The sequence below is a fragment of the Aristolochia californica genome, unplaced genomic scaffold (assembly GCF_029961685.1).
Source record: "Aristolochia californica isolate CCGP_79_NKW_82.1479 unplaced genomic scaffold, dmAriCali1.0.hap1 SCAF_16, whole genome shotgun sequence".
Classification (NCBI taxonomy): Eukaryota; Viridiplantae; Streptophyta; class Magnoliopsida; order Piperales; family Aristolochiaceae; genus Aristolochia; species Aristolochia californica.
Window position 1 is genome coordinate 20,353,912 of NW_027181837.1, and position 278,885 is coordinate 20,632,796.

The 278,885-nt window shown below is 37.9% G+C and overlaps 27 protein-coding genes, 2 long non-coding RNA genes, 3 other non-coding genes and 4 pseudogenes across 56 annotated transcripts; 21 read left to right on the forward strand and 15 right to left on the reverse strand.

The window, feature by feature from the left end:
* The first annotated feature begins 1,259 nt into the window (after nt 1–1,259).
* LOC137953585 (DNA repair protein recA homolog 1, chloroplastic-like) lies at nt 1,260–9,125 on the forward strand. 4 transcript variants are annotated; one of them, XM_068801024.1, is made up of 13 exons: nt 1,260–1,687; nt 1,860–1,951; nt 2,060–2,135; nt 5,131–5,193; nt 5,273–5,405; nt 6,527–6,612; nt 6,780–6,905; nt 6,988–7,092; nt 7,199–7,255; nt 7,735–7,797; nt 7,899–7,975; nt 8,675–8,747; nt 8,864–9,125. In XM_068801024.1, exons 1-13 carry the CDS (start codon nt 1,487–1,489, stop codon nt 8,966–8,968), a joined length of 1,257 nt encoding a protein of 418 aa, XP_068657125.1. In that variant the 5' UTR covers nt 1,260–1,486; the 3' UTR covers nt 8,969–9,125. The 4 variants fall into 4 exon arrangements, with proteins under 4 accessions (XP_068657125.1, XP_068657123.1, XP_068657126.1 ...); XM_068801022.1 differs by having other exon boundaries at nt 7,199–7,250; nt 7,718–7,797; XM_068801025.1 differs by having other exon boundaries at nt 5,273–5,402.
* A 6,784-nt stretch (nt 9,126–15,909) lies between these two features.
* Nucleotides 15,910–18,394, reverse strand: LOC137953965 (NAC domain-containing protein 21/22-like). Its single transcript, XM_068801542.1, has 3 exons — nt 18,211–18,394; nt 16,782–17,059; nt 15,910–16,488 (listed from the first exon to the last, which is right to left on the reverse strand). Exons 1-3 carry the CDS (start codon nt 18,392–18,394, stop codon nt 16,012–16,014), a joined length of 939 nt encoding a protein of 312 aa, XP_068657643.1. The 3' UTR covers nt 15,910–16,011.
* Nucleotides 18,395–22,949: 4,555 nt separating this feature from the next.
* LOC137953302 (uncharacterized) lies at nt 22,950–27,114 on the reverse strand. 4 transcript variants are annotated; one of them, XR_011112365.1, is made up of 5 exons: nt 26,898–27,114; nt 24,700–26,591; nt 23,701–23,887; nt 23,504–23,606; nt 22,950–23,337 (listed from the first exon to the last, which is right to left on the reverse strand). It is a non-coding gene; the product is annotated as an uncharacterized lncRNA (long non-coding RNA). The 4 variants fall into 4 exon arrangements; XR_011112363.1 differs by having other exon boundaries at nt 24,700–25,267; nt 25,349–27,114; XR_011112364.1 differs by having other exon boundaries at nt 24,700–24,853; nt 25,141–27,114.
* Nucleotides 27,115–27,193: 79 nt separating this feature from the next.
* On the forward strand, nt 27,194–27,391 carry LOC137954045 (U2 spliceosomal RNA). Its single transcript, XR_011112478.1, has one exon. It is a non-coding gene; the product is annotated as a U2 spliceosomal RNA (small nuclear RNA).
* Nucleotides 27,392–27,834: 443 nt separating this feature from the next.
* On the reverse strand, nt 27,835–35,015 carry LOC137953195 (lysine-specific demethylase JMJ18-like). Of its 5 annotated transcripts, none has more exons than XM_068800467.1 (12): nt 34,962–35,015; nt 33,584–33,894; nt 33,466–33,498; nt 33,299–33,376; nt 31,782–32,306; nt 31,476–31,697; nt 31,172–31,333; nt 30,611–30,979; nt 29,326–30,526; nt 29,043–29,146; nt 28,770–28,967; nt 27,835–28,524 (listed from the first exon to the last, which is right to left on the reverse strand). In XM_068800467.1, exons 2-12 carry the CDS (start codon nt 33,881–33,883, stop codon nt 28,096–28,098), a joined length of 3,621 nt encoding a protein of 1,206 aa, XP_068656568.1. In that variant the 5' UTR covers nt 33,884–33,894; nt 34,962–35,015; the 3' UTR covers nt 27,835–28,095. The 5 variants fall into 5 exon arrangements, with proteins under 5 accessions (XP_068656568.1, XP_068656564.1, XP_068656565.1 ...); XM_068800463.1 differs by lacking the exon at nt 34,962–35,015 and adding an exon at nt 34,879–34,957; XM_068800464.1 differs by lacking the exon at nt 34,962–35,015 and adding an exon at nt 34,601–34,858.
* A 9,477-nt stretch (nt 35,016–44,492) lies between these two features.
* LOC137953788 (uncharacterized) lies at nt 44,493–46,206 on the forward strand. Its single transcript, XM_068801296.1, has one exon. The coding sequence runs from the start codon at nt 44,722–44,724 to the stop codon at nt 45,910–45,912; it is 1,191 nt and encodes a 396-aa protein (XP_068657397.1). The 5' UTR covers nt 44,493–44,721; the 3' UTR covers nt 45,913–46,206.
* A 286-nt stretch (nt 46,207–46,492) lies between these two features.
* LOC137954062 (small nucleolar RNA Z122) lies at nt 46,493–46,586 on the forward strand. Its single transcript, XR_011112494.1, has one exon. It is a non-coding gene; the product is annotated as a small nucleolar RNA Z122 (small nucleolar RNA).
* A 2,219-nt stretch (nt 46,587–48,805) lies between these two features.
* On the reverse strand, nt 48,806–49,003 carry LOC137954046 (U2 spliceosomal RNA). The gene has a single exon (XR_011112479.1). It is a non-coding gene; the product is annotated as a U2 spliceosomal RNA (small nuclear RNA).
* Nucleotides 49,004–54,338: 5,335 nt separating this feature from the next.
* Nucleotides 54,339–58,206, reverse strand: LOC137953298 (transcription factor PIF5-like). 3 transcript variants are annotated; one of them, XM_068800625.1, is made up of 10 exons: nt 58,037–58,206; nt 57,137–57,269; nt 56,522–57,021; nt 56,232–56,437; nt 56,023–56,121; nt 55,885–55,950; nt 55,686–55,751; nt 55,286–55,582; nt 54,982–55,171; nt 54,339–54,798 (listed from the first exon to the last, which is right to left on the reverse strand). In XM_068800625.1, exons 2-9 carry the CDS (start codon nt 57,226–57,228, stop codon nt 55,040–55,042), a joined length of 1,458 nt encoding a protein of 485 aa, XP_068656726.1. In that variant the 5' UTR covers nt 57,229–57,269; nt 58,037–58,206; the 3' UTR covers nt 54,339–54,798; nt 54,982–55,039. The 3 variants fall into 3 exon arrangements, with proteins under 3 accessions (XP_068656726.1, XP_068656729.1, XP_068656727.1); XM_068800628.1 differs by lacking the exon at nt 58,037–58,206 and having other exon boundaries at nt 54,982–55,138; nt 57,137–57,385; XM_068800626.1 differs by lacking the exon at nt 58,037–58,206 and having other exon boundaries at nt 54,339–55,171; nt 57,137–57,385.
* Nucleotides 58,207–67,931: 9,725 nt separating this feature from the next.
* Nucleotides 67,932–71,841, forward strand: LOC137953301 (gamma-soluble NSF attachment protein-like). Its single transcript, XM_068800635.1, has 9 exons — nt 67,932–68,095; nt 68,906–68,973; nt 69,086–69,170; nt 69,574–69,732; nt 69,849–69,986; nt 70,269–70,347; nt 70,986–71,065; nt 71,177–71,306; nt 71,422–71,841. Exons 1-9 carry the CDS (start codon nt 68,049–68,051, stop codon nt 71,527–71,529), a joined length of 894 nt encoding a protein of 297 aa, XP_068656736.1. The 5' UTR covers nt 67,932–68,048; the 3' UTR covers nt 71,530–71,841.
* Nucleotides 71,842–72,558: 717 nt separating this feature from the next.
* Nucleotides 72,559–76,272, reverse strand: LOC137953395 (uncharacterized oxidoreductase At1g06690, chloroplastic-like). The gene is made up of 10 exons (XM_068800779.1): nt 75,456–76,272; nt 74,881–74,975; nt 74,742–74,782; nt 74,496–74,657; nt 74,390–74,412; nt 74,207–74,278; nt 73,932–74,099; nt 73,682–73,764; nt 73,537–73,599; nt 72,559–73,304 (listed from the first exon to the last, which is right to left on the reverse strand). The coding sequence occupies exons 1-10, from the start codon at nt 75,661–75,663 to the stop codon at nt 73,122–73,124; spliced, it is 1,098 nt and encodes a 365-aa protein (XP_068656880.1). The 5' UTR covers nt 75,664–76,272; the 3' UTR covers nt 72,559–73,121.
* A 2,033-nt stretch (nt 76,273–78,305) lies between these two features.
* LOC137952706 (glutathione S-transferase F11-like) lies at nt 78,306–79,592 on the reverse strand (annotated as a pseudogene).
* Nucleotides 79,593–81,694: 2,102 nt separating this feature from the next.
* LOC137953741 (reticulon-like protein B8) lies at nt 81,695–85,453 on the reverse strand. Its single transcript, XM_068801235.1, has 6 exons — nt 85,292–85,453; nt 83,616–83,803; nt 83,347–83,527; nt 83,133–83,274; nt 82,771–82,840; nt 81,695–82,001 (listed from the first exon to the last, which is right to left on the reverse strand). Exons 2-6 carry the CDS (start codon nt 83,791–83,793, stop codon nt 81,832–81,834), a joined length of 741 nt encoding a protein of 246 aa, XP_068657336.1. The 5' UTR covers nt 83,794–83,803; nt 85,292–85,453; the 3' UTR covers nt 81,695–81,831.
* Nucleotides 85,454–85,894: 441 nt separating this feature from the next.
* LOC137953848 (uncharacterized) lies at nt 85,895–87,097 on the forward strand. The gene has a single exon (XM_068801370.1). It carries the CDS (start codon nt 85,914–85,916, stop codon nt 86,943–86,945), a length of 1,032 nt encoding a protein of 343 aa, XP_068657471.1. The 5' UTR covers nt 85,895–85,913; the 3' UTR covers nt 86,946–87,097.
* Nucleotides 87,098–87,654: 557 nt separating this feature from the next.
* Nucleotides 87,655–92,876, reverse strand: LOC137953626 (uncharacterized). Its single transcript, XM_068801071.1, has 5 exons — nt 92,786–92,876; nt 91,859–91,918; nt 90,658–90,714; nt 88,529–88,632; nt 87,655–88,387 (listed from the first exon to the last, which is right to left on the reverse strand). Exons 3-5 carry the CDS (start codon nt 90,689–90,691, stop codon nt 87,980–87,982), a joined length of 546 nt encoding a protein of 181 aa, XP_068657172.1. The 5' UTR covers nt 90,692–90,714; nt 91,859–91,918; nt 92,786–92,876; the 3' UTR covers nt 87,655–87,979.
* A 6,116-nt stretch (nt 92,877–98,992) lies between these two features.
* LOC137953843 (oxygen-evolving enhancer protein 2, chloroplastic-like) lies at nt 98,993–100,669 on the reverse strand. The gene is made up of 4 exons (XM_068801363.1): nt 100,292–100,669; nt 99,777–100,009; nt 99,533–99,583; nt 98,993–99,452 (listed from the first exon to the last, which is right to left on the reverse strand). The coding sequence occupies exons 1-4, from the start codon at nt 100,530–100,532 to the stop codon at nt 99,192–99,194; spliced, it is 786 nt and encodes a 261-aa protein (XP_068657464.1). The 5' UTR covers nt 100,533–100,669; the 3' UTR covers nt 98,993–99,191.
* A 692-nt stretch (nt 100,670–101,361) lies between these two features.
* LOC137953551 (uncharacterized) lies at nt 101,362–110,108 on the reverse strand. The gene is made up of 19 exons (XM_068800981.1): nt 110,102–110,108; nt 109,963–110,006; nt 109,137–109,283; nt 108,746–108,799; nt 108,539–108,640; nt 108,003–108,114; nt 107,739–107,784; nt 107,104–107,175; nt 106,829–106,891; nt 106,593–106,747; nt 106,436–106,500; nt 106,120–106,270; nt 103,704–103,809; nt 103,411–103,546; nt 102,780–102,844; nt 102,507–102,671; nt 102,203–102,275; nt 102,018–102,095; nt 101,362–101,804 (listed from the first exon to the last, which is right to left on the reverse strand). Exons 2-18 carry the CDS (start codon nt 109,994–109,996, stop codon nt 102,022–102,024), a joined length of 1,620 nt encoding a protein of 539 aa, XP_068657082.1. The 5' UTR covers nt 109,997–110,006; nt 110,102–110,108; the 3' UTR covers nt 101,362–101,804; nt 102,018–102,021.
* Nucleotides 110,109–121,079: 10,971 nt separating this feature from the next.
* LOC137953955 (F-box/LRR-repeat protein At3g48880-like) lies at nt 121,080–127,815 on the forward strand. 5 transcript variants are annotated; one of them, XR_011112454.1, is made up of 4 exons: nt 121,080–121,293; nt 124,224–124,658; nt 124,748–126,353; nt 126,574–127,815. XR_011112454.1 is itself a non-coding variant. In XM_068801525.1 (4 exons), the coding sequence occupies exons 1-3, from the start codon at nt 121,271–121,273 to the stop codon at nt 125,178–125,180; spliced, it is 891 nt and encodes a 296-aa protein (XP_068657626.1). In that variant the 5' UTR covers nt 121,080–121,270; the 3' UTR covers nt 125,181–125,204; nt 126,574–127,815. The 5 variants fall into 5 exon arrangements, 4 of the variants coding, with proteins under 4 accessions (XP_068657626.1, XP_068657627.1, XP_068657628.1 ...); XM_068801525.1 differs by having other exon boundaries at nt 124,748–125,204; XM_068801526.1 differs by lacking the exon at nt 126,574–127,815 and having other exon boundaries at nt 124,748–125,204; nt 126,184–126,564.
* Nucleotides 127,816–128,091: 276 nt separating this feature from the next.
* LOC137953920 (uncharacterized) lies at nt 128,092–133,812 on the reverse strand. 6 transcript variants are annotated; one of them, XM_068801477.1, is made up of 5 exons: nt 133,462–133,812; nt 131,650–131,814; nt 129,992–130,036; nt 129,718–129,880; nt 128,092–128,436 (listed from the first exon to the last, which is right to left on the reverse strand). In XM_068801477.1, the coding sequence occupies exons 1-4, from the start codon at nt 133,736–133,738 to the stop codon at nt 129,861–129,863; spliced, it is 507 nt and encodes a 168-aa protein (XP_068657578.1). In that variant the 5' UTR covers nt 133,739–133,812; the 3' UTR covers nt 128,092–128,436; nt 129,718–129,860. The 6 variants fall into 6 exon arrangements, with proteins under 6 accessions (XP_068657578.1, XP_068657576.1, XP_068657577.1 ...); XM_068801475.1 differs by having other exon boundaries at nt 128,092–128,444; XM_068801476.1 differs by having other exon boundaries at nt 128,092–128,774.
* A 573-nt stretch (nt 133,813–134,385) lies between these two features.
* On the forward strand, nt 134,386–143,433 carry LOC137952901 (protein FAR1-RELATED SEQUENCE 5-like). 3 transcript variants are annotated; one of them, XM_068800006.1, is made up of 11 exons: nt 134,386–134,505; nt 135,374–135,428; nt 135,544–138,428; nt 138,514–138,548; nt 138,627–138,699; nt 138,777–138,855; nt 138,949–138,990; nt 139,081–139,647; nt 139,772–140,154; nt 140,481–140,531; nt 143,221–143,433. In XM_068800006.1, the coding sequence occupies exons 3-8, from the start codon at nt 135,580–135,582 to the stop codon at nt 139,120–139,122; spliced, it is 3,120 nt and encodes a 1,039-aa protein (XP_068656107.1). In that variant the 5' UTR covers nt 134,386–134,505; nt 135,374–135,428; nt 135,544–135,579; the 3' UTR covers nt 139,123–139,647; nt 139,772–140,154; nt 140,481–140,531; nt 143,221–143,433. The 3 variants fall into 3 exon arrangements, with proteins under 3 accessions (XP_068656107.1, XP_068656106.1, XP_068656108.1); XM_068800005.1 differs by lacking the exons at nt 140,481–140,531; nt 143,221–143,433 and having other exon boundaries at nt 139,772–140,328; XM_068800007.1 differs by lacking the exons at nt 134,386–134,505; nt 135,374–135,428; nt 140,481–140,531; nt 143,221–143,433 and having other exon boundaries at nt 135,471–138,428; nt 139,772–140,328.
* LOC137952902 (subtilisin-like protease SBT2.3) lies at nt 140,761–148,103 on the reverse strand. Its single transcript, XM_068800008.1, has 10 exons — nt 147,478–148,103; nt 146,233–146,386; nt 145,661–146,058; nt 145,229–145,324; nt 145,059–145,131; nt 144,449–144,731; nt 143,204–143,535; nt 142,216–142,486; nt 141,825–142,106; nt 140,761–141,327 (listed from the first exon to the last, which is right to left on the reverse strand). The coding sequence occupies exons 1-10, from the start codon at nt 147,678–147,680 to the stop codon at nt 140,906–140,908; spliced, it is 2,514 nt and encodes an 837-aa protein (XP_068656109.1). The 5' UTR covers nt 147,681–148,103; the 3' UTR covers nt 140,761–140,905.
* Nucleotides 148,104–150,613: 2,510 nt separating this feature from the next.
* On the reverse strand, nt 150,614–158,210 carry LOC137952707 (UDP-glucuronate 4-epimerase 3-like; annotated as a pseudogene).
* LOC137953926 (uncharacterized) lies at nt 154,022–158,046 on the forward strand. Its single transcript, XM_068801486.1, has 2 exons — nt 154,022–154,089; nt 157,467–158,046. The coding sequence occupies exon 2, from the start codon at nt 157,582–157,584 to the stop codon at nt 157,936–157,938; it is 357 nt and encodes a 118-aa protein (XP_068657587.1). The 5' UTR covers nt 154,022–154,089; nt 157,467–157,581; the 3' UTR covers nt 157,939–158,046.
* Nucleotides 158,211–158,340: 130 nt separating the features above from the next.
* On the forward strand, nt 158,341–160,507 carry LOC137953824 (uncharacterized). The gene is made up of 2 exons (XR_011112434.1): nt 158,341–158,486; nt 160,216–160,507. It is a non-coding gene; the product is annotated as an uncharacterized lncRNA (long non-coding RNA).
* Nucleotides 160,508–161,549: 1,042 nt separating this feature from the next.
* LOC137953676 (probable lipid-A-disaccharide synthase, mitochondrial) lies at nt 161,550–166,321 on the reverse strand. Its single transcript, XM_068801139.1, has 8 exons — nt 166,057–166,321; nt 164,896–164,995; nt 164,702–164,807; nt 164,336–164,559; nt 163,894–163,972; nt 162,744–162,982; nt 162,080–162,306; nt 161,550–161,918 (listed from the first exon to the last, which is right to left on the reverse strand). Exons 1-8 carry the CDS (start codon nt 166,278–166,280, stop codon nt 161,735–161,737), a joined length of 1,383 nt encoding a protein of 460 aa, XP_068657240.1. The 5' UTR covers nt 166,281–166,321; the 3' UTR covers nt 161,550–161,734.
* An 869-nt stretch (nt 166,322–167,190) lies between these two features.
* On the forward strand, nt 167,191–171,165 carry LOC137953814 (probable ribose-5-phosphate isomerase 4, chloroplastic). The gene is made up of 9 exons (XM_068801329.1): nt 167,191–167,357; nt 168,297–168,424; nt 168,544–168,613; nt 168,862–168,966; nt 169,159–169,254; nt 169,342–169,398; nt 169,904–170,021; nt 170,305–170,371; nt 170,554–171,165. Exons 1-9 carry the CDS (start codon nt 167,196–167,198, stop codon nt 170,615–170,617), a joined length of 867 nt encoding a protein of 288 aa, XP_068657430.1. The 5' UTR covers nt 167,191–167,195; the 3' UTR covers nt 170,618–171,165.
* A 2,495-nt stretch (nt 171,166–173,660) lies between these two features.
* Nucleotides 173,661–177,685, forward strand: LOC137953438 (lipoyl synthase, chloroplastic-like). The gene is made up of 7 exons (XM_068800857.1): nt 173,661–174,165; nt 174,614–174,780; nt 175,964–176,054; nt 176,156–176,313; nt 176,772–176,943; nt 177,041–177,151; nt 177,274–177,685. Exons 1-7 carry the CDS (start codon nt 173,803–173,805, stop codon nt 177,385–177,387), a joined length of 1,176 nt encoding a protein of 391 aa, XP_068656958.1. The 5' UTR covers nt 173,661–173,802; the 3' UTR covers nt 177,388–177,685.
* Nucleotides 177,686–178,941: 1,256 nt separating this feature from the next.
* Nucleotides 178,942–190,559, forward strand: LOC137953427 (WD repeat-containing protein 26 homolog). The gene is made up of 5 exons (XM_068800837.1): nt 178,942–179,322; nt 180,387–181,296; nt 182,030–182,131; nt 187,574–188,203; nt 190,095–190,559. The coding sequence occupies exons 2-5, from the start codon at nt 180,502–180,504 to the stop codon at nt 190,314–190,316; spliced, it is 1,749 nt and encodes a 582-aa protein (XP_068656938.1). The 5' UTR covers nt 178,942–179,322; nt 180,387–180,501; the 3' UTR covers nt 190,317–190,559.
* Nucleotides 190,560–191,424: 865 nt separating this feature from the next.
* On the forward strand, nt 191,425–196,682 carry LOC137953164 (bystin). Its single transcript, XM_068800419.1, has 12 exons — nt 191,425–191,816; nt 192,121–192,327; nt 192,421–192,547; nt 193,473–193,524; nt 193,647–193,974; nt 194,130–194,209; nt 194,349–194,396; nt 194,488–194,634; nt 195,108–195,180; nt 195,283–195,355; nt 195,568–195,655; nt 196,442–196,682. Exons 1-11 carry the CDS (start codon nt 191,697–191,699, stop codon nt 195,645–195,647), a joined length of 1,335 nt encoding a protein of 444 aa, XP_068656520.1. The 5' UTR covers nt 191,425–191,696; the 3' UTR covers nt 195,648–195,655; nt 196,442–196,682.
* Nucleotides 196,683–198,043: 1,361 nt separating this feature from the next.
* On the forward strand, nt 198,044–211,196 carry LOC137953530 (twinkle homolog protein, chloroplastic/mitochondrial-like). 2 transcript variants are annotated; one of them, XM_068800957.1, is made up of 21 exons: nt 198,044–198,519; nt 199,106–199,239; nt 199,577–199,632; nt 199,720–199,777; nt 199,883–199,993; nt 200,096–200,179; nt 200,261–200,341; nt 200,528–200,593; nt 200,815–200,928; nt 202,537–202,584; nt 202,660–202,745; nt 202,972–203,032; nt 208,007–208,189; nt 208,314–208,445; nt 208,524–208,585; nt 209,181–209,264; nt 209,586–209,717; nt 209,923–210,019; nt 210,094–210,228; nt 210,313–210,380; nt 210,869–211,196. In XM_068800957.1, exons 1-21 carry the CDS (start codon nt 198,273–198,275, stop codon nt 210,930–210,932), a joined length of 2,103 nt encoding a protein of 700 aa, XP_068657058.1. In that variant the 5' UTR covers nt 198,044–198,272; the 3' UTR covers nt 210,933–211,196. The 2 variants fall into 2 exon arrangements, with proteins under 2 accessions (XP_068657058.1, XP_068657059.1); XM_068800958.1 differs by having other exon boundaries at nt 210,094–210,222.
* A 538-nt stretch (nt 211,197–211,734) lies between these two features.
* LOC137953012 (patellin-4-like) lies at nt 211,735–214,720 on the forward strand. Its single transcript, XM_068800188.1, has 4 exons — nt 211,735–213,368; nt 213,472–213,596; nt 213,685–213,829; nt 214,065–214,720. The coding sequence occupies exons 1-4, from the start codon at nt 211,914–211,916 to the stop codon at nt 214,314–214,316; spliced, it is 1,977 nt and encodes a 658-aa protein (XP_068656289.1). The 5' UTR covers nt 211,735–211,913; the 3' UTR covers nt 214,317–214,720.
* Nucleotides 214,721–225,261: 10,541 nt separating this feature from the next.
* LOC137952958 (protein P21-like) lies at nt 225,262–226,183 on the forward strand. Its single transcript, XM_068800098.1, has one exon. The coding sequence runs from the start codon at nt 225,282–225,284 to the stop codon at nt 225,975–225,977; it is 696 nt and encodes a 231-aa protein (XP_068656199.1). The 5' UTR covers nt 225,262–225,281; the 3' UTR covers nt 225,978–226,183.
* Nucleotides 226,184–227,019: 836 nt separating this feature from the next.
* Nucleotides 227,020–227,700, forward strand: LOC137952708 (pathogenesis-related protein R major form-like; annotated as a pseudogene).
* A 12,307-nt stretch (nt 227,701–240,007) lies between these two features.
* Nucleotides 240,008–241,008, forward strand: LOC137953108 (protein P21-like). The gene has a single exon (XM_068800333.1). It carries the CDS (start codon nt 240,024–240,026, stop codon nt 240,717–240,719), a length of 696 nt encoding a protein of 231 aa, XP_068656434.1. The 5' UTR covers nt 240,008–240,023; the 3' UTR covers nt 240,720–241,008.
* A 733-nt stretch (nt 241,009–241,741) lies between these two features.
* LOC137952709 (pathogenesis-related protein R major form-like) lies at nt 241,742–242,422 on the forward strand (annotated as a pseudogene).
* Nucleotides 242,423–254,716: 12,294 nt separating this feature from the next.
* Nucleotides 254,717–255,636, forward strand: LOC137953060 (protein P21-like). Its single transcript, XM_068800256.1, has one exon. It carries the CDS (start codon nt 254,733–254,735, stop codon nt 255,426–255,428), a length of 696 nt encoding a protein of 231 aa, XP_068656357.1. The 5' UTR covers nt 254,717–254,732; the 3' UTR covers nt 255,429–255,636.
* Nucleotides 255,637–278,885: the final 23,249 nt, after the last annotated feature.

Below are 278,885 nucleotides of genomic sequence, written 5' to 3' on the forward strand. Positions count from 1 at the left end.
GGGGAGATTATTTCTCCCCTGGTTCTGGTTTTTCGTCGAGAGGAGGAGGGAAGGGGGTTATGGTGTCGGGGAGGACCTATCGTCGGGGATGACGGCTGCGACGGAAATAGAGGTGACGGCAAGGAGAGGAAGAAATCGAACGGACAGCCACAGAGGCGGCCGACGAATAACTGTCGACGGCGGTAGAGGCGGTGACAACAGCCGACGGTAGGGGCTTGGCAGTGACGAGGGGAGGAAAATCCTCCCCCCCCCCCACTCCTGCTCCCGACCTGATACTGATCCCAACTTACCTCGAGCTGCCTCACGAGCTGATGAATCGAACCTAGCTTCGGTCGAGCTCGACTCGTTAAGGTAAACAAGCCGATTTCAGAGCTCGAGCTCGATAGATAACGAATCGAACCGAACCGAGCCGCTCGCAAGCTAGCTCGGTTCGAAGCTACCCCTAGTGTGCATTATGTAAAGTGCAGTGTAAAGTACTTGTTTGTATTAGTGTGCACTATGTAAAATACAGTGTAAAATACTTGTTTATGTTAGTGTGCACTATTTAAAGTACAGTGTAAAATACTTGTATTTGTTAACGTGCACAATGGAAGTGTGGTGTAAAGTACAAAGAGATTATTTATTAATAAAATATTTTGATATATTTGACTTTTAGAAAATTAAATTAATATTACTTAGTTAATTAAATATATTAAATATAATAATTAAACAAATGCTTACTTTTATATTATTAAAATTGTGATCAAATTGTAATTTTGTAATATCTAAATATGAAATAGTTATATAAAAAGAATATTATAAAATATTTTTTAACTTAATATCTATTAGTAATATCAAAATAATATTAATTTATTAACTTTATTTATAAAAAAAATATTTACACAAATACTTACTTTTATAATATCCAAAAACTTAATACAATTATTACATTAAAAGTGTTTAAATTCTCACTCTTAAACTACGCAATTATATTTGTTTAAATTCATAACCCAATCGTACTACACAAATATCGTAATAATACAAATATAACTCAATAACTTATTTAATATAAAAAACTTACAACAGTACATATAAAATACAACCAAAAAAATACTTAATGCCGTTAAAACATAGTCAATAATTTTATTACGTCTGAATTGTTAATATATCACGAAAATACGATTCACTGCGAGGTCTGGTGGCTGCGTCGACGACTCAAGGTTTCAAAAGTCTCGAGTTCATCCTTTCCCCTCCATTCTACCTGCCTTCGGCGCCTCAACTCTGCACTCTGCCCCAGTTTTCCAGAAAATATCTCCCCTACTCTGCGAAATCCTTACTTATCTGTATGGGAATACTGAGATGACTCCTACAGTGCAGTATTGAAGTGTTGTAGTCCTCTTCTTCCTTTCATTTATTGCCATCATTTTCTTGCTGCCAGTAGTCTTTTGTCTATCTTTGCATCTCTTGCTCGGGTCCTCCTTCCCGTTGTCGCTCTACTGATCGGGAAATGGATTCTGTATGTTCTCTGAAAACCTATCAATTTCCTCCGAGAATTTCTCATTTCCTCCTTCCTCCGCGCGAATTTCCCGCTTCTTTCCTTCGTTTCCGGCCTAAATGTGCCACGAAATTAAACAAGGTTCGATGCGAATTCGAAACGAAGAACAACGGGTCTCTTCAAAGCGACAGAGACACCCATTATCTCGACCGAGTGAGTTTTTCATTATTCCCGCCTCCTGTTTCGCAATATTGGTTTTACTCAAAACTTCACTGATTTGTCGTAGTAACGGATATCTTGTTTAACTTTAAAAAACCATGCTAATTTATCTTATTAAGCATGACTAGTTTTCCAAGTGAAGCTCATGTTTCATTTCTTCCTCCAGCAAAAAGCGTTGGAAGCAGCAATGAATGACATAAATAACTCTTTTGGGAAAGGTAGCGTTACAAGGCTTGGCAGTGCTGGTGGAGCTCTAGTGTATGCTTTTCTTCTTTTTGGCTTTTTATAGTTTTCAACCCAGCATAAATGTCGTCAGTCTTTTTCTTGCGTTTTGCTCTCTTTAATCAAATATGGTTTATGCTGCAGAGAAACGTTTCCAAGTGGGTGTTTAACGTTAGACTTGGCTTTGGGTGGTGGTCTTCCCAAAGGGAGAATTGTGGAGGTAATTGTGAAACACCAAAACTTTTGTATATCGATCAGTTTTGTTGCTCATACCAACCTGCTGAACAGGTTTCTAGATGTTTTACCAGGGGATGTAACAATTCTTTTGCTAACTGATTTATTGCTTGAGAGTTAGTTTCCCTTTTTGTTTTTGCACAAAGGATTTTGGGAGAGGAAGCAAATTCTATAGATAATGTGTCTAAGATGTTGGGAGAGGAAGTGATGTTATTGTCAAAAATTTAGAGACCTCCTTGCTCATGACCTCCACCAATCATCTGCATGGTCTATAGGTCTTGAAAGACAGAACGAGAAGAAAAAAAAAGTTAGACAACAACCTAGTGTTTTTAGTTAATTGACTGATAGACATAAGTCTTAAAGGAATTGGAATACAAATAAAACATTTGAGAGTGGCAAAGGTGGTGAAGGATGTGAGGATCCAATGCCTTTTACTGGGGTTTGAGAGCCATCAACAATTGAAACAACTAGGTTTGTAGAGGGTGATAAAGAAGATAAGTGACCAATTTTCCTAGTCAAGTGTTTAAAGCCAATTGAATCAATAATCCAAGGAGAAGGACTAGAACATAGTACGTACCGCTTGTAGCAATTGTAGAAGTAGTAGAAGAGTTCAACATATTTTTGATTTTTTTAATGACCTCATTGTCCTCGTCTGTGAGAACTTTCTTACCTCTGAAGGGTTCAAAGATACCCTCTTCCCTAGTCACTTGTGGCTGCAACTTGATTTGCAGTAGCCCACTCTGACTCTCCATGAAGTTTCCAACATGTCTTTTCTATATGATTATTTCTACTACAATGGGTATAATTATCTCTGCTGTGAGTCTGACTTGGAAGGAGTACTACCAACATTCCTACCTCTAACTTTGCCTTGGCTTCCTTTGCCTCTGCCTCAGGCACCACTACCATTTTCTCTTCCTTGAGAATACATGGTAAGTCTGTGTGTATGACTGGGGGTTTTGAAGTTTTTACCGGAATATGAAGCATTGTTGCAAAATATCATTAAATGAGGGCTTGGTTATTGAGCTAATCTATGACTTAGCAATTTCAAGATTATGACTTTAACTTTTCAAGGCAAATTGTAACAACTAAGGCTTCTCTTTGCTGCTCTTGAACAAAAATATTTGTTGAGTGGATGGGCAAGCTTCCACTCTTGTATCAACCCTCTTAATTGTGGGAAATATTCTTGTAGATTGTCCCGTTGCTTTGTGTAAACCATTGTCTAAAACACATCATAAAGCTTTTGCAGGCTGATAGAACTGGAGTATAGGTTAGCACATATATCCCAAATAATCTTTGCAGTTTCTAAGTGAAAAATTATTAGCAACATGTTTCTCCATGTCCTTAACCAACTAATTGATGACAAAAGTATTTTCTTTGAGCCATTTTTTGTAAGTTGTGTCTTGTTTATCCCCAGTGGGTGATAGTTTTTTTAAGTGCTCAACAAGATCCCTAGTGATAAAAAACCTTTTAACATATTGGGACTAACTCAAATAGTTTGATAGGCCTTTGACTGTGACAGTAATAATTTTCAAAAAGCATTTTTTCCAAATACATTAGCCTTAATTTCTTTTGCCATGACTCAAATCAAACAACTGTAAACTAACAGAGAATGAATGTAGGTGTGCTTCTGGAAAAACTTAAATAAAAACACCGCATAGAAGGTCTAAAATGTATGGTCGATTAGTGCTTATAAATGATGATAGGACCCTAACTGATCGATCATACATAGAATTGTGGCAAAAACGAAACTTCTGATTTTCGAATTCCAGGGACAAAGATAATTATGGATGGGCTAAAGGAGGTTCTGAAGATCATAAAGGAGTAGAAGAAACATGTTTTTGCATGAATAAGCAATGACAAAAAGCAAAATAGTAGTAACCTTGAGAACAGCAATGAAATGAACTTAATGAACTTTTCGATTCAGAGATAGAACGGGAGTTCAGAAACAAGACATGGACTAAGCTAAAGTTCAAAATTTTAGCTTTAAATCAAGGGAAGAAAAAACACAAAAGAAACTTAGAAACTTATCTGGGCTCATGCAGTAGAGAAAAGGAACCAATTTGACAGCAGCTTCAACAGCAGGTTACAGCATCGAGTAGTAACTAGAAGACCCTAAAATCCCTGCTCTAATACCATGTTAAACTCTAGTTTTGATGACAGTAGTACTCTTTGAGTGCTTCTTCTTGTGTGTGAATAGGGAGAAGGGATGAAAGAGAGAAAGGAAAAGAGAAGAGAAGGGAAGAGAAGAGAAGAGAAGAAGAATGTAAGAGGGAGAGAGAAGTAGAATGAGAGAAGATGAGGAGGTTACAGCATCAGATTGGACGCCCCTCCTCTCAACCTTATATTTATGATAGAATTCTCAAAGTAAAGGTGACAATAATGCCCCTAAAATGGGCTGAAAGAAAAACCAAGGAAATAAAGAAAATTACATTGAAATACCCTCAGAATTGGGTCTTTAACACTGTTGTGTTCACCATCCTGTTGGATTAGTTCTTCTTTCTTATGCTGGTCCACTAGGTTTTGATGATTCCACCAGTGTTGAGATGGCCTCCTACTTGGGCTGAGGCACTATGCAAGAGTCCTTATTAGTGGGGGCTGGTGTTCTAAGCCGGGTTTTTACTGTTGCTCAGACAATGCTGATCCTCCTTGGGAGAGCTTGGCATGTTTTTCAAGATATCAAAAAATTGTTGTGTAATGTTGTAATTAGTTGGAATTATGTAAAGCCTTCTGCAGCTTATGCTATGGATATAACTGATTTTCTGGCTAAGGAGAGAGCTAGACGTCAATCTCTAATTGTCACCCCCTTAACAGCTAACTTTTTGTCCTCAGGCTCAATATAATTCATCGTTAAAAAAAAAACTCAACATCAGTCAGCCAAATGAAGTTGGGGGACCTATTAATGTTGAAATATGTAGATTTATGGCAAGAACTTGTTAGAAAATAGTGATGAGATTAATCGTGGTTAACCTTTGGCTTGTCAGATATTTGGTCCAGAAAGTAGTGGGAAGACGACCTTAGCACTGCATGCAATCGCAGAAGTTCAGGTGCTGTATTCATATTATTTTGTTTCTCTCTCAATATCTAAGGAATCTTAACATGGAAGCTATTATGGTGGCTCTGCAGAAATTAGGTGGAAATGCCATGCTTGTAGATGCAGAGCATGCTTTTGATCCAGCTTATTCAAGGGCACTGGGGGTGGATGTGGAAAACCTCATTGTATGCCAACCTGATAATGGCGAGATGGCTTTGGAAAGTAGTAGCCTCATTCTCATTTAAAGATATTTAAAATAGGCCCATTATTTATTCTAAAAAAAATAGTCTCATTATTTTTCATTGTTCAGTTGTAGACCTTGTTCATTTAACTTCTGTTAACATTTTAATCTTGTTGTCCCCCATCTAAGCAATTATGGTGGCTCATCATCATTATTTTTAGCAAGTTCAGACTTTCATATTCAGATCCCTAGTCATGGTCTGTTGAGACTAGTTGCTGAACTTCACCTTCTTAAAATTTGGAGTAGGAACTTGGCCTTGTGAGCGGAGAAGCATTTGTGATAACTAACCTATAATATTGATTGAAATAATAGGGTTTGCTGTTTTATATGGCCCAAAACGCTAAAGTTAATGTAAATGAGTTTCCTTGCTGCATTATGGAATTCAAAGGTTAAAGCCACCATTATGAAGATAAGCTTGTGTTGTTTAAATATGTGTGATGAAGTTGTTGTAGTGACATATTTACAAAGTTATAACCCGAGCAGCACCTTCTTGTCCCAAAATAAATACCTTCCATGTCAGTCGAAATGACTTTTTTTTGGCTCAAAATCTTAGTGGTTTCTTTTTGTAATATCTAATCGTAGATCTGATATTTTTAGTTCTTATGATGTATATATTATTCACTCGACCATTTTATCCCCATAGAAATCCTACCTGTTATCATGAGTGTGCTTGTTCGTTACTAATGCAAGTCTCAAATAGGAGAGCTCCTTGTACTATCTAGGTTTGACAGGTCTTTTTTTCATTCCTGTTTTTCAGATACATGGTCAGGTATCACTCTCATCATAGATTCATGGAGATGCTCTGTGGCTTTATTTTTGTGTGATAAAAAGCAGATGCCTCCTAGTTGTTGTTGTTCCAATTTCAGCACTGAGTCAGTGAATGGTTATTTTCTTCATTGATAATAGCAACGTTTGGGGTGTTTACAATTCTCTTTTTTAATCTGGGAGTAATAATTCTGTCTTGGCAAAACACCTTCACTTTCCTTCCCTAAATGACACCTCAAATTTAATTGTTAGTTTAGCTTTTCTTGTTTATAAGGAATTAAAAGAACTTAATATAAATTTTCATGTGGAAAGTGTATAAACTAACATACTCCTTTCTCAGCTGCTGACCGAATGTGCAGATCTGGAGCAGTAGATCTCATCTGTGTTGATTCTGTCTCAGCTCTCACTCCTCGGGCTGAAATAGAAGTAAGCTTTATGGGAAGAATTTGACTCTATGATAATTTAAAACTTTTCAGTTTTAATGATTCACTATCAAGCTAGGATAACTTTGTCATGGACTGGTTCCTTAACAGTCAGTGGATAGACAGTTGGTCAATCAAACATCGTTTGATTAGTACTGAATTCTTTTATAGGGTGAGATTGGAATGCAACAAATGGGTCTGCAAGCTCGTCTAATGAGTCAGGCATTGCGGAAGATGTCAGGAAATGCTTCTAAAGCTGGTTGCACTCTCATTTTCTTGAACCAAATTAGATACAAGGTACTTTCTTTTCCCTTTGCTTTCCCTTGTATATTTTCTCACAATCAAGGAAGTAACTGTTTCTTATATTCAATATTACTAGATTGGTGTATTTTACGGGAACCCTGAAGTTACCAGTGGAGGTATTGCTCTGAAATTCTTTGCGTCACTTCGGCTGGAGATACGTTCAATTGGGAAGATAAAATCTGTAAGGCTAACTTATTCTTTTGCTTGCAAGCACGGTTCTTTAATATTATCTTGGACTCTGAAAATTTCTTAGTGGAGATTATGAGTTGATTTTTTTACTTTTATAGGTTAAAGGAGATGAAGATATTGGGCTCAAGGTTCGTGTGCGAGTGCAGAAAAGTAAGGTATATTGGCTTCTTTTTTTTTTTCATCATAAAACCTGTTGGAGCCTAATTTTATATGACCTACCTTTTTGTACTCACATTAGTTTCTGGCCTCATTTTCATTACACTTTCTTGTCCTCAAGTGGGATAAATTACTTTGCACCAGTACTTGTTATGAGGTTTCAGAGGTCAAAGAGTCTGGCTCTCAACCATTATCACAGTAATTTGAGTGAAACGAATGTGTCATAAAATTATTTGGATTTCATCATGTGTTCTAGAAAATCCTCTGGATTACTTTGAAATGTGCTGTGCAATAGCAGTTTCCATGGATATGTAAACAATCAAATTGAATAGATTATGGTGTAATTTGTGATTTTAGGCTAGGTTTTGGAACTGGGCCCATACTCATTATTTTATGCCGAAGCTAGTGAACTCCATGGTTTAGCCACAACTTTTTTGTTTTGCTCAAGTTTCTACTGTTAGATATTTTTCTACTGCAGGTATCAAGGCCTTACAAACAAGCTGAGATGGAGATTATATTTGGGGAAGGAGTTAGTAAACTTGTAAGTGCAGTATATAATTATTCTCTCTTTTGTAAAACTACACATACGTTATTATCGTAGTTTTTTCAGAAAGCTTGAATATCACATTATTTGCTTTGCAGGGCTGCGTCTTGGACTGTGCTGAATTAATGGACGTTGTAGCAAAGAAGGGTTCGTGGTATAGCTATGGAGATCATAGGTTTGTCCCTTAACATTTCACTTTATACTTTTCCATCATTTTTAAGTAGTGGTATGACATCCAACAATTCACTTATCGATTTGTAAATTGTCGGCGAATTTTTAGCCTTGTGAACCTCTGAGGCAGCCTGGGTAAAATTTATAGTTTATAGATCAGGTTGCTTTGGTGGATTCTTCTGATACAAATCTTATGGAAGCTACACTTTGCTTTCTACCAGTAAAAGAAAAAAAAAGGTATTATAGAATCAAAATGTAATGTACTTGACACATAAGGTTCACAGAAGATATTCCCGTGTACTTGCAATTGTCCTGTGTCAATGTTTCATAGTCATCTATCATCTTGAGATGATGCCATCTAAAACCTCAAAATTATTATGAGAGGTTTTTTAGTAGTTATTTGAAGGTATTCAGTGCTTCAAACATTGAAAACCAAGAATGTTATACTGGAGATCAAGTTTTTGACCGATAATGGAGCACTGGCTGGTTCTTGATGTTCATTTTTTTTCTTCATTTCTTCATTCTGTACTTTTTCATTTGAGCTATATATGCTCTGTAACCAATCCCATGTTGAGGAAACACTGGATGCTTTATGACTAGAGCTCATGTAGTAGCAGGATTACCTTATTTTCTTTGTTTCCGATTTTATTTAATTCTTTTACCATACCCTTCAGTCTTCTGTTTTTCTGGGTTCTGGTTATAGGTTGGGACAAGGCAGAGATAAAGCATTACAGTGTTTGAGAGAAAATCCTCCCCTTTGCAGTGAAATAGAGAAGGTAAATCATTTCTGCTCGTGAATATAAACAATGGACCAATGAAGCTCTTTTGCTGATCTAAACTGTTATTAGGATTGATACGAGGAAGGTGGGTCTAAGAGAATGTTGTTTTACAGGTGGTCCGATCTGTTATGACAGGGGACGCAGGCCAAGCAAACCCAGTAGCTGCTCTTGGGCAATGGTCGGCCCTTCCGGTTGAGCAGGTCTACGAGGAAACATGATAGTAATAAAAACATGGGCAGGTCTTCCACCCGTAAGATTTGGGAGAATTGGTTGGGTTGAGTGAGATTATACATGTAGATACAGCAACCATGAATGATCTTGATTGCTGCTGTTGTAGTTTATTATTTATATCAAGTTCTTCATAGAATTTTTATTCGAATCTCTCGGTCTTACCAGTTTACTGGTTTGAGTATTGTGCATACAAAATAACAAGTCAAATTTCAATTTACGCAATTTTGCATACAAAAACACCTGGGCTAGTCTGCTCAAGTATAGGATTGACCAGATTTAGGTCAAGGCAAGTAAAAGTCCTCTAGGGGCACAACCAAGCATAGAAACTGCTCAAATGATAACACAGGCCATCAACCAAGTGGCTATGATAAAAAATTGAAAACCTTTACTTAGATGTGAAAAATTTGTGAAATCCCTGAAGTAGAGGCCGCAGGTCTGTAAAGAGCAAGAAGAAGGCTGAATAGGGCTCCCAGGTCTCGCATTTCATTGTTTTGATACTATGAAAAGTTGCAAGAATAGAAGAGATAGAAGGAGAAAAGAAGGAGAAACAAGAGGGAGAAGAAGTGTGTGTCAAATAGGCACACATTAGGGCCGAAAACTCGAACCCTTTCCTTTAAATAGATCACTTAAGTGAAAATTGAGATAGGCTTTATGGCTCGGTTGTATAGATAAGAGTGAGAAGGAAGCATTGGTTGACTAATAGGGATCATTTGGGCTAGGTTAAGGAACAACTGCTCGGACTAACATAGAAGAGTTTTACTTCAATTGGCATTACAGATGATATCACCAAAGTTTTGGAATCGTCGAGTGCCTAAGATTGCTTGATGGCTCAAGTGAGGCATCAAGTATAGAGTGTCTTTGAAGGTGTGACCTTGTATATGCCATGGCATGTCTAGTAGAACAAGGGTGAACATACTCTTCATGTTGAAACTAGAAACCATGCCAGTTCCATTGCCTATTCAGATTTCTAACTCAGGTGCAGTCTATAGTAGACAATCAAGGCATTTTCAAGCTCTCTCATGCATCAAAATCAGTCTGAGATTTGTGAATTTAAGAGAAATGGCCAACCGAGTGATTTTCGAAAAATCTAAGTACATTTGTTTTCTTACTTATAAATTTATTGATTGGGCCTAGAATGTTTTTAGTTTTGAACTTCCTCTTTATATGTTGAAATCAATTGATTGAGTTGAGTTTACAGTTTTAGATAAGAATTCATATTAGACTCGACTCTGATTATTGAGTTTTCATCTCTTGTTCACATATAACTTATTTGAGATTTAATTTTAGTTGACATTACTAAGATTAGAATCACCTAGGACTGGCGGTATTCATTTTGTGCTTTAATTATTGTAACATTTGCCTAGTTATAGGGCTTTTTTTACTACAATTATAAAGCAATCAATCCTTTTATTTATATCAAATAAGTTTGGATAAATTGATTGGTAGTTGAAAATCCCTGTGTGGGTTTAGGCATGTGTGCCTTGTTGTTGTTGAACATAAATCCCAAGTGTAAATGGGTGCTTTAATTAGATTTGTTATAGATTTCATTTGATTGCGAAACTTAGTGAATTAACTTTGAGGTATAAACACCTTGTAAGTGGATTAGTAATCCATAGAGTGGGTTATGGACCACTGGAAATCACCTTGTCATTGTGATTGATTTAATTATTTTAGTACTTGTGTGATTGGATTACATTTACTTGAAGTATAATGTAAAATTAGCTATAGAATTTGATAAATCTATTCACCCCCTATAGGTTTATCCTTGTAAGACCTAAAAGTATAGATTTACATGGGTTTGCCACTTCTTTAGGCCTTTTTCAATTGCTCTTCTCACATTATTACAAAACCAATTGCCTAGAAAAGCGCTCGAGGTGCAAATATCTGCATCTCAGATGCTATCTCATCCTTGAAGCTGCTCATGAAGCTTCCTACTAATGAATTCTTGGCCATAAATTTATTTTGGTAGCCAACTTCTTGAATTCTTCCTAGTAGTATGTTAATATATTAGTCTGCTTTAAAATGATGATTGTCATATTTATTCAATTGGATTAAAGCGAGCATGAAGTGCCTTCTTAGTTCTTGCCACACAAGTCTGTACAACGAGCCTTCCCAATATTTAAACCAATGTCTTGCATCTCTGTTAAAGTGAAAGAAAGCAAGGATTACCTTGTGAGGTCGATCTATGTTTAGATACTAGAATAACTTCTCTTCACAATAAATTCAATTGTTTAGATCTTCTCCCATAGCTCCATTGAACTTCGAGAAATCTACCCTTATTGGGCTCTTGGAATGTTGCCTTGACTAGCTTTGAGTTGTTAGGTAATCGAGGTGCCTCTAGTTCAATGGAGGTTGGTGGCGAGAAATCTCTTATACTTGAGAGGAACTTCCTTTAGTATCAGTTGGAGCTTTACCCTTCTCAAGAAACCTTACGAGCTTTTGCATCATGTCTACCAAAAGGGGGTTATTTTGATAGGATTTCTCTTGCATCTTACTTATGGTACAAAACTGGCCATTAAAGTGTGGCATGGCTCATCCATACATTGAGTGATGCTCACTATTTCACCCTCAATTTGGTTTTAGGTGACCTCAATAAGGGCCCAAAGCTCCTCTAATGCAATCACTTTGATAGCCATCTTATCTAAGTATAAATAAGGTAACCAAAAAAGTTGGGGCATTTTTAGGGTTGGAAGACTATGATGTGTCTACTCAATTTTGGATGCTTGGTTATAATCAAGGCTCTGGGGGAACACCTACTCCTTGGCATGTGTGGGAATGTGGAAGGAGCAAGGTGATGATTGTTGAATTTATGGAAAAGTGAAATACTTCATTGACATCAATAACTTGCTATAATCAGAGTACATGAACCTCTATTTATAATAGAGGAAGGTAGTAAAGTCCAATTACAATAAATCTACCCTTGTCCCAATTACACCAAAACTCTAACACTTAAGGTAAGTCCCAACATAATGAGGTAACTCAATATTGATAAAAGACAAATATAACTCAAACTAAAACTCTTCTTGGTCGTGACCCTAAGATAAAGATACTTTTATGAGTCCTTTTTGATCTTCCTACTGATGTGATAAGGATGCCAGCTCTTGGTAATCATTGTGGGTCCTACTTTTTATGGGCTTGGACCCATCTTATGGGCCTTCCTTGGTCATGTGGCCCATCTTATAATAATCTTACATATGTAGGCATTCCTTGGTCATTTGGGCTTGATCTTATCTTCCAATAATGATAAAGAAGAGAAAGTGGCTCTTGGAAGAAAGTACTTTGCATATCAGTTGAATAAGAATTTTAGTCGCTTACATCTCCACTGATTGTTATAATTCTTCTTCTCATGCAATGGTTCAATGGCCTTAGTTAGATAGATGAGGATCTTTAGGACGTGTTGCATGTGATAGAGGGGATAATTTTGATGTGAATTGGGGGCTAGGAAGATAAGTTGATTTGATAATTAGGTTGTTTGACTCAGTTGAGTAGAGGGGAGTCAGAGGGATGAATTGGTTGGCTAATAAGACCCAACTGGGCTAGGTTAAGGGTTGTGTTTACTAGTGGAGAGCTCTATTAGGGTTGGGTATAAGATAGGAGAGTCTTGACTAGGGTTAGCTAGGCTCCAAAGAGATTAATAAAGAAACGTATGTGAAGATGCGAAATTATAGGAGCTTAAATAGATTTATATAGGCATTGGAGGTCTTATAGGCGAAGGGGACTATGTTAGGGAAGTAGAGTTGGTTTAGGATTGATAGAATTGAAGAGAGAGACTTGTAATGAATTAGGGAAGTACAGATAATTGCTTTGGCATAGGGATATGGGCAAAATAGGTTTATATGTGTTGGCATGACAATGGAGAAGGAGGAAGGAAGGTGGAAACTTAAGAGACTCTAGAAGGAGTTGTCCCACATGAGAGTTATTTGGTTGGGTTGTGACTCTAGTGAATGGAAGAGAAGGACTTCTAATGGGATTAGAGACATGAGAAAGGTAATCCTAGCTAGACTAGGACTTGAATGGGCTAGATAATGGAGAAGACTTGTGAATTGAGATAAAGTCGGACTAAAGGGGTAGGCTAGGGTTGGATTGGGACTTGAGAGATTGGCTAGTTCTAGTGCTAGAAGGAAGGTGGAAACTTGCTATTTTTAGCAAGTAGGAGCCAATGGGACTCTAAAGAGAGTGTTGGCACACATGAGGGTTATTTGGTTGGGTTGGGACTCTAGTCAATGGAAGAGAGGGACTTCTAGTAGGACTAGGGACATGAGAAAAGAAATCCTAGCAAGACTATATGGAGAAAACTTGTGAACTGAGATATAGTTTGAACTAGAACTTGAGAGGTTGGCTAGTTCTAGTGTGTTAGTAGGACTTGAGTTAAGGTGGAATACCTTGCCTAGTGGATAAGGGACCAAAAGGGAAGTAGTGCCAAAAGAGAATACTTGGTCAAGAGAGATTTCACTTTGGATAGGTGAACTGGTGGACTGGCATAGAAACTAGTTAGGCTCAAGTGCCTTGGTAAATCATCGGGGCAATGGTGGAAGATAAGGAAGTCATCTGGTGGTGCTTGAGACTAATGATGGATAGAAACCTTTGACTAAAGATAACTTTCAATTTGTAAAGGTTGGAACAAACTCAAGACAATTAGCTAAAGGGAATTTATTTTTCAATTGAAGTTTTTTAATGAGAAAATTGTCAAAGAAAAAATGATTTTTTCATCATTTTATTTTTTATGATCACAGAGACGACAATTATATGGTATTCTACATATTGTAGATAGTGTTTTTTTTTTTTTTTTTTTTTTTTTTTTTGCATTAGTATAAATATATAGAAACTACAACAAAAAGTGAATGCATGAACAATTATAACCTTTCTTTTATGATTTATTTACTTTCTTTCATTTATGCTCAAAATAAAGAACTCAAATTCTCTAGGTTATGTGACACCTTCTCCTATCTATCTTTTGAACCATTCGTTTTAGTCCAAATTTTCTAAATATGTATTTCTCAAGCATTAATAGGCCCTTAAACTATTTCTCCGCGAATCAATCCTTGTTCACTTTCTCTCACTTATAATCAAAAGCTAGAATATAAATTCTCCAAGTGAAATGGACTGATTTATAACATTTTACCAACTCATTTTGGTCTAACTCTCTAGAGGAAGTATATTCTTCAACGACTTTTCTTGTTTACAAATCCTAAAAAAGGTCAATAATGAAACTCATACTTTGGCTTGGAAGTGGATTTAACGTGGGAGATTTTGTTGTTATTGGTTTGGCTGTTACCAATTATCATTTCAATCTGGACCCTCTTCAAAAAGAATATTGATCTCTACAATTAATTTACCGGGATTCTCCCCCATGCTTAACACTTAAAAAGCAATAAACCAGATCTGAACAATGTTGACATGGAGAGAGAAGAAACATTTCCTTAGGCTGAGTGACCCACCAGACCAACAACCAGAATCATTAAGCAGCAGAAGATGAGCAACTCAAGAGGTCATATGCTTTAGAAACTCCATTTTCTAAGTATTCTAAAAGCTGGGTCTATTTCAAAGTCAGCACTGGATTAAGAAAACCCTTTTTTAACTAAACACCTGCATCATGCATTGCCTCAGTCCCCAGTGTTGTATGCACAGAGACAAGAGCAAAACTCCCTCTTCATTGAAAATAAGTCTCCTCAACAGAAGCTACCATTCCATTTTTATCGATAAACTACTCAGAGATGCAATCTGCTTTCTGCATGTTTGCACCCAGAAATCCATTTTTCTGAAGAGAAAAAGGAATAGGTTTGGATATGTGTTTTATGAAGTTTGGCAGACTGTTACTTTCAAGAATCCCACTCACTCAATTTAAAAGAAAAATGAGATTCTAAAACCTTTTCTGGTTCAACCCTTGAAACCTAACTATTATATCTATCTATATGAATGAAGATTTAATATTTGTGAGGATGTTACTTCCCCTAACTAATGGCTTCAATTTTCTCCTACAGTTGCTTTCATGTGAGCATATTCAAGGGGGGAGGTTTATAGATAAAGGAGTTGAATAATCAAGAAAAAAGGGAGTGGAGGGTTCCACCGATGATGAGCCCAAATCTACCGTATCAAAGTTGTTAAGTTCTTTGGGACCCCTCGATCAATTGCCACCTTTTTACTTCTATTTTTATGTGGTGGTTAAGACCAATAATACATAAGAAGACATCTAGAAGAAGACAATTGTGTCAACATTAAGGGGGACTTAAGATTAGAGAATTGTAATAAAATTTTCGATTAAGTGTTAGAATGAACAAAAATATGGGTCTGGTCTATGATCTTATGATTTATAATCCACCAAAAAAATATAAATAAAACAGCTAAACAAACAAAGTTAGATGCAGGGTCTAGTCTTGCAACCTGACCCAAATTTATGTGAAAAATCCATGTTTCATGGCAAGTAGCATTAGACAAGCTTGACCATATCTCTACTATTATGTATCGAATTGTAGAAAGGCTAACTAGGTGTGTATCAGCTTATATATATATATTCTAGTAACCGATACAGCTGTGTCCTGACTTTGGCTAATCACAGAAATAGATAAACTCTATTGTCTTCTTTTGGACCGGTGAGAATCTTTTGGCTGGTTGACCAATCTTCTTGTTTAGTAATTTATTTCTGTTTAATTCGAGAGAGAGAGAGAGAGAGAGAGGGCTTCACTCACAGGCACAGAAAATCAAAGAAAATATCAGCCAGTATAAATATTTCCCTAGGTATATAAATCATGGTAGGTGAAAGCCTGGATTAGAGTATTTGGATATGTTTTTTTGTCAACATCAGAAAACAGATGAACAGAAATTATCATCAAATTATTGAGAGAATTATGACTTGTTTTAAAATTGATTTCACACATGACACAGTTCTTCTACATGTCAAAAACACATCTTTTTATGCAACTTGGGTAGGTTGGTAGGAAGAAAAACTAAATATATTCATAAATATGTACATAAAAACACCTCTAGAAAGTGGAAACTCCCTACTGATTTTGATATCTTCCTCCATTGTATCTCAGTACTGATTCCACATAGATGGTAATCCAAACCCCACTCCCACTCCCATGTCAGGCAAATAGTTATCTAGGTTTACTCCATCAGCTAAGCCTGTGGGCAGCTCTATCATCTTTTGGCCGCTTTCCATCTTGCTCAAGTGGTCCAGAACGGCTTTGATGACCTTTTTATCGCAAGAGAGTGGGTTGTAATAGGTGTCAAAGTCAGGTATGGATCCCAAATGAGGAAAGCCCTTTGAGGGTTCCAGATGAGGGAGTTGTGGGAGGCTTGGGGCTGAGTTGTTCTGGGTAATATTGGAGAAGCAGGGCACTTGCTCAAACCCCTCTAGATTTAGAGGAGTTTGGTCAAATGTGAGGAAGGCATCTGATAAAGGTGGGAGAGAGGAGGAAGAGCCTGTGTCATCGTAAGAGTTCTCTTGGCTTGGTTTGGTAGAAATTCCTCTGTTCTTGTAGAAGACTCTACACAGTGCCCAGTCATCCTGCTCACCACAAAAGAAAACAAAAATGAGCTTCTCTTTTTTGAAGAAGAATATTTTGAAAGGAACTCTCTTTACTCTTGTATCTTGTTACTTTTCGTCAGTACTCAAGGGCTACCTAGCCATTCATAAAAAAAATTAATTAACATTAGACATGATTTTCGTAAAGAGTATTAGTAGTTTTTATAGACATGCATGCGTCTCGTTTGTAACAACTTCAGTTCATTTAACTTGAAAAGATTCACGTAAGACAAATTACAAAATTTCTGTTAAAAAGAACAACCGGTTCTTCTCACCTTGAAGGTGACCGTGGGAGGATCATTGGGACCCTCAAGCCGAAACTCATGCATGACCCAATCGGTTTTCCTCCCCTTGGGAGCCCTCCCTTGGTAGAAAACCAGCGTCTTCCTCATCCCCACTAGTGTCCCTTTCCGGACGTCGATCACCTGCCGGTCTTTCCCAGTGGCCTTCCAGTACCCCGAAACCGTCGCCCGGTTGGTCCGCAACCCGGTGGCATACTTCCGATCACGTAAGCTGAAGAAGTACCACTCCTTTCCTCCCACCTTCGCCATTTCTGACCAACAAAAGCTTAAGATTATTAATCACTAAAAACAAAGAATCGATTACCCAGAGCTGAAAATTCCCGATAAGGTGAAAACGGAAACTCCATCATGAAAATACGACTAGTAACCATCAAACAATAGTGGAATGCCGCACAAGAGTCGGGCACCATCCACGGTGAATGTTGTTAATTAAGGTAAAGAATAATATGAGAGATGTCGAAAGGAGACCCACCCACGAAGGAAAGCATACACCTGAGGCTGTCCATGTCGAAGGCGATCGTCTCCAACTGTATTCGCGTCAGTATGATTGCTATACGATTTCATAGTTATTCTCTCTTTTTTGTTCTTTTCCTCTCTCTACGTGGCTTCAGTCTGTATGAGACAAACCCTAAAGAGAACTCCATTAGTTGGATTACCTATTACGTATTCGGTATCTGGAGGAGATGCACCGACGTGGAAATTTCTTACCCACGAGTGGTTTTAGCAAACAAAAATGTCATCTCTAAATTATTTATCAGTATAAACTTGTTCTCTAGTTCAAAGTTTACTAGGTTTGGTAAGGTATGCCAGGAGCCGAAACAACCAATGGTGTCCTGGTGTAGTTGGTTATGACGTTAGTAGAACACACTGAAGGTCTCCGTGTTTCGAGTTGCCCCCATCATGTTTTCTGTATCTTCTAAAGTTTTTCTTTCCATCTTCTCCATTACTTTCGAATTTGTCTAGAAAAGGTTAAATAGATCTAGAAAATTTCAGAAAAAAAAAAATCTGAAGAAGGTGAGATTTTTTATTTGCTTAATTCCTTTAGGATCTTTCCTTAGTTTTTTAATTACTTAATAAAAATCAAAAGAAGATACGTATTGAGATTATAGGTCTGATAGAGCTGAAAGCCTGAGACTCAAAGATGTACGCCGTTCATGAAAGAAAGGTACATTTTGTCGACTCAAACCTATCATCCTCCTAGCATCTGATATCATATTTGAATATCTCCGAAACGATTCACGGTTCCTTTGTTAATTAACTCTTCACCTTCCAAAGACTAAACGCATTGGATTCGCACTCATCTTCGCCACTAACGATTTATCATCGGTAAGCAAATAATAAAAGAAACATAAACAGAGAAAGAGAGTCAGATGTAGGATCTGTGCTAATCATAACTTCTTACCTGGTAGGTCCCAAGGCTCAATCTTGTTCAAATCCACTTCAATCATCATCGGAGAATTGTACGAACTCCAGCCGCCATTTCCCGCCACTTTCTTTGCCAAGTAATCGCACACGAGTTCTTCGTCTCTCGGATGAAACCTGAATCCCGGCGGAAGCCTAGCCTCCATCGAGCTCAAGAAGCTCATCTTCCCGGACATGCCAACGAAACCAGTAAATACAAACGACCTCGAGAAAAAGAAATAAGAAATCGAGACCTGAGAAGTGAGAATCGATCGGCAGGTAGTGGTAGATGCACCAAAACTAACAGAAATATATACGCTCTATTAATCTACTTCACATCCCCAAATATGATAAGAAAAAACGGATCAGCTCCCCAGGAAACAGAGCCAGAACCAGGTAACATCCAGCTCCGCAACAGGGGAGTAACTGAAGGACAAAAGCAAACAAAGACGAAGACGAAAGCGAGAAAGAAGAGATAGAGATTGAGATTTTTGGGCGACAGGCCGAGAAGAGGTATTTATAAAGAAAACAGTGGCGAGGAAGTCAACTGAAGTCCGGCAACAAATGGGAGGAAGGAAGAGAGAAGCGAGAATTCACGCCTTCTCCCTCCTCTCGCACTACATACGTGGCACTATCTGATGGGGCACACTTTTCCGCTGACGTGGAACCTCCTCTGCGCGTTCTTTCAGTTTTTACGCAGAGTTGGCACCGCCGGCGGGGAAAAGGTCTACAGTGGGCCCACATGGGTCTACGTCGTTCCGCACGGTTATTTTTTTGGCTGACGTGGACGAGCCATCCACACGAAAAACGTACATGCGCGAGCCAAACTGATCGGCGTGCCACGGTGGCGCCGTGACAACTGACCCTCTTCCATCGCCAAGCGCCCGTGCAAGATCAGTCAAAGTCAAGCTCTACTGGGCCTCCGTTCATCACCACCCTCGATAGCTGAAGCAACGTGTCAATTTGCCGTATCGCACAGGACTACACGAGCCCGTGGACTGGCACGATGATGGCGACTCGTCGGATTTCCGGAGAAGGGGACCCCGGTTCTGGAACGGGTAGCTCGACGGAGAAGGATTTTCAGATTTGAGAGGAGCCTTGTTTGGGGAGGGTAGGGTTAATCATAGCAGAAGAGGACAAAAAGTGGTAAAAGAGAGGTTTCATTTTCTTTGACCAAGGGCCATGAACACAAGGCGGATGTTTCCGGATCGGTGAAAGTAAGATCAACGGGGAAACCTCTGCTTGTATTTTGTAATCCACATTGCTCCAGTCATGTAAGAATTTTCAATCCGAATGCTTATCAGTTTTCCTTTATGAGCATTGTTTCTCATCTTTCAACTCGTCATAATTTCGCCTTTCTTGCTTATCAGTTTTCCTTTATGAGCATTGTTTCTCATCTTTCAACTCGTCATAATTTCGCCTTTCTTTTAGATATTTTCCATTCCCAATTTGGTCTCTATCGGTTCCTTTATCTGATAGGTGGGTTTTGTCACATTGCTCGGGGTTTGTGGGAAATCTCTGGCTTATGGCACCGGAGGAAGACAGGTGTCGACCACTGTGGCGTAACGGGGTCCCCGGTTGAGGACGACATCGTAGAACTTGGCTTACCTGTGCCCATGAAGTTAGGCCATGACATAAGATTAGGACCAGTTTGGTGTGTGTCCGTTTTGTATTGGTGGATGATCTGATCTGCCTCTTGTCACCTTCACTAATGTCATCTTCTTCACTTGAGAGACGCGGACAAGTTTTCAATTCAATCCTCACCAATCATCCCCATTATGAAACCCTAAAAGATTATTCTTTTATTCAAAGCTCTGGAACACAATATTCTCTCACATTATTCCACAAATATGTAGAAATACTCTTGGATAAACTTAGGTGTACCTAGAGTCATAAACTACCTAACCTTGCCTAAGAATCTTCAATACTTCAACTAGTCTGCAGTAAGTTTCACTATGTAGTATCACAGCTAATTATGGTCTAGGGTCATCAAGCTGGGTTTGTTTTATCACTTAAAAATCCTAGTTGAGCATAGATTTTGGTATCAATTTTTTTTTTTTTTTTCTGATTTGTTAATTTTGAATTTAAGGTGAAAGATAGCTGTTCTCCTGTTAAGATATTTTGAGATTCTGGTGCTCACAAAATGGGATTGGCTTCTTTGTCATCATCTTTTCTTCTTGGATTGACACCAGTAATGGGTTTGGGGAGGAGCCAGGAAAAAGGCCGAGTCAACCTTTCAACTTCAGTCCCATCCAGTCCTTGCTTAAATATACACAAGGTGGTGCACGTTTGATTTTTTTGTTTTTTTTTTTCTGGGTTTGATATGTGCTCTCTATAGGAACAAGGTCAAAGTAGTTAGGTAACCACATGAATCTAAAGTTATAAACAGGACTGTCATTCTCATTCCATCCTAATAAACAAAGACTTACTGTACTTTATTTGGTAGACTACAGTTAGGACCTTTGGCTATCCTCTTGAATATGGAGAAAGCCCAAATTATGAACTAGTGTTTGGTCATTTGATATTAAAGTTCACCAATAAATACTGTGTTTTTCCAAGACAAGACAGATGTTATCTGTGATCATGGAAACTATCAATCTCCTCCTTACAGGGTTTAATGGATTTTAGGTGAAGGAATAAACACAATTAACTTGAGTTTAGAATCAGAATTATCAAATTTTGGATACCTTCATTAATATTTCATGCTAGGGGGTGATCGACTTCGGTTAAAACCAAAAAACATCAAAGGACAACAGTTGAACTGAGGAGATCCCATTTGACTGGACTGGTTTCTCCATTGAAGAAGGCATTATTTTATCACAGTTTCTTTCTCCATTGGTAAGGCTTGGGAGAGGCTTTTTTAGTTATTTTCCTCTGTGGTGTTTAACGAATTCCTAGTTTATGGGACTGAATTGATTTAATAGCTGCATTTTGGTGTGTCCATAGGCAATCAAGCAGATGCTTAAATTATGTTTTAGTAGGAAGTCGTTTCTGTGCAAATTTAAATAGTACCTAATCTCCCCTGTTTGTCAAACTGCTGCTGCCAGTTACAGACAATTTAAAATTTACTATGACATATCAACTACTAGTGAAATGTCCCATTTCAGCTGGCAGTGCAATTATTTCATCTTTGAAATGATTTTTAGGTCTTTTCAGAATTATTTGACAACTGGATCTTCTCTGTGTTTGAAAGATAAGCATGTTTTGTGGTCAGAGGGAAGTCTAATACAATTGGATCTACGGCGACATCAATCGATGACAAGAACACAAATTACAGTCATTTTCCATTCCAAAGCTTGTTATTTTGCGTGGTCAATCATTGAACATCTACACTTGTTTTACATTTCTGCATAACATATTCTGTTTTAGCACCTTTCTACCCATATTGGATGAGAGCTATTATCTATGACTGTTGTACAACAACATTGTTTGGTCTTTCTTCATCCTAACCTCTCCTATTACTCAAATACTTAAAAAATAAACAGAAGATCAGCTAGCAGAAGAGGAGACGGAGAAAGACCAATCCTTCCTTCCTTAGATGGAAATTTATGTAAACTGCACACAAGCTCTAAGAAACTGCTATGCATAAGAATATGAAACATTAAAAACAGGGCAAAGTCAACCCAGTTTTTTTGCAACTTGCTTTCATTTTTAAGTACAACAGGTTTAGCTTCTTCCTTAATAAATTTAGATTGGAAGGAATCAATTCATGTTTTATTCGAATCCCCCTAAAGGCGGCTTTACTCAAATGGGTTCTTATTGTAGATTACAGTGTTATTTTATTATATGGTTCAAGGAATTCAAAAGACACTTTTAAACTGTGAGCCATTGATAGGTAGATCAAAGCCAATTTGTGTTATGTGAAGAACACTCACTAACAATCAGAGCTCCGAACACGCAACTCCTGGGCATTGATGCTGATCAAGATATCATCAGCTTTCCCTGGTTGAATGCCCTCGATGCCACCTGTGAAATGAGAGAGGGTTCATGTTCCTGCTTGTTTCTTTCAGACAGATTGAGGAGATCTTCTTTTACTGGGTTTATCCCTTTTGCTCAATTGAAAGACCCAAAGTGGGTTGGAATACATTGACTGAGACAGGATTGTTGAGTAGCGAAGGTCAATTATGTCGGTTGTCTATTTAGGAGCTACTTTCTGGTATGTATACCAAAACTGATAACAATGGAGGGCCTGGAGGCCACAGGTGGCACTGTAGGGAGCATAATCGTGTTAAAAAGGGTTGTTGAAACGGTGATAGCAGGCGGAGGTGGCGGAAAACAGACGAACCCAGTTTACACTCATTCAGTTTCGACCTAAGTAAAAACAACTCAAGCTGGATTTTTCTACTGGAGTCAAGATTGTCTGATCACGAAATCCTTAAAATTTGAGATATCCCAACCCAAACTCAAACTAACTGCCCGGATACATAACAACTCAGGTTAGAAATTTAATTTCCCTGACTATTGGAGGCCCTAGCCAATTCACATCTCCTGCCCCTTCAGTTTCTGCCCAGAATGAAATTTCAAATTTAACACTTCAACTTCGGGTAATTTATCATTAATCATCCAGATTCATTAACAGCCTACGCAAATGTTAAATTTCCCTTAAACCTCAGAATTTCATTCTGAGTTTGATGCAGAAACTTTTAGAATCAGTTCTAACTTGAGCAACCTCTGCTTGAGTTCCATCGAATGGTTGAGCATAAAAAATATAACTATCAGCAAAAAACTAGGTTTCACGGCCCTTTTTATCCTGATAAAGATTACAATTGGTATTCTAGGATACAACGTTTAATAACTGGAAGGATTAGTACAACTAAAACAAAATTATTTTCACTCCACTGTGTAAGGATTTAACAAGAATAAATGGTTCAAACAACTGACGATTTGGGACAGTTCTAGTTGTGGGTCTGCTCGAAATCAAGAGATAGGATTACATCTCTCTAACCGAGCTTTTATGAGTGATGATGGCCACATTTCAAGGGGATAATTTTGGATCAAATAGGGGTATCATTGCTGCTCCTAATGAGGTTCCTTGTTCCTGAAGGAAGAATAATTTATCAAGAAAAATTAGGGTTTCAAGAACAGGTCCCATAGCAGCTCTTAGTGACCAGTAAGGCTCCACAAGCTCCTGCAAGGATCCACTTTTAAGAGTCAGCCACTCAAAAACTTGGAAGACATGCTTCCTTCGGATAACCAGAAGCCTTCAACTTAAATGGATCTAGCAGTGTCAAACTAAAATCTCATGAAAGCACCACACCAATATTTAAAAAATGGAATTAGAGTCGGGTACATACAGAAAAAGGTTGAGCTTCCTTCCATATTGTAAGAATATGCTCTGGAGGTTCGAGGCCAAGGCAAAATTGCTCAAAAGCACTACAGTTGGATTCTCATCTCTAGCTGCAGAATAGTTTTCACGTTTTCATAAAGCAGTCTTACAGGTGTGGTCAAACTAAACACATGACTGTTCAATTAATGATAGTAGCATAGGAACCTGTTCTGAGCATATAGCTGTCCTCTTACTGGACAAATCCAATTCTCTCAGATTTCACAGAGGAACAGAAGATGAAGAAACTTGTCAAGAAAAACACAGATACCATCGGAAAAGCAGCATGGAAAGCATGTACTTTAAAGTTCTGCTGAGCTGCATCTTTTCTGAAGCTTCACCATCTCTCAGCACTCTGGTAAAGTTACACAATATCAAGTTGAGAATTGATATCACTATCTTTTTTTTTTTTCTATTTCTGAAATGGTCATTACCTTTTCATCTATGGCAAACCAGATTTGAGAAAGAGGGTCTTCTGTCTTTAATATTCAATATCATATCTTACTTTCTATTGGCCCTTCCACTCAACAAAATTTAACATGGTTGAGGAAAAACCTGTGTTTTTCAATTTCTTTGCTGATAAAATAGACAGTTTAACAATGGGGAAACCATAGCACCTAAAAAATTCTGCAAGAACCTAAATCCTTCAACAAGTTTAGCATGAGATATATTAGGGCATATTAGGTGTTTAAAGGGCTAGAACGATAATTCAAGTGCATCTTTTCAGATATTAAATGATGAAGCATCAGATATATTAGGGCCTATAAGGTGTTTCAAGGGCTAGAATGATAATTCAAGTTCTTTTCTGATATTAAATGATGAAGCATGAGATATATTAGGGCCTATTAGGTGTTTTAAGGGCTAGAACGATAATTCAAGTTCTTTTCTGATATTAAATGATGAAGCATGAGATATATTAGGGCCTATTAGGTGTTTTAAGGGCTAGAACGATAATTCAAGTGTATCATTTCAGATATTAAATGATGACACGAGTCACTAATGTCCAGATCCAAGTTAATAAAACCATTGATAACTTAAAAACATTATCTACAGCTATCAGGAGTTAGCTATATGGACTTTTAGGTTACATTTCTTCAAATCTTTCCTCACTAATTCCATCTACATGTTGGTGATAACAATGATAAAAACAAGGAAAGAAGATTTCACCTGACAAGCAAGATCACATGCATTTTTTCCAATTGACATGTCAGATGATTTAGCACCATTAGTCAGGAGGAAGCCACGTTCGTGTTCTCTATTTTCAGAGCACTCTTATGACAACAAGTTTTACAGCAGCCAAGGCTAATCAGTGATTTAGCTCCTTTGCAATCCAAAAATGTCAGATATGTGAGATATTAGGATGAAAAAATGGATAATAAAAAATCTCATCACATAAAAACAAAAAAAGACTTGTGATTGATCATAGCCCTATTCTACTCAGCAGGCATCACAATAAAGCCCTGAAAACATAAATCTTTAATTTTAGCATTAACCTAATCATGGTCACAGAAAGATCTCCACAAGCATGAAGCCAAGCAAGAACCACTGAAGATACAGAGCTGCTCCTATTGTACAAATTTGAACCATCAGAAAAAAGTGTTTCCACACCTTTCTTGTCAACCTCCCTTAATGGTTCAGCTCTCTTCAGACAACAAGATGCCAGTCAGGGCTTTCAGAGTATCACTTGAAAGAACACGGCAGGTTACTGTTTGAGGCACATGCAAATGTTTGCTTCCTGTTACAGTATATGCTGTTGAACTTATTGAAGAAAGATGACCAAAATATAAGAGAAAAAGTAAGAGAATTATGAGCTTGCCATTTTGAGATTTACACATGTTATCTGCATAATGCTTTTGATTCTCTCAGCATGTGCAGTTATGACACTTCCATGGTGAGACGATGCATCTATAGCAATTACTGGGAGCTGGTACTCGAAGTATAGTACTTGAGCAAGATAACCCTAATTTAGTTACGTGGGAGGATATTGGTAAAAGCTTTGACAGTTAGCTACTAAAAGTGGATGCTCAAATATTACCAGCAGAGGAGAGGAAAAAATAAAACCATTGAAGCATAAAACTATCTGGAAAAAAAGAAAGACACACCTGACCAGCACCAACATCAATTATTGACTGAGCACCAACAACTTTTGCAAAAGCACTAACAACTGCAGCCAGAATGTTGGCTGTTTCCAGAAAAAAATGCAAGCACAATTGCTTTTGTTCTGTTGAAACTCTCTATCTATCTAATTTCTGAAGCGAAATAAAAGTTTCAGCATATGATAGATCAAAAACCTACTTCTTGTTGCCTCTTCGAATTCATCCTTGAGTGATAACAGTAACAAGTGATGCCACTTGCAGATCAGGGAACATCTGCTAGAGATACGGTTTCAAAAGGCTGCATGTATTCCTTCCTCTATTTATTACAAATAAAGCAGCTTGTAGGACAGCAAATAAAAGCATGAAAAGCATAGAGAGATAAGGTCTACTGCATACATTGATAGAGGATCAGTACACACCTATTGAAATGAGCTGATCCTGAAGAATCTTAAAACTTCTATTGCTGTTAATGTGACAGATGGAAAGTGTACACGGAAATGTATCCAAACTGTCAATTTGAAAGGCATTGGCAAGATGGTTTAGGACACAGCTGCAATATTCTTTTTAGTGCAAGGTCACCATGGCCATCATGGTCCTCGAACTGCAGCATGAAGAAAATCTGCATATAATGGGACCTGTCCCGGTACCCATTGAGGCCATATGCTTAAAAACAAAAACATAATTAGCACAAGAATGCTGCATGTAAAGCTTTTCCTTTTATCTTCTTTGCATTAGACCCGAGTTACAACGCACAAACACATACTGTACTCAGTTGAAATACTATAGATACTCATATTTTGACAAGATGAATGAAGCCATTTCACATTCTGACACAATTAAAACACAGAAACATGAAGAAAGCAACAATATTCGGATTTCAATATGTTACCCACCGGTTTGTACCATCTGCAACTGCTCTGGTTCTCAAGGAAGAACAAGAGATTTTATTGTCCGGACAAATTCCTGAAGCGAAGCAGGCCAATAATGCTAACATGAAAATTAATCAAATATAAATACTATAGTGGGCAGATACTCTCAAATGAAAACAACATTCATTGCATTAACTCTATGAAAAATCCATTTTAGTCCTTCAACGCGATGATTGAAATGTCTCTAGTCGTAAATTGGTAATGCCTTAAACTGCAAAAGAAAACTAAAACTAGACGGCAGAGTACCGTTAAAATGAATAAATGCAAGAATTAACAATTCAGGCAGAATAAATTGCCATATGCTGGGTATGCTGATCATCAGAGGAAGAGTGATTCCTACCTGAACAAATCCACAAGGAATTTTGAGGAGATATTCGACAGGCACCTGCCCGCCAACAATCTATCCATTCCTTCCAATGGATTCCCACAACCTATCCTGCACAGGCGGCCAAGAGAGAACTTTTTCAGAAATGTCTGGAAGTGAAGTTCTTCTTCAGGGAGATGGGGGAGAGTAGCTAAGCCGTGACTGCGAGACCAGAGGATTGATCAATCCTGTATAGTCCCACATGGAGAGAAAACGAGGACATCTCATGAGGTAGGTTGTTATATAAAGAAATCTCATGTGTAGTTTAAAGCATACCTTTCTCGGCCTTTTGGCTAAGATCAAGTGTAGTATCTGTTCTTATCAGTTTAATATCTGATACGTGGTCCATCGGATCACATGATATTAAATTAATTTCTTGTGGGGGAGGTCCCACTACCGTTAGCTTGCTATCGGGGGTCCTCGAGCGTTGCCCTTGCGTTGCACTACTGCTCGGGCCTGGCGCACCCTAACCAAACCAAATGAAACGTTTTTAGTGTTCAAGACTCTACTGTGTGAATAGGGCTGGATGAAACCAGGTCGTGTGATAAAAACTCCTAATCAAGTCGATTTGCATGAGATATCGGATACAAGATAAACTACGAATTTTGACCCTCTAATTTTCAAGGTCTCAGGACACAAGTCTGAGCTATAAAATATTAATAAAAATAATTATCAGGAATTCACGCTAAATCTCCCATGGCTTTGCCGGGCAGGTGGGTTGGGGTTGGGAGAAGGAGAAGGGAGTAGGGATAAGGGGAGGAAGCACAACCTCTCCTGATGATGATGGATGGGAATGAGACTCAACAGTCACTTGGATTCAAGAAAGAGGAAAACGGGAGAATGGTTTTGAGTACATAACCAAAATGTAAAGAAAAAGTAAAACTTTGATCTTTAGATTCAAATAATGTGAAAATTTATATATAAAAGTTCTATAATACAAAATATCTGGAATGTTGATCTCATTCACAAGAGATGAACAAATGACCTGGACAATGGCACTCTTCAATAAAGGAACTCCTTATAAGAAATCATGGGTTGGTCGTGGAAAATGAAGTGGTAGAACACATGTTCTTCTAGGGAGTTTAGAAAGAATGGACTCATCACAGAACCAAAAATGGGATATTTGTTACCTATGAATGAAAGAATGTTTAACGCTGATTTAGTTCTGAATGCCCTATTCTCCTCCTTTCTTGTATACATTTTTGTTAATCTCTTCCAGCAAGACAGAAAATGCCAGTCTCCAATTAGTACTCCACGACCCACTACAGAGCACTCGATGCATCATGGTTAATTCATCAGCGCTTGCCTTCTTGAATAGTCTCCCTAATACGGACTGCACCTCCTCCACTGACACTGCAAGCTCTACATTTGAGTCACCGGGCTCTTCCTTCAACAAATCAACACCAAAAACCTTCTGGATTCCCCTAGAAGAGCTACTAGGTGGGAAAAGGCATTGCTTGGTTGCACTTCTAGAACCAATGGATAAAGTATCCAACACCTGATCAGTGTTCAATCCCCTCCCTTCTTCAAATCCCCACTGCTGATTTGACTTACAAACCCAATACTCTGTACACTTGTGATCAGGGTCAAGTGCTTCAATTGCCTGTTCTCATAAGAAGAATACTGTAAGGATGCAAATGCAGCAGCACTAACAAAGAAAAAAGTAAACACCCATTTACAAAGTTAACTTCAAGCAAGAGACTTCGGACCTACCATGTGTTCATGTCCATAGAAAGCCCCTATATCTAGTGAAGTAGATTAAAGTTTCACATTTTATGTAGGGGTTCTCACCCTTTATTTGAACCTAGAACAGACTTAAATTGTACCATTATAGTTCACTGCGTTTACCTGAACGATTGACGGAGAGAAGAAGCCAAACATTTCAAGACCATCAAGGCTTAGTGGAGGCTGCAATAGGGGCAGCCTTTGCTTCCCTAAGCCATCTTGCCTGGTAAGCTCCTGGTTGAGTCTCTCTAGCACCATCTCCCAGCATCTGGTGGCAGAATCATTGACAAAAACCTCACTTGGGTTCTCCTCCATGCTTACCTGAAATTGATGTCTCGTGACTTAATATCAGACAAAAAAATATCTTTCAAGTAATATGAGTTGAGGAAATAATACCTTAAATAGGGGTCCAAGGAGTCCAGCATCAAGGACTTCTGAAATGTAGCTGCAGAGTTGAGTCGGGTCAAGCACACTAATAAATCTGACACGACTGCGGTATCCTGCAAAATTGAAATAATTATTGATAAAGCATGTCCCTGAAGAAGGCTTACAAAACTTTCAGTAATCCATCATTTTTAATGACCAAATAAAGTCCACCATGGCCTAGAGTGAACAAGACATTTTTTTCTTTTTGAAATAGAGTGAACAAGACATTGCAACTTCAATTTGATCAATATACCTTTTGGAAATATGGCTTTGCTGGTGCACCATTTTCTTCCTGGCATAACAGTTCCTGGGTTCAGAAACTGAACACTGAAACTACAGATAGACTTGTCCATTTTGGGACAACTATTACCAGGTAGAAAACTATCAATCTCAACACCGAAAAGCTTTCTACTACTAGAAGTAGAAGGAAGTCCAGAATCTGTTGAGCATGATGCTCCACCTGAATCTCTAATATTTGGAGACATAAACTCTGAGCAACGATAATGAGGAGCTGATGGGTCAAAATCAGAGTTTGATGTAGTAAGAAAATCACATCTTGTAGAAGGCTTGTACTCCGTTTCTGTTTTGGTCAACTGTGAGCAAATTGCTCCCCTTGAGACAGTTGAAATCTGAACCAGCTCTTGTTTAGCTGATTGATTAGATTGACATCTTTGTTCAGTTGAGACCTTTTGCATATTCAGATCCAGATTTAAATCAAGACAGTCATGTTTTTCTACTAAAAGAGAACCACTGGTCGCTGATGACATGTCCTTACAACTCATTTCTGTCTTTACAGTTGCATGTCCTACCTCAGAGGATGTGTCACAGTCCTTTTCTTTTCTCAGTTGATGTACTAATGGGCTAAAGGATTGTTTTGACTTTGATATTATAACTTCGGTAACAACTTGATGCTCAGATTTGGTTGGTTCACTGATGTGGGGAATATCTTCCATCATTCCTCTAAAGTCACTCTGACTACCAGTTTCCACAGTATGTTCATCTTCATATTTCTCACTTTTCAGATTTAGTCCAGTGTTTATATCAATCAGTGGTCTTGATGATGTCAAGCAACAATTAGACTCTGCCTTTGATGTATCTAGAACATCAGATTTTGCCATCTCAGAATCTATTACAAATCCAAGCCTACCAGAAGCCCACTTTTGAACTGTACTTAATTCACATTCTAGAGCTCTCAGAAGGTTGTTCAACTCTTCCATTTCATATCGAAAAATGAAAAACCTACGATGTGGTTCACACGAACAGAGCAAGTTTGAGTGCTTTAAACATGCAAAGCGGTCTGGGGAGCATTCACAGCCTGCAGCAGATAAGTGCAAATCATAGGAGCATATAAAACATTCTCTCTCACAAGTTGAATCAAAACTTGCATCCATATTTCTCATCTGTGAAGAAGCAGGAATAGACTTTCTTCTGTCTTCCTCCATTCCAACTCGTGTCTACAGAATCAAATGAAAATCAACCAAAGATCACAAAAAAAAAATTAATTTGAGAGAGAGAGAGAGAGAGAGAGAGAGAGAGACCTTAATTGCTTCAGTGAGTAGCCCATTCTTCCCAGAAACATTCTTCCATCTCAAATTGTCAGAATTGTTTTTCCCAAGTATCAGATGATCTGAAAGAGCACGGACAGCTTCTTGCGCTGCACCCAGGAGCAACTTGTCGTGGGAAATTGAAGTCTTACGACACTGTTCACTATAAAGCTCAACAGCACACTGTCCATGCGGCAGCCAGTCAACAGGGGCCACATTCACCGCCTCTGCGCAATTGAAGCCACAGTTGAAACCTGAGTGGTAGGCCCTTGGGAAAGTGAGAACAAACTCCCCAGATTGCTGGACAGCACGATAAACTGGGACCCCTTCAGATTTTAAAACCGAAGGAGACAGCTGAGTTACCTGAGTTGGTTTTGACATTAGAATTCTTTCATCAACACCACTAAAACAAGGTGACTAATAAAGCAAATAAAGAATAATATGAAAATACAGTGAAATTTAAAATAAACTAACAAAATAAATTTAAAGAGAAGACAGAAAAAAATGAAGAAAAATATTGGTTGATCAAATGGAGATGAGCCGTATGGTCTTTACCAATTCATGTAGTAAATCGGGTTGTTCTTCAAACAAGTGGGGTAGATGCTTTCTCATCGCTTTCTCCAACATTGAAGCACCATATCCAGGGACTCCATACCACAATTTTGGCTCACCAAAGTGATGATAGTTAAGTGAGTACAGATGGTGATCCTCAACATGCTGTGGTCATTCCAAAGAAATGTCAGATAAAAAATAGATAAAATGGTCAGCAATCAATTCTAATTGCCACATATTAGGCAAGTACAAATGAGGTGACAAGAGTATTGCTTTTGCTAAGATTATCAGACTTTTGGTGACTTACCCAACAAAATGATGAAAAGCACATCCCTATATAAAGCCATGGCACCAAAACCCCTGAGATATCTTCTCTTTCAAAACAAAGGACAGAACCTGGAAGGCGCGGGAAATTGTTCAAGTTCCAACCTGATCTGACATATTGGTCTGCATCATTGTCAGTTAACTGGGTGGATTTTGGAAATCCACTCCCAAAAATTCCTGTTTCCAAATCAGCACCATATAGTACCTGCATATTTGGGAACCTCAATTGAGTAACATGCTCTGGAATTACAACATTAAAAAGCACACACTTGCATACTCATGGGTGTACCTCAATCTCTTTAACTGTTTTCTCAACAATCCTCCAATATTCACCCTCAATCTCCTCCACAGAGGGCCTCCAGCTCATATTGCGTTGCCCATCACTTAATCTTTCATTAGCCTCTTTAATTCCGAAGTATTGCTCTTTGAAATCATCCGCATATTTTTTAAAAACTTCCAGTGTGAAGTCTGAACCAGAATGAAACCCAAATTTTTCATCAGTATCAGAGGTGACACTTTCACTGGCTTCAGAAATATTGGAAGAACTACGCCTCTGAACCATTCCCATACGGGTCCACCTTCGCCTTTTCCTTTTCCTCTGGTGCCGACTCCTTGATTTTTTCCTCATTGGCTGTCTATTTTGGAGCAGACCAACTTGTTGAACCCGAGTACCAAATTTGGCATGTTCCCATATTTTCCTCTCTTTTAGAAGGCATGGTGGCTTCCATGAAGGAGGTGGCACAATTCGGCATATACCATATTGTTCAGCTTTCAGACGAATGCTTTGAATGTAAGAAAGAGTATCTTTGAACTCCTGTTGAGATGGTGGTAAAAAATTATATTAATAAAAAATCAGCTATCTGTCCTTGCAATTTTCCAAGTGTCAATTTCATAAAATACTATAGCCTTAACATTGTTCTCTAAATATGATATTAAGACTTTAGTATTTTATACTAAGACTGAATGATATTGTACCATTTCCTAGTTCTTACTGGTAAACTACCATAGAACACCAAAGAAAGAACAATATTTTTCTACAACTGTTGTAAACTACAATGTGGAAGGGATTTATAGGTAGGAGGTCATAAGTTTATTGAAGTGGTAGAACAAGAAAATAGATCAAGGGAGTCAATTTTATCCGATTACCCGATTTTTCATCTGCCATTTATTAAACAAAACAGATATGGAAAAAAAAATCTTAGCAATATATGTAGTTGGCTGATTTTACCGTTTATCATTTATTTAATGGAACAAAATCAGGTAATACCTATGGTACACCTGATTACCGGATCATAGAATTTTCTTACATACCTATGTAGGGATGACCTTGTTATGTATGCAGTTATATGACTTTTTACTGTTATCAGATGTTATAAACATGTTGTTCGATATATTTTTTAATTTAATTTTTTTTTATATTTTTATCCTTTTTTACAATTTTCCATTTATTTACCAGTTTACAGGGTTGGTAACCAGGTAAATAAATGGAACCGGAATACCTTCAACAAATAATCAGAAGGAACGGATACAGAATGGCAAAATGGTAATCAGAGCAGTATGTGGAATATCCTATTCCATTTCGTATAGATATACCGTTTGCACCGCTAAAATTGATGGTGCACATGGTTATATTATTTATGTCAGGCAGCATAGAACAAAAACTGGAATCTTAAAACTAAAACTTCTCCACACACATCTCTAGTACCTTACATAGATTTTTTGAAAACCTCATAAAACCTGAAATATCAACTCCACATGATGCCCTTAGTCTTGTCTAGAAAAAAGTAAAAACAGACTTTATCTTACCTCCTCATTTGGATAAAATACAGGAGCTTCATCAATTATAGGCCTACAAGCCTCCTCAGGACTCCATCTAGTTGATACCTGTTTCAAGAACAATTCAGTATGAAGAAGCCTTGTTGATAGATATGCTTAATCTAGAGACATTTCATTTAAAAAATGAAAACACTTGCCTTCGGACATTGCCTTTGTTTAAATGAGTGGTCCTACAAAAAGCAAGTATTAGTATATAATGCAGCGAGAAATAAAATACTACAGAGCATGCTTAGATATTTATAAAATATTATTTACCTTACTGAACTGTTCATGTTCTGATTCGCCATCAGAGTCGATGTCAAACAAACCATAATTGATATAATTCCTGCGTTGGAGACACCTTTTAAGCTTCCGTTCTTGATTACCACTAGAGCTAGTGTTCACTGGAGATTGGTGTTCGCCTGAAGCTTCTTCCATGGCATTTCCAGGAACTACTTCCATGTTATCAAAAGGCTTCTCTAGTTTTGCAGTTGAATCTAGGAGTACACTATCACTACAACTGGCAGATCCCGAAATTTCTTTTTTGATGGCATTTGTATTGAATTCAGTTTCCATTAAAAAGCCTCCTGCATAAAACATGTCACACTTTTGTGCTTAATCATAAATACATCATAATGCAGAAGATAGAAAAGATTAGTCCGAAAGCATGGACTTTTCTAGCTGATAAATGTCTATAATCATTCCGTTGGGGATATTTATTCTTTTCATTATCCCACTGAGATAGAACAAAACTAAGACAATCAACTGTGGTCTTGGGTAGTAGAAAGTCAAGAAATTGTTTTTTTCTAGACAATTTCTTATTACAGACTAAGGCAAAATACTAGCAGCTATTCCAATCAATAGCGGCTAGCCATGCAGATCACCAATATTTACTGAAAACACGTTGCATCACTAAAATCCATGACAGCAACGCAAAGCAACCAACATTCGCCATGGATCTGAAGTACCAAACTACATCTCACTGCAAATGCCTACTTGATCGATTCCCATCTCTAGCAACGCTATTAGAGAAATCAACCAGCTATAAACCCTCAAAATTCTAACCCACATATAAGAAATAAGCCCCAAAGATGTAATTTTATCAAGCCAATCCAGATTTACCTCTCCAAAGATGTAATTTTAGAACAAATCACCAGAAAGACACAGAAGCCCTAATTATCCCCAAAAAGAGGGGAATACAGAATTCAAACAAACCCTCGTGTTTCGTAGATTTACTACAAGTTATTAGACGCAAAGAACACCAATTCACCAAGCAATCCAAAATCAATAAACCTGTGAAGAAAGGTCTCACGGGAAAGAAACAGATAACGAGTTGAATGTATAAAACAGAAAATGCCGAGAGATGCTCAAGCGATCCAGACTTTATTTCGAAAGCACAATTCACGCAAACCAGAGTGAAACCGTGAAGGACCCCCCATCAACAGACGAACACAAAAAACTGAAAGGGAACTTTCAATTCACGCGGAAAGAAACATCAAACCACCCAATTCCTACTTCGCACATAACAAAAACAAAGATTAATAAATAAATAAAAACAAAATATAACGTACAAGAGATGAAAATTAAAAGCAACTCTTTCTAGGTTTGAGTACCGTTGGCGATGAAATTACAAAACAACCATGTAAAAAGATACCTTAATAACAGCAAAACAGCAGAACTGCCCGAATCCTATACATAGATTTCCTGCAGTACTTTTTTGTCCTGCAGTGTATATATATACATACGTGGTAAATCCACGCCCTAGGTTCTCATATCACGAATAAGATTTCTTTTTTTCTAATTTTCTTTGTATTTTAAAAGGTCAACCCAACAATGCTCGCACGCGACGTTTAACTGAAATCAGTGAGGGGAAGAGCAGCGGACTTGTTTTTCCGTGTAACGCACTGCGCCTTCGTATGCCTCTCTTTTAGAAGGATACTCGCGGGCGTCTGAAACACATGAGGGTCCGTCACTTTGAAGCGATAGAGTTGATACGCGTCGAGCCTGAAGTCCATTCGTCTGGCGATCGGAGGTTTCCTCGGTCTCATCGACGGTGTAAATCCAAACAATTGGGCCCACACATGAATTTGGTAGAAGTTTAAAATCTTTAAGAGCTTTGACTTACCCCAGATGGCTCAGATTTGTCCGAATTATTGATCTTTGGGACGGCGTGTCATATGTGAAGTCCCGATCCAATACGAAAGCAATATCGACCGCTGGATTAGTACAAAGGCTCCCTTACCTCCCGGTTGCCGCCCGAAGAAGAGGCTGTGGCCATCTCCTCCACCTCTCGGTCGACGTGTCTCTGTCGTCAACTTCTCCTCCCCCTTCTCTTTGTCAATGATCTTTTCTCTCACCCGTGTTGCCCCCTCCCTCTTCCTTCCGCCCAATCGACGACTTATCACTAGAAACCGCCGCTACCTGGGCTAACTGAACACGCACTCTACAGTTTTAGGTCAGTGTCTCGATAACACTTTTTTCATCCTTTTCTTTTCGTTCATTTTATTCGCTATATCCAATCTCTCAATTATGTTTGACTGTTTCATTGAATCTTAAAAATTCTTTTAATGCTCGTTAGACTTGCTCTATCGTGTTTATGTATGAGGGGTGGTGGTGCTGTATTCATGGACAATCTTCAAAGGTTATTTAAGAAACTTATATCCTACTCTTCATGGGTCTATCTAGCTTATATATCCTCATCTCATAACAATTTTCATAGCTCCATCTGGAATCTCTCTCTCTCTCCCTTCTTCTTTGAATCCCTATTTTTTTAAAGAAAATGGCTCTCATTGCCTTTCTCTTGCTTGCTTTTCAACTTCAGAACTTTGTTTGGTTCTATTTTTTTTCTTATTGATGGAAAAGTTATTAGATTTTATTGTAACTCTTTGTTGCTTTTTCTAATTTGGAGCATATAAAGCTATCTCCTTCCGGGCATTTTGAAGACCATCTTTCATTATTCCGGTCATTTTGATCCTCAAATATGCTTGTTTAATTTGTAAAGACTTTTATCTCTGTTTTTACTCAATCAATCTGATGAGTGTTAGTCATGATCCATAGTTCCTTAGCAGATTTTCCTTTCACATTATGCTTGTATTCGATGACCTGGGTTTCTTTAGTACGTTGGTTTTCTTTGAAACATTTCCTTTATAATAGCCAATCTAAGTGACATTTAAGTTTGAGGGCTACCAAGTGAAAAACTCCTGCAGCATAGCACCTCCTTTATCAGATAGTAAGTTACTTAGACTACAGAGTGCAAAATACTTGTCTTCTATTCCAATTTCACTCATAAAACATTAGACTATTTTGCCAATTTTTGCCAATTTCACGTTGTTTGTTGTCGGTACTCCAGTGGATTTCTCCCTCCTAATCAGAATAACTATGTTTTCGAACTCTTTCTTTATGGTTAAATCTGTGTAGACCTATATTTTAGTATGATTTGGCACATATTAATAACCATTCCAAGAGTCGATCATACCAAGTTTGCTAAATAATCTGCAACAAGTTCCTTTTTTATAGTGTGATTTTTGCCCTGCATGGGTTTCTTGGAGTCTTAGGAGGGACATATTGAATGACAACAAGATGAAGGACCTGTAACATATCTGAATATACAGTTATCTATGTGTTAAGAATTGTGGCTGATGTAAAATGGAACTAAACTATTGATCCTCTATGGCATTTTTCATCCATTCATTTGTGTTTTCTTGGTTTGAAATCATTTCCATTCAATTTCTTTTTTGCCTCCTTTTTACTGTTTATTGGTTTGTTATGTGTGGCTCTCTTATAACTGGCACTTGTTTAAGAAATATGATTTATAGAGTATTTTTTAGAATTGTTTGTTGATACAAACCAAGACTTCGTGGTCTAATGGTTAAGGCACCAAATTAATTGGAGATTCTGGGTTCAATTCGCAGCATAGTTGCTTCAAGAGATTTCTTTCTTTCAAATACTATTTAAGAAAAAGAAAAAAAAGTCATTTTTCTCATCTTTGTTCTTACAAGTTTTAGAAAAAAATTTATGGTATTTTTGTTTTCCCGCTCCTTTTGTTGATTTTCAGGATTCCATTGATGATAACTTTAGGAAAAAGAGAGAAGGAAGAAGAAAAAGAGAGAATAGGAAATTAGGGTCTTGGATTTATCCAAACCCTCCCCAATAATATATATTTATAGGTATCAAAACTACAAATATTGTATACCCTTCACCCTAATAAGAGTGAAGAGACAAAAAATTAAAACTAATTACATTAGTGTCATCCTAATTACATCATATATTCCAACACTCTCCCTCAAGCTGGGAAGTAATGTTAGTGATCCCAGCTTGAACCAAATAATGTTGATGTAGTAATAAGCTCATCTATCATGGTATCCCAAGGATAAGTACGACACCAGGTACAAACTCTCAAATGGTAGAAATGGGTAATAAAACATAAGTCGAAACCAAACTCAAAGGATTTCAAACAAATATAGTGATAATAATCACTAAAGTTAGCAAACAATAAACCCAAGGCAAGCAACCGAGTTCTTATTCAGAAATAATGTCTCAATCAAAGAGACACAATAGCATTAGCGGAAATGGGCTAATGCCCAAATAACATGCACCACATGTGCAGTTGTATAGTAGCGGATAACCGATAAATAATAGAAGTTCTTAAGAGTAATAAGACCACATGAAATAATTCGCAACGAGTCCATCAGTAAATAAGGAAGTTGCACCAAATAGTATGTTGGAACCGAGTAATAATCCAAGTTAATAATCCAATCGGAGATAGAGAACCGAGTAGAACCGAGTATGATATCAGACCAATATAGTCGAGTTGTAGGAGAATAGGTATAAACCTTGTGACCTAGACCCGTATAACCAAGGCAAAAATATGTGGTCCGAGTTGGTTCAAGTTAACTTGGCATGACTGGTGCGGCTCGGTAGACCTGTGCTGCTCGACAGTAGCTAGACAGGCTGCCCGGTTCGCTAGGTTGACTCAACAAGATCTGGTCCGGGTTGGGTTAGCGCTCAATTAAAACCAATTACCTAATTTAGGAAACATTTAATTTTGCTACAATGTTCTTCTTCCCCTCAACGCCAAACAGAGCTCGAGACAACAACGACATCCAGAAACGGCACAAGATGGCGGAGAGACTGAAAAATCAATCTGAGGAGCCAAAATATTTCTGAAGATAGCCAGTAGCGGCAAAGCGGGAACAAGAATAGCAAAAAACCCAGCAACGATGCGTCTTCTTCGCCGCGGAGCTCTGGCTTTTTAACAACGTGGCGACGAACCAGCAAGATCAAACTCCTACTGTCGACGCCTAGGAAGAGATTCAAAACACTGGAACAATGCCATCTTCTCTGACAATGACAACGATAATCAATCAGCAAACAAAGAGGATTGCCGGCGATGAACCAGTGTTGCTTTAATTTTTCCTAACTTAGGAAAAATTAAATCGGCAATCGTCTTCTTCCCTGATGCCGAACAGAGCGGGAGAGCAGCTTCCAGAAACGGCAACCACGACAGAGACAACTTAGTGACTTCCCAAAATAAAGCAGCAACAATGTTCGAGCAGAGCGAAGAACCAGCTTAGTTTGTGATCTTCACCAACTCATAATGGATATAGCTACACAACAGCAATGAATGGCGCTGAGATTGAGTCCGAGTAACAGCAAAATTCGGGAAGTTGCCAGTAGCCAAATAACAACGAATAAACCAGTAGAACCAGAGAGCGACTTTGGAAGATGTCGACAGTTGGTAAGAGTAAATAACTCGGCAAAAACACAGTTCTCGACGGAGGAAATAATCTAGCGAGCCGAAATAGAAAACGGACTCAGTAGAGTTGTCTTCTTCGGCAGATTAAATTCAAGATCGACAGTTGTTTTTTAAGTAGAAAATCTTCCAACCAGTAATGGTTATATGACTCTGATTAATAGGATAGTCTATTCTGGAATTTAACTGCAGTAAATCCGAGTTTAATACTTTGAGTTAGGCTTGCTCAACAACTTTTGGGAATAGAAGATCCTCCAGATTAACTCGGTAGAAACAGTAGAGTTGTCGTCCTCCAGCAGCCCAAAAATACGCGTATCGATTCTGTTTATAGAATGATATACCAGATGCAGAGTAATGCTCGGGACATAGTTGTGGAATAATAAGATGCCAAACCAGACGAAGATGTCTGGCAAATCAACTCAGAATAGAAATATTGATAGCAGTAACTTCGGTATGTAATGGAAAAGCCAGCGAAGAACCATCTCAGTATGCGATCTAGAAATAAATCAACAACTGAGAGATTATGATCAGCAACGAGCGATCGATGGTAGGTTAAATTCAAGATACTAATAAGTTTCCAGAAATCAATAAGTTGCTATACGCCAGAAGCAAAAATCACCGAGCAGCAGTAAACAAAAATTATTTGAATCCTGAAAATCAAAGCTCTAATACCATGGTGATTTTCAGGATTCCATAAATGATAACTTTAGAGAGAGAAAAAAAAAAGGAAAAAGAAGAAGAGAGAAAAGAAAGAGGATAAAAATATGGTACTCATCCAAAGAGAGGATAGGAAATTAGGGTCTTGAATTTATCCAAACCCTCTCCCATAAAACATTTTTCACCTAGTGTTTGTGGCTCATCGTATAAGTGTTTTTCTTTCCACCCCAGCCCTCACTGTTTCTCAAAAAGCAAGAAGCATTGCAATTGGAGAGAATATTATCTTCTTTCTTTGACTCCTCAAAAGGAAAATCTTGGGAAATTGTTTAAAACAGATGTTGGTCTGCTCTGAACAGTATTATTCACTAACTGCCATCCACTTGCTAAATGTTCCTAGCAGCATATGCTCAGTGGAACTGGTGCGACACAGTCATCAACACTTTTTTTGGCCAATTGAAGATAGTAAAATACTGGTCAAGCATATGCATTGTACGCTAGTAATCATAGATAAGAAGCTGTTGCGGGACGAACATGAGGGAGATCGAGAAAATAAAAAGAGAAAAGAAGAAGGGAGGAAGAGCAGAGGAAGAAGAAGAAGAAGAAGAGGGGAGATAATGAAAAGATTTGGGTGAATCTCAAAGAATTTATATTTAAATCTAAAAAGTAGTTTAAAGACTCGGAGCTCTTTTCTTGATTTCAGGTAAAGGAACCAACCCCTCTTTCGAACCGACTTGACCTAATCATGTCCTACCTAAAGTAACCAAAAAAGCCATGTTTGCCACGACCATGACAAATCCAATACAACAAAAAGTGTCTCCAGTCTTCGATTGGTTTATCAATGTAATAACTCTTAATCTTCTTTAATTTAATCCGGTCCATTGCTAAGTACAATAAATTTAATCCAATCAATTTGATATTTGATTTGGGTCAAGGGAACAAAAAGAGAAACCTATGACCTTTGTGACAGGGCCATGAGTTCAAACTCTCGGGTACGTACTGAACCGCCAACCGCATCAGGTTATTTCTCATCGGCTTTGAACCCGAGGGCAAACTCATTCGACCGGTATACTGTGTAAGCTGTAACGAATTTGGTCGGCACGCAGACACTGTTTTTGCCCTAGACCTCATCCAACGGATTCAGCCGCCTCGAGGGTAGCAAATAGGATCCACAGTTACGTTGCGGACACGTTTCTGAGTATAACTCGTCTGGTCCCTACATCTCAGTAACATCTGGAAACATCTTGTCAAGCCATGTCGGCCGGTCAAAGTCACATCGTACGGCTAGCAGTTTACCCGCTTAGATCCTCCTCTCTTTCCTTCGCCTCAATGATTTTCCCCTACGCTCTACACGCCGTTATAGATCAAAAGGATAATTTCGTCAATTCCATCAAAAGAAAATTTCCATAATTGGACGCTGAGTCGATCAAATCAAACTTTCGGTACCTTTATGTCCCGATCTTCATTACTTTGTAATGGCGCTTCTCCAAACCCGTCTTTCAGCTTTTCACCATCTTCCCCAAAACGACCTCCTCCGCAGTGGCCCCTTTCGTCCACAGGGCACAATCCCTACGAAAGGAACGTGAAATTTTAAGATTAAAAAAAAAACGTGGTCCCACTTGGGAAGTTTTCGCGACCGTAGATCATGTGAGGCGCGCGGCCTGAAACTGATAAGGTGTAATTAAACACGTTTTTTTACCCATCTTCCCCAAAATGGATCAAAAGAGAAACCTAATTCCATCATTTCATATAAATGGTGAAATTTAAGTGGCCCCACTCGAGAGGCGTTGGGACCGTCAATCATGCTCGATGCGTACAAAAACGGATGAAACTTGTAATCAACACGGTTTTTACTAGTTTAAGTAAACTTTTAAGAGGTGTGTTTTCACGCAACCTCCCACCTGGCTCGTACTGTCAAACGTGGGCCGCCCTAAGGCCGGCGGCTTGACTGCTACGTGGACTTTTTCTGGTTGAGAGTGAAGCGATATGCTCGACAGCTGGCAGTCATGTGAACTAGGAGGTGGTATCGGGATCAGGTTCCAGATGTGAAAGGAGAGCGGGGAGTTGGAGTGTTTTGGCCGTCGGATCGAGGAGATATCTCCTGATCGAACGAAGAATAATGGGAGAGGCGACATAAGAGAGGAGAGAAGGGAGGGGTGGGGAGGAGAGCGTTTAAAGTCACGTGGGAGAGGCGAGAGTATCGAGGACTCGTCAACGTCAGCGCTGTCAAATCCCAGGGCGAATGCGTCAAATTATCTGCTCTGCTACAAAAAGTGACAAGAATGAAGTGCGAGTAATTGAAACGATAACCGTTCCCGCCGAAAGTTGAATTTCTGGTGGCTCGGGCCGGGAAGGGCTAAAGGGACACCATGGTCCAAGACAAAGGGCATCAGATAAACGAGATCCGTTTGAGAGGGCCCGAATCGTCCAGATCGAATTCAAAATTCTCAACGTAAAGTTAATAATATTATTATTTTTAAATAGATTTAAATTAGAGAAGAAAATCGTCCAACATAATTTATATTTGTATTTTTAATCATCTAATAATAGAGATTAATGCGTAAATAAATATTTTATAATTAGTTTAAATAGAAGAGGACGGGAGAAGGGACTGTGGTGTCATTTATTTGACGGGTAACGGCATAACGTCCTTTTCGGGAACGTTAAACGTGTGAGAAGTGATGGCGACCAGTGATACGGTGGGATACGGTACAGGGATACAATTGTGTGCATGGACCACTTTCTAACGCAGTCCTTTGTTGATTTTTTATTTAGATTTTTTTAAATAAATATTTAATAATTAATATGGTAATATTTTTAACACGAGGTAATTTTTTATGGTAAATGCATTTGATATTTTATTTTATTAAAAAAAATTAGGATAAATATAATAATATATGGGTTTAATTATTAAATTTTATTTATTTCCACGCAAAAGTCAATAATAGGTCCATTTAATTTTTCTTTAAATTTTTTAATATTTTTAGGATAATTTTGTATCGATTGTAACAACTTCTATTTGTCAGATTTTTAGTTATCCACATTCATTTGCCTTTTGAGGTTGTAGAGTCCATCAAGTAGATGAAATATTTCCTTCTTTTTTTGACATTTTTTAACCCAATCCTTCTTGGTTTGATTCAATTTCTAGATGACTGAGCTTCTTTCCCAGTTCATATAAGAAAACTTGTGGTTCATACCACAATCAACATAATTTTTTACCCAATCTTTAACTCGTTTTTTTTTTGCTTAATTAGGCTAAAATTTTCCCCTCACCTCAAATCTACATAATCATCATAAAAACCCTTTAAATCCATCATAAAATTCCACATGTATTAGGATGTAATGATTAAGCTGTGGAGCCCAATTAACACCTTACGTCTTACGTTCGATAGTTTAGGATTTCACACTTGTAATTTAGTTGCCCTAATTTTTTCTTTATATTTGAAAACGTCATTATTAGGGTTTTAATCATCAAGGAGAATCATCAGTTGCAGTTCAGAGAGGTTAGAGAAAGACACGTGTGTGTGTGTGTTTTATCTTGTAAACTATTTCATATTTATATTAAATTACTGCAATAATGGGAAACAGGACATAGTCTCATCTTGTGTTCTTCATATTTGCGTTTTCTTCTTCTGCTATTATTATTGTTCTTCTTAGTTTTGAATGAGGACATCTAATTAAGCTGAAATATGTGAGGCTTAGTCTACTATTAGATAACCAATGGACAGATTAATAATCTGTGCTTATTATGAACATAAGAAAAGCAACAAAAAATCAAAGCATTGATGTTAAAAACTCTAGATGACAGAGGGAGTTAATGACATGCTGCCCCATTGAAGTCACTAAATGTGGTCAAACTGCCCTTTGTTTTGTCCTCTTCGTCATTACTTCTAACCATGACCACTTCTAAGTCACATTAATAAAGGGAATACCATATCAAACAATCTAACCCACCGAATTGAATTTTTGGATAGTGTTGTAGTGGGTGGATTGGTGGGTTCCTCTTGAAGAGCAGAAATCTATGCCTTTTTTCCACTTATTCAACAAGAGTATCGATTTTGGGGGTTGGCATGATGGAAGTGGAGCAATGTTGGTGTAACTTTGAAGTAAAATGAGAGCTAGGCACTGATTTTGGTGTGACCTGAAAGAAAACATACAAGCTAATGATAAAAGATCATGGTTGGTTGGTAAATAGCATGGCATCATGCACAAGGGTCGCTAACAAGTAGATTGGACCATTGGGGCTCAGTTGGGATTCACCATTCTAAGGTGGGTTATTGGGAATTTCTGATTTATAGGCCTAGAATGTTAGATTAATTAAAAATTAAATAATATATATGTAAGGAAGCAATTTATGGGAACATGACATGAGGCACTTCATTGTATCTGTAATTCAATCATGAAGCGCATATATCATGTCACCTCATGCAGGCCCACCTAGGAATTATCGTGGTACAATGTACATGCAGAAACATCTCCTAAGCTTGTAATGCTTGTCTCTATTATTACGTGACCCTTTGTCCTAAATTCCTAATCTGGCCTGCTCTGCCCGGCCCCACTGTAGCGACCGAAAGCCTGGACCGGGCCCGACCACGTCGGGGTTCGGCCAATTTTCATTTCGATCAAAAAGGAGCCCGAAATGGTAATTCTACAGAAAGAAAAGAAAAAAAACTACGTGGCGCGTACGTCCAAGCGGACGTCCTCTCATCTATGTACAACTGTACAAGCAGTATAAGTTTCAAAACCCGGTTCCGTCTCTGGAAGCGCTTAAATATCGAGCGGCGTACCGAGCTCCCCAGACTCCGCTTCCTTCTCCAGAAAACCCTAACTCAGTCGTCGTAGTATTTCTACGACGCCCTTCCTTCCTTCTCTCTGCTGGAGATCGGTAACGTGCATTCATTTTTCGGCTTTGACAGTCTTTTTCCCTTGACGTTGAGTATCGGCGACAGCCGGGTTGGGGAACTGGTACCGGTTTTATATTCGGAGTGTTGTCTGTCAATGATCGCTGATGGCGTCGGCGTGCGTGAACAACATCGGAATGGCAACGGAGAGTTTTCTCGACTGTCCAGCCTTTCCTTCATACGGCTGGCTGAGTCCTAGGATCTCTTTTAGCCGGGATTTCGTAGATGATGGCGGGAAAATCAGTACCGGAGAGAAAGCTCCGTTGCCTGCGGAGAAGACGCAGAAGCCTATTGTGAAGGCAGATCCGGAGCCGTCTGGCAAGGATTTGGTCGACTTCGAGTTTCGGCTCGACGATTCGGTCACTATGCTTCCGGCAGACGAGCTCTTTTCGGACGGTATGCTGGTGCCTTTGCAGCTTGCTGCCGTACGTCCGACCGCTGATTTGACGACCTCGTCGAGCGTGGTTCAATCGCCTGAGGCGGTTAAGTCGCGCAGGAGACTCGATGTTACCGGTTCTGACCCCTACCTGTTTTCTCCCAAGGCGCCGAGATGTTCGAGCAGGTGGAGAGAACTTTTGGGGCTGAAGAAGACGCAGAATCCGAAGCCTGAGCTTCAGAAAGCAGCTTCTGTGCCTTCCAAGAATACGAACCCGAAATCACTGAAGCATTTTCTCCACCGGAGCAATAAATCATCTTCTTCGGTGGATTCGTCTCTGACTCTTCCCCTACTCCGAGATTCGGATTGCGAGTCGGTGTCTATCTCTTCGCGTCTGTCTTTATCTTCTTCGTCGTCCTCGGGTCCCGACCACGAAGATCTCCCCAGGCTGTCGCTCGATTCCGACAAACCGAATCCCCATCCGATTTCGCTCAATCGTAATCCCCCCCGCCTTAGAGTTTCTAAACCCCGGAACTCCAGGCCGTTGGATCATCCGTCCGGCAGGATTGGGCGCAGCCCAATGCGCAGAGCACCGGACTCTACTACCGTTCCCGTGCGTGGTGTGTCAGTAGACAGTCCACGTATGAATTCTTCGGGGAAAATAGTATTCCAGAGCTTGGAACGAAGCTCCAGCAGTCCGAGCAGCTTCAATGGTGGATCGAGGAATATAAGGCATCGAGGTATGGAGAGATCTTATTCTGCAAACGTCAGGATCACTCCGGTACTCAACGTTCCAATGTGCTCGCTGCGGGGATCTTCGAAGAGCGGTTCCGTTTTCGGGTTCGGTCAGCTGTTCTCGCCGCAAAAGAAGGACGCCGTCGCCGTGAGAGCACAATCACGTAGTCGAGGTGATCGGACTTGACTCCGTAGTTGGTAATAATCCCATTGACTATTTTCTTTTTCTTTTTACGTTGCGGGGTTGATCAATCTTACATCTGTAGATGTACATACACGGCCTTTCTTTTTTGTTTTGCTTTTGTTTTGTTTTGTTTTGTTTTTGGGCTGATGTAGACCTCCTACTCCTTTGTTCTTCTACCTGCAAATTAGAGGTTCGATTTGTATGATTTCCTTTTTTATTTTAGTTTTTGCTGGTGTCCGTTTCTTTGGATCAAATTCCTGAAATGAATGATGATAGAAATGGGCCAGTTGTTTTTTTTTTTATGTTTTTTTTGGCTCTGTTCGTTATTGTTCTTTCTCTTCGAACGATTCATTTGATTTATCGACGCCTCCTGGTTTAAAAACTTCAAATCTGTTGGATGCAAAATGCATGGAAGTCTGAATTAGAGCCAGATGCCCTTTTTTCTCTCTTAAGCTAGAAAGTAGGAGAGTGAGGTTGAAAGGGTGCACTCTGTGTGTGTTAGTCTGCGCATCTTAATCTACGAAAGTGGATCGATGCTAAAATATGCTTAAAATATGCCGAATATTTTCAGAGTCCCTTCGGATTTGGGAAGTGATGAGAGACTTGAACTCTATCTCAGAGGCACATGTTTACTGTGCGGTGCTGAATAGTTTTTTGCACGTCAGTCTGATCCCAGAAACTTTTGTTGTTATCCTTCTGTTGTCTTGTCCCCGGGCGCACGTTAGGGCATATCGATGCGTTCAGTGCTAAAAGGCGCGGGAATGCGGTGCCTGTGCGATTCCAAAGACAAGTCTGTGGCTTGGCAGACGATGTTCACGGATCATCGGCGCAAGTTAGATTCTAGTCCTTTCTTTTGTTGTTTTCTGTTGCAATGGTTGCTTTTCAGGTGGCAGGATTCTTACTGCGCGAATATTTTATTGGTCAAATGGAGATACGTAAATACATACAAAAATTGGGATTTTTTTATAGCGTAAAGAAAAACTTTTTTTTGTGCCGGTGGCATCTTTTGCGTCGGAACATGCTTATTGACGGTCGAGGTCTGACGGGAATCCCCCCTCTTCAGCCCTCCACGTTATTCGCTGTCTTATCCGATGGGCCACATCCTTCATTGGATGAGCTCGGCCATTGGATTTTGCAAGCTAGGATCGAAATCAACCTCATATCCAAAATACACATCTACTGTAGGTGATTGGACATTTTTGCAGACCCCCTTTCATCCGTCTTATCACGCTATCCACTCCATAATGATTTCATCGAAGAGGACCCTCCTCGGAATCCACCTCCATTTCCGTTCCGAATTTCTTTCAAACTGAGGGGGAATTGGGTTATTCACATGAACTTTTCATTTTTGCTTTAGTGGAATCTGTTACGAGAAACCCAACACTTTTGGGTTAAAGTAACGTCTCCAGCTATTCGGATAGACAGCGCTTTTTTTTCAGGTCGGAAGGTCAGGTCCTCTTTTTAGGTGGGAGCAAAATTGCAGTGGGTAGGTGGGGTTAGAGGCATGGGAATTGTGTCCTCTCTGCTAAAAGAAGGGAATCAACAAAGGTCTTTTGGCGTTGCCGCTATGGCGAATGATACCTGGCTATACTAGTTTGAGGCCTGCACCTGCACCAATCTAACGGCTTTCCAGTGTTAAATTATGTGACGAAGCCGACACCAATCTTTTCGAGTTCAAAAGGAGGACAGTAGATTAGGCTGCAGAGTGACAAGGTGGCATTTTGTTGCAACGCAAGCCTTTTTTCAGCTTAAAAGCTTTAGTTTTATTCGCTATTTAAAAATTTTAAAGATAAGGTCGGGGATTGGGTGTGTTGTCATGGGGGATGGGTGAGGATGAGGATGTGTTTGGTAGTAGTGGATGTGGAGGGGGTTGGAGTTCCAAGCCATGGGTTTGTCTATGAATGGGATGAGGGGTCCAAAATCTGACCACGACCCGTTAACCATCGTTAATGGCTTCCCATGGTTGCCTGCCTTGGTCACATCACAGAAGCGTTCGGAAAGACGAATAATTGTCTTAGCAAGTTCACCGAGGGTAGTGCAAACAATTGATATTATCTGGTGATTTAATAATCTGATATAAGATAACATTCATATTACGTTTTATACCATTAGTTATTATCTGGATCCATGTTTTTTAGTAGTCATCTTGAATTGGCAAATAAAAATCCCTATTTTAAGACATCACGCCCTTACCCTTCGGTTGCTCTGCATCCTTTTTATGTCTAAAGATGGAGAGTGGCCCTTCCGTTTCTAAAAGAAAGTCAAAAGCCCAAGAAGCCCATCTTGCTTCCACGCTCATCTACACGTCAAAGAACAGTAAATAATTCTGGGGAAGACAGCACGCAGCTTAAACTCCTCCCGCTGCATTAACTTCGATTTTATTGATTTGGGTCTGTTAGTGCAAGGTACCCTTGGGTCAAATATGTAACACTCTCAGAAACGTCATTTCGAAGAAATTTCACTCCATGAAAGTGTACGAGTCAATGCACTTGAATGTCAAATTGTCCTCTTGGTTTTTAACATTTAATATCGAGTTCGATTTCGCAGATCAAATTCTGGCTTTCTTTTACACTCTACAATGTCGCATTTCAGTTTTCGACGTCCGTAGTTGAGATCTGTGAAAATGATAACTAGATGAAGAATTCTTACTGCTGTTAGAGTATTATTGCCTTCCTTCCTGTCTCTTTTGAATCTGCGGAGGTCAGAGCTCCAGCCCTGAAAGTTCAACCGATGACTCGTTCGGTGTTTGGTCTTGATTAGGTTGACAGCACCCATCACTGTCTGGGTGGTAATGTTATTTCCATCTCTCTGAGAAGCAACTTCGATGATGTTCTCACTACTCGTGGGTCCATACCCTGGGCTGAACTAATTATATTAAACGTTTGATTTGATTTGGTAGGGGTGCGCCAGGCCCGAGCAATAGTGCTACGCAAGGGCGACGCTCGAGGACACTCGATAGCAAGCTAACGGTAGTGGGCCCTCCCCCACAAGAAATTAATTTAATATCGTGTGATCCGATGGACCACGTATCAGATATTAAACTGATAAGAACAGATACTACACTTGATCTTAGCCAAAAGGCCGAGAAAGGTATGCTTTATACAGTATAGGAGTGCTCATTATATAATAAAGATTTTCCTATGTTTTTCTTCTCTCCTCACCATGTGGGATTACTCGACAGAGGAGAACCCAATCCGGACCCGCTTTATTATTTCGGTTTGGTTTGGGTCAAGACAAGAAAATAAATGGAATTAAGAACAAATAAAATAAAAGGATCCAAAAGAGTAATTTATTTTAAAGTTATCCAAAATCTCAAATCCAGTGAAAATTTGAAGGTTGAATAGCTCAAAAAAAGAGCCCGAGTCTAATGGGTCTCGACTGTTAATTGAGGAAGAATGAGAGGCCGTAAATGAAATCTCAGTTGGATTGCTCCTCTATTCTTCGCACTGTTTCTACCGCTCTGCCTTTTATCTTCTACACTGCACTACTACTTCTTCTTCTTCTTCTTTTTTTCTCTCTGTTCCAGCAGAAACATAAGTAGAAATGACGGATCAACAGCAAGCGCAGAAGCCTCGTCAGCCACAAGAGAAATCTCGCAATTCCGCACCGGATCCCTCCAAGGTATTCAAAAACCATTTTCGCTTTCTTTTGTTGTTGTTCTCAAGAGATTTATTAGAACTACAGTAGATCAATGGCTGTTTCATTTGCATTTTCGTTCAAATTCATTTGGTTTGATCCATCTGAATACAAAACTATTGTCTCTTAGATCGGACTTAAAAAGACATCTGAAGCCATAATTGGAAACAAGAACTATCCAATCCTTCGTATAAAGGAACCCTAGAGCCACAATTTTATTCAATTATCTGTTTGAGGATTGCACATATGTAGCCTTTTGTTAATCAGATCATTTTACCATCTATCTATTTGTTAATTATTCTTGAAATAGATCTGGGTAAAAAGTATTTCAAATTAAGAGTTTTTACCATCTCAAAGTAACATTTATAACGTTTTAACATATTCGAACTCATGGTGATCGTTCACATAAGTGTAGTGAAGACCAACTTATCCTAATTAATATGATCTAATTTTTCCTCATTAATCTACTAGTGTGAAAGGTGAAGAATGCCTTGTTGGGTTCCCTTAACTATTAGAGATGTGTCCTCCGCCTTCTTTGTTCATGTGCTAGTTATAATGAAGGTGTCAGGGTTTGGACTCGCCCCTTTTTTATTTTGGGCAAGTCCTTCATACGTTAGAATTATTAAATGAAAAGAATTTAAGTAGATCACAGAAAATAATGAAATACTAGTTAATAATATTAGAATTATTTTATGTTATCGTGAAGGAACGACAATTATTTGTGTCGTGGATTGATCTTTAGTGTTCCTAGTAACAATTTATATGACATATAATCTGATTCTAAAACTGTGAGAGGATTATTGAAAAATTTTGAGGCAAATTATAGGCAAAAAAGAATGAAAGTTTTTCATAAGAGAGTGTTTCTCTTAATGGTAAATGGATAATTGGTGATCAATCAAGCACATGAGATTCAGAATATTATTGTTAAGATCATCGCTAAGAGTATTTTATGATATAATTCAAGCATTTGCTCTCTTAGAAAAAAATTCACTATCATGATTAGACTTTAAACTTCAAATGAAGCATAAAAGAGAACTTTTCTCATTAGATAAAGTGTTGGTTTCAATCTAGATTGAAGAAAAACACAGAAATAACACACATAAAAACTTGGATGATGACCCTAAAGTATGTAAAAAGACAATTTTGATAGAATCCAAGAAGACTAATTTTACAAAGAAGAGGCCCGGGAAATACCTTTGTAAACATAAACAAAAGATTCAGAATGAACAAAACAAAAAGGTTTATTATGACTATGAAAATTTGGTTTAGTTTGCTAAAACTGGTAGACATAAAAAAGAAAAAGAAAAAGGGTAAGGTGATAATACGAGTTCTCAAATAAACATAATAATCGAGACATAGTTCAATTGGAACTCATGACATGTGAATTATAACTAACTTAAATTTGACATTTAGTCCAATCGATTGGCAGATTGACACAAGAGTAATTGTCTATATTTGTTATGATATTTTCTCTTTTTCTTTCTACTAAGAGCAAATAGAGAACAATGATAATGGAGTGTTGCTCAAGTAATCGATAAAGAAGAAATAGAGTTGAACTTTATATCTGGAAACATTCTCACTCTCTATAATATGCAGCAGATATACAAAAAAATTGTTAGTAGTTTCTTTATGAGTCAACTAGGCTATAAATTAATGTTTGAGTCAAATACATTTTTAATTATCAAGGGGGTCTTTGTTAGAGAAGGGATATATTTCTAATGGATTATTTAAGTTAAATATAATTTTTGTGAGGAATATTAATGTGATAAATTTTCATCTTATTCCATGTTAGTTGATTCTTTTGACTCGTGACACAGTAGAACTAAACACGTAAATATGAATACCCTGAAAAGAATGTTGAATTTAATATAAAACCCAAAAATATAAGATTTAAAAATAAATATGAGATAAGTTTCCAATCAAAACAACCTAGAAGTCATTCAAGTCGATGAGTAGAATATTTGACCTCTAGACCTTATATATAGTGACTACTGTGAGTAAATAGTATTTTAACTAGAGGAAGAAAAAATATTTTATTACTTTTATAGACAATATATCAAAATATTGTTATATGTGTTTGATCAAAACTAAAGATGATGCATATTAGAAAATTTTAAATTTTATAAATCAGAAGTAGAAATCTAAATTCAAAAAATAATAAGAAATTTAGGCTAGACAGAAGAGGAGAATATAGTTCTATAGAATTTAGAAAATTATATGTGGAGCATGGTATCTTACATGAGACTACAACTCCTTATGCTCCTCACTCCAATGGAGTTATTGAAAAGAAAATAAAACATTTTTAATCATGATTAACATTTAGTTGTTTAGTATTCTCAAAGTCTTTACATAAAGTCTAAGTTCAAAATTCTATCACTTTGGATCGGTGTGGACGGCAAAATACCAACTAGATAAAGATTCAAATCCGAAAAACACATCATCAAAAGTTATTGTGTATAGATTATTTATCTTTTCAAATTTTTTAAACGGTTAGATCAAGGAGGAATTTTTATAAAATATGTTGGAGAGCCTTACAAATAGAGCTACGGAATGAGAAACAGAATAGATAAAAATATTATTATGCTAAAAAATAAAGAAAAAAAGTGATCTTGTGTGTTTTTTAGTGTTCTTGAAGGTTCCTGATAGAAAAAAAGGTTAAAAAGATGCCATTTGATCCTGTTCGAGCAATCAGAAAGTAGTGTTGAGTTTGTGAGTTCATCTTAGTACTATGACAAAGAGATCACCAATATCTAGTGCATTATAGATACACGTCTCTTAGATGAATCTCTTTCGAAAATAGTATTATTCTAAGTTTAGAGAGTTAAATTTTCCAATGGGAAACGCCATTCCTGTCATTTAAGTGATGCAATGTTTTGGCACTTCACCGACGAAGGAATCCCATTTAATGCACGCCCCTGCCCAAATTCAAACGATGTTCCAGCGCTATTAATGTTGCTTCTTTCTTTTTCCAGCTGTTTGGGGTGGTCAGTCACGACGAGCTCTGTAACACCATAAACGAGCAGATTCATTTGATCGACGAGGATGAGCTCTTCTCCATTTCTGGAACCGGGTATGAAACCCCAAAGCCGACGCCAAAGTGACGTCTGTCCTCCTGATTAACGGCCTCATTTTTAAGCGTCATCAAGTTTTCAACCCCTCCTATCCATGTAAAAACATAAAAAAAAAAAGAATACATTCAGTGTTCTTCCTTGTAAGCCCAGTTTCTTAAATTATTGCTTCAGTTTCTTTTTGCTTGTAGAACTGATGGTGATTGGTGACTAATTAATGAAAGCATTCCCATTTCTTTCAGGCTCATGCCAGTTTCAAACTTTTTAAAGGCTTTGTCTAAGGCGGAAGCGACAGGTGTTCTCATCAAAGCTTCTATACTTTTAGCGACTGCTTGTTTATTAGAATCTAGGCTTTTACAAATCTCGGTACCTCGTCTTCTAATCCTTCTTTATTTACAGACCCATATAGGAATACAATATTCAAATCAGTTGCATGGTTTAGGAAGCCAATAGACACTAGATTGGTCCCTTAAAATGGCGACTCGCCGCAGCTGAGTGATTGCTTATGATTAATTTGTGGAAATTAGGGAAAGGAAGACCACTCATCGGGACCCATTTGTTTATTTCCAGCTTGGGATGGAAATTCAGTAAAGAAGATGAGAGAAATCGATCCATGGGGATATTTGACCAGTAAAGCTGATACTGGATATGAAAGGAACAGGGTAACGATGATCAAAATCCCAATATAGAATTCAAGATGTGGACAGAGAAAAGCTTAGAAAAATATAACAGTGAACAGCATGTCAGCAGCCATGTTGAAAGGGGCCCTCCTCTGACATAACACGCTTCTACCTTCCAACACACAAAAGAAATGGAGGGAGAGAAGAGCTGTCTACAACAAGAAGCATGAATGGTTTCTTCCATTAACAATGTTATCTTCTGCTCTACTAAATTTCCAAGTGGAGCAAACAGATATTCTCATTCACACCCTCTTCTGCCCAACACCCGTCTTTTCATTCTGTCACAGTTGCCCGCGGAGCATCCTCACCTGCCCAGAACAAATAATTTGGAATCATAAGAAAATCTGTCTAGGAATCTTGGGTAGAGAGATGACAAGTCTATTCTTGAATTTTTGCCAAAAATGGTTAAATATTATTCCTTCGAAGGCTTCCAATTTGCACAACTAGAAATGGGTATTGCTTTTTTTCTCCTGCTTTCTGACCAGATACCAAACCAGCACCAGACACTACAACCACTTGGAAAGTATTCGACGTCAGGTAACTAATATTCAAGATCTTGGTGCTTCTGAAGAAAATTCAAATAGATCAAAAGTTTTGCCAATTTAAAACAATTCAAATTCTGTTAACTTGATTTACTTTCCTTGTCGGTTCATGAACAAATCTCACACATTCTTGTGGTGGATATGGAGAGGGTTTTCAGCGGATCTGTTGTTTATGACCCTTACATAAGCCTTTTAAAAAAAGCAAGATGCCTACGATCATGATCTGAGGGATATGGGCAAAGGTAGGTGCAATCTAGTAGAAAATCAGAAGATTAATGTCTACCATGAGCCATGTCTCTGCTCAGGGTCCCACAGTGCAGGTTGAGAACTTTATTAGGTTGGATCTCCAAAGCTTTTATAGTGATGGCAGAAAACTGGAGTCTGAAACATTGAAGCAAATGTACAATTTTGAAGTAATAGACAACATTAAAAAAACCATTTTCTTTGCTGCAAGCCTCAGCACGACTAGTAGTCATAAACTGATTAATTATTCCTTTTCTAAATCTGTTTCTGCTTTGTTTCCATCCTTCTCATCTTTGCCAAACACTGAAACTACCACTCATCAGCAAAACAAATATCGAATCCCAGAAGATTTGTTTGTGGACAAAGAGGAGAGTGCTCAAATCTTTGTGGGGGCACAAAATATTTTACATTTGGACTCAACTCAAGAGGAACCCCAGAGTCAAAACAGGCTCAAATGTGATACCTGATCTTGATAGAAAATACAAGATTTACAATTACAGCTCAATTAGAATCCAAAATGAATCAGGGTCTTGCATTTTCCTGATATATACATCTCTGTCTGGTCTTTGGGGGGCGTCGGTGGGGTAGCAAGCGATCTGTTTCATAAATCTAGTAGGCATGGAAGTGGACTCGTTCTGTAGGCATTATTTCCAGTGGGATCACTTGATAAGGCATAACAAGTAACAACCTTACAAGCTTTATAGCTGTAATGGAGCTAACCTGTAAACATCAACAAAGGAGGTGACAGATATAGTTGATATTAAAGCTTCAGTTAGATAGCCTGAAAGAAATCCGTGAATGTTTTATCTTTGAGAATTTGGATTATTACGCTGCTAGAAAGCAGAGTAAACTGTAGTCATAGCAGAAAAACAGATGCATGAATTTAGACTTTGAAGTACTTACCGAAGGTGACGGAGAAAAGCAGATAAGCTTTTGATTGTTGTTTTTGAAATGAACCATTTCAACTTGTTCTCAAACTGCCATTTTGTACACTTTCTAATGGAACATCCCCACTGAACGGCCCACTACTGCTCGCTGGCAGTGCAATCCTCTGATTAGGCTGCAATATGCCATAAGGAAATAAATTCATTGGCTGCAAAACAGAGGAAAGTATCAGGAAGCATTTTTTTAGGAGAGACAACGACAAGAAGAAACAGGTGTTTTGCAGAACTGGAGAACTTTAGAAGCAAGATATGAAAGCTCAGACCTGACCCATTTGCACGGGATGGAAGCGAAGATACGGAGAAAAGGATTCTGGTAAATTGGGATTTCGGATCTGATTTTGAAAATTAATCGAATTCAATACAGGGGATGGACATTGAGTTGGTTGGGGGGTGGTAGGCGCTGAAGCAATGGATTGATCGAAAATTGGAACTCTTGGTAATTGCACATGACCATGGACTGAGGGCACAGGAGTGGAACCCATGGCCATTCCCATCTGTGATATGTAATGTTGGAGACCTGGATACATCATGGGCGCCATGCCACTACTCATACACATTATCTGTAACCAGTTATACAAATATGTGAAAGTTAGCCTAGCATGTTGTGAGTAGAAAGTGACAAGCAAATACAATTTGGTTTAAAGAGTACCATCTCATTTATACCTGGACTTGTAATTGAAGTGATTTCAAGTACTCAATTGCCTCATCTAGCATTGATGCTTTGTCTGACTGCACAAATTTGAACTCAATCAGTACTTGCAAATGGCATGTATCTTTATCTCCACAATAAGCTAAACTTTTAAGACTATTAGTCAGTGTGAGTAAAGAGCAAAAAAAAAAAAAAAAAAACAAAAAAATACACCTTGTTACAATGAGGTATAAGTTCTTGTAGTGCCCTCATCTTTTCATTGATTCGGTCTCTACGTCTCTGCAGCAGCAGAAGCCAATTGTTAGAAGAAGGTGAACAGTTCATTAGGAGAATCCTTGTAAGCTGGCTTACCCTCTCAGAGAGATTGTGAACTTCAGCAGCACGGCTTCTTCTTGCAGTTGCAGATCTTGAAGGTGGTTTGCTTGCAGCCACTGACTCATATCCTGCGTCCTGAAATTTTTTACAAAATTTACAGTTAATTGAGAAAGAAGTTAACCATTCTTCCAGCTTTCCTGAATTGTTTCTAAGAGAACTAGTTTTGGAAAGACAGATAAGCTAACCTCACTTTGGCATTCTGATTCATCAGCATCTCTACCCTTCCGTTTGCGACTTTGATTATGGTCAGTCAATTTGCTTGTTCTTGTCAAGCTACCCCCAGACTCACCTGAAGACGAAGAAACCGTAGGCTCCACAACATCAGCCTCCCCTCTCTCACTCTGAGAAGCCATTTTCTGCACACCAGCCTCGAGTGATCCTGGAAATTTATCTGAAACACGACTTAAATCAGCCTCATTTTGGAGTTGGTTGCTCCCACAGTACCACAAGTCTACTGTCATTGTTGATGTCTCACCCTTCTCTCCTGGAATCACGTTTGCTTTTTCTTCACCATCATTCTTGTACAGTCTAGAAAAGTGTGAGAAGTTTACAGTTCTGCTACTGCCAATATTAGGACCTTGGGCCAACGGATCAGTAACCTGTGATTTAGGTGGCAGCATCGCGATTTCTGCCATGGATTGATTCTCATACTGCTTAAACAGACTTTGTGATCTGGTTCTATTTTCTTGGTTGGGGTGATCTCTGGTCGAATCAACGTTTGGGAAGTCATGGAAAAAATTGGAACAGAATTCTTTCTCGAATGAGTCTTCCACTGGATAATGCAGCCAAGACGCAGTTTCATCCTCATGAGTAAAACTGCTCGTATTCCCTTCGGACACGCCAAATTTTGACGGCTGTTCAAGTTTGTGAACTGGTTTTGTTTCGGTACTGGAGGGTGCAGATCTTCGATGTATTTGGCTGTTCATAACCACCTGACCGTTTTGCCATAAGAGCTCCATGAGCTCTGGGTCTGGCCTGTAAGAACGAAATTGAAATTTTAGTTGAACTCAGGTCTAATGACTTCAATAATAGATGCAACAATTAAAAGACTTTTTTACATGAACAGCAAGTGCAAGTCTGGAACACATACCCCGGGGATTTCTTTGGATTTGGGACTGGAAAGAAATCAGGAAATGGTCTAGATTTGTCCGCCATGTTCCAGTCAGGAACGAGGTGATTCATCTTTCAGTGAACCAAAAACTTTCAGCTTGCAGAGAAGAAGGCTTCAGAATTTAAACCAATTGGTCAGCTTCAGAACTGTTTTCCAAGATCAGAAACCGGAAGCCGCGAGTAAAATTTTTTTTTTTAAAAAAAAAAAAAAAACTCAGAACAAACAAGATTCCATCATCGAAGCCCAAAGGGTCCGGTAAGCAGAAGAGTTAAATTAGAGAGAAAAAAAAAAGGCAGAGAATCTCAGAATTTCAGAGAACGTTCAGAAAAAAAGTAACCAGAGATTAATCGAAAAAAAATTCTTACACTCACTCCAGAAATTTGAATTTGAAATCAGAATAATAAAACTGAGGAAGAGAAGATCAAGCAGAAAAATTTGTAGGTAAACTTATACTTTCCAAATTATTCAGAAAACCAGAACCCGAAGAGAAAATCTGCATGGCATGAGTATGAAGCAATGCAGAAAGCTTGTGGCAAATAGAAAAAGAGAAGACAAAAATTTATTAATAGGAGGAACAGAAACCTCCATCGAAAAGAAACTGCAAATAAATCACAGATTTCTAACGAAGCAACTGTAATTCAATGGTCAAATCCTGTACAATGACAAGAACGAAACCCACCTCCAGAAAACGCAAACATAGCAGAAAAAGGAATTTCAACTTCCAAGCAGTTCACCTTTTACAGAAAGAAGAAGATGGTCTTTACATGCATAGAAGAAAAGACCCATAACAAGACCACTATCGGAAACCAAGAACTGCTCGCCATGAAAACGTTGAACCTGAGAGAAACCCAAAACCCAGAAGATGAAAAAAAAAACCACCTGATCCTGAAAATCTGTTCAGCAAGAAGAAACCAGGTTAAGCTTCGTGAAAGTATTTTCTGTTTGCAGAAGCCGTCCGCTCTCTACCTCTTTCTCTAGAGATGCAGTCCTGTAATCGTCTCTCAAAAATTATGAAGGTCGTGTGAGGTTTGAGCTTCTGACTCGCAAAAATCTAGCCATCAAAGACGATACATATGATATCATCGTCTATCATTGCATTATATAAGCAACACCACCAAAGTCTCTCCTCTGTCTCTGACTCCGTAAGGGTGATAATATAAATATTGTAAACATAAAGAAGAGAGACTGCCGAGCTCTCTCTCTCTCTCTCTCTCTTTTCACCCTCCTTGTCTCTCCCTCCCCTCTTTCTCTCTCGTCGTGTGGTGGGTTCAGCATTGAATTTCCATGAGCGGTACAGATACAGAGTATCCAAATTCTACTTTCTTCTACCTCTTATCATATCTCAGTAATCTGTATCTCTTTTTGTCTGTAAATTGTAAATTTCGCCACTGGCTCCCACCCTGCAAGGTGGTCCATCCGGTCACGCACGTTTCCTGTATATCAACAGTGAAGTTTGCTTGGAGAGCTTCAATTGAATTCAAAATAGACTGGTGTACTGAATAAATGCTGCTGGCGGTTCTCTGGTTATGGGTTTTGCATTATGATCAAATACAAACTAAAATACACCAAAACTCAGTGAATATGGCTCTCTTATTGTTGATAATTGAGTTATAAATTTGAAAATCGATTGTGATAACTGAAACCCAAATTTTGATCTCCATAGTTAACTGGTTCATTAAGATTGGGTGAAGTGAATAATCTACTCCACTGAATTCAGACAAAAAGAATATACACCGAAACTGTGTATACCAAGCTTGCTCGAATCTAAAAACAATGTGAATAATTACGTGTGTGCATGTCCCTATCAGTTGGATAGGTACGAGTTGAGGTGATAACGATTTTTTGTGCCCTCTAGTCTCTATTGGATTTGAGGACCCACGACTCATTTTTTTAATAATTATTTTCTCTAAACTCTAATTTTTAGATTTTGTCTGTCTAAATCTAAATCGTTTGATCATGATCAACGATTATCTCAGCAGCCGTTGTATTTCAGATATGATAATCGTTTCCCATGTTTCGCTTCATATAACCGTTTTGTTTATTGTCTATCTAAATCATTTGATCATGATCAACTACTATCTCAGCCGTCGTATCTGAGATATGATAATCGTTTCCCATGTTTTGCTTCATATAGCCTGAGATATGATATTCGTTTCCCATGTTTCGCTTCATATAGCCTTTGGTATTGGATCAACCGTGTTTTCGATAGATAAAACATATGCATTGGCTGATGCATTATGTTGGCATAAATAAGATTAAGATCCCTGGTATTATTGGTGGTGTTTTAAGAAATAAAATTCTATGTCAAACTCTCATTCTCCTTCAAAAGCTATGGAGTTTGACATTTAAGAAAAGGTTACATCTATTGTGCAAAGAGGACAATGGAACATGGCTGTGTATGAGGAGTTTGAATGTGAGAAGAAAGATGTCTTGGATGGAGCTGGCTGAGTGGGAACATGAGGCCCAGGGAGAAAGAAACTAGGAAGCCAATTTTCAATGGTTTTTTTAGGGTTTCCTTGTTGGGTATCTCCATGAAAGGTGATGTTGAAGTTTCTTAGAGGTGGCTCCTCCAATCTCTTAATCTTAATTGATTTTGTTTTGTATTTTTTTTTTTTATGAAATTTGAGTGGTGGTGGTGAATATCCCTCCGAACTCCCATCTATTGATTCTTCAAGTAGTGTTAAACCCTAGAGAGAAAAATACATAAAATTACCTGAATCTTTGATCAATTGAAGAAAAAAACTAGGTTTAATTGGTAAAAAAAGCATCGATTCAACTTTAAAAGGCAGCCAATTTGAGAAATGAAGGAAGATTTTTCCCGAAAAATTCAGAAGAAAACACTATATATTTGATTTTGGGCAGCCTAAGCATGATTGCAATGGGCATGTTTGATCATGAGGAGTGATCAAAGACAAACTCTGACGAAGGTCGAGGGAGTACCAACATTTCCATGGCTATGGTCGTTTCAGGCGATGGCTCCTTTATAGCACTTGTCCTCGTGTCTTCACTCCTTTACACAAGAAAACGACTCGAAAGCTCCAGCAGAGGGGACCAAGTCTCAAGGTAAAAATGGATTCTCTCATTGCTTTCTTCAATTTCCAGAGTTTCATCATTCAAATTCTACAAGGCCACTTTCCGATCAAGATGGAACTTACTTGAGAAGCAGCGATAGGATCAGAATGTGAGACGGACGCAGACGATACAACCTAAAATTTACCGATTCAGATTATCGTCTTTTCTGCTTCGGAGGTGCTTTGATTGGGATCTGCTAGGTGTTTGATTGATTATCCCCGACTCTCTGTCTTGGCTTGCGTTTGCAATTTTGGAGGCTTTCTCTGCAAACTAAAAATGATTTCAAAACAACGTAAATTCGTAGCTACATTCCATGCTTGATCGCTTTGTTCTTTGTTCATCTTCAAGATAATGTGATAATCTTGTCTGGATATCAAATGGCTTAATCAAATTTTTAATTCAAAAGATGAGATTTTTTCGATATTTTATATTTTAAGCTTTTATATATGTCTCCTCTTTATTGCCCTAAAGCTTGCATAAGATGCCTAGGCTTGTTTGTTCTTCTTCTTTACTCATGTAAACTTACCCATTTTTCGTATATTAAAATAGAATAAAAAAATGGGTAAATATTGTACGATTAATTAAACTAGAATACACCAGATGTTGGAATTATGGTTTCAAATATATCATTTATAAAATAAAATTACCATGGTATTAGAAGCATGGGGCCTACTTCTAGATGTTTTGTTATTGAATGTTCAGTACAGGGAATAATGGCCAGCACATCCCCCTATAGAGGTAGATTCATTGGGTGCATTGACTGGATACATCCCTTCGGCATAAGGAGATGTATCTCTCTTGAGGAGATGACCCTTTGGAAATCTATAAATTCTTTCATGGTCTTACAAGTGAGGCTAAGGCTATTTTCACACCCAGTCTGGCTGAACGGGAGTAAGTTTATCACTTGTAAACAAATTATAAAAGGTTATTTTGTGCACTTCAAGTTTTATTTATATTCTTCAAGATGAAAGGTACGCTCTCTTTATTCTTCTTATTTTAATTCTATGATATATGTATGGCTTTCATGATAATGGAATTATAGATGATTTAATATCTATTTCTATGATATTTATTTTATTATTATTAGACATTATGTCTAAAAAATACAAATGAATAATGTCTCTGCTGGTATCATAGAGATAGATTCTATTTTTTTCATATTTGTTTTGGATTTTTTGGATATTTATTTGTGAATAGAAATAAGCCTAGTTTAGGCTTATTAGGTTCTGGCGCAGGTGTACTGGTGCGGGCCTGCCAATGTGCAGGCCTGTTGGTGCGGGTTGTTGTGGGCGGGCCTGCTGGTGCGGGCTGCTATACGCGGGCCTACTGGTGCAGGCTTGCCAATGTGTAGACTTGTGTGGTCTGGGTCGGTATTGACCCAGAACCATGAACCAAACCGGATTTTGCTAATATAATGAGCCAGAATGTGTTTCAAGAGTAGTTTTGACCCAAAAAAATTTTTAATGGAATTTTCATATTATTTAGAATTTATTTGGCTATTTGAGATCCAAGACTATAGGTATGAAGATTTATATGGTGATTTTTTATCAATAGTTCATATCTAATTGGTTTAGTTTGTTGTTTGTTATTAATTATTTCTTTGCTATAATTTCTTGAAGTATTTATAATTTGTGTTATTGCATGCCTTGTTATATATTTATGTATTTGTATGTGAAAATTAATTTAATTATATAATTTGCAAAATCCCCAAAGGATAATGCATTTTGTATAGATTAAATTAATTTGATGTGTGTTTATTTTGAGTATAATTTGTTTTATGTGTTATACTAATTTTATTATACGATTAGCAAATCCCCCAAAGGGTAATGCGAGTTGTATAATTAGATTAGTATATTATAAATTAATTCATATGAATCCCCAAAGGGTAAGTATGAATTAATTTTGTTTGTTTGTGATATTGTTGTGTTATTTATTATGTGAGGATTAATTTGCCTAGTAACTCCCATGAATCCCCAAAGGGTAAGTGTGAGTACTAGATGGCTGAGATGATTGTATAATTACGAATGTTCTCCCAAATATTAAAATATTTTCTCGATGACAGGAACATCCAGTAGTGGACATAATTTTGCTGAGTCCCTAAAGAAAAATGTACTTGCTGGGACTAATTATGTGAACCGGTCACAACGGGTTGACTGAATGCTACGAGACAATAGGTTTGATAAGATTATCAAAGTGGATACTCCTCCTCAAAGACCTTCCCGATTAAACTACCCCGATAATCTGAAACAGTATAAGAAGGACCTTAAAAAATTCAAGGAATGGGATAATGTTAATGAAATTTCTAGGTCACATATTCTTGGGGCTCTAAGTGAAACTCTCTTGATGACTTATTTTCATGTCCCCACTACAAAAGAGATTCTCGATCAGATTGAGGCTAAATATGGTAAAAAGTCGTCTACTCACATCAATAACTTATGGCAAAAGTTCACTCGTGCCAAATGTGTAGAAAATGCTGATATGAGAAAACATGTAAATGACATGTTTGCCATGGCAGATGAGTCACAATATCATGGTAGACCAATGGATAAAGAACCAAAGTGGTCACCATTATCAACTCTTTACCCAAATCTTTCAAATATATTCATGATTTTTATTCTTTGTCCAAGACAAAGTGGACTATATTTGATTTGGTTAATATGATCGACCACCAGTCCGATAGACTCAATTCGAGTATTGAGTTAGATAAACCTTCACCTAGCGCTAACGTAGTTTTGAAGCCGAAGAAGAAGAATTTTAAGAAGAAGGGAAATAACTTTTGATTTCAAAACTTCAAGGACAAAAAAGTCCATCAACAAAGGGTTGAAGTACATGCAAATCAAGTATTTGCTTCTTCTGTAATAAGCCAGGACATATAAAGAAGTATTGTAAGGCTTTGAAAACCATGTAAGAAGGGCAACAGGAGAACACTAGTGAGTCCTTATCTCTTGAAACATGTACTATTTATATCAAGCCTTTTAGTTGGTGGGCTGATTCTAGTGCAACTGTTCATGTATCGAATGAGTTGCAGGGCTTCAAGGAGTTAAGAAAGGTTGAAGACAAAACAAGATTTATTTATATGGGAAATGATGAAAAGGCCATTGTGGAAAGCGTGGGAACATACCGGCTAAAACTTGTTGATAATAAGTATTTTGATTTAGAAGATTATCTTTATGCTCCTTTTATGAGAAGAAGTCTATTATATGTATCTTGTCTTGAGAAACTTGGATTTACATTTTACTTTGAAAGTGGAAAGTTTCTTATGTTACAAGATGATAAAGTTATTTTGAGAGGTTTTCAAAATTCTGGTCTATATCAATTGCAACTTAGTGGAAATATGGTATTCAATGTTTCTACTTCTTCGGATATTAAATAAAATGAATTGTATTTGTGGCATTTACGATTAGGACATATAAACAAAGATAGAATTACAAGACTTGTGACACAAGGATTATTGAAAAATCTTTCACATAATGATTTTCCTATTTGTGAGTGTTGTATATATGGGAAAATGACAAAGATACCCTTTCCATCCAAATGTTCAAGAAGTTCTCATGTTTTGGATACTATTCATTCTGATATATGTAGACTTATGAATGTGAATACTAGTAATGGTCATTCGTATTTTATCACATTTATAGATGATTTCTCAAGATATGGAAGAGTATATTTACTGCATAGAAAAAATGAGGCCTTAGATTATTTCAAAACCTTCAAATTGGAGGTAGAAAATGCCACAGGAAGGAAGATCAAAACATTGCACACCGATAGAGGTGGAGAGTATTGTTCGGAATTATTCTCTGAATTTTGCAAGTCAAATTGGATTATCCATATGTTTAACATGCCTTATACACCTGAACAGAACAGTATTGCTGAAAGGAGAAATCGAACCTTACTAGAGATGGTAAGATCTATGATGGCACTTGCAAATTTGCCAATATCCTTTTGGGGTGAAACACTATTGACAACTACCTATATCTCAAATAGAGTGGCTTCAAAGTCAGTTGAAAAAACACCTTATAAGGTATGGTCAGGCAAAACTCCTAGTCTTAACCATTTTAAAGTATGGGGATGTGTTGCTCATGTTTTAAAACTTGGTCCTAAGGACAAATTGAAGGCTAAGACTCGAAGATGTTTATTCGTTGGGTACTCTGAACATTCGAAAGGATATAGGTTATATGATCCCAAGGAGAAGGTGATTATTGAAAGTAGACATGTAAAATTCATTGAGGATAGATTTGATTGTGATGAAGATTTAGGTACGAAGTCTCACTTGGAAGAATATGTTGAAATATCTTCTTCTAAATCTCCTTCTAATATAGAGAATTCCACCCAAACGGATATTCGAAGAGGGACTAGAGAAAGAAAACCTAGTCAACTCCTATCATCTTCAAATTTTTATACCTATGCTGGAAAAACTTATGAAAGAACAAAGCTGAATGAAGATGTTACTGATCCTGACACTTACGAGGAAGCACTCCTTGATGTGGATTCCAATAAGTGGAAGTCGGCAATGGAAGAAGAGATGAACTCTATGTATAAAAATGAAGTTTGGAAACTTGTTGATCATCCTACATCGGTTAAGCCCATTAAGTGCAAGTGGATTTTTACAAGGAAGAGAAATGTTTAAGGTAAAGTTGAAGGATTCAAAGTTCATCTTGTTGCCAAGGGTTTTACTCAACAATACGAGATTGATTATGATGAAACATTCTCTCCTGTTGCAAGAATACAGTCTATTTGAGTTCTCCTGGCATTGGTTGCATATTATGACTATGAGTTGTTCCAATGGATGTTAAAATCGTTTTTCTAAATGGAAATTTGGACGAGAAGATTTATATGGAACAACCACGTGGATTTGTTAGACCTGGAACTGAAGCAAAGGTGTGTAAGTTGGACAAGTCTATTTACGGTTTGAAACAAGCCTCAAGATTATGGAATATCAAGTTCAATAAAGCAATTACAGTATATGGTTTTACTCAGAATCCAGAAGATCACTGTGTATATATAAAAACAGTGGGAGATCGCATTGTTTTTCTTACTTTATACGTAGATGATATTTTATTAGCCGAGAATGATATTCAATTACTCCAAGGTATAAAGACATGGTTGTTTCAGACATTTGATATGAAAGACCTTGGGGAAGTTTCTTATATTCTTGGCATTAAAATTCTACAGGATAGATCTTTGCGAAAATTGAGTTTGTCTCAAGAGAAGTATATCGACACTCTTCTGGATCGGTTTCACATGTCTAACTGTATACAAGGTAAAGTACCTTATGATAGCACTAAAAAGATGAGCCAGGTAGATTGTCCTTCTCGCCTCAAAGATAAGTTGGACGAGTCTAAGTATCCATACGCTTCTGCTGTGGGGAGTTTTATGTATGCTCTTATATGTACAAGACCTGATCTTGCTTATGTTGTTGGGATTCTTAACCGGTTTCAGGCTAATCCAGGTTTCACTCACTGGGACGGGGTAAAATGGGTAATGCACTATCTAAAATGAACAAAGTCATATGCTTTGACTTATCAAGCAATCAAGTTGGAATTGGTTGGTTATTCCGACTCAGATTATCAAGGATGTATTGATACCCGAAAGTCTACTTCTGGTTTTATCTTTATGTTTGGTGGAGGTATCATTTCTTAGAAAAGCAAGAAGCAAGACTGTGTCGCGCAATCAACCATGGAGGCAGAATATGTGGCTATGAACTTAGCTACAAGGGAAGTTGTCCATCTTCACAAATTCTTGCGAAGTCTTCTAGTGGTAGACTGTATGGAGCGACCTATTCCTCTCTTTTGTGATAATGCATCTGCTATTGCTATCACGAAAGATCTGAAGTGTCACTCCAAGGCTAAACATATCGAAGGAAAATACCTACATACGAGACATGCTGAGGAAGGAGGAAGTTGTTATTTATGAGATATTTTCTCTAGATAACTTAGCTGATCCACTAACCAAGTGTCTTCCCATGACCAGTTTCACTTTCCATGTGGGGAACATAGGTTTGATTTGTTTATAATTGATGAGACCAAGTGGGAGAACATTGTTTTTTATGCATTGTGGTCTCAATGATTAGTAATACTATGTATGTCATAACATTGTAATTTATATTCCATGGAATGATTTTGAAAGAATGCATATGCTTTTGTGTGATAATATGAGTACTCAGTATATGCCTTGAGATTCAGCTTCCCTATTAGGTATGCACTTGTACGTGTATATGTAAGGGTCTCAATAGGGAATGACGGTTGAGTCTCTAAACTATCCAGGCCAATGGGATTGTATAGACACAGTTTCCTTTACGGTTAATACTCATGCTAGTTTAGAGCTTTACCCTGAGCTCCTCAAGTACTGAGTATGCTATGGACGGTGAGATGCCTTGATGTCTACCTTTTCTATTAGGTATATACTTGTATGTATATACAGAAGGGTCTCAATAGGAAGGTAGGGTTGGATGTCTAAATTATTCAGGCCTATGGTACTGATTAGGCACAGTTACCTTAGTGGCTAATACTCGAACTGGTACAGAGCTTTACCCTGAGTTCAGGTCCGAGTATGCTATGAATGGAGACCGCTGAACTAGCAAATTTGACAAGTATGGATTTGGTTTATTCCCTAGCCTTGGATATCTAAGATATATATTGTGTAGGCTCGGGTTAACTACACATGTATATTAAAGTGTTTAAGGTAATGCCTATGATCATGGTATGGTTTTATGTGTCAAGATTGATTTTTCATGTTTTTTCGAAAATCAGAATTTGAAATGGATTTGAAACCAAGTGGGAGTTTGTTGGAATTATGGTTTCAAATATATTATTTATAAAATAAAATTACCATGATATTAGAGGTGTGAGGCCCACTTCTAGATGTTTTGTCATTGAATGTTCAGTACAGGGAATAATGGCCAGCACTTCCCCCTGTAGAGGTAGATTCATTGGGTGCATTGACTGGACATATCCCTTGGGCATAAGGAGATGTATCTCTCTTGAGGGGATGTATCTCTCCTTAGGGGATGTATCTCTCCTTAGAGGATGTATTTCTCCTAAGGGGATGTATCCTTATGAATAGTCATTAGTGCCACACCCTTTGAAAATCTATAAATTCCTTCATAGTCATACAAGTGAGGTTAAAGCTATTCGCACACCCAGTTTGGTTGAGCAGGAGCAAGCTTATCACTTGTAAACAAATTATAAAAAGTTATTTTGTGCACTTCAAGTTCTATTTATATTCTTCAAGATGAAAGGTAAGCTCTCTTTATTCTTCTTATTTCAATTCTATGATATATGTATGACTTTCATGATAATGGAATTATGGAGGATTTAATATCTATTTCTATGATATTTATTTTTTTATTATTAGACATTATGTCTAACACTAGAAACTAAACTAAGAAACATTAAAATGATATTTGACCACCCACTATTTACCATTTTAAGTTTCCTTGTATTTTCATTTTGTTTATAGTCTAAATACAAATATTATAATCACAATTTTAATTGTTTCCTATGGTGATAATTAATAGAGATGCAAAGATATATTGATGCGAATTGCCTTCTTTTTAATAATTATTTCTCATAATAAATAAAAAACAAGTCTAATCTTTATTTTTTATGAGATTATTTGATTTCTTACTAGTTCCTTTATGGGTAAATGTAAGAGGTTTGGATAAACTTCGTAGGCTCCGATTGTTAAAGCCACTCTCCGGAGGTCCGATGAAATGCAACCACTTTCTGGTGCGCTCGATCAAGACTATTGACTAACGCACCCGACCTGCGGTTTCTCAAAAGCAGAGCGTCTGTTCGAGAAGAGAGTTTGACAACGGAGAATGGCGACGTCTGATCCAGAAAAATTAATGAGCAAGGCTGATAAACTGTAAGAATCTCTTTCCCTGCATTTTGTGATTTAACGATTCTGACTTAGATCGTCCGATCAGATTTTTTTCGATTTATGTCAAGTTTAGAAATTTTGCAAATTATTTTTTATGGATTACATAATTTGCACTAATGGGTTACTAGAATTAATTTGATGGATTTCTTTAAATTTCTAGTTGTTTCTAAGGAAGAACTTAAACCCTAAATTAAACCTAAGGAGCTTTAATGTGAGTTCACAGTCAGGTTTGAGCGGAAGAGGGTCATTCTGCTGTTAAACGTAAAAATGAACTACTTTTTTGCATTCGACTGGAAAATTCTAGATCGTAAGTTGTTTTAATATTTAATTCCAAATTATTTGTTTGTTGTAGTTGTAGTTTTTCTCATTTCCGGGCTACAAGTCTACCCGACTATTGAATTTGACGGGTTTTTTTTTTTTTTTTTGCGTGAACTGACCTATTCAATTTGAGGTTGGCCGAGACACTATGATGGGTGAAGTGACAATTCAACTACACTGATTGAGGCAAATTTAGTCCTACTCTTAGTTCATGGATATAATTTATAGGGAGTTGTTCTAGATATACAATATGCTCTTCATGTTTTCTTAAATCTAAGAGCCTGTAGTTGTTTCTAGATTAGGAATATTGAAGAAAAGACAAGAACTTAAGCACGATTGCTTGAACTCTTTCATCTTGACCAGAAAAAAAGTGTTTTCTTCTTTTTAAGACAGAATAAAACCTTCTTTTTGTTTTATTGTTTACATTTTATTGAAGGCTGTTATGAAGTTAACCTTTTCCTTCTTTCTTTTCAACAGAACAAAACTCAGTTTTACTAGGTGGAGTGCCGATTGGAGGAATGCCACTGTCCTGTACGAGCAAGCTGGTTGGTAGCTTTGTGTATTTAGTACATAAACGGTGCAGCCTAAGTTTTTCATGTATTTCCTGCTTGTTTAAGTTTTTTATGCCTTTAATTTTTCATTTTTCTTTGGATCTAGCTGTTGCATTTAGACTTGCTAAAGACTATGAGAAAGCAAAAATAGCATTTGAGAAGGCTTCCCAAGGGCAAGAAATGCAATCATCGTATCCTCTGCTCCTTCTCATTATGTGTTTCTTATTAATTATCTTTCTTTTGTCTATACCAACAATGTTTACTTTATTAAGCTAGTCATGTGGTCATTAGTGTGGTCTCCAGTGCATGTTTAATGGGTGCATGTTACTAGTACATGCCATATGGAAGAATGAGAACTGCTCTGAGATTTGATCCATTTGATGAGCTCCAGCATTCGTATTGTGTTAGCGGATAGATTCGAAGTTTCCTTCCTTTGAGATATATGGGTTGTCCTATATATGGCTAGTCCTTGAAATGTTAAATATGTTGGATCAATACATCCGTCTGCAATGTGCATGCTTGTTGGTGAAAATAAACTTAGGCAGTACTATTTCACAATCCATTTAGTTGTAAGGTCCTTTACTAGCTTGGTAGACCTTGGGATGCTGCTAAGCATATGGAGTCTGCGGCAGCACTTGCAAAGGAACTCAGACAATGGAAAGAAGTTTCTGATCTTTACAGAAAATCATCAGAATTGTATTTAGAGTGTGGAAGGTCACAGCCTGCATCTGATGCTCTTGCAAAGGCTGCACTGTATGTGGATTTGTTTTGATTATATGTTGTATTTAATAGTTGAAGGATGTATGCGGAAAAAAATGGTTCTTTTACTATTTTATGACCTTGTTTTAGCAAACTTTTACTATTTTTAGTGCCCTAGAAGATGCCTCCTCTGATGATGCTGTCAAGCTTTATGCTGATGCTTGTGTGATTCTGGAGGAAGATGGGAAGGATCAAATGGCATTTGACTTGTATCGAGCTGCAACCAGCGTTTATGTTAAACTTGAGAGGTTATTGTGTTATCTTTTCATTTATTTCACCTCGCCAGTCACTCTTGATAACTTTCTTTGGCCTTTGGATTTTTGACTTGTTGTTGCATTATCTTTGGATCCTTCAAGTTAATCCACCCTGGAGTGGAGAATCTGCAACCCAATGCACTGTGATAGTCACCTTTTTTTGTAAAACATGTATCTAAAATTGCATTTTATGACTGGCTGTTTAGACTAGCTTATGTCTATGGATCTAAGTGAAAGTTTTTTATGGTTTCGTTTTCTTTCTGTTTTTCCTTCCAGATACAATGATGCTGCAACTTTTCTATTGAGATGGGGTTTAGCTGCTGATCACTGTAATGCTGTCCACAGTCAGTGCAAGGTGTGTTACCCATATTTTCTTGTTCTCCTCTTGTGTGAATTTGGTATTCCAATCGGAGAGTCAGATTTAAGGGCCTTGCAGAACTTTAATGAGCCCATTTCACTCTTTGGTGACTCTATGAAGTTATTGGTTGTTATGCTACCAAGTGCCAGCAACAGATTCATGTGTGTGAAAGCTCATAAGTTTCTTTCCTTTGGTTTTCTTTTTGAAGAATATAATACATTCAAATTAAAGAGAGAAGTAACTGGGCCCCAAGGGGAGTACAGACAGAAAACTGAAAAAGAAACATGAAAAAACAGCAGACATGGTCTTTAGATTTGTCTGCATGAAGAGAATGGGGAATAGAAACTTGTCAGCTGAGAGGCACTCTTTTCATCTTGAACTACTATAGTTCTGCTGGTGTTGTTCCTGGGTTGTCTTAAGCTAAATCACGTAAAATACAACTAGTTAAATTCTTATGCAAATTCAAAAGGAGTTTGTGGTTCCATGATAGATTTTTTTTCTTCAGTTTATTTTGTTTGTTGAAGACTGTGTCTCTCAGTTGAGGTCTATGACTCGTTCTGGGGTACAAAAATATTTGGAGAAACAAATTTCTTGATTGGGTGTATTTTTTTCTCACTACTTTCAATTGGGTGCAGGCATATCTAAGTGCAATTATAGTTTACCTCTATGCACATGATTTCAATCAAGCCCAGAAGTGTTACAACGATTGCTCTCAGTAAGTATTACCTGTAAATAGTTCTCAGAAATGATTTTCATTTCTTTATTGAAGTCTGGTACTTAAGTGACTAGTGTTAATGAAACCAACATTAGCAAACCTTTTTGTTAGGATTGGGGTATTTCTAAATAGTGACCAAGAACGAAGCGCTAGCAAACTGCTTTCAGCTTATTCAGAAGGGGACATTGAAGAAATCAAGCGGGTTGCAAACTCAAGCACAATTTCAAATCTTGATCATGTGGTAAGTTTTAACTTTTACCATTGTTTCATTAGTACAGATTCTGGAAATTTTTCTCCGTCAAAAGTACAAGATTTTTGGATTGTTTGCTGTTTACTCAACTAAAGATTGGATACAGATAATTAGGCTTGCAAGGAAACTGCCTACTGGTGATTTGAGTTCTATCAAGATAGAAAGGAGCAAAGATGAAGATGAAGAGTCTCTAGATGAAAATGATCTCACCTAATATCTCCTCGCATAGACCTCCACATTCAAACTGAACTACGAAGTTCTATGAGAGAACTATCCACCCCCAAATGATTCCTTTGTATTTGTGCTTACTTATGCTTTTGGTGTATGAAGTGCATAAAATATTCCTCCATAGAAGCATGATGGCGTATTGTAGGATGGAACTGAAGGCTAGTGAGTTTGTAAATGATACACACTATTATAATGGTTATGAAAGATAATGTGTTGTTTGCTTTAAAAAAATTTGAAGGACAATGTGATTGCTGGTTTTGTATGAGGCGGAAGTGAATATAACTTGGGTAGTTCACCAGCGAACTTTTGTTGAGATTGTGTACCCACAGCAAATATAGGTACTCGGTGAGACTTGCCATGACTGCATTTTCAACTCAGCTGCCATATGGCCTGCCAGAACGGCCACAAGGCAAAAAGCTTCAGTACCTTGATTTTCTGGTTGATTCGGATTTGGAAGAGGATGGGTCGAGCTTGGGGTTTGATTCCCCTAATCTATTTTTGGGATTAAGAAAAATATACTCATTCAGGCAATTTGATTCAGATTCTATTGTGGCTAGGTTAGAAACCAAGTCTGAGTCACAATTTCATGATATCTATGTATCAGATGGAGTTGAAAAAAAGAATTTGTGTGTTTGTGAATTTTGAAGCAGACTAACTAAATGAATTTGTGAATTGTGAAGCAGAGACTAATGAAAGAATTTTAGGGAGAACTGCTTCTCCAATCGAGAGAGCAATGGCTCCAGAAATAATTTGTATATGTGAGGAGCTTTTCAAAGTCCTCTGAATTGAAGGCACTCACTTGAGTTTTGGCTGCTAAGAATTGCAGCTTGAACAATTATTGGTTGTGGATTGACCACAATTATCTATTTATATTATTTTTGGCAACAGGAAAGAAACACAGAGAGGAGAGTCTAAACCTGTGTGGGAGTTATTCCCATTATTTTGACCAACTTCTTTAACTCTGCTCCGTCGAAATTAACAGTAAAATGGATTCTCAGAAACACTCGAATGATAAATGGCTCCAGCAGAGTTGAAGAGACGACTTGAAGCGTCCTCCATTAATCACTTCAAGAACCCAGACACAGAAAACTGGGTCCTTAAAAAGTAAGAAAGAGTCAGACAATTTTGATTTCTTGAAACAGCAGAAAGGAATATGCACATTCTATCGTGGATATACCAAACAAGCTTCTGATTTACCCATGCTTTAGTGCCATATTACTCTGCTAGCATGACAGGTAAATTTTAGCTGGTGATGCTCACCAGGCACCCCACTGGTAAGCCCTGAATTAGAAAATACCTGTTTGGGAAATCTATTCAAACAATTGCAGTCAACTGGAGAGAACTGGTACAGGAAAACTCATTATCTTCCTTTATATACTGGTTCATGTTACTGTCAACTGGGACAGGAAAACTCATTATCTTCCTTTATATACTGGTTCTTGTTACTATCATTTGCGGGCAGAGCAGATATGAGAAGTGTCTTCTTGCTGAAAAAACACCAATATGTTCTCGGAACAGTTTCATCTCTATCCCCATTGGTTCTGGTATCAGATCTGTCTAAGCTCTAGTATCCACTGTTTACTTCTCTTCAATGACCAAACCTTCAACTTTTGCTCTGGCTGCCAATGACCTGAGCTCGGCAATCTCATCGTTTGTTAATCTCCACCCAAGAGCGCCACCAAACTCTGTGGCCTGTTCTGCAGTTTTTGCACCTGGGATTGGAAGCACATTATCTTGGCAAACTAACCAGTTGAGTACCACCTGTGAGAAGGACCTTGTCTATTAGAACATGTTTTCTTGCCAGATGAAGAAAAAATCTATTCAAATTGCACCAAAACTCTGAATTTAGGCATGCAAAATTCAAATTTCACATCTAGAAGTGTTTTAGTTTTCTCTGTCTTCTATCCTGAGAAGATTTGTGAATCTGTTATCTTTAATCCTTAATAAACTTTGGTTGGTAACGTAGCCCCAAATCAGTGAATCTGATGTGAACCTGTGTGGATGTTTTGCCATACTTCTGCGCAATTTCTTTGATTCTGCTGAACATTGGCTCTAGCTGTAATAAATATATGGTCAGTGAAGACTCTGTAGATGAAGAAGAACAATAGGCTTGAATGTTAAAATGTTAAATGATGTACCTGTGTAAGGACCTCAGGAGTGTAAATTTTTCCACGCGGTCCACTGGGTGGATTTTTTGCTGTATATTTTCCAGTGAGAACACCTGAAGATGACCCAGAAAGAGATACATAATGAGAACTAAAATTCTGCAATGGAAGTTGTAGAGGCAACTGATTTGCTTCACAAATACCAAACAATTTAGCAACACTCATAAAGGGCAACATAAGATTGAAATCACAGTCGAATAAGAGGCACTTGTTGCAGTCTTGCCTTGAGCCATTGGTGAATAAGCAATCAAGGTGACACCTAGCTCATCACAAGTTGCCTTCACTCCATTCTCCTCAGGAGCCCGGTATATAAGGCTGTAATTCACTTGATTTGAAGCCAGTGGAATGCCTCTCTTCTTAAGCTGGTTATATGCCTTTCTCAGACTTTGTTCTGGAACACAAAATAAATCTGGGTAATCAAACTACTCATTCATCAAACAGTGCCTTAGTTTGAGAATTAATGTGAATAAGAATTTCTAAAGCAGAAGTGATTTGTACCATTGTAGTTTGAGACTCCCACAGCCTTTACGAGACCCTTTTCAACAGCATCACCAAGACCATCAATATACCCTGAAATCGAAACAAGTATGACCAATGATTATCAAGACTGACCATCAGTTTTTCCCACAAGGAGATGATAAACTTTGCAACTCAAACTCAAAGGTTAGAAGGGGTGCCAACCATCATTTCCCCAAATTCCTGGCCTGAAAATTATTCAAACCATCTTATTAGTCTCTAAAAACTCTCACTTCAGTCTTAACAGAATGCATGGGCTTGTTTGGTTTACCAGTGAAGCTGATAAAGTTCAACAGAAGAAAGCCCCAGACGTGACAGTGAATTTTGGAGAGCAGGAAGGACACTCCGCCTCCCTAGCCTCCATGGCAGAGGAGCAAATTTTGTTGCAATTGCTACTTCAGTTGGACCCTTTTCTTTTCTATCTGCTATAAATCTGTCAAAAACATAGTAACATAAGACAATGACTAGAAATCACCCTCATGAGATGGAAAGTCTTGGATGGACATAAGAACAGTACCTTCCAATCAGAGTTTCAGAATTCACTGCACCTGAATTTAACTGCATTTGAGAGAGTATTAAGAGTCCAAATTCATGACCTTAGTTCTGATAACCGATCTTAAGATGGGAAGAGAAATTAAGGGAAAAAAACTGTTTACCCATTTTTCACCATAGACCTCAGCAGTGTCTACTAAGGTTATGCCACTATCTAAGCTGGCATTGAAGGCAGCCTTTGCAGCATTTAGTTTATTATCTGGCATCACAGACCCAATAAACTTAAAAAAGAAAAGAGTTCACTTAGTATTCATTTGTTTTCTTAACAATCGAAAAAGTTGAAAAGATAAAATAAGTTCTTTTCATCTTCACCTTCCCCTTTTCAGTATGTTTTCAGCTTATGTTTCAATAAGTATCCTAATAAACCAATAAAAAAGCCAGTAAGCCAAAACCAATATAGGAACAGAAGAAAAAGCAGAGTTGGTCTGGTGCGAAACTTGAAAATCTACAAACTTCCTGGTCTCCTAAGCTTCTAATTTCACAAAAGAAGAAGTTTCGTCTTTCTTATTGCAAAGAAGGAAATATTAAAATCAGAAACCAGAAGCAGGAACTATATATTATCATTACTGGTATACAGGGATAGGGTCATACAATCTTTACTCAAAACACTCTCTTAGCCCCTGCAAAATATGAACAATGAAGGCTCTTAATATATTTGGGACTGAAATCATTTACATACCATCCCATTGAGAGTCGTTCCAGTAGCCAGTGTCTCCCCAAGCCCAAGCGCCAATTCCGAGCTTACTGACCTTCAAATCAGATCCTCCCAACTTGATTTTATCTTCGTCAATTTTCAGACTGGTTACCTCCTCAGAGGTAATAGCTCTTACTGCGGTCCTTCTGTGACGGAAAAGAGAGAAACTTGCAGTGCCGACTATCAAAGCCATCTGGGATATTGTTCTGAAGCCTTTTCGAGCTCACTCAAAATCAGAGTTTTGAAGAAAAACAAAGAGAGGAAGAAAATACACTCCGGTGCTTGTAAACGCGGTCTGTAAGTATTTTTTGTGAAGAGATGAGGAACGAGAAGGACGAAAATAACTTCGTACAAAGGTCATCTTTCTGAAGAGTGTACAGCAACCACTGAAATTCATGGAAACGGCAAGAGCCCCACTAGATTGTCTGATTCCAACTCAGGCTGCCAATCGCACGACGATTTTCACATGGAGGATTCGAGACAGACAAGACGAAATTCCTTTTAGCCACACGAGAAAAACGCATGGTTCCTGAGATATTTCTGGGTCGATTTACAAAGCACAATAATTTCGCGTATTCGTAGTTTTCTTTTGGAATTCTGCAACCCATTTCCTGGTCTGGAGGAAATCCTTTTGCATGTCTGGCTTCATCTCTTGTTTTCCTCTGCCTTGGTTCCGATTGGCAAAAACTACACGGGAAGTCACATCTCTCTCTTTGATTCGTAGAAGAGATTGAGAGAAGATAATTCAACCTTGAGCAGTTAAACTGTTAAACGGATCGAGTGGAAGAGACGAAGTAGTAGATCTCACGTTCTGGGTACGCTGTTACAGCGACAAACAGTGGTATCTTTGGACTCCACTTGCTATGTTGTTTTTCTGGTTGAGCTTGACTGACAAGTGAAATATGTTAAACAAGATCTTGTTTTCTTTCTCTTATATTTGTTGAAGTATCTTTAGGGAGTTAATAATTTCTCTTTTCCACGGGCGACAGTGAAAGAACCCCAGATGTTTTATGGCACGGGGGACTCCTGTTCTTGCAGTTTCAGAGAGTTCTTCGAGACAATACTGGTAGATTAGTTAGCTCTACAACTTGAGATCCAAGACCATACACAGATAACACAAATTTCTCTATACCTTCTCCCATGAAATGAACAAAAACACAAATTTGAAGATGCCCACAAGCCATATAACCAACACACGACAGATATATCACTCTCGAATACACAACTAATTAAACTCTCACAACATAACACACAAGTGCGGAAGTAATCCCATTACAAGCTCTTACTGGATAATTTTCCCACTAACTTATTACGCATAACCTGCGGAAGTGTAGACCGAAATCAAGGGATCTTCGGGATAGTGGGAATAGTTGGGATCGTGGGAAAGGAGGGGATGGTGGGAATTTTAGGTATGGAGGGGATGGTAGGAATGGAAGGAATGGAAGGGATGGTGGGGATGGAAGGCAATGGCGGCAGTGCAACCTTTGGCAAGCTTGGGATTACTGGAACTGTTGGCAACGCCATAGCAGGCACTGGCGGCAATGTAGGCTTTGGAAGCGCTGGGATGCCCAGAACTGGTGGTGGAGCTGCCTGCTTTGAGATATCTACGAGATGGCGGCCTGCTTGGCACACGTCAGGGTACACTGAGAAGAGTAAAATGAGCAATGGGAAGAGAGTAAAAGCTTTGCATTCCATGGTTGGGAAGATTTCTGCAGGCTGAGGAAGGAGAAGTGTGTATGTATGTTTCTGACAATCACGAAGGACATCAATGGCTTATATAGTGGCCTTAATCGTCGATTACAGAAATTAAAAAACTTGGGTTGGTGTTTTCCTTCCATACGTGGATGAAGAGAGGTGGAGTAGATTGTTCTGAGGTACTCGTTAGTTTAGATTCTCACCAGTCTCTGTGTACAAATGTCTGAAGGAAAATATATCAGAAAAAAACAATTTAGACTGCAAAATAAAATAAGGAGGGACAGAGGGATACATGGAAGTCTATGATATGTGGTTTTGGCTAAGCCAGTTTGGATTGGTTCAATTCTATCTTTCCTTTATTTCTCTCTCTCCTTCTATGCCCAAGAGAGAAGAGGGGTGGGCTGAGACTGGTTTTTGAAAACCTGAGCCAGACCACCAAACCCAACCTTGAAACCCTACTCTGAAAAGAATCAAAGGTGGTTGGAAAAGTAACTCCAGCCCTACCCCATCTTCATTTCCCTCAACACCTCCCTTGCCCCATTTTCCCATATTTCCCACCCAGGCCTGCCTCATCCCCACATCTAGGGTAGGGTATGTGAAATCCATCCCCGACCCAAAACCTAGTGGGTTATCTTCCCCATCCCATCCCCAACCTCTATGTAGGGTGAAATAGGTACTTAGGTTCAGGTTGGATTCTCATCAAACCCAAACCAATGCCCACCCTATAAGAGAAGGATGTAAATAATGTTATCTAACCTGACCAGTCAAGAGGAGGAAATGGTGCTAATACTTTAATGTTAATGGTGTCAGCCATGACACATTCCCATGCACCATTGGCTCAGCTATACAAACCATATTTAACTCACCTATTTGAAATAAGCATGATGGAGTAATTAAAACATTTCTGCTTGAGTTTACAAATAAAACATGTAAATGAAGGAATATTATATTTCCTAAACCAAGTAAAATAGGAAAATTTTGAAGAAATACGACATAGATGACGAGAGAATCAAAGATGGCTGCTGAGGAAAGGGGAAAGCTAAAAGAGAGAGAGAGAGAGAGAGAGAAGAAAGACTTCGATCTGATAGGCTTTTGAATATCACATTTTATGATAGTGGACTTGGTTAGCTTCAAATTTGATCACGATATGAAACTTCCAATAGAGTTTCTTCCGATTAATACTTCAATGGGAGCCACCTTCCCTTTATTCAGAAGCCAGTAAATAATGGCTTCGTTCAAGACTTTCTTCCAAGCTGGCCGGCCTGTGATCTCTTCCCACCACCTGTTCACATTCTTCCGCTCTCTTACCAGGTATCCCCTCCTAACTTCAGTGATCAAGAAGTTGGTGCCGGGGAGATGGCTGAGGTCTGGATGGTGAACGACTCTCCCGCCAGGTACTTGCTTGCACCTAAACGTTCCTCGTAAATGTCCGGCGCTCCGGCCAGTTTCTTCTCTCATTGTTTGGCGAATTCCTGATCCCCCGGTTTTTCTTCGGGAGGATGTAGAGGTTGAAGATGATGTTGAAGACAAGATCGTTGAAATTGTTGGCTTCTACTTCCAGCCACTGTTCAGCCAGTGCTCGCTCTTCTGGGTGCTGCCGAGATGATCAGGACCTCTGTTGGCGTACTTGGTTGCGATGTATCTCGCGATTGCTCTTGATTCGGAGTGAACCAAGTCAAATAAAAAACAGAATTTTTTTCGAAATGGAATTGAAGCAACGGAGAGAGATATACCTAACAGCTTCAAGTCTCCATCTTCGATGGCCGTAACCTGTCCAAACGGTTGCGGATCCATGAAAGAATAGCCGAAACTTTGGCTTCTTTATTTAAGCCAAAAAAGGGAAGAATAACAATCCATTACCAGAAATTTGAGCTTCAGATTGAATGGATCTTATGACGCAGCGATCGAAGTTCACCTGTCTAGCGAGAAACTCTAGCTTTTTTGTGAAGCAAGATATCGCTCTCAGAGAGCAGGCGGACTCGTATGAATCATAGACTTTCACTGCAATATTTCTTCGTTCCAGGAATACTATGCTTGACAAAGAGAAGTTACTAGGAATCACTAGAACACTTGCAAACAGCCCGTGTAATCAGACCAAAATGAGCTCCCTCTTATAGTAAATTATCGGAGCCATTACAGAAATGACAAAGGCTGGAGCTTACCGCTTCCAACTGTAATCAACTTCATCTACCCAGTAGCAGCACGATAAGGTTTTATTTCAGAATGAATGCAAACAGTGGAGAAGTATTTGCAGTAATGGGTCCGAACTGGTGGTTAACACGCCTTCTTACCCATCAAACCCTCTGGGAATACTTTTGACCAGAAAAAAAATGGCAGGGGGGGGACAGAAACAGCGCAGAATAAGAGAATCAGAGAACAGTAACCCATCTGCTTTTACCCTTTACCCAACCTCTCCTCAGTATCCATGTGTCTGAAAGACTATATTTACAGTCATTACACAGCATTTGGTGCTAACAAGTTGTGCCACAAAATTCTCAACATTGAAAAAGAAGCTAGGTTGCTTCAGTTCATGATAAAATTATTCTACTTCAGCAACACTGAGAGCAGCAGATTATTTCTACACTGCGCTTCATCTTCATCATATACTATAAGTGAATATTGATTTCCACTACACAAAACAGTTGGAAGAGAGAGAAACCAGAGAAGAGACTCAACAATTTAAAAGTACATGTTAGGATAGAATATTTTAAGATAGATGAAGACAATTGCCATAACACATGAACACTGTCATTCTTCCTCATGGGAAGAATATCTTAGTGAACCCTAGTACTCTTTCACGTCTATATAAAGACACTATAATGTCTTTACTTTTTTACTGGACACCATTGAGTCCTCAAATCTCGACGTCAGGCAGCCGGCGCAACGTCAATCCGGTCATCATCGTCGTCGTCATCACCGTCGCTCTCCTTCTTGAAATGTATTGCACAAGCAAAACCATTCTGGTTCTCGGCTTCATAATCTTTGCAGAACAGCACCACTTCCTCACGAATGACAACCACCATTGTAGCAGAAGTTGAAACTTGAAAGGGAAAAAGAGGTGACTGCTAGAGGGGTTTGAAGCTACTCTGATACATGGAACTCAGGCCTCAGCATGTATTTATAATCATCAGAGAAAGTGACTGAAACAAGAAACATTCCTTGAAAATTGCAGAGGAATGGCCACAATGACTTGTGGAGCTTTTTTCAAGTGAAGACCGAAAGAGAGGATAGATGTGGGAGAATGGTCTTGTTGGAGGAGTCACCTCCACAAGCTGCGTACAGGTGGCCTGTGGGGCCCGGCAAAGGTGAGGGCTTATGGAATCTGCTCGGTGGACACAGCCTGCATGTGGAGGCAGTAAACCATGCACACTTCCGGCCTCCTCTGGCTCGTGCATGAGTCCATGTAGGATGGTGGAGAGTACTCTCACGTAGAGTTCAGAGGATTTTTTTTTTTTTTTTTTTGAGAGAGAGATCTAAGTTGAGGTAGAAAGGAGTGAGAAGCCTGAAATTGAAAAAGAGAGATCTGATGGAACCCACCTATCCCACATGAATCAAACTTGTTTCTGTTAACAAATTAGGAAGGTAGGTCTCATGCTCTCCTTGGTGATTGAATTTGTGAAACTAGCCCAATGTTGTTCCAATAGGCCATAGATCTCTCTCTCAAGGTATGTTTGGAACCCTAACGAAAATAAAATAAAATAAAAATTTGACCGTTATTATTCCCAAAAATAGTTAATGAAAAGGAAAATTTAATCATTATTTTATTTTTACTAATTATTTTTTGAAATAATAATGATCAAATTTTCATTTTTCTAGGGGTTCCAAGCAAACCCTAAAGGTTTTAGACTTTTTGTGGTGTGCCCAATCACCAAATGACACATTATGTCATGTATCTCTTGTAGTGGTATACCTTTCCTTATTATGTCATATATTAAGAGGCAGAGAGAGTCACTGATGCAAAAACTAAGACAAAACAGGTAGCAGAGTCTTTGACCCCAACCAAACTCTAAATTCCAGAGGTCTGATGGTAGAACTTGAGAGAGAAAATAACAGATATACAAAATACCTTCCAAACCAGCCTACAAAAGGTAAATTGCAAGAGTAGTTATCATGTGATGTATGTCAAAGGAATGAATTTGCAGTTATAAGATAAACCCCTTTCTAGCATTGTAAGAATATGAGTTTGTCTTGACATGCATGCATTTGTTATAAACCAAGTGTTTCTGGTTTCCTTTTTGAAATAATGGTCCACGTCTTCTTTCTTTCATCAACAGCCACCAGCTTCGGCCTGCTCAGGTAAACCAGAGGGGGATCACCGCTTTCTTCTTTCGTCTCTCACTAACATCAGCTTACAGCCATACCAGCAGCTGGACTTGCCAGCCACAGACTTCATCTCTCATCTCTGCCTTTCCCCTTTTTCTCTTTCCAAACAACTCCAGATAGTACACTCCACAATTCTATCTGCTAAAAAAATGCGCTAGGAATAGAATCTCCAGCAATACAATTCTAGACTAAAGGCAATCGATCTTAGAAATTGTCAAGTGAATAACAATTTGAGAGAATCAATATACAAAAATTTCTTTAGTACTCTGAATATCAAGGTACAAAATGTTCTGTTCCCCATATCCAGATATGATTACAACAAGTGCACAAAGAATGGCCAAATTCAATTGGATTTCTTTGACTTGATATTACCCTTGGGAATTCTGCGGAGAACGCCGGAGTCTAGCTTTCGGTATTGATTCTGAAGTTGCCCAAGTAGGTTGTATATGAAGTTGTCAACTTGGTCATCATACTTCTCATAGAAGACCGGTAGAGTATGGGCAGCAACAAAACCTAACCAACCAACCAAAATCCAAGTATAAAGCAGCCAGCCATTAGTGAGTGAGACTTTGATGAATGGATTTTAGGAATACAAACACAAATATTATGGGGTACAGTGCAGGATCCATGTACGCAAACACTTGAATCAAACAATTTATTATCTGTTCAAAAAAATGTTTTTGCCAAAAAGGAAAGAATCAAGAGCCATATGGGATAGGGGATCTTTGGTGCAATGGCGACTATGGGGAGTTAATTACTGTGAGGTTTTGGGATGAAGCCTCACAAGGGCCTGAGCTTTTTTTGCATCTGTGGGTAGAAGGAAAGATGAGAAAGACATAAAAATAACAACAACAGACCCAGATGACAGAATATCTTGGTTACTCAATGATAGAATAGATTCAGAAATTTAGCTTGAACAATTATTCCCTGATTTGCAATTCAGTATTCCTCGGGTAACATTTAAAAATGACAAATTTAATAATTTACTTTTAGGAATGGCAACTCAACGGTGAAATTACTAACTATTAAATGTATTGAATACTTTCAAAGGAAACAAGAAGAAATACCTTCGTCTACAAAAGTGAAGAAAAGTGTCCATGGGAAATATTTAAGTTGCCAGAGGCTTTTCCAAAATTAACCATAAAGGACAAGTAATTGAATGAAGTTAATTAATGCACTTGTATGCACTGCCATATCCACATACATTTTGCACACACAAAATTAAACAATCTAAGTTAACTACTTAAACAAATACTTGGGATCAATGAAGTTAGATACTCACCAATGTATGCAACAGTAAGAAAATTACACCAGGTCCCAATAATGGCAGCTGCCCACAAGCTTGCAATGATCTAAACAGAACTACTGAACTTAGTAATTCAACCTTCAAAAAGATGCAACTAAGAGACATTTTTCAGAAAGAATTTCTTGCAGGAAAATGCCACACAACACAAGCATCAGAGCAGAGAGATGATAATATCACCTTGGCAATATAATCTCTCAAAAGCATCTCAGACTGAAAGTAGTAGTAAGAGCTTTCTATTTTACTTCATACATTTGCCCAATCTTGTTACTTTATCCTATAATAGTAGAAAGAGAGCAGGCTATCGCATGCATCGAGTAAAAAAGCATGTTAGGACCAACCATAAGAAACAGCTTCACATTTCGCCCAGTTGAAACATCTTGAAGATAACTTAAGAATCGATTGACTTCTGCGCCAACAGTTACAGCTACATTGACAAATAGCTCATCAGGTATCAGCAGGCGAGGTACCTTAGATTGAGACCTGTTGGAGAAGACCAGTAATATCATTCAGATCCCACTATTGGTTGAAAATATGACCAACAGTTTCACTAACCGGTTTACTAAGCCAGAAGCATTGGCCCAAACAAACTGAATCAGCATTCCAACAGACAGCACCAAAAATCCAAGAGTCAAGAAATTATAGTTAAGCCATTCAAATAGCACCCAGATGGCTGTTGCTCCCACCAGCATACCAGATGAGATCTTCTTATTCCTCCACAGTAATACATCAGCAGCTACACACATATATCACAAATGAGCATGAAAAATAGTAACAAAAGAAATGAAGTACTACAAACACAACAACTACGACAGTAAACTTACATTTTCCACCACCCAAAACTTTATGAATACTCTTTTGGCGTCCAAAGAGTCTATTCATTTGTGCTGAAACAGAAGTCTCCACCTCAAAAAATGTAGCTGACTTCTGCCTTGGAACACTATCAGCAAATGTTTCCATGATGCTGTTTAAAATATTCTCAGGTGTTGTATTCTCAGGCATTTTCTGCTATCTTCAACATGACCGTGAAAGGCCAGCATCAGATAAATGAATATTAGGTTCAGATACTTATGCTTCTTAACAGGCTTCAGGTGTGTTAAAAGTATAAAGAACTTCTGAGAAAATTTCTACCACAAAATACTTGGAAAGAAGAGAAGCAACCAAAAACAAAGGTGGGCAAAGATAAACAAGCAAAACCAAAAGTTCAGCTCTCATGACAAGAGTCAAGTCATTCAACTAAATTTTTTACGTTTCAGATTCATCAGGATAAGCTCGATAGATGCAGTAACATGCCCTGAAACTGGAAATAAAATAATCAAAGAAACGAAAAAGCATGATTAGCAGTGAGTGAGATCACAACAAAAACAGGGAAACGCAAGTTGTAGCAGGCACAAAATATCATCTGCAAATACAAGTTCCTCTGGCAAACTGTTCAAATCAGAGATTCAGGATCTAATTACAAAGAGAGAAAAGAAGCAGCTGCGCAAAATGGATACGATCTTCTAAAAAGTATTAAAGAACAAGCTGCCCACGGGCAGACGGGGGAAATGAAAAGAAAAGCATGGTAGATAAACAGACGAATGCTGTGTTTTACAAAATATAGCTTTCATTCATCAAGGAGCTAATAATAATTTATACTAGCTACAGTAAAAGTAGAAAGATCTAAACAACTTTCGAGATTTTGCCGATTCTGGCAAGGTCTTTTAGATGATTTAGCTCTTCCATATTCTTTTAGGAGAAATTTTAGAACCAAAAGAAATAGAAACGAGAAAACGATTCTGAAAAATCACCAAGACTTCGCATCATTCTGAAATTTTAATCAGCTGGGAAGTATGAAATATTCATTTCTTCTTGAAATAACGACCAGTAGATTTCAAATAACTCAGCCGAGCTAAGCTCTGAAAATCGAGTAGAAACGAACCAGGAAAGAAAGAAAAAAAGGACCCATCGCTGAATTAATGTAAAGAACCAACAAAAATAAAAATAAAACAAAGCAAGGAGGTCGAAGCTCTGATCAATCACAAGTCACTACAAAAACGCGAGCACTGCAACTAGAGCATGGAGATTACTGAAGCCCCAAATTTTCATAGGAACTAACATCACTTCCTACTGGCCTTCAACAAACAAACTACAAAATATACAAAATGCAAAAAAAACTGCATTCACTGACGAGATTAAACAAAATGTTAGCAGGCAAAGCAAAATTAACCTATAACCCGCTCAAGAAAAATAGACGACTAATCTCCTTTTCTCTAACACAACTTCCAAAATCACTCCAAATAAAAAATTAAAAATATTAGAAGAGATATCCAGCAGAAATAACTCCAGACGACCACAAAAATCAACAACAACAGCCAAAACGCAAATTCCTCGTAACTCGAAAGCTTCCTTCCCCTGAATCTTTCCTCCCCAAACAAGATCATTTCATATTAACCACAAAAAAAATCACAAACATCGAACCCAAAAAAAAAAAAAAAAAAACTGGGGAACCTAGACTAACCAGTTCTTCGAAGTTCCAATCAAGAAAGAATCACAGCTGCTAGTTACGAGAAAGCAAGAGACTTTTTTTCCTTTTCATTCAACTTTCAACCGCCAATCAAAGGCTGCTCTCTGCAGGATAAAAAACCCGCAGACATCGGGGCGAGCGACGGCATTTACTTTCAACTTTGGTTAATCACACTGTTTAATCTCAGTTTAATTTAATGGAAAATGGCAGGCGACGTGACAAAATCCCAGTGATTCTTTGGATTGGAATCATCCAACAAACACCCGAATCGTTCACGTGTGAGGATAGAAAATTAGAGAGATTGCTTTCACGAAATCCCCTCAAGATTTTGGGTTTCTTTGAAGTTTGAAGTATAAAAATGAAGCTCAATTTCTTACGATTCAATCAAACATGTCATCAGCTTAATAGCTATTATCGAAAGTGGAAAATTTTGGGTTTTGCTTTTGCTATTAGGAGATTTCATAATTCAATATCCATGATGTTATTATGCCACTATGCCTTTATTGCCAGATATAGGGGTCTCATTTTCAGCGAAGGGGAGGGGGGCCCTCTATAGAGAAACCTTGTTCATATATTTAATCCCATTTCAGCGCCTTTTTCTGCTTCCCTCTTCGCCATGAGTCTGGTTCTGCTCCCATGTTTCTCTTCCTCTCGATTTCTCTCTCTCTCTTCTTCTCCAGCTGTTTCCCCTTCTTTCAGACTGTTGCGCTCGACCTATCCTAACAGAAGCATCTACGCAGAACTCCCTGCGAGAGACAGAGTCATTGATTTTGGCAAATATAAAGGCCGAATGCTCGGTACCCTCCCTTCCACATACCTCAAATGGGTCACAAAAAATCTGAGAGCACGGGACTACGAGGAGTGGGCAAAGCTCGCGGACGAAGTGCTGCATGACCCATATTACAAAGATAGGTTGGAGTGGGAGCACGCTGAGAGCATACTACAAGGCAACGATTCGAGGCGTTCGACTTCTGCAAAGCCCGTCGCCGATCTGCTTGAAATCAGCGAGAGGTTTGGGTGGGATAACGATGACAAGATTGGGTGGAAAGGAGTTGATTTTGCTTTACTTGGGACGTCCAAAGGGGGTCGGATTCCGAGAATTATGACTTCAGAGGGGGAGTTGCGGGCTGCAGACAAGGGGTTGGGATTGAGGGAGAAATACGGTAAGGGCATCCAAGAAATGAGTTCAGGAGACGAAGATATTGATTATAGAAGAAACACGCAGATGGGTAGTGTAAGCAGAGGAGTTGGGATTTCCAACATAGACATGAATATGGGAAGAAACAGACTGAGCAGACTGGATTTCTATGGTAGAAATTCTGCTTTTCGGAAAACTGAAGAAAACAACAGAGTGACCACGGAACCTGGGAGTCTTGAGAAGAAAAAGGTTGGATATTTGAAGGATGGCTTCAGGTATTATGATGCAGACGAGGCGGCTTTAGAAGTGGAAAATGTCAAAGCCAAGAGAGAGGAAAGAAGGGAAAGACAGCGGCTTCAAAGGGAACTGCAAATGAAGAAAGTGAAGAAAGAAATCGGAGTGAAGGAAGACGAAGAATATAAAGGAATACAAGGGCGGGCTCTTCCAGGAAGATTGAATCCGTTTCCTGGACGTGAATCCCTTCTGAGAAAGATCCGTAGACCAGATTGATCAAAAGTTGGATTTAAAAATTAATTCATTCAAATATCTGTCGAACCATACAAATGAAATCAAAAGTAGAATGTTTTGCTAAAGTTGTCTCCTTCTCTTTCTCATTTTCTGAACTTGAAAAGATTATAGCAGCCATGGCTGGGGGTTGAAGAAAGCGTCTTGGAATAGTTACAGGCGACGACGTTACTGAAGCTTTTTCCTGTTTTCTATTTTTCTTGCCTTTTGTATTTGGCTGCATACGGTGAACACGAAACTGAACCGAACGAAAAGAGAAAATCTAAATTGGAATCTATGGTTTGAAGTACTATAACAAAATATTGTGAAAATTAACCCGGATAGGTGAACAAATTTGATTTGAAGTTAGGTTATTTGAATTTGACGGCAGGTTGATCTGGATGATCTTATCTTCCCTGCTGCTGCATGGTTTAAGAGTGCTTTTTGTGTCGTCTTGATTGAAGACCCAAACCAACCCATTAAAACCAAACTAGGTTTTTTCCCTAATTTTAGTATTTTTTTTACTAGGTCCTCTTCTCTTTCTGGCTTTCCTCCTTATCTTCACTATTTTTAAAATCTTAACCAGTTCACTCTTCCCTCCATAATCAGATACTCTCTCTCTTGCACAGTTTTCTTTACTTATACTTTCCGAAGCCATAAGATGCCAATTACCATAATAGAACATTTGGTCACAATTCTTAATAACAAGTTTGGATCCAGGTCGATTAGGTTAGCAATAATATGTCAATGGAAAAGAACAATTCTTTAGGTTTACTAATAGCTAGCATACAGTGGATTAGAGCCACCATTGCACCATCCCAGAGGGTTGGTGTGTAGACTGAAGTTTTGGTAATCATAAGCAATTCAATAATTCCTCTTAAATCTGAATATTTAACAAAACTACTACAGAACTACTTCATGCATGGGGTAATATCTTTTGATTGAAGCATCCACCTAGGAGATCTCAACGGCTAAGTTCAGGACAAAGTAGTTGACAGTCTATTGAAAAGAGCCTTATGTTCCTGCCAGAAGAAAAAAACCTATACTATATGCTCTGCCAAAGACAAAATTTTACCATGCTTCTTCATCCTTAGCTCATGAGGCACAGGGCCAAAAATGCGAGATCCAATTGGCTCTCCTTGCTTGTTGACAAGGACTGCAGCATTGTCATCAAACTTGATTTCACTACCATCGCAACGCCCTCGCTGCATGGCAGCACGCACAACCACTGCATAGACCACATCTCCTTTCTTAACTTTCTCCTTGGCAGATTGATTTTTACCTCCTTTCACCACCCTAAGGGGCTGAACTTCCTTCACAGATGCGATAATGGTGTCCCCAAGTCTTGCACCCTTCTTTCCCTTGAGAGCTTGTATGCACATTATCCGCTTGGCACCTGAATTATCGACCACTTTGAGTTTCGTCCTCATTTGTATGAAGCTCCTATACTGTTGGTAATGCAACAAAGCAACAAAAAAGATGCTTTAGATGGAGCTCCTCAGAGGAAAGGAAATGGGGTCCAGCGACAAGTTTAACACACATAGGATGAATAAAATTGTGAAGAACTACAAAAAGGAAAACTAGGAAACCTGGGATAAGAAATTGCCACATCCTGTCCCTCCCACCAAATCCCGCGGTGTTCTCAGCAAGCCTGGGGAGTTGTTGCCAAGGGATTCCAATAGCAAATTACCTACTGCAGATAACCAAAAAAGATGCACAATGTCAAAATTTTCCCACAACTATAGATAATTACAGAGTTTATAAAATAGATACAAAGCACATAATTTAGAAAAACAGAAAAGGCAAACATTGTCGTGAAATTTAAAAAACCTTATTGAATAACATGTTCTAATTGTTGCAAAATTCTAATTGATTTAAACACTGAAAAGGAGCATAATTCCCTGAAGGTTTAAAGAGGCAGCAATCATTAAAATTGAATGCATCTGTTGACCACCCCCTTCAATTATTCAAGATTTCCTCAGCAGGAATAAAGAAAATGGTAAACGATATCCCATACATGGCTCCCACTGCACGCAATAAATGAAGACCTGACACTAAAACTAAATCCAATCAAGCCCCTCATTCATCATACTTTCAGCATAAGGGTACAATTAGCACTTGAATATTTTTATAAATTTTTTAGTAGATGCAGATATGTTTGAGTTACATACTGTATTGGTAGCCACATAAAAGGTGATCACATTCAAAACACTGAGCTTCTAATTACATGGCCGCCTAGGTGAAATTTCTTCATAAGCATTCATAACCCATGTCATAATTAAGCTTAAATAGATCCCCTCAACCTTTTAGAATAAAATTGATCTGTTAACAAACAATTATGCTAATGCAACCATTCCAACAAGTTCAAGTAGCATGGTGAATTCTTGTTGCAGTGGAAGATTCAATGAGCCCATTCACCATCATTTATTGCATTGTGAATACTCAAGGAGAATATGGTTGGCATTTTTGCCCAAGTTGCGCTTACAGCTCTGCTTTCCAGATACCTTAAAGGACTTCAATGACCAAGAATTCTTACCTTGCCAATGTTTATTGGAAATTCTGGCTCAAGAGAAACCATAAACATTTCAGACAGAAATGCTGATCAAGCTATTGAAAGTATCATTAACCATGTGATCAGCTGGGCTTGCTCTCCTCAGTTCAGTGAATTCAGAGGGGGTCAAATTCGAAGTACTTGGAGATTGACTGCATACCTCTCGGTGTTAAAACAGTTGCCTGTTGGTGCATGCAACAAGTTAAACTTTTATTGGGGTTTATTTGGGGATCCAGGTCTTGCTGGTTTTGGAGGGGGTTTTCACCAATAAAATGAAGCTGTCAAGCTATCCTATGCTGGGCCCTTAGGTGTCTCTGATTCACAAATCCAGAACTCCAAGCACTACTTACCGGCCTAAGAATCTAAGGAGCCAGATTTCAGGACCATCTTCATTTTGAGGGACACTGCTGTACTTTGATGAGACTAAAGACCTCACAATGTTGCAATTAATTGGTCCCATGTAAGTCGGTCACCAAATCATGTAGTAGGCTCATTAGCTAAAGGAGCAAGGCTCCACTCTTTCATTGTTAGGACCCCTCCTTCCTAAGTGTATTTCTTGGCCTTTTGGCCTTTTAATACCATCACCATTTCAAAACATTTTAAAAAAATTATAGCTCTCCTATCAACACATGTCAACAGCAATCAAAATTGATAAGATATTGTCTACACAGTTAGGAGCCATAGGACTGCCATTTGGATGTTTTCACATCTTCGGAGCATGGTGCATTACCCATGAACAAGTCATCAGTTATTCCATGTTTCAGATATATTTGTTTATATGTTTAGGGATAGCATTGTCCTACAATTGAATAAAACAACTTAACATCTTACATGACTAAGAACTCTATGAATTGGTAGAAAGACTTGTGATTAATAGAGCCACACTTTTATCTGGCTTTGATAGTAGTTCAAACAGTTTAAAACTGCATTAGTTCAGCACAAGTCTGATTGTGCTTTGTTTTTCTACTGAAATTCACAAAATTTATTATGTAATTATCCTAGATTGCCTTCATCACTATCATTACAATGATCGATAACATTTCTCATGCTCTGTCAAAGCATTTTCCTCTTCCAATTGAGGTTTAAAGAAATTGATGTAACAGGATAGTAGCATCCTTAAAAAAGTAAAGATAACGGAGTATGAGTAACTATCTTGATAACAGATACCAGTTCGCCAAGCAGAAGTTACACGAGTAACCATATCTGCTGCTTCCAGAGTCAATCCTACAAGGAGGAACAACAAATGAAGGTCAAACCCTTATCCCTAGAACTCAAGATGGAAATACATAATACAATGTACTATACCCCATGGTGCAAGCAAAGCTACACTATGACCATGCTTCTGAGTGCAAATAATTCATCTCAATTATGTCATCCTATCGAACAACCATGGACTAAGTATTTGATTCAACAATTACTTGGATATTTGTCAATGTGAGAAAATGGATTCCACTCTCACACGTGTCTGCAGAATCTACTGTATCTACTGTAATCAATGTTCATCAGTGTGACATAAAAGACCAGCCAGTAAGAACGCTAATGACTCAATGTGGGAAGTAAGCTCTTTCTCCTCCATTGACAGATTAGAGTATATTTCCATGAATATCTTGAAGCCTCAAACTCATTTGGGCATTGTTTGCTCCTCTTCTTACTATAAAGTTTACCATGTCCAATTCATGTTTTCTATTTCTTTGCAAAGGTTATTGGGTTTAACAATATGAATCGTGAGCCAATGATGTTTGAAATATGCTGATTGATTTTAAACTATTTTTTAAGTCACTTATGTTTTTGTTTTTCCCTTCTGTGCACAATGTCCTCCGAAACCGATGTCTAGAAGGTGCTCTTCTCCTACATTGCTTGACTGAGTTAATTTTATAGCTCACCCTCTCCATATATTCTTAGAATATCATAAAAAAAAAAAATCAAAAGACCCATAATTAAATAAAATATATTATATGGTTCTACTTTAAAAGCATACTATAAACTACATTTACTTACAGACCAAGCTCTAAAAGTTTAAAGCAAACCAATGCAGAAAAAGGAACTGTAACATGAAATCAGCAGGCAAGCAACAGGCCAAAGAAATATCTAACCACGTCCCACAAGAAACCAACGCAGAAACAAAAATGTCCTAATCGCCAACTTATGCAATTTTTATGCAAAAAAGCCTCAGCAATTTTATGCAATGAGTATTTATTTAAGCAATTTGACAAACAATTTTGTGGAATAGTTGCAGTTTTGAATAAATATCTATCACCAATTTTTAAATATAAAAAATCTAAGCAAAAAAATTCTAAATAACAATCTAAGCAAGTGAGAACATTAGAAAACAAGGTTAAAGGAGAGTACAGAGACATGAGAGACAAACCTGGAACCAAGAGAGCAAGGTGTGAATGGCAATGATAGGCCTATCGTATCTCTTGGTAACCTACGCTCAAACCCAATAAGACCAAATCAGCAAATCGGAAAATCTCTAAGCGAAAGAAGAACTGAAAGTAAAAGAAGCAATAGAGTTCTTCAGTCTAATTCTTTAACTCATTCCTCCTTCATAAAAACAAATTGAGTGATTAGTAATTTGTGCTAAAACTTGTTCAAGAACATAAATTTTTCATTGATTGCTTAGCGAAAAGGATTGAAGCAGGTTACTAAATTTTTCATTAGGACTCCACTGGATTCACTTTATCTCTACTGAGAGACAAATGATTGGACAGAATAAACAGAAAAATTTGGACAATTGTCCTCAAAGATAGAAACTGAGGTAAAAAGGATTGAACCAGATTACTAAATTCTTCATTAGGACTCCACTGGATTCACTTTATCTCTACTGAAGGCCAAATGACTGGATATAATAAACAGAAAAATTTGGACAACTGTCCTTAAAGATAGAAACCGAGGAAAAAAGAAATCATTCTATAAGTTTTGATTATACAGGTACTATTTTCATCTCTATGTTTCTAGGAGAAGAGAAAAACAGAAAAGGGAAACCCGGTTCTGTTGCATTTCACTTAAAAAAAGGAGGGAATAAAAGAAAATACCGGACACACCAAATTGGACACAAACCAAAAGTAAGAATCCTATACCTCAAGTTCTCCCTTAAAGCAGACAAGAGATATCTCAATTAGAAAAGCAATGAAAGAATATTAGAAATTTAAAATTAAGAATGCGAAGAGGCACTTAGTTACGGGTCGATCTTTGGTATCAACCACCTGAAGACAGACGAATATGGCAGAGCTTCTACTGAAGAGCAAAGAGAACCCTCAAATCCGAGTGGAGAGAGAGGGAGAGAAAGAGTTACCTCAAAGTGCTTAATACGAAGGCGACGGTGAGACTGGCAGCCGCAGTGAGGAGCAAGGAGGAGCTAGGAACTAGGAAGTGGACCTTTAAGACGAAGACCAAAGAAGGAAAAAGGCTTTTTTTAGTAGATGGAAATGTTATGCCCGATAAATTGCCCTAAAAGAAAATAAGTTATTTTATATATTATTTATTTACATATTTAATGAATGAATAAGAAAGAATAATAAAAATAATTATAAAATTATAAAATCCCAAATTTTAAAAAATACATAATCATATACATTAAATTTTAAAAATAATTTTATAATAATATATAGTAAAATTATTTTAAAAAATATTATAAATTCCTTAAAACACATAAGCATGTTTTATCTCAAATATACAGTAACTCAAATAAAAATTTATTGAATTAATTTTAAATATAATCAGGTCATCATTAAGTAAATCTTCCAGATTCCATTTAATAAATTATAAATGGATAATTAAATAAAATTACCTAAATACTTAATCGAGTAAGTTCTTTATTCTATTTTAATTTAATAAATGATAAACAAAAATAGGGGTAAAAAAATAAAATGACACCACTAGACTTTCTCCACTATAAATTTTTCAAGTACATATATTAGTAAATGATTAAAAATAGGGTTTTCTCAATTAAAAACTAAAATAATATTTATTTAAATATAAAAATATGCATAACTTTTTTTTTATCAAAATGGCATATTCACCATCAACTAGACAAGTCAATGTGACATGCAAACATTTTTTTCCCATGAAAAAAAATAAAAATGTTAGCTTTGAAAGCATCATGTTCTTATTTTGTCATAATTCTAAATATGATGGTGTGGATATAGTTTTCTTAATATATCATATTTGAACTAACAAAAAATTTCTTTAAATTCAATATTTTTAAAATAATTTAAGTAAATTGTTATTGAATTTGAAAAAAGTCAACCTTAACTGCATAATTATGTAAAAAGTATTATTAAAACATTAGAAAATATGGGTGACCCTTTTTCTCTAACCAATACAAGGAAGACGAAGAAGGACATTCTCATTTTCATCACAAATGAGAAAGGGTTAATCAACAAATGGGACTTCAGCATCATCATCAAGTCATTGTATGTGGGTTAATCAACAAATGGGATTTCAACAGGCATGACGAATTGATCGTCTGAGCGTTGATGATCAGTAAGTGGTATTGTTGTGGGCATCATCATCAAGTAATCATATGTAGGTTGATCAGCAAATGGGACTATTGCAGGCATGATAAATTGATCATCGAATGGCTGATGATTAGTAAGTGGTAATGTTGTGGGCATCATTGTCTAAGGGCTAATCAACAAGTGGTAATGTTGCTAGCATCATCATCAAGTTATTATATGAGGAGCAGTCAGTAAGAGGAATTGATGCGGGCATCAACAATAAGTGATCATATGAGGGGAGCTAATCAAACTTTGTAACAACAGAAGCAACAAATGGTTCAACCTGCAAGCAGTATGAGATCGCCGCAAACCCTGTCAACCAATCAACAAAGAAGTCTATCGTGGAAGTCTTAGTCAACAGCGAAGAACTCATCAGATGATTTGCATCAATAGAAGAAAAAGCATCATCTTGAGATGGTCTCATGTCAAGTACTCTAATGCCTAAATCATATGAGGGGGGCTAATCAAACTTTGTAACAACATAAGCAACAAATGGTTCAACCTGCAAGCAGTATGAGATCGCCACAAACCCTGTCAACCAATCAACAAAGAAGTTTATCGTGGAAGTCTTGGTCAACAGCGAAGAACTCATCAGAGGATTTGCATCAATAGAAGAAAAAACATCATCTTGAGATGGTCTCATGTCGAGTACTCTAATGCCCAAATCACTTGTACTGGTATATTTTTTTTTTCCATGGCAATGGATTCTATGAAATACGTAAAAATTAAATTGTGCCCACTACCAGTTACAAGAAGATGATCAGTACATACGTATGTCATATATACGTACAAGCTCCAAGAATTAAAGAGAATTAAAGTTAGGGAGAGATATAAACTAGAAGTGAACAAGAAACAAACATGAATTAATGCATGATCTAACTAAGCCTACTTCGCTAAGCCCGTAGTCATGCATGATCCAGTTCATTTTGGTGGCACAACGGTAGTCAGAGTTTGCTTGTAGCAGGTGGAAGACGAGTGATCTCTTGTGGCTCACCAATTGACCCTAGGACATAATATTTTGGAAGCCATCGGTGACCTTCCAGAAACAATTTGCTGCCCTTCGATTTGGTCAGCTTCCTTTGGAATATTTGTTCTCCCTTGGAGTGAAGAAGTACCACTCCTCAATCGTCATCGTGTAAGTTTCTATCAAATATAAGAAAGAAATAAGGTCAAAAAGGAAAGAGAGACATTCAACGATGAACAAGAAATGAATGGGTAGCAGTCTGGTGAAGACAAAATTAAGTCAAGTTAGAAAGATATGATGAAGATGAAAGTCAATTGAGACGACAAAAAATGAATGTCTTTGTAAAAGAAAAATAAAAAAGTTTCATCAATATGTGGTATTATTGGGGGCATCATCATCAAGATATCTTATGCGGGTTGATCAGCAAATGTGACTACTGCATGCATGACGAATTGATTGTCTGAGCACTGATGATCAATAAGTGGTATTGTTGTGGGCATCATCATCAGGTCATCATATGTGGGTTGATAAGCAAATGGGACTGTTGTAGGCATGATAAACTGATCATTGAAGGGTTGATGATTAGTAAGTGGTAATGTTGTCGACATCATCATCAAGTCATTATGAGGACTGACCAGCAAGCAAAACCGTTGTGGGCATCATCATCAAGTGATCAAATAAGGGGGGTTGGTCAAACTCTGTAACAACAAAAGCAACAGATGGTCCAACTTGCAAACCGTATGAAGTCTCTGCAAGCTCTGACGACTAATAAAAAAAGAAGTCTATTGTGGAAGTCTCAATCGACAATGAAGAACTCATCAAAGGATTTGCATCCAAAGAAGAAACAACCTCATCTTGAAATTGTCTCGTGGAGTTTACTCCAACACCCATATCACTTGTATTGATCTTTTTTTTCTTCATGGTAGTGGATTCTATATCATACACAGGAATCCAGTTGTACCATTATCAATTACAAGAAGATTATCAACACATACATACGTCAAATATATGTACAAACCCTAAGAATTAAAGGGGAATTAAAGGAGAGATGTAAACCAAAACTAAACAAGAAACAGACACAATTTGATGCATGACCTAAGTAAGCCTACCTTGCTAAGCCCTTAGTCATACATGAGCCAGTTCATTTTGGTGGCACAAAGGTAGTTAGAGTCTACCTATAGTAGGTGGAAGATGAGTTATCTCTTGTGGTCGACCAACTAACCCTGGGACATGATGTTTTGGAAGCTGCCAGTGGCCTTTCAGAAACCATTGGCTGCTCTTCAATTTGGTCGGTTTCCTTTGGGATATTTGGGTGTCCTCGGAGTGAAGAAGTATCACTCCTCAGTCACCGTTGCGTAAGTTTCTATCAAATATAAGAAAGAAATATGGTCAAGACGAAAAGAGAAACATTCAACGATGAGCAAGAAATGAATGATAGCAGTCTAGTGAAGACAAGATTGAGTCAAGTTAAAAAGACCTGATGAGGACAAAAGCTAATCGAAACGACAAAAAATGAATGTCTTTGTAAAAGGAAAAGGAAAGAATGAAAATGTTTCATATCAGTGAGTTCATGGGGATGGAAGTCATAAACGTTAACTCGATGGATGAAACTAGGAGGGATATCCTCTAATCCAAACATCCTTCTCATATAGTATGTCACCAGCTCAACGTCAGTAGGGTTGTATCTAAATCCTACTGGCACTGATACAGACATTGGCGGCACAACAAAACTGGATTCTCCAAAAAAAATTTGTCCCTCTCTCCATCTTCGATCACTCGAATGAGTAAGGCTACACTACCTGCTCCATATACAATAGTTCTATTTGACGGTGCTCTTAAAAATCCACACGTCACATGCTCTTAAAATCTTTAAGATTTGTTCAACAAGGTGTTGTGGGGTAGCAGCCAGTAATTTGGGCCATTTCTAGTCCCCATGGTAGTGGGTCCCCTTTGTGATACGATTAACGAATTACTTGAATAAATTAATAGTACTAATAGCTTTTCCTGTTGATTTAATTACTGTTTTAGGTTTAGAATATTTTTATTTCAACCTCCCAATTGATTTAAAATCTTATAGCTTTAGTAATTGAACCTGTTTTTATATTTTTTATAGTAGCCAAAATAACTATAGAAAATGTTGCACAATTCTTTGTTCACAATTCACAAATTGTCACCAATTTAATCGTCGGAGCACAATTCACAATATTGTCACAAGATTGTCACATATTATTTATGCAAAGTAATCAAATGGATTGCAATGAATGGGGTATGGCTTGTGAGATGTGCAACACATTGCAACACCAAACAGAGAAGGGCATTCTCATCATCCCCTTCTTTCTGGAAAAAAAGTCACCAATATATCAGACTATGTTTTGAGTTAAAGGCATTGCCTCACATTTTGATCTTACGCTTTTATATCCTAAATCTTGATCACTAGACAACACAACTTTATTACCCATTCAAGCAAGAAACTCTGATATTATACATAATTATTTTTTTATAAATTGTAACATATCTTATCCCCTTGAAACTGTCACTTTTGTTTTAGCTTATTTTTATATTTAAAAATATATTTCAAAGATATTATATTTACGATTCGTATTATTTGGGACAAAAATACCCTTGTTTCCAACCACAACCATGTCATAACATAAGATTATCATAGTGCATGACACAGTATTTCACTATAGAGTAACATAGTTATTATTTATTGTTTAACATAATACATAATATGATATTTTATTCCAAAATAGCATAATTGTTTCCTAGATAAAGATGTCTTAGTTTGGGTAAGAAACAAGGACATTTTTCGGTAGTAGAATGCTATGTTATGTAGTGTCATAATTATATGTTATGGAATAGTTTTAGGTTGGAAATTGGAGCATTTTTATTATTGTAAAGAATATGAATCCTAAATATAACATCTTTGATATGCTAATTGTGGACTTAGTATCATTGGATATAAAATCTATAAATTTTCCTTTTAACTTTCGATCATGTTGACTTTGGAATTTGTACTGAAAATATTCAGAGTTGGAAGTTACATTCCTTGTTCATTAGATCCTACATTGGTCCTGGCTATTCTCTGAGACATGCTGCATGTCCTTCACACTGCTCAATCTTCCACAATCAGTTTCGAAGCTTCTCACAATCCAGTGGGATCAATGATGGGTCAAACATCACCAATTATTTTCAGATTTTCAACATTGAACTCTTTCTTGGAGAGAAAATGGAGAGGGTTATTGTGGCACCCGTTTCTAGTCTTCAAATTTCTCAATTCCTCCTCGTTTGGTGATCTTTCTTACAATTCAGCCTTTTTTCTGTCACAAAGTAGCTCAGAAAGCCGAATCTTTAACCATTAAGTTGGCTCGAGGTTGAAGATTTAGAGCTCTAGATATTTGCATATTGATTGCTCTCCTAGTTCTAGAATGCATGACAGCTCTATATAAACCTTCTTCAACTCTTCTGTTTGCAGAGTTAGTAGTACTCTAGTCATGGTTTTTCAGTTCTTGAGTAAGAAACTCTCTGTGTTGCTTTTCTGTTGATCTTACTCCTGTTCTGCGACTCCTTCGTCCCCTTGGTGACTGTGGCAAAGTGGCAGCCCGGGAGGGGACCGTGAAGGGAGAAGAAAATGGGAGAAATGTAGACAAATTCAGTGAAACGAGGATGAAACTGGAAGAGATGAGCTTGCCACCACTGCCTCAATTTCCATTTCCACCAGCCTTCGTGATTCCACAACTACCTCCTCTCCCCAAGCTGCCTTCCATCCCAGCTATCCCAACGTTTTCTCCTTTCCATCCAATCAGTTTCCCTCCTTTTCCTTTCTTCTCGCCACCTCCACTGTGAGCTCAGCCATTCGTCTGGACTTGGGTTTTCAAGCGTTACTCTTCCGGTAATGGCTTTCGTGCTGTTTTAAAGTTCTTTAAGTTGATCAACTGTACTGATGTTCGGTTAATTATAATGCACCATCTACATCTATGTCTACATGAATGTAGAGAGAGAGGGAGAGAGAGAGCTATCTGGTAAGAAACACAAAAAAAAAAAAAAAGAGAATCTCCAACTTGCATCCAGCTCATAATCAAAAGGGTCTTCATGGTCGTCTTAGAGAGAACCTCAAACAAATACTCCTCTCTAACTCGTTTCTCTCATATTAATACATTTATCAAACTGAGAATTACAAATCTAAATACCAGAACACCATTTACAACAAGAGAAGCAATACCCACATCATCTTCAATTCAAGCAACGCTGAAGGAAGTTGCAGCGCCTTCTACAAACTTCCTCGCTCCCTTGAACCATCTCTTGTCTCCAGCCTGGGCCTTGCAGATGTAGAGTTTACCGTCATTGACGGTGGCCACGATCAATTGGTGCTTGCCACCTTCATCTCCATCAGCTGTTCTGGTAAGTACTGTGACGTAGTAGTACTCTTTGCCATTGATTACCGGTGTTGCGGTCTCCAGAATGTTTGCAGTTGCCACAGCATCAGTATCAAAACCACCCTGTTAGGATTTCCACCAAAAATTGTTAGCCCAAGCAAACGATGTCTTCTTGACTGTCAATTCTGTGATTCATAACATACCTCTGAGGCAGTTTTCCCAGAGTAGGCTTGCTTCCCAAGCAGAAAGTTCACCTGCAGATTACCACAACAAAAATTATTTGTCCTCTGTTTCAAGTTTTGGGTGCGATGCTTCAATGGGTTCTTGTTTCTATTCCAGTCGCTTGAATTTGGGGTTCTCTCATTATTTGGATATTGCATTGTGGTGAAAGTTCCAACTATTGTTCTGCAATTCATAATAATAGACCAATCAAGAAATTGAGATCACCTCATTGAGGAACTCCTCGGGGGCTCCATACTCCTTGATTGATTTCTTGTTTGTGGGCGTAATTATAACACTGACATTGCTGTTTGAGTCGAAGTTGTCTTCATATCTCAACACCTGACCAGGGAACTCCCTTTCTTTGCTGGGATTCCATTTGGATGGAACCGACAGCTTGAATCCCTCACCAGAGATAGGTAGGTAGTCGGTGTTGGTCTTTGGCTTCCCGAAAACGTTAGCTGCAGAAAATTTATCGATGAATGGTGGAAATATTCACAGGTTTTCTGTTCTTGAAGTAATAACAACAACAATTGTGAATAATCAATTACTGCAACGGCCATCAATTAGTACAGCCACAAGCACGAGATCCTCCAAAAAGGGGAAGACCCATCATTTCCCTGGTTCCAAATTTTAACGACACCGAAAGCTTTGTATGTTAAGATTTATCTGTTGCGGATAGAATTCCTGTGTCTAAATCCAGTAAGAGAGCAACAAGGGTAGGCGGAAGTCGTAAGATTTACCAGCCTGGCCGTAGGCGGCGTCCGCGGGGGAGACCTTGGTACCGACGGCGGCAGCTCCAACGAGGATGGTGAGAGCGAAACGACGAGAGACGGCAACGTGGTCGTCATTGTCGCTGGTTTCCTGCTTTTGTGCTCTAACCACAAGCTGGGAAGGCTTGGCTGGAAAGTATCGCTGAGAGAGGGTCCTGGAGGAGGCGGTGGAGGGTGCATGGTGGTGAAGGAAGCAAGCAGTCGAAGCCATCTATGACACTGTTTGTCTCTCTCTCTGTCTCTCTCTCTCTCTCTCTTTCTCTCACTCACTACTGCAAGAAGGAGGAAAACAACTCTGTAAATGGGACAGAGGAGAGAGATGGATAAGTGTGGGGGACGAGTGAAGGAAAATGGCCGGTTTTGGATTTTTGGATGTGGGAAGAGATGGCGAGAAGATGAGATTTTTTTTATTGGATAACGTTTAGGTCGCTGTGATTGGTGCCACGTCTCTTCACATCTTTCATTCTCAGCCTTTCTTCGCCACTAATTTTGATTACTCTCCCTCTCAGTGCTTCTCTATCCTCTCTATCTCCACATCTCCCCCATTTCTCCTCTCTTGATTCACATGAAAAGTATCATAATATCCTTCATATATAAACAGATAATTAATCCTTAATTTGTTTAAAATGTTACTTTTGAGGTATCTCAGCTCAATTTTCTTATAATGGGTATGTTAAAGCATGTTAAAAGGATTATCCATCATCACTAATTTTATCTTTCTAGCTCTTCATCTCTTCTCTCCACACACGGCCTAGCTCTGCAACCGGGATTCTGAACCAAAACCATCGTTCACCATCCTGGCCATGATAACCACAGGCTCTATTGTAACCCATAATGGAAGAATCTGTGGCTTCTTTCAGATGAATGGCACAAACACACCATGGAAGCCCAGATTATTCATTCAAAAAATTAAACAGGATCACTTGCGCTCAATGACACTGGGCAGAGGTTCCAGAGAAACCTTTCCTAGACTTCCTTCAGCAACCAAAAGAATGGAACCGCGGGAAGGACAGGACCAGAATACCTGGTGCAAATTAAGATGAGCAACCACAAGACAAACTCTGTCTAGATTTAATTTAAGTATACAACAGTAATCTCACAAGAATTCGTCTCAAAACCCATTTCAATGCCGCCAGCTCTAAATCAAGCCACTGGTTTGTAGGATCCCATCCTCAGAACTCATCTCAGCCACTGCACCTTTTTGTTATGATAATGTAAGCAAGGAATGGAGTTAAATAGGACATTACATAGGGGACATCAGAAGCTCCCTTTGATATATCATTTCAACCAGTCCTAAAAACACCCAAATAGCCTCAAATAAAAAATGACATATGAGGGACGTCTTGATAAAACCCTGATCCTTTAACACAGCAGAAACGAGTATGTGATATGAAAGCAGACGGGAATTTTGCCTGCTGCTCGGCTCAAGGTAATATCTAGAGATGCCCTCATTCCGCCAAAAACAATCTATAATTGGTCCTTCCTGCATAATCTCAAACGGTAAACAGTCGGTTTCTTGAAAGAAGATTTCATTAGAAGCAAGATCTCCATGTGTAGAACAAGATTTGGTCAGATAGAAAAAACTAATATGTTGTCACCAAGATGTTAAGTTTTTTTTTGTTTTGTTTTTTTTTTTTTTGACAAGCCAAATAAATTGCTGGTTCTATCCAAAGCTTATAGAGATGGAATATTTTACCTTCTTAAGCAGCTCCAGATAAGGTGGTTCTTCCCGCGGGAGGGAGTCTAGTAACTTTTCCCACTGCAATTGTTTTTCCTATAATAGCATGACAACTTTCTTTTAGTGACCTGAAGTCATATAGACAACCATCTAGCACTTCATATACTTTTAAACACAGATTAGCACTTCTACTTCTTGCTTACCTTCAGACCTAAGGGTAAACCTTCCAAGCTGTTGGAAATCAGAGAAATTCTCTATACATATTAAGTTATTCACCTGTCAAGTACAAAAGAATAAGAATCAGGCACCCATAATCTAACAAAAATGTTGGACAGTAATGAGTTTCATATTCACAATATGACATGTCAATATCCTGCCCATCACAATAAACAGATTTTGGGTAATAAATAGACCTCCGATATTACTTTTTTTAGCCACAACACTTCCAAAATTATGCAATAATGACATAATTGAAAATTTTATTACAACTGAATCACAGTAAGTTACCTGAATACGACATACTATAACAGCACCATTCTTCACAAAAAGAGCTTTCTTCTTAAGTACTTTCCTGGTCTTAGGGTCCATCTGCTCAAACAGCTCCACAATCTCACACTCTTCAACGACTGAATGTATATGCAGCACTGCCTTGTAGCCAGCAGTAAAAATGGCCTGTTGCATATACATTTTGATAGATGTCCTTAGATAAGATACATCTGCCAGAAGCAGAAAAAAAATAAAGCACAAGTAAAGTTGCAAACACAACACTCCAAGTCATACATTATCAAGCAACTCAAGGATCTGCAATTGTGCATCAAATTCAAAATTTGCACTTATAGGTCTATCTGCAAAATGGAGAAAAAAATGTTATTAATATTAGAGATATTCCAGCTACATTGAAGCTAAGAAGTTATCTTTCCTCAACAACTATAAGTCAGATTCTTTTTTTGGCCTCATCTCAAATTCCCTGGTGAATCAAACTTCACTACTCTTACCATTTATTCTTTCTATATGTACATGGCAGGTTCTTATGTTTCCCTCTAAATCCTGAAGCCTGTAGTCTGTTTTTAACAAAAAAAATTTAAAACATTTCTCTTCTCTATGTTTCATCCAAAAGTAGTTTCTTTTCACAGTAGCATAAGATGAGGAACGGTAAACTACAGCACCTGATACAGTATGAAGTTCCACAGTACCAAAGATAATGAACACGTAGTTTATTATTTCAGTCAAAAGCCAATAACAAGAAAACAGAGGCAAATACCCCTTTTCAAGAAGAGATGAAGGGCAGGGGAGGGGAGGGAAATTTTCTTAACTCTTTCCTTTCAAAAGAAAAAATTAACATTCTCAATCCTATTTGATTGAATGAAATAGATAGTCCAATATTAAGCAGAAGCTTACAACAATCACATACCAGCACTGCATAACACAAAACCACTGAGTATGTCCTCGTCTTCAATCCCTGATAGTTTCACCCTGACATTTTCACCTGGAGCTGCATGTTTTACTTTGTTTTCATCGCAATGTAGGCCAATAACTTTCACATGAGCCTGTAACGGAGAATATAGAAATAAAGTTGAGATCCATTCAAAAGATTAAAGAAAAAAAACATATACGATATCGTAACAATTATGATAAGGTTGAACATGAGAAGCCTCTCTATACAGCAAGCTCCACTACTAGGCAGGGACAAGGAAACTAACAAACCTTATTGGGCATGATCAATAAGTTGTCACCCTCCCTGACAGTACCAGACTCTATTTTTCCCATCACAACTGTTCCCATATCTTTAAACTTGTCGATTATTGGCATCCTACAAATGAAAAACCATACAAATAAAAGCATATGTAATCTCAGACGTGGAGGAATTGAAAATAGAAAATCAACATAAATGCATTAAACACATCATGAAAATCAAATGCTTTGGACATAATGTCCAAAATTTCCAATTTTCAACTACATGATAACATTGTGTTAATGCCCTTCCTACTCAAGGGTGGATGTTGCCCCTTCCTACTCAGGGACTACACCCAAGACATCTTGGCTTTAACAGGGGTAAGGCATCTTGGTCCTGTTCCTACTTCAATGATGTTTCACCTGCAGGACTAAACTTTACCGGTTAATTTGTCACCTGCTGTGGCGGTGAAAGGGACAAATTCAGTAGCAACAGGATTCACTTGAAACAAGAAAACCATGGTGAACAACTTGTATGTAAGAAGAATAGTCTTGATACATCATGACAGTCAAGGGCTTTTAGAAAATAAAATTAAAAAACTACCTGAAATTTTTTTATTCAAGAAATGTAGTAAAGGCTGACAATATTGCCCGATTACCCGATCAACCATTTTACCCATTTGACTATAAATGAAAAGAAAGGAAAAATTGTACCCATTTAAGAATTCGGGTAAGATTACCCCATTACCCGTCTTCCAATTTTTAAATGAAAAAGAAATGGGTAATGAGTATTTCATATCCATTTACCTGAACCTCATTTAAAAAACATGGTAAAGTTTAACAATGTTTTGCTCCTTTGTCTCTACCCTTACAGAAAAACATTAATAGAGAATATAGGTCATTAATTTTCTGACAGCAATCAATGCAACCATCTGTCTACCCTTTTCTCTCTCCATCCATTATCTCTGTTCACTTTGTCATATTCTATTAATTAATCAACTTCCTCTGTCATAAAAATCAAGATAAGCGAAGATGTTTCACTTTGTCTGAAAAAATTTCCAACCATTTGACTGAACAGCAGTGTCACTGGAGAATCAAGAGTCGAGGGGCATATTGCAGTCTCACGTCCTAAAAACCCTAACAGCCAATCACGCAAAGCAAAGAATTCCAACTCTCTAAACTCCATTTTCTTCTTTCTCAGTTTTATGATCACCCTTCCCCCTATTTTTTTCATCCTTTTTCCTCACTAATCTCTCAGTTTCTTTCTTTCTTGCATGATTACACTTCCGTTTCTACTTTCTCAGTTTGTTCTATCTTTTGCAGGATTTTCTCTCAAAGAGAACTCTAGCCTCCTCTCCAATCCATTCTCCTTCTAGCAGACTCATTTTCTCTTTTCCTCAAATTCCATGATCTTAGTGGGTCAAGACTTTTGAAGTCCGAAGACAAGATTGAGCAAAAGTTTTTGTCTACAAGTACTAAAGATAGAAAGAACCATGAACGTTTTTGTATAGTGATGATTTTGTGATTTTATTCTATTTCATGGACGCATTGTCTAAATAAGAATTTTTATTTAACATATAAAACTTACCCGTTTGCTTACCAGTTTACCGTTGGTAAATGGAGGGGAAATCCGAAAACGGAATGGCCCTTTGTCAATTAAATGAAACAGGTAACAGTACAAGTGATAGCAAAATGGAACAGGTCATTCCTGCTGCTACCAGCTCACAGCCCTAAATGCAACATCCATGAGAAGTTCCTTCTCTGAATAATATCTCATGAATGCAAACTATAATCTTTGTCTGTATGTAGAGAGGCCAAGTATAACTAGAAAAGACTTTTTGCCTGACAGCAATTTCCAACAAAGACTCTAAAATTGTTTTATATGCATAATTCATCAAGCAAGAAAAGAAATTTTGAAAGTAAAAATAACATTGTTTTCATCAAATGTTGTAGATCCTGACAGATATGAGCTGCAAGTAGATTAATAGTCATCCTAGCAGTCCCCAGAATAAAAAAATATCAAATATAAGCAACAACAAGGTAGTCACAACCAGGTAATAATCTGTATTTATAGTAAAGATAGAGATGACATCCACGCCTAGCATAATAATTAAAAAAAACAAACTATAGTTCTCAGCCCAACCGAAACTAGATTAATATTCAAGAGAACCTGCATAGCATTCCATCATCATAAACAATATTTAGATGTATAAATCTATTAAAACATCCAAGAACTGTAAATACATAATTTCCATTGAGTTGAAGAATTAAACCAGAAGCAAGGATATGTACTTCACAAGTAATAAAACTAACTCATAAATAGACTACAACATCTTAGAAGACTTTTTGGGAAGAAGAAAACATTAACTAATCAATTTAATAGAAGAATACACTCAATTTAACACAGAAAAGGAAAAAAGACAAAAAAAAAGAAAATCTTGGAATCTACCTTAATGGACCTTTAGGATCCCTTGAAGGAACTTCAAGAGCATCCAGGGCTTCAAAAAGACATTGACCATTCCACCATGGGCAAACACTTTTATCCACTCTTTCATTCATGTTTGAACCCAGCAATCCAGATATTGGAAGGAAAATAACATCTGAAAGAGATCCAAAAAAAAAAATGTCATACTTGCAACTAAAACTGCATAAAGAATTATGGTACCCCTAATTTCTTTGTTTGCTTCACACCTTTTCTTTTAAGGAGCATTTGATAGATGATCAAATTTTTAAAAAAGAAAGAAACAAAAAGAGACCAACACAACCTTTTTTCACATTGTAACCAGAACTTTTGAGGAAAGGCACCATCTTTGATTCTATCTCATCATACCTGGTAACAAGCGATTGATAAAGCAAAATGTTCATCTTTCAGGAAAAAAAAAAAAAAAAAGAGAAAGCAATATGACAACTGAGAAAGCTCACCTTCCTTTAGACCAATTAACAGTAGGATCATCCATTTTGTTTACAACCACAAGCAGCTTAGAAACACCTAATGTTTTTGCAAGCTGGACATGTTCACGGGTCTGACCACCTCTCTCATATCCAGTTTCAAACTCACCCTTTCGAGCTGATATTACCTGATAGACAACAATTGACATAAAATAAGTACATAAACATATTAGACGCACTTAAATCACAATTTGCAAAACCAAGGTTACCAGAACTCCAACATCTGCCTGGGAAGCACCACTAATCATGTTTGGAACATAACTCTTGTGACCCTGAAAATTTAACAAAGCAAAATGAAGAAGATAACTGAGCAACAGAAACACCAACGGATCTTGACAAGCAATATTAGCTTCATGAAATGATAAAACTGGATCTTCACAAGCACTAGTAAGCACCACAAGGACACTTCCATAGTTTGTGCAGGCAATCTCTTGCAAAGCACAAATGCATAAAGTAAAACAGATTAAAATGAACAAAGACTTACAGGAGCGTCTAAGATGGTGAACCTTGTTGTCTCTGTCTCAAAATGAGCTCGACCAACTTCAACTGTGATACCCTACAATCAAGTATCAGATAAAATACATAAACATTATAAACTATAAGGAACAGAAATAAAATGTTACAGTTAGCTACACATGGAAATAGCACAATTGAAACGCAAAATGGGTAATGACTTAAGACAGTGTGATGCAAAATTCCTGGGTCTAGATAAATGTGGAATCAGTACAAATGGCAGCAGTAAAAACTGTATTTACTTTGTGGTTTCACCAACCACAGGAAAAATCAAATGGAAACCAAGAATAATTATAGTTATCTTCAGATAACTCGTTTCCAGAAAACCAAAAAACAAAAGAAAAAAGGAAAAGACAAATAGCTGAGACAATTGAAAGTAACCATATTTTTTTAAATTTGTCTTCAGTTTCAGAGACTAAACCATCCCTAGAAATTATCTATATAGAATCAGGTAAGTGAATCACTGTTAGTATAAATTAAACGATCAGGTCAATAATTAGAAAATCAAAAGGCTATAAAATTATATAACCTAAGCCCAAAAAAAAAAAAAAAAAAAGGATGATTGAAGAGGAGAGGGGGGAGGGGGGGCGGGGTTAAGAAATGTGCCTTGACTCGCTCCTCCTCATTTGTGTCCATAATATATGCCATGTACCTATCACAAACATTAAAATATATATTCAGATAAAGGGCTACCAGCAAAGGAGAAAATGATGTAAGAGAAGTCAACTGATAAAATATGCAATCAAACACTACTTGGTTGCATGAATACGGTATAAACACAACGTGTCATTCAAGACATAGAATTAACAAATTAAGAAGAAAAAGTAAATAAAGTAAACTGGAAACATGAATTTCAAAAAAAGAACTAACCAACTTTCTCTACTCTTATCTTTGGCTTCCTTCTCATATTTCTGAATTGTTCTATCATCAACCTGACCACTCATGAAAAGTATCTGCCCCCCGATTGTAGATTTGCCAGCATCTGCCACCCACCATATAAATAAAGTCAACCATAATCCATGCAGCAGCTTGAGGGAAAACAATTTGTGAATCAATATAGTGTATAACATAGAAAATCCACCATATATTAAACTCATTTAACAGAAAAAATATGTACTAGTCAACTCAGTAAATAAAACTTCTATATGGACAACCAGAAACTTAATTGTGGTAAACAGAGAAGACAGTTGGCATGCCAAAGATTGCCTTCTGGTAGACTCGTATGTTGAGTTGAAAAATGTCAACTTTATTCATACTAAAATAAAGTATAAAGAAAATCAACATAACAGAACCAAAAATCCTTGGAAACATAAGGATCTAAACATCATCTCCACACAGGTAACATAATCTAAATTGCATCATGAAGATTAAACAAAAAAATACTCTACTGAACAGACCCTACTCACCAACATGACCAATAAAAACAACATTCAAGTGTCGTTTCTTTTTCGTGTCATCTTCCTCTTCTTCTTCAACCTGCTTTGCATTAGTGATATCTTTATCTTTCCCTGTATGTCAGCCAAGCCAGTCACAAACAGTATAAGTCAAAGGATGCACACTTTATCCAATTCTAACCCAATCATATGTACGCTAAAATGTACGATAACTGGGACCTTTTTGCTCCAGTTGCAGTGACTGGAGGGACGACTGTATCTCTTCCTTGGCAACTGAATGAAACAAGACTCAAAATTATTACCAGAAAATTTTCAATTAATGCATTCTAGCACTACAAAGCTTCAACATGTTGTTGTACTGATTGGTTAAAAAAAAAACATCACTAGAGCCAAGAACACTAGAGTCAAGGCTTGATAGATATACATGCATATCTCATGTGATCATATCTTTAATAATGATCATCCATGTCATGCAAAAATGTGCATAAAATACCCATGGACATGTAACTAGAATTATGAAATATGATTCCAAGCTTATACAAGTACAATTACACAGAAAGATACTTGAGTGAAGGCCAGCATACACAAGTCATAATTGATGCGAACCTACCCTCTTGATCGACCGCAGCATCATTCAATACAGGTTCCTCCCCTTCTTCTTTCTTAGGAGCTTCAGCATCCCAGTCAGATTTGTGATCCTCTTCCTTTTGATGCAATTCAACATCTTCTGAGAAACTCATATCTTCGTCACGTTTCCCTGGAATGCAATCAAGCACCAAAATTTCTCAAAATCATTTCCTATTTAGTAGAACACGTGAAAAAAATTCTTTCAATTGTAAACCAAATCAACCTCATGTCATGAAATGATATCCTTCCTTCTTTTTTTTCTCGATTAAGAAAACAAGGAAGTCGAAGCGGATAACACCAACATGTATAAAGGTTATGAATGAAGAGTTTAACTGTCTTTCCACACTCCGGAAGCCACATCTCACTAAATATAAAAGAGTCAAAATTATTTAACCAACTGCCAGAAGACAATTTCCATCAGCGACATAAAAACAACGGACAAAACTCTCAGTTGTCACGGCTTTCTTCCTTATGAAAACTTCTATCAACGGTCTGTCACGACATAGTCGATTCATACTTCCCGAAAAACGCACAGGGCATAACCGAATGCTACCCTAAATTGTCTTTTTACACCAATACTTCCTTTCATCAATTTCTATATACTCCCAATCGAAATTTCAGAAACTTTTGGTCGGGGGAGTTGCAGATAAGGTTTCGAGCATTCACAATTCATTATAACTGAGAAAACCCCACAAGTAGCCATCCTCAGATGATGGAGATATGCGCAGCTTAACCCATGATTACTCACAAACATCCAAAAAAAAAAAAAAAAAGGAGAACTGAGGAAAGGGGAGAAATTTTCTCCTTACCGTCAACGACCGGCCGATCGATATCCATATCCATGAACGAAATCCTAAAAGTGCAGCAGCCAGGGAAGGTAATAGCAGCAGTGTCAAACCCCAGAAACGACGGAAGTGAAAAATATAACCGAGTTAAGCTAACACCTACGTGAACGCCTACCGACGTGTTTCCGCCGTTCCACGGGCGCCGGCGCGTATACGGTACCGTAGCTCGCTCAAGCCATGACCTACACATTCACTTTGCCATCTCGACCCTACAGCTGGCAAACGAGCCTATGGATTAATCAGATTAGGGGTAGTAACTATGAATCTAGGAATTCTGAAGTATTTTTCCTAAATTTATTTTTTTATTTTAAAATTTTTTTACTTAAAACACAACTTTCAAATATGTTCTTATTCGATGTAATATATCCAATTATAATCATTCTAAGTATATTATAGAATTACAAAACATGCCATTGTGATATTATTCATAAAAATCATGTACCGAACTAAAATGTCATGAAAATAAAAGACAACTCTTACAATATGATTAATTAGTAATAAACCAAAGTAATAAGGATTATAAGTGACATGAAAAGATACAATATGGACAACTTACAACCAATTTTTTAATATTTTACTTTAAGGTGTTCTAAAAAGATACGATAAGTGACACAACCTAATCTTGTTTAACTTAATTTGAATCAAGGCACGTTAGGAAGGGATGATTCAAGAGGTGGTAGACGTCTTACAACATAGCCATGATGCGATTCAAGGCTAGAGGAGGATGTCCAAAGTAGCATTATAGTGCTACAAGCGGACAAATGCAACAACCCAAATGAGATACGATTGGAGCTAGAAGATATACGAACGAGAATGACCATTGTGGAACTAGCCGTTCTAAATGGGGAAGGTGCTCTTTCGCCTATGAAGATCAAAGTGCCTGAATGAAAACTATACAATGGCGAACGCAACCCAAAAGTGATAAAAAAACTTCTTGTAGCAAATAAAATAGTATTTTAAAGCTTCTAAAGTCTCAAACAAAGAAGTAAAAGTTAGAATTGCTTCTATGTTCCTTGTTGATGGTGGAGAAAGAGAATGAGTGATGTCAAAGATGGAGAGAACAACGGCAAAAGTGTGCAGTTCGGGCGACATGACCGCCTTTGCAACGAAGGCTAGGGGATTTTTTTTTATTGTTGTCGGCGAGACGGAACGTGGTGATGGCACCAACGAGACGAAACAACGGACAAGAGGCTAACAACGACATCAACAATGATGGTGGTGGAAGGCAGCAGCTAGGTGGAGGGATTTATGTGATTAGAATCGACAAGCCTTGACAAAAGATTGATCAGACCAGAGATGAGGGTGGGATACAAGATGCAACAACGACGATGGGCAGCTGATCGAAAACTCTTATACAATATAGGAATATAGAATAATATTATCGTGATTATTATTGATCAGGTGTACAATATTTATAGAATTACAACAAAGATAATAACTGATTACAACTCTTCATTCTGATTACTTTGTGAGTAAGGTTGGATCTTCTCTTTAAGAGGGAGGGTATTCATCAAATTTTTTATGAAAGTGTGAGATGAATTGTTGGTACGATTTTCAACATCGTGGACTTGGCGGAAGAGTTGGGAGTTTGTTCATGGGAGCAGAATGAGGAGAGCGAAGAGTGGGCGGAGGGCGGAGGGCGGAGGGCGATGAGAGCGACCACGGAAGGTATTCCAGCAACGCGGTGGCAGTCTCAATCGCATCGCCAGGTAACAGTGGCAATACGGTGGGATTCTCAGTTGCACTGTTGGGATACATTGGCAATGCGACGGAGTTCGTTCTCGCCAAGCACTCTCAGAGAGGAAAATCCACAGGGCTCGATGCAGATGAGCAATGGGAACATATTCAGAAGAAACAGAAGTAGTGTCAAGTATTCGGCATCTTGCTTCTGTCGTGACAATCCAGGAGTTCATGGAAATTCAGGGATTTCCAAAATGGAAGGCTACGAGACGCTTCGTACCAGGACTTGCAGACAAAGGGAACGGCTATAATCCTCTTTTCCAGACCAACCCTCTCAAATATTTTCTCCAGAAGCGGCTGAGGCAAATCTCGCCGCCTGTTCTCTTCAATACTCAAAAGATTCCCTTGTATAAATGCCATCTTGGATCTTCCTCAACTCCAAAAGGCATCTTCCTCGATGCCGTTTCTCCTTTATCCCAGCGTCCTCTCCATGGCATCTCAGTTCTCTGGCTTCGACTACTTCAATGGTTAAATAGGGGAAGATCGAGGGGAGGCCTATCCGACGCTACAACTAGTCAGCTTCGTTCTCATTAACGCTTTATTTATAGTTTGCCTAAGCTTTATGTCGATTGAGCAATCTAAGCAGCTGTTGGGACATGAAATCTGACGATTCACATTGTTTTCCTTCACTGTTGACTCACTAATTCTATTTCTTTGTCGTTGGACTTGCCTTGGATCCCTAGCATCAGAATCCCAATAGGGATTCGTTGCCACAACAAATTCTGCTGATCTAATTTAGAAGAAAGCCATATTCAGAAATCGCTCACTGAGTTGGCCATCTAAGAATGCGGTTACTTCGTGGAGATCAAGAAAAACTGGCTGCTGAAGAATTTCCCATCCGAGCGACTGCAAGAAACGTGTCTGGGTATTGATTTTTCCTCGATGTAATCGAGCACTTGAATTTAAGAAAAAAGAAAAACAACAAGGGAAAGAAAGAAATAATAAAGGAAGCTGAAAACGATGATCTCCCTTGGACTTCCTTCACTGCTGCACAAGCTAATCAAGCGTCAACAATAAGACCATCTGGGACGATCTTCTTAAAAACTTCTTTCACAGATTCATTGTCATCGGGAGGAGCTCCATTCTACTTTTTAGTCCTGAGAATTGATTCAGGCAGGCACTGCACAATCGCGCACAAAACGACTCCACACCATTAGTGGATCCTCCGAGCGGCGCAGCAGCTTCTGAATTTAGTGGCCTTGAATTCATATTTGATACCCACTAACTGGGCATCGGCTTCCTTACGAGCCTTCTCAATCTGGGCAACCAGCTCGCTGATACGATCATCCCGCCGCTTGATGATCTCGCAGATCTTATTATTCAGATTCACATGATCCCGGTTGCAGAAGCACCGGTTCGATGCCATCTCACGGGAGGTCAGCACGTTACCGCCCAGCATGGCGAGTTTAGCTTGTAGCCTAACTGCCCGGACCGCGTTCATGCCGTCGGCCGTCTCCAGCCATTTACAAAACTCTGTAATGTCGATTACTGTGGGCTCGAAGACGTCGCTGACGACTTTCTCGGCCAAAGCATACGTCAGGAGGTTTCGGAGAACTCCCTGCTCCGCATACACGGCAACCACCCGAAGGAGTCGCACGAACTTATTAACTGTAGAGCCAATACTGTAAAGCTGCTGTAGAGATATTTGATCAAGTCGGCATCCAGCGTCACGAAATGGCTCCAAAGCCTCCACCATACGTTGCATGATTTCCAGCCGAATTAATTCAGGGAACTTGAAAAATTTTCTGGGTCTCTACCAGCTGCTTGTGTAATGGTGTTGGCTTCGACCTCACGGACCTCTTTGCACACCCATCGCCTAATTATCACTTTTCCGCGGCTTCAGTTCATGATAATTTCTTCTTTATAGACATGATCTATCAACTATGGCCTCTGGAAAGCCCATTCGGCGGGTGCAGTTCTTGTGTTTCACTCTCATCAACACTATATTAGACATGAATTCAAGGAGAAAATGTCGCGCTCCTGAGTCTTTTCCCTCTGCTCCAGTCGTAGCTGCTTCGACTCCTCAAATACCTTCAGAAAGAGAAGACGGAAAGCCGATGCGACGCCTGCAATTCCTCTGCACCTTCGACGCTTTACTCATAATTCGATGAGCTTCGAGGCGAGCAAAATAAATATGCAGCGAAAGTTTTACTTGAAAACTGGAGACTGCTCCGGTTCTTCCCACACTCTGTTACTCTTTTGACGGCTCGCGGGGCTCTTTTTGAAACCAGCGTTTTGTTACAAGAATTTTAGGATATTATCCCATTTTTTTAACATAATAAAATAAATAACTAACTTTTTAATTTATATGAACAAATATTCAATTTTGACCTGTCAAGAGTGAAACGTAAGATTTGATCGATTACTTGGTGCCACATCAGGACTCGAGACTCTTATGCCACATCAAACGACATGTCATCGGCAAGCCACATCACACTGTAAGAAGCCACGTCATCTAATAAATATTTTTAAAAATACTTTATTTTTTTAATTTTATTTAAATTATTTTTATAAAAATTTTAAATACTTTTTAGTTAAGAAAATAAATTAAAATATAAATTTGATTTTCTAAAAAATTAAATATTTTTGAAAAAAATTATAATTTAAATAAAAAGTTTATTTCAAAATATTATTATATATAAGGTAATTAAATGTGTACCGATAAATTAGATTTGTAAACTCTAAAATAATTTTTTCAATTAAATTTTTTTTATATTGATAATAAAAGGTGTTAACTAAGTAAGAATAAATTATTTTAATTAATTATTACGAAAATTATGTTTTGTTTTTATAAAAAAAGGTAGAATATTTGTACCGATAAATAAGAATTTTAAAACTAAATTATTTTTACTAAATATTGTATTAAATTAAATAATATCATAAAAGTAAAATAATTACATGAAGGTATTAAGTAAAATAAAGTATTAATTATATTAAAATTTAATTTTAAATAATTAATAATCAAAAATTATATATTTTATTAAAAAATGTAATGAAATGAAATGTGTAAGAATTTTTAAAACCTGAAATTAATATTTTAAACACAAATTAATTACAAAATAACCTAAATCAATCATGTAAAGAGAATGGGAGAAAAAAAAGGTAAACTAAAGTAGAGGGGCTTATGTGGCATTTAATGAGTGGCGCATGATGCGTCATCCTACGCGGAAGATGATGTGTAGGTTGATATGGCATATGACTCCTCATGTGGTGACATGACACCACGTAACCGGTCAAAGTTTACTATCACATTTGATTGTACACATGAGTATTTGACCTGTCAAAGTTAACTTATTTGTGCAAATATGTTAAAAGTTTGTTATTTGTGTTATTATGTTAAAAAAATTAGGTAAAATCCTAAAATTCCCTTGTTACATAAGCCATTTTCTTCGAAATGCAGTTTCAACAAAATGTTATATCCATGGAATGATAGAAAGTAATTTATAGTATAAATATATTTTCAGGGACCATTAGTGCTTCATGTTTATTGGAAACACTTTTCTAGCTGAAAATTTTTACCAAGGAAATCATATAATTTTCCAAGTAAGATTATTCAGCCAAAATATGATAAAAACCATATGAAATTTATTTGAATAAGTATTTTCCAAATGATGTTGTAATACTTTTCTCACAAGGTAATTTTTCATGATAATTTTGTATTTGACAATATATTTTACTTAAACTTGAACAAATAAATATGATAATGTATGAGATCGACTATTAATTTTTATTTATTTTCCTAAAAAATACACTAATAATCCATTTATTTTTTTTGGGAAATTTCTTATTCTTTTTCATATAATTTCATAGTAAGGTACTAATATGATTTTATCTAAAGGTTTTTTGAATATGTATATCCTAGGAAAAACATTTAATAGTGACTTTTCCAATGATATAAATTTCTAATTGGGGCACTAAAAGGGGCCAAGAGTTTATACTTTATATAGTGAAAAGGTATACCTTGTTAGAGTGGTTCCCTCCACTCCTGTTAGGGCCTTGCATTCTGCACTTACCAGAACGATCTGTTAAGTTGTATTGGCTAGGCATTTGACATGGTATCGGAGCTGGGCAACACGTTTTGCGTTCGAATCCCAGAGTGCAGCGGTCTTGAACCCGGGAACGTTGGGTGTCAAAGTGGTTACGTCCATCTCTGGTTAAGTGTTGTGTTTTCCGCATCTAACAGATCGGTCTGTTGGGTTGCATTGGCTACGCGTTTGACATGGTATCATAGCTGGGCACAACGTTCTGCGTTCGAATCTAGACGGAAGCGGTATGGAACGGGAACGGTGGGTGTCAAAACTAGGTGGTTCCGGTCTACCTGGGTTAAGTTCGGTCTCTCCAGTTAGGGCCCTGCTTTCCACACTTACTAGACCGGTATGTTGGATATTATTGCCTAGGCACTTGACATCTTCTGAGAGTTGGGCACCACGTTCCCAGTTCAAATCCCGAAGAGAGCGGTAGGGAATGAGAACGGTGGGTGTCAGAGGGGTTCCGTGCACTTTTGTTAGGGCCCTACTATCCGCACTTACCAGATCGGTCTGTTAAGTTGTATTGGCTAAGCGTTTGACATACCTAAGTTACTCAATAAATAACCCCAAAAAAAATATAACTTCGCTCTCTAGGAGTCACTAGTTTCCTTTGCTAAAGATTTTTTGATTCATTTTTAATTATTCTAATGTGTGTTATACTTTTTTATGATTAACATATAAAACTGATATCATAATAAGGTTTAGGCACAACTAATAATTTAAGTAACAAAGACACAAGAAACATGCAACGACTTATGGTAGTTTACAATTCTCTCCTGATCTTACTACCTTAGAATTCTAGCAAGCAACTCCTATAGATTCACAAAGGGATTTGTTGGTAGTTCGGTGAAGAACAAACCTAGAGATGGGGGAGATTTGATGATTATTTATGGGTAATTTTTTAATATCTGACTTGGATTTCATGAAGTTTGGGGGCAAATTTGTTATGAAAATTTTTAAAACTAATATTAAAAACCAGTAATCCGTTTTTTTTTTTTTTAAACTTTTCGCGGGAGAAGCCAAAAAAACCCGGTAAAGTTAATACTTCCAACCGAAGGATGTCCACTTTCGGTATCATATTCGCGGGAGGTCTCGCTACTCCTCCCTGCCGCTGCCATTGTCACCGTCGCGTTCGCGTCACGCGGTCAGAGGTAACGCTCTCTCCACCTATTTGCTCTTTCAGTAGAAGCTCAGCCATACTCTTCCCTTTCGCACTGTACCCTCAACTTGTTATCACATCCGAGAGTACGGAAGATCACCTAATCACGATCCCAGGGAATTAGTTCCGAAACGTGGGATATACGAGATTATGGCGATGGCCCATTTGTCTTATATGATATGATTACAACTTATGCAAAAAAACAGTATCGAGGTTTTTCTTTAAAATGAACGGATAGTTAAACCCCTGGGAGTTTGGTTTTCTTTATGATTGAAGTCAAGCTAGTAGCTTGCGTTTTACATAAATCAACAAATTGTTGTCGGCATGTGTCCACATGTGGGTTGTGTCATCTTGTAGCATGATATTCCTAGTGCAGTGGTCAGTGAGCGATGAAAGAGTTTATAGTGTGTTTTATTTAGTGAATTGGGTCACCATAGGAATGGCCGTACAGGTCTGGTTATCTTTGATCAAAATAGTGATTTGAAGTGAGGTTGCGATCCCGTAGGAAAATTTATTGAGGTAGTACTACCTACGAGACGGGTGGGAGTTTCTTAAAATTCCTGTCACTGCTTAACTCTGTTCTTTCAAATGCATCTTTATTTACGTTTGTTGGTGTTAGATTGGTTAGTCCTCTACTCTGTTATCAATCTGGTTCAACTAAATTGTGAATTAGGATAATTGTTTACTAACTGTCAGTTGGACTTTGATTTACATTTTCTCCTCTAGTCAAAGATAAAAAGACAACTTTTTTGTCAAGGAATGTGGATTCAAGAAACTGATTTGATGTAGCGATCATTACTAACCTTAAAATTGATGGTTCTGCTTGTAGGAGACTACTGATTCTGAAGCTTAATGTCGTTAGTGATATAGATTTTACACTCTATCTTAACTATGTTTAGTACTGGGCAGGTTAGACAAGATATTATGCCTGGCAGATAAGCCTTGAAATTTCCCTCTTCTGCTTGTTAGTATTGCCATAAAGCAAACAATGTGATCTTACCCAAACCTGTGAAACTGGATGGCTTATAAACCAAGATTATACTTTACAGCTTAAATAATTTTTAAGAAATATCAAGATAATTATCAGATCATCTCTGTTACGTTGTCTTTACAGATTAGCCATGCAAGAGGAAAGCTAAAACAAGAATTAAGTTCACTTTACATCAAGAAAATTTTTATATAGGTTATAGAGTTTTAGTAGGAAATCAATCTGCTAGAGCTATCTAGCTCTACTTCTTTGTCTATACTACCATGCTTGTACTATTTATAGATCATTGTTAAAGATAATGTGAAACATCAGAGACTACAAAACCTATGTAATGTACAAGATTTTTTGTATATCTTGTTCAAAGAACAAAAAACCTCATATTCTAGAAAACGAATGCTTAACAACTCTAAACAAAAGATGCTCCTTTTCTGTAACTTAAACCTTTGTCCTGATATGTTTGTGGAATAATCCAAATAATAAGATGTAGATGCCAAGAAAATTTGGAGAGGCTCACAGGGAAAGCTATAAAAAAATTCAGACAAGTAATGTGGGACTATTCCTTAACACTCCCCCTCACGTGTAGACCCTCTTTTGTGGTATCTTCCAGAAATCCATTTTCTCTTCTATTTTCTCCCCAAATCACCTATTTTTCAGAGATATCTTCTAATCAGTCAATCAAAGAGGAAAAGGTTACTTCTCTAAATGAGTCTTTAGAGTTCCTAGGTGCTGGCTTTTTATGTCCTACTGGTGAAGATTGACTAATAGTAGATTTCACATAGACTGTTGAAACTGAAGCCGAAGATCTAACATAAACAAACTCCAAGTACTTATTGAGCCAAAGACAGTTGATATCTTGCAGATGGTTGTCTAGTAGGATAACATAATTGAGGTGATGAGGTAACTGTCTTGGTCTTTAATAACGTATTTGCAATCTAAAGCATAGTCTTAGTGCAGCTTCGCTGGCACTATGGGGTATCCTATACAGTATCCTGTCTTTTTATCTTGAGTTTTAGGGATAAGGACCTGACCTTGGTATGGTTATTCATGTCACTTCTGCATGCCAATATAGTATCTGTTATCATTGACAGTTGCTCGTGCTGTGTTAATTTTACTGTGTCGTGGATTTTTTTTTTTGAATACTATCCTGTTATATCAATTTCTTTAAACCTCAATTGGAACGAACCTCTGTGATAGAGAAATATCATTGCTCATGGCATTGATAGTTATGAAGGCAATCTAGGATAGTGATATAATTTTTTTTGTGAAGTTGTGTAGAAAAATGAAGCACACATCGTAGAACTTACTCAGACTTAACTATTCCCAAGTCTAAATAAGTGAGTGGGGATATTAATTGGAAGAAAATTTATTATCTAGGCATGAAAGGTGTTTCTTTGTCTTATTATGATTTTCTTAGAGTTCTCTCAGTCATTGGATGGTGCTTCACGGCAAAGCCTCCTCTTTAGAAAGACTGGCAGCCTATAATGAGACCACGGATCTTGCTTCTGAATTTCAGTGTTGATGGAGTAATGTACCGAGACCACCCAACCATGCATCTGACTCTTTAGCTTAAGATGGTTGTAGGGGATCCCCTGTCTAAGATTATGTTCTCTTAGCTTTGCTTTGGGATAAAACTTTACCTTACGTTAAAAAAAAAGAGATTCTTGGTCATGTTTGAGGTTAAGTTGTTCTATTCTATTGTAAGACAATGTTATCGATGACCAAATGACAAATATATCTGAAGGCATGGAGTAAATGATGCCATGTTCTTTGTCAAGGCAATATGCTTTGAAATTGTGAAAACATCCTCAATGGCAGTCCTATGGCTCCTAATGGTATAGGTAATATCCTAACTATTCTGATTGCTTATGTGTGTTTATAGGAGTACTGTACTTTTTGTTCTTTTTCATGTAGATGGTGATGGTATCACGGGGCCAAATCCAACCCCCCCACAAAAAAAAAAAACCAACTGTGCTTTCCATTTCAGTTCCATAGAAAAGTTGGAAAAAAAAACGTGTTGATCACCATTAAAGCAATCTCTTGGAATATTTGGAATGAATACAGCAACCAGAATATTGAAAATAAACAGCATTCATTAGGAGGAGAAATTGGAAAAATAATGCATTTTTCCTATGTTGTGTTAGTAAGTGATAAAATTGAGAGTTTTGAAGAGAAAATGAGGAAGAGAGAAGAGAGCTCGACAGAAACTGCTCTGGATAGGGGTCAACCACGACCCCCACTTACTCTTATTCACTTAAGTATTAAACAGTTACAAAACTACCCCTATTTAGTTACATTTTACATAAATCCTTATATCTCCCAATAGACTTACCCAAATTACATGAAATTGGTACTGCAAATAAATTTAAACAGGCTGAACAATATAATATCATCTCCATAAATTACAGCTAAGGTAAAATGACCAAAATGCCCTTCTGTTGATTTTCTAACAGTTACATCATGAGACATCCCATTTCCCTATTTATATTGTCTGAAGAAATTGGAGGATGATCATCTATCACACTCCTCATAGGGTTAAAACGTGTTTGTTTAGCATCATCCTCAAGATGGTTTGTTGAAACTTAATTTTGATGGTAGATGCAGAGGCAATCCTAGACAAGAGGGTGATGGGGGTGTAATTTGGGATTCATTATGGAGTATATTCGTCTTCTTTGCTGTTTTTGGGCAGTGTGAGTCCTAAATGGCAAAGTTGCAAGGTCTCCTACAGGGCCTTTGACTTTTTTTTTTTTTTTTTTGGAGAACTTCTATTGCCTCTCATGGTTGATGGAAAAGTTGTTACTGTTATTTCTTGGGCCTCTATAAAGAGAACTTCGAAAAATATTTGATGTGATGAGATTGAGGATATCATTGTCATTTAGCAGCACGTCCTTTAGATGTACCAAGAGTGTTGCAGACTCTCTTGGAGGGAAGGAGTCTCACTAGGATCTTGGTTTTGACAACTCAGTTTCTCTATGATTGCAATTTTGGTTTCTTATTGGCCTGGCAATTAGTTTTATGTTTTGTGCTTTCCAACTTTTGTACTTCATCATGTACTCCATGCTCATATTTGAGCTCTCTCATTTAGTTCTACTTTTCATTGCTTCCAAAAAATAAATACATGGATTTGATGATGACGAGCAATGATGGTGGAGTGTCTTGGCAGCATCGAAGCAGCCAAGGTTGATGGAGAGACCGATCATGGTTTTAGTCCAAAAGAGAATAAGGTCAAACTCAATAGAGAAGTCAGGAGGATAGTCCTCATCGAAGGCCAGACTTGCTTTGTTTGGGTTTTGATCAATGAATGAGGCTTGACTCTTAAGGCTGAGCATTTATTTGGATTACACAATTAATCATAAGAATATGCCTTCCTCCTCCAAAGGAAGGTTAGTACTGTCTATATCCTTTTATCAACAGTTTATTTTTTGCTTGTATCTATTGTATTTTTCATGTTCTTTCTTTTCTTTTTATATATATTTGTTTCTGTTTTTTATGTTTTTGTTTCATATTCTGCTTGTACCTTTCTGTGAAAGATTTGTTCTGATTCTATTGTATTTCTCATGTATTTTTCCATTTTTGTATATTAGCTAAATATTTACTATAACAATAAAGAAAATATTCATGTAGTCTCTTTTAGAACCCTTGCATGCAGGTTGTGTTTATAGCCCACTCAACAAAGTCAATATTGTTTCTAGCAGAAACCTAATGCCCATAAGAGGAACTTGATTTATGCTTCAACAGCCAAATGAAGTGAAAAGCTGTTATTAGCTGAACTAGTGGAAACCATTTCCGGTTAGTGGAAACCTGTGCATCAAGGACGAGTTCGTGTACTAAAATGGAAGATACTTGACTAAAACTGGATCCCATTAGGGAACCTTCCTTTGAAGAGATCATTCATTGAAGTTGTTGAGGAAGCTCATGAGACTAAGAGTTGGGAAAGCTCATTAATACCCCCAATAGGAAGAAGATGAGAGAAACCTGTCGTCTCCTAGCCCTATTCTCAGTTACAACACCTCATCAACCATAATCTGTTTGACACAGTGTCATCCACCTTCTGGTGGCTTCACTTAATTCTTGATGAGATGGGATTCCTCAATAGGAGGCAATCTACCACGTAGCCACATCCTCTAGCATGCAAAGGAAGGTCTAAGTGCCTTAGTGATGCTCCGGCACATAGGGACCTTGCAATTGCTGACCAAGAAGCAATAATGGTGACCCTTATTTGTGTCATTCAGCCGGGTGAAAAAAGAAGTGAAAAAATCTCATGAGAAAGGTGTTGGAATTAGTTGATGAACTTTGTGTGGGCATTGTAGAAGTGAGGGAATTCCTACATGTTTGGTACTAAGGATGATTGAGCTGGTACTCAAAGAATGCCAATTGAAGCTCAATGATAATTCTCTTTTGGAATATTAAGGTGTTGAAGAGCAAATATGACAGAGTCTGACATAACTCTCATAGTAAGAAGTCTTATAAAGTCAATTAATATGGTGGTGTCTTACAAGAGTCTCATAGAAAAGTCTCAGTTAAAGGTGTTTTAGTTATGTTAGTTTTTTATATGTTCAATTATTCAATTGTCTTTAGATTGAACTTCGATGGGAGTTCCTTCAGGAACTTTGGACGATCAGGATTTGGTGTGTGAGTTTGGACCAAGAGGTGCACACTCTTCTTCCTAGCCTTCTAGGAATTTCAGATTCTTTTTACATGTTTTCATGGGTTGATCATCCATGAAAGAACACTCCTTGCATATCGTAATTGTTGAAGGCGACTCCAAAACGGTTATCTTCTTAGGTTAAGGATGAAGGTAATTCTTGAAAGTTAGATCAGGAATACCTTCAGAGTGAAGACTTCACCATTCGATGAAAATTGAGTGGTTCCTCATTCTCCAATCAACTAACTCTCTTGCTAATACCTTTGTGAAGGTGAGTCATCTCTAGTTTTGGTTAATTATTAACATTAAGGACACATCTTTTTTTTTTTTTTTTTTCCGCTGATTTGCCTGTTTTTTCTCTTGGAATGAAATTTCTGCCTTTTCAAAACAAAAGAAAGAGTTTTCAGAAAAAAGAAAGGGTTGTCTCAAAGATGGAAGAAACCGGGCCAGACTCCCTAAAGAGGATCTTTAAGTAATAGGTTTTCTGGTGGCTTCATTGAAACAATTTTCTACTCCCGGATGAAGAAGATGAGCAAGAGTGACTCATGCAAGTCATTGTAGCTCATATTTGTAGAAACTTAAGAGTAGCCTGATTGGAGCTAGAATGACTCACACGAGTCATTGTATAGCTCATAATTTTTACAATCTATATCGATAAAATTTATATACTAGAGCAGGTTGAGATTTTCAAAGAAATCTCCTTTACATACCTTAGGATGTTATGAGTTGGATGCAATTTCCTTTATATTGTCTTTTTCTCTATCTTCTTAGAGTAGTATTTAATGTCTTCTTTCTTCATTCATGTTCTTTTTTATTGTTATGCTTTCTCAATTTGCTAAATTATAACTTCTCTTTGTTTCGTGCCTTTTTCCCTTTCCCACCCATTCATTTGTGGGTAGGGGGTGATGTGCCAGCATAACTCTCTTGAGTTAAGTTGGCTTATTTTATTTTTCCTAATAAATTTATAGTTGTTTATATTTTTAATGTATATAATTATTAGATTTTATGTTATCCAATTATTTTTTATGACAATCTTTTTTTCTTATATCTATTTAATTTATTGTTATCATTTTGCTTAATTTTAAAAATAATTATATAATTATAAATAGGATATAGAGACATATTTTAAATATTAATGTGCTCTTTGTACTTTAATTTCCAGAAGGCATTTAATTATGTGTTTAATACACCATTTTCTTGATTTAGTATCATTAATTAATTTTTATATGTTATTTATTTATATTAAATTATTGTATTAGACAATCAATTAAATTCAGTCCATTTTTATTTTGAATTATTTGTATCTTAAAGATTTTAATTCTTCTATTATTTCAATTTTTTACTTCAATATCTTTTAGTATTATTTAAATTTTTTCATATTTATTATATTTATATAGAACCTTTGTTCTTGTACTTCTTATATTACTTCTAAAAAATTATTCACTATTTTATATTTATAAATTTAATATATGAAATTACATTATAATTTATAAAATATATTTATAATGAAAATTACAGCCCGTTTAGTAGCCGAATTGGTTCGATCATAACTCTATCTACAACTGGTGAATTCGTATTTTTCCCTGGAAATCTACGCTTTCAGAATGCGAACAAAAATTCATAACCATTAACGGGGAAAAGTTCTTGAAAGTTCTCTGCATCTGGCAGTATCGGACAAGGAAACATGGCATCGACGAGCAAGAGAAGAAACCAATGGGAACGGTTGGGGTTCGAATTGGGCATAAGAGGGTACAACGACGACGACACAATTGGGGAAGGCAAATGGAAGGATTTGGATCTAGATCTTTTGGAGAAAATATTTCAGAAAGTTGGACTCGAGGAGAGGATTCTGGGTCTACCTTTCGTCTGCAAATCATGGCATAAAGCTCTCCGCGGTAATCTTTGTTGGAAATCTCTCAATTTTCGACAACTCAGCCCCAAGTTCAGGGACAGATTCTGCCGAACCTACCTTTGCCATGATCGTTTCTCCGTCGCTGGGCTACTGAAACTTCTTGCGAGTCGTGGTGGATCGTCCGTCCAGGATCTCGTATTCAATAAAGACGATGATATCACTGTTGATGCCTTGGCTTACGCCGCGGACAAGTGAGTTCCCTTGTAATAAAAACCCTTCGTCTTTAATTACTTTTTGTTTTTTGCAGGGAGAAATAAATCCCATTTAACCATTGTTGCAGGTGCCCAGGAGTAAAAACGATTACACTACGAGACTACAGATACATGGGAAACGATAAACGTCTTCCAAGCATAATATCAAAATGGAAGGATCTTGAGCAGTTGACCATGGCAGACATCCCCTGCTGGTTCGCTGAAATCCTGAAGGAAGTGGGTGCTAATTGCGAGAAAATGGTGGAACTCAGAATCTATGGCATGATCGACTACAGGGAAACAACTGCCATTGTTGACTTCCTCCCAAAGATCCGACGTTTGTATCTCTATGATTCTTACTTGATCAGGAAGGACCTTCTGAAACTTCTCCAGGGCTGCAAGGAGCTGCAAGTGCTTGCCTTGAAAAACGGCGTCTGCTTCACGGTTGACGAAGAGATGGAGCAGAAGGCTTCCCATATCGACTCATTTGACCTCAAGCAAGCCTTCTTCGTCTTCAGATGAATTTATGATAGCGTTCCCAGGCCTGTAAGTAACCAAACCGGTTAAGCATATGGTTTTGCATCTGCTCAAGAAATTTATGCTAATACCATTCAACTGATTTCTTTATTTTAATATAGAAATAAAAATAAAAATATGTATTAAACCCATGTATATTAACCATGCGGTCTGATGTCTTTATATTGGTAAAATATTTTTTATTTTATTATTACTTTTTTTTTAAAAAATTTAATTGTAAATTAAAATATACATTAAAACCATAGCCAATAAGAATGCAGAATGATTTGGTGCGCCGCCATTGTTTGTATTAGTGCTAGTAGGATTCAGATTCAACCCTTTTGACATTGAGTTGGGTACTATTTGAGAAGGATGCTTGGATTGGGGGATGTTCTACTTGGTCTCCATCCGTCGAGTTAACATTTACGACTTCCATCCCCATAAGTTCATTGGTATGAAACATGAATCCAATTTTATTAGTTCCTTTTTCTTTTACAAAGATATTCATTTCATGTCATCTCAATTGGTTTTCTTCCTCATCATATCTTTCGATCTTGACTCAATCTTGTGTTCACTAGATTGCTATCGATTCTTTTCTTGTTCATTGTTGAAAGTCTCTTTTTTCTTCTTGACCTTAATTCTTCGTTATGGTCTTGAGATGCCTGTCTTTCAATCTTGTTTTCACCCAACACTTACCAATTCATTTCTTGCTCATCATTTAATGTCTCTCTTCCTTCTTCACCTTATTTCTTCTTTATCATCTTGAGATGCATGTCTTTCAATCTTGTTTACACCCAACTGCTATTGATTTATTTCTTGATCATCGTTGAATGTCTCTTGTTTCCTTATTGACCTTATCTTTTCGTTACCCTCTTGAGATGCTTGTATTTCAATCTCGTCTTCACCCAATTGCTACTGGTTCATTTCTTGTTCATCATTGAATGTCTCTTTTTCCTTCTTGACCTTATTTATTCCTTATATTTGATAAAAAATTACACAATGGCGATAGAGAAAGAGTAGTACTTTTTCACTACAGGGGAGCCTAAATATCCCAAAGGAAATCGGCCAGATTGAAGGGCAGCCAATCGTTTCTAGAAGGCCACTCTCGCCTTCCAAATCATTACGTCCCAGTGTCAATTGGTCAGCCACAAGAGATCACTCGTCTTCCACATATTGCAGGTAGACTCTAACTACTATTGTGCCACCAAAATGACCTAAACCATGCATGAATACGGGCTTAGCAAGGTAGGCTTAGTAAGATCATGCATCAAATCATGTATGTTTCTTGTTTAATTCTGGTTTACATCCCTCCCTAGTTTTAATTGTCCTGCAATTCTTGGAGCTATTACATATATTTGACGTACGTATGTGTTGATCATCTTCTTGTAATTGGTTGCAGGTGTAGTTTGATTCTTGCGTATTATGTATAGTCCACTACCATGGAAAAGAAAAATAGATCAGTACAAGTGATTCGAGTGTTAGAGTACTCGACATGAGACCATTCCAAGATGAAGTTGTTTCTTCTCTTGATGCGAATCCTTTGATGAGTTCTTCGCTGCCAACAGAGACTTTCACGATAGACTTCTCTGTTGATTAGTCGACAAAGCCTGCGGAGACATCATTCTGCTTGCAAACTAGACCATCTGTTGCTTTTGTAGTGACGGAGTCTGATGAGATATGATCCTTGATGATGATGCCAGCAACAGTACTACTTGCTGATCAGCCCTTATATAATAATGAGTTGATAATGATGCTGTCAGCATTACCACTTGTTTGTTAGCCCTTATACGATGACTCAATGATGATGTCCACAAAATTACCACTTACAGCAGCCTTTCGACGATCAGTTCGTCATGTCTACAACAGTCCCATTTGTTGATCAGCCCACATAGGATGACTTGATGATGATGCCCACAACAGTACCAATTACTGATCATCGGTGCTCAGGGTGCTCAGACGGTCAGTTCATCATGCCTACTGCAGTCCCATTTGCTGATCAGCCCACATTTGATGGTTTGATGATCATGCCTACAACAATACCACTTATTGATCATCAGCCCTCAGACGATCGGTCCATCATGTATGCAGTAGTTCCACTCGCTGATCAGGCCTCAGATGATCATTTCACCATGTCTGCCTCAGTACATGTCTAACTGACCAGACCTCAGACGATGAGTGCATCATGCCTCAGAAGTGATTGTTGATCAGCCCTGGCACAGCTTCATCGCGCCCGCACCACTTGCAGATGTGAGGAGTAAGTGTGGTTCAGATGGGAACTGAATGCCATGGCCAGCCACTGCTGCAGATAATTCTGGATGAGCCCATCTTTCCTCACAGGCTAGCTTGACGGACCACTCGCATTTGACCTGCTCAATACTGGACTCATCATCGGAGCCTGATTTTCTAAATCCTGCCACGGATTTCAATGATCTTCTGGGCGACATCGTTATTGATTTATGGTCATTTAAGCAGCCAAGCTTTGAGCACTGATGATCAATTCTTTTATTCGTTTATTCTTGTTTAAACACAAAATATTAATTTACACACACCGAGTGGAAGGAGATAGGTGAAGTCTCGTACCAGAGAGAAGCAATCATAGTAATGCACGTAAGAATACAATATTTAGGTTGAACCCTGGGAGTAAATGCAGTTTGTTTCGAATTCATATACGACTTTCAGAACAAGAAGTAAAGTGGTGTAAACGAATTGTTAGAATGAATAATTCCACACAGGTTGATATCAAGAAATTGACATCATTGAAGGGGTCTCTTAACTTTGGTTAGTAATTTAGAAATGATTTGGATCTAATTTTAACATAGTAACCAAGTAGTACAACTACCTCGTTAGAACCTATCAGTAGCGAGAATCATAGAATACTGGAAAACCATCAAACTATGAAACATTTAGAGTGGTCAAGGATCAGGTTTGGCTCTCCTCTTATCCAATGTATTCAATAATTATCTACTATTGCATAAACGATTGCGTGGGATACAAGTGATAGTCTAATGCAGAACAAAATCGACATCTCAATGAACATATAAATATCCATAATAATGAGAAATGAAATTTTGAAAGAAAGCAACCCAGAACCTCTCTATTCGGTGAATTGTTGCACAAGACCCACCTGAACCTCCTATGTAGTGGCACGTTGGGATGCTTCAAACCCAAGCTACACGCTCTGCTGCTTCAGCTGGTTCTGGTCTAAAAGAAGCCTAGCCTCTAGATGAACAAAATTTATCGGAGATCCTCTCTCATCTTACACCTGCGAAACTTTATTTTTTGTCAAACATGCATCAGTTTTCTGCACTATGTAACTCTTCTGTGAAAAGAAATGAACTGAGACAATAAAGAAGACCACAGGATCAGGTAAAAATGTATTTGCACAGATGGTCCAATTCCACCAATGCTTTTCTTCAATATCTACATAATTTCCTTCAATCAAGGGAATTCAGAAAAGTTAAGCATATTTTCCTCAACTCCCTTCTTCAATATTCCATATTCTCTCTACTTAGTTTGCAGAAGCATATTCTATCCTTGCATTGGATGTTTTGGATACTTCCAGGTATCTTCTCTCAGCAGCTCCCATTTAGGCCTTCAAATCTGTTCAAAATTTGAGTTCCTCAAATTGATTACAGAGGCATTTTGTTTTGAAATCAATATTCAGTGTGTAGTGGCCCAATCACCACATTAAGGTTTCTTAGTTTGAAGTCTTTGAGATATTTACCTCTCAAGGCACTGATTTATGATCAGAATTGCATACGGGAAAATATTAATAGTTAAAATCTTCAATGATCTTTGACCTATCATAAGACCTTTCTGAATGAAGAATGACATAAATGAGACTAATAATATGTGAGAGCCAATAGCTATAACACGTGAGCATTGGGACCTATACACTTATTGTTGAATTAAAATTGTCACTCCTACAAACCCAGATGCAATCAATGTCATATTGTACTAAATGAAGACAGAGAAAGAGCTAACAAATAAAAGAAATACAGAGGAAATAATTTGCAATAAGATGTGAGACATTTTCCAAGTGAAAATCTTCACAACACTCAAGACTAGGTGGGTTATTAATTTCATAAATGCGGGTAAAGTTGCCCCAGTTTGCCAGAAATTTTGCATAAACAAGACTTACTAGGAATTCAGACTCCTAACAAAAAGAAAATGCAAACAGGATATCCAATCATGCCAGATGGGTAAGGATGTTACTCAGACTTGGTTTCCAGGTTGGCAAAAGAAAGGTGAAAGAGAGTTTTTTAATTGGCTGCCTGTTTTATGTTTTTGTTGTTAATTTTTTTTAAAAAGTTCGTTGCGGCTAGGAGCAAGTAATCTAAAACCCACTTCCAAGTCTGGTTTCGTTAGGATTCACCATGGAGACAAATCACCTGTTACAGTCTGACAATATATTACACAGTTTTACTTGGACACTACCATATATATTACTTTGTATAAAATCTTAGAGCTGATTTCATCTTTCGGAAGGGTGCAGGATTGAGATCTTTGGATTTTGGATTGAGCTAGGTTAGGTGAGACTAACCTCAGGTTGGGTCAGCATGAACTCAAGCCGAACCAATCCAAGCCATGCACCTCGTACTGTCATCATTGATCTACAACAGTTGATTGCCTAGTTTAGTTCCATCATTGGACAGGTCTTAGCAGAAGCTACCGCATATTGCTTGATCAAAGCTCATGCATATGCACTGGAATCCACATAAACAGATGAAAATAAATCACTAAAATCTCTTTAAGAATAATTACTTTTACTACATTCCACATAAAATCTATGATTTAAAAGACAGTCAGTGAGGTACCTTGGGAATGATCAACTTCCCCAATAGTCTCTGGTGTCACCTTTTCTGAAAAATAAGAAACAGTTATGAGGTCAGAAGTTACATAACAACAGGGGCACTCTACATAAAGATACTGTTAATGTTGGATTCAAGTTCATCTCAAAATGACTAGGCGAAGTTAGGAAGCCTCTTCCCAATTAATAAGCGTAAGATTTTTCTAATCCTGGAACAAAGTCTCCTAGTAAGATTATTCTCAACAACACCACCTCACATGTGAACCCTCTTCATAAATCTAACAAATAGACAAACTTTGGGTGCATGTACAGGTACCTGTCTAATTCCATATTAAAGTTGAGTCCACATCTATCCTAAAATGATTAGCCGAAATTAGGACACCTCTTTCCAAGTAATTTACACTATTTTTTTTCTAATATTGTATCTATGTAACACCATTTTTAACACTCTTCCTCATGTGTGAACCCTCTTTGTGGCCCTTAGACATAGACAACTTTGACTGGAAGCTCACATAAAATCACCTGGACAGGGACCATGTTAAATTTGAGTCCATGTTAATCCTAAAATGACTAACCGGATTTAGGAGGCTACTTCTGAGGTAATAAGTACAAGATCTTTCAAATCCTTCATCCAAGTAGGATATTCTAACACTCCACATATGTAGGCGCCCCTTTATGTCTCCTATACATAGACAACTTTAGGTGAAGGCCCATGTGCACCTAATACCTTGTTAACGTTGGGTCTAAGACCATTCTAAAATGACTAGCTGAAGTTAGGAGGCATCTTCCCAAGTTATAGGCACAAAAGTTTTCTTATCCTAGATCTATGTGGGACTATTATTCACAAATAGTCCAAACAAAGGCTAATAAAGGAGATTTTCATCAATAGCCCGCCCAAATAAACATTCCCACAATAAAGAAAAATAGAAAAAAATATCAATTATGTTTCATATTTATATTTTTACAATTAGAATAAAGCCAAGATCAAGGGGTTTCCAACTCAAGAGTAAATTCTCAAAATCTTCCAAATTTCTTGCTTTAACCAAGACAGTACTTGGCACATCTTCATGAGGGGTTTTTTTTTTTTTTGAAATAAGGCGTGAATTATTTTTAAAAAATTGTGTAGCACAAGGAGATCTTCCTCATGGAGTGTTGTTATACATGAACTACTTTCAGAAATGTAGCAGGTGCTCATTTCGGTAGCCAGTGGAGCTTGCAAGTCCTGTATAAGGTTTGGGAAATGCTCCCTCTCCTTTGTGAGGGGGCTTTAAAAGCTCAATTTTCAACAAAGAAGAAAAAATAATTAGAAGAGTGAATTACACTGGATCCTTCTTCATTGCTGTCAAGGTTTATTTGCCAAGTATGTGGGAAAAGGGTTATACACATAGAGTTTAACAGTAGTCAGATTCAGAAAATACACATAGAGAAAGCTCCAATATGATTTTCAATTTTTAATATAGCACATAGATTTGTCATGAGGAGTAAATATTCAAGCAAGTTGTAAAAAAATCTAGTGCCAATTTAAGTACCTCATAAATTAAAAAACAAGTACATACACTTTATTTAAAACTGACAACAGACATAACATATGAATCTAACTGATTCAAAGAGAAAATAAACGAAATTTACTCAATGAAATGGTAAAATGTACAAGAAGTGAGCTACCTTGTGAAAAACCTGTTGAAAGCATCCTATCTACGTTATCAATACGCCGTTGTATTGATTTGAGTAGCATGTTCAGTGAAGAAACCCTCTTACGAACACCTGATATTTTTGCTGCATATTGCATAATGAATGGCAAAGGTGCATCTTCTAACAGCTTATCAAGTTCTGCAAATTTGAAAAATAGAACGAAATGACTTTCAGACCACTAAGGAATACAATGTAAATGGGACTGGAATCACCACATAAGAAAAAATGAAGAAACCCATGATGAAACTCAAAATGGAGAAATTAAATAAAGCAGTTACAAAAGAAGTGAGTAAGAATATTCATGAAAATATAAATAGTAAACCAAACACTTCCATTTCCTGTCTAGTTATAAGTGTTTCAGCAATCAACATAACATGCCATAATATTTGATAGCTCATGCTTGAGAATTGCAAATGAAAAGGAATGTGAAGCAACTGTGAGACACTGAAATATTTGCTTGAATCAGAAACTTAAGGAGCTGCAGCTTCCTACAATTGCCAAACTGCCAAATATGCAGAAAATAGCTAAGTTTGACATAAGCTAAGATTTGTTAACCTTTTCAATTGCAATACCTAACATACATAGTGAACACACTTCACCACATATTTTCAGCTCAGAAATGGGGTTGGCAACATTTACAAATCAATAAAAAATATTCATGTATGCTATAAGAATAAGGATTGTTTCAATGTCAGACAAAGACAAAGTCACTGCATGTCACTGTTCAATTCCAAGTCTACTAGGAAAGTGTTGAAGTTTTGTAAAAGGCATGGACTTCGTTCCTGGTTAAAAATTGGATCTCATTCTCAACAGCAGGGATGCTATTAGCTCAGGAAAAAGTGTGTGGCTCCACAAACAGAGGGAGAGAGAGAGAGAGCACATAAGTAATAGCATCTTTAAGGTCGTTTTCAACCAGTAATCGCCCAATAAATGAACACATCTAAGTAGGAAAAAGCAACGTGCCAGGAAGAACCATGACGTTCATTGTTGTCATTTCAAATAAGAATAGCAACAAACTCCTTGAAAGATCCCAAAAGTAGGAGTTGGCATCTCAATATTATACACCATATCAAGACCCTTATAATCACATACATGTATGAGGCCATATAAGCCTGTCTCAGTCTAAAAATTACAAAAGAGTCAAAATAATGATATATCATTTTTTCAAAAAAAAAATGTACTGTATGCCATGCCATAAAAAAAGAAAATGTATTATTTCCTACCAACTCTTCAAAATCCGAGACGTATCGGATGATGTGCATATCATATCGCCAAGATGTGCCCCTTCCCCAAAAGGGAAGACCAAATCAGACACATTATGGGTTTCAGACCTCTATGCATGAGCAGTAAAAAGTGAAGAGTGACACTACAAGGGAGACTGAAATGGGGTTACAAGTCAACAGGCCCCGAATGCAGTGCACCATGGTGGCCTATAAGCGAAATATAGTCCATCACTGTCAATAAGAAGTGACACATGGCATGTTAAAATATCTTCCTCCAAGTTTCGCCACCTTTCTATGGCTGGCAGTGCGAGCTGCAGGTGCTTGGAGGCGAAATTCCAGCAATCGTTCCATCACATGATGCAGTGACACACACACTACTGTACAAACCATCTCACTCCCTTGTGTCAGCAATACACAGTTGAGGAACCCAGGTGCTTTTTTCTTTGAATGTTCTCAAAGAAAACTTATCAAACGATCTCGAGAACACGAGTTCTAAATCACAAGAATTTCACTCAAACAAACAGAAATAAGTATATAATCACCGGAGACAAAGAAAACCTACCGTTCATAAGACGATCGAGCGCCGCGGACAACTGGTCCTGGCTCATAGCGACATTCTCTGATCTGGAATCAAAATCCTTGATAACATCACCGATCATTGACGAAATGGCTTTAGCCAAAGCATCCGAACCGTCATTCCCCTGATCCCGCCGGTCAATGTTCGAAGAAGTGGAAGCCTCCAGGTCTGATCTCCTTTCATCAATAGAATTGGCGATAACTTCTCCTGTAGCTCCAGCAGGCCGACACTCATTGAGAGCACCCGTATCTTCACCAGACATTGCTGCAAATTTTCACTCCTTGACCGGCAAAGAAGAACGACACAGTTATTTGGAGGTTTCGGGTTTCAAGAACGGAACCTATAAAGTGATTCGCTAGCAGAGTTTTTTTGTCTGTTAGATCGTTGGTAGGTGGCACGGAGTTAGCCCAACTCGAACCAACGCAGGCTTGGGCCTTAATCTTGAGCTTGAACTTGAAAATTTTAAATGAGGCCTAAACGGGTGCTTGCGGGCCACAGCTATTTGACGGAACCCGATGTGGATCCGGTCGGAGTCACGGAGCTTTAAAAGACCCGGAAGAAGATTTGGCCTCTATCCCTCGGGTCCGACATAAGGTGAACCGCTGGGATTTACTTACGACCCCCGACTTTTACTGATTTTGTGGGACCACCTTTTGATCGAATTAGTCCTCTAATTGTAAGACACGTTGCAGTCTTACTGTCCCCACTTGGGGTTGCGGACTCCTCTAACCAAGGAGAACACCTTCGCGGATAAAATACCCGGATCCATAAACGAATGTCCGAATCGTTTTATTTTGTTCGACTAGCGAGCCATTCGTCTGATAAGTCACGTGCCCTCTCCCGACTGGGGGCATCAAATCGTGGGAGACCGATGGTAGTCCTTCGGACTACCAAACCCTAACAAAAATTTTCCCCCCCATTCGTTCTTCCCGGCTCTGTCTCTGTCTTTATGAATCGAACCGAGAAGAATAACAGAGAGAAGGATACAGATGAAACATGCATTCAAACTCGAGATATTTTAAATTTACGGTGGGTCTCTTTCATCTTCTCTTCTGATTGATCTTCTAAATTGTTGGTCAGAATCTCTTCATCCGGAGAATCTTTTGTAATGGATTCAATTGTCCTGCGTTCTTGAATTGGACAAATTGGTCGTTGAATTTCTTTTGGTGCGTGGTTTGGATGCAGTTCAGCTTGATGGGATTAGTTATTTTTCGCGTGAGTCGCTCGTGTTGGAATAAAGCCATTTGCTACTGTTTTACAGCTGAAGTTATGGATGTAACGAGAATTTTATACTCTAATTGCGACTGCTTCAAACTGTCATATGCTTTTGTTCGTTTCCTTTCATTTCTCTTTCTTGTGCTTCTTTGCTGAATTAATGTTATTATCGGTATTGAGATTGCTCTTTCTTGAACTACAAGTTTTGAGCGTTTTAATTTAGTTTACTAGTGGCGATGGCTGTTGCAGAACCCTCCTTTAATCCGAAGTGCAGCTGAATAATGAAATGAGGTGGATCATTGTTCTTAATTTCCTCAAGATGATTGAATACTGTGCAGTGTGATGGTTGAATTGTGTAGAAAAAAATAACTGTGTTTGGATAATCACAAAAACTCAAATCTATTTGCTTATACCATATTCCTCTACCAAGGGAGAATGAATTTAACGTTAATGACAAGATATATACTACACAAAGGACAACCTTATTTCTTGTAAATACAGGATTTATTGTCTAATCCACATCAAGACCCTTACACTCTGTAATTTTCATATCTAGAGTCAGTACTTTCTACAAATAATTTATTACTTCAAATTCTTTTTATATGTATAACTATTTTAAAAAAATTGTGTAGCACAAGGAGATCTTCCTCATGGTGTGTTGTTATTCATGAACTACTTTCAGGAATGTAGCAGGTGCTCATTTCGGTAGCCTGTGGAGCTTGCAAGTCCTGTATAAGGTTTGGGAAATGCTCCCTCTCTCTCTCTCTCTCTCTCTCTCTCTCTTTTGACATTTGTATTTTCTAACCCACTAACGTCAGCAATATCTCTTTCATGTAATTGTTTCTTGACCAGCTTTTATGTGAAGGACCCTAAACCCTAAACCCTATAATGGATGGCAATCCAAATGAAGATGATGCTTTGACTGAATGTCATATTTCATCTGAAGATGATCCCACCAGATGTCATGTACCACTTAATGTTGGACATATGGCTGTTACACATCATGAAGGGGGAGAAAACTCTGGGGGGGCTCTTCACCACAATGATCCAAACGAATATTGCATAGCACCAGAAGTAGAACATCATTTTGCCATCAAGAATGGTGATGTGGTAGGGAGTTCAGGGGTAACAGTTATAGAACCATATGAAGGTATGAAATTTGAATCTGAAGAAGCTGCAAGGGTTTTCTATAATGAATATGCTATGCAGGCTGGTTTTGGTAGCCGTGTGAGTAGAAATCGCCGTTCGAGGAAAGATGGGGAAAATATAGCTAGGAATTTTGTCTGTTCCAAAGAGGGCTATCGTGCTAATAGACAGGGAAACACTGGAGGTCGAAGCAGGAGGCAACGGGCAGTGACTAGGGAGGGCTGTGGAGCCATGATTACCGTAAAAAGGACTGTTTCTGGAAAGTGGGCAGTCACAAAATTCGTCAAGGAACACAATCATGACTTACTTAGCCCAAGCGAAGCTCAGGCCCTTCGATCACACAAGGTTGCATCTGATTCGAAAAAATTATGTGCTAAATCTTGTACAGACGAGGAGTATGGAATGATGGAAGCTCCTGAAGAACTTGGAAATCTAGAAGAAAATGGAAATATGGAACCATATGAGGGCATGGAGCTTGAATCTGAGGAGGCAGCTAGGATATTTTACAGTACATACGCCAGGAGAACTGGTTTTAGGAGTCGTATAAGCAAGAACCGTCGTTCTAGGAAAGATGGAGAAGTTATTGCTAGGAAATTTGTTTGTTGCAAAGAGGGGTTTCGTGCTAAGCAGCATGAAAATAAGAAAGAGAGAATATATCGACCACGAGCCATCACAAGGTTAGGCTGTGAAGCAATGATTATGGTAAAAAAACAAAGTAATGGAAAGTGGGTTGTTGCAAAGGTTGTAAAAGAACATAACCATGCTCTTCTAGATCCAAGTAAATTACGTTGCATTAAAACACAGAGCAATGCATCTGATGCCTCAACAAAATTGATGGAAGGTTCTGAGGAGGAAAAAATGGGCAAAAGTGAAACAAGTATGGTGTCTAGTGGAATTGAACTGCAAATTAACAATTCAGATACCGCTGAAGAAGGCATCATCAACTGTGTCAAAACTATTCAGAAGAGAAAAAGAAGCCCTGAAAGAAGTACCCAAAGTATCCTTGACTACTTGAAGCGGATGCAGTCTGAAAATCCTGCTTTCTTTTATGCTACACAACAGGATGAAGATGAATCTTTGTGCTGTGTTTTGTGGGCTGATGCTAGATCAAGGTTAGCTTACAACTACTTTGGTGATGTGGTCTGTTTCAACACAATGTTCAAGACAGAAAATTTTGAAATTCCTTTTGCTTCATTCACAGGACTGAACCATCATCAACAGCCTATACTATTTGGTTGTGTCTTGCTCTTCAAAGAAATTGAATCATCATTTGTTTGGTTATTCAAGACATGGCTTGAAGCTATGTCTGGTCGCCATCCTGTCACCATGATTACTAATCAAGATGAAGGCATAGAAGCTGCAATAGCACAAGTTTTTACAAAAACTCATCATTGTTTTTGCCCATGGGAAATTCTAAATGAAGTCCTGAAGCAGTTGTCACATGTAAACAGTACATTCCTGCCCTTTCAGGAGGAGTTCTTGAAGTGTGTAAGCCTGAGTGAGACAATTTATGAGTTTGAGTCTGCTTGGAAGTCCATTATCAGTAAATACAAACTCAAGGAAAATGAATGGCTTCAATCACTATATAATGCTCGTCAAAGATGGGTACCGGTTTATTTGCGAGACACATTTCTTGCTCAGTTGCCCACCAGTCAAAGAAGTGAAACTATAGATTCATTTTTTAATGGTTTTCTGAATGCGAGCACCACCTTGCAAGACTTCATTATGCATTATGAAAGAGCTTTAACTAGTCGATTTGAGAAGGAACTTGAAGAGGATGTTCAAACAGTACGTGTCAAACCAATGTTAAAATCAAGATTGCCAATTGAAAAGCACATGGTGGACATCTATACACGAACAGTTTTTTTACAATTCCAGGAGGAAATATATGAAAGTCTTGGCTATGTGGCTAATAAAATTAGAGAGGAGGGGGCAATTCAAACATACAGTGTGTCAAGCTATGAGGAGCAAAGAAGATCATGTACAGTCACTTTCAATGTGCCTGAAAAGAGAGTTAGCTGCAGTTGCCTGATGTTTGAATTTTCAGGCATTCTCTGTAGGCATGCATTAATCGTATTGACAGCATCAGATATAATATCAGTGCCACCATATTACATCTTAGAACGATGGACAAGAAATGCTAAAAGTGGGGTTGGCTTGGACAGACGAGGTGTTGCAATGCAAACAAACTGTCGTAAATCTTTCTCATTGCGTTACAGTGACTTGTGCAAACAAGCAATTAGATGTGGTGAGGCAGGGGCCTCATCTGTCCAGGACTATGATGTGGCAGTGCGAGCCCTTAGAGAAGCTTGGGATAAAATTGTTGCTTCCAGGAAAAAGGTTGCTAGGGTCCCACAGGTTGAGACTCAAGCAAGTGGCAGTAGTCAGGGGGATTATTTCATTCAAAGTGAGGTGGATAATACACCAAACAGCATATCTTTGTGTGATCCACAACAATCGAAGGCAAGAGGACGGCCACGAAACTCTAGTTCAAAACTTGGTGTAGAGAAAACTGCAAAGAGTGCTAAATGTAGTCTCTGTAAGGAGCATGGTCACGACAAGTCTGTTTGTCCAAGATCGAGGCCCATTGGGTACTTCCTTATATGCTTTATGACTTGATTGAAATTTTATTCCTGAATTTTTTTAAGAAAGACTTATCTTTTTCTTGTCTCTTAGCGGATGTTTCGGTACTGGCGGTGGCATGATGTTAGGTATGTTTCTGTTTCCAAGCCGTTTGACAAAGAAATCTGATCCATATTCTGATTTATGCTCACTTATTATTTGGCTAGACCCTGGCCCAAGTGATCTACGTGGCCATAGCATGCTTGGTGCAGATCAGTCAGGATTCTCAGATGGAATTTTGTGAGTAGACTGTCCTTCAATTGGTATCCAAGCATATGATTTTTATGTTGCATTGAACAAAAATGAAAATATAACAGGTGTCTTTCCTTGGGTGATCATTTTGATGCACATGGCACTCCTGGTCTCCCCAGTTTTGGGGCCAACAGTTTTTTTCAGGTATGATGGTTCTGAATGGATCTGTCGTTATTTTCTTTGATCTTGGTTTTGGTGCTCTATTTTCTATAAAACTAAGCAGCATACCTCAACCAGATAACTAATCTCACAAATCCAAGGCTTTTCAATGTAAATGAGGTACACTGACAATCTACAAACTATTCCTTTGTCCATGTTTTTCCCAATATTGGCTTTTTAAGTTGATGAAGTTTTTAAACCTTGTTGTAGGAGTTCTCCATGACTGGAACACGAGCCTCACCTGGACCATGAACATTTTTGGCATGTATTCCCTTCTTACTGTATTTTATCAGGCTTTGAGTTTGTTCTTTCGTTCTCTCTTTGTGAACATTCCATCTTTTTTTTTGTTACAAGCAATTAACAGAAAGCCTCTTTGTATCTTCTTCCCCTTTTGTCCAGTCATTGTCTGGGAAGGATCTCAGCTATACATATCTGTATTCATGTACCTTATTGTGCTTTAACTTGTAAACATAGATGGAAGATTTAGTATTTCTATGAATCCAGCAAATAATATGTGGTTGTTCTCTCTTTCCTACTTCATCTATGTGACTTTTGTCTTTTCTTGGTATTTTGGAGGTGAGACTTGTGTATAAAACAAAATAAAACAGTCTCTACCTTGGTAAATGCGATTGGAAGTACTTTAGAGTGTTCAGTTGGGACCTCTTCTTCTCTCAATGATGATCAGGAGATAGCTTGGTCTTTATGCACCAGACCGATCAGCTGAGTGGCTGATGAAGCTCTTTTGGGTAATTGGTTTGTGTTTGGTACAGAACCAAGGTTGGTAATATCATCTTCGAAAAGATGTTTTCTTGATTGATTATTCATTTCTCTTTTGATCAACATTTGTGAATCACTTTGTTGTTCTGATTTCTTAAATGTTTCTTATTCTTTTTCCTCGCAGTGTTAAGAGAATAATTGCCAGATTTCAGGTGTTTTTTCACTCTGCAGCTATTCCAGGCTCTGATGACTTCTATTTGATAAATTCTGTCTCTCTCAAGTTCTTGGAAACAACGAGCCACACACCTCATGCCATACTCAAGTTCCATTAGCTCTGAGAAAAACTGTTTACAAGGCTTCTGGAGACCCTGGCAATTTTTGACTGGCAGCCATATGTTCAAGTTGATTTTCACATACTAGTACCTGACAAATCAGATGAAAAATGCATATATAGGATCGGTTACCATCTCGCACTAGAAGAAGAAAACTTCATCAGAAGATGAAATAGCATACCGGAGAAGAAAGCTGCACACGGAGTAATGAGAAGGGCAAAAGCGTGTATTGCATGTATTATTCTGTACATATTTCTCTAGTTTCATTATAGCAGTTTGTTCCACCTTAGGTTTACACACTTTGAGACCATTAGTCCCACTATCTCATAATACAGCCCTTGGTGGTGTGACCTGTGGGCTCTATTGTTGCAAATATCCGACAACTCGATATACAAAAATCTTTGGAATACTCATTTGTTCACACATCTCCTTAACCAGCAGATCTGTCAACAGATCACTTTTATGTTGCCTACCATGATGAGAGTTTACTCCCCCAGTAAAATATTTAGTTATTCATTGTCCATAATTGAAGCAGAGCTATTTTCATCTTCTCTTGAACAGAAGTATCGGTATGGAATCTACTGAACGAAAGCACCATCATGGCTGTCCGAGGTAAGTGTGTTGCGTATTGATTTAAATAAGCCAAAGCATGCATTCTTTGACACACACAAAATTACAAGATATTTACTTACAAAGAGTGGAAGTGCTTTCACATGGGCACTAGTTTTCCTGACTTTTATGCCGTAGTAATCTTTTTATTGGTGATTTTTGGGTATCGCTTGCACTCAAAGTATAAAACTCTTCTCTACCTTACAAAGTAGACTTGGAAATTAGTAACTCATAAATGCAAAAGAGACTCTTATATTATTAAGTGGACAACTATTCTACATATCAAGGAGACAATGTCATTTACAGAACATTAAAGAAGTAAAAGAATGGGTCAATAAACATACAAGAAAACAGACACGCCCCCATAAGGATATCTTTCAGCAGTATGTGGTGTTAGACACAATCTTCATTATAACGGATAGTGGAATTGTGGCAATATGCCCCTTGTTCCCATAGAGCCCAATTCTTCCAAAACTGGCGGAGGTACTGTTCATGGTAGCATTAAAGACAACAGTTAATATCTTCTTTTGACCGTTAGATATGGAAAAACGAGTTGGATCCACAGAAACCGAAACTCCGTAAGGAGCACTCCAACTAACAGCATAAGTTTCATTGTCTGCAATGTTGGTCACAGTTCTTTGAACAGTTTTTGACTGGTTAAGCTTGGCTATGGTTATGGAAGGCAAGTTCAGATCAATCCCATTCATGGTAGAATTTCCACACGGCTGGCCAGTGTAATTCAAAACAACAGGATTGGATCCATTGATACCACAAAGAAATGAAATGTAGTCATCGAAGCCTGTAAAGCATGAACAAAAAAATGATTCAGGCATCAGCCAAGGTTTCCACACAAATCTTTGCAAATAGAAAGTACATGATATCAGAGTTGTTATCTTAATCTCTTTTTCTTTGTTGTGAGTAATATTGTCTTGTTTCTTCTATTAACATGTCAAAGATTGAGAAAATCGTGGAACTTCAGCATTATTTGTACCTGAATTACTAAAAACCAATCTAAATTAGAATTTTTGAGGATTCTTTGTTCCCATGTACTGTCAGACAATAGAAATCTATCCCATATTATTATCCAAGTTGTAATGCATGTGAGACAAAACACCACGCCAACATGATCCTTTCAGAAAATTTTTAAAAAGTGAATGATGAATCATGACCATGACACACGGTAATTTCTAACCTGATTTTAATTTTTTTCTTGTTCCTAAAAATTTGAACTGTTTTTCAACAAAAAAGGAGCATATTTATATCACTTGCAAAAATAAATGCGGGCAAAGGACTTACTTGCATCAAGGACCAGGCCAGGGTCTAATGCGGCAGTGGCATTCACAAATCCACTTCCCATGTCAAAAGGAGTTGCAGGCGACTGGTTTGAATCTGGGTTGCTATATGACCGTTGGGCCATAATGGGACCTCCTTGGTTGTTGTAAGCTGAGGCAGTTGTTGAAAGAGCTGAAGCAATTGCTGAAGGACTAAAACTGGGAAACTTTTGTTTAACCAGTGCAGCAAGCCCAGCAACATGAGGTGCTGCCATACTTGTCCCAGAAATCATGGCAAAATTCTCTCCTGTTTGATCAATTATGCATCAAAATAAAAGTTAAAAATGAGGTAAAAAACTTAAATCGTTCCTTAGGGAAGACCAAAGCACTCTTCATGTGTCTGTTCCATCTCCTACCTTCAAATTCAGCAGCATCCATCCCCAGAGAACTCCAAGCAGCCCAGATGAGATTACCAGGGGCAATCAGATTTGGTTTCAGTATATCAGCATCATCAAGAAAACTATCTTCTGGATCAGGGCCTCTTGCAGAATAATACATCACTTTTGGAGCTGAACTGCTATAATTGGGTTTTAGTCCACCCAATACTCTTGCAATGCCTTTAAACTTAGAGATTTGGTTCGAAGTCTCATTTCTCTCCAAGGAACTATTATAGTACTTGAGGAAAACCTGTCAAAAAGAAGAGAGAGAGAGAGAGAACAAAAGCAGAACAAAATCATAGTAAGGTACAGTTCAAAAAGCAGTCACTAGAAACTTAAAATGTTACTCCTCTTAAAGAGTAAAGATTACAATTAGAATTTGGATATCTACAAGACTCCTTGATGCAGGATGAGGCGCGAATTTTAATAGAAGTATGCAGTTAATTACTGGAATTAGAAAGAGAAAAAGAAAATAGAGAGAAAGAAAAAGAATTGGGAATGAGAAATAGGAGAATTGAGATAAATAATTTAGAAGAAGAATAATAGAGAAGAAAGAAGAAGAAGGGGTAGAAGAAGAAAGGGGAGGGAGAGAAGGAAAGACCAGAAACGAAGATTTTAATAATTCATCATTAAAGCTGAATTCAGCATCCTGTAATAGCCTATATATAACTAAATCAAAATTTAAAATTCAAAATAGATAAAATCACTATCTGATCAAATCCAATAAAATAAAAAAAGATAAACTCAACTTAAAATTAAAATTAAAATTCAAAATAGATAAGATCACTATTTGATCAAATCCAGTAAAATCAGGAAAGATAAACTAAAAATAAAAATAATTTGAACCGTAATTGGTGGGTCCGCTGGGCCCAATGAGCATATTGGCGTGCCCACCAACTTCTGGAAAGTAAGCTCAACTATGAAAGATTATGCAGTGAGTTAGAAACAAATAGGATTTAATTTATACCTTTGAATCATCTGCAGATGGAATTATCAGGCCGGGCAACTTCATTGGAGTTGGATTAAGCTGAAACCCAATAACAAATGGGTCCATGTAGAAAACAACGCCAACAGCACTGAGATTTCTGGCTGTTTCCAGTGCTTGTTTGATGCTAGACAGGCCAAGCACAAAGCGGATTGAATAGCTACATATCAGTAAGTTGCCTTTGACCAAATTTTCATTTATTCGGCTTGAGTCTTGGCACTCGCCCAGATAGACATCATTGACATCACTTGTATCATTGATCAAAGCATGAGTAGCAGAAACCAACGTGTACATCTTATCTTCATCAGTCCCCGCTGAAAGTAGAATACAAGTCAGCCTTTTCAGGTATACCAAATACAAGGTACTTCAAACTCGTCATTCCAAAAGAGCTCATACCTTTTTGTTGCAATAATTTTTTTCAAAGGCCTGTATGTTTCAATATTAGAGAAGACATGTACTGATAGCTTCACAGAAGCAACATGGTGAAAATTGCTGATAATGCATCTTGTCACCAAAGAACCATATGACTTGACTCAACTTGGTACTAGCAGGATCTATTATTATCCCAATCATGTCGGCCTCAAGGTTTCTAATTGGTTTTTAGCACTTGTGTTACATTGACAGATAATTGATATATAATTCAAGTTCCTAAAAGAAACTTGAAAAGTTTAGCAAGTTCACTTAAAAAGCTACATAACATAACATATACCTACCTAAGCTGGTCCACTTTTAATCTTACTAATTGAACTCTTAAGAACTTGACCAAATCACTAAAAGACCTTTTTACCAAAATCACGATGAACCCAGTGGTTCTGAAGAGTTCTGATTAACTGTTATCCTTTTTTTATTTTTTGAATGGCAAAAGTTATCCTTTTACTCTCATAAGCCTTGTGGGTTTAGAGAGAAAGTAAAACAAAGGAGATGACAATGAGTCTTGAGCAGATTAAAGGGATCTTCTGAAACTGAAGACTCACTTTTTTTCTACTTTCGCCACCCTTTTGAATCAGTCAGGGCTTAAAAGAGGGAGACAACAAAAAGCCAAAAAACACGTAGACATGGAAGACATAAATGAACCTAAAACAAACCAAAACTGAAACAACGAGAATCTTGGAGATGAATAGTTGCAAACTTACGAGCAAGTCCAACCCCATGGAAGACATAAATGAACCTAAAATAAACCAAAAACGAAACAACGAGAATCTTGGAGATGAATAGTTGCAAACTTACGAGCAAGTCCAACCCCTGAGATGGTAATGTTGCTGCCAAGGACAAGGGTATTTTGATAAACTCTGTCATGAGCAGCTGCACCAACAGTGAAAATCCATGGGCTGAAGGAAGAAATGCTCTTGGGTGCAGGTCCAGTATTTCCTGCTGCTTGAACAACAAAGATACCTGTTTTCACTGCTGAAAGCAAAGCCATGTCTATTGGATTGAAGAATGTTGCTAACCCAGGAGGTCTGCGGTTGGGAGTGATAGATAAACTCACTATGTCAACTCCATCTTGAGCTGCCTGAAATTATAGCCAAGAAAGATCAAAAGGGGCGTAAGGACAGAGATTTTTAAATGAAAATTAGCAGATTAGAGGCGAAAAGGTGACTGTATAATAATTGGCTGGAGCTTGTGATGGTAGGAAAACATGGAAACTTGGCTGCAGATTGTATGCTACAAAGGATTTTCATTATGGGTGTTCTTACTTAACCTCACAGAAGTCCACTGCTGCTTGTATTCCTATAATACTTAAATGAGCCAAAGATGCCCTAAGATAGAAAAGGAAATGAACCTTGATTGAGAAACAATAAAAGGTTTGTACAGATTGAAGATAACTTCAATCATCTACCTGGTCAATAGCAGCAACGACATCTGCAGCAAATCCACCAAAGCTCTTGTATAGGGCCTTATAAACTGCAATGCTGAAATACATTAAGAACAAAAATATCAAACTGCTGACAAAAGATGCACATTTGTGACTGCAACTGGTAATGAAACAACCAAATTTCAGTTGATTACTGTGTACGAGGTGCCATGCCACTTGCATTTCCGAAGTGATGGTCAGCCACAATGACAGGAATCCCATGGTTTCCAGCTGCAATGGAAGCTGTATGCCTGTATTAACCAGAATTTTAAGTGAGAGGAAAGAAAATGATGCAACCACTCTATAAAAAAAGCTTAGATCACATATTACTAACTGTACATTGATAGGGGCCTACTAGTGTTCAATTTTGGGGTTAGAAAAGAACTTTTAAATGTTCATTATTATACAAGAATTGGATTAGGTTGCTCATGTGGGCAATTTTAGTAGGCCAGTATATTAGAAGATGAACAATACAACAACTTCTTTTTATTGGATAAAATGAAGAACAGAAGGCAAAAAAAAAAAAAAAACTCAAGAGCTGCCTTGTGTTGGATGACATGGAGGAGAGAGAAAGAAGAAAAGCTCACGTTCCATGGCCGTCACCATCAAATGGAGAAGCATAGTCCTGAGTGGCATTAAAGATTCCCCTGGTTATTGCAGAGGCTGCAAAATGGCGGGCCCCAATAAGCTTCCTATTGCAGGATCCAGATGGAAAATCCCTTGTAACTTCACATACTCCAGAAAAGTGGGCTGGAACTGGATAACTGTTGTTGGAAATGTCATCAGCAAAACTGGGGTGTGTAGGATCAATGCCAGTATCTATAAATCCTATTACGACTCCTTCTCCGGCAAAGTTCGGCCCACCTTCTTGCACCCAGGCCCCTTGAGGCAGACCCAAGAATTCTGGGGTATGAGTGGTTGCAGTTCTAACAGAGAAATCTAAGACTACATTCGCCACTTCTCTTCGCCTTGAAAGCTTCTCTGCCTTTACAAATCAATATCAACAAGTTAATCATCTAAAGCATTTGGCTGCAAGGTTCTAGTTTTGTCAAATGACTTTAAAAGGCCAAATTAATAACAATTTTTATTCAAGAAAACAAAATGGAACAATAATAAGACAATTCTGACACAAAAACTAGAAAATAAACAAATAAGTTACCTGTTGAGGAGTAACAAAAAGAGCAAAGCCATTAATTAAGTAATGGTAACTGTAAAGTTTCAGATAGCTCTGCTCCCTAAAGACTCGCCTTAGTAATGAATTCTGTACTCTAATTAGATAAGAACTGTAACTCCTGTCAGATCTTGACACATTCCTGAATATCAAGAACAAATGAGAAATCAACTAAGAACAGAAATGAAAATAAAAATACTGCAAAAAGCACCCAGTTTCCTGGAGAAAAAAAAAAGATGTAGAACCCTTAAGTATCTCCTGCATGAACAAAGAATTGTTAGATACGTTACCCAGTTGACACAAAAAACTAACTGGAATTCCCTAGCCAACCACGAATCCTAAATGAAGAAACTCAAAACAGAAGAGCAGAGACCAAGAATTCTACATCTATACCACAATCAGACTTGATAAGTTGGGTCCAAGGCCCATCCCAAATGATTAGCCACCTTAGGAAGCCTCTTTCTCAACTAATAAACTCAAGATACTTGTACCCACTAATCTATGTGGGACTATTCCTTAACACTCTCTTTCACGTGTAGACCCTCTTTTTGTGGTTCTACAAGTGGATAATTTAGGAGTAGGCAGTTTAGGTGTAGGCCCTCTTTTGTGGCTCTACAAGTAGATAGTTTAGGTGTAGGCCCTCTTTTGTAGTTCTATAAGTAAATAGTTTAGGTGCACATATGAGTACCTACTTTGATACCATGTTAAGTTAGGCCCAAGGCCCATCCCAAAATGACTAGCTACCTTAGGAAGCCTCTTTCTCAAGTAATAAATTTAAGATATTTGTACTTACTAATCCATGTGGGATTATTCTTTAACAAGACTCATAGAGGAAAACCTACACAGCAAACTTAAAACATGGTATTGTTACCTAAAGTTTACAATATTGCGCTGTGGTTAGAAAAAGGGAAAAAACTCATCCCTTTCTGTTGACTGTTATTCATCTAAGAACTTTTGAGAACTACAAATAACGGCAGACAGATGGTCCCTGTGGCATGGTCATGGTCAACCATGTCATAATGAGCTCTCAGCAAATGAGATTGCAAATACTGCAACAATGGACCACATATGGCAAAAATCTGGTAAACTTTGAAACAGTGGCGACTGTAGACGCCCGAAAACAACTGCTAATTGAAACTTGTTGATCAATAGACTGAAGAATAGAAAAGCAATAAAGGGAATGGTAAGAAAAAAATTAACTATTTCAACCGTTAGAGAGGATAAAAGAAGTACCATGATTTATGCGGGTGGTTCAATCTTCCTGGAGCACCATTGAAATGAGTAGTCTGTAGTTTCATATAATTGTAGTAGTGAGCTGCCGGAGCCTGCTTCAGAGTAACAATATAGACCGCAGCATCGAAATCATCCTGGCACAAGACCGGGCCTCCAAATCCCAGTAGTAACACAAATAAATGCAGCAAATAAATGCTCTCCATTTTAAGGCACTCCAAGCAGTACCCAACAAAATACAGTTCTACCAATTCAAAACATCAACAGTAACTCCCCCATTAAACTCAACACCTTCTTCAAACTGTAAATACACCACCAAAATAGAGAACCACTCTGTTATGTGAAGATAGCTAAGTAGAGCTTCAATCCTCAGTCACTCTTTCTCTTCTATATGCAAATAGCTCAGAAGAGAATCTGCCACAGCTTCAAAACTCCGTGAATTGAGTCACCCAGTTTTCCAGACTCCGTAGAAAAAGAGAAAAAAAAAAAAACAAATGATGACTTCGGTTGGAACCAGCAGAAGCAAATACCGACACCCTTTTCCTCCAAAATCGCACACTCAATGAAACCCAGTCTCTGTTTCTTCTTCTCCAAGAACCCCAAGAAACAAAGTGAGGAGACCTCTATCTGCAATGAACGCCAAGCTTTACACCGTTATCACGTAAAGTTGTAAAAGTGGTTGTAGAGAGAACCTGCAGCACTTCGTGACAGAGTTAATACCCTTTTTCGGAATTTAGCTAAGAAATTGCCAGCTAAGCAGAAGGAGTTAACAAAAAAAGAAGAGATTTTTGGGGAGAAAAGCATCCTTCGTTAGTTCATCAAAGATGAATGAGCACTGAGATGAGATTCTAGTGTTCTTTTCTTTCTTGGGTGGTGTGAGAGAATATGAACGTTTGTAGTAGGAGTCGAAGGTCCCTTTCCTGGTTTCATTTTCTTTCTTTCTATTGTAGGGTCGCCGTGGCTTGGTGTGTCACGTACTGCTGCTCTACATCCCAGAGCAGAAAAACAGCTAGACAATGAATGAGAAAAAAGCCCCCCTCCTGAGAACACACAGTTCCACGGAAGAGATAGAGAGACGTTATAAATGTATTCATATGGGGAATGGATGGGGAAGGTCGATGGTACAGCCTTTCCAGACATCACAGTCCCTTGTTCTCTTCCTACGCTCTAAATAGTTTAATGAGACAAATGAATTAGAGAGAGTCACAAGCTACCTCTTTTCTTCTCTCTTTCTCTCTCTCTTGACTGGACCTGCCACTATGGTGCGACTCTTTTCTCAGCCCACCATCTTCTTCAACTTTCAAACCTCAAGGGGTTAAGCGCACATATTTCTTTTCCGGATTGCTTAAAATTCCATATACTACCCAGGTAATTGTTAACTTTGGGTAACATCTATCTTTCTTATTCCGTACATCATATTTATATACAAAGAGATTACTATTAATTTTAACTTGTCTCTCGGATCATCTCCGAGACCATTGTTATAGAGACTTTTTCGTTTGTTTTTACGGATATAGAAGAAGTCCTCCTTTGGAGGATCTCATGTCAACAATCTTCCTCAAGTTGGTGCGTATAATTTTTTTATGCCCTACTTGCCAAGTGAGTTATAGAAGTTTTTGTCATATACTGCTCTTGGTCTGAGACAAAAAATATCATATATCCAATCTTCTTGAGCGCTCCATTGAATGCGGTCAACGAAAGTCTCCTTCATGCTAGTGACCCTCGAGCTAATTCTTGAATATTTCAAGATAGTAACCAGTGTCACACATCACAAAAAATCATACACCTGGGAGGTGTCAATGTCATCAACATAAATAGTAGTAATGTCAGTGGTTTGGGTTGCGACTGAAGCTTTGCTCAAAGCTTCAGTTATTCTTGTGGTCAATTTGACCACGATCAAAGGAGATCGCCTTCCAAACACCCCAGATTCTCTTTGCTTGAGATATACATCTTGACAACTTGAGATAGGTTCGAGTCTGGTCCGACTCAAATCGAGTCCGAGTCTAGTCAAAATCTGGTCTGGTCTGAATCGAGACCGGTCCTAATCTAGTTCTAAAAAAGATAGATGTTATCGAAAATTAACATGGTATCAAAGCGGGAATAACCCATTCAACGACGACTGCAAGGGAAAAACTCCTATGTTTGGTAATGATGTAGGGAGAAAATTCTTGTTCTTTCTCCCTCCGTCGCATTTATGCGGATGCAAGAACATGACGTTTTCTAACGCAATCACGGCACTAGATTCATCCAACATTCTCACGATTCTTACGATCTCCTCATTGCTTTTCATGTCGTCGAAACATTTTCCACAAATCTTGAGAAATTTTGAATTTGAAATATAACTCCTGGACATACCTCTCATATCACGATCTTCGTCTCATCACCTGCGCTGGCATTCTTCTTTGGCCAAAATGGCCTTCTGGTATTTTATTCCTTGTCATCAGTGCTACAGGCTTCGTTGGCACTCACGTCTTGACCGCGCTTAAGTGTCGGGGTGACGGTGTGCTCGGTATTGACAACTTCAATGACTATTACGAGGTACCCCTCAAGCAGGCACGACAGACGCTCCTCGAGCAATCTAGTGTTTTTGTTGTCGAGGGCGACCTTAACGATTCTGCATTCCTCCGCAAGTTTTTCGTTGTAGTGCCATTTTCAAAAAAAGGACTAAACGGATCGACCTCCTAATCTCTATGCCGCTGCAAAGAAAGGTAGAGAGGAGATCGCCCAAACCTATAACCATATCTACGTCTATCCATTACAGGGCTAAGATTCTTCACAGAATACAAGCCTTGGAACTGGCCGAAAATGGCTTATTTTTTTCTTCACAATGGACATTCTGCGAGGCAAGAGTATACCCATCTTTGAGGGACCAAATCACGGAACGGTAGCCAGAGATTTTACCTACATTGACGATATAGTGAAGGATTGTTTGGTGTCATTGGATATTGTCGGGAAGTGCACGGAATGCAACATGGGCCATTGATGCTTGCCCCCTGTGTCACTTGGCCAGAAGTGCCAACATCAAAGTATTGACCCTTCTTTTTTCATCTTTATCGGCCATTGAACCAATAAAGATGAAAAAAGAAGGGTCAATACTTCGATGTTGGCGCTTTTGGCTGAGTGACACAGGGGGCAAGCATCAATGGCCCGTGTTGCATTCCGTGCACTTCCCGACAATATCCAATGACACCAAACAATCCTTCACTATATCGTCAATGTAGGTAAAATCTCTGGCTACCGTTCCGTGATTTGGTCCCTCAAAGATGGGTATACTCTTGCCCTGCAAAATGTCTATCATGAAGAAAAAAATAAGCCATTTTCGGCCAATCCCAGGGGTTGTATACTATGAAGAATCTTATCCCTGTAATGGATAGACCGTAGATATGGTTATAGGTTTGGGCAATCTCCTCTCCAGCTTTCTTTGTGGAGGCATAGAGACTAGCAGGCCGATTCGTTTGGTCCTTTTTTTGAGAATGGCACTACATCGAAAAGCTTGCAGAGGAATGTGGAATTGTTAACGTTGCCCTCATCAACAAAAACATCTGATCGCTCGAGGAGTGCATGTCATGCCTGCTTGAGGGAGACCTCGTAATAGTCATTGAAGTTGTCGATATCGAGAACACCGTCACCCCGACTCTTAAGGATGGTCGAGACGTGAGTGCCAATGAAGCCCGCATTGCCGGTGACAAACACAGAAAGCTCGTGCTGCTTGCAAACTCATGTCGAGGACCGCACTCACTTCTCCTAGACAGGCCTACCCCAGACAAAGTTCCCCAAAATTCGACGCACAGGGTCTGTTGTAAAAGGAGTCGGTGGGGATGGTAGGAAGAAAATGAGAATGAAGCCAAGGAATACAAAAGACCAGAAGGCGATTCTGGCCAAAGAAGAATGTCAGTTGTATTTTGAATTCGAAGTTTCTAGAGATTTACGGAGACTGTTTCAACGACATGAAAAGCAATGAGGAGATCGTAAGCATTACAAGAATGTTGGACGAGTCTGGTGCCGTGATTGCGTTAGGAAACGCCATGTTCTTGCATCTGCAAAAGCACAACGTAGAGAGAAAGAAAGGAAATTTTCTCCGTGTCATCGTTGAACGAATGAGTTTTTCTCTTGGCGAACAAGTTATTCCCGCTCTGATAGCATGTTAACTTTCAGTAACACCTATCTTTCTTATTCCAATGGTTTCATACAAGCACATCATATTTATATATAAAGAGATTAAAGTTAATTTAAACTAAGTCTCTTTATGAAGCAATGGTATATCGGACTTCTTGTCTTCCTTTAGAGGATCTCACTCCATCAGTAATTTTATAATTTTCTCCTAAAATCTGATCCTTAAGCCAAGAAGGAAAAATAAAAAAGCCCTTGATTGATTCTTTCTTCAAATGGCTTTTAGACAAAAACCTCTTTTATGGGTTATTCGAATAAGGTTTACGTTTGAATTCGGTAGCAGGAAGCTAACGGTCGTTTCGGTGGAGCCCACCGCAAGGAAGGACAAATTTCCTGTATCTGTTTCGGTGACCACTGACCAGCGATCACCCGTTCTTCAATTGTCCTCACGGGCGTTTCTTGTTTTCCTCAATCTCGCATAAAACACAAGACTTTTTCAATTAAATATAAAAGTTTCTCCTAAATCCTATTGCTATTTTTATTCTGTTTTAATCAAATAATTGTTAATAATGATGAAGGAAAGCTTTTTCTATGAACTGCATTATTCTGGAATGAGCTGCAACGCTGTACTTGATTAATAGGGCTTTGGAGAGGTTCCAAGAGAGAAAATATTAGAATCTGGAGAGACAAAAAGGGGGAAAAAGTTGACCACCGGCCATGGCTCTTCCTCATCAACAGCAGTAGCAGACTACTAAAGCGAATGAATGAATCATGAGTAGTGGCATTGGAAGAATCATTTTAAATTTACATATTCTCCATACCCTTTTTTTTGTATTGGAATGCCTTCTCGGACGAAAAAATGCCGTTATCTCTAACCATCGCTTCCATTGTTAAGTCTCAAAATATCGGCAATGGTTCTTTCTCCTGAGGCCTGCTACTCCTGCGACCTCCGACGAAGAGCCGACTGACTTCACCCTCCTTCTCGCACCTCCGACCTGCAACCTCAAGACTTCTTCGAAGAGCTTTCTAGTAAGTGATATGCACGGGCTCTTGTCTTGCAATAAGAAGGTTTTTTTTTTTCTTTTTTAGGCCTGTAAATGCATTTTGAAAGTGAAAATAACCTAAAAACCGTTAATGTGCTCTCTCATTCTTGCATTTGGATATAATAAAATTAAGTATTTTATTTATATATTTAATTAAATTAAAAATTTTATTTTTTTATTTATATTAATTTAAACAAGTTGAAATTTACCTGAGTTTATTAATAGAATAGTTAAATAAATTTATTTTATAAAAATCAAAAATCTATTAGAGTAATTTTATATAATAAAATATAGTTTTTTATTTAATTTCATGATTTTAATATTATATTTTATTTCTAATTTAAAAATGAGAATCTAAATATTACAAAAGTAACAATTTGATTAAGTATTTGGATATTATAAAATAAGTATTTAAATAATTAAAAAATTTAACAAAAAATATTTATTAATTTTAAAAAGTTAAAAAATATTTAGTTTAGTCAAATAAAACCATTTAAAATAAATTTTAAATCTATTAAAGTAATTTATATAATAAAATAGCTTTTTATTTATATAAATTCATTATTTTTCATAATATTTAATGACTATTTGAATATTGAGAATTTAGTCATTGTGAAGTAACAATTTGATTAACAATTGAACATTATAAAAAGTAAGGATTCATTTAATCATTTTACTTTTATATATTTAACTAAATAAATAGTTTAATTTAATTTTAATTATTTAATAATTTAACAATTTTTTTTATTTTAGTTAAATAAAAATATCTTATAAAATTAAATCTATAAAAATAATTTTATATAATAAAATACCCTCTTTTTTATGTACATAAATTTATGATTTTTAATATTATATTTAATTAATATTTTAAGAGTAAAAATTTAGATATTAAAAGTAACAATCTCATTAAGCATTTGGATATTATGAGAGCCGGAGTGAGTAGCAATTTGAGCTCTCTATTAACATTAGGAAGCAGAAGTTTCTTCATGAAGAGTTATGAAACAATTGACAGTCACAAACCCAGTTGACTGACACCTTGAGTGATTATTTATTTCACTAAATGTAATATGCTTAAGCAAGATTGATGTTAAAGACTACATATGCAATGATAATCCATATTTTTCACAGATTACTATTATGTGGATTCTAAATAATTTGTCTGAGACAGTCACCAACTGTATGATTACTGGTTTTAACTGCATTCAGAGATGATTACGAGACCAGCATAAACAAGTAGACAAACTGATCTAAAGTTGATTAAAACAAGCAAAAACTGAAAAGCCAAGAAGGTCAATATAATTAGACAATTCAGTGTCGTTTTATATTCAATTGGACTTCCGAAATTAATAAAACCAAAGTTGGTATTCAGTTGGAGTTTCTAAATTAATTAAACAGAAGTTTTACGAGGTGCCGAGACGGAGAGGACGAAGAGGCGACAGATGCGTAACTTCACCTGCTACAGGTACTCTCCCTCGTCCTCCCTCACTCTGATTTTCTCTCTCTCTTCCTGCCATCGCCCACTGGAGCATCCTTGTTTGCTGTTTAAAATTTGCTCAAAGTCTGTGACTGACATCCTTCAAATGGAAAACTGATGATGTCGTCGTCGCATCTATTTATTTGGTTGAAAATGTTCTCTTCCTAAGACATCCCTGCGCCTTGCAAGACCCAAAAACATTAATGAAGTCCCTATTTACCTGAACTCGTCCCGCGCAACAACACTTCCCTCTACTCGCTTTCCTCCTCCTCATGTCTGTTCATCCTCTTCTCTCTCTTTTGTCTAAATGGGTGTTTCCGATGTCACATGTATTTGCTTTCAGAAATCAGAAATGACGCTTTCCTTTTGAAATAGGTTGAAAATTTCAGATTTTACCTTGTGGGTTTCGAGATTACTGCTATATATATATATGTTCCCTTCCTGAAATGGATTTCCTGCTCTAAAATATTCAATGCATTGCTGATCAAGACTATGTTGAATTTTTTGCTGAAATATTTATTTTTTAGAGTAAAAGAGTTTTGAACTGCGGGCACCGCCGACACGGGCATTCTGTTAGAACCATGGGCAGTCACTTATACCGACTGTAGCTGCTCATACACTTTTGAGTTTGAAGGTTGGATGTACAGAGCTGAGTAACTTAAAAATGTCTTGCTAACTGAACTCTGGTTTTTTTTAGCTTCTAGGATTTGTTATTATTATTTGGTATGGCTTTATTAGAGGAAGAAGGTGATTTTGATTTACTTGGTCTTTTACAATCCTTCTTTCTTGCTCTGTTTCTCACTTTATGACTACCCAAATCTAGTCATTTACTTTTCTATGGGCAGATGAAGACCGACCAGTCTTCAGCTAGCTGGCCAAGGGAAATAGGATTGACATAGAAAGTGATGCTTAATTTTTTTTTCTTTTCTGGTATTTGTAGCTCTGGTGGTTAGTCATCCTTCTACATTCTCATGAATGATGAAATTAAAATCAAATAAAAGAGCTGGAATTGTATAAATTACTGTAATTTTGCTACCTTTGGAGTTTGATGATGAATAATTGTGAGGTCATAAATTACATAATAGCAAGTTCATAATTGATTTCGCATTACATACTTTTTATGTTTTTTGAGTTTATTTCTAAATAATTAACATTTTTCTGATGGTTTTAATTTTTATTTAAAGTTTTTTGAAGTGTTTTAATTTTTCTCAAATTTCTTTTTCATTTTCCATCTGCACCTAACAAGACAACCATTTTTCTCTTCTATTTTCTGTTCCAATGTCTCTTCCCTAACAAACAAGAGAACAGAAACCTAATTTCTTTTTTTTTTTACTTTTCTCTCTCTTTTTCGTTTTTTTTTATCTACTTCCTTTGCTGTCAAAAACAGCATAAGTGCTGATGGGAATCGAGTAGTGTGCAAATCTGTGGTTATGCTTCTTTGTTGGTTTCTGCTTGAAAAATTGATAAGTGTTATGCTTTCTCCAATTGTATTTGATTCCTTTTTCTCACACTCTACAATTAAAATAAAAGAATACTGGTTTTATATTTAATAAACATATTTGAAAGTGATCTCCCCTCTCTCTCTCTCTGTCTTTCTCTCTTCACTCCCTCTCTCTTTCATTAGATTTATAAGCAAATTATTGTTTGTGGGTGGCATAGATTTCTATTAGTAGATGGAAAGGGCTGAAACAATGACTAAAGAAGAAACTTTTTCCAGAAATTCACTTTCTTCTTGTTTTGATTTTATACACCCATCAGAATTCTTTATAAAATAAATTAGAACTCATGTTGATAATTGATTTCCTGCTTGGGTATTCCTCAACAACAGATTTAAGCCCACACCCCTGCAATGATCAATTTTTTTCAATTCATGTTGTTAAAACCAAATTCACTGGTGTCCTTTTTCATTTGTTTGAATTGCTCCAGGGAGGGTCTTGAGCCTTAAATGAATCAATTCCTCTAACCAGGGCTTATTATAAATGAAGCGAACGTTGTGTTGTTGCCTTTGGTAGATAAGGGTCATAAACCTCTGTAAAAGTTGTTCAAACAACTTGGTGTAATCAACTTGCCTTTGGTATTAGTCTTTTAATCTTCCTCTCTTGATTCATTCATCACTCCCTTATTTTACTCTGTTTACTAAATCAAAACTGTGTACTCATGATATTATGTGTTTACTACAATTATTCAGTTTTAGAGGCTAATGTTTTTGTACTAATTGGTTCCAGACCTTGGTTACATTCGAGTTGTACTCAGTCAACATAATTTGATCTTAGACATGCTTAATGTCTAATCTTGCAGTATGTTGTCTATTGGCTGCAGATCGAAGGTAATAATACTCTGGATGGGGGTTCTAATATGCATCTTATTGTAAAAACTAACAGCAAGACACCAAAGCAAATTGCAATGTGACATGAGCACTTGACTCAACAACATGGACTGACATCTAAGGATCAAAATGCTGGTCATACACCTAAGACTTCAAATGAGATCAGTTCAGCCATAACCACCAGTTTTTGTAAATTCATTTGAATTTTGAAACACCTTCTATATAAAAGGTCTGATTTCACCGTGAAGGCAGAGATAGATTTGTTGGGATTCCTCAGAGAGGCTACATGAAAACGCTTTTAAGGCAATCAGCAAAGGTTGCAAATGTCTGAATATTGGCTCATTGTTGAGGGGATCACTGCTCCATAATGATGTTTCTAGATAGTTACTGGTTTGGGTTAATGAATTTAATGATAATGGAAGTAGTCAGCAGTCACTAGTGGTCTTGCTGACTATATTGGAAGGTGTAACTGAAAGGAGACAAGGCAAGCAATTTACCATATATCATATTCATTTTCGTCTGTTATTTCATTGGAAATTGCATGTATATCATCTACCAGGGAAATGGATTGGATTTCCCTGCAATTTCCTAGTAAGGCACTAGAAACCCATAATCTGCGAACCCCTTTCGAGATTTTTCTGGGATATGCATTTCCATTCAGGGGCATTAACAGGGCCTTGTTGAACAGTCACATGTAGGTCTATATACTTAGATCTCCTTCATTCAAAGTTTTCTTTGGTAAGTATGCATTTCACATTGAAACTGGTTCACTAGATTGTGACCTCTATAGGTTCAGAATATGTGACACTCTTCCATTGCCATTTTAAGTGAAAGATGGATCTCATTCCACACTTTTCCTGCTGAAAGATCTGTTATGTGCATTAATTTGTCTCTTTTTTTCAATTACTAATTTCCTTATGTTCCTGAGGTTTTTCTATTAAAGTCATATCAATCGAACATTATTGTGGAGCTCTTTCATTTTATTTAATCTTTATTCTCATATTTGTATCTCTTGCTTGTTTTTCATTCATCTTTGCAGTTGGGAGATGTTCTGTGCAACTGATCTTGACGAAGATAGTTTGAGCTAAGTTTATGCTCTGATTTTGATTCAATAAGTGATCTTTGTTTGAAGTTTATCCTCAGCCAAGAGTCAAATGGAGCACACTTCTAACTTCTGCTCAACTTTTCAAGACTCTGAGCAGCACAATCAACAGAATCAAACCAGATACATATCTCCTCTTGTCAGTCGGGTTCGCGAACTACTATTCCGCCAGATGCTGGTGGGTGTAAACGATGGTCGTTTCTTTCTTGGCGTCTTCCATTGCATAGACGAGCAAGGGAATTTAATCCTCCAGGATGCAGTGGAGTATCGTAGCACCCGGCGATCATCTCCTTCTCCAATGGAACAGCGGTGTCTTGGCCTGATTCTCATTCCTTCCTCTTGTCGAACTTCCTGTCATGTGGATTGCTCCATTGATGAACAATTATCATTGTTATCCCTCAAAAAATAAAAACTAAAATTCCTTTTTGAGAACTCTTTAATGTATTGAAAAGTTGACTGATGGAACTCATGGCACCAGGGTTCTTCGGACGGAGAAATATCTCGTTTTTTCAGTGTAGAAGAAGCTTTGCTATACTCGTAGGCGGTGTCTGGTACAGACTTCAATTCTCAAGATTTAAACTGGGATATGGTGATCAGGGTGAACTGGAAATGGTACAAATGAGATAATATTTCTGGACAATCAAACCACTCCAAGCACCAATTTTTAAGCAGATGATACATGTTAGCGGTTTAGGAGGGTTTAGGGTTTAGGGAACCAGAAGTCTGTCTTGGGCCCACAGATCTGGTCCATTCGCTTCAATTTTAATATTCAAAGCGCTATCACGGCTCGTGAAAGACTAAAATACCCTAAACTTGGGCTTCCAATTTCGACCTACGAAACCCTAACTCTATAAGAGCCTGTGAGATATCCTGGTCGTAATTCTCACTACCTCGGAAGACAAAGGAAATCGGAGAACTTTCCTGCGGTCGTCAAAAGAAAGAAAGATGAGGGCTAAGGTTTGATCTTTACCTAAAACATGTGTTTGAATTTTTCTTGACGGAGAGTCGTTGATTTATTCTTCCGGCAGTTCTCTATAAGCTCTTTCCATCTTAACTATTGATGATAGTGGGTTAATTTTTGTTCTATTTATCGTTATGGACTGTGGTTTTTTCCTTTGATTAATGCTCCATTTGGGTATCTGGTGCAGTTTTATGTACTTGAGTTGTCTGAAGCTCTTGCAATGTACTAGTTTGTGATAAAGAGGAAAATAACTCTTTTTTTGTTAGATATTCAAAATAGAAAGTTTCTTTCTTGCATGCATTTCACACACAAAAAAAAGCGTTCATAGTTTTCTCGTATGCAAGGGTTATCTTTTCCGTGGTTGGTGAAGGTTTTTAGGTGAGACATGATGGGGCCTTTCCTGTTACTTTTATTTTACTAGACGGTGAGATTTTTTATTGAGGAAAAAGCGGTCGATATGGAGAAAGGAAAAGAAAAAATAGCGAAGTAAAAACAACAAGGACTGCTTGCTACTGCTGTGTTCAACTCGATGTTGAATTACTTAGGATTGGTTGTTTATTATTGTTTTCTGTTAGAATAATTATTTTTTAAAATAAGTTAAACTAGATTTTGGTAGGGATTTTATAATTTTTGTTGCGGCTAGGGATGACATTAAATCCTCCGTTTAAGTTGATTCGGTTAATGATGTTAAATACTGTTTAAATTTGTAAACAATGCTTCTGACAACCTCCTATTGTAGTGTCAAAAGTTGTTATAAGACTTAATTATTACATGCTGAACGAACTTCTTATCTTATCAGCCCTGTGCACGTCTTTGTGGAAGTAATTTGATTGCACATTCATGGCATATTCCGTTGAGAAAATATGCTTAAATATGTGTGAAATTGACTTTGTAGCGCTAGTGGTTCTTTATTTTCAGTGTCCTCATTCTTTTTCAGTAAACACATGTAAGGATTAATTTATTGGCTGTATGAATAAAATTTCAATTGAAACTTTTTCGTGAAAAATTGAATATTTTATCAAATCATGTATTCTGGTCTTTAGGTGTAATTTATGTGCTCACTGTTTTATTGAAATTTAACTAACCTCTCTTGTATGCTTTTTGGTTTAATGTGAAAGATATTGGAGATAGATGTGCTTCTCTCTTTCCTTTATTTTCTGGATAGAAGAAACGTGACTCTGTTATTATTTATCAACTTATTTTGATAAAATTTACTCTTTTTCATTTATCATTATCTTTCTTTTTTATATAAATTAGTTTGTGATTGGTTGTTAAGTGGCTGTTCAGTTTAATGAGTTATGGGTAATGAATAACGACTGTATTGCACAATTGGTTGAGCTTTATTATATGCCTCTTTGTTGGAAGTGTGATTATTTATTTTCTTCCATGTGAATAAGTGGACGTTGTTTAGTTAACTAGTCATTGCTTAAGACTCAGTACCGGTCATTGATAGCAAAGAATTATGACAACGTAATGGCAAAAATATGCAATGAATTGCAGTATCAATCATCAGATTTGTATTTAGAACTTGTGTTTTATTATATCAGACATGCCAAGGTACTAATACCTATACCATGACCTAAATGGAACAGGGAATTTTTATATTTTACTATTCTTTTTATCATCCATGTCTAAATGTAACAACCGTTTGGATTATCCCGTTACCTATGTTTTTGCCAGTTAGTTTTTTTTTTTTTTTTTTTTTTTGATGGGTTCTCTGTGCAGTGGAAGAAGAAGCGGATGAGGAGGCTCAAGAGGAAACGCCGAAAGATGAGGCAGAGATCTAAGTAAAAGTTCTGTTTGTAAGGGAGGATATGTTTTCTCCTAGTGCTGCTCACTGTGACAGGTAGAGGGGATTTTGGCTGGAGCCTCACTATCAGTCATTGGTGAAACTATCTATTAATTACTTGTTGTCTTTTAAGTCATTCAGTTCTATGATTAGAAACTATTACTTGTAATACTTTCATGATTAATGCTTCAATATGAACTTCTTTGTGGGATCCTTGTTTTATGTGAATGGTGTTGGTATTGCTTATTGTGGATGTTATCTACTTGACTGGCCTCGCAGGGCCCCCAAACAATTTTTTTTGAAACCGAACATTGATTTGGCATATTTTCTATAAAGCCTTTAAATATAAGGGTTGGATCAATCTTTCGACCTATTGCTACTCAAGTAATGGAAAGATTTGTATGTCGATAGATTGATAGATGCTAGTGCGACTGCAGTAGTTTAAGACTTCATCAGACAGGTCGGTCCCCTTGATACACATCCAGCCCTGACCAACATTTCCATCACCCTTACAGCTTTTCTGATTTTATTCGGCTTGCAGAGAACGTACATGAACTGGGTGCATGGTGAGACATCGGGTTTGCTACCCTTGTTTGTCATGTATTCATGGCTAGAATTTGTGAAAATCCTTTGGGGGGATTCTCTTTGGAGATATGGGATAAGAAATGAGTCTTTTTTTTGTTTGGTAATGCCTGGAGTTTTGAGTCAGAATTGGTGACACCGAGGGAAGAAAAGCTGCCACTGGCACCTCTTACTCCCGTTTTAACCGAATTAACTAGCCAAGCAATTCTCGCCAAGGAAGAATAAGTTTAACTTCGAATAAAAAATTGGAAGATATGCTAGTGAAACGAACCCTTGCGTCTTGAGGGAGCAGCAGGAAGATAAAAGACAGATAAACGAACCTGCCAATTATAAGGTTTTTCAAAGGAAAACCACCGAATAAACCAAGGAGAAAAAGAAGAAAGTGAAGGAAAACTTGATTCACGAAATACGAAGAGGAACTGCCCTCTTGCATCTTAAAGGTGTCTTTTTATGCCCATCTTTCAAATACAATTCTTTATTTCTTTCTCAAATCATAGTCTAGAGCTGCATTTTACACTTTCAGGTCTGTTGTCCAAGTACTAGTTAAAACAAGTAGGCAATAGGAAAATTGAGCATTTATTAGTCAGTACTTCTTCAATATGTGGAATTTCTATTTTAGGGAAGGGCAAGGCAGCCTAATGCTGTTCATCACTGAAAACCGAACTTATAAAACCTTAACACAAAAAGGTTGGTTCAAGGCAACTATAATGCTGCCGTCCAAAACATCATGTTTACCAAAATCAGTTAAGAGTCGAAATGAACAAATCAAGAAAACCCCATAGACGTCCATTGGACCAGAAACTCGATACACTTCGAAATTAATGTTTTTAAGTTTTTTTTTTACTATGATTTAGATCATATCCCAAGTTACCATCAGAGACGTTTAGCAGAGTAAAGAATAGTGTTTGCTGCAATTAGACTAGGGCTGCAGCCAGAGGAACCTATCTCTTCACAAGCCTGACTGCACGTATTTTTTTTAGATGGAGAGAGCATTTCGAATACCCTTTCAGCAGCTTCAACCTGCCTGTCGCGGAAGCTTTCATCAGTAATTACTTGGCTGCGAATACACAGACACAAGAGTTGAAACACATAGAAGCATTAATATTTCACTTCCCCTGATTAGTCCTCTGAAAATAAAATAGTATGAAATAAAGCTCTTAGAGTGCATTCAATTTTTTCAGATATGGAACATTGATACAGGCTAGTGAAGAACCAGACCTGAGAAATGATGCTAGATTCTTAGGTGTGCATGCCCCAAAAAGAGCCTCAGGAATAACAGCTGAATCCAAAAGAATATTAGGTAGTGAAATATGACGCAACTTTGTCTTATAACGGATGATCCATTCTGTCAAAAGATGAGCCCGATATGCAACAACACAAGGTAACCGTGCAAGCTGCAGTTCTAGTATAGCTGTACCAGATGTACTTAGTGCAGCTTGGCTTGCCTGCACAAAAATTAAAGTTAGATGTCAAGCAATAGGTGATGATGCTATGCCCAAGACACATACAGCATGGGCATATACATGGGGCACTTGAGCAACCAATGAAAAGGTCCTACCATGTGTAGGCCATGACAAGATTTTTTGACTACAGGTCATCACTACTCAAATGGGCCTTAGACTCTTTGGCCATCAGTTAACTAGAGTAACACATACTTAGTCATGTAGTTTTACAATGAATCCCATTTTAAAAGGACAAATTTTTGTATTGTGTTTGGACGTCAAAGAAAAAGAAGCATGAAAGGCAGAAGGATGAACCCTCCGCCAGTAGTAGGTGTCATCCATGACTGACCACTTCTGGTAGAATTTACAACCTAGACATGTTACATAGTAAACGAGTAAATGGACTAACAAGGAACTAAGAAACTGAAAAGTTGACTTACACTAAATGCATCATATTTTAAGTTCTGTGAAACTCCAGAAATTAAGAGAGTTTGGTAGCTCTGTTTCTGAATAGCTGTCTCAATGTAGTTCCTCACATCCCGGTTAGGTGCCACAGGGATAACAGTTGCCAACTTGGGGAAAGAGTGGTTTAAGATTTCCATGGCATTTAAGAATATGGGAAGCATACGTGTGACTTCTTGCAATCTGCTTCCAGGAAGTAATGTAATAACTGTTGCCCCTATTGAAACATGTACAACAAAATGCTAAGAGGAAAAGTTAAACCAGAGAGCAAATGTGAACCATAACAAGAGTATAATTAGTGAGGAGATGGAAATTGATCAGATCTTTAATTAAAATTTGTTCTCTTGTCTCTTCATTTTTAGGTTTATACTTCAACGTTCAAACAACTCAAATATTAGTAACCTTTTGGAAAGATTAATTTCTTTCCTTCGGCATCATTGAGTTAAGATTTGTTTTCAAATCTTTCTTCTGGAGCTACCTAATGCCTCTAAGTTAATGATTAGGGACTCTTCTATTTGGTTGACCGACATGGACCATGGTGTCCTTTAGTCTCCCACACTTGAAAATTGAAGTATATGGTATTTACATTTTCTGATAAACCTGAGGATGGATTACAACATATATACCAAAACACTCACACATACAGTAAGAAAAAAAGAATACAATTACATGGTTTCATCAAGGAGTTATTCACAAAAAAAAAAAAAAAAAAAAAAAATGGTTTCACTAAGGCACAGGAAAAATGACTTTTAAGTTAACAAATTTTAGTGAGATAACCTTTAATTTCATATTCAGCAGCTACATAAGAAGGCAGTTCCATTATCCGATTACCACAAATTTCTCCTCCTCCTCCATACTGCTGCAACTCAAAATCTGTTTAAAATTCCCTAAATTGCTTACTCTACATGTTAAATCAATTGCAACATAAAAAGATTCAATAGTCAGGTATTGCAAGATGATCGAGTGTACAAACATCTAACATCTAGCATGCACATACATATTGCCTGACCACGCAGCAGTTACTCAGCTTGTGATATCACCAAAAGTTCTCAACCATCAAAGGGACCCAAAAAAAGTCACATTTTGTCATGCTTGTGATAATTTCCCAACATAAGATTTTGGTATTACCTGAAGTTATCCCATGTTTACTTCGGAAGCTTTCACTATTCCCTTGAATCTTCCATTTATTTGGTCCTGGATCCCTTTCCTACGAATTGATTTTGTTATGAAAGTTATAAAACATATCTGTCCATGGAGAATACATGCATACATGCTTACTTGTGAGTGAATCAACTAATTGGTAAAGAAGTAAAAATTGATGTGACCAGTTGCATGTTTATGCAACTGAATTAAGTAAACATTTTTAAGGTTTATTCAGATGTGGGACAAAAAGGAGATTTGATTGAACAGCAGAAACAGCTAGTTCAGGGAGGGGCACAATTTTCCAGGAACAGCCTCCACCACGGCTAAAGTAATTCAGAAAAATAAACTCCATAACATTCAGATAAGCTCCAGATTGCAAATCCGTCCTGAGAAAAAAAAATTCATAATCATGGAGAGAAGCTCATACCAAATTCATGTTTAAAACATCTTCCAGTATTGGGTGACCAACAAATGTTGCAGCCAACCCATTTGAGCAGCAAACTTCCTCTTCCAATGGAAGAATGCATAACAAATGGTCCACAAATCCACGTAACCCTTTAAGCCTAACTTCTCCCCCTTTCCATGCCCAAAAGGATGGTGCAACATAATGGACATGAACGGGACCACCAAGACCTAGTTGGTTACATCTAGCTGCAAGAAGGGAAAAACACCTGAGCATGGTGAACTATTTATCCAAAGATGATATGTTGGACTGATAATATAACCAAGAAAATCATATAGAAGTACAAGAGAGTAAGACAACTAAAAAGAGAGTGAAGGGTTTGAAAGCTACCTCTTAACAGCCGTAGAAAACGGAAAGAGAATCCTTTTGAGTCAACAGTCACAACAACATGAGGTTGAAATGAGACTGCAGCTTCTGCTGTTCTCTTTATATTTATCTGTCACACATTGCAATAAACTGCAATATCAATTAGTTGACTACAACTTAAGAAAAAGTAATGGCAAGTTGTGCTTCTGAGAGCTCACCCTCATTTTGTTGAGATGTGGCAATAGTTCCCAGATTCCCATTACAGAAATATCTTCCATGGGGAATAGGGATTGCAATCCTTCGTTGAACATCAGGTCCCTGGTAAGAATATAGTTTTCTAGTGTCTAAAAGCCAAAGGAAAAGCACTGAAATGATAATATCAACAGTTTTTGCATCAATTAGTATGTCACAGAAGAGCATTAGTTATAACCTTATTAAAATCCGTGCATATGGACCATATTTGTGCTGGAAAAATAAAACCTTCTTCATACACAGCAAAGATTTCTCCTCCTAGTTGCTAATATGAATGGGAAGTAGTTTATTCGACAGGGTCACTCAAGCTCAACTACGACAGTAACTCAAGAGAAGCCCCGGGCCAGCAGGTGTGGGAGAAAGCATTAAGAGTCGATGTGGGCACCATTCTCCTAGTTAATTCATCCGAGTTTATTCAGGTCCTATTGGCAGAAGTGAGGAATATGAAGTATTTTATGTGAAATTAGTGAATCCATCAGAGCACAACATTTTCTTTAGTTTCCAATAATAGAGACTTAGATAAGTGATTGGTAAATAAGACATTCTTGTCCACCATTAAATGAAGAGAACGAAAATAGAGAAGTTGACTACGGAAAAGCAAAAGCAAGTTAAAAACAACTTCAAGGCCCTGTATGTTCTGCAGCTGAGATGCACTACCCAGTCTACACGAGAAAACTAGCAATCGGGGGCTCTCATTCCACACTCGAGATTTTTCTTTTTCTTTTTCCCACTATCAGTCAGTGTAAAGAAGCAAATTGTAGAACTCCACCACACATCTAAAAGTAATATCTCATTTTTTTCATAACTAGTCGTTGCAACAGGGGTATGACACTGCACAAAATCTTGGATATATCCCATTCAGAAAGCTTCAACAGAAATATTAAGTTTCACCTTCAACGTCGCCCATCAGGACAAATTCAAACTAGAAGCTAACAATAAAATCAGAAACCTAGAAACAACTACCTCATCTACTCACATTTGAGTCATACAAGCAAAAAATAGCTGCCAAGCGATTCACTATGCCGACGGGGACATGAATCGATCTTCGTCCGCAGCGCTATTAGTTTGAAGGAAGTAACATAAACTATAAATATTACTCGGTACAACCAAAAGAAAGGATCACATACCCTCCAACACCAGCGAAACGAACAGGTAAAGGAGAAATCTGTTTGAGAGAAGCCATGAGACGAGAAGCAATGGAATCTCCAGACACTTCCCCTGCTACCATGAACACTCGGAGCTCGCCGTCCTTTCCTGCCACGTCTATGACTCTGGTTAAAGATGAAAAGGATCTCCATTGGTTACAGAATAAAGCACTGGGGGCAAAATTTCTCAGCGTCCTCAAGATCATTTTCCTCCCTATGCTTGCCACCTCGTCCTCGCTTCGAACCGGAAAATGAGGGCGGAACAAAGATTTGAGGAAGGCTCCGTTAACGTTTTTATAAATTTTATTAGTCTTAAGATTTACTCACTGCATTAGCAACATTAATTGGAGTAATTAATACTTATCCATAAAAAAAAAAAAAATGAAATACAGAATTAATCTTTTTCACTTTTCTCTTTGTAATACTGAATTGTATTTTTTTTTTTCTTTGTTCCATGCATCAAACTGGTTCTTGCTAGAGGATTAAAGAGAATAAAAAAATCAAAAGTCATGGTAAAAAAGAAAATGGGTATCCATAATTTGCAATATGGATGGAAGGAGATGGAGATAGCACATTTTGACCCTTTTTACATGATTATTAATTAAAAAAAATTGTTACCAAATTAATTGTTTAAGGGAAAACATTACAACAAAAGACAATAAAAAATCATACAATACCATGCATTTATATAATAATACCTTTATATGGTAAGAGGGTAAACAGGTATGGAATAAGTATTATTCGATTATGTTTCATTTAGCAAATAGGTAAACGGGTAAAATTGTCTGATTACAATATACGTATTTGTTGCTATGACTGCATGTTTAGATTTGTATGAATGAAGAGGTGTAATAAAATTTCAAAAAATAAAAATAAAAATTCTAAAATTCCTGTATATTGCTTGTAAACTCTTCATTCCACGGTTCACTCGCCGGTCGAAAGGTTTCCTGACTTCGTGATAAGCGTTCTGACTTATCTGCAGTAAGAGTCAATGACTGACAATGCCCACCGTTTAAAGGTGCACCTGTCTTGAGTCGCCTTATCCTCGCAAGAGCCGAAGAGTATAAAGGTGAACTGTTGTGGGTATCAGATGAAAGAGTGTCCTGTGAGGGTTGGAAGATATGACCATGGCGTTCCTTCATTTATCCGTAGTTGGCTGGAATATTTCTTCATTTCCTTGCCAGAAGAGTTACCTCCGGAGGAGAAGAAAACACCCTTTTGCCAAGCCTGCCGTGTCTTGCATCTTGGAAGGCACTCACCTTGTAGAAGCCGCCAGACATACAGTAAGTTTGTGGCATTGGATTACATTGTTTGGATTGGAGCTGAATGAGAATGTGGGCTTTCACCAAAACTTTGCAAAAAATTCAATTACTCAACTGTTTAATTATTTTTTGAATTATACGAGTTTTGGGGTGGGGTCGTTGTCTTCTGGCGGTGCAACCCGTTGCCAATGCATTTATCGAAAATTTCACAATTATTTGTGATCATAGAGTAGGAAATAAGAAAGCAAGTAGAAATGGAAAAAGAACAACTAACTGGCTTGTAAACAATGAGCAACATATATTTTTCTCTTCTACTCATTGGATAGTATTTGGAAGTCAATAAAACTGGTTGTTGCAACCAATGCCATAAACTCTTGCATTCGATTCAGACAGTTATAAGCAGGATCTTAAGTATTTTGTAATTTAGACATTTCTATCTGTAGAATGATTGGCAGATTGACAGTGGTAATGAGTTTGGTTATTCAAAATGTGTGCCACTTGCAATTGCTCTTGGAGATAGCTGATTTATCCTGGCCAGAGTGACTACTGCATTCTTATGCATTTTGTAATTTGGAAATTTTTAGCGCAAGAATGATTGACAGATTGACAGTAGTAGCTCTTGCAGATAGCTGATTTATCCTGTCTACTGTGACCACCCTCCCATACATTACCCAAGGCCTACGTTAAACCATTTCCCTGCTTCTGTTTGCCCAAGTAAATAAAGGGGTCTGAATTGTTGCTTCGATGTTGCTGCTTTGTATCTGGGGCTCATGCTGTTCAGGGACAGCAGATTTTTATGAATTGATCATCCAGTTTTCTTAACTTGGGGGTTGCTTTTGCTTACAACTTTTTATCGCCTGATTTGTTTAACTGTGTATTACACATTTCTATCTAAAATGATAAGAGCTCTGCCTAATAGTTCAACATTTACTTCTAACTGATGCTTTGGGAAGTTTCTAGGTTGATACTTATGTCAAAAGTGGCATGGTGGTGGGGTTGGGATCTGGTCGAGCTTCTTGCTTGGTCATAGAGTATTTGGGCCGACAGCTTCGAGAAGGCAAACTAACTGATATTCTCGGTATCCCAATGTGTGTCTCTTCTATCCCTTCAGGGTTTTCTTGCTTCTTTATCACACACTAGTGTCTAGTACACTGGCCTATGAGGTTCCGTAGTCTGGCAAGTTTTAATGTGCAATCTATTGCTGCAGGTCAGTGTCAAGTGCAAGCGAAGCAGCAAAAGCTGGAATCCCACTAGATCAATATCCAAATAGTCTGCAAGTGTGCTCTGATTCTTGTTGTCCAATTACTTGGTTCCATTTGTTTTCGGGTTTGTGAGTATTACATATTTTTAGACCATTACCATGAGGATAACCATTTATTATGAATCATACCTTCAGTTGATTATTCTAAAACTACTGGATGTTGCATGTCCTAATTTTTTGTTTTTTGTTTTTTTTTTTGTTTTGGCGTGTGTGTGTGTGTGTGTGTTTGTGTGTGTGTGTGTGTGTGTGTGTGTTGTCTTATAGATTGATTTTGCATTTGATGATGCTGATGTTATAGAGGAAGGAACACTCACTGCTGTAATTGGTCGGAGAAAATTAGAAGGAGGGGAATCCATTATTCAGGAGAAGGTGAATAAGAAGTCTTTTTTCTGTTTTGGTCCCTATATAACTACCCATACAACTTGACATTAACACTACACTAGGTTTGCCCCACTTTTGATTTTTAGATATGCTTCATAACAACATTACCTGGCTTGTTTGAAATTTTTACTGCAATTGAATAAAGTTCTAATGATGAATTGAGTGGTTTCCATTTTGCAGCATATAGTAAAGGTGGCTAGTAAGCTTGCTTTCATCACTTCTGCGAAGCAATATACTAAGAATCCAGATGGTTCCATCCCTGTCTTGGTTAATACTGTTAGTTTTTTAGCACTCTCCTGTTGTCTCTAGATCTTTTTTCAGGAACGTTCTTTGTGGGTTTTTGATTATGTACTCATTTTTTAGGGTAACTGGATGGAAACTGCTGAAGAAATAGATGACCTTTTCTTAGGAGATGCCGAGGTCTGCTTTTTTCATTACTTATAACTATTCAGTATGCTAACTATAACTACTTATCATAGAATTTACAATTTTCTTGGTGTTGCATAAAGCAACTCTCAACATTGACGGCAATGGAAACAGGTAATGAAATATCTACATGGTGGAGGATTAGACATCTATATTATGAGTTTTTAAATTTATTAAAACCTGTTAGAAAAAAATCCATGGGTATTTTTGTCATTTTATCACCTCTGTGGTTAATTTTATTTATGTAATCTTATTCTACATGTTAAATTATATTAAGGAGTTTGATGTTTATTAAGTGTATAGGGACATTGTTGTAATTTGTAACTCAAAACAGTTATTTAAGATGTCTGGGAATTCGTGAACAAATCCCAAGGAAGCCTTTTCAGGCTCTTTAGAAAAATTTCCTTTTTCTCAATTTTCTCCTATTCCTTCACCCAAATCTTGATTTTTACAAAACAGGTGAGAAATAATTCTTTTCCTGTTTTGTGTTTTTTCAAAGGTGTGGAGGAGACCAGCTTGGGGATACGCAGGTCCGACAGGAGGTGACTTTCCATTGGTTACAAGAGAGGGACACAATGTTCTTGATCTTATATTCACATCTCCTATCCAGAACCTCAGTGAGTCAATACTCTTAAGAAAAATCTCTTATTCATTGAATATCCATCTGCAAAAATAAACAGATTACACATTTAAATATTCCATAAAATATCATTTACCAATTGCAAGTTGATGTTTCACATTTAAATCTCATGGACTAAACACTGAAAAGTGGTTCCAATAATCAGTTTGCACAAGTTCAATATTTGGTGCCGTCGATGTCATATATAGCTTGTGGAATTTCATACTTCCCATTCTAATTCCTTGATCCTAATGTGTTCTGCAACTTGTGGTGAGCTGCAGTTCAAGTAGCTGAAAGCCTTGATGAAATTGATGGTGTTGTGGATCATGGAGTGGTTTCTGGTGTTCCGTAAGTTTTTCTACCCTATGCTACAATAATTGATGGGATATGTTAAATAGGGAAGGTCAAGAAACCAGAGATTGACATAGGGCTACCATCTATGCACCTCTTGTCTTGCTTTTCTGGACTATCATTTCCCTTTAATTCATTCATATTCTGATATCTATCTTGTTGACATAAAAAAACTGCAGCTGCACGGCTATTATTGCTTCAGAAGACGGTGTTCAGATTGTTGATAATTTGTTTCAATTGTAAAGAAGGGACTCTTCCATTGAAAACCAACAATATCAATATGTTTTAGTTAAGATGTCAGGTCTTGGTGCTAATCTTATGGTAGTTTTGAAGTTTAGCTCGATCCACATCTAGTCATTTTTTTCAACTGTGCATCAAAGCCTATTTGAGATGTTTGATGACAGGTGTGACGGAAGTTGGAAATCCTATTTACTTGAAAGTCTTGTGCATTTTGTGCATTATTATGAGGTATACATGCATGATCTTTGAATCAGATCTCATCCTTTGGTCACTTTCAGTTGTGACTCTTATGCAAGGCACTGGTTCTGAGCTTGATTGCCGAGAACAAAGCTCATTTTTCTTACCTTTCCACTTACAGCCACGTTTGTTTTCATTTACTGTTTACATACACACTTAGGTGTCATTTTGTCTGACCAAGTTGTAACTTTAGAGCTTGAAGGAGGGAAGTCACTGGTTGTTGTTGAACTGGCTTGATGCAATGAAAGCTGCTGTCCATTATGTAATAATTAAAATATTGAGCACAGTTACCAATTGGTGAACTTTACAACAGCATGGAGAATTTTTTTTATCTAATTTGCTCTTAAATGATCTGGAACTTCTAAATAATTTGTATCACCATCTTCCTGGTAGGTTGTCCACTGCATGCTTCGGATGGTATCTAACTGATTGTGTCGGATGAAATTATTGGAAAGAATTTCAGTTTGTGCAGTCGGAAACCAGAGGTTCAGGCTCACTTTCCAGTTCCGGAGAAGGTGTCCTGGTCCCTCCAAAAAAAAAAATAGCAAGGTGAAGAGAATGGTTACAAAGGAGGAAAACCCACCAAAAACAGTGAACTGTGCAAAGGCAGATAGCCATGAAATTTCATGCATTTCCGACAAGAATTATGTAATACATGTCAAATTTAAACTAAGGGCATACAAAATTCACACTGAACTACCATGAAAATTTTGCACAGATACAAAATAACTCAGGTTTCATAAAAGCGTTGGAGGACCTATCTTAGGGGAGGGGAAGCTTCATGAGGAGCGTTAGAAGCTTCATAAAAGCGTTAGAAGCAGCTATAACTACAGATTCCTTGACTTTAGCCAGGAGTGGCAAAAATGAACCAATACTGAGAAGTGATGGAAACGTGCCTGGAAATTGGTGAAATGCTTAACAGTGGTAAGGTAAGGAACGAGGTAAGGTTGTACTTGAAGAAACTTGGACGAAGACGAGTATACTAGGAGCAACAAACATATGATATTTTTCCTACCTAGTTCTAACAGAGTTCCATTTGGTTGTACTAAACCTGATTATCACTTCTCTCGGTCTTGGTTTTATATTTTTCTCATTTGTTGTTCTTTTGTGATCATCAAAATGAGCCAGAAACAGTGAAATAGATACAACTATCTTATACAAAATTTCCGACTCCGAATGTACAGGATAGAGAAAAGGTTTGCGTGCTTGAAGAAATTCGCAACCTATTTTGTATCTAATCTTAGCTTCCCTTTGACATTGACAAAGAAATATATCCAAGAAGTTGAACCAACTATCACACAGAACAGAAGCAACCCCAAATGCAGCAATTTCTGCTCCTCTCTCTCTCTCTCTCTATAAAAACGCATCAAATCTCCTCCTCTCAATACCCACTAAGCAATATCTTCTTCCTCCTCAGCCATTCTCAAGCTCTTTTCACCCATCAATCATGGCGTCTAGCCACCCCAGCTCTTTCTTCTCACTGCTCATCACCTTCTTGTTAGTGAGCCAACACTCATGCCTCCCAGCTCGCCGACTGTTAGACACTGCAGCTCCACCACCCGCCTTGTCCATCCCCACCTTACCCAAGCCTACGTTGCCACCAGTCCCAGCAATCCCGTCACTGCCAAAACCGACACAGCCGGTGGTGCCGCCGATGCCGGCATTACCCATTCCCACCATCCCAACGCTGCCGAAGGTCACGTTGCCGCCAGTGTCTTCCATTCCAAACATCCCTTCTTTCCCCACCATTCCTTCCATTCCAAACATCCCTTCTATTTCCTCCATTCCTTCCTTTCCAACCATCCCCTCGATCCCCAGCATTCCTTCCATTCCATCAATCCCAAAGATCCCTTTCTTCTCCCCTCCCCCCAGCCGTTGATAGACCAGTGTGTACAGTAATTTTACGTTAGTTCCTGCTTATCTATGTATCTGTACTGTCTTTGAAGGGCTTTGTTTGTATTTCACAGTTAATGGTGTTATGGTGGGAACCTTGCAGATTGTAATATTATTGAGTTTTTATGGCGTTAAAGATTATTATGATACATGATACTGTGAATGGTTGCATGGAGTCTTTGGCTTGTTCTTGGCTTAACCCGTTCAAAAAATGGGAAAAATTAATACTAAAAATTTGTCAGGAGTAAGAAGTCCTCATTAACAACGGCTTCCGAGATAATCCAAGAGACCAGATAAAATTAAGCTTCTACTCAAGGGGTTTGTTAGAACACTCGACCTTGTTCAAACATTCTTCAAATCTCCCAAATATTTTGTCCATGTATTGTGTTTGAACATCTCAATTCACACAATGTTCGAACAATATTGCCCTTGTCATGTTATTGGCACATATCAAGTAATTCAATTTCCGATAGTATCGATTGATACAACCCCCTATATCGGTTTGTATTGACTAATAAGGGGTGTTATAGTATCTCAAAATTTGATACATTTTGAGTACCCGATACATATTGGTGATAAAAATAACCATGGTTCAAACATCATCTTTGTTCGAACATTCTCTTTTTCGACCAAATCCTTTGTTAGTTCACTTTGTTCAAATTTTGCCTTTATTCAGACAATTTTCTTCTTATTAGAATACAACAAAATTTTATGTTGAGCCACTTTATTGTTCGAACATTTTCTTCTTAATTATTCAAATAGTTTCATTTGTCTCCTTCTCTTCCCATGCATCTCAAGCTTGCTTTGCTGATTCGGCGTGGTCTACCTGACCTGGATTTGCCACGTCATCTTTATTGTCAATATTTTCCTTTGCAGTTTCCGCAAATTAAATCTCTATCTTCGAAACTAACGACAGCCATCAACGGAGGAACCGAAGTCCGGCAGTGGAGACTTCTCCACCAATTCACCGGAAGATCTGAAATCCTTTTACTCGGATCCCCTTTCTTCTTTTTCGTTCCTTTGCATTTCTTCCCATCCATATTTCATAGAAATCGAAAATGATCCAGCAATCTCTCCACAATGCCGCACTGTCTTTTGTGCCAATTTCTTCTGTCAAGCCAGGAAATGGTATTTTCAGCTATCGCCCTGTCATTCGCTCGGAAGCCGTCGATTCTTCGAACCAAACCGAGTCGAACCCTCTGCAGTCGTCGAAATTGTTCGAGTCTAAGGCGGTCAGCTTGACGAGCCCCTACCCCGGTGGTCTTGGGCCCTATACTGGTCGAGATCCGAATGTCAAGAAACCGGATTGGTTGCGGCAGAAAGCGCCGCAAGGGGAAAGGTATCAGCAAGTGAAGGAGCAATTGTCTCAGTTGAAGTTGAACACAGTTTGTGAAGAAGCACAATGTCCCAACATCGGAGAGGTATAACTTTGTGTTTCTTTCTTTCTTTGATTTTTCTTTCTTCTCCCAGTCCTGTCGTCTTTGGAAGTTTCAGTTGGTTCTCTGCAGTGTCAGCTTGCCATTTATATTCAGTTGGTTCGTTTGAATTTTCGCGTGATTCTCAGCGTTCGGTTTTGTGTGGTAAATTTGATTTGATTTTCCTTTTTTTTTTTTCCCAAGCGTTTTATACTTAACACTGATCTAGCTAGCTGCAGTTTCGATGGAGTTTGACGGGTTTTAAGGTAGAGCTTGGGCGATGAAAGAAAGCCAATGTCCATCTTTTCTAATTACAATATCATTTAGTTGAATTACATTATCGTACTTGATATGCGGCAACTAAAGTTTAGGTAGAGTCTAATAATTCTGTGAAAGCACGGTCTGAAACTCGAGAATTTCGCTGCCTGATTTTATTTATGTGGTTTTGGTGCAGTGTTGGAATGGCGGTGGAGGTGATGGTATTGCTACTGCTACAATCATGCTTCTAGGTGATACTTGCACACGTGGCTGCCGTTTCTGTGCCGTGAAAACCAGCAAAAACCCAGCCCCTCCTGACCGAATGGAGCCAGAGAACACTGCCAAGGCAATTGCAAGCTGGGGGTATGCTTTCAAGAATTCAATTTCAAACTAATGGAAACATTTTCTGCTGTTCTTCCACCAGTAGAGGTTATAACGTATTTGAATAAACCATAAAAGTTTCTACATAAAATCTATTCCTTTTTTTTGGTCAAATTTCAATAAGGGGAAGTGGCAAATACTCATTCCACCCTAAGAGTCATTGCTGTATGGACAACCCTCACTGCAATATTTCAAGCTGGAGGGAGTTTGGAAGGTCTATGATCAGTGTGCCCTTTTGGACCCACAATATCAATCCACTAATATTGGAGAGTTCGATGATAAATTGCACATCTGTGTTCCAAAGCTGGCTGGTAACATTTGGGCAGTTCTCATGACCTCTTTGATATTTTGGTTGAAGACCCAGATTCTGCTCTGTTCTTCCCATTCTAGTACTTATGTAGTGCATTCATCAATGAAGTGGTTTTTCTTTGGACTTTTTGGAAAGAGTCCCATTGTTGTGAAGTATGGGATCCAAGTTTGCCTCTGTGCCAGGTAGTAATGAAAAAAAAGATGAAGTGGATATGCTTTTGCAGGAGATAGCAATGAGCAAGCCAAGGCCAAGGTGTCTTAATTCTGTAAGTGGTCCAACTCAGTGAATGTTAGGTGAAGGACATCCAGAATAGCCAGTTGGGTGAAGCTACTAGTTAGTGGCTTTGAGTCTGTACTACATTCTTGATCTATCTCAGATTTCAGTTTTTAGGTCTGATTGTCATGAGGTCAGATGAGCCTAAACTTTGGCTAGCGGAACTCCCGCGAAGGCCTACCTTCAATCCGTCAAAGGTAGTACAGCCTCTCGCCCCTTAGATCAACGTTGCAAACTCCTTCCTCTCAAGTGAAGTATGAGTAATAAAAAGGTAGAAAGACAATGGAATTGGGAGAGAAAGTAACCTTGTATTAATGCTATAAAAGATTACAAGGAGTGGCCGTCCAAGGTGAACTCGCACAGTCTTCCTCCTTGGTGTCTGGCCACACCATGGCTTCGTCCTCTGTCTCACTGATGCACAATTTAACAATCACTTGAGAAATGGTTGAGAACTGTTGAAAATTTTTTAAAGTATCCTTTTTGGCTGTCAAAAAAGTGTACTAAAATGCATGCTTTTTCTGCATTGGCTATTTGATGTAATAGCTCCCTCATTTGTTATCTTTGTTTTCTATGATTTGGTAGTGTGGACTACATTGTATTGACCAGTGTGGATCGTGACGACCTACCAGATGGTGGCAGTGGCCATTTTGCTGATACTGTTAAAGCTTTAAAGGTTTATAGATCTTAAGCTGAGTTGACTCCAAAGAACTCATTTGACAGGGGTTTACTGGCAAGTTCCCAATGTAAATTGACTCCTTGATGTTCACTGTGCAGCGCATGAAGCCCGAGATCCTGGTCGAGTGCTTAACTTCTGATTTCCGAGGTGATCTCGAGGCTGTAACATCTTTGGTCCATTCTGGGCTTGATGTGTTTGCTCACAACATAGAGACTGTAAAAAGACTTCAGCGTATTGTTAGAGATCCCCGAGCAGGGTAAGGAAGCATACTTTTTATTCTTTTAGCTAAATGATCTTTATTGGTAATAATTGTGACTTGGGTCTTTGGCTGTGGTCACAAGGGAGGTTTCTAGTGTGAGGTTTTGGGTTCAAGTCCCACCAAGGGTAATGGGTGTGTGTGAGTGTGTAGTCAAGGTAAAAAAAAATGCTAATATTTAGAAAATAATATTTATATATTAAAGCGACTTTGACACAAATTCATTAAAAAAAAATGTATTCTGATATGCTTACTGGATCCAGTCAACAGTTGTTGAGTGAAAGAATTGTAAAGTTGGATAAATAATCTTGTGTCCTCTACTAGTAAGGCCTGTAGATTTGTGGAGGGTGCAGCTACGTAACTAATGCATGTGTAGAATATATTTTCTTTGGAGCCTTCCCCAGCCTTCCTTTTATATGTCCTAAGGCAATGACTTTGTCTTTGGCTTATTGAAATAGGTATGAGCAGAGTTTATCTGTTCTAAAACATGCTAAGCTCTACCAAGAGGGAATGATAACAAAATCTTCTATCATGGTCGGCCTTGGAGAGTCAGATGAAGAGGTGAAACAGACAATGGCTGATTTGCGAGCCATAAATGTTGATATTCTCACTCTAGGACAGTACTTACAGGTGCTAGAAACAATCTTTGTGGTAGACAGTCCTGAAGTCTATGTTTTCTCTATTAGCTCCTATTGTCATGAAGACTTACATGACTGCTTTATTGCAGCCGACTCCGCTCCACTTGACAGTAAAAGAATATGTGACTCCTGAAAAGTTTGACTTCTGGAAGAAGTATGGAGAGTCAATCGGTTTCCGATATGTTGCCAGTGGACCTCTGGTAAATTCTTAGGGATTCTTCGTGAAATGTTGTTTATTTTATTTGTGTCCTGCAAATTAATATGAACTTCTCAGCCTAGGCTGTTGCTTAATGGGGTCTCTCTTATGGATGAGCCTTTTTAGGTTCGATCTTCTTATAGGGCAGGAGAGCTGTTTGTGCAGACAATGGTGAAAGAAGAAAGAGCTAAATTTGCATCTGGAAGATTCAACTCAGCTTTCTTAGATGATGAGATGTAAAGGATTTCCACAATGCCTCTGGTCTTGCTCCCATCAAATTTACCCAGTTTCTGTATCTGTGGTAGCTTTTTGGCAGTTCTGGAAGCAGGCTTGGTGTTCCAGGTGGATGTGGAATTTTTTTCTAAAAAAGCAATGTACATTTCAATAGAATGATGTTAGTGAGGGCATGATTATTGATACTCAGTGAGGATTTTATAGTCATTTTGATGTAACTTTTTTATATTTCATGGGTGATATTGTTCTCTTTTTTGTTTGACAACTTTTCATTCTTGTAAACACCTTTATGATTTTAGTTAAGTTATTGAACTAAAGTTATCAGAATGATCCTGAGAGAGAAATGCTTGAAGAACTGGACATTTTTAAAATAGTGCAATGGAATTCAGAAATGAAAATCAAAGAAAAAGTATTTTTATTAAATATTTTAATATTTCTAATAATATTAAATTATATTTATTTAGACAATAATTTAATAGTAATATTAAGAAATATAATAATTAATTATATTTATTATTTAGTGTAATTAGAACATACACACCAAAGTAGAAATCGGTATATCTTCCTTATTTAATTAGTAGTAAATATTTTAGTAGGAATAATAAAATTTAAATTAATAAATATAAAAACTTAATTCAAAAAGTAAATAATTAAACAATTAGAAGTAATAGATATTATTAATCAGGAAATTTTTAATTAGAGTAAGTAAGAAGTAATAATGTTAAATAATAATGCTAATAGTAGATAAATTATGAAATATAGTATTAAAAATAAAATATTGCGTATCAAGTATTTAATTAGAAAAAGTATATTATTATATAATACTTATCTAAAAAATACTAATAAATTACCTATATAAAAAAATATGTAATCAAATATAAAATAAGTTGAGTCCAATTTTCTTGCCAGTCTCCCCGAATTGCCATGTCTGAAGTCCCTATTACAGGTGACATAAACCTGATCTTCAAGTGCTATTTTCAAGAGTGCCATTGGTAACTATGCTCACCTACTACGTTTCTACCATGGCAGATACAGTCAAAGAGGGGAAAACCATCGTAAGAATGCCAAAGGCCAAACCAAAAGAGGCTTGTTTCATTGGTCCCTCGATTAACAATGTGCAAGTTGAAGGAAGTAGCTGCTAGTGTTTGTTTCTCTTCTCCATTTATTGTACACGATCCAAAATCTACAGCGTCCATTGCCATCATCAAAATGCGTCGGAAGTTCGGAACCATATTCGAGAATCATCTGGGAAGATACAGTTGCTGATTTACAATCCCATTTTCTATATTAAAAATTGAAAACAGTCGTCGTTCGCTCTGCTGGTAAAAGAAATCCAGGTACCCACTTTTACCTGAATGCTTCGGGGAGAAGGGGAGCACTCCCCACATGAGCTTTTTGCATTACATGATACATCTACATTGATAATTCACATTTACTTTTCCGTCACAGATGACAGAATAGATGCAAAAAAATGATAAAAAGACAATCACATCCCCTTGAATCTCCCATAAAAAGAGTTGTTTTCCTCCACGCCAAGACAACTCCATGCTACCTGCAAAAAACAATCCATCTCCCTTCTACACATGGCCTCAAAGAAAAGCTTCTTATATCCCTTATATTCTTTTCCTCATCTTTTCTCTTACTTCCATTGCAGAACTAACCTACTTTGAAAATATTAATGTGCACAATATAGACAGAGAAAGAAAAGCTTTTTTTGTGAGGGTTTGGTCTCTGCCGCTCTATATTTCTCTGTTCATTATCTATGGATATTTCTCTGATGGATTTCACATATGGGTATTGGCGCTTTTGACCCGAAATCGGCTCCTTAATAAAATCGCCATCTGGGGGTTTTCCAAATCTGTATTTTTTGTAATTTTCGGGCGATTTCCGAGTGGGGGTTTAGATCCGCGGAATCCCCACAATCGGATGCCTTTGTTTCAGGTTAGAAATCTCTGTTGAATATCTGCTCTCTTTCCCCTCTTTTAATTGTCTTGGTGGGGGCATCTTTATTTGTGATTGTTTTCATATGGATGTTAGCCCCTTGACTGATTGTAGGTTCCTTGCCATCAGTAAACGTTTGCAATTTAAATTGACCAATGAGAGTCTTTTATTTTGTGAAGAATCATTTTTGAAGCAGGGCCTTTTCTTGTCGGCAATGTCTTTTGCTGTCATCTTCTTATTTCACTAGAGGAAAAGAATAAATCTGTTAGTCTTAGCCTTGCGGCTTACAGTATGAGACTTGTATTTGCAAATAATATCTTTGTTACAAAAGCTGAAAACAGTCGCATGCGTAAATGGCACTTCTTGCAAAGGCAAAAAAAAAAGGTGCTAGACTGCCATGTTGAGCTGCTACCAATGTATGTTGGATTTTGGATTTGTTTTTGTCCAGGTTCTTTCTTATTAACCGATGCCTTGTGGGTTGGGAAGGATTATTGCTGCCTTGCTGACCCATTTTTAAGTTCTTTTGGCAGATTAATCATAAGTAGGTATCTCATTGTTGCAATAAAGTTTCTTCCCATGTGAACTCTGTGTCGTTGACACATTTTCTTGGGATGACTTTAACTAATGTTTGAAGCACATTGAGTTAGTCAGCATTCTGTAATCCACACTGAGTTCTAGTGATACTTGTAAGTTCATGAGTTGCTGATAGCTGTATTCTCTCCTCCTACTTAATAATATCTCTCATATTTTCAAAAGAAAATACCAGAGTAGCTGATAACTGGCCATAGCCAACAATTTAGTTCTTTCTTTGCTTGATTCTGTAAAACTTTTGTGTAGTCTTGCTATAGTTTAATAAAGCAGAGAAGTGAAAGTTAGGATTCTTGCATACTTACCCCTTCAGTTTGATTGAAGAGTTTAAACCTCCTTCTTACTCTTGACAAGTCAAGCCTTATAATATTTTTATTTTTTTATTTTTATTTTTTATGGCAGTCAAGATGCATCCTGAAGATCATTAATGTTTCGTTGTGTTCATAATTTTATCCTTCTTTCATAACTTTTTGCAGAAAATCACTGTGATTCTTGTTCATTGGGAGGCATGTTAGAGAAACTCATTCGCCATTTAGCAGTTGGGCATTCTTCTTTGGTTGTGTGGAATATATGGGCTGAACTGGGCATTTCATGGGAGGTGTAGAGGACCATGAGCCACACTCGAAACGTGTAAAAGTGTCCTCAGAAGAATTGAGCCTCTCAGACAACAGTTTTTTCACTGGGCCAACCACCTGCTCTTTGGGAGACTCAATGGCAAGGCCACTACCTTCCCAAGGAGATGAAGAGATGGTTGGTTCTAAAGGAGTTATCAAAAGAGTCGAGTTTGTCAGGATTATTACTAAGGCCCTTTATTCTCTTGGCTATGAAAAAAGTGGGAAACTTTTAGAAGAGGAATCTGGGATTCCTTTACACTCATCCAGGGTCAATCTATTCCGGAAACAAGTGCTTGATGGGCAATGGGATGCGAGTGTTTCCACGTTGCAAAAGATAGGTCTTTTGGATGAAAATATTCTAAAATCTGCTTCTTTTTTAATATTGGAACAAAAATTCTTTGAACTATTAGAAAATGACAATATCATGGATGCTCTAAAGACACTGAGGTCCGAGATTGTGCCACTTGGCATAAAAACAAAGCGGGTCCATGAACTCTCAGGCTGCCTTGTATGTCCTGCCCAGTGTGAACTGCTTGGACTCAGCAGTCAAGATGTCATTAATGTGAATTTACGTTTGAAGCTTTTGGAGAACCTGCAGAACTTGCTTCCCCCCACAGTTATGATTCCAGAGAGGAGGTTAGAGCATTTGGTGGAACAAGCATTGAATGTGCAGAGGGAAGCTTGTGTCTTCCACAACTCTTTGGATAGTTCCTTGTCATTGTACTCAGATCACCAGTGTGGAAGAGACCAAATTCCTTCTCAAACCGTGCAGGTTTGAACTCTCTCTGTGACCTTTTTTTCCCTCCTTTTCTTAATATTGATAACTCTACTAATTTGTCCTATTCCTCAGTTTGTACTTTTTCTCCATTGTGTTGTCTCATTAAAATAAGCATTTGTGCATGTCCATCTTCTAAGATATTTGTTTGTGCATGTGCAGAAGGGGGTGGGGGTGGGTGTGTTGTTAACTCGCAAATGTTAAAATATTTGCAGGATAAGGATATACAGATAAGAGGGTTCTGTGCAACTAGTTTGATGGAACTTCAAATTAAGAAGTAGAGATGTATGAATATGATTATGTCCTATTGCATGTGAATAAGCAGGAGACATGTGATCAGATATTGAGTGGCTTCTGACCTTCTTGGAGATGTTAAAAGTTTTAAATGCAAGATCTTGGTGTGATCCTTGGGATTAACATGAGAGGACCGTAGCCTTTCAAACATTGTAATTTAATGAGTTTTTTGTAAATAAAACATGTAATAAGCAATAATGATGAAAAAGAACTGTCAACGGCATAGCTGATTTCCAATGGGTTCTTGATCCAAGAACTGTCAATGGCCTAGGTAATTTCTTAGCTAGTTATTGTCTTATTTGCCTGAAATTCCTATCACAAAGAGTGCTAAAATAATTTTTATTATTTTCTTTTGGAATAATGGATGAAAAGTGCTTAGAATTTTTTGATGTATTTGGTTTTTGATGTGGAAAAGTTGTACCTTTGTTTGAAGCAGGTGTTGCAAGCACATCATGATGAGGTATGGTTTCTGCAATTTTCAAATAATGGAAGATACTTGGCCTCCTCTTCCAATGATCGTTCAGCTATTATATGGGAGGTAACCTTTGTTGACTCAAATGTTGAAGTGGAATGTTCAAACCTTCTATTTTCCTTGTTGTAAGGGTAGGACAATATGTTCTGTTCATTGCTTGGTTATTGGTTCAATTTTACATGCCATATATCCTAAAACCTTGTTTCTGTCCATTGTTACTTTTTTAGGTGTTCCTTTGTTAGTTTCTTTTTTGGGAGCTAGGAGTTCAAATTGTGGGTCCAGTGGGTGAAAGTTGACGAGAGGAAAAAAATGAAACTAATAGTGCCTTTCTGGTGTTTCTCATTTTAAGTTTTAATTTTCCTTTGTTATAAAAAAGTATTTATTTATTTCCTCCTGTTTCTTTCCTTTTCTTTTTAATGAAATCACAAGTCTTTATTGTTATTAATACGGAGAGGTGCTGAAAGTTATTGACTGGAGAAAAAAAAAAATAGAGGTAAAACTAGCTTACTACCTATTACAGTTGCCTTAACCAAATCATAGTGCAGCTAAAGTTATGTAAGATAGTCTTTTATCTGGGTAAGGAGCAAGCCCAGAGCAACGCTCTTCACCAATATTTATTTATTTTGGTTCTGCCATCATAACCAATATTATCATCATCTGAGTTGCCATCCTGAAGATGGTACCACAAATACAGATGCTTGCATCATTTCCTCTGAAAACGTAACTGTACATCCATTACTAGGTGGTAGTGAGGGTTCCTTTTGCAAGGAGTTAGGTTCTTTTGTTTGGTGGTCTTTTGTGTTCAGAGGGCCTCCAATTGAGCATGAGTTGACTGAGGTGTTGTTATCCAAGAGGCCTTACAAACCTGTTGACTTGGATTTCGGGTGGAGCAATGATGGATTTAATGTCACCACTGCATGAACATATTGATCATCAAACATGAAAACTTCTGGAGAGTCTTATTCTGCTCATCTGTTTTGAAGTTTAGTATGTGAAAGTTACTGAGAAATAAAGTTTGATTTTGTCAAACCACCCAACATTAAATTATCAATTTATTTGGAAGCATCTGCCATGAGTTTTTGTGCTATTATTGCTGAGTTCAGTCAAAATCATTTGTGCTGTTACTATCCAAAGGCAAAACAACAAGAAGCTGAGAAGGGGGTCACATAACAACGAGAGATAAATTAAACCCTTCTTTCACTATGTAATCATTTATACAATTAGCTGAGAGAGGGGAGCTTGGAGCCCAACTAGAAACAAAAGAAAAATTAAGGATTTGAATTTTGTGAAATGTGAGCCAATGGTGCCGAGGACAGTCAAGATCATTCTTGCACCAATTTTTTTTTTTTTTTTTTAGATTATTTATTTTTAAAAGAGCAAAAGAGAGGTTTTATTAGAGGGGGAAAATGCAAAGTGCTACTTTCGTAGGCCAAAGGGGCCAGCTAAAGTTACAAGTACAAGAATGCTGCGAAATTACAAGAACATGGAATCAAACAAACAACTTGAAGGCCTGAGAATTGGCAGGGAGTGCAATTTATGAAGCCAAAGTAATAGAATGGGGCTGAGCCAAATCGAAAACTTTTTCCATTTGGGCGAGGACGCCTTCACTGTTAAATTACTAGAGTGGGGCTGAGACAAAATTGAACACTTCTTCCATCTGAACAGTAGCCTCCCGGGTGGATTAACATGATGCCTTGACTATTAAATTAATAAGGATGAGTCTCCTTTCACGACTAGCAGGGTGCTGAAATGATGCCAGTTAAGGATGGCACGAGTTTCAGCAGCTAATGAATCAGCATTTCCAAGGGAGGTAGTGTACAGTGGAATTGTCTTCCTCTCATGGTTACAGAACACACTGGTGGAACCAGCAGCCCCTTGGTTTCCCTTAGCACTCCTGTCAAAGTTGAGCTTCACCAAGCCATTTTTTTGGGGGGGGGGGGGGGGGGGGGGGGCGCGTGGTCAATGCCCAAGAACTCGAGGACTGACAATAGGGGTGAGCCAGATAGGCCTTTCCAGAACTCGAGTTGAAGTCTCAGCCTTGGCTATCAAAGACCTGATTGTTATGTTTAGTCTATATACTTCATGGCAACACGGCAAAGATAAAGGTGGCAGGAAAACACATGCTGATGTTGATAATCCCCAACATGCTACTCCAAACTTTTGAAGTAAATGTGCAGGAGAGTAAAAGGTAATCAACTGTTTCATCAACCTCCCCAGGGAGCCTGCAACTTGAGTTGATTGTCATTGTGCCTCATTAGCCTCTTTTGTGTAAGTTGTCATGAGTAAAAATTTTATTTTTGATAGCTCATCAGCCAAAGAAGAGAGTTTTCAGAGGTCCTACTAGTTTGCAGGCCAGACCAGCAACGATGCATTGACGTGGGATTGTGAAACGTCTTCCCTTGTGAAAAGAGGCAACTGAGAAGTCTTCACTAGTCTCCCAATTCCGAAGAATGGTATCTTTGCCATTACCCTTTAAACTTCCCAGATTATTTAGCAGGCTACTAGCACTCAGGGTGTCATCATCATACAGATTTTGATGCAGACCCACGTCCTAATCAGAGCCGAATTGAGCTTGAATAACTTTCATGCACTTGTTTCTTGCTAGGGCATGGAGCATAAAATATCTTCAGCCAGTCTCTCCCCCATCCAGAATCAGTCCAGAAATTCACATCAGACATCGACCTGACATTGAATCTAACACCTTACTGAAATTAACCCAGGAGATTGAAGATTCTTCTCCAAAGAAGGGCCCTTCTTGGTCCAACTAATCATGACCTTAGAAAGCCTTTAACCATGAGATCTCTGATGGAGCAAAAAATCTAGGGCCAGTAAGCAAAGGATGAAGTTCAGCAAGAGTTGAGTTGGTGCTGCCAAACTGGTCCTTGAAGGAGGCAAGAACAGCATCATCCTGCAATCTGAAAGCCCCACCAAAATCTGCTTGCTGAGAATTGGAGCAGCCACAAAAAATTTATTTTGATCAATCTGTGAGGTGGAGATGAAGCAACCTTATGCCTAGGAACCAAAGGGCAACCCACAAGCTTGTAATTACTCTGTAAGATGCCCAGAGTAATATGCTTGACCTTTCCTCGAGTACTAACCCCCTGAGATGATGTGTAAAGAAAGAAATACACTCAATAATACTTCCCATGGGACTAACCTTTGCCATTGAAGTTCCTTTAATCTTTTTCAAGCCATGGCCCCAAGGGATGTGAGCAAGACAAGCTCGACTCGAGATTTTTCCAACCTTTGGCATCACAATAGAGGCACCTTGAGTGATAGAGTCTCTAAAACTTGGGGGGGGGGGGGGGGGGGGCACCATATATCCCAAGTGGGAGAGCAATGAGGGAATGGATGCCATGGACTTATCAATCATCAGACAAAGCTTGCTGATAGGGCTGGCAACCTAAGTTCCCCACTTACTAGGATTGGTAAAAGTGAGTATTAATGCAGTGTGACTGAAGAACAAAGCTTTAGGGTCTGCAGAGAGACAAGGCAGAATGAGCTTCTTGAGCTGGAAGAGAATGCGGACCATATATCCCAAGTGGGAGAGCAATGAGGGAATAGATGCCATAGACTTATCAATCATCAGACAAAGCTTGCTGGTAGGGCTGGCAACCTAAGTTCCCCACTTACTAGGATTGGTAAAAGTGAGTATTAAGGCACTGTGACTGAAGAACAAAACTTTAGGGTTTGCAGAGAGACAAAGCAGAATGAGCTTCTTGAGCTGGAAGAGAATGCGGCCCATAATATTATCAAAACAAGAGGCCACAATGGAGGACCTGGAAACCAGATGAGCTTGTCATTTAATTGTCTCTGAATGTAGCGCTTTGCACAGGATTTGAGAAGGGAGCTAGCTTCAATAGCCTCTTCATCCCTGAGGTTCCTTTGCAGATTGAAGTCCAGCCATGAATGCTGGAATCAAGTGGAAGGGCCTCAACAACCAACATAAAGGGGCTAGCAACAATGCTTCCAATCAGCAGGAAATAATTCATTATAGGGCCATCCCCCATCCACTAGTCCAGCCAGACCTGAATGAATGTGCCGTTCTCACTGTAAAAGAGACACTCTGACTGGTATCTAGGAAGCAAAGTAATGAACTGTCTCCGCGGGGGATAATCTATGGCCAGGGACATTCTGAGCCACCAACAACTATCATCTGACCCTCAGCTTAGCATTGATAAAGTGCCTCCAAATGGAATTTGTGTACATCCCAAATCTGCAACACCATTTAGTGGGGAGAGCATGATAGTAATTCAAAGACCCGGCTAATTTCTTCAGGGAGTAGCCTGATTCTATTGCACCAAATGATGCTTGAAACCATCTGAGGTACCCTCCAAAGAAACCTCCTCTGAAGAGCATCAATCCTATTGGCAGCTGGGAAGGTAGGAAGGACATGAAATCTGAAGGAAGGTCCGCAAGGGAGTTAAGAGGGGTAAGGTTACTGGCATTGGATAAGTCCGACCTTTCCAAGAAGAAAGATGGTGCTCCATTTTTTCAAGGGCAAGGAGCCAAAGAGCTTTGTGTTGGCAAGGAAAGAAAGGGAGGGTAGAGGAGAGGCAACCATGAGTAGTGACAAAAGATGGGTAAGGTTACTTGTATTGGATAAGTCCTACCTTTCCAGGAAGACAGACTGCTCCATTTCTTCAAGGTCAGGAAACCAAAGAGCTTTGTTGGGTTGGCAAGGGAAGAACTTGTAGAGGAGAGGCAACCATGAGTATTGACAAAAGAGTCAATGGTCAGTTTGTCCAAATTGAACCCAAAGATTGTAGATTTGGACCAATTGACATGCTGACTTGAGATAATCTCAAAGAGGCCAGGGAAGGCTTTCAGGTTAAGGATTTGCTCAAAGGTACCATTCACACAGCAAATGGTATGTATCGTCAGCAAATTGAAGGAGAGGATTTTAAGGTTAGGAGTGGAAGATTCAGCCAGCCAGACCGCCTTGCCAAGTAGAACAGAGATGGATGGCTCTCCCAATAATTTTGAAAAGAAGCAGTGAGAGAGGGTCACCTTGCTGGATTCCATGAGATCCTCTAAATACCCAAATGGAAATCCATTGATGAGGACCACCTTGGAAGCAAGAGGTACAATTAAACCAGAGCCGCCATCTGGGTCCAAAACCTAACTTGCCAAGGAGTAATCAAAAGTTCAACCAACAATTGTTACTGGGATCACAAAAGATTGGTAGTCTCCACCATTTATTATATGTTTAGCAAAGTATTGTTTTTTTTTTTTCTTGATTTTTGGTCATGCTTTATATAACTCAGTTGCTTTAGTTTATGAAAAGTTAATAGTGGGTTCTGGATTTTGAGAAACATTGGCATTGCAGATGAACATGTCAAGAAATTATGAGGATTCTACATGTCCAATAACATTATTACCCTACTTGTTGTTAATATTGACTTTTTACTTGATATTTATCATTTCATTATTCTTTTCATTTGAAAAAATGACTTCAAGTGCTTTTATTTTTTAGAGTGAACCTAATTTTGTATTTTGATGTTGTAGGTTAATGAGGATGGCACCGTAGTAGAAAGACACACCCTTACTGGCCATCAGAAGCCTATATTGACTGTAGCATGGAGCCCTGATGATCGTCAGATTCTTACATGTGGGATGGAGGAGTCTATTCGCCGCTGGGATGTCATCTCTGGTTTATGCCTTCATGTTTACGAGAAGCCTGGGATTGGCCAAATATCATGTGGATGGCTGCCCGATGGAAAAAGGGTACTGTCTGGCTTGACAGATAAGAGTATCTGCATGTGGGACTTGGATGGAAAAGAGGTGGAAACATGGAAAGGACACCGGATCCTTAAGATCTCAGACATGGCTGTTACATCTGATGGTCGGCAGATCATTACGATGTGTATGGAAAATGGAATTCTGTTACTCGAGAGGGAAGAAAAGCATGAGAGACTGATTGAGGAAGAGCAGACAATAACTTCATTTTCCCTGTCTAGAGATGATAAATATTTGTTGGTAAATCTTATAAACCAAGAGATTCATTTGTGGAGCATTGTTGGGGAATTGAAACTTGTTGCTAAGTACAAAGGTCATAAAAGGACCCGATTTGTAATAAGGTCTTGTTTTGGTGGGTTTAAGCAAGCTTTCATTGCTAGTGGAAGCGAAGATTCACAGGTATGTGTATTTTATGCCTATATTTCATTACCATATGGTGCTTTAGTGGTGGATTCAATTTTTTATTGCATATCCTAACCAATTCATAGGAAATATTAAATCATTTTCTTAGCTCTTGTTAGACTCCAACAGTAGAGAATTCTTGAGTCTGAACAATATGTTATTTTTTCTGGCTCTATTATAAGTTTGTATCTGAGATTAAGTGTGAATTCCAAGAAGAAACAAAAATATTCAGTGGTGACTGATTTAGTAACAAGTGCATGTACTTTATACATTAAATTTGCATTGGAAACAAAATTGGGTCAGCTTATGCTCAAATTCTCTGTCACTTTCCCATTTTTTTTTTTGATAGACAAACTTGATGTTTGGAAAAGAAAATTGTTTTTTGTTTGTCATTTAAAACCTTTGATATTCTATTGTCCCAAGAAAACCAAGTTGAGAACTTTTCTCCACCTTTAATGAGATGGTCATCGTTACATTTTATGAACTTGCCTTTATTTTATTTTATATTTTTTTAGAAAAGGCAAGATTTTATTGAAAGGCCTGAACGCAAAGAATACAACACAAGCTAAAGGGCTCCTATTACAACAACTGATTGAAGGGAAACTCCTTACTTGGCAAATGAGTCAGCTAAGGCATTAGCTGGTCATGGAATATAATTCCAAGAACAATGGAGGGAGTTAGAAATATCCATAATCTCATGAAAGTACTGCCAATGGCACTAAGGGAGTTGAGACAGGGACGAGCACCATCCAATGACCACATTAGAGTTACCTTAAATCTATAGAGAGCCACTGAAGGAGGATTGGAATATGTGGAGGCATTTCGAAGTTGGTATTGGATTCATTTATCTTCTAAAGTCATAAGTTCCACCAACACCCTGTGCTCTTGGTTCTAGCCAACTTGGAATCAGGTTCTTGGACTAACTCTAACCTGAAATAAGAAGCCATACTTCAAGCTAACTTGCAGGAGATTTTCATTTTCTCTCATACTCCACTCTATCAAGTTTATAGGCAGTACCTCTACCTTTTTATCGAGGCCGGGTAGCTCTCAGTCTGATATGGTTGCACACACCTGTTCTCTGATTGTAGTCAGTCATTAGTGTGAAACATCATTTGTTACAAAAGCAAATGCATCCTTAGCTGTTGAAAGTATAATTTCTAATGAAGTTTTTGCATCATGTGTCTCTTGATAATGGATGGTAATAGATTGGCCTTGTTACTAATTGTAGTGTATTTTAAGTATATTCTAGAGTTCATGGCTGATGCTTACGCTAAGCGATTTGGAAATATGCTGTTTGATGATGTGCAATCTTGGTCAAGTGACTCACTTTCCCGGCAAGAGGCACATGGTAACCTCTAAATATGTTGGAATTGTTGGAAGAGAGGAGTTCCAACTGCTTTAACAAGGGCAAGGTGTAGTGTGGAATCCATGATATCCACTTTGCAAGTCCATAGTAAAAGGCCAGCACAGGTTTTAGGGTGTTGCCCATAATTCCTTTGTTTGTGCGTGGTGTAAAAAAAACATCACAATACTGTGGATCGGGCACTGGAAGCTACTCTGCCTTTGTTTGGATCCTGGAGCTAGAGGTACTGCAGTGCTGTTTGCTAATGATTCCTTTGTGTGGAAAAGTGTATAAGGTGATGGCAATTGTGTATAAAAGTCATAGGAAACAACGTTCTGCCTTTATTTGGCAATGAATGACTCGCTCACTGCATGGGTTGATTTTTCTTTACCTCTCTTTTCACCAGTACAATTTCTCAGTGCTTTAAATATCCATATAAAACTGTTGTTTGTAAGACACCAATGATAACTTGTTTTTGTCACTTCTTGTTTCTTCTTTTCTTGTTATTCGCTCTGCCAAATCACAGGAGAGACTCGTTTTCTGTAGGTTTATATTTGGCATAGAACTACTGGAGAGCTGTTAGAGGTGTTACCTGGGCACTCTGGTGCTGTTAACTGTGTGAGTTGGAACCCAGCAAACCCGCATATGTTGGCATCAGCCAGTGATGATCGGACGATTCGTATCTGGGGATTGAATAGGCCAAGTCTGAAAAGGAAGGAAGCTTACAGCAACGGGGTGGCTCACCATTGCAACGGAAGTACCTTATGATTCAAAATTAAAAAAAATTAGTTGACAGCAGGTGCTTTCATTCTTCTACCATACCCAGGTTGCCGATGTAAATTCTCCTTGTATCCATCTCACATTTGGCAGCTCATGGCAAACAAATGTGTAAAGTTGAACGCTCTCACTATCTGCCAATAAACTGTATTATGACCATTTTTTAGTTCATCTTTTAAAATTTATTTTCTTCATTGGAAGGTGTCTTAGGGAATTGAAGCTTGATCCTATTCACTGCTGTTTTACACCCTTTTCCTGTTTGTTCCCTTTCTGTCGTAGTTTGTGGTTGTGGTATCTAGAACTTGGAATGGTGGTGAAGGAATTAACTAATTTTTATTAAAAAATATAGAATGAAACACTTTTTCCCCAGATATGAATCTGATCTATGGGAGATTACTACTCAAGGGTCTTATATTCCCATAAAAATGGAAGGTAGCCCGAAGTTGAAAAATTCTCAAGAGAAGAAGAAAGTGTTCTCTGAGTGTTATCAATTATTAGTGCATTCAGTGCCAAGAAAGCATAGGACAAACTTGAAGTAAACCATGAAGGTACCTTTCGACCATGAATATTCTCACAAATGAATATGAAAACCTTAAGATAAAGCCAGGGGGAAAAATTACAGAGAATGGGTGGAAGGTTTAATGGGATTTTGGGCAAATAGCACAAACTTCCCTGATAAATAGAAGTGTTAATTGCGAATGTAAAATTGAGAGATATAAAAAAAAATACATACACCATAATGAAGCTGAGATTTTTTGTTCTTGGTGTTCGTAATGGTAATCACCACCCAAGAACTCTAGGATTAATTTCAGTAATATGTTTTATTAGCTAAAACTACAAAAGAGATTCCGACTCTTTTTAAGCCAAATATAATACCCAATTACAATTTCTCAAAGAGATTCTCATACAATTACAGTGGGCAATTTTTCTTCTAAATTCAATGTTCTAACAAACCTCTCAAAATAAAGTGGAAAAAACTTAACTTTTATATTGAATGTGAGAGGGGCATTTTGGCCACTACGGTAATTATTAAGTGAGTTAATATAAAGGTTATTAGGTTTGGAGTCGACGTCTGATCCTAACGAGCTGCTGCGTTCTACTCTGCCTTGAGCCTTCTCTCTCGTTTTCTTTCTTCTCTTCTTCTCCAGACATTACTGCAATTTCAGCAAGTAGGAAGTTTAATTTCAGCCTTGCTCTTCTTCTTTGGTGCTGCGATTAGATATCGGGGAGGATTTTGTCGTCTTCTCTGCTGGTCGACCTTCAAGATTTTGGGTCACGAGTGACAGACTTGTTTTTCTCTGCATCTCTTTAAGGTTTTTCAGGGGACTTCGAAACTTGTCAGTGCAAGAGAACCAACTACTATAGTTCCTGATGGGGAAGAAGAGAAAACAGCAGCAACAACAGCAACGAAGGGCCGCGATTGACGCTGAAGATGATTCCTTCTCTCACAAGCGGTCTAAACCTCCCAAACAACACCAGAAAGAAGAGAAAGTAACTTCCCAATTTTTTTTGTTTTGTTTTTCTTCTCCTTTATGGTTGTCTTTTTATGTTTTTTCTTATCACTGTCGTTATTTTCAACTCTTGTACTCTCTGTTTTAGTGTTGCTCCCACATGTCGTCCTGTTTTTTCTTGGGTATTTCCTCTCATTGAAGATCATTGTCATTATTTTAGTATAAGTGGGTCTGCTTTTGCAGTTTAGAGTATCATTGTTATCGTTTTTGACCTACCTGGTCCTCTTTGTCACTGGTTTTTAAATAAAATTTTGTATCTTTTGTTTGCCTTGTTCTTTTTGCAGATTGTTGCCTCCAATATGACAGCGAAGATTTTAAAGGAAGCAATAAATCAGCAGAAGGAAATAGAAGAGGAAAGCAGAAAGCAAACTTCTTTTTCTGCTGTGACTGAAGATCCAACTGCTGCATTAGACAATAGTGATGATGATTATTGTGAGGACGAAGGCTTTGATGGTTTCTCGGAGACTCAGAGTCAATATGATGGTGCCTTAGTGAGTTCAATTTCTATTAGTGACATTTATTGTTATCTTTGCGGCGTGAAATTGCTCGGCTGTATGTAAGTTTTGCTCAATTTTTTTTTCTAGGAAGAAATTGATGAAGAAGATGAGAGGATATTGTCAGCATTCATGTCCAATGATACTGGGCCACAGCTTACACTGGCAGATCTTATCATTCAAAAGATAAAGGAGAAGGATGCTGAAGTCAGTTCAGGTAGCTTATTTACCTTGTTTATTATCATTTTTATTATTACTTTGAATGATGCACAGTTTATTTACTGAAGAAGGAAGCAATAAAGAAAAAATACGCCCCCAAAGAAACCAAATAAAAAAAACTGAAGTGGCTCACCATGCTCTACAACAGGATATTGATGCCTCGAACCTTTTTAGCAGGAGAATCCACAACTGCTTTAGTGGACCTACTAGCGTGAAGCCCAAAATATCTAGCTCTTGGGCAAGGTCACCAGCCTCAGCCCAAAGATGGTCAAACCTTCAAGGGGGTTCCACTGAGTTCTTCATCCAGTCCACTACAATTTTGGAATCACCCTCCACAATAAGGGTGATTACAGCTTAGCCCTTGAAGGGTTGCCATAGTTTCAGCTTCAAGAGAATCTTTAATACCGATGGGCTGGAGTATAGAATTAAAACAGCACAACTGTAGTCCCAGATAACTTCACAAGGGCAGCAATTTGTCTCCAGTTTTTTTTTTTTTATAAGAGGTCCAGGGATCTCTTTCAAATCACATGAGAGATTTGACCAGAACAGAACTGAGTGAACACAGGCTTCAATGATTCCTCTGAGAAATCTGGACTTTTTTTTTTTTGTAAAAGTGTGTATTTCTAGCACATCAGAGGTTCCACGGGACAACTGTAAAAGTTCTGGTGCTCAGCATACACTTAACATGGAAATTTCTTCTCAGTTGAAAAAAAGTAATAAATACTTTTTATTGAAAATAAGTTGATAAAATATTATGCAAGACCTAAGATCCTAGTTCTTTTTGCTTGAAAATTATCCTCTGCACTGTCATAATGGATCCAGTTCCTATGGTATTTTTTGTATTTATAGACTCTTCTTTCATGCTATCCTCAAAAACTTGTCTTCTTTATTAACTGCTGTTTTTCTTCTTTAATTGTCAACAGAAATCAGACCGATGCCTAAATTGGATAACTCCATCATAGAATTATACAAGGGGTACTCTCTCAAATGAAAATGGAGTCTCTTTGATTGTTATTTTAATCACACACAAAACATATTCTGATGTTTTGTCCAGTGTTCTTAACCCTGATCAACAGTTTCCCTCCAATATATTGCAGGGTTGGGAAATTGCTAAGTAGATACACAACTGGTAAAATGCCCAAAGCATTCAAGCATATTCCATCACTTGAACTTTGGGAGGATGTGTTGTATTTGACAGAACCTGAAAAGTGGTCACCAAATGCCATGTACCAGGCAACAAGAATTTTTGCTTCTAATTTGGGAGTGAAGAAGGCCCAACGATTTTACAACCTAGTCCTTCTCCCAAGGGTTAGAGATGATATTCGGAAGAATCAAAGGCTTCATTTTGCTTTATATCAAGCTTTGAAAAAGTCTCTTTATAAGCCAGCAGCTTTCTTCAAGGGGATTTTGTTACCACTATGTCAGGTATGTAGAATTTGTTTGCCCATGAATTTAGTTTTGAAGGGAAAAATGGAAGTTTTCTGTAATCTATCTAGATGTGATTTGAAATTGTTCAATTTCTTTTTGTACTTTATTTCTCTGTTCTCTAGGAACTTTTTTCATTTTTTTTCTGTTAACAGTCAGGTACTTGCAGTCTAAGAGAAGCTGTGATTGTTGGTAGTATCATTCAGAAAGTCTCAATTCCACCACTTCATTCCAGGTATTCTTTTTTTATGGTACCAACTGAGATTGTAGTGGTTTAAACGGAAATGATTACCTATCTTTATTTCTTTGTTTTGTGTGAACACCTAGCTTCTTTTTGTTGAGATATCTGATGCATCTGCTTAATTGGTCTTCAGTGCTGCATTGATGAAGTTGGCAGAGATGGATTATTGCGGCACAACTAGGTAATTTGGTTAAATTGATACAAATATTTGAGCTCAAAACTATCAGAAATAGAATTGAATTTCTTTTTTTCCCCTTACCAATCTGTTGCAGCTATTTCATAAAGCTTTTTTTGGATAAGAAGTATGCTTTGCCTTATCGTGTGCTAGATGCTGTTGTAGCACATTTTGTGAGGTTTCTGGATGACACAAGGATCATGCCTGTGATATGGCATCAGTCTCTTCTTGCATTTGTACAAAGGTACAGTTCTTTAAGAGCTTCTGATTACAGGTGTCTACATAATGAAAAATCATGATTGCACATCGCTATTTCTGTTTTCTGAATGTTAATTCACGCATGCATTACAGCTAACCTAATGAGATTTGAAGCAAGATCTCACAAGAGAACCACCCATCCCACCCCCATGCATTTCACCCCGAACAACAACAGCTCACCTTACTGGGTAGCTCTACCTTACTTAAGACCAAAACTCCCTCTTGAGAAAGTGCACTCCCTTCATTTAGTCTTCTTTCTGCCTTCGTAGGTTATGGTTAACATATCCACATTGCTCGCCATTTACATTTTTATGAAATCATGATTGCGTGGAATATTTTGTTCATTTCAGAAACTGTTTTGGCCTTAATATCTTATCTATGTTTCCGTTTCTTCCATTATTTTGTTGGTTTTAAGTGTCTCTTTTCATTTTTGGAGTTGATACCCACAAATTTGTGCAGATACAAGAATGAACTTCCCAAAGATGATAAAGTAAATCTTGATCGTCTGATTCAATACCAGAAACACCATTTGGTAAGAACCGGTTTTCATTACAATTGCTGACTCATTCTGAGAAAAATAAACTTGGTATCTAAAACAGATGAGGTATATGATTATTATGAATTCCTTTTGTAGGTGACACCTGAAATTCGTAGGGAGCTCAAAAATAGCCGTAACCGTGGGGATGAGGATGATGCCATGTCTATTGATATCCTTTTTGTAAATTAATCATCTCCGGGGATTTATGTGCCTATTTTTTCACTGCATATCTTGTTCTATTTTTTCCTTTTTCATCATTTTTAGCTTAGTGTTGTATTTACTTCAGGTAAACAAACCATCATGATATACTAATAGGATATCACGGCATGCTGACAATTCCTCCTTTTAGTCGCTATTTCTTGCTTCCTTGACTAGTCTTACTGTCCCCAATTTCTGTTATCAACAAGACAATTGAAGAGGATAGGTGGGATATTCCTGAAGTTCCAATGGAAGAGGACTGAATCACATGGTATGTACTTTTTAGGGCCCTACTAACTTATCTGTTACACTTCACATTCTATACGTATTGTCTATGTTTTGTTGTGGGTGAACTGGGTTTATATCAGGTGTAGGCAGCAAGTCAGCATCTGCCACCGTCCCGTTTGCAAATTGACTGGTTAGTTCCTAGGACGACCAAGAACATGATATATAGTTAACCTAAATATTTACAACTACAACATTTACGTTGGGTTGGTTGTGTTTATTGGCAATCCAAGCTAGGCCAATTGGGGTTTAGCTGGGGGCTGAAGTTCCTCATTTCTGTTCATAATACACTTGATTACTTTTTAAAGTTGTGCTAGTTTAACTTAGTTATTCCCGTGATCTTTCTTTTCAGCTTAATTTATAGCTTATTTTGGAAATTTGAGCCCGAAGTCTGCATTCTTGATATTATGTTACCTCACTACATTATCAAAATTCAGTTTTAGTGGGAAGAATTGGATTGTTCTTCTCTCTCTGCATCAATGGACATGAGATCCCTTGTGAGTAGTTGCTTTCAGTGTTTTTCTATTGTCAAAACTATTGACTGAAATGTCATTTCAAAAGAACGTTTCGTCTGAAATATAAGGATGCTCCATTATAATTGAAGTGGGGTGAATAAGGCAGAGAAGTAGAACTATTGTGCTCTGTGATTTTAGCAAAAGTGTTTGACACGGTATAAACAAATCTGAGCTTTTTTTCTGGTTCACATCTTATATGAATTGTTTATATTCCTATTTCAATTTAACCTAATACAAGTATATCTTGCCACTGCCAGAAATCATCACACCAAGTAGACAAAATCCTGCTCCCTTGGCACAATCTTTTGGAATCGGAATGAGTGGTCTCCTAAATTTCAAGGCAGATTCATGGGTTCTCTCAGCTTTTCTGTTATTTGAGCAGTTGTGAAGTCGTACAATTTTGCTGGGTTGTTTTCTTGTTCTTTTAATTTGTAACTGAGACGTGTATCGATATTGCTAAACTTATCATTGTTGGTAATTCAGGAATATATTTTTCTTGTGTCGACTATTCCGGAGGTGATAAATTCATTTCCTTGATTCGGAGAAAGCTTGTTTGCTCCACTGCTGCTCATAATATTTTAACTGTTTTTTTATAATAATTTTGCCTGCAATGTTTAGAACGCCATCAGCTCGAACAACATTTTATTGCCGTGAACGTGTATAAATTTCCAAAAACACTTCATGTAAATGAGTTTTTTGCAATACTCTATAAAATCCCTTGTTAAATCAGAGACTCTGCCTTGACAACTACTTCTCACTTGTTATCAAGCCCGTTCCATGTTTCAGAGAGCTATTCAGATAGCGACTGCCTGCGTACTTTCGCCGCTAAAAGAGATCTCCGCTCTCTGGTTTTACTAAATCTGAGCTTCGTCTTCTCTGTAGTTTACTGTCGTGATACTAGAAAAGCCAAAGTGGAGGACTTGGTTCATTGGTTCCATGTTTCAGAGAGAAAATTTCCTCCATATATAATTCAAACTGATTCATGGTAGGACAACTACTTCTCACTTGTTGTCGATCGATTCTTTGGTTATTTCTTTTTCGGCTTCCCTGTTTGTCTTCTGTCTCTTCCTCTTTGATTCCATTAACCTCTTTCCAGGCTTATAATTAGAGGTTGTTAATTGATTATTTCTAAAACATAGCAGAAATTACAAGAGAGCATCACAGAAATTCCAAGCACGCTCCTCCCCCATCCTCCGAAACTCCATCGACCAGAGCAGAGTAAGGAGAGTTGTCTTATGTACCATCATCCTTGGATTCACTGGAGTCCTCAATTTCCCTGTCCCTCCTCCGGACGGGAGCATCGGCACGTCTCTTTACACGGCTTGCTCTGCCTCTCTCTCCGTCTAACGGACGGCCTCAGTTCCGTCCATTCTCCGTCGAAGAAACTGAAGTTGGTTGCCTTGGCCAAGGAGCTACTTGCTTTAGGTCTCGGAGTGTCCCTTGTATTATACTCTCTCTAGCGTGTCCTTAGCTGCTCTGTTTGGTCGGGAGCAAGTCCAAACAGAGAGGGGGAGAGGGTGAAAATCACCATTGATGGCCTGATTTTCACCCTCCCCCTCGCTGTTCGAACAGTCCTCTGTGATCGGCCTCCTGGTTATGTTTAATAATTTTCTTGGATTCTGAAGTGCAATGTGAGCACTTCAGAATGTAAACTTTTAACACCTTGGGTTGATATTTATTATGAATCTAACAACAGCAGACATAGAAGCCTACAAGAAAATTATGTTTTATTAATAATCATTAAGAGTAAATTACAATAAAATATAAAATAAATTACTCTTTTTGTAATTTTATAATTAAGTAATAAGTGAAAATCAAGCAATGAGAGCACAAATCAAGTTACCTGTGTGTTTGTAGCAACAACAGTCTTCCGTCGATCGCGCTGAGCAGAGCTGCTGGAGTCCACTCTTCCCAACCGAGAGACGAAGAGTAGTTCAGTCTTCACAGTCGTTTTACCACCCTAAATCAGCAAAGCCCCAGTCAGTTTGTCTCTTCTGTTCATCAAGGATTTTTTTCGTTAATCCTTTTATCGCCCCTTTTCCTCTCTTTCTTCCCATGGAAGGTTGAGGCCAGTTATAGTCGAAAGAGATGCATCATCTCTCTCATCCCCCTCTGCGAACTCTCCTTTCATCAAACGTATTAATGGCTCACAAGCTCTTACTCAAGTCTTCCTCTTCATCCGCAGCACTATCTTTCTCCCTTTCATCGCTTCACCGTTTCAGTCACGTTTCCTATGCTGACAGGGGTAGACTCTTAATTCGGCCTCCTCGAGCGCCCGCTTCCCTGAGAAATTCCAGGTTTTTCTCGCTTGCCTCTGTAATGATACCAGGAACAGGTATTTCTTAAAATTCCATCTTTTCTTTTCTCGTGTTCTAGATTCATAGTCTGTTGTTGCTGTCACTTTTGCACTCTTTTGGGCCTACCCGCTTTTCGTTTCTTGATCAAGTTATCTCGTTTCCTCTTTGTCCCCTGTTACTTTTATCGACTTATGAATGAACATAAGGTTTCAGATGTTTCAATCTTATTTCTTAGAAATTTTCATTTGATCCTGTTTTTTTCCTGTTCGAAATACGTTGAGTTTTGCTTATGGTTGTTCTCATTGCTCGCTATAGAGCTTGTTTCTTATGATGTGTCATGTTGTCATGTGGTTATTTTAGTGGATGGAAGTCTTCTGTCTGTCAGTTTTGTTGTATCGTAGTTTGATCAATAGAGGCTTGGTTCTTCCCCTTAACGTCTTTAGTTGGTTGTTTGGCGGGCAGCATCCGATTTTTTACTGAATTTTTTTCTCATTTCAGTAAAAATGAAATTTTCCGCTCTGCAATGATGGTTATTGATGTAGTTCCCTTTTTAAATGTTTTCCGTTGATATTACTCTGCTTTTTTATAATGCTATTTTTCATTTTCTCCGGCTCCTGCAAAAAGCTCATTTGCAGACACTAGAGGATGAGACTCGTGTTGCTGCACGACTTGCTGTACTGAAAAAGAGGTTAGAGGCCGAAGGAATAAGCTGTGGCACTTGTAAGCCTGGACAGTACGGTAGCATGTTGTGCCCTCAGGTTTCTGCTGCTCCTTTGTTTATTAGTAACTTGAACGTTTTGTTTCTGCTGCTCTTTTGGTTTGACTTCTTGCATCTATTTGGTGTAAGCTCAGTAGTTGCCTGATACCATTTCATTTTACTTGCTTATATGCTCTGTTCGGGACACTCAAGAAGTATCTTTATCAGACATCCTGTGCGTTTGTGCTCTGTGTTGGCTTGCATGTTACTGACAACGCACTTTCAAATTTCATTGTCATATTACTTGTCGCGATTGTTTAGATACTATTTTTTCTATTTTCTAATGTGAGGATCAGCATTTCCTTTTGTAGTTGCGGATATAATAACCTCTAAAACAGTGTGCAGGTGGTGACTCAAAGGAAAGAAGTTTTTCTCTATTTATCCGTGAAGATGGGTAGGAGAATGAGAAAGAGAGAGTCCTTATTTTTTGAATTGTTGGCCATTGATTTGTTGGTTAACGGTTTTCTTTTGTCTATTTTAGAAACTTGGCTATGTGGTCATGTTTTAGAGCTAAATGTGGATGGAAAGGCAGTGTCTCGGTAAGTTTTTTTTTGCGTTGTTGAAGACAGTTTTATGGAGATATATTTAAGAAAATTAAAAATAGAAAAATTTCCTTTGTTGAGATAAATACTTTTTATTTTCAGGCGTATGGACTATCTGCAAGAAAGAGTGCTGGTAATAAGATGACATCAAAAAGTAACTCCTACAGAATAATTACAGAGGAAAACCTTAATCTAGAGCCATTATGTCCTGAGGTATTGGCAGCTTAAATCAACATAGCTTTTCACTGAGGCAGGTTAGAAATTACAAGTGTCTCAATGTTTATTTCTTTCCTTTTTTCTTTTTATAAATTCCAGCTACTTGAATACTTCAATGAGCGAATGATATCAGGAGAAACGTTAAGAAGAAATGGTGTTATGCAACTCAGATTGGGTGATGAGGTTTGTAAATGATTTGGTTTGATTATATTGAGTCGTGATGATTCTTCGCATGCCTAATTTATGTATTTATTCTTTTCCTAGGTTGTTATTGCTTTTGCATACAGAAGAAATGGAAGCCTTGTCAGTTGCAAGTACAGAACTGTGTCCAAAAAGTTTTGGCAGGTTCTTTTAATATTTTTGTCATATAAAAAATTTCAGTGAAACTGAAGTTCTTTTCATAATTTTCACCATTAGAAAATTCAATCTGATGAACAAGATTATGTTTTTAAATGTTGATTGGAGTTTCTTTAAGGGTGCAATCTGATGACATGGTCTCAAATTTTTGTTTGATGACTCTTTTTGTACCAGGAGAGCGGCACAGAAAAGATTCTATATGGAGTCGATGACATAAAGCAAGCAAACGATATCATCATTGTAACATCTTCATCCCTTGTACTAAAACGTTTTTCTTTATTTTATTTTTTGTATGTTTAGACACTTTTTTTTAATATTGATTACCCATGCATACACCCCCTTTATCCTCGGTCAGATTTGAACTCAAGGCCTCACACTAGTAAGCCCCCACGTTACCATTGAGCCATAGCCTAAGTCATTTTATATGTAGATACTTATTTATCTATTTGGTGTGAAAATAGGTTGAGGGTGAAATGGATAAACTTTCAATGGAAGAAGCTGGGTTCCGTAACTGTGTGAGTGTCCCAGATGGTGCACCGGCAAAAGTTTCTGAGGAGTTGCCAGCAGAAGAAGAGGTTTGGGGCAACTATATTTTCTCTCTCTGCTCCTTATGGTCAAAAGCATGGTGTTCTGAATTTTATTGTTGTTGTTCTTTTACCCGTCTTTACATGTCAACAAGTGGGTTTTTTTCTCTTTAATTTTTAGATAATATTTTTTTGCTAGTTGTCTGCAACTGTTATGAAAATCATGAGAGAGAAAGATAGTAAAAAAAATTCACCATTAAGATTTCAACGTCAAAGGGAGCTTGGTAATGAACAAATATTAGATCTGAGAAGGAAAAACTATATAATATTGCCAATTTAACTGTTGTTAGCAAAATTAAGCTCCAATGATTTACATTGTTATAAAAATAAATCAAGACAATTGTACTGTTCATAGTTGTCAGCTTGTAGTCACTTGCTGGACTACAAGCTAGAAATTTATTTCGATGGCTTGATCATCATACTTGAGTGCATGTTGATGGGGATCTTTTATCCGCTTATACAATTAGGAAAAAGGCCACCGTTTGAGCCGCAACTTTGCAGGTTTGGGTTGGCGTCCTGAATAACTTGGCAGGTTAACATAGTTGTGCATTAAACCTATCAACCTGGTCATTTGTGAACTAATGTCTTTCCTCATGCATCATCATGCGAGGGTTTCTTAGGAGAGCTTTTTATTTATTTTGAATGATCGAAGGCTCTTCCCTTAGGATTTCATGTGTTCTTTTTCATCTCTTCAATCTTGTTTCTTGTTTTGTATTTTTTTTTTTTTTTTTTTTTGGCAGCTGTTGTTAATAGTGTTATCTTTCTGATGATTCGTTTGTGTAAATTAGTTGTCTCCTTTTGTTTGATCTTTGTGCATGTTGTGGTAGTCTTCTTAGCCGTTGATGCAAGCTTTTCAATGCAATTAAGCTGAATTTTTTCTTTCTTGTACCGTTGGGGTTTAGATACTTTGTATTTCTATTTTTGCTCATGTATTTCTTTAATGTATAATATTTTTGTTGAATTTCTGGAAAAAAGAAAAATTTCATTGACTTGATGTAATCTGAGTACGTTGAACCCTTATTTATAATAGAAAAAAGTAGTAGAGGCCAATTACAATTAAAAAACAATTGTTCCAATTACACCCAAACTCTAACACTTAAAGATAAGTCATAACATAATTAAATAACTCAACATAAATAGAAGACTAACATAATTAAAGCACCTTTAAATCGAGACTCTTCTGTGAGACCTCCTTCTGTGAGACTCCTGTAAAACTCCACCATATTAATTCTGGCTTTGTGTGACTTCTTACTGTGAGAGTAAGAGCCTTCCATATCTTCTCTTCAACATTAGCAAACTTAATCAATAATTTTTTAAAAATGTGGGTATGATCTATTTTAAGTTATAAACAAATTATTGCCTAGGCTAATAATGTTGAGTGACACAGCCAGTGATTTCACAAAAGCATAAAATGATGCATTTCTGCTGTTTTTTAGTCCAGAGTCAGGTGTCTTTTATTTGAAATAAGGTATACTAATGCACTCATGGAAGGGGTGCTACCCTATGCTTCTAACTTTAATACTTTCTGTAACCACACTAGGAAAATTGTTATGTATATAGCAGACACCTAACTTTTGTTGATGTTTTCTGTAAAGCTAGGACAAAAAGTATCAGTATTTATGGAACTGTAAGGACTACCTTGAGAAGGTATGGCATGGTTCTTTATGACATGTGGTGATATGCTTATTGGCAATGCCCATCACTTATTATCTGTAGCGGTAGGCATCTCGAATTACTTTAGCAACAGATGCAGATGCAGCTGGACAGGCGTTGGCTGAGGAGCTTGCACGTCGTCTTGGCCGGGAAAGGTTCATGTTCTTGTAACCTTTTTGCCTTTCATATTTGATCTCAAGCAAAGTTAGTTCTTAAAGTGCTATTTACTTTCCATTTTCTCATTTGATCTGTGATAGTGTAAACTTGAACATTTTGGCTAGTTAGGTGGCCTTTTTATATTTTTCTTAAGCAAAGATATTCCTTAAAGTGCTCTTTACTTTTCAATATCTCATTTGATCCTGTGATATTGTAAACTAGCAGATGTTGGCGAGTTAGGTGGCCTCAGAAAAATGCAACTGAGATTTGCAAAGACGCAAATGAGGTTAGGGCTTGTATTGCTTTTGGATATTTCATGCATCATATTGACAAGAATATGGGTTTAAGAACATCATATGAGCACTAGAATGATGCACTTTAATAGGTTATGTCACTTAGATGAGGTACAACCGCTTTGATCTGATAGCCCTTTCATTTTAAAGAAAGAAATATTTAAAGTTAAGCTTTGGCCTGCAAGAAAAAAAAACTGTTCTGTAGTTCATTTTATGTGACCCACTGGGACACTAGGCCATGAAATTGATACCCTAGATTTTTTTTTTTTAAATCATTTAGAGGGCCCAAGAATACAAGAGAGGCACGATATACAAGCACTAGGAGAAACAAGGAAGCTAAGAAATAGAAACTACAAAGCAGCTAAAGAACAAAAAGAAGTCAAAATACTTATTCAAAAGAATAATAAGGGGGTGGGGGGTTACTGAAAATGTGTTGCTGGCATCGACTCCTCCCTAGCTAAGCTATTGACCATTCTGTTGGCACTCTGCAGAACATCTACTGACGGATGGTTTTGGATATACTGATTCCCTCGATCTCGCTAATATACTTCAAGAACCACTCTTGATGAGGTCTTCTTGCTCAAGACCCAAGAAATGGGCACTTCAGAGGCCACCCAAGAGTCACCTTCAACCACTAAATAGGTCCCAGTTTTCTCCAAGTATAACTTGAGATTCTGGAGGAAAGCCCTAATCTCAACTACTGTGAAGACTCACACTGCCCACAGGGCGCAGAGTACACAAGGACCACGATACTCTCCGAGTTCATAACAACACCCCACCACCCACATGTCCAGGATTCGCCTTAGAGATGCCATCATAATCTAATTTTAACCAGTCCTGAAGAGGGGGTCCTAGTTGTTGGCTGGACAATGCAATGCCAATTTCTTTTGATTACTGAACAAGGAAGATAGGATGTATGTTTTGTTAAAATTCAGGAGTATTTTGGTAATTTTACTTTGGTGTATTGTGTCCATTTAGAAAGATGTCAATTAGACATGTCCAATGATGTAATTTTTACTCTTTTTCATTCATGTTTTATTGGCTGTAAGTGATATAAGAGTAGTGGGGGTAATATGAATGTTTTCTTTGTAAACCACATAAGCTGTTTATTAAAGAGATTAGGGGTCGACAAGACTCCCCAACAATGTTGCTTTCTCATGCAGCCTCTTCATCTCCTTCTCCATTTTCTTGCTATTCATTCTCTGTGTATTGCTTGTTTCAACAATTCCTCCCAGAGAAGTTTACCTTAAAAAGAAAAGTTTGCTTACCTTAAAAAACTTTTCTATTGTGCTGGTTCCATGCATTAAAGGAGATAATGACAAAGGTGGGACCCTGTAATGCTCTTTTAGTTTTAACCCAAGGCATGAACAGTCATAAGGAAAGAGAAGGCTGAAGGGAACAAAGTGGAAGCTCGAATTTAAGTGTGAAGGCTGATCAAATCTGTTGGGTGATTGGGTTGTGGAGGAGGAGATGGTTGATCGACTGTGAGGATTTTATCCTTGCTGGCACACAATAGGAAGTGAGTCTCTTTAGGTGGGGTTGAGAATGCATATTGAGAGGTCACCATGTAGCTCCTAAAGGGATTGCAATTCCAAACCATGGTCCAACTCCCTGCCCTTAGTGTATTTGGATTAAGGAGGACAAGGAGGCTCGTTGCCTCAGTTAACTAATCATCTTTGAGAGCTCGCCTAAGGCTCTGTAAATATGAGTCTACTACAGTTACAAGTGGATTTGCGATCAACCTATCGATGGTTGGGTAGGCGATAGCAAGGCTAACTTCCATATTCCAAATATCGTGCCAAAAGGAGGTGTTATCTCCACTTCTAACATGGGTGGAGTACCTGAGCTCAAGGGAGCCAGCTTGCAAATAGCCTTCCAAAGGCTTGATGTACGATTTGGAGGCTAAGAGGGGGGAAACCACGGGGAGTCACCACCACGGTGGTACTTTGTTTGGACTATCATTTTACACATTATCCCGCTTCCGGTCCCGAATTTTAATAGCCATTTGGAGAGGAGAACAACATTCATTGTTCTGATTCTCTTGATACCAAGGCTCCCAAGGTGCTCGGGGTTGCAAACCTCCTCCCAATTGACTAAGTGGCATTTGAAGGCGAAGTTGGTTCCCCTGCAGAGAAACTTTCACACAATAGATTCAATGTGATTGGTGCCAGGAGTAGTGCAATGAATCAGGATAGATTGTAAGTAGGAAGGCTTGCAAGTGTGAACTTTATAAGAGTTTATAAGAGTTGTTCTTCGGGTCAGAGAGAGGATGTTGCAAGGAGACGCTCAAGTTGCTGGATGATAGGAATTTATAAAAATCCAAACTTGGGTGAAGGAAGAGGAGAAAATTGAGAGAAAAAGGAGAAAGGAGAAGAAGAAATTTTTGAAGAGCCTGAAAGGCTTCGTTGGGAACTGTGCACGAATTCTCAGACTTCTTAAATAGGTGTTTTGAGTTACAAATTATAAAAATTCCATTATACACTTAATAAGCCTTAATCTCCTTATATCTCCCTAACTATACATCCTATATACATGAAAATTTAACCACTGATATAATTTAACATGCGGAACAAGATTACATAAATAAAATTAACCACTGAAGTGGTAAAAGGATCAAAATACCCCTGGATGTATTTTCTAACAGAATCCAAAGGGCTCTCTCTGGTCTTCGCAAAGCCAAGTTGGTTGAGAAGGTAGTTTGAGGATGTTAAATATCAATTAGGTGTATTCTGGTCATTTTATGTTCTTTGTATAAATTTTGTAATAGTGTCAGCAAGCGTAGTTAGGTGTCAGAATTCTATAGTCCAGATTTGATGTCATTTGGATTGTGTGGTTAGTGACTTATAGAGGTTTGAACCTCAAGGAGTATGTTTGTAATTAGACAGAAAATAACTTAAGTGAAATAAAAGTGAAGAGGGGGCTGACCTCAACCCTATCGAGTGCCATTCAACGCACTCTTCTCCTCTATTCTTCTGTCTCTTTTCTCTTTCTTTCCTTTCTTCTCATGTTTTACACCTTTTTACAGAGGATAACACCAGAGTAGTTGCTTCTATGAAGGAAATGCAAAAGCTCATGGGTTGAGAGGGCTGCATCAAGAATTTGCTGACCCTTGGTGAAGCTATACTGGTTATTGCTAATGACCTTAGGGAGAACTTTGCTCAATCTATTTGCTAGGACCTTGGTTATCAGCTTATATTGACTGAAAATGAGACTAATGGGATGGAGCATGGAGGTCACCTGGTGAGTCACTGTTGTCCTACTTTGTAATGAGTGCTATAAAGCCGGCCCAAGCACTATGATGGTGATATTATTCTGAAAGAAATCATTGAATCTGTCCTGGATGACCTTTTTAAGGAACTCCCAACCATTTTTTTAGAATTTCTCAATGAACCCCTCTGGCCCTTGGGCCTTTCCCAAAGGGGAAAGGAAGATTATTTTAGTGTTTTCTTTAATTTACTTTATTTATTTCAGTTTTAGGCCATAGGGGTATTTTTGTAATATTTTATCTTAAACCCTAACAGGGTGAGCCCTATTTAAGGGGTATGAGTAATGAGAAAGGGAAGGATTTAAGTATTAAGAATTAGGTTAAATCTAGCGTAAAGACGCTTGAGATCCAAGGTTAGGGTTTTCCTCAAAAACCCACATATTCTCTCATCCTCCATTGATCTTCGTCTTCCCCATGTCTTCCTACTATCCCTACAGTAATGCCTGGAAGATCCGTAACCCGTGGTAGATCTCAGATCCTCCCAAAGAATCCTTGTGTCAGATCCGGGATCGTAACAACTGGTATCAGAGCCGGACCGGGGTTCCTGAACCGAGTCAACCCAGGTTAACTCGGACCGGGCCAAAAAAAAAAAATTTGGGTATCTAGAGGGGGGGGTGTCATAGCTATCGGCATCCAGAGGGGGGGGGGGGGTCATAGCTACTTCGGCACCGGTGGAGACATCGGCATACAGACATTACTTCCGAGCTTGAGGACAAGCTCGTCTTCCAAGGGGGGTGTAATGTTATGCACGCAATAACATTATTATTTTAGTGTTTTCTTTAATTTACTTTATTTATTTCAGTTTTAGGTCACAAGGGTATTTTTGGAATATTTTATTTATAGGGGTATTTTTGTAATATTTTATCTTAAACCCTAACAGGGTGCACCTTATTTAAGGGATATGAGTAGTGAGAAAGGGAAGGATTGAAGTATTAAGAATTAGGTTAAATCTAGCGTAAAGAGGCTTGAGATCCAAGGTTAGGGTTTTCCTCAAAAACCCACGTATTCTCTCATCCTCCATTGATCTTTGTCTTCCCCATGTCTTCCTACTATCCCTATAGTAATGCCTGGAAGACCCGTAACTCGTGGCAGATTTCAGATCCTCCCAAAGAATCCTTGTGTCAGATCCGGGACCGTAACAGGGGGGGGTAAGTGTCATGAACTGCAGGGACATCGGCGCAGTTCCTCCTTGTAGAACTCTACAAAGAAGGCAGAAAGAGAGTTGGAGATTTCCAGCTGATCAGGGGGAGAGTCATAAATGTTAAGAGCAGAGATAGATTTTTTTTTTCCTTCTGAAATGAGCTGATGGCACTGAGTGGAAGAACTTGTAGTTGGTGTCTCCCTCAGTCAGCCACCTAACTCAAGCTCACTGCAATCCAGATGATCGTCTCCTGCAAGACAATATTCTCAAGCTGGACATTGCTGGAGGTGCAACAATCTGCCTCCTATGGAGTGAGACTGTGGTTCCTCAATTAATATCTTTGATTGACACACTTAATGGAGCTAAAACCTCATCCAGAAGAACACTGGTGCCAAAACCAAGCATCACTGTTTTGAAAAAAAATTATTTTAATTTAAAAAATCTTATAGTTCCCATAACACAATAGAGTAAATGGGCGATTTTGCAGCACAAATTTCCTCATCGATAGTTGTGGAATAGTGGTTTTATATTTTGTTAATTGTTCGTACCTTTTCACTGCAGGTGCTCATGTATTTAGGGCCAGATGCCCTAAAAGACGTCATTAAGAGTGCTGAGCTATTTCCTGTCCGTGGTTTATTTCGATTTGATAACTATTTTGATGAGATTGATTCATACTATACTCGTAGCTCAGGATACGAAATGGGTGCATCATCTGGTTGGAAAACTTTAGATGAGTTTTATAGGGTAAGTAGTTTTGATCTTTAGCCAATTCTCTTGTATTTCTTGTACAAATAACATTTGATTTTTAAGCCAAATCTCTTTATTTCCTCTGTAAATGCATTTTTTAATCTCATTTTACCTTGAGCAGGTTGCACCTGGGGAGCTAACAATTGTTACTGGGGTTCCTAGTTCTGGGAAGAGTGAATGGATTGATGCTCTTATGGTCAATCTCAATGAAAGTAAAGGTTGGAAGTTTGCTGTTTGCTCAATGGAGAACCAGGCAAGTTGGTTTTATACTGAAGATATCAGTGTTTTAGACCATGTCATTCATGGTTAAATCTATTTTCTCAATATTTAGGTTCGGGAGCATGCAAGGAAGCTTATGGAGAAGTACATCAGAAAGCCTTTTTTCACGGCAAGGTAAATTTCAGGCTCCTGGTGTAATTACTTTTCAAGATGTCGCAATTAGGTCACTGCCATTTACCTGTAAGAATATTGCAGTGGTGGTGGTTAACATGCTTTGAGATATACTAATGCAATGTTAATATCAAAAATCATGGAAGAAAGCTTTTTGAGATGCACATTATAAAGCCCTTCTTTATGAAGGTGTAAATTCAAGCCACTGGTGCAACTGTCCTACAGATGTCATAATGGGGAGGGTGGCATTGCATGTGAGAGTATATAAATGGTGATAGTTAACATGATTTACAAATATTTTTGCAGCATTGATATCAGCATACAGCATCTAGCATGTTTGCTTAACAGTGGAAATGGCTTGACCGGATTTAGCTAGCCTCCAAATATTGAGTCTGGTCTGGCCCAATTCAAAATTATTCTGTCCTGGCTTGCAAAATTAGTTTCCTCTGGGTTACTTCCTTAAAATTGAATATTCCTGATCAGAATCTTACTATTTTTAACTTAGTTTCCTCTGGGTTACTTCCTTAAAATTGAATATTCCTGATCAGAATCTTACTATTTTTAACTTTGCATTGGTTTTCTTTGCTACCACCAACAGTTATGGAGGAGATGCTGAAAGAATGAGTGCTGAGGAACTAAATCATGGAAAAGAATGGTTGAATGAAACATTTTATCTCATACGGTGAGTTCATTTTTTTAATTGTTTGAATCTTTATATCTGCTAGTTACAGGGAACTTGAAAGCAATCCAGCACATGATCCTACACTATTCATCTGACTAGCAGACTTACCCATATTGATAGCTCTTCATTGAGTTAATCTAGTCATCTTATTTCTTAACCACCAATAAAGAGTCCTATCTTGTGATTGTTAGGATTAACAATATTCTTCTTTATGCAAGCTACAGTGTCAATTATCTACAACGAAGCACTGGGAGAAAGATAAGTAGAGGTTCCCTGTCCAAGCTTTAACAAATGGCCCTAATGTATTTGTGTCTGGAACAGGTGTGAAGATGATTGTCTTCCATCTATTAAATGGGTTCTTGAGCTTGCGAAGGTAGCAGTTCTTAGATATGGGGCACGTGGGCTAGTGATTGATCCATACAACGAACTAGATCATCAACGTCCATCAAACCAGTAAGTTGATTGCATTCCAGTTTACTATTTTTTTTTTTCTCTTGATCTGAGTTGTCTAAAGTCTTCGCAGTTGGTGTTTATCATGTCATTTGGAGTATCTGTAGATGGACTATATCACCTGGTGGTAGCCTGTTTGTTCTCAAGTGTAGCCTTAATAAAGATCCTTCATATATGACATTGCTCTTTGTTCTATATCTGGTCACAGGACAGAGACGGAATATGTGAGTCAGATGCTTACAAGGATAAAGCGCTTTGCACAGCATCACGCATGCCATGTCTGGTTTGTTGCGCATCCAAGACAGGTAACCAAACAACATCTGTAGCAATCCTTGTCCCAATCTGATGACAATTTATTAACATTTTCATTCCTTCGCAGCTACAAAACTGGACTGGTGGACCTCCTAATCTTTATGATATAAGTGGAAGTGCTCATTTTATAAACAAATGTGATAATGGCATTGTAGTTCATCGGAATCGAGATCCAGATTCTGGGCCCTTAGATGAAGTTAAGGTTGATAAAGTCATGAAATTAGGATCTTTTCGTGTTATTGGAGAAATATATTTTTTGTTAACCTGTATCTGCATTTGTTTGCAGATTTGTGTGAGGAAGGTGAGGAATAAGGTAGTAGGAAAGATTGGAGAGGCCATTTTATCATACAGTAGGTGTGTCATTCTTCATCTACTTGTGCCGTTTGTTTTTTTGGTTCCTTTGTTCTGTTCTGTCTCTGTCTGTCTCTGTCTGTCTAGTTAAATAAGTATGTATACACACACATGCACACATTTATATGATAGTATGACTGGCTCTTTAACTCAGGAGCTACAAAATGGCAGTCTCTGTAAATAACTTGCTATTAGGGAAACATTCTCTATGTGAAAGTGTTTGGAAAGTCTAGATGTTGGATTTTGTTGATCAGAGCTATTCATCAAGATCATGTAGACGAAGTGACTGATGTTACTAATTTAGGCTCAAATAATTTCTCCAATCAGTGTGTTTTTTTTTTTTTTTTTTGAGAACATCGATTGAACCATTTGCCAACGCTAAAATCTCCCATGAATTGACAGCTAATGTTATGTGAAATTTTCTCATTTCTTACTTGGAGAAAATTATATATTTGTTATCTGATCTCTTTGATCATAATTTGTCTCTGCAGAGCCACAGGAGAGTTTAAGGATATAGAGAAACAGCCTGTGATTAACAGGACAAAAAGAGGATGAATCTGTATAGAACGAAAGCTCAATATCCAGTTTTGTTCTGAGATGAGGAAATTCTTCTTCTTCTCCAACTGCCACGATCGAGAGCGTTCGCATTGGTGTGGGGACAATTCCCCCCTGTTGTATATTGATCTTCCAATGTATTCATGGGTCAAATGTGCTGACTCCATACTGTAGCAAATCCGGGTCTGGAAGCTTGTAAGTTGTTCATATTTTGTAAATATAAACGTTGGACCATCAGAGAACATATATTTGTGCTGTCTAGTGATTATATTCTTCCAATTCAAGTCCTAGTTTCCTTCAGCATCGTGTTCTTGTGGTTTCTGGGTTTGTCGTGGCACAAGAAATTTTCCTCGTCTAGATGGTGTTATCTTGTGTGAGCTTTGGTTGTTCCACCATTTCCGTCTGAAATGAGTGGAAAGAATAAAAGAGCTGTCGCGGTCTCAATGCAGACAGCGAATGCCCAACAGCTAAAAGAAACTTTCTTCCAAACGCATTTCCCACTTCCATCGTTTACAACCAAAGCGGGCGAGGTGCTGGCCACTCGTGAAAGATTCGGAATCCCAAAGAGGGAAATTGTCGAACATGTAGTAGGTGTAATTAGTATTTTTGCCTCGTTTTCAAGAAAAAAACAGAAGAAAGCAATGCGGACCCATGGCGATTCTTTTACACGCCTTTTCGGGCTGTCATCCAGCCTTGCAAAATCCTAGAAAGGAATCCCAACGGCTCATTGGCGGTGGTGCCAGATAATCGACCGTTGCGGAGATGCTTTGAATTCGTCAAACCTCGATGCAATATAACCGCTAAGAGCGACTAGAACGAACGCACAAGCACCGAAAACAGGGGAGTTAACGGTGTTGAGCTAGTCGGGAGAGGCACCCATTAAGCTTCCCTGTCCTGTCTTGGGTCTCTTCAATCAGGGTTTTCCGTCTTCATTTTTCTCTTCAGGTGGGAGCTCTGATTCTGTTGCTACTAGAGTCTAGCATGGCGGTTGAGGTGGTGATGAAATCAGAAGCGACCCAGAGTGGTGAAGTTGCTCTGTCTCAACCGGAAGAACCCAAGGCGGTGGCGGAAGAGACCGTTAAAGTAATTGAGGAGGACACCCAGAAAAAGGAGGATGTCGTAAAAGAGAAGGAAGGGGTGAAGAATGTCGATAACGGGGACGCCTCAACGCCGCCTGCTATCTTGAAGAATGCCTCGTTCAAAGAAGAGAGCAATTTTCTCTCTGATTTGAAGGAATTCGAGAAGAAGGCTTTGGTCGAGCTCAGGGCCAAGGTGGAGGAGGCGATCCTTGCAAACAAGCTACTCCTCAAGGAGGAGGAAAAGGAGGCGGATGCTAAGGTGGGGGAGAAGGAAGCTGATAAACCCAAAGAAGAGACCGCAGAAAATGCAACGTCAATTGAAGGAGGAGAAAATAAAGACGAGAAGCCAGTTGAAGGAGGAGAAAATAAAGACGAGAAGCCAGTTGAAGGAGGAGAAAAGAAAGACGAGAAGCCTGTTGAAGAAGGAGAAAAGAAAGAAGAAAACACTGTCGAAGTGGGTGGAAAGAAGCACGAAAACACAGCCGAAGTAGGGGAAAATAAGGAAGAAAGCACAATCGAAGTAGGAGAAAAGATAGATGAAAAATCTGTAGAAGAGGTAGAGAAGAGAGCTGAAAACCCCTCAGAAGCAGAAGCCATGGAAGAAGAGAAACCTGCGGATGTGACCGAGGAGAAGGACAAAAAATCAGATGCGTGTGTGCTGGAGAAAGCTCCCGCAGGCGAGCAAGAGGCAAAAGCCCATCCAGTTGCGGAGGAGGAAGCCGCCGAAAGCAGCGAGAACGCCGCCACCGAAAAAATTGAGAACCCTGGGGCGGGGACCGAGGAAAAAGCTGCAGAGGCCGGCGAAACAAAGGAAAAGATCGAGCAAGCTGTAGAGGTCGACAAGGACATTTCCGTCTGGGGAGTCCCTCTTTTGCCCAGCAAGGGCGACGAGTCCACCGACGTAGTCCTCCTGAAGTTCCTACTTGCCAGGGAATTCAAGGTTAACGAAGCCTTCGAAATGCTCCGCAATACTCTCTTATGGCGGAAAGCTTTCAACATCAATTCGATCTTGAACGAGGAATTCGACAGCAACCTCAACTCCGTCGCTTACATGAACGGCGTCGACCACGACGGCCACCCAGTATGCTACAACGTCTATGGGGCCTTCGAAGACGAGGAGTTCTATCGGAAGACATTCGGAACCGAGGAGATGCGCGAGCAGTTCCTGAGGTGGAGGTTCCAGGTGATGGAGAAGGGCATCGAGAAGCTGAATTTCAAGCGTGGAGGCGTCTCTTCGTTGCTTCAAATCACTGATCTGAAGAGCACTCCTGGACCTTCCAAGAAGGAGCTGAGGCTTGCAACCAAGAAAGCCGTTGCTTTGCTCCAGGACAACTATCCAGAGTTTGTGGCACGGAATGTGAGCACTTCCATTCCATTTTTTCTCAATTCATTTGTAATCTGGTCATAATTTCTTCTATTTTACTTGGATTTCATCTAACCAGTTCACCTTTTTGTTGCAGATATTCATCAACGTCCCTTTCTGGTACTACGCCTTCAATGCTATTATCTCTCCCTTCTTGACTCAAAGAACCAAGAGCAAGTTCGTCTTTGCTCGCCCATCCAAAGTCACTGAAACCCTTCTCAGGTAAGTTATTCTTTTGTTTTCTGTGCGTTCTCTTAACTGCAATTCCTCTTCTTATGCTCTGACAAACATGTTCAAAATTTCCTTGTAGATACATTCCCGCTGATGAGATTCCTACGCAGTATGGTGGCCTAAAACGAGAGAACGATACCGAGTTCTCTGCCGGTAATGGTGAGGTTGTGGAAGTCACGGTGAAAGGCGGATCAACTGTGACCATTGAAATTCCTCTACCAGAGGTAACACTTGTCACCTGAACTCTCTGTAATTTAACATGCTAAAAAGAAGAAGAATGTGACTTCTTTCACACCAATTCTTCCTCGAAAATTGTTGGGTTTTCTTCTTGAGACCAAGCTGACACTGATGAATCTAAACCACCCTCCCTTAGTCCTTATAATCTCAAGTAGAAGCCTATCTATCCACTGTAATATTTGAAAAACTGAATCAACAAGTCCTTGTTCATTTATGCAACAGGCTGGATGTACCATAGTTTGGGACCTGATCGTGCTTGGTTGGGAAGTGAACTACAAGGAGGAATTCATCCCCACAGATGAAGGCTCATACACCACCGTCATTCAGAAGAGCAAGAAAATGGGTGCACAGGACGAAGCAGTTCGGAACTCGTTCAGGAACAATGAGTCAGGGAAAATTGTTCTAACAGTCGAGAATATCAATGCCTTCAGAAAGAAGAAACTACTCTACCGATACAAGGTTAAGCCTGCTTGATTCGTTCTGAGAGAAAGGGCCAAATGCTGAAGAAAAAGTCCATCAAGAAACTACATACTTTTGCAATTCATTAGTGCGACAATTTGGGGTTTGATCTTGAATGGATTTGTTATAGATTTGTTTATTCGTTATTCTTTTTTGCTCTGGTTGAGATTTTTGTTGAGAATAAATAATATTTGATACCCTTTGCTGTCAGTTGATGCTATAAATCATTAAGCTTTTTAACGCTCACAGGATAAGATCATTTTTTGATCAGCAACGAATAGATATAGTTTTTTTCTTTTCAGATCATTCCTAAGATGATTCAATCTTCAATCCCAATGCCAGATTTGTAGAAGTACGTAGAGTTGTAGTGAGCAAAGAAGTGGGTTAGAGGAAATGTTGAACAAAAAATATTTTTCTTCCTTGTCTTGTCTTTAGTAGTTTTATTTATCTTTTTCTTTTGATTTTATATTAGTGGTATTAGAGCTTACGTCAAGAAAAAATAGGAGAGAGAGTATTGAGAGAAAAATAGAGAATTCATCTCAATAGCAAATGGCCTCCGAAACGTTTATACAACCTGCAATTCCTCACTTTGATGGTTATTATGATCATTAGAGCATGTTGATGGAGAAATTCTTGAAGTCGAAAGAGTATTGGTAGGTTGTAGACACAGGAGTGACTGAACCAGTAGCAAACCTTCAATTGATAAACGCATAAAAAGTCGAATTGGATGCACTAAAATTAAAGGATCTCAAAGTGAATAACTACCTTTTCCAAGCTATTGACCATTCGATCAAGAATCGACAAGGACAAAGAGTCAGCACCTTTAAGTACTTCGTACGGAGTTCGCAACGCTTCAGATGAAATCAGGTGAGTCGATCACAAACTATTTTTCATGTATAATGACAATAATCAACAAGAAGCGGATCCACAATGATAAGATGAAGGACGTCACCATAATTGAGAAGATTCTTCGATCCATAACGCCAAAATTCAATTTTGTTGTTTGTTCTATTGAGAAATCTAGATATATTGACAATCTTTCAATTAATGAGTTACAAAGTTCTCTGTTCGTTCATGAACATAAATTGTGCAACAAGATAAGGAAGAACAAACTTTGTGGGCAATAGCCAATCCAAAAGGTCTTAGTCATGGAAAAGGGAGATGGAAGGACAAAAATACACATCACAAAACAAAAGAAATCAATGGTTCTAATTTCAAAGGAAAGGGTCGTGACAAGCACCATTCAAATGGTTACAAACCAAAGTCTGCAGACAATTCAAATATTGAATTGTTTAGATGTCATAGGTATGACTATTATAAGTTTGATTGTAGAACTAATATGAATAGAGATCGTGGTGTGAAATCAAAATTTACAGAGAAATAAGAAATTTCTCTCCTAATGACATGTGTGAACGAAGATAGCCATCAGTAGTTGTGGTATATAGATACCGGCTATAGAAATCATATGTGAAGAGATAAGTCAGTGTTTTTAGATCTGGATGAATCATTTCGCAATACTATGACGTTTGGCGACAACTCTATAGTTTCTGTCATGGCGAAAGGAAATGTAAAAATTCACACCAAAGAAAACTCAAAATGAATTATTACTCACGTTTTCTTTGTTTCCAGATCTGAAAACAAATTTGCTTATTGTTGGTCAACTCCAAGAGAGGATATGTGATTTATATGAAAGATGGATTTTGTCACATTTCGGATGAAAAATTGGGCTTAATTGTTGAAGTCAACATGATGACAAACCGAATGTTTTAGCTATATCTCGACAACACCACTCACTCATGTTTCTCTATGAGATTGAAGGATGAGGCATGGCTATAACATTTTCTCTGTGGACATCTGAATTTTGGAGGTCTAAAGATGCTACAACAGAAGAACAAGGTGACAAGTCTTTCGAAAATTCAGGGTCCTTCTCAAATTTGTGAAGAATGTGTTGTTTGCAAACAACATCGAGATCATTTTCCAAAAGGAAAATCTTAGAGAGCAAGAAAGGTGTTGGAGCTTGTTCATATTGATATATGCAGCCTTATTAATTCGATATCGAATGGTGGTAAATGTTATTTTATAATGTTTATTGATGATTATAGTAAAAAAACTTGGGTTTATTTCCTACAGGAGAAGTTTGAAACTTTTCTCGCTTTCAAAAACTTCAAGATGTTGGTCGAAAAAGAAGCGGGCAGGCCAATAAAGATCATTCGCAGTGATTGTGGTGGAGAATATAACTCATAAGAATTTGTAAATTTTTGTGAGGAGCATGGAATCCAAAAACAACTTACAACAACTTATACGCTGCAATAGAATGATGTTTCAGAGACGAGGAATCGTACAATCTTAAACATGGTACAAACTATTTTGGCAAGAAGTGTTATCCCAAGAAGTTTTTGGCCTGAAACAATCAATTGGAGCACACATGTAAGGAATAGAAGCCATACATTTGCTGTTCAAAATATGACACCTGAAGAAACTTGGAATGGGCGTAGACCAAATGTAGATCACTTCAGAATTTTTGGTTGTATTGCTTTTGAGCACTTTCCAATTCAGAAAAGAAGAAAAGTTGATGACAAAGGTGAGAAATGTATATTTCTTGGTGTTAATGAGCAATCAAAAACATATAGATTATACAATCATATCATAAAAAAAATTGTCATCTATCGTCATGTGATCGTTGACAAAGAAAAGTTTTGGATATGAGATGAAAACAATGTCGAACAACAAATAAAATCTGATTTTGATGGAGAAAATGATGATAAAAGGGCAACCTTTGAAGAATGTCCAACCTATGGAGAATGAGCAAACACCCGCCAGTCAAAGCAATGCAGCAATTGAAGTTAATAATGAGCAACAAACTCGACGAGTTAGAAGAAGACCTGCATGGATGGAGGATTATGTGGTACAAGGAATTGACAACAATGAAGAAACACTTACTCATTTTGCTCTATTTTTAGAATGTGATCTTATAGCTTTTGAAGATGTTATAAAAGAATCAAAGTGGAAAAAAGTTATGGATGTTGAAATTGATGCCATTGAAAGAAACAACACTTGGGAGTTGACAAAGCTTCTAAAAGGGCAAAAGACCATAGGTGTGAAGTGGGTCTACGACAGAGCTGAAGGAGAGTGGTGAAGTTAACAAATACAAGACACGCTTGGTTGCTAAAGGCTACAAGCAAGAGTTCAACATTGATTACAAAGAAGTCTTTGCTCCTGTTGCAAGGCATGATACAATCAGATTGGTGATAACACTAATAGTACAAAACTCTTGGCCTATATTCCAATTAGATGTGAAATAGACATTTTTACGTGGCGACTTGGAAGAACATGTATTTATTGATCAACTTCCTGGTTATGTGAAGTTTGGATTTGAGAATAAGGTGTATAAATTAAGAAGGGCATTCTATGGATTAAAACAAGCTTCAAATAGTCGTATAGACGCATATTTTTTTAAAGAGGACTTTAAAAATGTCCATATGAGCAAACACTTTTTACAAAAAAATTGGAGATGTTTATTGTTTGTTTGTATGTGAATGATTTAATCTACATTGGGAATGATATTGCCATGATTGAAAACTTTAAATAGTTCATGATGATTGAGTTCGAAATGATTGATCTTGGAATGATGCATTATTTTCTTGGTATAGAAGTGATGAAAACTCATGTTGGTATCTGTATTTTTTAAAATAAATATGTGCAAGAAATTTTAAACAAGTTTCAAATAAAGGATTGCAATTCTGTGAGTACACCAACTGAATTTGGTTTGAATTTAGATAAAGATCATGAAGGAAAGAAGGTTGATAACACTCTTTACAAGCAAATTGTGGGAAGACTAATAATGTATTTGACAACAACAAGATCAAATATAATGGATTCTGTTAGTCCCATTAGCAGATACATGGAAAATTCGACACAGTTGCATCTTCTAGCTGCTAAGAGGATCTTTTGATACTTGCAAGGAACCATTAATTTTGGCTTGCTCTACAAGAAGGGAGAAAAATCAGATTTTATTGGCTTTAATGACAGTGATTATGTAGGATATATAAATGATTGGAAGAGTACATCAGGATATGTCTTTAAGCTTGGTTTCAGGGCTATTTCATGGTCATCAAAGAAGCAGCCAATTGCCACTTTATCAACCACCGAAGATGAATTTGTTGCTACAACTTCATGTGTTTGTCAAGCTATTTGGTTGAGGAAATTTTTTGAAGAGCTACACTTCAAGCAACAGGGAGCTTTTCATCTTGGGTTATCGACTCAGGGGCCTCTAAGCATCGTATAGGTAATAAGAATCTTTTACATTCCATGTCTGCATGCTTACCGGAAAAGTTTGTTACCATAACACATGTATCTCAAACCAAAGTTTTTGGGAAGGGATTCTCCTCTGTTAATTTACTTCTCATATAGAGGCACAATTATGGCGCAAAAAATTTGAGCATCCATCAACATCATCACTTAAGCTCTTAGTCCCTTCCTTGAAAACTCTATCTAGTCTAAATTGTGAAGTGTGTAGTTAAGTAAACACTAAAGGATTACATACTCTCCTCGAGCTGAACTTAAAGGTATAGCTCCCTTTTCCTTGATTCATTTGGATATATGGGGCCCATTGAGTGTCTCAAATATCTTTCCAGCTAAGTATTTTGTTATATTTTTTAATGATTTTACTCGAGTTACATGGTTATTTTTTATTCAAAGATAAGTTTGAAGTTCTTCCTATTTTTAAATCATTTCATGCCATGGTCTCCACTTTATTTAGTAAAAAGATTAAAGCACTTCATTCCGCTAATGCCAGAGAATACCTATCAATAGAATTTTAATCTTTTTGTAAGGATAATAACATTATCCATCAGACCTCTTGTGCTTACACCCTTTAACAAAATGGTGAATTGACTTTTCCATGAACCTTCTTTACTCCATGAACGTGCTCTATTTTTATTGGCCTCTTGCCATTCTGACAACCTGTTTCCTTATTAATAGGCTACCATCTTATATACTTCGTCATATATTCCTTGTTATTTCCAGATGAAGACCTTTTTTCCCCTTCATTTGAAGGTCTTTGGTTATACATGTTTCGTTCATGTCACATCCCCACGAAAAAAAGTAAGTTGGACCTAAAGGCTATTAAGTGTATTTTTTTGGTTTACTCTCGTACCAAAAAATGATATGTTTGCTATAATCCTTCTCTTGAGAAGTTAATTGTCATGAGGGGTGTAAGTTTTTTTAAGATACATCATTTTATTCCTCAAAGGATGTTCATTCATGTCTTTCATATGTTCCGACGACTCCAATGCTTGTTGTGCCCCTTGATGCAAATCTCTCTATTCAGCCCTTGAAGCATCGATCAATACCACACCCGTGGAGTTCACGGATCCTCCCAAGGTAAGTCCATCTTCCCCTCTTTTATTTGGTCCACCATTTGATGCTAGGCCCATAGCTCTTCAAAAGGAACCTAGCACTTGTACTAGGCCTTCTACTTCTCATCCTATATCAAATTTTGTTTCTCACCATCGTTTGTCTTCTTCTTCCTGTCAATTTCTTGCATCTATATCTTTTGTATCTGTCTCACTCTTGTATGAGGAAGCTTTGATATATCCAGGATGGAAGGCGGCAATGGAAGAGGAAATGAATGCCTTATAAGAGAATTAGACTTGAGCCTTGGTTCCACTTCCTCAAGGAAAGAAACCCGTTGGCTATAAATGGGTTTTTACAATTAAGCGCAATCCAGATGGTTCTGTGGCTCGCCTCAAGACTTGTCTAGATGCAAAGGGGTATACTCAATGCTATGTAGTTGATTATGAGGAGATCTTCTCCCTAGTGGCTAAGTTAAATTTGGTAAGAATCTTATTATCACTCGTAACAAATTCCTCTTGGCCAGTATATCAAGTAGATGAGAAGAATGCCTCTTTAAATTGTGATATTAAGGAAAAAAACTATATGCATCAACCACTTACTTTTGTGGTTGAGGGGGAGTCGGTATGCAAATTGAGGAAATCTTTATATGGCATAAAACAATCTCCTTGGGCTTGGTTTGACAAATATAGCCAAACAATATTACGATTTGGATTCAATAGGTGCTCAATAAATCATTCTATTTTTATCAATAATACCTTAAAGGAAAGAGTATTATTGGTGATTTATGTGGATGATATTGTCCCGACTGACAGTGATGCAGACAATATAAAAGAAGTCAAAGAGAAGATATACAAAGAATTCAAAACAAAAAATCATGGACTTATGAAACATTTCTTGGGTATCGAGGTCTTTTAGTCAAAACATGGAACCTTCTTATCTCAGAGGAAGCATGTTCTTGATCTATTTGAGGACATAAGGATGATGGGGTGTCGACTACCAGATACTCTTATGGATGCTAACACAAAGTTATGTGTAAGCTCTGGTGAATATGTTAATATAGGTAAATATCAGAGACTCATGAGAAAACTTATTTACTTCAAAGTGACTATATAGATATATCATATGCAGTAAATATGGTTAGTAAATATATGCATAAACCACAACTTACCCATTGGCAAGCTCTCGAGAGGATCCTGAGGTATTTAAAAGAAGCTCCGAGGAAAAGACTTCTCTATAAAAATCATGGTCACTCTAACATTAAAGGTTTTGCAAATGCAGATTGGACTGGATCACTTGATGATCGGAAGTCTACTTTTGGGTATTATACTTTAGTTGGAGGAAACCTGGTTACATAGAGAAGTAAAAAGCAGAATGTTGTTGCGTGATCCAGTGTAAAAGTAGAATATAGGCCTATGCAGTTAATGAGCTTCTATGGATCAAATCCCTCCTTACTGAATTGGGGTTCCACAAAGAAGCCCCTATGGAACAATATTTTAACAACCAGGCAGCCATCCATATTGATTCAAATCCAGTTTTCCACTAGAGAACAAAACATATTGAGGTAGATTGACACTTCATATGGGAGAATTTTCAAACTGGTAATTTATCCCTGAGTCGTGTTTTATCCCAAAGAAAGGTGTTAGACATACTTACAAAACCAATCACATCCAAGAACCAGACCACTATTTGCGGTAAGCTTGGTATCTACGATGTTTTTTCTCCCCCACCTTGAGCGGGAGTGTTGGAAGATAAGCCTGAAGTCTAGTGTCATGATGAAAATTATATTTGATTTTTGTTCCTTTTCTTCCTTTCTTAAGGTAAGGTAAATGGTGTTGATATAATTATTGTTCTTGTCATTATTATAAATACACATTGAGGGGGAGGATTACCACGTCACTTAACCTAATCCTCCTTCCCTCATTCTCTCTCAATTCCTCTAAACCGATCACTCTCTCTTCCTTTCTCTCTCTTCTTCTTCCACTCTTTATTCTCGTATTCCTTCTCTCTCTTGTTACCTTCTTCTCTCTTAGCTTGGTTCGATTATTTTTAGCACCATGGGATCCTAAATCTAATAGTTTATAATCCATTAGGGCTTCTTCTTCCCTCTTCTACAATTTGTATTGAACTTGGCCCTTTTTTTAATTTATCTAATACTGATTTATTCTTTACAATAAATTTGGAGAAATCTGCAATTTAGTGCCTTGATTCGTGGTTGAATCCATAGAAATCAACTTGTAGAACTTATTTACCAAAAGAAAGTTTTGTGAGATCTTTTTACGTAGCAAAGACGAACCAAGGGTGCCCTGTCCAGCATTGTAAGTTCTTTGTCTTTTCACTCTATTCTTTTGATGGAAAACTTTAAGGTGTGAGGTTTAAATCCTACCTTTTTTTTCCAGCTAACACTGTTCGCTATATTTTTTTGGTATATGGTTGGGTTCATTTTTTTTTACTGTTCCTTGTGCTTACTCTTGCTGCTGCTGACTTGTGTTAATCGGGTGTCTTGAATCCGATTACCCCGATTACCCATTTTCGGACCCGCGTATATTACCCGATTAAATCACTTAATCGAAAATCTCTCTGTCGAGAAGTTTTGAATTAGAGACATTCGTTTTGGGGGTTTTTTTGTCGGGAAGAGGGTTTCATCGAGAGGAAGAGGGCTTCATTGGGAGAAATCGTGTTCGATTTGTATTCTTGGAGCCGCAAAGTTTTCTTCTTCGCTCGACATACTGGAATTGTCGCATCTACCCGTGGAGTAGGTTGTTGCCGAACCACGTAACCTTGTGTCTCTTCTCCCTTTGGATTGATTTACTCTTTTGCATTTCTCGTTTACTTATACTGTTCGTAGCTTGATTATATGCTCGATTATTATTGTTTGCTCGGTTTATTAGCCTCTATTTTAACAAATTGGTATCAGAGCGGGGGTTTTTGGCGACGACGCCGGATTTCCGTTTGTCCCTCTTTCTGCTTCCGCAGACGGGAAGAGAGTTCTCTGTCCCGAGTTTCTGTTTGGTGGTTTTCTAGAAGTGCTGAAAGGGGAAGAATTTTTTTTTTGGGGGGGGGGGCCACTGTTCGGTGTTGGATTCTGGAAGTGAAAAGAGAGAGACTCTGTTTATCAGAGAGGTCCGGAGAGAAGATTTAAGCATCTGAGCATTTTTTTTGTGATCGAGGGTATTTTAGTAATTATGATTGCAAAATATTCAGTGGAGAAATTTGATGGGCAGATTAGTTTTAGTTTGTGGCACATAAAAATGCGTGTCTTATTAGTATAACAAGGTTTCCACAGAGCATTGAATGAAAAGGATAAGTTTCCAGCTATGATGTCAGAAGAAGACAAGGAGGATCTTGACATCAAAGCTCTTAGTTCCATTCAGTTGTGTTTGCCCGATGAGGTTTTGCGGGAAGTTGCAGATGACAACAACTGGTTTGTGGCTGAAGTTGGAGAGTATTTATATGACTAAATCTCTCACGAACAGGTTGTATTTGAAGCAATGTCTTTACACTCTTAAGGTGAAGGAAGGTACATCTCTCAAAGAACATCTTAATGAGTTCAATAAGATTGTTATGAATTTGAGAAATATAGATGTTACCATTGAAGATGAGGATCAAACACTGATTGTGATGTGCTCTCTACCGCCATCTTATGAGCACTTCGTTACGACTATGCTCCATGGGCACGATACCATCTCTATGGAGGATGTTAAGGCATCTTTATACTCTAACGAGTTGAGGAAGAAGGTGTCTACTAGCGGGAATGAGGAACAAGCAGATGGACTGTTTGTTCGAGGGCGAACAAAGGAAAAGGATTCTGGAGGCAATGGCCGTTCTAGGACGAAGTCAAAGGGGAAATGGGACAAGTGCTATTATTGTCATCAACCGGGTCATTTTGCAAGAGATTGTCCAAAACTCAAAGAGAAGGAGAAAAGAGAAGACGTTGTTGGGGTTGCTGGAGATCATTTTGATGGTTCAGAATATGTTCTCACAGTTGAGTGCTGCATACTCACAGGATGATTGGATACTTGATTCGGGTCGCTCCTACCACATGTATCCTATCAAGGATTTTTTCTGCGACATATCAGTCGGTAGATGGTGGTACAGTTTTGATGGGGATTTTTTGCCCTGTAAAACTGTTTGGGATTGGAACGGTTCAGATCAAGATGTATGGCGGTATAGTGAGGATTTTGAAAAAGTTCGGCGTGTACCAGATTTTAAATGTATTCCTACAATTGGAGTTGTCCTCATTATAGGACTTGTTACTTTCTTCTTCCCTTTCAGTCTACAAGTTTGAAGCATTCTCTTTCTTCTTCCCTTTCAGTCTACAAGTTTGAAGCATTCTCCATTTGAAATTCAGATATGCTTCCACGATGATGCATCTTAATTTACGTGACTCCACATCTACGTTCCAGCGCAAGGGTCAAGAATCTAAATACTACTTCGTTTTCATCTACACAAGTCAAGATAAGATGACTCAATCTTCAACCCCAATGCCAGATTTCCAGATCAGAAGCCGCCTAGGCTTTCGTTGTCTTCTCCAAGTTTTCTCTCTTCCTTCTCCATTCACGATGCCATGGAACTACAAAAGCAGGCCTTTCATCAGATTATATCACGAATGCCCTTTCAGATTGTGAGAAAAAAAGTGATCCTTCTCTGGATTAAAAATCTGGAGGATTTACCTCGTTTATGTCGACAGAAATGGAATGTGACCTAACTTCCAGTTCCTGTTACTCGTCTATAAACACGATTCGTCGTCGTTCGTTATAGAAGTCTATCCCTGGTAAAGACTAACCATCTCTGAGTCGTCTGCAATCGATGTGATTAGAAAGTAATCCAATCTACTCTTTTCACTAACTTCTAAATCTGGGTGGCGGCTTCTCATTTAGACAAACGTGCACAGATGAAACTTGGAAGAAAAAAACGTAGTTGCCTACCTCTTTCCCAGATAGATTTTACCGTCACATAAACGATTTCTTGTGTGCCAGTAAATTGTCGGAGACACAACAGGGCTGGTAGTTTGTTTGAGCTGCAAAAGAATACCAGTTACTGCTTGCCTGTTTCAGACATTGTACATGTTTGAGCAGAATTTTTGCCGTAACAGGGTGATATGAAGAGTGATTTATGTTCTGCTAACTCTTCACCCGTACATAGAAAAAAAAAACTGTACATAATTATCTCGGGCTCTGTATTGCGGTTCAAAATTTAAGGCATACCTCTAAGAAAAAAATAAAAATCTGTAGACTTTCTTCTTAATCAGATCATTTGGTCTGTGTGAAAATTTGATTAAAAACTTTTTATTCACCACGAATAATGGTGAGGGTGAGTATGATTACAAAAATTACAACAGAAATTACAGCGTAATTTGTTTAATTTGTTGGTCTTCTGCTTCTTATGCAGGTTACAGGTCTTCGGGTGTCAGTGACGGCTTCAGTTAGTCCTTGGATGGAGTTGTGATATCCACAAAAGAGGCTGGAAGTCAAGGTGCGTGCCTCCACAAAAGAGGCTGGTAATCAATTTTCCACCGGTTACATTTCCACAAAGAGATAAGATATCACTTCCTCTTCCCTCTATAAATACTCTCCTCTCTCCCCAGCCCAAATCACCACTCACAACACAAAAAGAAAATCCAGTCTCATGGTTTCTATCATGTCTCTGTCGAAGTATTCCCCTCTCTTCCTCCTCGTCTCCTTCCCTCTCCTCGTCACTTTGGCTCACGCAGCTTCCTTCGAGATAAGAAACCAGTGTCAATACACTGTGTGGGCTGCAGCCGTCCCTGTGGGTGGCGGGCGCCGACTCAACAGGGGCGAGTCGTGGACTATCAATGTGCCCGCCGGCACCACCCAAGCCCGCATATGGGGCCGCACTAACTGCAACTTTGACGCCAATGGCAGAGGAAACTGCCAGACCGGAGACTGCAACGGGCTCCTCCAATGCAACGCCTTTGGGAAGCCACCCAACACGCTGGCAGAGTTCGCCTTGAATCAGTTCTCAGGCCAGGACTTCATTGACATCTCCCTGGTCGATGGGTTTAACATCCCCATGGAGTTCAGTCCCACCGGCGGCTGCACCAGGACTATCCGATGCTCGGCTGATATCAACGGCCAATGCCCAGGGCAGCTTCGGGCCCCCGGTGGCTGCAACAACCCCTGCACCGTTTTTAAAACACCACAGTACTGTTGCACTAATGGCCCTAACACTTGTGGGCCGACTGATTTCTCAAGGTTTTTCAAGGACAGATGCCGCGATGCTTACAGTTACCCCCAGGATGATCCCACCAGCCTGTTTACGTGCCCCGGCGGTACCAACTACAGGGTCATCTTCTGCCCATGAAGCATTTCTTCTAGTATAGACGTGCTGAAATAAGCGCCGGGGAGGCCTCAGTCCAGATACTGTGACTTCTAGTGAATAATGGCTGTGAGTAGAATAAGCGAGTGTATGTCTCGTTTCAAAGGAACTCGGCTTCGGTGCCGTCGTTCCCATTTTACTTTAAAAAAAAATATAAGAACCAGATGGCCTGTCCTGGGCAAATTGGGTTCCGTTCTTGCTATTGTGGACTTTTTAATTAACAAGAACGACATAATTAATCAAAGGGATATTTACCAAGATATCGAAGTTCTACACTTATTTTCCACACTACCGGATTTCAAAGTTTGAAATTCATGTGGCTTCATCAACTTGTTACATCAGTTTTTCTAGAACAAATTCCTCTCTTCCATCTTTCTCTCTAGAAATCTTATCAAAGAGTTTGTGGTAGACGTGCTCATGACTTCAATGAGATCCCATGAATGCGGGCCATTTATGTCAAATTCACAGGTTTAGAGTGCAAACCTCGATGAGAGGCCATTCTCTGTCCACTCCTGACTCTCTTGTCCAAAACTTAGTATGGTTAAAATCCCATTTGTACCTTACAATGACAGAGAAAGAGAAGAAAACTTATCACCTCACAGGCTCAATGAATGTCACCTAAAACTATTAAATGGATGGCACCTAACTTTCCTCCACTAAAGCAAATCGGTCCAGTTCCTTTTGTTACGTTCTCCCATTATCAAACACGGCTGACCTCGTTCCAGATAACATTCAATGCAAAGACTTAGTAATCTCTTCGTTGTCTGTAGTCGTTATAGCGATTAGCAAGACTCAAGTAATCCAAACTCTTCTTTGAAATTTCTAAATCTGGGTGGTTGCTTCTCGTCCAGGGGAACCTGCATTGTAGAATTTGGAAGATAAAATCATATTTTAGTGACGACTTCTCCGTAAGTATTATATGCTAAATTCCCACAATAGAGAAGGTGTTACTCGTTCTACCACTATAAATACTCTCACTCTCCTTTGCATTTATGAAACAAAGAAAACGAGTCTCATAGTATCTATCATGTCTAGTCTTTCAAAGAATTTCTCTCTCTTCCTCTTCCTCTTCGTCTCCCTCCCTCTCCCTTTCACTTTAACTCGTGCAAGCATCCTTTGACATAAGAAACCAGTGTCCATACACTGTGTGGGTTGTAGCCGTCCCTGTGGGTGGCGGGCGCCGACTCAACAAGGGCGAGTCGTGGACTATCAATGTAACCGCCGGCACCACCCAAGCCCGCATATGGGGCGGCACTAACTGCAACTTTGACGCCAATGGAAGAGGAAATTGCCAGACCGGAGACTGCAATGCACGGCCTTTGGGAAGCCACCCAACACGCTGGCAGAGTTCGCCTTGAATCAGTTCTCAGGCCAGGACTTCATCGACATCTCCCTGGTGGAAGGGCTTAACATCCCCATTGAGTTCAGTCCCACTGGCGGCTGCACCAGGACTATCCGATGCACGGCTGATGTCAACGGCCAATGCCCAGGGAAGCTTCGGGCCCCCGGTGGCTGCAATAACCCCTGCACCGTTTTTAAAACTCCACAGTACTGTTGCACTAATGGCCCTAACACTTGTGGGCCGACTGATTTCTCAAGGTTTTTCAAGGACAAATGCCGCGATGCTTACTGTTACCCTCAGGATGATCCCACCAGCCTGTTTACGTGCCCCTGCGGCACCAACTACAGGGTTGTTGTCTGCCTATGAAGCATCGTTCTCCATCGCTCCACTGAAGTATTACAGAGTACTAAATAATGTCTTTGAACAGAATAAATGAGTCATTGGAATTGCTCTTGGTATGTCTATTTTCATTGCTTTCAGCTGCCCGTCCCATAAGTTCAAAGCATGAGTAGATCTACACTTTTAAGTTATTTTGTGATGGAACTTTGACACAACTTGAATAGAACTTTGCAAGACACATGTCACTCCCATGCACACGCCTTCCACTATCCTCATGCAAGGAGAACTACATGGAATCTCTAAGTCATGGCACTAGGGGTGGCACCGAGCCCGAACCTGCTTATGTTCGAGCCGAACTTGATTTAAATATTTCGAGCCGAGCTTCGAGCCGAGCCTCATCTAGAGCCTAAAATTGTTATCGAACTCGAGCCCACCGAGTTCGAGTCGAACTCGAGCCTCAACATACATTTAAAACTTTTCAAAAAATATATACCAAATAAAATATATATAAAATTATGCATACATTTTACATAAAATTGGGTATAACCTATATATATAATACATGTATAAGATTGGGCATAACCTCTACTTAAAATTAAGCATAATCTATATATATATAATACCTGTATAAAATTCGACATGACCTCTATTTAAAATTGGGCATAATCAACATACATAATACTCTATAAAATTGTTTATACATTCCATAAACACTCCATACACTGCATAATATTATAAATAAATTTCATACAATAATCAAACACAACAAAATTAAATGAAATATCACTATCAATTTACAATCACCCAAATAAAAACTATAAATCCATTATAAATTTACAAACTATAGTTATTTATCTTTATGCTAGAAAATAATATACGTCTTTATTTGAGCAAAATCTCCTCCTATGACAAAAACAAAAAAATAAAATTAGTTATTGTCAGATAAAAAAATACTCTTCCACTAGTAGTTACTTAATGTCGTTAAAAATATTAAAATTACCATGATGAGAAAACAATGAAAAATCATGTAGCTGGTAGCATTATCTCTGCACTCTTCTTCTCAGGCTGTAATCATAAAACAAAATTTTAATAAATAAAACTAAAAAATATCGTAATAAATAATTAATCAAAGAAATTCACCTTTTGATTTTTCTTTATACCGTAAAGAGTCTGAACCCAACCAGTGCTACAAATCAAAGTTTGAAATGTATTTGGTAACAAGGAAGAACGATACGAGCCTATTACTCTACCACCAGCACTAAATAATGATTCTGAAGCTACTGTGGATATGAGAATTATAAGGGGGGTTAGTCAACAAACTTAAAATTTGAAGTTCATCTTCATCTCCTGCGTCAAATTCATTTAATTCCTCTACATGAAATTCAATTTCAAACTTGGTGTTAGTGTGGACGAATTCATATACATTGGAAAACGGTTTCCAGTGTTAGTGCCCCAAAATAAGAAAAATATAAAAAATAAGAAAATTAGTAACTTATAATAGTATACTTAATTAAAACATAATATTTAAACCCCAAATTAGGTAAAACAAACATGATTACAACACAAATAAGTAATTTAATGTATAATTAAAATAAATTAATATATTAATTAAATAAATTAGATATTATATTCTTTAATGATTGCAGTTTATTATACATTAATACAATAATTACGTGACCAATTAATTGTGTACATGATTAATTATAAAAAATAAAAAAATAAAAAAATATACTGGAAAATTTGATCAAATGCTAGCTTTAACACACTATATTTTTACGTATTATTGCATCGTCCAGAGGAAAAACAGGCTGAGAATAAGATTTGCAAGTTTTTTTTTATTATAAAAACCACACGTGCGAAACTCGTATGTGTGAACTGCACGCGGGACGGAGGGTCGAGGGGGGAAAATAATCTCCCCCCCTCAACTTAGGTCTCCGAACTTTAGGTATCCGGGGGTTCCCGTTTCGGCGAGAGCGGTGGCCGGCTGATTTGACGGCGGCAGCAGGCGGTGGTAGGGGGTGATGACGACGGGAGAGGGTGACGCTACGGGAGTTGACGGCGACGACGATGAGAGGCAGAGAAGGCGATGAGCGGGGGGAAGGATTAGGACCAGCGGTAGCGGAAGGGGCACCGGCTGCGAGAGGGAGAAGGGAGATGGAGACCGTGAGAGGGAATTTCGGAGGAAGAAGAAAGAAGGGAAGGAGGAGACGAAGAGAGCGAGGGCCAGAGAGAGACCGAAAAAAAAATTCGGGAGAGAAGAGAGCGAGGGCGGGAGAGAGACTGAAAAAAAGTTTTCGGGAGAGAGATTAACGAGACGGCTCACGAGCCGACGAGCCGAACCTGGCTCTGCTCGAGCTCGGCTCGTTAACCTAAACGAACCCATTTCTGAGTTCGAGTTCGGCTCGAGCTCGATATATAACGAGTCGAACCGAGCCGAACACGAGCCGGCTCGGTTCGAAGCCACCCCTAATGGCACCCACATAATTTTTATTTCTCATAGAAATAATTTCACTAAGAATTGTTTTAAATTTTTATAAAAATTAAATTATTCTTAAAAATAAAAAAATAATTATCAGTAAATTATCTCACTGCTAAAACAATTCTCGATGAAATAGTTCCACAAGAAATGGGTAATTATTTTTGGAAATATCCAATTTTTGTCAAAAATTATTTTTGCTAGGATTTATATTTTCGTGTTTAACTTTAGATGTAAGTGGGATAAGGGTAATTTAATTATAATTGGATACTACTTGTTTTTGTGAAAATCAATGACAAACAAGGATAAATAGTAATCACACGGCACAACAATTTTACGTAGTTCGGTAAATTGCATAAATCTAAGAGAGTTGCAGAGGATTTTATTAAATCAATTGAGGAATCAAAATACAATGGAGTTTGTTTCTCACAACAGAAATGGCTGCTAACGGCGGCGTCACAGCTTCATGCGACGGTGAGCAGAAGCATCGTCTTCTCTGCTTAGTCGAGTCCTGAGACCTTCTCGGTTTCTCTCACGGCACCGAGACCAGAGCTTTCACGACTCTCTTCTTCTGCGACAACACCGTTGGCGGCAGCACCGGTAACGACAACGGCAACAACGTCGTCCTTCTCAAGCACACTCTCTATCGGCAACGGCGTCGCCTGAAAGTCTCTCAAAAAACCCCTTCACGCTCTCTATTTTTCGCTACCCTCTCTTTTGGACGGGTTCCGAGGATAGCCAGCGTTCGAAGACTGTGACGACGATAGCGACGATGGCAAAACTCACCAAAGCTCTCTTTCGACTGACGCCAGGATGCTTTGCTCCTCCCTCTCCCTTTATTTTTGCCGCGTCGTATTCAATTAAAAGACAAAACCATGTTTTCATTAGAGTCGTGATAAGTTCCCCTGTTTCAGGGAAACACGGGAACCAGAGGATGAAAATTATTTCCATGCCCCTTGGGCCCACCTCTCTGACGGTGGACCAGACTCCACTCAACACTTGTCGTCTATTATAAATAAAAACTTATTTTACTCAAATTATAATAAGTTAGTGAAGTATTTCTCTTTTCTATAACACCCTTACATGCCTATCAATGCATCTGCTTAGACTAAGTATTTTTTAAGAAATTCCACTTGAATTACACCTTCACTCCACAAATATATCGTAAAATAAAGTTAGATCACATTAAATTGCTAGAAAAAGAAAACAGTATCAACAATATTACACATACCATCTCATAGCTTACCTGCACAAATGACTTGCACCCACATGAATAATGATTTTTCTATTTCCTTGCATTTAGAGTTTTGCTTTGATCTTGACTATGTTTTGTAAAAATAAAATTGCACTAGGAAGATCTGCTTAGAGAGTTTGTGTTGGGAGATGAATTTTTATGTTGTCAAAGAGTGATTTAGATGTCTCTTCGTCAATATAATGACTGAAGGAGGAGGTCGAGCTCTTTCTCTTCCGTTTTGATGGTGAATTGTTATGAAGAAATTAATATGGAGTCCCACCCCTTACAGAAGAAAAGTTATTCTTAACCTTTGTTACATGAGAATAGCAATTAATTTATCAAAGTAATTAGTGAAAATTTATTCTTAACCTTTGTTAAAGATTCGTCAAAACAATTAATGGCAGCTCACCACCACAAAGTCTGATTCCAGCCTCTCACTGCTCTCATTTTAATGCCTTTTAGTCTCCAATCAAGGGGATTCATTTCTGACGAAGCTGTCGTGCATACGTTTACATACCTCCGTTTGGCAGTCCTCTCTGATTCATTTATTCCTTAACCTCCACCTTCGTTCTGTTCACGGCACTTTGTGCCATCATCGTTCGGCTTCAGAAGAAGAGATTCTCCACTGCAGAAAGCCACCGACAGCCTCTTTTCTCCATTGTCAACTTGCCTTTATGCGGCTAGCTGACGCTGGAAAGTTGTCAGCTTTCCTGACTTGAGAATCCAAAACACACAGAAGTACGAAAGTCGGATGAACGCTGAAATGGAATCTGCAAATTTTTGTTCTTCACGTATGATCAAAACCAAATTCAGTGCACACTAGCTACGCTTGACGTGTAGTTCTTACTACTATCACGAAGGCGGTGACTCTATGTGTATATAAATGCATCCGGCCTTTGGAAGGTTATCATAGGTGTAATTTTCATCAGCTTAAATAGGTTCAAGCGGAGCTCGAGGTTCAACATTCATTTAAAAATTTTCAAAAAATACATGTCTCGAGTTCGAGATCCAACATACATTTAAAACTTTTCAAAAAATATATGTTAAATAAATTGTATATAAAATTATGCATATATTTTACATAAAATTGGGCATGACCTGTACTTAAAATTGGGCATAAGGCTGACATTGAATTGAGCTGAGCCTGAACCTTCCTATGTTCGAGCCGAGTTTGATTTAAATATTTCAAACTCGAGCTCGAACCGACCCTAGCCTCGAGCCTAAAATTGTAATCGAGCTCGAGCCTAATAATTTTAACCGAGTTCAAGCTCGAGCTCTAGTCAAGTTCAAGCTTAACCTACATTTAATACTCTACATAAAATATATGTCAAATAAATTATATATAAAATTATACATACATTTTATAAAAAGAATGATAGGGGAGGTTCGGGATTGAATCTCAATAATGGATTAGAACGCACTAATATTAATATTTTTTAACCCAAATGTTGTCTAGCTTATTTTGTAATTTTTGAATCTGGCCATAAATTTACGATAGCCTCCTTAGTGCCCCTGGTTGAAAATTTATATTATAGAAAAAACTAGAAATATTTTTCCTAGGATACATATTTCCAAAAAAAACTTTTAAATAAAATCCTATTACTATTAGTGATTTACTAGAAAATTACAAGAAATATTTTAAAATTTTCTTAGGAAAGTTAAATGGATCTTTTATTTCCTCTTCTAGGGAAATAAATAAAAATTAATAATTAATCTAATATATTACTATACTTATAGATAAATTTTTAATCAAATAAAATGTCAAACACAAAATTGCTATGAAAATTGCCTTATGCTAAAATTATTACAGCATCAACTGTCAAATACTTATTCAAAAAATTTCTATACGGTTTTCACAGGAAAATCTTACTTAGAAAATTATATAATATTTTTAATAAGAATTTCCTATTAAAAAAATATTTCAAAAAAACATGGGGCACTATTAGTCCCTAGAAACATATTTCTACTCAAAATATTTTTAACAACCAGGCAACTATCCATATTGATTCAAATCCAATCTTCCATGAGAGAATATAACATATTGAGGTAGATTGCCACTTCATACAACAAACATACTTACAAAACCAGTCACATATAAGAACTAGACCACTATATGCGGCAAGCTAGGTATCTACAATATTTTCAATCCCCTAGCTTGAAGGGGAGTGTTTGAAAATAAACCCGAAGTCTAGCGGCATGATGTAAATTATATTTGATTTTTGTCCATCTTCTTCCCTTCTTAGGGTAAGGGTATTGATATAATTGTTGTTCTTTTCATTATTATAAATACACATTGAGGGGAAGGATTAGGCATGTCCCTTTAGCTAATCCTCCTTCCCTCATCTTCTTCCACTCATTCTTCTCTCATTCTTTCTCTCTTTCGTTGCGTTTTACTCTCTTAACTTGGTTCGATTTTTTTGAGCACCATGGGATCTTAAATCTAACAGTTTATAATCCATTAGGGCTTCTTCTTCCCTCTTCTACAATTTGTATTGAACCTGAACTTGGCCCTCTTTTAATTTATCTAATACTAATTTATTCTTTACAATAAATTTGGTGAAATTTGCAGTTTAGTGCCTTGATTCGTGGTCAAATCCATAGAAATCAACTAGTAGAACTTATTTACCCAAAGGAAGTTTTGGGAGATCTTTTTAATCACCTTCATCTTGCACTGCAAAGACGAACCAAGGGCGCCCAGCCCATCAATGTAAGTTCTCCTTTGTCTTTTCGTTCTATTCTTTTGATGGAAAACTTTAAGCGGTGTGGTTAAAATCTAGCTCTTTTTTTTCCAGCTAACATTGTTCGCTATATTTTTTTGGTATATGGTTGGGTCCATTTTCTTTGTTGTTCCTTGTGCTGACTCTTGCTACTGCTAACCTAGATAACCAAGAACTGACGGAGAGCATGAGAAAGCTACTAATTGTGAATCGTTCGCTATAGTTTTTGGGTATTTGGTTGGGTCCATTTTCTTTAATGTTCCTTGTGCTGACTTGTTGTTGCTAATCTGGATGACCAAGAACTGATTGAAAGCATGAGAAAGCTACTAATTGTGAATCAAAGGTTGGATCAGAAAATTGGACCCAGGTTAGAAGCAGATGGAGCGCTCTTCAACAAGAGGTATACTGATTTCTTAATTGTTTTTGAATTGTGTTATACATTTGAAGACAAGAATGCTACCATGTGTTAAAATGATTGTTGCTTGACTAGGTTGTAACCTTGGCCATTGAGAAGTTTATCTGTAGTAGCAAAAGAATTCATTTCCTGTATAAGCATCTAATTGATATCAAATAGTTTGCATATTTTACACTTGTATGCAGGATGTTTCCACATCTGTAATGGCTTCTACTGCATTTGTACATTTACAAACAAACCTGACCTTACATTGAAAAAACTTCTGATCAAGTGGGATTATTTCTCGTGTGCCGGTCTATGGGATAATGGCAAATGAATTTAGAAGTTGTTGCTGCTACTAAGAAGATTGTTTAAATGGTGTAGCAGCGCATGATTTGTATTCCTACAGCGGACCAAATTCAGATGGGTTTGTGGTTTATGATCTCCATGGACCAAACTTTTCCTAACAAGTGAATTAATCATCATAATTTAGGATGATACTGATTACTGATGGACATATGTCTTCCTTTTTATTTACCATACTAGTGGGGAACTGGAGGAGGTAAAACTCCTTTTTGTATTATAAGAACCTTAGTTAGGTTTCCTGCCCTAAAATTGTAGTTGTAACCCTTGCGAGAATGCGTGTACTTGACCATGAATTGATGGTATAATGCATAAGTTGTTATCATGTTATTAGTTGAATAGTATGCATCTTTATGTTGTATGTGAGACATAGGTTGATTGAGGTTTGCATCGAAAAATCTTTCTCCCTTGATTTAGCTTGTTCTTGTTCACATCTTGCTTGTAGTCTTCATTTTGTTCACCCCCTTGGATATCTCATAAAATTTGTTTACCTTTTTCTTATACGTATTCTTCTACACCCCCCACCCCCCCCCCCCCCCCCCCCCCCCCCCCCACCTCCTCAAACTAGGGATCTCTTTGTTAATTTTCTTGAATCCTTTTTAGGGAATGTTCCTCTAGATTTTTGGATCCAAAATTAGTGAAAGGAAAGATTTTATGATGTGAAGGTAAAAGTGACGGAATAGAGGCTGTTATTGCGGGTGCTCGTTGTGTGATTGCTAGGAGTCATTTACTAGACGTTGTTTTTGTTTATCCTCTACCTACTACTTCTCTATCTCCAATTGCAGGAAATCAAATTATAGCATACATAAACAAGACAAAGTAAGCAAAGCCTTGATGCTGATTTTGTATCTAATGCTTCCATTTAAATGTTCCAAAATTTTGTAACTAGACCTTTATATATAGAGATCCTCAAGCAACTATTTTGAAAAGTCTGCACTAGACAAGGAGGCTCCTATTGTTGCTTCATTCTCGTCCAGGGGACCAAATGTAATAACATGAACATTCTCAAGGTAATCCTCAATTTGTGCCAACCGCCTACACATGTGAACACATCTTGTTTCCTGAATATATGGAAGATTCACATTGTGTCGATTTTCGTTGGTTTAAGAAACCTTGCAAGATGTTGGCAACATGGATTGTAGTACCAGATTCAATCCATCAAGTATTATAAGAAGCATGAGTCATATTAGATTCAAAAGACACTAAAGAACTTAAAGTTTCAAACTGATCCTGAAGGGTTTGAAGATAATCCTTTGTTTAGGCACAATCAGGGATGGGTCCACAGATACTCTTCCCAATATGAGACTTGATAAACATCAAACTTAAGTGATTGGATCACTCCCAAAGATCAAATGATGTTTTCTCTAATTGGGTACTAGATTATGTGGGCCTTGGAGGTCCATCCACTTGTAATGCCAAGTCAAGGTCCATACTCCTCAATAACAAGAGAATTTTCTCCTTCCACTCAATATAATTTTCTCTATTCAGAGGAACAATAGATGAATCAAAATTTGAGACATACAAAGTTAGAAGAACTGTAAAATAAACAACAAACTTACTAAAACATGATATGAAGCCAAATTTTGAATATTTACTCATGTAAACGAATTCAAACAAATAAATCAACGTGTCATTATAATCTTTCCTATGGGCTTCGATTATAACACATTCAATTTATGATGGGACCCAAAAATTTGTAAAAGAATATCCTAGGCCTGTGGGCAACAAGATTTTTTTTTTTAATATTTCTTTTTCATCCTGATTACTCACTTAAATATAACATTTACCCTGTGGGGTTAAATTATTCTTTCTCCATGATTAATCACAATTTTTTATGTCATTAAATTTATGTGACTAAACTTAATGTCCATAGACATTTTCATAATTAAGAATGTTGTGGTAATTACTCCATTATTCAAATGTATACCAAAAATATTACATCAAAATAACTGACGAAAATCAATGTCAATTATTAATTCCTTATATTTAGCTTAACCTCAAATACGCATAGAAAATTAAGAAAGCATAAAAACTAAATAATTCTTTCATAATTGAAAATTTAACAAAATATTTAAATTATACAACTATATATGCATACAAAATTATTTAATTCATATGAATTAAAAGGGAAATTGCATTAAAAACAAATATATTGATTTTCCTATGCTTTAAATATGATTCAAATATAATCTAACGATTACATATAAATTGAGATGGCCTAATGATCAATGGCGCCAGAATAAAATCAAGTGTGTAGGTTTGAATCCTTGTTCGACCCAAATTGTTTTTTACGTGAAACGAGTCAGCTCGGCCTTGATTTTTTTTACGTGAACCGAGTCAGCTCGGCCTTTCTTGAGCGACTCAATTGAGTGAATTGCAACAGGTGAGTCAGGCCGACTCAACCCATCTGGTCCGACTCAAAAATTACCATATGATTTTGAATTTTTTGTTTGTTTTTTGTATGTTTTTTTTTTCACGTTGGAGGTTGTCTTCAACCTCCAGCCACGTGCAGAGAGGGAGTGCCCTCGTCTCTAGTTGGATGTCGTAATCATCGCCGACCACCATCGTGATCCTCGCTAGTGCACGTTGCGCCGGCGACTGCTTCGTTGAGATCAACCGGTCCTATGTGCCAGAGCATCGACTGTACTCTGTACACTCATCATTGGTTGATGAGTGTAGAGAGTACAGTCGATGCTCTGGCACGCATACGACATGATCGGAATTGCCGAAGAATGCTGAAAATTGGCGCTCCCGACCTGGCTTCACTCTTCCAAGAGCATTTCTAATGTCGGAGCACACAGGACCGGTTGACTTCACAGTGCCGCCGGCGATGCCGACCAATGTGTGCGTACGCCGATCCGGCTTCCTCCGACGCACTACGTCGAACGCATACTTCAGTGATCACAACCACAACCCCGGCTTCTTTCGTTGTTCGTCGAAAAATCGATGCATGTGCTCAAATGGGTGCGACATCGGCACATTGGGCGTCTCCCTCTAGCTAGGTCAACTAGTGTTACAAACCAACGACACACAATACCCAGAAGAGCGTCACACAAAGAATATTTGCTCGCTCAATTTTTTTTTATTAATGGAAGTGAACCCAGATTAGAGGTATCTAACTCTTATACCTAAAGTTAAACTAAATGAATTTCTAAATACAACATGAAATTCATAATTTGTAAACGGAAACGTGAATAATCATTTACCTCCAATCATGGCGATCAATTTCCAGAAGAATAGAGACCGGCTTGTCTACTTAGAGACTCCTTTTTAGAAAGTCACAGGCTCTCTATTTGACCAGATCCGAGAAACCTTAATTCCTCTTTTCCTATCAAAAGAGAAGAAGTTTTTAACTGTTGGACAGTTACAACTAGTTGTCTACATCCAAGGGAAACCACTTCCAAATATGGGCCATATTTGAACATGTCTAACAGAAACTACGCTACCGATACAAGGTTAAGACAACTTGATTCGTTCTGTGAGAAAGGACAAATGCTGAAGAAAAAGTCCATCAAGAAACTACATAATTTTGCTATTCATTAGTGTGACAATTTGGGGTTTGATCTTATATGGATATGTGATACATTTAATTTTTTGTTATTCTTTTTTGCTCTAGTTGAGACTTTTGCTGAGAATAATATTTGATACCCTTTGTTGTTGTATCCATTACTCAGTTGATGCAATAGACCATAAATCATGAAGCTCCACTCTTGAGGTTATTCTGGATGGGGGGAAGGTGCTATTGCTTATTTACTTGGTCCTACAATTGTAGTTGTCCTCATTATAGGACTTGTTACTTTCTTATTCCCTCTCAGGAGATTATTCTACAAGTTTGAAGCATTCTCGGTTCGAAATTCGGATATGCTTCCACGATGATGCATCTTAATTTACGTGACTCCACCAAAACTGTTTGTGGACATGACATCTAAGTTCCAGCTCAAGGGTCAAGAATCTAGATACTACTTCGTTTTCATCTACACAAGTCCAGATAAGATGACTCAATCTTCAACCCCAATGCCAGATTTCCAGAAAAGAAGCCGCCTAGGCTTTCGTCGTCTTCTACAAGTTTTATTCCTTCTCCATCCACGATGCCATAGAACTACAAAAGCAGGCCTGTCCATTTCATCAGATTATATCACGAATGCCCTAACAGATTGTGAGAAAAAAAAATAAAAAAAAATAGAACCTTCTCTGAATTAAAAATCTGGAGGATTTACCTCCGTTTATGTCGACAGTAATGGAATGTGACCTAACTTTCAGCTCCTGTTACTCGTCTATAAACACGATTCGTCGTCGTTCGTTATAGAAGTCTATCCCTGGTGAAGACTAACAATCTCTGAGTCGTCCTGCAATCGACGTGACTAGAAAGTAATCCAAACTACTCTTTTCACCAATTTCTAAATCTGGGTGGCGGCTTCTCATTTAGACAAACGTGCAAAGATGAAACTTGGAAGAAAAAAACGTAGTTGCCTACCTCTTTCCCAGATAGATTTTACCTTCACATAAACGATTTCTTGTGTACCAGTAAATTGTCGGAGACACAACAGGGTTGGTAGTTTGTTTGAGCTGCAAAAGAATACCAGTAACTGCTAGCCTGTTTCATTGTACATGTTTGAGCTGAATTTTTGCCGTAACAGGGTGATATGAAGAGTGATTTATGTTCTCCTAACTCTTCACGCGTACATAGAAAAAAAACTGTACATAATAATCTCGGGCTCTGTATTGCTGTTCAAAATTTAAGGCATACCTCTAAGAAAAAATTAAAAATCAGTAGACTTTCTTCTTAATCAGATCATTTGGTCTGTGTGAAAATTTGATTAAAATCTTTTTATACACCACGAATAATGGTGAGTGTGAGTATGATTACAAAAATTACAACAGAAATTACAGCGTAATTTGTTTAATTTGTTGGTCTTCTGCTTCTTATGCAGGTTACAGGTCTTCGGGTGTCAGTGACGGCTTCAGTTAGTCCTTGGATGGAGTTGTGATATCCTCCACGGTCTGGAAGTCAAGGTGCGTGCCTCCATCAAAGAGGCTGGTAATCAATTTTCCATGAGTTACATTTCCACAAAGAGATAAGATATCACTCCCTCTTCCCTCTATAAATACTCTCCTCTCTCCGCAGCCCAAATCACCACTCACAACACAAAAAGAAAATCCAGTCTCATGGTTTCTATCATGTCTCTCTCGAAGTATTCCCCTCTCTTCCTCCTCGTCTCCTTCCCTCTCCTCGTCACTTTGGCTCACGCAGCTTCCTTCGAGATAAGAAACCAGTGTCAATACACTGTGTGGGCTGCAGCCGTCCCTGTGGGTGGCGGGCGCCGACTCAACAGGGGCGAGTCGTGGACTATCAATGTGCCCGCCGGCACCACCCAAGCCCGCATATGGGGCCGCACTAACTGCAACTTTGACGCCAATGGCAGAGGAAACTGCCAGACCGGAGACTGCAACGGGCTCCTCCAATGCAACGCCTTTGGGAAGCCACCCAACACGCTGGCAGAGTACGCCTTGAATCAGTTCTCAGGCCAGGACTTCATTGACATCTCCCTGGTGGATGGGTTTAACATCCCCATGGAGTTCAGTCCCACCGGCGGCTGCACCAGGACTATCCGATGCTCGGCTGATATCAACGGCCAATGCCCAGGGCAGCTTCGGGCCCCCGGTGGCTGCAACAACCCCTGCACCGTTTTTAAAACACCACAGTACTGTTGCACTAATGGCCCTAACACTTGTGGGCCGACTGATTTCTCAAGGTTTTTCAAGGACAGATGCCGCGATGCTTACAGTTACCCCCAGGATGATGCCACCAGCCTGTTTACGTGCCCCGGCGGTACCAACTACAGGGTCATCTTCTGCCCATGAAGCATTTCTTCTAGTATAGACGTGCTGAAATAAGCGCCGGGGAGGCCTCTGTCCAGATACCGTGACTTCTAGTGAATAATGGCTTTTGAGTAGAATAAGCGAGTGTATGTCTCGTTTCAAAGGAACTCGGCTTCGGTGCCGTCGTTCCCATTTTACTTTAAAAAATATATATAAGAACCAGAAGGCCCGTCCAAGGCAAATTGGGTTCCGTTCTTGCTATTGTGGACTTTTTAATTAACAAGAACGACATAAAGATATCGAAGTTCTACACTTATTTTCCACACTACCGGATTTCAAAGTTTGAAATTCATGTGGCTTCATCAACTTGTTACATCAGTTTTTCTAGAACAAATTCCTCTCTTCCATCTTTCTCTCTAGAAATCTTATCAAAGAGTTTGTGGTAGACGTGCTCATGACTTCAATGAGATCCCATGAATGCGGGCCATTTATGTCAAATTCACAGGTTTAGAGTGCAAACCTCGATGAGAGGCCATTCTCTGTCCACTCCTGACTCTCTTGTCCAAAACTTAGTATGGTTAAAATCCCATTTGTACCTTACAATGACAGAGAAAGAGAAGAAAACTTATCACCTCACAGGCTCAATGAATGTCACCTAAAACTATTAAATGGATGGCACCTAACTTTCCCCCACTAAAGCAAATCGGTCCAGTTCCTTTTGTTACGTTCTCCCATTATCAAACACGGCTGACCTCGTTCCAGATAACATTCAATGCAAAGACTTAGTAATCTCTTCGTTGTCTGTAGTCGTTATAGCGATTAGCAAGACTCAAGTAATCCAAACTCTTCTTTGAAATTTCTAAATCTGGGTGGTTGCTTCTCGTCCAGGGGAACCTGCATTGTAGAATTTGGAAGATAAAATCATATTTTAGTGACGACTTCTCCGTAAGTATTATATGCTAAATTCCCACAATAGAGAAGGTGTTACTCGTTCTACCACTATAAATACTCTCACTCTCCTTTGCATTTATGAAACAAAGAAAACGAGTCTCATAGTATCTATCATGTCTAGTCTTTCAAAGAATTTCTCTCTCTTCCTCTTCCTCTTCGTCTCCCTCCCTCTCCCTTTCACTTTAACTCGTGCAAGCATCCTTTGACATAAGAAACCAGTGTCCATACACTGTGTGGGTTGTAGCCGTCCCTGTGGGTGGCGGGCGCCGACTCAACAAGGGCGAGTCGTGGACTATCAATGTAACCGCCGGCACCACCCAAGCCCGCATATGGGGCGGCACTAACTGCAACTTTGACGCCAATGGAAGAGGAAATTGCCAGACCGGAGACTGCAATGCACGGCCTTTGGGAAGCCACCCAACACGCTGGCAGAGTTCGCCTTGAATCAGTTCTCAGGCCAGGACTTCATCGACATCTCCCTGGTGGAAGGGCTTAACATCCCCATTGAGTTCAGTCCCACTGGCGGCTGCACCAGGACTATCCGATGCACGGCTGATGTCAACGGCCAATGCCCAGGGAAGCTTCGGGCCCCCGGTGGCTGCAATAACCCCTGCACCGTTTTTAAAACTCCACAGTACTGTTGCACTAATGGCCCTAACACTTGTGGGCCGACTGATTTCTCAAGGTTTTTCAAGGACAAATGCCGCGATGCTTACTGTTACCCTCAGGATGATCCCACCAGCCTGTTTACGTGCCCCTGCGGCACCAACTACAGGGTTGTTGTCTGCCTATGAAGCATCGTTCTCCATCGCTCCACTGAAGTATTACAGAGTACTAAATAATGTCTTTGAACAGAATAAATGAGTCATTGGAATTGCTCTTGGTATGTCTATTTTCATTGCTTTCAGCTGCCCGTCCCATAAGTTCAAAGCATGAGTAGATCTACACTTTTAAGTTATTTTGTGATGGAACTTTGACACAACTTGAATAGAACTTTGCAAGACACATGTCACTCCCATGCACACGCCTTCCACTATCCTCATGCAAGGAGAACTACATGGAATCTCTAAGTCATGGCACTAGGGGTGGCACCGAGCCCGAACCTGCTTATGTTCGAGCCGAACTTGATTTAAATATTTCGAGCCGAGCTTCGAGCCGAGCCTCATCTAGAGCCTAAAATTGTTATCGAACTCGAGCCCACCGAGTTCGAGTCGAACTCGAGCCTCAACATACATTTAAAACTTTTCAAAAAATATATACCAAATAAAATATATATAAAATTATGCATACATTTTACATAAAATTGGGTATAACCTATATATATAATACATGTATAAGATTGGGCATAACCTCTACTTAAAATTAAGCATAATCTATATATATATAATACCTGTATAAAATTCGACATGACCTCTATTTAAAATTGGGCATAATCAACATACATAATACTCTATAAAATTGTTTATACATTCCATAAACACTCCATACACTGCATAATATTATAAATAAATTTCATACAATAATCAAACACAACAAAATTAAATGAAATATCACTATCAATTTACAATCACCCAAATAAAAACTATAAATCCATTATAAATTTACAAACTATAGTTATTTATCTTTATGCTAGAAAATAATATACGTCTTTATTTGAGCAAAATCTCCTCCTATGACAAAAACAAAAAAATAAAATTAGTTATTGTCAGATAAAAAAATACTCTTCCACTAGTAGTTACTTAATGTCGTTAAAAATATTAAAATTACCATGATGAGAAAACAATGAAAAATCATGTAGCTGGTAGCATTATCTCTGCACTCTTCTTCTCAGGCTGTAATCATAAAACAAAATTTTAATAAATAAAACTAAAAAATATCGTAATAAATAATTAATCAAAGAAATTCACCTTTTGATTTTTCTTTATACCGTAAAGAGTCTGAACCCAACCAGTGCTACAAATCAAAGTTTGAAATGTATTTGGTAACAAGGAAGAACGATACGAGCCTATTACTCTACCACCAGCACTAAATAATGATTCTGAAGCTACTGTGGATATGAGAATTATAAGGGGGGTTAGTCAACAAACTTAAAATTTGAAGTTCATCTTCATCTCCTGCGTCAAATTCATTTAATTCCTCTACATGAAATTCAATTTCAAACTTGGTGTTAGTGTGGACGAATTCATATACATTGGAAAACGGTTTCCAGTGTTAGTGCCCCAAAATAAGAAAAATATAAAAAATAAGAAAATTAGTAACTTATAATAGTATACTTAATTAAAACATAATATTTAAACCCCAAATTAGGTAAAACAAACATGATTACAACACAAATAAGTAATTTAATGTATAATTAAAATAAATTAATATATTAATTAAATAAATTAGATATTATATTCTTTAATGATTGCAGTTTATTATACATTAATACAATAATTACGTGACCAATTAATTGTGTACATGATTAATTATAAAAAATAAAAAAATAAAAAAATATACTGGAAAATTTGATCAAATGCTAGCTTTAACACACTATATTTTTACGTATTATTGCATCGTCCAGAGGAAAAACAGGCTGAGAATAAGATTTGCAAGTTTTTTTTTATTATAAAAACCACACGTGCGAAACTCGTATGTGTGAACTGCACGCGGGACGGAGGGTCGAGGGGGGAAAATAATCTCCCCCCCTCAACTTAGGTCTCCGAACTTTAGGTATCCGGGGGTTCCCGTTTCGGCGAGAGCGGTGGCCGGCTGATTTGACGGCGGCAGCAGGCGGTGGTAGGGGGTGATGACGACGGGAGAGGGTGACGCTACGGGAGTTGACGGCGACGACGATGAGAGGCAGAGAAGGCGATGAGCGGGGGGAAGGATTAGGACCAGCGGTAGCGGAAGGGGCACCGGCTGCGAGAGGGAGAAGGGAGATGGAGACCGTGAGAGGGAATTTCGGAGGAAGAAGAAAGAAGGGAAGGAGGAGACGAAGAGAGCGAGGGCCAGAGAGAGACCGAAAAAAAAATTCGGGAGAGAAGAGAGCGAGGGCGGGAGAGAGACTGAAAAAAAGTTTTCGGGAGAGAGATTAACGAGACGGCTCACGAGCCGACGAGCCGAACCTGGCTCTGCTCGAGCTCGGCTCGTTAACCTAAACGAACCCATTTCTGAGTTCGAGTTCGGCTCGAGCTCGATATATAACGAGTCGAACCGAGCCGAACACGAGCCGGCTCGGTTCGAAGCCACCCCTAATGGCACCCACATAATTTTTATTTCTCATAGAAATAATTTCACTAAGAATTGTTTTAAATTTTTATAAAAATTAAATTATTCTTAAAAATAAAAAAATAATTATCAGTAAATTATCTCACTGCTAAAACAATTCTCGATGAAATAGTTCCACAAGAAATGGGTAATTATTTTTGGAAATATCCAATTTTTGTCAAAAATTATTTTTGCTAGGATTTATATTTTCGTGTTTAACTTTAGATGTAAGTGGGATAAGGGTAATTTAATTATAATTGGATACTACTTGTTTTTGTGAAAATCAATGACAAACAAGGATAAATAGTAATCACACGGCACAACAATTTTACGTAGTTCGGTAAATTGCATAAATCTAAGAGAGTTGCAGAGGATTTTATTAAATCAATTGAGGAATCAAAATACAATGGAGTTTGTTTCTCACAACAGAAATGGCTGCTAACGGCGGCGTCACAGCTTCATGCGACGGTGAGCAGAAGCATCGTCTTCTCTGCTTAGTCGAGTCCTGAGACCTTCTCGGTTTCTCTCACGGCACCGAGACCAGAGCTTTCACGACTCTCTTCTTCTGCGACAACACCGTTGGCGGCAGCACCGGTAACGACAACGGCAACAACGTCGTCCTTCTCAAGCACACTCTCTATCGGCAACGGCGTCGCCTGAAAGTCTCTCAAAAAACCCCTTCACGCTCTCTATTTTTCGCTACCCTCTCTTTTGGACGGGTTCCGAGGATAGCCAGCGTTCGAAGACTGTGACGACGATAGCGACGATGGCAAAACTCACCAAAGCTCTCTTTCGACTGACGCCAGGATGCTTTGCTCCTCCCTCTCCCTTTATTTTTGCCGCGTCGTATTCAATTAAAAGACAAAACCATGTTTTCATTAGAGTCGTGATAAGTTCCCCTGTTTCAGGGAAACACGGGAACCAGAGGATGAAAATTATTTCCATGCCCCTTGGGCCCACCTCTCTGACGGTGGACCAGACTCCACTCAACACTTGTCGTCTATTATAAATAAAAACTTATTTTACTCAAATTATAATAAGTTAGTGAAGTATTTCTCTTTTCTATAACACCCTTACATGCCTATCAATGCATCTGCTTAGACTAAGTATTTTTTAAGAAATTCCACTTGAATTACACCTTCACTCCACAAATATATCGTAAAATAAAGTTAGATCACATTAAATTGCTAGAAAAAGAAAACAGTATCAACAATATTACACATACCATCTCATAGCTTACCTGCACAAATGACTTGCACCCACATGAATAATGATTTTTCTATTTCCTTGCATTTAGAGTTTTGCTTTGATCTTGACTATGTTTTGTAAAAATAAAATTGCACTAGGAAGATCTGCTTAGAGAGTTTGTGTTGGGAGATGAATTTTTATGTTGTCAAAGAGTGATTTAGATGTCTCTTCGTCAATATAATGACTGAAGGAGGAGGTCGAGCTCTTTCTCTTCCGTTTTGATGGTGAATTGTTATGAAGAAATTAATATGGAGTCCCACCCCTTACAGAAGAAAAGTTATTCTTAACCTTTGTTACATGAGAATAGCAATTAATTTATCAAAGTAATTAGTGAAAATTTATTCTTAACCTTTGTTAAAGATTCGTCAAAACAATTAATGGCAGCTCACCACCACAAAGTCTGATTCCAGCCTCTCACTGCTCTCATTTTAATGCCTTTTAGTCTCCAATCAAGGGGATTCATTTCTGACGAAGCTGTCGTGCATACGTTTACATACCTCCGTTTGGCAGTCCTCTCTGATTCATTTATTCCTTAACCTCCACCTTCGTTCTGTTCACGGCACTTTGTGCCATCATCGTTCGGCTTCAGAAGAAGAGATTCTCCACTGCAGAAAGCCACCGACAGCCTCTTTTCTCCATTGTCAACTTGCCTTTATGCGGCTAGCTGACGCTGGAAAGTTGTCAGCTTTCCTGACTTGAGAATCCAAAACACACAGAAGTACGAAAGTCGGATGAACGCTGAAATGGAATCTGCAAATTTTTGTTCTTCACGTATGATCAAAACCAAATTCAGTGCACACTAGCTACGCTTGACGTGTAGTTCTTACTACTATCACGAAGGCGGTGACTCTATGTGTATATAAATGCATCCGGCCTTTGGAAGGTTATCATAGGTGTAATTTTCATCAGCTTAAATAGGTTCAAGCGGAGCTCGAGGTTCAACATTCATTTAAAAATTTTCAAAAAATACATGTCTCGAGTTCGAGATCCAACATACATTTAAAACTTTTCAAAAAATATATGTTAAATAAATTGTATATAAAATTATGCATATATTTTACATAAAATTGGGCATGACCTGTACTTAAAATTGGGCATAAGGCTGACATTGAATTGAGCTGAGCCTGAACCTTCCTATGTTCGAGCCGAGTTTGATTTAAATATTTCAAACTCGAGCTCGAACCGACCCTAGCCTCGAGCCTAAAATTGTAATCGAGCTCGAGCCTAATAATTTTAACCGAGTTCAAGCTCGAGCTCTAGTCAAGTTCAAGCTTAACCTACATTTAATACTCTACATAAAATATATGTCAAATAAATTATATATAAAATTATACATACATTTTATAAAAAGAATGATAGGGGAGGTTCGGGATTGAATCTCAATAATGGATTAGAACGCACTAATATTAATATTTTTTAACCCAAATGTTGTCTAGCTTATTTTGTAATTTTTGAATCTGGCCATAAATTTACGATAGCCTCCTTAGTGCCCCTGGTTGAAAATTTATATTATAGAAAAAACTAGAAATATTTTTCCTAGGATACATATTTCCAAAAAAAACTTTTAAATAAAATCCTATTACTATTAGTGATTTACTAGAAAATTACAAGAAATATTTTAAAATTTTCTTAGGAAAGTTAAATGGATCTTTTATTTCCTCTTCTAGGGAAATAAATAAAAATGAATAATTAATCTAATATATTACTATACTTATAGATAAATTTTTAATCAAATAAAATGTCAAACACAAAATTGCTATGAAAATTGCCTTATGCTAAAATTATTACAGCATCAACTGTCAAATACTTATTCAAAAAATTTCTATACGGTTTTCACAGGAAAATCTTACTTAGAAAATTATATAATATTTTTAATAAGAATTTCCTATTAAAAAAATATTTCAAAAAAACATGGGGCACTATTAGTCCCTAGAAACATATTTCTACTCAAAATATTTTTAACAACCAGGCAACTATCCATATTGATTCAAATCCAATCTTCCATGAGAGAATATAACATATTGAGGTAGATTGCCACTTCATACAACAAACATACTTACAAAACCAGTCACATATAAGAACTAGACCACTATATGCGGCAAGCTAGGTATCTACAATATTTTCAATCCCCTAGCTTGAAGGGGAGTGTTTGAAAATAAACCCGAAGTCTAGCGGCATGATGTAAATTATATTTGATTTTTGTCCATCTTCTTCCCTTCTTAGGGTAAGGGTATTGATATAATTGTTGTTCTTTTCATTATTATAAATACACATTGAGGGGAAGGATTAGGCATGTCCCTTTAGCTAATCCTCCTTCCCTCATCTTCTTCCACTCATTCTTCTCTCATTCTTTCTCTCTTTCGTTGCGTTTTACTCTCTTAACTTGGTTCGATTTTTTTGAGCACCATGGGATCTTAAATCTAACAGTTTATAATCCATTAGGGCTTCTTCTTCCCTCTTCTACAATTTGTATTGAACCTGAACTTGGCCCTCTTTTAATTTATCTAATACTAATTTATTCTTTACAATAAATTTGGTGAAATTTGCAGTTTAGTGCCTTGATTCGTGGTCAAATCCATAGAAATCAACTAGTAGAACTTATTTACCCAAAGGAAGTTTTGGGAGATCTTTTTAATCACCTTCATCTTGCACTGCAAAGACGAACCAAGGGCGCCCAGCCCATCAATGTAAGTTCTCCTTTGTCTTTTCGTTCTATTCTTTTGATGGAAAACTTTAAGCGGTGTGGTTAAAATCTAGCTCTTTTTTTTCCAGCTAACATTGTTCGCTATATTTTTTTGGTATATGGTTGGGTCCATTTTCTTTGTTGTTCCTTGTGCTGACTCTTGCTACTGCTAACCTAGATAACCAAGAACTGACGGAGAGCATGAGAAAGCTACTAATTGTGAATCGTTCGCTATAGTTTTTGGGTATTTGGTTGGGTCCATTTTCTTTAATGTTCCTTGTGCTGACTTGTTGTTGCTAATCTGGATGACCAAGAACTGATTGAAAGCATGAGAAAGCTACTAATTGTGAATCAAAGGTTGGATCAGAAAATTGGACCCAGGTTAGAAGCAGATGGAGCGCTCTTCAACAAGAGGTATACTGATTTCTTAATTGTTTTTGAATTGTGTTATACATTTGAAGACAAGAATGCTACCATGTGTTAAAATGATTGTTGCTTGACTAGGTTGTAACCTTGGCCATTGAGAAGTTTATCTGTAGTAGCAAAAGAATTCATTTCCTGTATAAGCATCTAATTGATATCAAATAGTTTGCATATTTTACACTTGTATGCAGGATGTTTCCACATCTGTAATGGCTTCTACTGCATTTGTACATTTACAAACAAACCTGACCTTACATTGAAAAAACTTCTGATCAAGTGGGATTATTTCTCGTGTGCCGGTCTATGGGATAATGGCAAATGAATTTAGAAGTTGTTGCTGCTACTAAGAAGATTGTTTAAATGGTGTAGCAGCGCATGATTTGTATTCCTACAGCGGACCAAATTCAGATGGGTTTGTGGTTTATGATCTCCATGGACCAAACTTTTCCTAACAAGTGAATTAATCATCATAATTTAGGATGATACTGATTACTGATGGACATATGTCTTCCTTTTTATTTACCATACTAGTGGGGAACTGGAGGAGGTAAAACTCCTTTTTGTATTATAAGAACCTTAGTTAGGTTTCCTGCCCTAAAATTGTAGTTGTAACCCTTGCGAGAATGCGTGTACTTGACCATGAATTGATGGTATAATGCATAAGTTGTTATCATGTTATTAGTTGAATAGTATGCATCTTTATGTTGTATGTGAGACATAGGTTGATTGAGGTTTGCATCGAAAAATCTTTCTCCCTTGATTTAGCTTGTTCTTGTTCACATCTTGCTTGTAGTCTTCATTTTGTTCACTCCCTTGGATATCTCATAAAATTTGTTTACCTTTTTCTTATACGTATTCTTCTACACCCCCCACCCCCCCCCCCCCCCCACCTCCTCAAACTAGGGATCTCTTTGTTAATTTTCTTGAATCCTTTTTAGGGAATGTTCCTCTAGATTTTTGGATCCAAAATTAGTGAAAGGAAAGATTTTATGATGTGAAGGTAAAAGTGACGGAATAGAGGCTGTTATTGCGGGTGCTCGTTGTGTGATTGCTAGGAGTCATTTACTAGACGTTGTTTTTGTTTATCCTCTACCTACTACTTCTCTATCTCCAATTGCAGGAAATCAAATTATAGCATACATAAACAAGACAAAGTAAGCAAAGCCTTGATGCTGATTTTGTATCTAATGCTTCCATTTAAATGTTCCAAAATTTTGTAACTAGACCTTTATATATAGAGATCCTCAAGCAACTATTTTGAAAAGTCTGCACTAGACAAGGAGGCTCCTATTGTTGCTTCATTCTCGTCCAGGGGACCAAATGTAATAACATGAACATTCTCAAGGTAATCCTCAATTTGTGCCAACCGCCTACACATGTGAACACATCTTGTTTCCTGAATATATGGAAGATTCACATTGTGTCGATTTTCGTTGGTTTAAGAAACCTTGCATGATGTTGGCAACATGGATTGTAGTACCAGATTCAATCCATCAAGTATTATAAGAAGCATGAGTCATATTAGATTCAAAAGACACTAAAGAACTTAAAGTCTCAAACTGATCCTGAAGGGTTTGAAGATAATCCTTTGTTTAGGCACAATCAGGGATGGGTCCACAGATACTCTTCCCAATATGAGACTTGATAAACATCAAACTTAAGTGATTGGATCACTCCCAAAGATCAAATGATGTTTTCTCTAATTGGGTACTAGATTATGTGGGCCTTGGAGGTCCATCCACTTGTAATGCCAAGTCAAGGTCCATACTCCTCAATAACAAGAGAATTTTCTCCTTCCACTCAATATAATTTTCTCTATTCAGAGGAACAATAGATGAATCAAAATTTGAGACATACAAAGTTAGAAGAACTGTAAAATAAACAACAAACTTACTAAAACATGATATGAAGCCAAATTTTGAATATTTACTCATGTAAACGAATTCAAACAAATAAATCAACGTGTCATTATAATCTTTCCTATGGGCTTCGATTATAACACATTCAATTTATGATGGGACCCAAAAATTTGTAAAAGAATATCCTAGGCCTGTGGGCAACAAGATTTTTTTTTTTAATATTTCTTTTTCATCCTGATTACTCACTTAAATATAACATTTACCCTGTGGGGTTAAATTATTCTTTCTCCATGATTAATCACAATTTTTTATGTCATTAAATTTATGTGACTAAACTTAATGTCCATAGACATTTTCATAATTAAGAATGTTGTGGTAATTACTCCATTATTCAAATGTATACCAAAAATATTACATCAAAATAACTGACGAAAATCAATGTCAATTATTAATTCCTTATATTTAGCTTAACCTCAAATACGCATAGAAAATTAAGAAAGCATAAAAACTAAATAATTCTTTCATAATTGAAAATTTAACAAAATATTTAAATTATACAACTATATATGCATACAAAATTATTTAATTCATATGAATTAAAAGGGAAATTGCATTAAAAACAAATATATTGATTTTCCTATGCTTTAAATATGATTCAAATATAATCTAACGATTACATATAAATTGAGATGGCCTAATGATCAATGGCGCCAGAATAAAATCAAGTGTGTAGGTTTGAATCCTTGTTCGACCCAAATTGTTTTTTACGTGAAACGAGTCAGCTCGGCCTTGATTTTTTTTACGTGAACCGAGTCAGCTCGGCCTTTCTTGAGCGACTCAATTGAGTGAATTGCAACAGGTGAGTCAGGCCGACTCAACCCATCTGGTCCGACTCAAAAATTACCATATGATTTTGAATTTTTTGTTTGTTTTTTGTATGTTTTTTTTTTCACGTTGGAGGTTGTCTTCAACCTCCAGCCACGTGCAGAGAGGGAGTGCCCTCGTCTCTAGTTGGATGTCGTAATCATCGCCGACCACCATCGTGATCCTCGCTAGTGCACGTTGCGCCGGCGACTGCTTCGTTGAGATCAACCGGTCCTATGTGCCAGAGCATCGACTGTACTCTGTACACTCATCATTGGTTGATGAGTGTAGAGAGTACAGTCGATGCTCTGGCACGCATACGACATGATCGGAATTGCCGAAGAATGCTGAAAATTGGCGCTCCCGACCTGGCTTCACTCTTCCAAGAGCATTTCTAATGTCGGAGCACACAGGACCGGTTGACTTCACAGTGCCGCCGGCGATGCCGACCAATGTGTGCGTACGCCGATCCGGCTTCCTCCGACGCACTACGTCGAACGCATACTTCAGTGATCACAACCACAACCCCGGCTTCTTTCGTTGTTCGTCGAAAAATCGATGCATGTGCTCAAATGGGTGCGACATCGGCACATTGGGCGTCTCCCTCTAGCTAGGTCAACTAGTGTTACAAACCAACGACACACAATACCCAGAAGAGCGTCACACAAAGAATATTTGCTCGCTCAATTTTTTTTTATTAATGGAAGTGAACCCAGATTAGAGGTATCTAACTCTTATACCTAAAGTTAAACTAAATGAATTTCTAAATACAACATGAAATTCATAATTTGTAAACGGAAACGTGAATAATCATTTACCTCCAATCATGGCGATCAATTTCCAGAAGAATAGAGACCGGCTTGTCTACTTAGAGACTCCTTTTTAGAAAGTCACAGGCTCTCTATTTGACCAGATCCGAGAAACCTTAATTCCTCTTTTCCTATCAAAAGAGAAGAAGTTTTTAACTGTTGGACAGTTACAACTAGTTGTCTACATCCAAGGGAAACCACTTCCAAATATGGGCCATATTTGAACATGTCTAACAGAAACTACGCTACCGATACAAGGTTAAGACAACTTGATTCGTTCTGTGAGAAAGGACAAATGCTGAAGAAAAAGTCCATCAAGAAACTACATAATTTTGCTATTCATTAGTGTGACAATTTGGGGTTTGATCTTATATGGATATGTGATACATTTAATTTTTTGTTATTCTTTTTTGCTCTAGTTGAGACTTTTGCTGAGAATAATATTTGATACCCTTTGTTGTTGTATCCATTACTCAGTTGATGCAATAGACCATAAATCATGAAGCTCCACTCTTGAGGTTATTCTGGATGGGGGGAAGGTGCTATTGCTTATTTACTTGGTCCTACAATTGTAGTTGTCCTCATTATAGGACTTGTTACTTTCTTATTCCCTCTCAGGAGATTATTCTACAAGTTTGAAGCATTCTCGGTTCGAAATTCGGATATGCTTCCACGATGATGCATCTTAATTTACGTGACTCCACCAAAACTGTTTGTGGACATGACATCTAAGTTCCAGCTCAAGGGTCAAGAATCTAGATACTACTTCGTTTTCATCTACACAAGTCCAGATAAGATGACTCAATCTTCAACCCCAATGCCAGATTTCCAGAAAAGAAGCCGCCTAGGCTTTCGTCGTCTTCTACAAGTTTTATTCCTTCTCCATCCACGATGCCATAGAACTACAAAAGCAGGCCTGTCCATTTCATCAGATTATATCACGAATGCCCTAACAGATTGTGAGAAAAAAAAATAAAAAAAAATAGAACCTTCTCTGAATTAAAAATCTGGAGGATTTACCTCCGTTTATGTCGACAGTAATGGAATGTGACCTAACTTTCAGCTCCTGTTACTCGTCTATAAACACGATTCGTCGTCGTTCGTTATAGAAGTCTATCCCTGGTGAAGACTAACAATCTCTGAGTCGTCCTGCAATCGACGTGACTAGAAAGTAATCCAAACTACTCTTTTCACCAATTTCTAAATCTGGGTGGCGGCTTCTCATTTAGACAAACGTGCAAAGATGAAACTTGGAAGAAAAAAACGTAGTTGCCTACCTCTTTCCCAGATAGATTTTACCTTCACATAAACGATTTCTTGTGTACCAGTAAATTGTCGGAGACACAACAGGGTTGGTAGTTTGTTTGAGCTGCAAAAGAATACCAGTAACTGCTAGCCTGTTTCATTGTACATGTTTGAGCTGAATTTTTGCCGTAACAGGGTGATATGAAGAGTGATTTATGTTCTCCTAACTCTTCACGCGTACATAGAAAAAAAACTGTACATAATAATCTCGGGCTCTGTATTGCTGTTCAAAATTTAAGGCATACCTCTAAGAAAAAATTAAAAATCAGTAGACTTTCTTCTTAATCAGATCATTTGGTCTGTGTGAAAATTTGATTAAAATCTTTTTATACACCACGAATAATGGTGAGTGTGAGTATGATTACAAAAATTACAACAGAAATTACAGCGTAATTTGTTTAATTTGTTGGTCTTCTGCTTCTTATGCAGGTTACAGGTCTTCGGGTGTCAGTGACGGCTTCAGTTAGTCCTTGGATGGAGTTGTGATATCCTCCACGGTCTGGAAGTCAAGGTGCGTGCCTCCATCAAAGAGGCTGGTAATCAATTTTCCATGAGTTACATTTCCACAAAGAGATAAGATATCACTCCCTCTTCCCTCTATAAATACTCTCCTCTCTCCGCAGCCCAAATCACCACTCACAACACAAAAAGAAAATCCAGTCTCATGGTTTCTATCATGTCTCTCTCGAAGTATTCCCCTCTCTTCCTCCTCGTCTCCTTCCCTCTCCTCGTCACTTTGGCTCACGCAGCTTCCTTCGAGATAAGAAACCAGTGTCAATACACTGTGTGGGCTGCAGCCGTCCCTGTGGGTGGCGGGCGCCGACTCAACAGGGGCGAGTCGTGGACTATCAATGTGCCCGCCGGCACCACCCAAGCCCGCATATGGGGCCGCACTAACTGCAACTTTGACGCCAATGGCAGAGGAAACTGCCAGACCGGAGACTGCAACGGGCTCCTCCAATGCAACGCCTTTGGGAAGCCACCCAACACGCTGGCAGAGTTCGCCTTGAATCAGTTCTCAGGCCAGGACTTCATTGACATCTCCCTGGTGGATGGGTTTAACATCCCCATGGAGTTCAGTCCCACCGGCGGCTGCACCAGGACTATCCGATGCTCGGCTGATATCAACGGCCAATGCCCAGGGCAGCTTCGGGCCCCCGGTGGCTGCAACAACCCCTGCACCGTTTTTAAAACACCACAGTACTGTTGCACTAATGGCCCTAACACTTGTGGGCCGACTGATTTCTCAAGGTTTTTCAAGGACAGATGCCGCGATGCTTACAGTTACCCCCAGGATGATGCCACCAGCCTGTTTACGTGCCCCGGCGGTACCAACTACAGGGTCATCTTCTGCCCATGAAGCATTTCTTCTAGTATAGACGTGCTGAAATAAGCGCCGGGGAGGCCTCTGTCCAGATACCGTGACTTCTAGTGAATAATGGCTTTTGAGTAGAATAAGCGAGTGTATGTCTCGTTTCAAAGGAACTCGGCTTCGGTGCCGTCGTTCCCATTTTACTTTAAAAAATATATATAAGAACCAGAAGGCCCGTCCAAGGCAAATTGGGTTCCGTTCTTGCTATTGTGGACTTTTTAATTAACAAGAACGACATAAAGATATCGAAGTTCTACACTTATTTTCCACACTACCGGATTTCAAAGTTTGAAATTCATGTGGCTTCATCAACTTGTTACATCAGTTTTTCTAGAACAAATTCCTCTCTTCCATCTTTCTCTCTAGAAATCTTATCAAAGAGTTTGTGGTAGAGGTGCTCATGACTTCAATGAGATCCCATGAATGCGGGCCCTTTATGTCAAATTCACAGGTTTAGAGTGCAGACCTCGATGAGAGGCCATTCTCTGTCCACTCCTGACTCTCTTGTCCAAAACTTGGTATGGTTAAAATCCCATTTGTACCTTACAATGACAGAGAAAGAGAAGAAAACTTATCACCTCACAGGCTCCATGAATGTCACCTAAAACTATTAAATGGATGGCACCTAACTTTCGTCAACTAAAGCAAATCGGTCCAGTTCCTTTTGTTACGTTCTCCCATTATCAAACACGGCTGACCTCGTTCCAGATAACATTCAACACTTGTTTCGTTTATTATAAATAAAAACTTATTTTACTCAAATTATAATAAGTTAGTGAGGTATTTCTCTTTTTTATAACACCCTTACATGCCTATCAATGCATCTGCTTAGACTAAGTGTTTTTGAAGAAAATTCAACTTGAATTACACCTTCACTCCACAAATATAACGTAAAATAAAGTTAGATCACATTAAATTGCTAGAAAAAGAAAACAGTATCAACAATATTACACATACCATCTCATAGCTTACCTGCACAAATGACTTGCACCCACATGAATAATGATTTTTCCATTTCCTTGCATTTAGAGTTTTGCTTTGATCTTGACTATGTTTTGTAAAAATAAAATTGCACTAGGAAGATCTGCTTAGAGAGTTTGTGTTGGGAGATGAATTTTTATGTCTTCAAAGAGTGATTTAGATGTCTCTTCATCAATATAATGACTGAAGGAGGAGGTCGAGCTCTTTCTCTTCCGTTTTGAAGGTGAATTGTTATGAAGAAATTAATATGGAGTCCCACCCCGTTTTGATGGTGAATTCTTATAAGGCATTCATTTCCCCTCTTATATTTGGTCCACCATTTGACGCTAGGCCCATAGCTCTTCAAAAGGAACCTAGCACTTGTACTAGGCCTTCTACTTCTCATCCTATATCAAATTTTATTTCTCACCATTGTTTGTCTTCTTCTGCCTGTCAATTTCTTGCATCTATATCTTTTGTATCTGTCCCACTCTTGTATAAGGAAGCTTTGAGATATCCAGGATCGAAGGCTGCAATGGAAGAAGAAATGAATGCCTTATAAGAGAATCAGACTTGAGCCTTGGTTCCACTTCCTCAAGGAAAGAAACCCATGGGCTGTAAATGGGTTTTTACAATTAAGTGCAATCCAAATGGTTCTGTGGCTCGCCTCAAGACTTGTCTAGATGCAAAATGGTATACTCAATGCTATGTAGTTGATTATGAGGAGATCTTCTCCCTAGTGGCTAAGTTAAATTTGGTAAGAATCTTATTATCACTCGTAACAAATTCCTCTTGGCCAATATATCAATTAGATGTGAAGAATGCCTCTTTAAATTGTGATATTAAGGGAAAAAATTATATGCGTCAACCACTTGCCTTGGTGGTTGAGGGAGAGTCGGTATGCAGATTGAGGAAATCTTTAAATGGCATAAAACTATCTCCTTGGGCATGGTTTGACAAATATAACCAAACGATATTACGATTTGGATTCAATAGGTGCTCAGTAAATCATTCCGTTTTTATCAAGAATACCTTAAAGGAAAGAGTATTATTGGTGATTTATGTGGATGATATTGTCTTGTCTGGCAGTGATGCAGACAATATAAAAGAAGTCAAAGAGAAGATATACAAAGAATTCAAAACAAAAAATCATGGATTTATGAAATATTTCTTGGGTATTGAGGTCTTTTAGTCAAATCATGGAACCTTCTTATCTCAGAGGAAGCATGTTCTTGATCTATTTGAGGACATAAGGATGATGGGATGTCGACCACCAGATACTCTTGTGGATGCTAACACAAAGTTATGTGTAAGCTCTGGTGAATATGTTGATATAGGTAAATATCAGAGACTCGTGAGAAAACTTATTTACTTCAAAGTGACTATATAGATATATTATATGCAGTAAATATGGTTAGTAAATATATGCATAAACCACAACTTACCCATTGGCAAACTCGAAAGAGGATCCTGAGGTATTTAAAAGAAGCTCCAAGGAAAAGACTTCTCTATAAAAATCATGGTCACTTTAACATTGAAGGTTTTGCAAATGCATATTGGACTGGATCACTTGATGATCGGAAGTCTACTTTTGGGTATTATACTTTAGTTGGAGGAAACCTGGTTACATAGAGAAGTAAAAAACAGAATGTTGTTGTGTGATCCAGTGTAAAAGCAGAATATAGACCTATGCAGTTAGTGAACTTCTATGGATCAAATCCCTCCTTACTGAATTGGGGTTGCACAAAGAAGCCCCTATGGAACAATATTTTAACAACCAGGCAGCCATCCATATTGATTCAAATCCAGTCTTCCACTAAAGAACAAAACATATTGAGGTAGATTGACACTTCATATGGGAAAATTTTCAAACTGGTAATTTATCCCTGAGTCGTGTTTCATCCCAAAGAAAGGTGCTAGACATACTTACAAAACCAATCACATACAAGAACCATACCACTATTTGCAGTAAGTTTGGTATCTACGATGTTTTTTCTCCCCCACCTTGAGCGGGAGTGTTGGAAGATAAGCCCGAAGTCTAGTGTCATGATGAAAATTATATTTGATTTTTGTTCCTTTCTTCCTTTCTTAAGGTAAATGGTGTTGATATAATTATTGTTCTTCTCATTATTATAAATACACATTGAGGGGGAGGATTACCTCATCACTTAACCTAATCCTCCTTCCCTCATTCTCTCTCAATTCCTCTAAACCGATCACTCTCTCTTCCTTTCTCTCTCTTCTTCTTCCACTCTTTATTCTCTTATTCCTTCTCTCTCATGTTACCTTCTTCTCTCTTAGCTTGGTTCGATTATTTTTAGCACCATGGGATCCTAAATCTAACAGTTTATAATCCATTAGGGCTTCTTCTTCCCTCTTCTACAATTTGTATTGAACTTGGCCCTCTTTTAATTTATCTAATACTAATTTATTCTTTACAATAAACTTGGTGAAATCTACAATTTAGTGCCTTGATTCGTGGTTGAATCCATAGAAATTAACTTGTAGAACTTATTTACCAAAAGGAAGTTTTGTGAGATCTTTTTACGTAGCAAAGACGAACCAAGGGGTGCCCTGCCCAGCATTGTAAGTTCTTTGTCTTTTCACTCTATTCTTTTGATGGAAAACTTTAAGGTGTGAGGTTTAAATCCTACCTTTTTTTTTTTTTTTTTCAACTAACACTGTTCGCTATATTTTTTTGGTATATGGTTGGGTTCATTTTTTTTACTGTTCCTTGTGCTGACTCTTGCTGCTATTGACCTGTGTTAATCGGGTGTCTTGAATCCGATTACCTCGATTACCCGTTTTTGGACCCCGTATGTTACCCGATTAAATCACTTAATCGAAAATCTCTCTGTCGGGAGGTTTTGAATTAGAGACATTTCGTTTTGGGGGTTTTTCGTCGGGAAGAGGGTTTCATCGAGAGGAAGAGGGTTTGGGAAGGAAGAGGGCTTCATTGGGAGAAATCGTGTTCGATTTGTATGCTTGGAGCCGCAAAGCTCTCTTCTTCGCTTGACATACTGGAATCGTCGCCTCTACCCGTGGAGTAGGTTGTTGCCGAACCACGTAACCTTGTGTCTTTTCTCCTTTTGGATTGATTTACTCTTCTGCATTTCTCGTTTACTTATACAGTTCGTAGCTTGATTATATGCTCGATTGTTGTTGTTTGCTCGATTTATTAGACTCTGTTTTAACAAATTGGTATCAGAGCATGGTTTTTCGACGACGGCGTCGGATTTCTGTTTGTCTCTCTTTCTGTTTCCGCTGATGGGAAGAGTGTTCTCTGTCCCGAGCTTCCATTTGGTGGTTTTTTGGAAGTGCCGAAAGGGGAAGAAAAAAAAAATTTGGGGCACTGTGCGGTGGTTTCTGTAAGTGTCGAGGAGAAGAAAAAAAAATTATTTTGGGGCACTATTCGGTGTTGGATTCTGGAAGTGAAAAGAGAGAGACTCTGTTTATCAGAGAGGTCCAGAGAGAAGATTTAAGCATCTGAGCATTTTTTTGTGATCGAGGGTATTTTGGTAATTTTGACTGTGAAGTATACAATGGAGAAATTTGATGGACGGATAAGTTTCAGTTTGTGGTGCGTGAAAATGCGTGCCTTATTAGTACAACAAGGTTTTCACAGAGCATTGATTGGAAATGATAAGTTTTCAGCTATGATGCCAGAAGAAGACAAGGAGGATCTTGACATCAAAGCTCTTAGTTCCATTCAGTTGTGTTTGGCCGATGACCTTTTGTGGGAAGTTGCAGATGAGATGACAATAGCTGGTTTGTGGCTGAAGTTGGAGAGTGTTTATATGACTAAATCTCTCACGAACAGGTTGTATTTGAAGCAACGCCTTTACACTCTTCGGATGAAAGAAGATACATCTCTCAAAGAACATCTTAATGAATTCAATAAGATTGTTATGGATTTGAGAAATATAGATGTTACCATTGAAGATGAGGATCAAGCACTGATTGTACTGTGCTCTCTACCCCCATCCTATGAGCACTTCATTACAACTATGTTCCATGGTCACGATACCATCTCTATGGAGGATGTTAAGGTATCTTTATACTCTAACGAGTTGAGGAAGAAGGTATCTACCAGCAGGAACGAGGAGCAAGCAGATGGTCTGTTTGTTCGAGGGCGAACGAAGGAAAAGGATTCTGGAGGCAGTGGCTGTTCTAGGACGAAGTCAAAGGGGAAATGGGGCAAGTGCTATTATTGTCATCAACCGGGTCATTTTGCAAGAGATTGTCCAAAACTCAAAGAGAAGGAGAAAAGAGAAGAGGTTGCTGGGGTTGCTGAAGATCATTCTGATGGTTCAGAATATTCTCACAGTTGAGTGTTGCACACTCACAGGATGATTGGATACTTGATTCGAGCCGCTCCTACCACATGTGTCCTATCAAGGAGTTTTTCTACGATATATCAGTCGATAGATGGTGGTACAGTTTTGATGGGGATTTTTTGCCCTGTAAAACTGTTTGGGATTGGAACGGTTCAGATCAAGATGTATGGCGGTATAGTGAGGATTTTGAAGAAGTTCGACATGTACCAGTTTTGAAGAAAAATCTGTTTTCTCTAGGTTCTTTTGATTCCCTTGGCTACAGATATACAACTGAAGGTGGAGTTTTTTAGAGGTTTGTATAGGTACACTGGTTGTGATGAAAGGGAAAAGGTTGGAAACCTTTATGTGCTTCAGGGCAGTACAGTCATAGGTACTGCAGCAGTTTTCTCATCTTCAGATTTGATATTGACACGATTCATCCGTGGAATATTCGATTAGGGTATATCAGTGAGCAAGTGGAGTTTTAGGGTGATAAGTACGGCTATGCCGACATGGTCGCTTGTGCATTGCCTGTGGCAGAGACCGTTTAGTTTCCAGAGCCCTCTAACTACCGTGAAGCTGTCACGGGTAGTGATGCTGCTCAATTCAGATGCCATAAGATGCAAGGTGGAGATGGCGATATACAGGTTCAGTTTTTCAGAGAGGAGTAATCGAATTCAAGCGAAGGTGGAGATTTGTTAATCGGGTGTCTTGAATCTGATTACCCCGATTTCCCGATTACTCATTTTCGGACCCTCGTATGTTACCCGATTAAATTACTTAATCGAAAATCTCTCTGTCGGGAGGTTTTGAGTTAGAGACATTCGTTTTGGGGGTTTTTCGTCAGGAAGAGGGTTTCGTCGAGAGGAAGAGGGTTTGGGAAGGAAGAGGGCTTCATTGGGAGAAATCGTGTTCGATTTGTATGCTTGGAGCCGCAAAGCTCTCTTCTTCGCTCGACATACTGGAATCGTCGCTTCTACCCGTGGAGTAGGTTGTTGCCGAATCAGGTAACCCTGTGTCTCTTCTCCTTTTGGATTGATTTACTTTTCTGCATTTCTCGTTTACTTATACTGTTCGTAGCTTGATTATATGCTCGATTTATTTGCCTTTGTTTTAATAACCTGGATGACCAAGAACTGACTGAGAGCATGAAATAGCTACTAATTGTGAATCGATCCCTATATTTTTTTGGTATTTGGTTGGGTCCATTTTCTTTACTATTCCTTGTGCTGACTCTTGTTGCTGCAAACCTGGATGACCAAGAACTGACTGAGAGCTTGAGAAAGCCACTAATTGTGAATCAATGGTTGGATCAGAAAATTGGACCTAGGTTAGAAGCAGATGGAGAGCTCTTTAACAAGAGGTATACTTATTTCTTGATTGTTTTTGAATTGTGTTATACATTTGAAGACAAGAACGCTACCATGTGTTAAAATGATTGTTGCTTGACTAGGTTTGTAACCTTCGCCATTGAGAAGTTTATCTGTAGCTGCAAAAGATTTCATTTTCTTTATGAGCATCTAATTTGCTTGATATCAAATAGTTTGCATATTTTACACTTGTATGCAGGCTGGTTCCAGATCTGTAATGGCTTTTGCTGCATTTGTACATTTACAAACAAACCTGACCTTACATCGAAAAAACTTCTTACCAGGTGGGGTTATCTCTCGCAGGCTGGTCTATGGGATAAAAGCCATTTGACAAGACAATAGAGAAGTATGTGCTTTTGCTCCAAGTAATGCTGGAAAGATGCCATTATGCCCACCGGCAAATGAATTTAGAAGTTGTTGTTGCCACTAGATCCACTTAGGAACTCTTTTTTTTTTTTTTGCTTATGGGTTGGCAAGTATGTTGATATATACTCCTCTAGGGTTTCCAATTTTCTATTGTACACACCTTTCTTGTATTTCTTTCCACAGGAACAGGTATCGATTGTTCAAATGATTTAGCTAATCCTTTCTTCCCTAAATTATGTCTTGGTTTTTTTGTTTCTTGTAAATGCTCTTCGCACTAAGAAGATTTTTTAAATGGTGTAGTAGACACTCGCGCATGATTCGTATTCCTATTGCGGACCAAATTCAAGTGAGTTTGTGGTTAATGATCTCTACAAATCGGACTCTTCCTAACAACTGAATTAATCACCATAATTTAGGATGATACTGATTACTGATGGACATACGTCTTCCTTTTTATTCACCATACTAGTGAAGAACTGGAGGAGGTAAAACTCCCTTTGTATTCTAAGAAGCTTAGTTAGACTTCCTACCCGAAAATAGTGGTTGTAACCCTGAATTGATGGTATAATGCATAAGTTGTTATCATGTTATTAGTTGAATAATATGTATCTTTGTGCTATATGTGAGACATAGGTTGATTGAGGCTTGCTACAAAAAACCTTTTCTCCTTTGATTTATCTTGTTCTTGTTCACATCTTCCATGTAGTCTTCATCTTGTTCTCCCCCTTACTTGGATATGCTAGTCACATAAAATTTGATTACCACAACACGTGGAATTATTCATTGTTTTTTACCTCTTTTTTTGTACTTCTTCTACTTCTCCCCCTCAAACTAGGGATCTCTTTGTTAATTTTCTTGAATCCTTTTTAGGGAATGTTCCTCTAGATTTTTGGATCCAAAATTAGTGATAAAACTGACGGAATAGAGGTTGTTATTGCGGGTGTTCGTGGTGTGATTGCTAGGAGTCGTTTACCAGATGTTGGTTTCGTTTATTATCTACCTACTACTCTATCTCCAACTGCAGGAAATCAAATTATATCATACATAAACAAGAAAAAGTAAGCAAAGCCTTGATGCTGATTTTGTATCTAATTCTTCCATTTAAATTTTCCAAAATTTTGCAACTAGACCTCTATATAGAGATCCTCAAGCGACTATTTTGAAAAGTAAGTCTGCACTAGACAAGGAGGCTCTTTCTGTTGCATCATTCTCATCGAGGGGACCAAATGTAATAACACGGAACATTCTCAAGGTAATCCTCAATTTGTTCCAACCGCCTCCACTTGTAAACCCATCTTGTTTCTTGAATAGTTGGAAGAATCATTTTGCCTCGGTTTTCTTTGGTTTAAGAAACCTTGAATGATGTTGACAACATGAATTTTAGTACCATAATCAATCCACTAAGTGTTATAAGAAGCATGAGTCATTTTAGATTCAAAACACACTAAAGAACTTAAAGTCTCAAACTGGTCCTAAATAGCTTCAAGATATTCTTTTGCTTTGGCACAATCAAGGATGGATCCACGAATATTCTTCCCAATATGAGATTTGATAAACATCAAAATTAAACGATTGAATCACTCCCAAAGATCAAATGATGTTTTCTCAAATTGGGTATTGGATTCTGTGGGCCTTGCAGGTCCATCCATTCGTAGTGTCAAGTTAAGGTCCATGTACCCCAATAACAAGAGAATTTTCTCCTTCTACTCAATATAATTTTCTCCATCAGAGGAACAATAGAGGAATCAAAATTTGGGACAAACAAAGTTTGAAGAACTACAAAATAAACAACAAGCTTACTAAAACATGCAATGAAGCCAAATTTTGAATATTTACTCATGTAAATAAATTCAAACAAATAAATCAACGTGTCATTATAATCTTTCCTGCGGGCTTAGATTATATAACACATATGTTATTATGTCAATCTATGATGGGACCCAAAAATTTGTCCATAAAGGAATATCCTAGGCCTGTGGGCAACTAAAACTTTTTTATTTTTTTTTGAATATTTCTTTACCTTCTTGATTACTCACTTAAATATAATATTTACTCTGTGGGGTTAAATTATTATATTTTCATGATTAATCACAATTTTTTATGTCATTAACTTTCTGTGACTAAACTGTCAAACGCTTAGCCAATACAACTCAACAGACCGGTCTGTTAAGTGTGGAAAGCCAAGTACCAAACCCAGGTGGACCATGGGTGGACGGAACCTAACCCAGGTGGACCGGAACTGCCTAGCTCTGACATAAACTTAATGTCACTAAACATTTTCATAATTAGGAATGTTTTAGCGATTACTTAATTGTTCAAATTTATACAAAAAATATGACATCAAAATAATTGACTAAAATTAATGTCAATTGTTCATTCCTTGTATTTAGGTCAACCTCAAATTTGCATAGAAAACTAAGTATGCATATAACCTAAATAAATTTTCCATAATTAAAAATTAATTAAATATGTACATTATACAACTATATATTCATGCACAATTTTTTAATTTGTATGAATAAAAGAAAAATTGCATAAAAAACATATATATATATATATATATTGATTTTCCTGCAATTTAAATATGAATCAAATGTAATCCAACGATAACAAATAAGTTGAGATGGCCTAACGGTCAATGGCGCCAGAATAAAATCAGGTGCGTGGGTTTGAATCCAATCTTGACCCAATTTTTTTTTTTACACGAACTGAGTCAGTTGGGTCTTTCTCGGGCGACTCAATTAAGCGAGTTGGAACGGGCGAGTCGGGCAACTCAACCCATCCAATCTGACTCGAAAATTAAATCAGTTTACCGTATGATTTTGAATTTTTTTGTTTGCGTGCTGGAGGTCGTCTTCAACCTCCAGCCACACGCAGAGAGGGTATGCCTTAGCGGGCCCCTGCCTCCAGTTCGACGTCGTAATTGTAGCTGGCCGCCATCATAATCCTTGCCAGCGCCGACCATCGCTGCGCCTAGAGTATACCGAGACGACGACTAGGAACTTGGCATCAGTCGTCCGGTCTCCCCACTGTGGGGCGACGATGACGGGGACGCCGGAGCTCAAGCTCTCCTCTTCGAGCCCCTCCGACAGGTCTTTCCTTGCCTCATCTCTTACTACCCATAGGAAATATTTCATGATGTCGCATATGCCGTGTGACATCTACCTCCGACTCACAATGCACCCGATGCGAGAATCGTTGGCCGACGAGCGTAGAGAGCACAGTCGATGCTCTAGCACGCAGACTGCACGATCGAGATTGCCAGAGAATGCTGAAAACCGGCGCTCCCAACCTGGCTTCGCTCTTCCAAGAGCCTTCCTAATGCCGGAACACACAATGTCGGTCGACTTTGAAGCGTCTATGGTGACGCCGGTCCGGCTTCCTCCGACGCACGTCGGATGCATCCTTCAGTGGTCACAGCCACGACCCCGACATCTTTCAACATTCTTCGAAAAATTGACGCTTGCGCTCAAAAGGGTGCCACATCAGTGCCTCTGGTTTTCATCCATTGGCACATTGAGTGCCTCCCTTTGGCGAGGTCTACTGGTGTGGCAAACCAGCCACACACAGTGCCCAGAAGAGCCACACACAGTGCTCATTTTTTTTAGGGAATTTTATCAAAATACCGATTTAAAATAATTTATTTATAATAATAACGAAGACCATAAAATATTTACAAAACTACCGAACTTTGACCGGTCCACTGTATATGTGGACAGTCAAAGGCGACATGTAAGCTTTGACTGCTTACGTGTCGCCCCGTCATCAAAGTGAAAATTCAGAGTCCGCCACATCATCATTATTGACACATAATCTGCCACGTAGCTTACCATATATTTTTTTATTTTCTTTTAGCCATGTCATCAATGGCCACGTAAGCACGCACCACATCAGCCCTCAAAATTTTTTCATTCTAAACTCTTCCGCGCTCTGTCTCCTCGCCTCTCGTCTCGGCTGCTCTCCTCTCGCCACTCCCCTGCTGCCGCCTCCTCTCGTCGCTCCCCTGTTGCCGCTCGCTCCGCTGCTGCCGCCGCTCGACCTTGGCCGCTCCCCTGCTGCTGCTGCTCTACCTCGCCCTCGCCCTCGACGACGCCCCCCTCTCAACCATTCTCTCTTCGCCTCAACCCAGACTCTCATTCTTCTTCTCCGTTCCCCTCTGTTCATCCTCTCACCACCCCTCTCTCAAAACCGAAAATTATCATTTCTATCTCTTCGTCGCCCCCTCTCTCAAAACCGAAAACTATCATTTCATCTCTTCGTCGCCCCCTCTCTCAAAATCGAACCCTATAATTTCCTCTCTGCGTCCCCTCTCTTAATACCCTATTATTTCACTCTCTCGCAGCTCCTTCTCTCAAAACTGAAGACCCCAATTTAAATTTCAGAAGCCGAATCAGGGTGATTTTTTAGGGTGTTTTTTAATTGAATCTAATTACTGTGTTTAATTATAATGTTGATTTGAATTTAGGTGTTTAATTACAGTTTTTTTTTTTGTGATTTATTGTTTAATTTCTGATTTTATATTAATGAAATTTCTGTCAATTGCAAATAAATTAAAATTATTGTAAAGTTTAATTTTAGTTTATGGACTTTTTGTATAATTTTTTTGTATTTTTTGAAGTTGCTAGTTTAATTTTAGTTAATTTCGTTTAATTTTCTGATTTATGAAGTTGCATTTTACTCTATTGAGATAAGATTTGCAGGATTTTTAGTTGCTAGTTGTTAAATAAATTTGAAGTGTCATGGAATGATCATACCATGTGGTGAGGAGCTTTGGGTGTTATAAATATCCACCACATGGGTTTTTTTATTTTGTTTTTGTTTTATTATGTTTGCCCTAGTTACTAGGATGGGTACAAATTCTGATTAATAGTAAGTTGGGTAATGGAAAGTGGGTTGTCTATGTTTTATTGAGTTTCCATGTGTTCCTAGGGATGGGTAGAGAATCTAAGTAAGAGTAGGTTGGGTCCAGTTCAAACTAGGCTGAGTTGCCTGCACGGGCGTCCATTAGCCAACGAAGCCCGACCCCCATCACTGACGAGGTACGGTTCGTAGTGACTGCGAAGTCATATGGGGCTCTACCAGGGGTGTTCAGTGAATTTGGACTTAGGTGTGTTTTTGCATTGTTAGGACTAGTCATCTGTTATAGAATTAGTTCGATTGATTTTTAAATGTTGTAGAATGTTGTTGAATAATTTTGAAGTGTTATAGAATGATTTTGCCATGTGGTGAGGAGATTCGGGTGTTATACATAACCACCACATGGTATTTTTTTTGTCTATGTTTTATTTAGTTTCCACATGTCCCTAGGGATGGGTAGAGAATCTGATTAAGAGTAGGTTGGGTCCAGTTCAAACTAGGCTGAGTTGCCTGCATGGGCATCCATTAGCCAACGAAGCCCGACCCCCATCACTGACGAGGTACGGTTCGTAGTGACTGCGAAGTCATATGGGGTTCTACCAGGGGTGTTCGGTGAATTTGGACTTAGGTGTGTTTTTGCATTGTTAGGACTAATCATAAAAATTAAAACTAAGATAATTTTTTGCATAAATAAACTCTTACTAATGTATAGTTTTTATAGATAATATGGCGTCAGTTGTTGGGTTCTTTTGTCGATACAATAGAAAATTGAAGGAGAGGTCTGGATATTTTGATAGTTATGATGGAGGTGAATCACAAATGAAAAGGATTGCAGTTTCGACTAAGTTTAGTGAATTCTTAGTAATGATGTACAGATTCACGGGGTGGGATGGTGATACTCATCAAATGTTTATTAAGGCCAAAATTCCATTTTCTGACGGGGTTTTTGTTATCTCAAAGGTGGAAAATGATAATGATTTGATTGAATTATTTGAGATGGCTTCAAGTAATCGATCTATGGTTGAGATTTTCTTAGAGAGAAGGTTACTAGAATAGGTTTGTAGATATAAGAGACTAGGATTAATATTTGGAAGCTTGATCAGATGACTTAGAACTCTTTTAATATTATTTAACATGCTCAGTTTGTTGTTGAGTTGTGTAAAATCATTTCATCCTTGCTCTTGTTGAATGCTGATCCATTTTTCTATGGCTGCCCACATAGGAACGTGGGCAGCCATAAATGCTGGTGGAGGGTTTCATCACTTCTCTGCAGAAAGGGGAGGATTTTGTGTATGCAGATGTCTCACTTTGTTCGCCAAATTGTTTTTGCTGTATATGAATTATGCAGGGTGTTGATAATAGATCTTGATGCCCATCAAGGAGATGGGCATGAAAGGAATTTCTCAAATGACAATTAAGTCTCAACATGCCGATGAGTTTCATTGAGATAACACTGTAAAAGGTGAGTACTCTTTCTCCCTCTTTAACTTTTTTTGTAATGAAAGTCGCGCTAGTTTCATGGTCCCTCACTTTCATGCCTCAATGTGCTTTTCTTTGTTCAGAACAAAGAAGGAAGTTGTTTCGACAAAGACCGATATGTTTATCTAAATGAAGAAATTCCAGGCAAGGCCCTTTGTTATAATCAGACAAAAGAGTGGAATGAGAATTTTAATATTCTTTGATATTTTGATGTAAAATTATTTATTAATATACGACTTTCCATTGATCATATTTAGAGCTTTCAAATTAAGAAAAAAAGATTGAAAACTGTGTGCAGATTGGTAATGGGTGGATACACTCAGAGACAGACCAGAATGGCTTTGTAGATTATGCACGGAGTCATGCAATGATATCAGATGAGAGTTACAAGGAGATTTTAATTTTTCTCTTATTGATGAAACTACTTGGCAGAAGGATGACTCTGATGATGAGGAAAAGGAGCATTATGATGATGAATGAGCTAGGTGTACCTTTACAGCTTGAGTCTATTTAGTTCGTCCTCTATGAAATTTGTTAGAAAAATTGGGTGTATTATAACTTGGTTCAAGAAATGTAATTTGAGTCTTTTGAAACTATGTCAAATATGTTGGGACGCCATGGCTCCCATTAACAATCTCTTGTACCTTGACCACAATTTAACATTTTTTGTTTCAATGTTTCTATCATATTTTTAAATATTCATATTTTTTTAGTTAATAAATATTTTAAATTAATAATAAAAGGTAAGGTCATAAAAAGTATACAAATTAATTGTATTTTTAAACTTTAAAATATATTTTTTGTAAGTTTTTTATTTTTAAATATTTTAAATCCATAGTGGGTAAGAGTTAGATTTTTTCTATTTATAAATATTTTAAATTTCTAAATATTATTATTTTTAAATAAGGCGATAAAAGTATACAAATAAATTGTATTTGTTAACTCTAAAATAATTTTTTTGTATATTTGTTTAGTTTATAAATAATTTTAAATCAATAATATATGGGTAAAACTTAAGAGTAAGATTTTTTAAATTTATAAATATTTTAAATCCATAATAAATGGGTAAGAGCTAGATTTTTTCTATTTATAAATATTTAAATTTATAAATATTATTATTTTTTAAATAAGGTAATAAAAGTATACAAATAAATTGTATTTTTAAACTCTAAAATAATTTTTTTGTATATTTGTTTAGTTTATAAATATTTTAAATCGATAATATATGGGTAAAACTTAAGAGTAAGATTTTTCAAATTTATAAATATTTTAAATCCATAATAAATGGGTAAGAGCTAGATTTTTTCTATTTATAAATATTTAAATTTATAAATATTATTATTTTTTAAATAAGGTAATAAAAGCGTACAAATAAATTGTATTTTTAAACTCTAAAATAATTTTTTTGTATATTTTTTTAGTTTATAAATATTTTAAATCAATAATATATGGGTAAAACTTAAGAGTAAGATTTTTTAAATTTGTAAATATTTTAAATCCATAATAAATGGGTAAGAGCTAGATTTTTTCTATTTATAAATATTATTATTTTTTAAATAAGGTAATAAAAGTATACAAATAAATTCTATTTTTCAACTCTAAAATAATTTTTTTGTATATTTTTTTAATTTATAAATATTTTAAATCGATAATATATGGGTAAAACTTAAGAGTAAGATTTTTTAAATTTATAAATATTTTAAATTCATAATAAATGGGTAAGAGCTAGATTTTTTCTATTTATAAATATTTAAATTTGTAAAAATTATTATTTTTTAAATAAGGTGATAAAAAGTATACAAATAATTTGTATTTTTAAACTCTAAAATAACTTTTTGTATATTTTTTTAATTTATAAATATTTTATATCAATAATATGTGGTAAGACTTAAGAGTAAGATTTTTTTTCTTTATAAATATTTTAAATCTAATATTTTACTTATTTTATTTTATTTTTTAAAATATAAAGTAATAAAAAGTATAACGAAAATTTTTTTAATTAATAAATATTTTTATTGATATTAAATGGTGTTAAATGAGTAAGAGTTATTTTTTTAATTGTTTATTAAAAAAATAATTTTTTATTTCAGATATTAGGTAATAAAAAGTGTATTAGATTTTTAAATTTTTTTTAAATTTATTCAAAATTTTATCATGAAGTGGCAGATGACATGTCAATAATAATTATGTGGCAGCCTCTGTGTTCATCTACAGTGCCGCTCTGATGACGGGGCGACACGTAAGCAGTCAAAGCTTACGTGTCGCCTTTGACTATCCACATATACAGTGGACCGGTCAAAGTTCGGTAGTTTTGTAAATATTTTGTGGTCTTCGTTATTATTATAAATAAGTTATTTTAAATCGGTATTTTGGTAAAATTCCCTTTTTTTTATTAATGGAAATGAACCAAGATTAGAGGTGACACCTAATGTTAAACTAAATGAATTTCTAAATACAACATGAGATTCATAATCGGTAAATGGAAATGGTCGATTACCTCTAGTTATGATGATCAATTTCCAAAAGAACAGATATGGGCTCGTCTATTCAGAGACTCCTTGATGGAAAGTCACAAGTAATGTGTATAACATAAACTACTCTACCTATACAATGTTAAGACTACTTGATTTGTTTTGAGAGAAAGGACAAATGCTGAAGAAAATTTTCATCAAGAAACTACATACTTTTGCAATTCATTAGTGTGACAATTTGGAGTTTGATCTTATATGGATTTGTTATACATTTGTTTATTCGTTATTCCTTTTTGCTCTAGTTGAGACTTTTGTTAAGAATAATATTTGATATTCTTTGCTGTTGGATCCACTCTTGAGGTTATTCTGGATGGGGGAAGGTGCTATTGCTTATTTACTTAATTAAGAACCCTTAGGGGGAACGAGCTTTTTACGCCCACTGGATAAGATCATTTTTAGATCAGCAACTAAGTAGATCTCTAAATATAGTCCGACAATTGGATAAGATCATTTTTAGATCACTGGATAAGATTATTTTTAGATCAGCAACTAAGTAGATATCTAAATATAGTCCTACAATTGGAGTTGTCCTTGTTAGGAAACTCATGTATCTTATTTTAAGTTGGGTAACATATTTTATTCAATTATATTTACTATGTGCTAAAATTAAGTGATCTAATTTTGGTAAGCCCATAGATACTGAAATTGGAATATTATGGGAACCCTAACTAAATAATATAAATAGAACATTATGGTTGTGGTCCCCAGAGACTAAATCCAAACACGATTTATCTTCTCCCCATCTGGAAGAGAGAAGACCGTCCCAAAGATGAATAAAAGGTGATTTAGTTGAGGAAGATCACAAAACCATTCATCCGTTCGTTTTATTAATTCCGCAATAGAAGACAAATGATCCGATATCAGAACAGTCATTACTGTTAGATTATTGGGATTGGAATGGAGTAATTCCGTGTAGAAAGACGACAGCTCTGCACAGCGCTGACGCTCTGTGTGTCACTCTCCACAGAACTCACCTCTGCGCTGTGCATCGGTCGGACAGGTTGCAAAGGATCGGGCTGTTGAGATGAGTCAGGATGGGTTGACACGATTCAAAAATTCAAGGTCGAATCGGGTGGGTTGAGCCAGCTCCCCCAAGAGAGGACCGAGCCAACTCGGTTTTCAAAATCCATTTTTGGCGTCTGCGGGGATTCGAACCTGCACGCAAGCTTTTGAGTTTAGCGCATATGACTAGTATGCCAGCTGGCATTCGTGTGTTATCATTGGATAAAAAATATTATATATATTAAATTGCATAAATTTCAAAATCTTTTTTTATGCAATTTTCATTCATATGAATATTTATGCATGCACATATAATTGTATAATGTGCATATTTAAGTTGGATTTTCAATTGTGAAAATTCCTATTGTTTTTTATGCAATTGGTCTAATATTTTAATCAAATTGATTGAAGCTACATTTTGCCAAAGTAGCCTATGTAGTGTAGATTAATTTGACTAAAAATACATAGATCTTTGTGCAAAGTTATTTAAGCAAACTGTGTTCGGCCCAAAGGAGGACACAGTTTGGCCAAATCAACAACGTGCCTGTGATGATAAATGTGTGACCATTATAAAGGATTTTCATGTGAACAATAGTCCGTCCAAAGAAAGGTTATTGTTTAACAGAACTGATTGTCAGTATTTGATCATTGCACTGAGAGTACCACTTACAGTTAATTTCTCTGTTCAAAGACTAGGAATTAATGTTGTATTAGGTATTTTGAGATAGTCCCCAAATTGGATTGTTTGTACATGTCTTATTTTTCTTTATATGAAATGTTAGTTAATGTGAGTATACTTGTTTATTTTGTTCTATATACAGTTTTGTGTTGCTACTGCTGAGCAGGACGAACTTTAAGGCCTGAAAAGATACCATGAAATTTTCCTTGGTTGTATGGATTTGGATCTTGCAATTCGGGTGGAACCCACTTCTACTCCGGAAAACCTCAATGAGGTTAAAATTGAGAAGTGGGAACGCTCTAACTGAATGTGCTTGATGATCATGAAACACTCCATTTCGGAGGCGTTTCGGGGCTCTATTACTGAGAGCAAGAGCGCCAAAAAGTTCCTTCAGGAAATTGAGCAATATTTTGCCAAGAACGAAAAGTCGGAGGCTTGTAGCCTTTTGGCTAAACTCGTTTTGATGAAGCATAAGGGCAAAGGGAACATAAGGGAGTACATCATGGAGATGTCTCATCTTGCGTCAAAACTCATGTCATTTAAGCTGGAGTTGTCTGAGGACTTACTCATGCACTTGGTTTTGATATCTTTTCTTGCACACTTTGGGCAATTCAAAGTGAGTTATAACACTTAGAAGGACAAATGGTCCCTAAATGAGCTTATATCTCAGTGTGCAAGAGGAAGAGAGGCAGCAACAGGATAAGACTGAAATTGTTCACTTGGCCTCAACCTCTCAAAACAAGAAGAAGAAGAGAGGTAAGGATGTTGCAGAAGGATCTTCTCAGAATAAGAAATAGAAGAAGCAGGATGAGGAGTTTACCTGCTACTTCTGCAAACAAGTTCGCGTGGTACGAAGTTAGGACAAACGTTTAGGACATATCTCTAAATAGAGAATTCAGAGGCTTGTGTTGGATGGAATTCTTGAACCCCTAGATACTACAAACTTCCAAGTTTGTGTTGAGTGCATCAAGGGGAAACAAATAAACATTAGAAAATTAGGTGTTGAAAAAGCAACAGACGTCTAGAACTTATACATACAGATATCTGTGGTCCATTCCCTACAACTTCATGGAATGGACAATAGTACTTCATTACGTTCATAAACGATTACTCTAGATTCGGTTACTTATATTTAATACATGAGAAGTCACAATCCCTGGATGTCTTCAAGTCTTTCAAAACTGAAGTTGAACTTCAACTTGGAAAGAAAATAAAGGTTGTCAAATCCGATCGTGGTGGTAAATACTATGGAAGATATGATGGATAAGGAGAATAACGTCCAGGACCCTTCACGATTTTCCTCAAAGAGTGTGGAATTGTTCTGTAATACACCATGCTGGGCAAATCCAGCATGAACGGTGTTGCAAAGCGACGAAACCAAACTCTTAAGGATATGGTAAGGAGTATGATCAGTCATTCCCCCTTGCCAGAGTCACTTTGGGGAGAAGCTTTAAAGACCGCAGTGTACATCCTTAACAAGGTACCAAGCAAAGTAGTTGCCAAAACCCCCTATGAGTTTTGGACAGGCAAGAAACATATTATTAGGCACTTGCACATTTGGGGTTGTCCAGATGAGGCACGACCTTATAGGCCACAAGAAAGAAACCTTGACTCAAGGATGGTTAGTTGTTATTTCATTGGTTACGCTGAATGCTCTCGGGGCTATAAGTTTTATGATCCCACATCAAGTTCCTTCTTTGAAACGGGAAATACAAATTTTTTTGAGGATATTGAGTTTGGAGGAGAAGAAAACATAAGGAATGTTGTCTTTGAAGAAGAAACTGTTATTGACAGTGATCAGGTCTCCATACCTATTGTTATTCAAGACACAGTTCAGGCACTAGAGGACAATGTTCAGGCTCATATTCCTAACATTATTCTAGATCAAGTCAACAATGAGATTCTTCCTAAAGCACCACCTTTAGAACAAACTCAACAACCTCAAGAAGTGTTATTAAGGAAATCCACTAGGGAGAGGAGAAATGCGATTTTAGATGATTATATCATCTTTCTCCTAGAACATGCGGATGGCTTCGGATTGACAGAAGATGACCCAATCAACTTCTGTCAAACCTTACGCAATTCTAACTCTCAACAATGGATTGATGCCATGAAGGATGAGATGAAATCTATGAAAGACAATGACGTTTGGGATCTCATCGAGTTACCTAAAGGTGTGAAACTCATTAGTTGTAAATGGATATTTAAAACCAAGAGGGATTCAAATGGCAATGTCTAGAGATATAAGGCTCGTCTAGTTGCTAAAGACTTTACTCAAGAGGAAGGCATAGACTACAAAGAGACCTTTTCTCCGGTATCTTCGAAAGACTTTTTTAAAACAATAATGGCACTAGTGGCTCATTTAGATCTAGAACTACATCAGATTGATGTCAAAACTGCGTTTCTCAATGGAGACATTGACGAGACGATTTATATGGTACAACCAGAAAACTTTGTATCTGGAAAACCAAAGTCTATGGTATGTAAATTGAAGAAATCCATCTATGGTCTCAAACAGGCTTTCCGTTAATAGTATCACAAGTTCCATCAAATCATCACCTCGTATGGTTTTGAGGTGAATGTTGTTGATGAGTGTGTATATCATAAGTTCAGTAGGAATAAATACATCTTCCTGATATTATATGTCGATGACATTATGCTCGCTAGTAGCGATATAGGCTTACTGCACGAAACCAAGAAATTTCTGACGAATAAATTCGAGATGAAAGATCTTGGTGATGCCTCTTTTGTATTAGGTATTCAGATACTTACAGATCGTTCTCAAGGTATCCTAAGGTTGTCACAAAAAAAAAGCTATATCGAAAAGGTTTTGACCAGATTCAGCATGAAAGATAGTAAACCAGGAAACACACCCGTCGCTAAAGGAGACAAGTTTAGTCTCAAACAGTGTTCTAATAATGATCTTCAAAGAAAAGAGATGCAGAAAATTCCCTATGCATCAGTACTAGGGAGTTTAATGTACACTCAAGTTTGTACTCGTGCCAACATAGCATTTATAGTAGGAGTTCTGGGCAGATATTTGAGCAATCCGGGTATGCAACACTGGAAAGCAGCCAAACATGTGATGTGTTATTTGAGGAGAACAAAAGACTATATGCTCACTTATCGGAGATCAAACAGTTTAGAGATCATTGGGTTCTCTGACTTCGACTTTGAGGGATGACAAGATTGAAGACGCTCCACGTCAGGCTACATCTTTATGTTGGGTGAAGGAACTATCTCATGGATGTCTACTAAGTAGACTCTCATAACTTCTTCAACCATGGTTGTGAAGTTCATTGTTTGTTTTGACTTGTCCAACCACGATGTATGGTTATGAAACTTTGTCACTGGACTACGAGTGATAGATGGCATTGACAGACCATTAAAGATTTACTGTCACAATAAGTTGGCAGTACTTTATTCCAACAACAACAGGAGCTCGATGAACATATAGGGACAGACTCTATGCTAGCAGACCCATTAACTAAGGGCTTAATGCCTAAGGTCTTTCATGAGCACACTGCTCATATGGGCATTATTTCTGAAGATACCTTGGTTTAGTGAGAGTCATTTCCGTACTATATGTTTACTTTAAACATTGTGTTATTAGATTTTCTACTTAATAAAATTGATTGCTTATAATTCTATTTTTGAACTTGCTTGTGTTTCTTTTATGAGCAATGTTCGTATTGCATTAAGGACTTTGGAAAGATCTCACTAAAGACTATATAAGGACCAATTAGAAATAGGCATGTCCGAGATCACATTGCTTGTAATTTCCATGTTACTCATCCATATTTGAGTTATGTCATTGAGTGTTTTAGTATGGTGATCATCGTGGTTTAGTCACGATTGTATTGTGATGATAGTCGCAATGGTTCTATTATTAATATATAAGATGGTTCCATAGTATATAGATACACACTTAAAGAATTTGTGATATAATTGTTTAAGGAATGATATGTAACCCAAGTAGGAGATTATTAGGAAACTCACGTTTCCTATTCTAAGTTGGGTAACATATTTCATTCAATTATATTTACTATAGGTTAAAATTAAGTGGTCTAATTTGGTAACCCCGTAAATGTTGAAATTGGAATATGGTCTAATTGAGTAAATACTCATATTATCTTAATTAGGGAATTATGGGAACCCTAATTAAATAATATAAATAGAATATTATGGTTGTGGTCCGAGAGACTAAATCCATACACGGATTCTCAGCCATATGGAAAAGAGATGACGTTCCCGAGATTTTTGCGAGGGAAAAAATACCAGATTTCTGTTGGAATTTTGGAAAATCTCGATCGGTTGCGCTAATCTCGGTGGGTCAGGAAGGCAGAGGTCGGAATCCTGCCGAAAAAAAATTTCGGCTCTGTTTCTTCAGCGAAGGGTTCCAAAATTTTTTTTTGGCTCTGTTTCTTTAGCGACGGATTCTGAATTTTTTTTTTCGTCTCTGGTATTGGCGGCGGTGATGACGGCACTCGGTGGACAGAGAGCTCTGTGGTAGAGAGGTATCGCTCTCTCCTTTCTCCTTCTACAGCTGCAGCGTAGGAAAGACGAGGGATAATGGAAGACAAAGGCTACGACTCTTACCGAACTGAATTTTCCTCCGATTCGATAATCAAACTCTGATAGCACTGATAAAAAAACAGAATACAAAGGGGAGTATAAACTTTCGATAATCAATTGATAAAACAAACAGTCTATATAAATAGACTAATACATAACTGTAAACAACTAAAAATAAACATATGCAACGTGTAAAACAAACTTACTTAACAATGTAAACTGAAACTGACACTCCTAAAGACTGAACAACTAGTCTTAATTTAGAAATTAATAATTTCCTTGACATTTAGTTGAGGAAGATCATAAAACCATTCATCCGATCGTCGTATTAATTCCGCAACAGAAGATGATCGTTCGGAATAGATCCAAGTATTTATCCCGTATCCCGAATCTTAATTTTCTGGCATGATGTAAATTCTAGATTCGGATTTAAGATTATGTTTTCTAACTGTCCTTGTTATACGACTTGTTACTTTCTTTTTCCCTTTCAAAAGACTATTCAACAAGTTTGAAGCATTCTCGATTGGAAATTCGGATATGCTTCCACGATGATGCATCAAGATAAGATGACTCAATCTTCAACCCCAATGCCAGATTTCCAGAACAGAAGCCGCCTAGGCTTTCGTCGTCTTCTCCAAGTTTTCTCTCTTCCTTCTCCATCCACGATGCCATGGACTACAAAAGCAGGCCTGTCCATTTCATCAGATTATATCACGAATGCCCTTTCAGATTGTCAGAAAAAAAAAAAAAAAAAAAACTTTTTTTCTGGATTAAAAATCTGGAGGATTTACCTCGTTTATGTCGACAGTAATGGAATGTCACCTAACTTTCAGTTCCTGTTACTGGTCTATAAACACGATTCGTCGTCGTTCGTTATAGCAATCTATTCCTGACAAAGACTAACCATCTCCGAGACGTCTGCAATCGACGTGATTAGAAAGTAATCCAAACTAGTCTTTTCACCAATTTCTGAATCTGGGTGGCGGCTTCTCATTTAGACAAACGTGCACAGATGAAACTTGGAAGAAAAAAAACGTAGTTGCGTACCTCTATCCCAGAGATTTTACCGTCACATAAACGATTTCTTGTATCAGTTGAAATTGTCGGAGACACAACAGGGCTGGTAGTTTGTTTGAGCTGCAAAAGAATACCAGTTACTGCTAGCCTGTTTCAGACATTGTATATGTTTGAGCTGAATTTTTGCCGTAACAGTGTGATATGAAGGGTGATTTATGTTCTGCTAACTCTTCACCCGTACATAGAAACAAAAACTGTACATAATTATCCCAGGCTCTGTATTGCTATTCAAA

What these genes read in the sequence shown, in the direction of transcription:
- LOC137953626 (XM_068801071.1), bottom strand. Translation starts at nt 90,691, where the DNA reads ATGGTTACTCGTGTAACTTCTGCTTGGCGAACTG. An exon ending in AACTTCTGCTTGGCGAACTG is followed by an intron (nt 88,633 to 90,657) that starts GTATCTGTTATC and finishes GGTTATCTGCAG; the next exon opens with TAGGTAATTTGCTATTGGAA. An exon ending in GTGGCAATTTCTTATCCCAG is followed by an intron (nt 88,388 to 88,528) that starts GTTTCCTAGTTT and finishes CATTACCAACAG; the next exon opens with TATAGGAGCTTCATACAAAT.
- LOC137953298 (XM_068800625.1), bottom strand. Translation starts at nt 57,228, where the DNA reads ATGAATCACCTCGTTCCTGACTGGAACATGGCGGACAAATCTAGACCA. An exon ending in AATCCAAAGAAATCCCCGGG is followed by an intron (nt 57,022 to 57,136) that starts GTATGTGTTCCA and finishes TCGTTCTTACAG; the next exon opens with GCCAGACCCAGAGCTCATGG. An exon ending in CGTGATTCCAGGAGAGAAGG is followed by an intron (nt 56,438 to 56,521) that starts GTGAGACATCAA and finishes GTCGTGTTTCAG; the next exon opens with ATAAATTTCCAGGATCACTC.
- LOC137953741 (XM_068801235.1), bottom strand. Translation starts at nt 83,793, where the DNA reads ATGCCTGAGAATACAACACCTGAGAATATTTTAAACAGCATCATGGAA. An exon ending in AGTTTTGGGTGGTGGAAAAT is followed by an intron (nt 83,528 to 83,615) that starts GTAAGTTTACTG and finishes ATATGTGTGTAG; the next exon opens with CTGCTGATGTATTACTGTGG. An exon ending in ATGTGAAGCTGTTTCTTATG is followed by an intron (nt 82,841 to 83,132) that starts GTTGGTCCTAAC and finishes AGTTCTGTTTAG; the next exon opens with ATCATTGCAAGCTTGTGGGC.
- LOC137953585 (XM_068801022.1), top strand. Translation starts at nt 1,487, where the DNA reads ATGGATTCTGTATGTTCTCTGAAAACCTATCAATTTCCTCCGAGAATT. An exon ending in CGAGATGGCTTTGGAAAGTA is followed by an intron (nt 5,406 to 6,526) that starts GTAGCCTCATTC and finishes CTCCTTTCTCAG; the next exon opens with CTGCTGACCGAATGTGCAGA. An exon ending in TCGTGTGCGAGTGCAGAAAA is followed by an intron (nt 7,251 to 7,717) that starts GTAAGGTATATT and finishes TTCTACTGTTAG; the next exon opens with ATATTTTTCTACTGCAGGTA.
- LOC137952958 (XM_068800098.1), top strand. Translation starts at nt 225,282, where the DNA reads ATGGTTTCTATCATGTCTCTGTCGAAGTATTCCCCTCTCTTCCTCCTC.
- LOC137953012 (XM_068800188.1), top strand. Translation starts at nt 211,914, where the DNA reads ATGGCGGTTGAGGTGGTGATGAAATCAGAAGCGACCCAGAGTGGTGAA. An exon ending in CAGAGTTTGTGGCACGGAAT is followed by an intron (nt 213,369 to 213,471) that starts GTGAGCACTTCC and finishes TTTTTGTTGCAG; the next exon opens with ATATTCATCAACGTCCCTTT. An exon ending in TTGAAATTCCTCTACCAGAG is followed by an intron (nt 213,830 to 214,064) that starts GTAACACTTGTC and finishes TTTATGCAACAG; the next exon opens with GCTGGATGTACCATAGTTTG.
- LOC137953920 (XM_068801477.1), bottom strand. Translation starts at nt 133,738, where the DNA reads ATGTCTGGTGAAGATACGGGTGCTCTCAATGAGTGTCGGCCTGCTGGA. An exon ending in GCTCGATCGTCTTATGAACG is followed by an intron (nt 131,815 to 133,461) that starts GTAGGTTTTCTT and finishes TCAAATTTGCAG; the next exon opens with AACTTGATAAGCTGTTAGAA. An exon ending in GGAAGTTGATCATTCCCAAG is followed by an intron (nt 129,881 to 129,991) that starts GTACCTCACTGA and finishes TGTGGATTCCAG; the next exon opens with TGCATATGCATGAGCTTTGA.
- LOC137953926 (XM_068801486.1), top strand. Translation starts at nt 157,582, where the DNA reads ATGGAGCACACTTCTAACTTCTGCTCAACTTTTCAAGACTCTGAGCAG.
- LOC137953108 (XM_068800333.1), top strand. Translation starts at nt 240,024, where the DNA reads ATGGTTTCTATCATGTCTCTCTCGAAGTATTCCCCTCTCTTCCTCCTC.
- LOC137953551 (XM_068800981.1), bottom strand. Translation starts at nt 109,996, where the DNA reads ATGGATATGGATATCGATCGGCCGGTCGTTGACG. An exon ending in GATAAGAGTAGAGAAAGTTG is followed by an intron (nt 107,785 to 108,002) that starts GTTAGTTCTTTT and finishes TGTTTGTGATAG; the next exon opens with GTACATGGCATATATTATGG. An exon ending in GATCCTAAAGGTCCATTAAG is followed by an intron (nt 103,810 to 106,119) that starts GTAGATTCCAAG and finishes TTTCATTTGTAG; the next exon opens with GATGCCAATAATCGACAAGT.
- LOC137953195 (XM_068800462.1), bottom strand. Translation starts at nt 33,907, where the DNA reads ATGTTTTATGCAGGAGGCTTTTTAATGGAAACTGAATTCAATACAAAT. An exon ending in TATTTTATCCAAATGAGGAG is followed by an intron (nt 32,307 to 33,298) that starts GTAAGATAAAGT and finishes CCATCTCAACAG; the next exon opens with GAGTTCAAAGATACTCTTTC. An exon ending in TCTCTCCGTCAATCGTTCAG is followed by an intron (nt 28,525 to 28,769) that starts GTAAACGCAGTG and finishes TTATGAGAACAG; the next exon opens with GCAATTGAAGCACTTGACCC.
- LOC137953164 (XM_068800419.1), top strand. Translation starts at nt 191,697, where the DNA reads ATGGGGAAGAAGAGAAAACAGCAGCAACAACAGCAACGAAGGGCCGCG. An exon ending in GGATGCTGAAGTCAGTTCAG is followed by an intron (nt 192,548 to 193,472) that starts GTAGCTTATTTA and finishes AATTGTCAACAG; the next exon opens with AAATCAGACCGATGCCTAAA. An exon ending in TTTTGTTACCACTATGTCAG is followed by an intron (nt 193,975 to 194,129) that starts GTATGTAGAATT and finishes TTCTGTTAACAG; the next exon opens with TCAGGTACTTGCAGTCTAAG.
- LOC137953427 (XM_068800837.1), top strand. Translation starts at nt 180,502, where the DNA reads ATGGGAGGTGTAGAGGACCATGAGCCACACTCGAAACGTGTAAAAGTG. An exon ending in TTCCTTCTCAAACCGTGCAG is followed by an intron (nt 181,297 to 182,029) that starts GTTTGAACTCTC and finishes TGTTTGAAGCAG; the next exon opens with GTGTTGCAAGCACATCATGA. An exon ending in GTTCAGCTATTATATGGGAG is followed by an intron (nt 182,132 to 187,573) that starts GTAACCTTTGTT and finishes TTGATGTTGTAG; the next exon opens with GTTAATGAGGATGGCACCGT.
- LOC137953060 (XM_068800256.1), top strand. Translation starts at nt 254,733, where the DNA reads ATGGTTTCTATCATGTCTCTCTCGAAGTATTCCCCTCTCTTCCTCCTC.
- LOC137953955 (XM_068801525.1), top strand. Translation starts at nt 121,271, where the DNA reads ATGCCTTCCTCCTCCAAAGGAAG. An exon ending in CCTTCCTCCTCCAAAGGAAG is followed by an intron (nt 121,294 to 124,223) that starts GTTAGTACTGTC and finishes TGCATCTGGCAG; the next exon opens with TATCGGACAAGGAAACATGG. An exon ending in TTGGCTTACGCCGCGGACAA is followed by an intron (nt 124,659 to 124,747) that starts GTGAGTTCCCTT and finishes CCATTGTTGCAG; the next exon opens with GTGCCCAGGAGTAAAAACGA.
- LOC137953788 (XM_068801296.1), top strand. Translation starts at nt 44,722, where the DNA reads ATGGCGTCGGCGTGCGTGAACAACATCGGAATGGCAACGGAGAGTTTT.
- LOC137952902 (XM_068800008.1), bottom strand. Translation starts at nt 147,680, where the DNA reads ATGGAGAGCATTTATTTGCTGCATTTATTTGTGTTACTACTGGGATTT. An exon ending in GGATGCTGCTGAATTTGAAG is followed by an intron (nt 142,107 to 142,215) that starts GTAGGAGATGGA and finishes TTGATCAAACAG; the next exon opens with GAGAGAATTTTGCCATGATT. An exon ending in TGGCCTGGTCCTTGATGCAA is followed by an intron (nt 141,328 to 141,824) that starts GTAAGTCCTTTG and finishes CATGCTTTACAG; the next exon opens with GCTTCGATGACTACATTTCA.
- LOC137953814 (XM_068801329.1), top strand. Translation starts at nt 167,196, where the DNA reads ATGACCATGGCGTTCCTTCATTTATCCGTAGTTGGCTGGAATATTTCT. An exon ending in AATATCCAAATAGTCTGCAA is followed by an intron (nt 168,614 to 168,861) that starts GTGTGCTCTGAT and finishes GTTGTCTTATAG; the next exon opens with ATTGATTTTGCATTTGATGA. An exon ending in ATCTCCTATCCAGAACCTCA is followed by an intron (nt 170,022 to 170,304) that starts GTGAGTCAATAC and finishes GGTGAGCTGCAG; the next exon opens with TTCAAGTAGCTGAAAGCCTT.
- LOC137953676 (XM_068801139.1), bottom strand. Translation starts at nt 166,280, where the DNA reads ATGATCTTGAGGACGCTGAGAAATTTTGCCCCCAGTGCTTTATTCTGT. An exon ending in CACATCTCAACAAAATGAGG is followed by an intron (nt 164,808 to 164,895) that starts GTGAGCTCTCAG and finishes AATGTGTGACAG; the next exon opens with ATAAATATAAAGAGAACAGC. An exon ending in ATGTTTTAAACATGAATTTG is followed by an intron (nt 163,973 to 164,335) that starts GTATGAGCTTCT and finishes ATCAATTCGTAG; the next exon opens with GAAAGGGATCCAGGACCAAA.
- LOC137952901 (XM_068800006.1), top strand. Translation starts at nt 135,580, where the DNA reads ATGGATGGCAATCCAAATGAAGATGATGCTTTGACTGAATGTCATATT. An exon ending in GGATTCTCAGATGGAATTTT is followed by an intron (nt 138,700 to 138,776) that starts GTGAGTAGACTG and finishes AAAATATAACAG; the next exon opens with GTGTCTTTCCTTGGGTGATC. An exon ending in GGGCCAACAGTTTTTTTCAG is followed by an intron (nt 138,856 to 138,948) that starts GTATGATGGTTC and finishes TACCTCAACCAG; the next exon opens with ATAACTAATCTCACAAATCC.
- LOC137953301 (XM_068800635.1), top strand. Translation starts at nt 68,049, where the DNA reads ATGGCGACGTCTGATCCAGAAAAATTAATGAGCAAGGCTGATAAACT. An exon ending in GGGCAAGAAATGCAATCATC is followed by an intron (nt 69,171 to 69,573) that starts GTATCCTCTGCT and finishes CTAGCTTGGTAG; the next exon opens with ACCTTGGGATGCTGCTAAGC. An exon ending in GTTTATGTTAAACTTGAGAG is followed by an intron (nt 69,987 to 70,268) that starts GTTATTGTGTTA and finishes TTTTCCTTCCAG; the next exon opens with ATACAATGATGCTGCAACTT.
- LOC137953848 (XM_068801370.1), top strand. Translation starts at nt 85,914, where the DNA reads ATGAGTCTGGTTCTGCTCCCATGTTTCTCTTCCTCTCGATTTCTCTCT.
- LOC137953843 (XM_068801363.1), bottom strand. Translation starts at nt 100,532, where the DNA reads ATGGCTTCGACTGCTTGCTTCCTTCACCACCATGCACCCTCCACCGCC. An exon ending in CCGAGGAGTTCCTCAATGAG is followed by an intron (nt 99,584 to 99,776) that starts GTGATCTCAATT and finishes GGTAATCTGCAG; the next exon opens with GTGAACTTTCTGCTTGGGAA. An exon ending in CTGGGAAAACTGCCTCAGAG is followed by an intron (nt 99,453 to 99,532) that starts GTATGTTATGAA and finishes AAATCCTAACAG; the next exon opens with GGTGGTTTTGATACTGATGC.
- LOC137953438 (XM_068800857.1), top strand. Translation starts at nt 173,803, where the DNA reads ATGATCCAGCAATCTCTCCACAATGCCGCACTGTCTTTTGTGCCAATT. An exon ending in AATGTCCCAACATCGGAGAG is followed by an intron (nt 174,166 to 174,613) that starts GTATAACTTTGT and finishes GTTTTGGTGCAG; the next exon opens with TGTTGGAATGGCGGTGGAGG. An exon ending in ATGTTGCCAGTGGACCTCTG is followed by an intron (nt 177,152 to 177,273) that starts GTAAATTCTTAG and finishes GAGCCTTTTTAG; the next exon opens with GTTCGATCTTCTTATAGGGC.
- LOC137953530 (XM_068800957.1), top strand. Translation starts at nt 198,273, where the DNA reads ATGCATCATCTCTCTCATCCCCCTCTGCGAACTCTCCTTTCATCAAAC. An exon ending in AACTCAGATTGGGTGATGAG is followed by an intron (nt 200,180 to 200,260) that starts GTTTGTAAATGA and finishes TTCTTTTCCTAG; the next exon opens with GTTGTTATTGCTTTTGCATA. An exon ending in TTTGCAAAGACGCAAATGAG is followed by an intron (nt 203,033 to 208,006) that starts GTTAGGGCTTGT and finishes TTTTCACTGCAG; the next exon opens with GTGCTCATGTATTTAGGGCC.
- LOC137953395 (XM_068800779.1), bottom strand. Translation starts at nt 75,663, where the DNA reads ATGGCTTTGATAGTCGGCACTGCAAGTTTCTCTCTTTTCCGTCACAGA. An exon ending in TCTGAAACTCTGATTGGAAG is followed by an intron (nt 74,658 to 74,741) that starts GTACTGTTCTTA and finishes TGTTTTTGACAG; the next exon opens with ATTTATAGCAGATAGAAAAG. An exon ending in GAACTTTATCAGCTTCACTG is followed by an intron (nt 74,413 to 74,495) that starts GTAAACCAAACA and finishes AATAATTTTCAG; the next exon opens with GCCAGGAATTTGGGGAAATG.
- LOC137953965 (XM_068801542.1), bottom strand. Translation starts at nt 18,394, where the DNA reads ATGAGCTTCTTGAGCTCGATGGAGGCTAGGCTTCCGCCGGGATTCAGG. An exon ending in TGAGCCTTGGGACCTACCAG is followed by an intron (nt 17,060 to 18,210) that starts GTAAGAAGTTAT and finishes TTTGTTGGTCAG; the next exon opens with AAATGGCGAAGGTGGGAGGA. An exon ending in CTCCCACGGTCACCTTCAAG is followed by an intron (nt 16,489 to 16,781) that starts GTGAGAAGAACC and finishes TGTGGTGAGCAG; the next exon opens with GATGACTGGGCACTGTGTAG.